The sequence below is a fragment of the Pipistrellus hanaki genome (genome assembly GCF_964339955.1).
Source record: "Pipistrellus hanaki genome assembly, chromosome: 9".
NCBI lineage: Eukaryota > Metazoa > Chordata > Mammalia > Chiroptera > Vespertilionidae > Pipistrellus > Pipistrellus hanaki.
Window position 1 is genome coordinate 41,794,724 of NC_140511.1, and position 288,358 is coordinate 42,083,081.

General features: G+C 46.0%; 6 protein-coding genes across 10 annotated transcripts; 3 read left to right on the plus strand and 3 right to left on the minus strand.

Annotated features, from left to right (window-relative positions):
- Positions 1 to 10,522: 10,522 nt before the first annotated feature.
- OR2AT4 (olfactory receptor family 2 subfamily AT member 4) lies at positions 10,523 to 12,533 on the plus strand (the record flags this gene model as incomplete). The annotated part of the gene is given in 4 exon segments (XM_084894137.1): positions 10,523 to 10,732; positions 10,734 to 10,768; positions 10,770 to 11,209; positions 12,511 to 12,533. Coding segments are annotated over 4 exon segments (708 nt in total).
- Positions 12,534 to 36,332: 23,799 nt separating this feature from the next.
- On the minus strand, positions 36,333 to 51,128 carry NEU3 (neuraminidase 3). 2 transcript variants are annotated; one of them, XM_084893414.1, is made up of 4 exons: positions 51,035 to 51,128; positions 50,624 to 50,750; positions 45,544 to 45,755; positions 36,333 to 41,264 (listed from the first exon to the last, which is right to left on the minus strand). In XM_084893414.1, exons 3-4 carry the CDS (start codon positions 45,748 to 45,750, stop codon positions 40,188 to 40,190), a joined length of 1,284 nt encoding a protein of 427 aa, XP_084749540.1. In that variant the 5' UTR covers positions 45,751 to 45,755; positions 50,624 to 50,750; positions 51,035 to 51,128; the 3' UTR covers positions 36,333 to 40,187. The 2 variants fall into 2 exon arrangements, with proteins under 2 accessions (XP_084749540.1, XP_084749541.1); XM_084893415.1 differs by lacking the exon at positions 51,035 to 51,128 and adding an exon at positions 51,011 to 51,029.
- A 4,048-nt stretch (positions 51,129 to 55,176) lies between these two features.
- Positions 55,177 to 74,268, minus strand: SPCS2 (signal peptidase complex subunit 2). The gene is made up of 5 exons (XM_084893441.1): positions 74,118 to 74,268; positions 64,747 to 64,830; positions 64,022 to 64,182; positions 62,522 to 62,656; positions 55,177 to 55,915 (listed from the first exon to the last, which is right to left on the minus strand). The coding sequence occupies exons 1-5, from the start codon at positions 74,226 to 74,228 to the stop codon at positions 55,729 to 55,731; spliced, it is 678 nt and encodes a 225-aa protein (XP_084749567.1). The 5' UTR covers positions 74,229 to 74,268; the 3' UTR covers positions 55,177 to 55,728.
- A 341-nt stretch (positions 74,269 to 74,609) lies between these two features.
- XRRA1 (X-ray radiation resistance associated 1) lies at positions 74,610 to 122,534 on the plus strand. The gene is made up of 20 exons (XM_084893451.1): positions 74,610 to 74,925; positions 75,426 to 75,524; positions 78,356 to 78,411; positions 80,384 to 80,481; positions 84,737 to 84,918; positions 87,045 to 87,116; positions 89,444 to 89,516; positions 92,230 to 92,327; positions 97,284 to 97,417; positions 98,449 to 98,577; positions 99,287 to 99,504; positions 102,369 to 102,409; positions 103,980 to 104,105; positions 109,326 to 109,419; positions 110,214 to 110,329; positions 113,187 to 113,525; positions 115,747 to 115,948; positions 116,642 to 116,757; positions 116,967 to 117,066; positions 117,697 to 122,534. Exons 4-20 carry the CDS (start codon positions 80,388 to 80,390, stop codon positions 117,939 to 117,941), a joined length of 2,379 nt encoding a protein of 792 aa, XP_084749577.1. The 5' UTR covers positions 74,610 to 74,925; positions 75,426 to 75,524; positions 78,356 to 78,411; positions 80,384 to 80,387; the 3' UTR covers positions 117,942 to 122,534.
- A 110-nt stretch (positions 122,535 to 122,644) lies between these two features.
- On the minus strand, positions 122,645 to 179,163 carry RNF169 (ring finger protein 169). 3 transcript variants are annotated; one of them, XR_014795841.1, is made up of 7 exons: positions 178,680 to 179,163; positions 160,399 to 160,472; positions 142,439 to 142,585; positions 139,532 to 139,650; positions 129,616 to 129,709; positions 123,495 to 129,173; positions 122,645 to 123,441 (listed from the first exon to the last, which is right to left on the minus strand). XR_014795841.1 is itself a non-coding variant. In XM_084893385.1 (6 exons), exons 1-6 carry the CDS (start codon positions 179,143 to 179,145, stop codon positions 127,992 to 127,994), a joined length of 2,025 nt encoding a protein of 674 aa, XP_084749511.1. In that variant the 5' UTR covers positions 179,146 to 179,163; the 3' UTR covers positions 122,645 to 127,991. The 3 variants fall into 3 exon arrangements, 2 of the variants coding, with proteins under 2 accessions (XP_084749511.1, XP_084749510.1); XM_084893385.1 differs by having other exon boundaries at positions 122,645 to 129,116; XM_084893384.1 differs by having other exon boundaries at positions 122,645 to 129,173.
- Positions 179,164 to 195,495: 16,332 nt separating this feature from the next.
- Positions 195,496 to 228,096, plus strand: CHRDL2 (chordin like 2). 2 transcript variants are annotated; one of them, XM_084893406.1, is made up of 12 exons: positions 195,496 to 196,138; positions 206,769 to 206,881; positions 211,719 to 211,812; positions 213,800 to 213,942; positions 216,215 to 216,308; positions 217,475 to 217,530; positions 219,246 to 219,414; positions 220,284 to 220,478; positions 222,609 to 222,782; positions 223,662 to 223,716; positions 227,135 to 227,227; positions 227,944 to 228,096. In XM_084893406.1, the coding sequence occupies exons 1-12, from the start codon at positions 196,057 to 196,059 to the stop codon at positions 228,032 to 228,034; spliced, it is 1,359 nt and encodes a 452-aa protein (XP_084749532.1). In that variant the 5' UTR covers positions 195,496 to 196,056; the 3' UTR covers positions 228,035 to 228,096. The 2 variants fall into 2 exon arrangements, with proteins under 2 accessions (XP_084749532.1, XP_084749533.1); XM_084893407.1 differs by lacking the exon at positions 223,662 to 223,716.
- The last annotated feature ends 60,262 nt before the right edge of the window (positions 228,097 to 288,358 follow it).

Here is a 288,358-nt window from a genome sequence, read left to right on the forward strand (position 1 = left end):
CAGCAGGTGGGAAAGGCTTCAGAGACCACAGAGTTCTGTGCCCCCGGGAGGACTGTTCATCTTGTTGTTCTAATATCAGCAAAGTCCAGGAGTAGCTGCTAACCAGCCACTTGGGAACCCCCGAAAAACATCACTCAGGGCCAAGGAGAAGGGGATGTCAATGGGCAGGGGCCCCACAGGCTAAGGATGGGCAAGGCCTAGGGGTTCAATGGGACCTGGCTCAGCCCCACTCTGGTCCTCCCATTGAGGCTGTGTTGGCTTGGGGAGAGGAGGGAGCAGCTGCAGTGGCCTGGGTTGCAGGTGAGCTGGGCCACCTGTAGAGATCTCGGGTAGCAAAGCTACCGAGGAAGTGCCCAGAGCTGGTCAGAGCCCAAGGAGGGGTTAGGTTCTGGGAGAGCAGGGTTTAGGGGGGGCAGCTAAGGACCCTCACACCACCATGAGAGGAGCTCTAGGAGAAGGGAGATGGGCTGAAATATTTCTGCCCCAATGATAGCATTCTGGCTGGCTGGCTCTGCTGCTGTCTTGCTAACTGGGATGTCGGCCAGATTATGGCCCCTCTCTGGGCCTCCCTTACCCTGTCAGCAACAGCAAACAAGCAGGACCAGAAGCTGACCATAAAGCCAAGCATTGCCTCGCTGCAGGGATGCAAGAGAGGAAGGCCTGGATCCTCAGGCCAGCCTGCTCCGGTCTCTGCCTGTGGAAACACTGAGAAGCAAGGTGCCCCCCTGCGACTCCACTTATATAGGGGAGGGGTCAGAGCAAACCCCCAGGCAGGTGAGGGGAACACTCAGAATGATCTGTGCTGCCAGACCGGGCTGCTTCAGCGCCTCTCCCACGGTGGCCCTCAGGAGCCCTGGGCAGGAGCTAGGAGTCTGGCTTCCAGTGCAGCAGCTCTGCCAGCAACTCCCTGTGTGACCTTGAGCAAGTCACTCCCTTCTCCAAGCTCTTTGTATCTGAAAAATAAGGGGAATGGGGATTGGACGACACTGCCTGCACTTTAAGGACAATTCTGGCTCTGACACTGCGATTGCCCAGCAAAACCTGCACCACCAGCTTCCTGGGCCCGGGGGTGGAGGGAAGGGAACAGCCTCTCAGGGAAATGCAGTTTGTGTCAACGTAGATGCTAAAATAAAAGAAAATAAAAATCCCTCTGATTTGGGTAAGTCCATTATGGGTAAGGTGACCAGATATTAACATTGGTAAAGCAGGACATCATACACCGGAGGGGGGTGAGGGGGTGTTCTTGATTAAAAATTTGGTCTATACGAAGCAACAAAAATTTTCATAGAACACAAAAAGAGTATTGTAATATTTTTAAAACGCCGCAGGACGCGGGACAAATTGTTAAAAATCGGGACTGTCCCGCCAAAAGCTGGACGTCTTAATTATGGGGGAAAGCTCAGTTTAACCCAGGTTAGCCCATTCATTCCTTCATTGATTTACTTACAAAGATTTGCCGAGGGTCCATGGTGAGCTGGGTTTCCCCGGCCGCTGGCGTGCAGCATTGCTGCTCGGGTCTGGGGCCTGGTGGCCATGACCATTCTCCACACAGACGTGCCCAGTCCATCTCTTCTTTACATCATTTGTTGTAAAGGGCTTCCTCCCCCCCCCCCCCATAAAGAACCTCCTTTTAGTAATCAGTCCATCTGAAACTGTTTGAAAATGCCCTCAGAAAAAAACAACACAGAAATTTATAGTTGTCTCTGCATCAGCCTAAGAAATGGAGAGAAGAAAAATAAAACCTTTGGTCTAACTTTCCCTCAGGTGGAAACCAGAGTTTCTGAACCCACCAGGTGGCCTGGCTTGGTGGGCGGAGTCCAAGGCCAGAGCCAGGAGGCCTGGTTCCCAGGATCCTGCTGCTCCCCATCCCCTCCCTGAGACTCCATGTGTGAAGGAAGGTTAGGGCCTGAACAGTCTGCAGGGCCATTTCCACAGTTATATATTCTGTGGCCCGAGAAGAGTTATGTTAGGAAGGGGAGAAACTGGAGGTGGTTTTTGGGAAACCAAGAAGAACTGCTCCAGGGTATGTGGGGGCGGAGAGGCGATGATCTGAAAGTCAGCACAGCCTGGCCCTGGATCGCTCAGTCAAGGTGAAGAATGAGTCACACTCCCCTCAGCTCAGTTCCCGGGGTTGGAAAGCCTCATGTCGGAGGTCTTGGGCTGCCACGGAAGCACGGGGACTTCTTCACTGCCGAGCGCTGGGTCTTCTCTCCTGACACTGGATCTGGGTCTTCTCAGTGCTCTGTGCTGCCCTCTGAGCTGAGGCCCCTGCAGGGCGTGGGCATGAAGTGGCTAAATAGTAACACCTGCCGAGCTGCAGCAATCAGAAGAGAGACATATGAAGTGACGCGGGAGGGACCCTGGAGTCTGTTTTTCCCCAATAGAAGGAGAATGCACCTTCACTTTGTATTCCATTTGGGAAATGTCTCCTGCCAAATGCGTACACAATGCCTCTACTCTCCCACGGTGACCAATTATCTGGGTTTGCTGGGAACGAGTGATTTCCTGGAACATGGGGCTTCCAGGGCTAAAACGAGGCAGTTCTGGGCAAATCAGGATGGTCAGTCCCTAAATGTGACCAAGAGACAGAATACAAACACAGGTCACAGGGCACCCAGGTTAGCCTGAGGCAGACTGAGAACCGGCAGCAGCTTAACCCGTTCTGTGCCAAGCAGACAGCATCCTGGGGGACTCCTATCCGCACCCCCACATCTTATCACAGAACGGGAACCCTCCAGTGAATGGGAATGCAGAGACAAAGAATGGTGATTCAAGAGAAATGACATCAGAAATTTATAGTTGGCCTGGGCAGTGGTCGGCAAACTCATTGGTCAACAGAGCCAAATATCAACAGTACAAGGATTGAAATTTCTTTTGAGAGCCAAATTTTTTAAACTTAAACTTCTTCTAACACCACTTCTTCAAAATAGACTCGCCCAGGCTGTGGTATTTTGTGGAAGAGCTACACTCAAGGGGCCAAAGAGCCACACGTGGCTCTCGAGCCGCAATTTGCCGACCACGGGCCTGGGGCACGGAAGAGGAACTAAATCCCGAACTGCACAGGGTGGTTCTTGCAGCCTTCCCTGAAGAAGGGTCCCGCTGGTGCCGGAGGGCTCCCGAGCTGGAAGTCCTTATCAGAGGCCACTGGCCGTCATCTAGGCTCAGAGGTACGTGAGTCAACAGAACCTTAAAGAACACGGAGTTTTCTTTCACTCCTGTGTTTAGCTTCATCACTCTCAACCAGTCATCCTGGCATCTTCACCTCAAGGTAGAGCTCCACTCAGGAACTGCTGGGTAGATACATCTGGACGGACTGGACCGGTGCCAAAGGACAGCGGTCACGATTCCGGTGCTGATAGAGGACAAAGTCTGGGAAGTGGTCCATCAACACTATCAAACCCAGGAACTAGGCTACAGCATCGGACATCCTTAAAGGAGCCACATGAACTAATAAAGAAGCTACTTGATTTTTTACATTTGAATATAAAAGGTGCTTTTATATTCAAATGTAAATTTCTCTCAGATAGAATAAATTTGTTCCCCAAACCCTACAATCTGATTGATGTGGCTCATTTATGTTACAATAAAAAAGAGAGAGAGAGAAGAAGAAAAAAAAGAATCAATGGATCTAGGTATAGAAGGTTGCTTAAAGGTCTTTACTTTGGCTCCTATCCAAATATTGAACTTCCTATGTAGCATTTCAGTCAAAAAGACCCCAGCCTTCCATACCTCTAGTTACATAAAATTCACTAATTTTTAAAAAATATATTTTATTAATTTTTTTACAGAGAGGAAGAGAGAGGGATAGAGAGTTAGAAACATCGATGAGAGAGAATCATCGATAAGCTGCCTCCTGCACACCCCCCACTGGGGATGCGCCCGCAACCAACGTACATGCCCTTGACCAGTATCAAACCTGGGACCCTGCAGGCTGACTCTCTATCCACTGAGCCAAACTGTTTTTGGTGAAATTCACTAATTTTGAAGCCACTCTTTTGCGTAATGGGATAGTTCGGATGGTAAGAAACTTATCCATATCTGGGCCCCTGGAGCTGCTAATCCTGGCTCTAATTCTCTGTAAGTGTCGCTCCTGCCCTTTGACAGCCCTGCTGGGCTTCACCAGACAGGACCAGCTCTTTCAACCATTGCTCACTAGACACTTCACTATCCTGGACATCTTAGTTGTGCAATGAAATTTCAGGCACAAAGAAACTGTCAGGATTGAGAGCCAGGCAGGGAAAGAAAAAGGATGTATGCTCTAGTTAATGTTTCCTCGGTTGATCTGACTTCCAGATGTGCTGATGTTCCAATAGCTAATTTAGGTTCCATGGGGTTTTTAAAAATTCTTCTTCTTTTTGTTTTGTTTAAATCCTCACCCGAGGACATGCTTAGAGAGAAGGGGGCTGGGGTGAGAGAGAGAGGGAAACATCAATGTGAGAAAGAAACATCGATCCATTGCCTTCCGTACATGCCCTGACTGGGGACCGAACAAGCAACCCAGGTATGTGTCCTGCATGGAACTGGCAACCTTTCCGTGCACAGGACAACGCTCAACCGACTGAGCCGCTCCATCTGGGCATGTCATTTATGAATAACGACTTTTATCTATTCCTTTCTGATACTTACGCCTTTTCTTTCTTACCTTTTTGCACTGGCTCAGACGTCCAGATCAATGTTGAATAAAAGTGGTGAAAGAAGATAGGCTATCTACTTCCTGATCTGAGAGTAAAAGGCATTCAGTTTTACACCATTAAATATACTAGCTGTGGGTTTCTCATATATGCCCTTTATTAAACTGGGGATGTTCTTTTCTATTTCCCATTTTTTCTGAGAGACTTTAATATGAACTCTACTTTGGAATTCTAATAGGATATCTTGGTGAGTATAAAATTCTAGGCTAGGAGGGTTTTTTTTCTGTTAGCATTGTAATGATGTTATCCCATAGTCTGTTGGCTTCCAGAGTTTCTATTGAAAAGACAGCTCTCAGCCCTATTGTTGCTGCATTAAAAGGAAAGTTTCTTTCTTTCTGTGGCTATTTTTTTTTTAGTTTTTCCCTTTCACATAGGTTTTTAGAAGTTTGACTATGATGCAATGAGGTTCTTTTATGGGTTTTTGTTAGTTTATTTTTTTGGCTTGGGATTTGCTGAGCTTCTTAAATCTGTCACCAGTTTCTGGAGATTTCTCAGACATTATTCTGTACAAATTGTTTCTGCATCATTCTTTTCTACTCCGGGGAACTTAAAATGCAAGGATGTTAGATCTTTTGAACAGGTGCCACAATCATTTTGCTCTTTCATATTTTTAATTATTTTTTCTCTGTGATTCACTTTCGTTATTTTCTATTCATCTGTCTTCCTTTCATCGATCCGTTCTTTTGTATACCCGTCCAAAAAAAGTGAAGTTCACATATTATATTTTTCATTTCAGCTCTGAAATGTTCAATCTTTTCTATAGATTTCAATTTTCTCTTGAAATTCCCCATTTCTTATATTTTGTCTATCTTTTCCTCTATGTGGTGAAGGGGAAGACTATATTCATCACAGTTCCTTCAGGGGCCCTGTCTGCTAAATCATCTGTGTCTTTGCTTCTACTATTCAATTTCTCCTCATTTGGTCTGATTTAACTTTTTTAACCTTGACTAATGCTTTTTGACTGGGTACTGGACATTGAAGATGAAAACGTTTTAAAGCTCTGAATGATTTATCTTCCTCCAAGAAGGGTTGTATTCTTCTAGCAAACTGATCACCAATGGGTCATCCTTGTTGTGGCTTGATTGTAGGCTATGTGGTGCCTCATCTACTCTAATTTGGTTCTTATATTTAGGGTTTAGCCATTATTCCTAGAGCCTGGCATTTCCAGGGTCTCGACGGGAGTCCTGGGGCACTTACCAAGATCCATCCACTTAGATAAGCCTTGGGTTCCAACCTCTGACTCTCCGCCATCATGTGGCTGCTCCAATCTTTCTGCAGCTCGGTAGCCTCCCAGCGGCTATATGCTCCTAGTTTTTCCACATCTTTCCCTATACGTGCACTTTAGGAGTTGGCCAAGGACTTGAAGGGAATTTGTATACAGATTCTTTCTCTTTGTAAGTACTCTGCTCTCCAGGATCTTGCCCCTCAAGCGTCAGTCACTTTGATTACCCAAATTCCAACTCCATGTCTCCTCAGCCAAGGGAGACTTTCCTTTTCTGATTCACCTCTATTCTTCAGTCCTGCAAATTGGGAAATGCCCTCGAGTAAAATGCTGGAGTCTGTGGAACTCACCTCATGAGCCTTCCTTCTTTCAAGGACTGCAGTTCTTCAAGACCTGCCCTTGGTTGTTCTCTGAAGCCTTCAGACAATTGTTTTATATCGTGTCCAGCTTTTCTAGTTGTTTTCACCAGGAAGGTTAGTTAAAACAAGCTATTCTGTCATAGCCAAAACTTTAGAATCCTCTTTGAATTTTTGAGGTAACACGTGCTAGTAACAGGAGAATCACAGCACTGGGCCTAGAATTTTAGAGTGACAGCACTTTTTTCTATAGGCAACTATTCTTCTTTTGAAAAATAGTTCCTGGTGCAGACTGAATGCCTGACCAGGGAACATTTAATGACTGTAGGACCCTAAGCTGTCCCTTATGTATTGGGTATGAATTTGAACAAAGTATAAAATTGGATATGTACAGAAATATCCCATCATAAATTGTAAATAATAAATGTTATATTAGGTCAAGCAGATCTCAAAGGCATAAGTAAATTGCATGAGCTGCTTGTTGTCTTAGACTCCCCTGACATACAGTCTTGCTACATTGATACCTTTCCATCAACTCTAACATACAGCCTCATGGAAAATATCCTATAACCAACTCCCTCAAGAAGAAAAACATTCAGGCCTGACTTACAGTCTTTCAAAATATGCTGAATCCACCCAAAAGTGGACTGCTGCTGCATTACGGCCCCATTCAGAAGGGCCTGCACTGTCAACAAGAAGGTAAATCCTGTCCGGGGGCAGAAACTTGGACAGTGCATCTGGCTTTTTTCTTGGCAGGTTTAGAAGGCGCAATGAAAAGAGGTAAGGCTCTATTACAAATTTATAAGCAATGCCTAGTGGTTTGGCTGGAATATGAAGGAACTTGGAAAGAACAAGATGAGAGGATTCATAAAGAGGAAATCTGGCCCTAACTGGTTTGGCTCAGTGGATAGAGCATCGGCTTGTGAACTGAAGGGTCCCGGGTTGGATTCCGGTCAAGGGCATGTACCTTGATTGCAGGCACATCCCCAGTAGGGGGTGTGCAGGAGGCAGCTGATCGATGTTTTTCTCTCATCGATGTTTCTAACTCTCTATTCCTCTTCCTTCCAATCTGTAAAAAATCAATTAAAAAAATATATATATATGTTGTTTTTTTTTAAAGAAGGAATCTGGAGAAGATTTAAGGTATTAGATCTCTCAGAAGGGGCACAAATTGCGAAGATACTTGAGTCCCATGTAACTATTTACCAAAGGACCTCCATGGTAGAAAAAGCTCTCCAAAGTCATCAAGAGTAGGCTAAGTCAGGTAGACAAGATGATTGTCCCATGGAGATCAGTCAGACTCATAATGAGAATGAAGGTTACACCATTGGAGTAAAGTGTTGGGCCACTGAGGGCTGTTAAAGATATTCTCCTCTTTATCAGCAAAGCCTAGGGACATCCTTGCCCCCTCTCGTTAGGAGATGTGAGGAAGTCCATCCCTGAGGAATGGTGGGTGCGGGGCCCCATAGGAGCATCATCTTAAGGGAAGTACCCCAGGAGGGGCTGAAGGTTGAATGGCTATGACTCAGCCTTCAACAAGGGCTTGCACAGAGATACCACCAGAAACACCAGTATGGACCAGGCTTAACAGGTGAGAAGAGCTAGAAACGGAGTGCCCAGAGATAGGTAGAGAAAACTGGGGTGGGGAGGCAGGGGCAGGGAGACTAGAGCCTGTAAACCAGGGATCAAGAAGACTTATTGGGTGTGCACAAAAGGCAGGGAACTAGGATCCAGGATGGCTGTGCATGCATGGGCTGTGAGATCTTAGACCACATATTCCGGCAGGTCTGGGTAAGAGAGGGTGCTCACAGGCGGGATTCGAATCACCTTGGCCAACAGCTTCCCACAGGAAAGCAAGGCTGATGACAGTCGTAGCCATTGGAAACACTAGCAAACTTGGCACTCTCACATGTTCCAGGTTCTGGTGTAAGCTTTGTCCAGAACTCTCTCTGTAATGACTCACAGCCACCCCAGGAGGTCACAATGAGGGAAACGGGCTGAGGAGGGAAAATGGCTTGCCCAAGGTCACACAGCTAAAGGCAGGAATTGGGATTGCAATTCAGTCCTTTCTGACTTACAAATCCACACCCTTTTAAGCACTAAGGTGCACGTGACATAATGAATGTAAAGAACCCACTGGCAGCAGATGCTCTCTAGGTGGGCTTTTTCTCTAAGCTTCTCACTGAACCAATGAGAAGACCAAGGCTCAGGGCCCCAAAGTCCCAGCAGTGAGTGGCAGAACTGGCTCAGGAGCCAGCACTCACAGCTGCCAGGCGGGGCTCAGTCTCTTACAGCAGGTCGGCTAAGGAACAACCTCCCCCAGCCATGGCCTTGGCCAATGGCCTGTCATTTTCGGATCCCTAGCTTCTCATTTGTTGAAGGGGGATGACCACACCCTGGCAGGGCTGGATGAGAATAAGAAGCGATGATGTACATAAAGTTTGTAAAACGCACTTCTGGATTCTCGGGGGGGATAGGGGGGCATAGAAAAAAGAGTCCTGTCCTAAGAATCAGAGACCTGAGGACCTGAGTTCTGGTGGTGACTCTGGAACCAATACAGGTGGCACCCAAGAAAGACTCTGCTCAGTCCCTGGCCTTCAGGGGAAATTGGTTGGCCTTGAAAATAAATAGATTAATAAAAAGATAAAGATTTTTTCAGTTTTTATGTTGGTGGTTATATGCATAAGAGGTGTTGTGAGAAGAGAAAGAAATTAGAGGTGACTGCCGAAACCGGTTTGGCTCAGCGGTAGAGCGTCTGTCTGCGGACTGAAAGGTCCCAGGTTCGATTCCGGTCAAGGGCATGTACGTTGGTTGCGGGCACATCTCCAGTAGGGGGTGTGCAAGAGGCAGCTGGTCAATGTTTCTCTCTCATCGACATTTCTAACTCTCTATCTCTCTCCCTTCCTCTCTGTAAAAAATCAATAAAATATATTTTTTTAAAAAAAGAAAAAGAAAAGAAATTAGAGGTGACTCCAGGAAAATCACAGGGACAGTGCTCACGGAATCACCAGGATCAAAGAGGCAGTCATACCACTGTCAACATGAACTTGCCGGAGGTGGGGATGGGATAGTTGCTCAGTCTGAGGGACAAGTCTAAAGTGGAGCGGGGTGGATCAGCACCTCCTTTAGCTCAAGTCCCTCAGGTCTGTGGGTTGAAAACACTGCCTTCTGATTCCTCTGGGAAGAGTTGTTTGGCTTTGAGCAGCGACTGCAAACAGATCTCCAGTTCCTATCAACCATGTCTCCCCAGCCTTCCCGGGCCACATGACCACTTCTGACCAGGGACGTGGGAAGCCTGCTGGGCAGGGGGCACTCAGTGGTTAAACTGGAGCATCTGCTGGGCTGCGACAGCCAGTAGGGAAGTGAATTCAATGGAGCAACACAGACATTGTCTTGGATTCTCTGATGATACCCAACTGCAGGAGAACCCGTTATGAGTTCAGACTCTCATCAGAAAGGACCCTTCCCACCAAGAGCATGTTCATTGCCATTCCCCTCACTGTCACATGACAAAGGCCCCACATCCAGAGACAAGATACAGAGTACTCGACTTAGATGGAGACAAGGAGAATCATAGCACCAAGCAAACGAGAGAGAAAGAAGCCATTCCCAAAATAAAAAAAAATAAAAGAAAGAAGCCATTCCCTGGTTAATAACTATGGTGGGAAGACAACATGTCGCTGCTCTCCCTAGCAACGTGGTGGCAAAGATGTCACTTTTTTAAAAAAAAAACTTTAAGTAAATGCCCAAAGAGAAAGGAGTGCAGAGGCCTGGTTTAGGAGATCTGATATCCCCCAAAGGATCAGAGGGGATGCAGAAAAGAGGGCCAGTGGAAGTTCTTCCATAACACTTAACACAATTGCAGTTAAGTGATGATGTAATTTATTGCTTAATGTCTTTCTCTGCCACTAGAATTTCAGCCCCATGAGGTTGGAGCTCTCTGTCTTGTTCAATGTGTCTCCTACAAAACCATGTGCTGTTGTTATATGTGCCAGCATATAACACATGGTTTTTGTATATCACAGGCGCTTTTTCCATACTGGGTTCAAAAAGAAAACAGAGATTCTGGGATGGGCTGAAGAGAGGGACCATCATGTTTCTTTTAAAGTCACTGTAAACAAATACAGTTACATTGACTATGAAGTGATCATTATTTAACTCCTATTCCAGAATCACTGATTGTTCTGGCTTCCAGATATGCCTGGTTCCCACGGTATCACTACCCACCTTCTGGGCATCCAGCTTATCCCATCATGCAGACCACAGCCTGTAATGGATCAGAGGATTCCTCGACCATCTTCTACCAAATAGGCACCCCCTCTCTGCCAAAATCTCTCTTCCTTTCCATCTTCCGTGTCTTTCTCCTCCTCCATCTGCTCATTGTTGCAGGTCACACCCTGATCCTGGTGGCTGTGGTGGCAGAGCCCAGCCTCCAAAAGCCCATGTACTTTTTCCTGATAACCCCTCTCTGTCTTGGACATCCTTTCCACCACAACACCATCCCAAGATGCTGTCCCTGTTTCTGCGTGGGGACCACTTCCTCAGCCTCCCTGCCTGCTTCCTGCAGATGTACCTCTTCCAGAGCTTCTCCTGCTCTGAAGCCTTCATCCTGGTGACCATGGCCTATGACCGCTATGTAGCTATCTGCCACCCACTGCACTACCCTGACCTCATGACCCCACAGACCAATGGGGCACCAGCAGCCAGTGCCTGGCTCATCCCAGCAGTGGTGCATGTACCCCACAAGGCTCTTAGTTCTGTGGCCCAGGTCTACCACTGCTTCTGTGACCACTTGGCTATGGTCCAGGCTTCCTGCTCTGACACCACGGGCCAGACCCTCCTGGGCTTCTGCATCGCCATGGTGGTGTTCTTCCTGAATCAAAGGACACCATCAAGGGAGAAAATACATCTAATATGTTTTCTTGCAAATCACATATCTGGTAAGGTATTAATATCCAGAATGTATAAAGAACTCCTACAACTCAACAACAACAAAAAAACAATCTAACTCCAAAAATGGTCAAAAGGCTTGAATAAATACTTCTACAAAACAGATTTACAAGTGTCCAAATAGAACATGAGAAGATGCTTAACATCACCAGCCATCAGGTAAATTAAAACCATAATGAGATACCACTTTGAACCCACTAGTTTGGCTATTATAAAAAATAGAAAATAATAAGCACTGGTGAGGATATGGAGAAATTGGAACCCTTGGAAAAAATGGTGCAGGCACTGTGGAAAACAATACAGAGACTCCTCAACAAAACACAAAATAAACATAGGAATACCAAATGATCCATCAATTCCTCTTCTGGGTATATATTCAAAAGAATTGAAAGCAGGGCCCTAAGAGATATCTGTAAACCTATGTTTATAGTGGCTTTATTCATAATAACCAACTATCCATCAACAGATGAACAAATAAACAACATGTGGAATATACATACACTAGAATATAATTCAGGCTTAAAAAATAATAAAATTCTGATACATGCTACAATATATATAAAACCCAAAGATATTATGCTAAGTAAAATAAGCCAGACACAAAAGGACACATCGTATGATTCCACTTATATGAGGCACAAGGAATAATCAAATCATTAAGACTGAGAGGAAAACAACTGCCACAGGAGCTGGGGGTGGAGCGGGGGAGGGAGAGTTTCTGCTTTATGTCCATGGAATGTCCATCGGAATGATGAAACGCTCCTGGAAACAGTGGTGATAGCTGCACAACATGGTGCATCGATTTAATGTCACTGTAGATAACATTAAAAATGGTAAATTTTATATCACGTATATGTTGCCACAATCAAAATGTATTTTAAAAAGTTTCACCAGGCCCTAGGTCCCAGGCCCCTGAGTAGCTGGGGGCCTGGCTGCCCGTGGTCAGATGCCCACCCCCTGGGTCACAAGCTGTGGCCAGAGGGAGGTATGTTGTTCAGTCACATGGCTTACCACGGACACACACAGGAGTGGAGCAGCTTGCTGTAGAAAGTGGGGTGGGGGGAAAGGCATTTGACACCTGCTGCACTTAGGGGAGTCCTTTCCCCATTGTATCAGGAGGTTGTTGTGAAGATCTGAGTGAGAGCAGGTAATTTCATCCCCCCAATATCTTAAGGCTGCATCCGCTCCTCTCCATCCCCACTTCATCAACCCTGGGGCAGATGTTCCCACCTTCTCTCTCCTGAATGAGCACAATGATCTCCTCACCTTCCCCCCTCTCCCCCCCCCACAGTGTGCCCGCCCTCCATTCCATAAGTGGGCAGAATGGGTTTTCCAACAGACAAATCCGGTTACCTGACCACCCTCCACATAACTGGAAGGCTCTCGCTAATGTGGCCTGAAAAGACCTCTTTGATCTCAAATTCTCACCATGGCCTCTCTTCCTTCAGTTTCCCAAACACACCCAGTCCTCATTCTCACCAATGACGCACTCTTCTCTCTTCCCAAAGCCCTCTTCCTCTGTGTCTGTGTCAGCTGGAATTTTTACTCCGGCTTCTCCTCAAACATCCTCTCTCAGGGGAGCCTGCCCTGGCTCCTTCTGAAATGCGAGGTGGGTGCCATTCACATGTTCTCCCTCAGCAGTTCATAATCCTCCCCCCACCCCCAATGTGGCACTTTTCCACTTCTGGACCTTAGGAGAAGAGAGCTCTGAGCACATTATACCCATTAGTCTGTGCACACTCCTGGCTTTTTTATTCATCTTCCTCTTTATCTCCATCCCCCCAATTCCCATCCCATTCTCCTTTCCCCACTTAAGCATCCATTCCGATGTGCTGGATGTACATCCATAAATATAAACACATCTTTGTAAAATATATAATGTGCTATGTAGGTATGTATCCTTTTCATTTATATATGATGTTACACATCTCAGCTTATTTCTTACACTTGCATTCAGTTCCAAGTTTTAGATCTGCCTATGTTGCTGTTTATACGTCTAGTTTCATTGGTGCCAACTGATGTATAATATTTCCATAGTATGATTTCATCACATCTTACTTCTCTCTTCTCCCCGTGGGGGACACTGAAACCACCTCCAATGTTTTGCTACTCCAATGTCTTCACAAATGTCCTCGTGTCTGTCCTTTCACGGACCCCTGGAGGGTTTTCCCTGGAACACAGGACAAGGAGTCATCGGGAATGCATAGACTTGAGCTAAACATAGTCTGTCCTCATTATTGGCAGATTCTGTATTTGCAAATTTGCTTACTCACTAAACCCCACACCAATGCTCACGGCACTTTCAGGGTCCCTCACCGGCCAGAGCAGCAACATACCTGAGCCACCCACTTCCATGCTCCCAGCTGAGGTCTAACAAGACAACACTCTGCTTTCTTGTTTCAGCTCCTACTGCATACAAGTGTCCTTTTCATCGTACATTTAGGACCATGGTTTTTTTGTTTTTGTTTTGCATTTTTTGTGTGCTTTTGGCAGGGGGGTGATTTTGCTATTTAAAATGGTACTCAAGCACAGTGCTGAAGTGCTGCCTAATGTTTCTAAGCACAAAAAGTGTGTGATGTGCCTTCTAGAGACAATACACGTGTTAGGTAAGCTGCATTCAGGCATCAGTTACAGTGCTATTGGCCGAGATCAATGTTAATGAATCAACAATACATTAACAAAGGTGCTTTTAAATGGAAACACACATAAAACAAGGGTATGTGTTTGGTCAGCTGATGAAGATGTTCTGACCAGCGGCTCACAAGAAAATAACCCTGTTTTTCCCAAGAAGAATGATTCAGTGTTCACTGCTACTTTAATAGAATGTAACTACCACAAATGATGAGAATTGAATTTACTTTAATATTGTTTTCTAGAATAGTTGTGCCATTTCCACTCTCAGCAACAATGGACTATGTAGTCTCCATCTTCTCACATATTGACATTTGGTATTATTCAACTTTCTCATTGTTTGCCATCCTTATCAGGCTAAAAGTGGTACCTCATTCCGCTGAATCTGCATCTCTCTAATTACTAATGCATCATCTCTGTAAATACTTGTGAATTGCTTATTTGAGAACATTTGCTCATTTTCTTTGGAATTCCTCTATTATTTTATTGCCTTCAGAACTTCTCTATGTTTGTTCCTTGGTAACTTTAAATATTGCAAATATATTTTCAAATTTGAGATGTGTCCTTCATGTAGCAGACATCTTAATTTTGATATACTCAATTCCATCACATTTTTTTACCTTTTGGTATGTGAGTTTTCGCTTTTTCTTACCTCTATTTCACCAAGATATTTCCCAATGTTTTCTTTCATTAGCTTCCTAGTTTTATCTTTCACATGTATATTTGAATCCATGTGGAATTCCTGTCAGTTTAACATGTAAGGTAGCAATTCTGTTTTATTTTTCCTCATGCTGAAAGCTATTTTTTTTTCAATCTATCTTTAAAAATATGTTCTTCCTCATTGTTGTATAGTGCCATCTTTATTAATTTCAAATTCCTATACAACTTGTCTACTTCTGAGCTATTTAGTTCTATTATCTATTTGCCTATGGCTAGACCAGTACCATATTATTTTACTATTGTAGCTTTGCAATATGTCTTTTTACCTATCTGATTCACCATATACACATTTAAATATATTTCATTTATTTCAGAGAGAAAGGGAGAGGGAGAGAGAGATAGAAATATCAATGATGAGAGAGAATCATTGATCAGCTACCTCATACTGGGGACCGAGCCTGAAACCTGGTCATGTGCCCTGACCGAGAATCAAACCATGACCTCCTAGTTCATGATCAACACTCAACCACGGAGCCATGCCAACCAGGATACATATAAAATTTTCTTTTATGTCTTTCCTTTAAATGTCTAGATTTTTTTCAACAAACACTGTAGTAATTTTTGACATTATAACGTTGTTACTACTGTAAAAGGCATTACAATTTTTGTTCTAGTTATTATGCTAGAAAAAGAACACAGATTCTAGCTAGTATCAAAGCTTCCCAATCATAGCCCTTAACACAGTGAATTCTAATTCCCTTTTTACTACTTGGATGTGTTCTTCATCAGACGCCAAGCTACATGAAGATTGGCACAGGGCCTGCCTTTTCTATCTCTGCATGCCCAGTACCTCTCAGAGGGCTGGCACATGGCAGCAGCTTAACAAATGGCTCAGCCCTTGACACATGCTGTCATTCAGCAGCAGTTCCCTCCCACTCTCTAAACAATCATCTCATCAGATGCCACGTTGTGGAGATGGATGTCCTCGAAGCCAGAGAAGGGGGGGGGGGTGTATTTCTCAAGGACTCAGAGCAAATGAAAGGAAAAGCCACAGCCCAGTTTCCTCACGGAGATCCATTTAGCTCATCCATTATGCACCCTTCCTCTTAGCGCCCCGGGGAGGACAGACAGCAGATCCTTCGAGAGACGGAGCAAAGAGAGCAAAGTTACCACCTGAATCCCTAGATCAGCCTCACCAGAAGCCAAACTACGCCCTTGGACTTCCTGGCTAATGGCACACCAGACCCACACTTTACCCAAGATGCTGTGTTGGACATGTGTTATTACATCGGCCAGCAAGAGACCAGGGTTCCAATGGCACTTGTCACAGCCCTGCTGTGTGTCTCTCACCAAGTCCTTACCCATCTCTCCTCTCCCTGTGAGATGAGGGGATTGGACCGAGATATCCTAAGGGCCCTTCCAAGTCAGACCCTCCACATTCTAAAACAATGCTTACAGTTCAGGGGATCTTAATGCTTTCAAAAGGGCTGCCTTCAGGGGACATTCTGAATTTACTACTTTCCTCACTGCCTTTTTCTTTGGGCAGAATTGGTAACATTCCTTCATTCAACAAACATCTATGAAGAAAAGACTAGAGCTAGGCATGGGAAACAAAAGAGGAACAAGAAAAAGTTCTTGTCCTTGTAGAGTGCACATTCAAGTGAGAGCACACACGAGAAGTGAGTAAATAAACAAGATAATTACAGTTTATGTAATGCTATTAATAAAACAAGCCACCAGACACCTAGGTGGCAGACCTAGCTAACAGTGTGTCTTCAGGTAAGTCACTTTCCCATTATGGGCCTTATTTCTTTTTCTGGAAGGGGGCAAGGGGAGGGCATGAGCACAGGGTGAGTTTCCTGCTGCACAGCTGGGAGAGGGAGAGGGAGAGAATCACAGTTGGTGGAAGGAACACACACATGCTGTGGTTAAGGAGAGCAGTATCATTCAGGACGCAGAGGGAAGAGGGAATGGGTGGGGGGGAGAGGGAGAGAAGGAGAAAGAACCTATAACGAGTGACACTGAGCATTGCCAGAGTTTTAGGTTGTAAGTCTCACAACAAACCAGCCATGTTAGCATTGCTGCCCCCATTTTACAGAGGAAGAAACTGAGGTTCTGAGAGATGACGTGATGTTACCAAGTAGCAGAAAGAGGATTCAAAATCAGGTTTTTCTGAAACCAAATCTAATGCTGATTCCGATATGACAACTGTAATGAGATGAAAAGAGGTTTGATATTGCGACTTTACGTTCTGTGGGAAGAGAAGAGATGTGTGAGGGCTGAAAGGTTAGGAAAGTCTTTCTGGAGTAAGTGGGTTGTGAGCTGTGCGTTTGAAGGTGAGTGGATTTGAGAAAAAGAAGAAGGAAGAAGTAGAGAGCATGGGGCACTGACCTGAGGCCTGGGTCAAGTTAGGTGTACATAAAGGCTCAGAAAAGATGAGGCTGGGAAAGTAGACTGGCCCAATAAAGAGCCTGGTGTGCCTTATTGAGGAGTGAGGTCTTGGTTCTTAGGCCTTCAGGAACTGTAGGAGGCAAACAAACAGGCGAAGGGTATGGCACAGGAGAGTAGAGTTGGTGTCAAAAGACCTAGAATGGTCATGATTCTTCCTCTTATTAGCTATGTGGCCTTAGGCAGTTTAATTCATTTCTCTGAGCCTCAAATCCCTCATCTAAAACATGCCTGACTTAAAGAGTTGTAAAGAGTTCATTTAGAAGCTATTCTATAGATGTTTACTAAATGAAGTAAGATTAAAAACTGCCTCTCTCAAAGACCTAAACACAAGAGTTAAAAGTATAAAACTTTTAGAAGAAAACATCGAAGAAAAGCTTCATGACACTGGATTTGGCAATGATTTCTTTTATATGACAACAGAAGCACCGGCAGCCAAAGAAATATATAAATAAATTGGGCTTCATCAAAATGAAAGTCTTTTCTTCATCATAGGATGCTATCAAGAGAGTAAAACGGCAACCCACAGAATAGGAGAAAATATCTGACAAGGCATTAATTCACAAAATATATAAAGAACCCACCAACAACAAAACCAAACAACCCAGTTTAAAAGTGGGCAAATTCATACACAATTCTCGAAAGAACATACCCAAATGGCCAATGAGTACATAAAATGAGGCTCAAAATCACCAAAATGCAAATCAAACCACAATGAAATACCACTTCGAACCCATTCGGATGGCTCGTATCAAACAGAGAACAACAAGTGCTGGTGAGGATGTGGGGGAATCGGTCCCGTGCATGGCTGGTGGATCAAGAATGTAAAGGGCTAGCCCAGGGCTTGGACCCTCGTGAGTGTCCGTTACAGGACCAGACTGCGGAGGGGAGGGGGGTGTCTGTGAGGAGGATAATGCACCTCATACAGTTCTTAGACGATGGAACCGTTCTGTGATTATCTTTGCACGTTTCCTCTAAGTGGACAGGGTGCCCCTGAGGCCCTACTCTCCCCGAGAGGCACCCAGCCCAGCAGAGTAGAGATGGGTCTGCCTCAAGCACATGCACACATACCTCCCCAGCACCCAAGTATCCAGATATCCTAATTGGCCTCCAGAGAGAAACAGATCTCATTGGCAGGGCCTAATTAATTCCTAGGGATCTGGGTCCCCACATTCTCCTCTCATCCCACTCCGACTCCCCAGTTATGTGTTTCAGACAAGAAAGGAAGGTTGCAGACTCCCCAAGGAAAGAGAGGCCTTGGGAGAGTCTCGTGTGTGGTCTGTGCCGACTGTCGTAATGAGGCCCCAGGAGAGCCTCCCTCAGGAAGGCAGACCCAGAACTTGGGAAGTAAATGCTAAGTGCCCTTTCCTTCCCAGCACCTGCTCCCGCTGCATGCCCACGCCCACCTTTGCCCTGTGGTATAGACGTGTATATTCTCACCTGGCTTCCCCAGGGCACCTAATTTGGTCATCTCTGTTCACATAGCTCTTTCCATCCCATGGTTCTGGAGCCATGGTCTGTGCCACTGCCCTGTCTTGTTCTTAGAGACCCTGATTGCCTGGGATCCTGTGCAGAAATCTCACAGATGGGGAAACTGAGACCTGGAGACAGCCCTGTCCAAAGCCACACAGGGAGGCAGTGGGGAGACTGGTCCAGACTCAGGCTTCCTTTTCCCGACAATCGCACAAACAGCAGTAGGACCATGCAGGTCCCACAGAGCCTTGAATGCCAAGCCTGTGAATTTGGGCCATTCTCATGAGCAACTGGGAGCCATGGTAGTATTTCATTCTTTCTGTCCATCTTTCTTTCTTTCTTTCCATCTTTATTCCTTCCTTCCTTCCTTCCTTCCTTCCTTCCTTCCTTCCTTCCTTCCTTCCTTCCTTCCTTCCTTCCTTCCTTCTCTCTCTCTCTCTCTCTCTCTCTCTCTCTCTCTCTCTCTCTCTCTTTCTTTCTTTTTTTTTTTTTTGCCTTCCCCCAACAGAAGCTGGGTGTCACTACTAGAGATCTTGTCCTCACAAGAGCTGTTTCTGCTCTTCCTTCGAGGCCCAGAGCAAACATTCCTCCATGAAGTGAGTGCCAGACAGGCCAGCTGGTCTACCCCGGGACACCCCTTGTTTCTGGCTCAGGCAGAGCTGATAGCGCTGTGGGCCCTGCAGCAGAACTGGCCATTTGCCTATCATTCATCCTGGCCAGACCCCAGATCCACAGTGAGGAGAAGCTGGACCTGAGGCAGAGGAGGCCTCAGTCCTGCTTCTACTCTACTACTGCCTTCACTCCAAAGTGGATGTCTGCATAGTGTCATGGCTGTTATTTAAAAACAGGTTCTGTCATCAAATACAATTAGGAAACAAGGCATAAAGGCTTACTTCCTGCAGAACTCCTCGGAGCCTTTGCTATGTGCATGTCCAGGTGAATCTCTAACAAGGCTCTGGGTGCAGCAGTCCCTAAGCATTTTTTACTACAGATCGTTTTGACTCCTGCACATCTTATAGGACCAGAATAATACTCTGGAAAATTCTGACCTAGATTACAGTTCACATGTACACAGTCCAACTTGGAAAAATTGTTTTTAGAGTTTCACTTTATATCATATGCCCACGTAAACCCTAAGCGAGTTAAAGAACAAAATATCAAGATGAGATGATAAAACCTAAAAGAAATGAAAGCATGGACCGTGGACCCCCCAAGCCTGGCACCCAGGCTCGCCCACGATGCTCTCATTATTTGCAGAATGAACACAGAGTTCTTATTCAAGGACAGACATGCTATGTAGGTAACATTTGATTTTGCATCTTGAATAGGCTGCTTCAGCTGTTGGCCATAATCTTCCTATGAAATTACATCTAGGAAACTAATAACCTCATACTTGAAAAAGCTCCCTAATGGTGTCACTTAATGCAACCATCACATTGGGCCTGCATAAAACAGCCTTTCATGCAAAGCAGTGACTTCAGCCCTGAGACAATGGCCCCCTGGAAGGTGGCGAAGGGCCTGGGAAGAACCTGCCAGCCCTTCTCCCATTGGCCAGTTTGGGGAAAGTCCAGGCCTGGTGTTGGGAGCTAGAGAGAGGGCAGGGAAGGGTGTGGGAGAACAGCCTGAGTAAAGGCGTGGAGAGGAATGTGGAGGCCAGCATGAAAGGTGCAGACAGTGCTGGGATAGAAAGTCAAGGCAGGGCCAGGTCATGCAGGACCTTAAATACCAGTGTAAGGAGGCTGACAGGATGGTGAGTCACTGAGGAAGGGCTTGGCACAGCGAAGGAGGCGGCATGGTCAGATACATGCTGTGACCGGAGTATGGACTGGGGTGGGCGGAGACCCTTTGCTATGAGACAAGCAAAGGGGCTCCTGGCCCAGGAGAAAAGGGGAGTGCCAGGGGAAGGCACGGCCATGATTGGAGGAAAGGGATGGAGTAGGGGACACTCGGAGAGACAACAGAACTTAGTCATTGGCTGGTTCTTAGGGACCCTGATTGCCTAGGATCCTGTGCAGAAATCTTACAGACGGGGAAACTGAGACCTGGAGATGGCCCTGTCCAAAGTCACACAGTGAGGCAGTGGGGAGACTGGTCCAGACCCAGGCATCCTGACTCCCCAACCCTGACCTTTCCCCCACAATAGCACCAACAGCAGTAGGACCATGCAGGTCCCACAGAGCCTTGAATGCCAAGCCTGTAAATTTGGACCATCCTCATGAGCAACTGGGAGCCATGGCAGGCTCTTAATATTTGGCAGCATTTTTTTCCCTTTTTCTTCTTCTTTTTTGCCTTCCCCCAACAGAAGCCTTCCAGTATTGCTGCTAACATGCACAGTCTGGCTGCTTGTAGGCCAACCCCACTCCCTCTTTCTATAGAGGAAAGAGCCACCCTCTCCTCTTTACAAGGAGAAAGCACAAAGCCCCAAAGCCCTGAGAAGTAAAGAGATTCACCTACAGCCACACAGCAGGTTAGCAGTCCAGATCTCCCCCACCCCCAGCACAGCTCTCCCACAGCCTGGTTTTAAAAAAGCCACACCTGGGAGCCTGGCATTATGGGCTTGGGGAAAGAAGGGTCTGATGAAGGTCATCACAAATGGGTGGCAGAAGCAGGACCTGGGTCTGGGTCAGAGGCCTGGGGCCAGTGCAGCCAGCGAGCTGCCTTCCCTTCTCCAGCCTCCCTCCATGGCTGCAGTCCTGCGAGGCAGTCTGTGTCCTGACTCCCTCCCTCACAGTCATTATGCCCATCTGTCTTGCTGGGTGCCAGCGCGGGGACATCTCCAGGCTGCCTTCAATTATGAGCCAATAAATATGAGATGTGCTGTGCCACGGCAGGCCCGCCCCCACGCACCCCTGCCAGCCTTTGCACCGAGGAAGATTGGATTTTGTGTCGTTCATTTTTCATCTCTAGTCCATGTCGGATGGGAAGGTACAGGGCGTGGGCGGTGGATCATCACGACTTCCCGCTCTCGCCAGGCGCAGCTCTGAGATGAGGTGTGTCATGTCCTCAGGTCGCCTGCTGCCCTCGTGTGGAGAGGTTCTCCACCCCAAGCCACCAACCCTGGGCTCCCGCTCTCTGCTGGGAGGAAAGAGGCCTGGGCAGGAAGACAAGGGACCTGGGTTCAAGCCTGGGTCATGCTCCTCACCGACTGTGTGACCATGGGCAGATGTCTGAAGGCATTCTGTGAGGCCCTTCTCTGAGCTAAGCCCTGTGCAGCCAGGTGGGGGCCACAAAGAAGAATCCAGCCTGCTCCCTGTCCTCAAGGAGCTGGCCACCAACTCCAAGGAAAGGAACACCCCATGGGGGTAGGGGGTGGGCACTGGCACAGGGCATGAAGGTGGGGATGTTCTAGGTAGGGTGTGAGTAAATGGAGGGAAAGAAACATCCAGGCAGAGGCAGAGGGAGCTGAATAAAACTTGGCAGAAGGCAGTGAGTGGCCATGTGCTTAGAAATCTGAGAGTATGGCTGGGGCATAGGGCAGATGGAATGGGGGAGAGAAGAGGTGTAGGCAGGCAAGTGTTATTATCATATTTGCATTTTCAAAAAAAAAAAATCTCTTCAACTACTTTCTGAGAAGCGGATTTGGGGATAGTGGTGGAGAATGAAGGCAGAGGGTTCAGTGAGGAGGAGGATGCAATGGTCTAGAAGAGAGAAGATGTCCTAGGTTAGAGCAGTAACAGTGAATCCAGAAATAATAATAGTAATTATCATCATCATTATAATGACGAATACCATTAAGTGTTACTATTGGACAGGCACAGTGCTAGGTATTTACATCATTGTGTCTAATCCTCACAACAACTCTTCAAAGTGGTTAGTACCCCATTTTGTAGATAAGGAAAGTAAGCGCTGGGTGAATTGAGAGAGTCACCAAAAGTCATATAGGCAGTAAGTGACAGGGGCAGGATTTCAGGCCAGGTCTAACCCTAAAGCCCATACTCTTTCTACTGTGTTCTTCTCCCTAGAAAGTTTCCAGAGTCCAAGGGAGTGTGAAATCCACCTGATTTCTGCTCTTGGTTGGATGTGGGAAGCAAAGGACAGAGAGGATTCCAGGAAGCCGTGAAGGCTTCCAACCAGGGAGGCCAGATGGAGAGAGGGAGCACAGGAGGAGGAGCAGGTTTGGGGGCAGCAGAGGGGTGTGGTCTTAGCCGGTTGAATTAGAAGGTAGTTGAACATCTGCATGTAGAGGCAAGACCTAGCCTGGAGAGAGACTTGAGAATCATTCCCCGGCAGGTGGTCACAGTTGTGTGAGTGGACTAGATCATTAGGGGGCGTGTGTACCGTGGATGAAAGATGGAGGCTGGAACTTCAGAGAATTCCAACCCGTAGAGGAGGATAGACAGGGAATTAGAGTGAGGCCATGTGCCGACAGCCCAGCAGGAATGGCATTGCTTCAGGAAGGTCAAAAAGTAGGCGTTCGCTGGTCTGCCCCGTGGTCAGTCACATGAAAGCTAAAAACGGGTTCAGGGATCAGCAGGCAGCAGGGCAGTGGGTGCTCCGTGGAGCAGTCACTGGGAACCTTGGCAAAGCAGTTTTCAAGGGCCCAGTACAACCAAATGGTTGACAGGGCCTATACCTGCCCTACCCATGGTCCTGAGTCATCTCTCTGACTAGGTAGCGAAGGGTGGTCTCTTGACCCTGGCACACTGGTGATTCTTATCCAACCTTTCCCAGAAATCCCAAGCCCGGTGAGGGAAATAGCAATGTTAGGAAGAGAAACAAAGATGTGAAGGGAAGGAAACAATAAGATTATAGGAGGAAGAGAGAAAGGCTGAGAAATTCAAACCAACGGTTAGGGAGGTATGGTAGCTGAGAACCCACAAAGAAAAGGGAACTTTATTTTTAGTGCGACTTTCTAATAATTTTAGTTAACAAGAAAGAAGCCATGATCCACCATGGCTAGAAGTTAAATAAGTGAACAAGAGGAAGAACTGTGTGTACGCAGGGCAATAGATCACTCTAAGTGTCAGCTCTGTTGCTTTTAAAGACACTTGGGCTGTTGCCTTTATACTTGAGTGACACATTGGCTGCGTATAATATTAGGATGCACGTGAGCAGAAAAGCAAAACTTGAGCTAGAAGGAGAAGACTTGGCTCCAGTGCCATCATCAGTTGAGTTGTGCCAAAGTACTCAGTGTTTGTCTTTGCAACTCTTTTCAATCTTGATGAAAATGTTGTCTAGCGACGTAACATGTTTTACACTTTACATAGCTGATTCCATGTTTAATCGACAGTTCTTTTAGGCTGTTGATGGGCATACAGTTTTCCCCCCTACAATCTACATATGCTTAGGATGGAGTTTAGGTGGAGTGAGAGGGGTGGAAGCCAGTGTGAAGAGGGGTGAGGAAGTGTAGAGAGCATGTAGAAAAACCCAAGAAAAATATACTGTGCTGTGACGGTGAGGAAAGAGTAGCTGTAGAGTAACATGGGATGGAGGCCATTTTTGAGATGGGAAAGGCATAGAAATGTTGAATGCTAAGGAGCCAGTGGAGAGAGAGAGAGCCTAAAGAGGCAAGGCCGTGATTGGTGGAACCAGTTCCTGCAGGGAGTGGGCTCCAGGGCCCTACACTGGAGTGAGGGCAGCTTTAAGGCCACTATACTATATAGCATTGTAAGTCAGAGGTTGGGGTGTGTAGCAGATGATCTGGCTAGAAACCTGTCTCCATCAGAATGGCATGGCTTTAGTCAAGTTACTTAAGCTCAGGCTGAGGTTAAGTATTCCAAAACAGGTATACTGACAATACTGATCCCATATTCTATCTAATAAAGAGGGAATATGCAAACTGACCATCATGCCATAACAAGATGGCTACACCAACAGCGGAGGACAAGCTCCCCTAACGAGCACTAACAAGCAATCAGCAAGGACCTGAGGCTGCATGGCACTGGGCCGGGGCAGGGGACCTCAGGCTGTGCCCCCCTGCCAGCAGGGGTTGGATGGGGGACCTTAGGCCACCCCTCCCCCAGTACCAGGCTGGGGGCCCTCAGGCCGTGACCCCTCCCCCAGTACCAGGCCAGGGGACCTGAGGCCAAACCCCCCACCCAGTGGGGCTTAAAGGGGGACTTCAGGCTGTGCCTCCACCCAGGCACTGGGCCAGGGGACCTGAGGCTGCACCTCCGGCTCCTGCACTGATCCAGGGGACCTAAGGCCATGCCCCCACCCAGCAGGGCTTGACAGGAGTGGGGCCGGCCAAGTCTGGATCTAGCCCAATGAGGTAGGGCCGGCTGGGTCTGGGTCTCATGTGATTTTGAGGTGCACGTGGGTGGGTGGAGACTTAACTCTGGTTCCCGTGTTGTGCTCCAGATTCTGACAGGAGGAAGATTTTCATATACATTTTACTAATTTTGTTTTATCTCTGACACTTCTATTATCGAGAAGGGGCAAATAGCATTAAAATATTTCTTCTAATTAATTCCCTTTTAATGTGCACAAATTTCATGCACCAGACCACTAGTAGTTATTATAAAGATCAAAGGAGCTGATACATGTAAAGTGCTTAGGACAGTACACGGTACATATTAAGTGCTTGATCAAAGTAAGCTGTTAGTGGTCAACAAAATTAGCTGTTAGTGAACTCATCTTATAAAGCCATAGAAAGGGGGAAGTTGGGGGAATGGGGATAATGGGGGAATAAGGACACATATGTAATACCTTAATCAATAAAGAAATTAAAAAAAAAAGAAAGGGGGAAGTAATAGCATATGGAAACTATAGGCTATGGAAACTCCACTTAGAAGGTAGGAACGATGACAAAGCTCACACCTTAGCTCTTGAGCCAAGTTTTGGAGGTAGAGCTGGGTTCACCCCATTTTACCATGCCAAGCCTCAGTTCCTTCGCCTGTTCACAGTCCATCCGAAGAGGGATTGTGAGAGCCAGGTACTTATAGTCATTCAATGAATGGTTAGCAACTTGCAATTATCTCCTACTTCCCGCCCAGTGACACAGACCTTGGGAAGAGGAAGAGCAGAGCTGGGGTTTGGGGTAGGGTGGTGAGTGCTGGACACTGCAGGGGGTCTGCAGGGGATGATCTCCAGGCTGCCGGGAGAGGAAGAGAGGCCACAGAAAGTATCAGAGGTGAAGGGATCCAAGGCTCAAGGCCTTCGTGAAGGTGAAGCCAGAGGAAGAGGCCAGGGAAAGGTCTATGGTGTGGGAGGAGGGGGACTGAGCTTCACTCAGTCAAACTTTTCTGAGCACTGGTAGTAAGACGTGAGAATGGCAAGGTGGCCGGCAGGAGGAGGCATGGAGCTGAGTTGCAGCCATAAGAGGTCATGTGTACACAAAAGCCGGGAGCACAGGGCTCTGAAGAAGGAGAGGCTGTGAGGCAGAGAGGAGAGAAAAGGAACCAGCCAGTGAGGCCGAGAGGCAAGCAGAGAGCAATAGAAACCCACTGACTAAGAGGTGGGGAGAAGGGCCAGCTTCCAAGTAGCCTCGGTTCTTCTCAATGTTTGGGTTCAGTTCCAGCCCCCACATCTGGCTCTTTCCCTAACCCCTTCCTTCGTCTAAATGGACTCAAGTGATTTTCTGTTCTTTGCAACTAAAGAAATCCCCATTTTGATTTGCAAATGAAGTATATCCCATTTTGTAGATGAGAAAGCTAAGGCTGAGATAGGAAATGAATTGTGAAGTCACACACAGCTAAGCTGGCTAATTGGCGGAGCTAGAGTGAGAATCCTGGAGACTTCTTTCCCCAGAGCACACTCCTACTCCTTCCTTAGCCCCAGTAAGCCAGGCCCCTTCTCTTTATCCCCGCCCTTACCCTCAGACCCTGTGACTTCTGAAAGAGGGGAATGGTGAACCCCTGCAAACCTAGCAGAAGTCCTGCTGAGAGAGGCTTGCCTACCCTGGAGGTTCTCTAGATCTGCCTCCTCCCCCCATCCCCCCACGGGCCTATTCTTGGGATCCCCAAGCTCTAGTCCCTTTTTGGTTACCCCATCCCACTGGGGACATTTGCCATTCGTATAGAAAGTGCCCGCTGTGGCTGGGCATCACATTTTAGGGCTCTGGGGAAGGGGGACGGGGCTTGCAGGACCCAGGCAGGGGGGTCAGGGCCAGATCTGAGCAGTGGGAGTGAAAGTGAATTTCCCCAGAGTAGATCCCAAGTCTACACAGGTAGATCCCCACAGTCTCCTTCGGTCCTCACCACTTCCATTTGACAGCTGGGGAAACTGAGGCTCAGAGACTTCCTCTCTGGACTCAGTGCCCAGGCCCCCGCTGCTGCTGTGGCTGCCCATCTTTCCCAGGAACCAGCTCGGAGGAGAGCTCTCACCCAGCTCCGCTGTGGGAAGGCTTGGCTTGGGGCCAGTCGCCTCCCTCGCTGGGCCTCAGCTCGCGTGGGCAGGGGTCCATTCTGAGGTCTGCCCGCCTGCTCTCCGTGGGTGACAGTCTCCACTGCCGACATTGCCCAGGCCACTCCTCCTCCTCCCAATGAACTCGGGCAAACAGCCCCAGCTGCGGTGCTCCCATCATCCAATTACCGGAGGAGCTGGCACAATAAATCTTGGTCACACAGATGCAGGCCGATCTGCAGCTATTTTCATGGCCATTACTGTGCATAGGACATTGAGACTCAGGTCATTTGCCTTTTGGATGTGGAGTCTTGCCTGCCCCCTCCTCCAGCCCCATCAATCCCCATCTTCCCTGCCTTCTTTCATTTCTCTCTGGTAGCTGTCACATCCCACTGCTCCCCCGGCCCTCCACCCCGTCCTCCGTCCCCCACTCCATCCTCTCCCTAAGCTCACACACTCCACTCTTCCCCTCTCCTATTGGAGGCGGCGGGGCTGAGATCAGAAGACTGCGTGACCTCAGCCAAGTCAGTTCCTCTCTCTGAGCCTCTATGTCTCCACCTGGGAAACGGAAATAACATTACTGATCTCGTAGGGTTTTATAAACATTAAATAACCCAAGTATGGTATACACCTCACCGGTGGTACATAGGATGTTTGTTGGTGGTCTCTGCTATTTCTTAAATACCTACATATTTATTTTCATGTATATTAGGAAAAAAACGTAACTAAGATATCAAGCCTGCGATCTCCTGAGAGACAATGACATTGGGTATATACATAAAATATGTTAAAGAAAAATATGAAGAATAATACTTGGCATTAGCTGCAATGGTGGGAGAGGAATGAGACTAAGAAAAGCTTGGAAACCTTGAAATAATGGCTGTGCGATGCTTACGTCAATGAATACTTGTTCCGCTCTACACCCCCTTCCTGTGGAGAGAAACCCTTCTGCCCCCACGCTGAGGACAAAAGGCTCTAAGACCACACACTGTAAAGGAACACACACACACAGACACACACACACACACACACACGACAGACACACACACACACACACACACACGACACACACACACGACAGACACACACACACACACACACGACACACACACACACACACGACAGACACATGACAGACAGACACACACACACGACAGACACACACACACACGACACACACACACACACGACACACACACACACACACACACACACACACACGGGAAAGGGGAGAGGTCAGCCAGAGCCTTGTGAGGAGTTCCCTCCTCACGCTGAGAAGTGACTGCCCTGGTGGAGGGTGGACCCTGGGCCTGCCAGCCCGAAGACCGCACCTCACCCAGGCAGAGAGCTTGCTGAGCTGGAGCCCAGGGGCACACCCTAAGGTTGCCACTGAGCAGCACAGGGCCTGGGCCGGTTTCAGGAGAGCTAGCTCTGAGGCAGGACTCCCACCGGGAGGAGGGAGTGGGGGTCCATTCCGGCCAGGAGCAGAGAAAGGAGCATGGTGAGGTGCTCCCAGTGCTTCCTGGATGCAGCAGTTCCCATGCTCCACACAAAGAGCACGCAGGAGAATAAACACACACACAAAGAAAACTCAGCTGCCATCTCTGAGCCAGGCCTTGGCAACAGAGCGGGCAGAGGGGAAAGAAATCCGTGCCAAGAAAATCTTGTCCATCATCTCTCGGCCGACCTGTGATCAGCAGTTCCCCCAGTCTCATGGAACCCACTAAAGCAGCTGGTGTGCACACGCACACACAGAACTCCGTCTTCTGGAAAGCCATGGCCCCTCGCTGGCATCCGTTTCTCCTTGGGGACAACAAAACGAATAAGTGATGCCTCCGGGCAGTATTGAAAGACTGACAGATGGCGGATCTGTCACCAACTCCGGGCACTTCTGTTTAAGCTTCCAGGTTGCCTGTGTCCAGCAGGGAGTTGGGGGAGATTGCCACCTGGTGGTCACTGTTGGCAGTGCCATGGAGCTACAGGCGAAACTCTGGTATTGGAAGCCCCAAGCCGGACTTCAATTGAATAAACTTGGGCAAGTCACTGCCACTCTCTGAGCCTCTCATTTCTCATCTCAAATGTGAGAGAAGCATGCCAACCTCGCAGGGCGACAGTGAGAATAAAACTAGACAACTGCACTGATGTACCTGGTCTTGGGCAGGCCCTCTGAGTTCCGGTGGGACTCAGAGCAAGGGTCAGCCGGGAGACAGCGGGCACGGGAGGCACTCACAGAGATCCCCTCATGGCCCCCTCTCGGATTGCCATTCTCTGCGTGGGGAGCTGCTCTTAAACCACACCTACACAGCTCCTGGGGTTACAGAAGTGCAGAAAATTGAAATTCGGCTCAGACTGTCTCTGGACCACCTGGTTCCAGCTTCAGTCCACCACTAAGTTGTTGTGTGACCTTCAGCAAGGCACCTGGTCGGTCTAAGCCTCCATTTCCTCTTCTGTACAAAGCAGGCAGTCACTCCTGCCCTGGAGGAGCAGCGGAGGAGGGATTAGGTAACCCTGACAGGACATGGTGGGCCTCCCCCTCCCCCCCCCATGCAGGGAGAGGGAGGAGGGGCCCATCCGGGTCCCTGTCCCGAGCATCACATAAGCACACTCTGCATCCTCATGTTATCGTGTCCACCTTACAGACAACAAAGGCCGGCTCAGAGAGGGATATTCAAGTAATGATATTGTCTTTTAAAATGGTATTTCTTCTTTTTTAAATCGATGCTTCAATTACAATTGGCAAACAATATTACATTAGCGTCAGGTATACAACAGTGATAAGACATTTATATACCCTATAAAGTAATTACAATAAATTGCCCAAAGTCTCACTCAACTGGATTTTTCAGTTTGCTTTTCGTGTGTGTGTGTGTGTGTGTGTGTGTGTGTGTTTTCTTTTTTAGTTAGAAGAGAGGGAGGGCTAAAAATGAAAAAGCCGGCATCTAATCTAGCCTCTGCTCCAAGCTGCCTCTTGATTCCCAGTATAACCCTCGTCTACTATCATTTTTGCTCTATTCAATGAATTACATTTTTCTAAATGCTACCCAAGTATTACCCTCCCTACTTCTGAGTCTTCAAAAAATAAAAAAAAATTAATTTATCCCAACCCACAAGCCAGAGGTCCCATTGTCAAGTGCAAAGGCCTCTTCTGAGAGTGGTCTAGAGCACCCACCTTTAGACATGAGGCAGGCAAATCCCTGGCCCAGGACAGCCTCACACAGGGCGAGGAGGAGAGCCAGCCTTGGCCCCCGGTCCCCAGGCAGAGCTCATCCCCGCCTCAGACACCCAAACCCACGCTTCCCCATGGGTTAATCTGTGCCAATGAGAAGAAGATGCACTCTCTGCGCACATATGCGTATGGCTTGGGGAGCTCCATGTGGCTGGATGTCGGGCCCAGTTGTCCCTTGCCCAGGCACTTCAGTATGGCACACCAGAGCAGCAGGCCTCTCTCAACACATCGCCTACCTCAGTGGTCGGCAAACTCATTAGTCAACAGAGCCAAATATCAACAGTACAACTATTAAAATTTGAGAGCCAAATTTTTTAAACTTAAACTACATAGGTAGTCACATTGTTATTAACTTCATTAGGGTACTCCTAAGGTGGCCTTTTCTAAAAACTCAAGGGGCCAAAGAGACGCATGTGGCTCGCGAGCTGCCATTTGCCGACCACTGACCTACCTGAGCTCTGAATCTGGAACTCATCTGTGCCTGGCTGGCAGCAAGTGTCACTGCATTGGCAGCTGTGGATCCTTGTCAGGCCTTGCTGGGCTCAGGGCGGTCTGAGGGGGATCTGCCCCACCTCCTGACTCTGGGCTGTGCCCTCCCACTTGCAGCTCTGAAACCCTGGTTTACCCACCAGCCTGGAGAGTAAATGTGAAGCCCCACTCCAAACCCCACCCTCCCCCCATGAGTTACTTTCCTACAAGAGTGACTGCATGTGAGCACTAGAAGGTAGATGGCACACCAGGCTCTGACCTCACTCACTTAAGATTCAACTTCCCGCTGAAACCGGTTTGGCTCAGTGGATAGAGCGTCGGTCTGTGGACTGAAGGGTCCCGGGTTCGATTCCGGTCAAGGGCATGTACCTTGGTTGCAGGCACATCCCCCGTGGGGGATGTGCAGGAGGTAGCTGGTCGATGTTTCTCTCTCATCGACGTTTCTAGCTCTCTATCCTTCTCCCTTCCTCTCTGTGGAAAATCAATAATATATATATATATATATATATATATATATATATATATATATATATATATATATATATATATATCTCGGGTCTAGTAATAATTAATGTCGTTTTAAACATTCATTTAAAATCTTGCTTGGCGTTGACTTGTATTGACATAACCTTCAAACACGTGGTATCTACAGAACATGTGAAGTGCAATTAACAAGTTTTGCTTGAAAAAGTTTGTGTTTGGTTTGGTTTTTGTTGCAAAACTAGGGCTAAGAAGATGGCGGATGAAGAGCATATTCGGCACTGCATGCTTTACGAGTTCCAATTAGGAAGAAAAGCAAGTGAGGCTGCAAAAAACATCTGTAGTGTTCTTGGTCAAGATGCAGTTAGCGCCAGAAAATGCCAGCGTTGGTTTGAGAAATTTCGCGAGGGAAATTTTTCATTAGATGACAAGAGTGGTCGAGGCCGTGTGTCCAATTTTGATCAAGAAGCTCTTCAAGCTCTTTTGGTGCAAAATCCTCAAATTACCCAACAAGAGCTTGCGACAACTTTAAATTGTTCAAAAAAAACAATTTCCAATCAATTGCGTGCACTTGGCAAAGTCCAAAAGTTTGGAAAATGGGTTCCTCATGAGTTGACCGACAACAACCGTAATCAAAGAGTCACAATTTGCAGTTCGCTCCTCTCTCGTCAAAACCGTTTGCCGTTTTTAGAGCAAATTGTTACCGGAGATGAAGAATGGGTGCTGTATGTTAATTTGAAAAGGCGGCCTCAATGGTTGGACAAAAATGAGGCTCCGCAGCCCACGCCAAAACCTGACTTGCATGCGAAAAAAGTGATGTTGTGTGTTTGGTGGAATTTTAAAGGAATTCTTCATTATGAACTTTTACCATCTAACCAAACCATTACAAGTGCAGTGTATAGTGCCCAATTGGAAAGGTTAGCCCAAGCTTTAAGAGAAAAAGAACCCGCGCTGATTAATCGGAAGGGCGTAATTCTTCACCACGATAACGCACGACCGCATACTGCAAGAATCACTGCTGAAAAACTGCGCCAGTTGGAATGGGAAGTTCTTCCTCAACCTGCATATTCTCCTGATATTGCCCCTTCCGATTACCATTTGTTTCGTTCTTTGCAAAACTTTCTTCTTGGAAAAAAATTTAATAATGAAGAATGCCTCAAAAATGCATTGACCGAATTTTTCGTATCAAAATCACAGGAATTTTACAACAGAGGGATTAAATGCTTCCTGAGCGTTGGGCTCAAGTAGTAGAAAACAACGGCAACTATATTGTTGATTAAATTTTGTTGTATTGTTTAAATAAATTCGATTTAAAAAAGGTATTAGAAAACGACATTAATTATTACTAGACCTAAAAAAAAAAATATATATATATATATATATATATATATATATATATATATATATATATACACACACACACACACACACACACACACACACACACGATTCAACTTCCCCTTTAGAGCTTCCCTCACTGACCCCTGCAGCCACCACCAGGATGGCCTTCGGGAAACTCGCTCTCCACTGCCAAGGCCCCCAGTCAAGTGTGCCACCCAACCACCCCTCCGTGCCGACAGCGCCGTGCCCACCAGGCTGCAGTGCGCTGGGCAGGCTGGAGGAAGGCGTGTGAGGAACAACAGGATGTGGAATGAACCTGGATTACTGAATGGCAAAGGTGTACCTCAGCACAAGCCTGGAATCCTCTCAACGGTACCTCCCTAGGTCCAGGTCACTCTAACTCGGGCTTCCAGGATCACTCTTTGGACCACTTGGATGCCATGAAGTGTCAAACTAAAGAAGTGAGGCTGGGAAAAGCAGGAGTGGCCTATCTGCCTAAGTCCACTTTCCCAAGTGATTGAAATTGGAGCGGCCATTGGTTGACTACCGGAAACTCAAAAATACAGGGTGGGGCAAAAGTAGGTTTACAGTTGTTCATATGGAAAAATATAATTAATAAATAATACAAGAATAAACTGTGTTTCACGTAATCAAAACTGCAGACCTACCTTGCCCCGCCCTGTATTATTAAGTATCTATTATGCTAGGGGATAAAATAATACCAACAACAAATGGGCATGGCACCCTCCCCGCAAACTGCATGGCTATCATCATGGCCTTAACCCAAACTCCATGGCCTATAACCATCATTTCATTGCAATTAAAACAAACAAAATAGCCCTGCCTGGCTGGGTGGCTCAAGAAGGGCTAATATGATTACGACAGGGAAAAGTAACGACGATGGCCGTTGCCATGTTTTACTACCTATTATGTGCCAGATATTTTAAAATTTGTATCTAATTTAATACATCATCTCCTATAAGCTTCACAACAACCCCATGAGATACTCTTCTTGTCCTAGTTTTTACAGATGAAGAAATTCCAGTGAAGATACTTGCCCGTGTTATTTAACCTTTCCAAGGCTCTGTCTCCTGTCTGTGGGCCAGGGACAAGGAGGCCTTACTCCCCTGGCTGCTGTGAGTTTGTAAACAGTGTGTGGAAGACCATGCACACTGCCTACAGGCAGAGGCAGAGGCGCTATCTCCAACTTGTGGCTCCATCAGAGACCAGCTGGGTGCCTGCGGCCTCTGACCTTCTCACTCAGCACTCAGCAGCTTCACCTGCTACCAAGTTCTATGTTTACTCTCAAGGGAGTCTGTGCTGTCGTGTCTGATTCTATTCCTAGTGGATGACAACACAGTCTATGTTTAGGATAACTCTGGGTCTTGGAAGGGTAATGCCTGAAGGCCAGGGGCACTGGAAAGTGATGTCCAGCTGGGCTTCCCTGGAAGAGAAACTTCCTCGTGGATGAAATCGGAGCCGATCCTGTGTGAGACGCCACCCAGTGCAGCTGTGAGACACGCTACTAGAGGGAGGATCACCAGTCTCTCACCAGCTGCCGCACGCCCCCATGTCGCAAGGACTTAGGCACTAACGTGGCCTCATCAATCTACAAGCCTTACCCTCAGTCTGTCTCTTAGCTGCCATAAGACAAAAATATGGGTTTAGAATCGTCTCAGGCTTCCTCGCTTACAGGTGTGTGACATTGGGAACATGGCATGTAACCTTGTTGAGTCCCAGCTTTCCTCTCTCTAAAATGAGCTGTTGAATTACCTAACAGTACATATAACTCACAAGTAGGTACTTTTAAAATGTTACCCCCCTTGCCTGGCTGGAGTGGCTCAAGCATCGTCCCATGGGCCAAGAGGTCCCGGGTCTGACTCCTGGTCAGGGCACATGCCCAAGTTGCTAGCTTGATCCCATGTTGGGTGTGCAGGAGGCAGCTGATCAATGTGTGTCTCTCATCGATGTTTCTCTCTTCTCTCTCTCTCTCTCTCTCTCTCTCTCTCTCTCTCTCTCTCTCTCTCTCCCTTCCTCCCTGAAATCAATAAAAATATATTTTAAAAAAATTAAAAAAATAAAATATTACTGCCCTTGCATTCTTTCCTATACTGTGCTATGTATGCGTGGCTGTATGGTGGGCACAGAGAACAGAGATGACTGAGACCACAACCCTTCATACTTGCAGCTAAAATCTCCTCAGGAAGCGAGTAAGAGGTCTGGGGCGACGTCAGAAGGTTGCGCAACATCTAAGGCCTGCAGTTTGCGAAGGACATGATGGAGGGGAGGTGAGGTGGCTGTCCAGACATGGACCACCCTCCTCCGTGGGCTCTGCCTTCCTGCTCTCCCTTCTATCCATCATCCTTGTTTTCAGCATTCAACTGTCAGATGTTGCCAATGCTGATGGGTAATGGAGTTCAATGGGTGAGAGGTAATTTATCTGCTATTTACATTACACTGCGCTGTTTCCTAAACCCTTCTAAGAACTCACTAGCTCATCAAATCCACACCACTCCCTGTTGAGGGGCAGGGCATCGGTCATGCTCCTGTTATAGCGGAATAAATGGGTTCCCAGAGATGGCCAGTCACCAGCACAAAGTCGCCCATCATACCAGTGGCAAGCTCTAGGTCAAGGACCCTGGACTCCTGACTTCTCCTAGTCCAGTACTTTCTCCATTTGAACTCAATGCCTCTCCTGTTAATGTAGACTTCAGAATCAGTGTTTCCCAAACTTTTGACATGTGTACCCCTTCTATAATTTTCGTAACGCTGAGTACCCCTCGTACTCATGAGAACGTAGAATTAGGCGCAGCTAAGCACGGTGCAGTGCATGTCCCCACCAAACTCCGGTGCAACGCGTACCCCTGGGGGTATGCGTACCACACAAGCATCTCCCCCACCGAGGACAGCCTCCCAGTTAAATGAGCCCGTGGAGAGAGCTGGTCTGAAATGGCACGCTTTTTCCTTTGGATCTGCTATTACTAAATCCCTGGGAGACCAGAGGGGGAAATCTGGTAAAGACACCAAAACTCTAAGGAGTTGAAAAGCTAAAAGTCCCAAGAGGTGGAAGGATAATAAGGAACAGTGTTAATCCATAGCATCAACTCTTTTAGCTCCATTTGGATGTAAGCTTGTGTTTTATCATCATTGGATATATATGTTTTATCTACTATGTAGGGTGTTTGAATTGTTCAAAAGGATCAGCTATACTAAATTTGTAACTGGTATTTATGTTTAAGGCAGTTTAATCAAGTGTTACTGTTTGAATACGAGAGAGATTTTCAATGTTTTATTGAATATGAGTTTAATAAACAGAGCACTAACATTTACGTAGTGGTGCATATTCCTCTCAAACCCAGAGGTCCCTCAGACATTAAGCAGTCTAACACAACACACACAAAAAGATCACTGGATTTTAAAATACAATTCTAGAATTATTGTAAAACTACTTTTAGAGGCAAATTCGCAGTTCTCTCGACTTCATTCTTTCGTCATTTTAAGACTCTCAGTGGTACAACAAAAGATATGTCCATTTGAAACTTTTTCAATAGTCAATTTAAAAAAAAAAAAAAAAAAAAAAAAGACAGCTGGCCTAGTGACAGGACTGGAATTGTTAGGCTGAAACATTTGGCGGAATCAGTAATGCCTTAAGCTCCCAAAGTAACCAAAAGGAAGTCAAGCAAAAGCTATTACCCCACTTCATTGAGGTACTATTTGTGGCTTCTCCAACTGCACTTTGAGAGTAATCTCAAGGTATTTTCGAAAATAGAAATTAGACGTGGGTGACAAAGCACTGAGGTTGGTGCTAGAGGGAGGGATTCTGTGCACCCAGGTGCCTCCACTTAACAGCTAATGTGTCATCACGCCAGCCATGGTCACCTCTGTACTGCCGCCCTCAATCCGTCACTATGTTCAAATATCAGTGTGTACAAGTGCAAAGGATTATTATAATAATGTTTTCTGAGAGTTAAAGTTCGTATGAAAAGCAAGAAAATGCCTCGAATCCAAAAAAAAAGTTGGGTATAAACTAAATATAAGAGTGATTACAATCTCAGTTTCCTTAACAACAACAAAACTAGTAGTACCAGAATTATGCTTTTTATTCGTATTCCTTGTTTCAAGGAGTCATGGTAGATTTCACAGTACAGAGAGCACTTGTGGCACAAGGTATCACAGAATCAAGACATGCACGGAACATGCTGAGCCCCAGCACCTCCCTCCGAGTCCTGGAGGCGTGGTAGCTCTAGAAAACCCAATTAGAGGGGGGAGGGGGTTACCAGTGAAATGAGAACCCCAAGTCAAGGCTTTGCTTTGGGCTTGGGCTACTTGTTATTTGGATCAGTTTTTCCCTGGCATGTCCAGGCAGCCGGAGAAAAGCTCGTTCCCAGGAAACCCTGACTGACGTGGAAGCGGCCAGCAGAGAAGACCCATCTGGGTGAGCATTCAGCACGTTTAGAGTGCTCTGGATCCAGAGGGGTGCGACACGCTCCTCCCTGGAGGGAGCTCACCCTACCCTTCTCAGTTAGCTTTGGAGGCCAAGGGTCTCTAACTCCGTTAGTAATTCAGCATGGCTTCACTGTTGTCTATTCTGTGCCAGGCCCTGTGTTGGGTCAGAGGACAGAGAGGACTCAAGAGTCCTAAACAGGGAAATGTGATAGAAAAGCATTTGTTCTAAGAGGACACAGTGAGGAGTCAGACTTGGCCCTCAAGGAGTTCACAGCCTAGCAGAGGCCTAGAGGGCACAGCAGGCAATAGCGCAGGGCAGCCTGCGGTAAGGCCCCAGGAAGGCTCAGACTGTGCGCTGTGGCAGCACAGGAGGACACGACACCTACTGAATAATGCAGTGGGAAAATTCACGTCCTCAAGAAGCCTGAGCAATTTAATGTGGCCCAAGTGAGAGTCCTGGGGCAGAGGCGGGGCAGCCTCAGGGTGGCCTCTGTGAGTCCCTCGGGCTGCCCCACAGGCAGGCTGCAAGGCCTCTTACCTAGGGCTGTAGCTACATGATACCCTGTGGATATCTGAGGGGAGACTGGCGACTAGGAAAAACTGATCCAAATAACAACAAGAGCCAAACAACAAAGGCCCAAGGTAAATATTAGGAGCCTGCTGAGGAGTGAGGAACCAGGAGTTAGGGAGCATGCGCAGGAGCAGCAGGTTGAACAGATAGGTACCTATCAGCAGGAGGAGGCCACTCACTACCGGTGCTCTCTTGCACTTCCAGTGGAGGTGTTGGGGGGCACCTTTGCTAGATGGATACTTACTAAGGGTTCAAGGACAGGATGGGGTATCCGGGAGCAAAGGTCCACAGCCTATGCAGTCCTCTCTTCATGTCTCTGTATCAGAGGCCTTCAGTCTTTCCTCTTTTCTTCACAGCTGCCATCACCTGCCCTCTCTTTTCATGCTACCAACCTGAAAGGGCTGGAATGGGCTTAGTTAGGACACCAGCATCACGGGGTCGGTCCCAGGGCCCTGAAGATCTGGGTAATTGGCACAAACAGAGTTGAGTGCCTACGGTGGTTTTTGCTGGTCAAGTAGAGCCAGCTTACAATTACCGGGCTGGGGAGGAATTTTCCTGCCGCCTGCGCAGGCCTCTCTCCGTTCCCACGTTTCTGGGAACAGCTCCAGCCGGTTATCATTTCTTCACAGCCCTACCACCTACACAGCCCTCCAGCTTGGCCTCATGTCCGTCTGTCCTTTCTCTCTCCAAAGGTGCCAGGACTTCTACCTGCTATTCTTTTTCTTCACAGCTGCCATCACCCATCTGTTCCTCTCTAATCCTCATTCCGGGTTATGCCTGCCCCAAACCTCCTTTCTTGCTAGTCCTAAAACGTGCATATAGGCCCTTTGCCTATTAAGGGAATTTCTCTCTAAGGAGAAGCAAACATGAGGCAAAGGCGAAGGAGAAAGGGGAGGGCAATTTAGAGGTGGGTAAGTCTTTAGGAATACCCATACAGGACATCTGCGGTCCCCACTGGCATGTGACTGAAGTCCCTCCCTTCTTGGATAGTCCCAAGAAGTCCTGATATTCTCATTCTCTCCCCATTAAGCCCCGATGCAGAGCTTCGCCATCCTGCCTATTTCTACCCATTCAGAGTACAGTGCTCAGGAAAGCTTTGACGAACAAGATCTCAGGAGGGGGTTGCCCTTTCAATCCTCCCCTACACCACTCTGCCCACCTCACCCCACCTGCCTCCACGTGCCAACTTGACAATGGGCTTGACAGTGGCCTTCACATAAAAAAGTAGAGATAAGTAATCATTATTTCACCCTACATGCCAGGCTAATTGTAGCCTTTAATAGGCAATGAGGAGCCACAAATTATTTTCAACCAGGGAATGGCAACAGAAAGCACCTTACATTATGCACAGGCACTCACGAAGTAGCTACATAAATGTATAAATGAGTGACTGATCATAGCGGACTACTGAGAAGGTACACAGGCCACCCTAAGACAATGGTTTAAGCTAAATACGAAGGAGGTGAAGGTAATCCCTCCTTTCCTCCTATAGGACTTCTCCACCGTCTGATGGATGCATCCTAGACTATGCTCTACCACTAAGACTTGCTCTCTGGGCCATTACCTAGCACCACATATACAGGGTAGGACAAAGTTCTGAGTACATGAAACACAGTTATTTTTGTACTATTATTTATTAATTATTGTATTATTTTCCATATGAACAACTATAAATCTACTTTTGTCCCACCCTGTATTTAGCTGATATACTGATTTAAGAGGGACAAAAAACAAACAGCTCATGCTAACAGGCTACGAGGGAAACAACCTAAAATAAGAGCAACTAACCTGGTATCATCTGGGAGACCCAGGATTAGTAAAGTTGAGCCCCAAAACTATTAGACAAGGTCATCTCACTTCACAAACAGTGACTTCAGTAGATCCAAACAGGCCAGATTCAGTGGTTTGGAGGGTCCGAGACCTTCCTAAGGGCGAAGAGTTTCTCCGCTGGCAAATAGAGTGGCTGAGCCAGGACAATATTCTAAGAAAAACAAACTTAGGGGGAACCTAGCAGCCTGGACAAGCCCTGGGGCAGATGACTCCAGGCACCAAGATAATGATCTATAGATCTGCAACTCAGAGCCCAACATCTACTAACTATCCCACCAACTGCATTTAAAAAAAATTTTCTCCTTCTTCCAGCCTCATAAACTGTGAACTCCTTGAGGGCAGAAGTTTTGTCCAAAGTTTGAAAGTCCTAAATCATGTCTTTTTCTCATCAGGAACCATCCTAATAAATGAACTTTAGTTTGTCTTTCATAGAAATGTCATCAGAAACGATATGGACTACTGGTATTGAGCCTTTCATTTTCTCCCTAGGAAGTACTGCTTTTTGGATACGTAAGCACAGGTTGAGCAGAGTTGCAAAGCTAAGAAGGTAGGTGACCTCATGATTCTGTTTTGCCCAAGTCTTCTTGGAAGCCGATAGAGTTCGTCTATTACTGATCATCCAGATCCTTTATGACATGACACTTGCTTAGAACCTCACACTTGGATAAGCAGTGAGTCATTTGAAAAGATGAGTCCTATGGTTTCCATTTTGATACCAGGGTCCTATGCAGCCAGGACTTGATGATCCTGCAGCCATCAGGCCCTCTGCCTTCCTGAGGGATAGGAAGAAGGGAGATCACAGCCAACCCTCTCATTTTACAGATGGAGACCTGAGGCCCAGAGAGTTCAAGTTCCTAGAGCCAGCCATGGCAGATCCAAGACCATATCACCGTCTCCCAATTTACACAGTTCAGTGCTATTTCGGCTATAGTTCATTATCTTGAAGAGGAGAAAAAAAGGTAGGGAGCAAAATATTATATTTTGCGGTTCCCTGTAGGCTTCCGTAACCTCTGTTATCCTGGCCTCTGTGATCCTGGCCATGGTTGCCTTCTAATGGCTTCCTTCTGTGGAAAGTCAGATCCTAAGCCAATTAGTTTTGAATTGGGTCAGAGTCCCTACCAGGGCAGGTGCACTCACCTTGCACATGGCTCAGGATCTCTTGGTCTGTAAACAAGCGGAAGGCAATCTGCTCACACTCCCGCCTGATCCCACACTCAAACAAACACCCGAACAAGCCCTCCTCCAGGGCAGCCAAATCAGAGTAGCCACAGGGCCCGCAGTGCAAGATCCAGGGGGAGGACCAGCAGGCAGCATCCAAGGGGGTCCGGTTGACGTAGATGCCTAGGTTAACCCTCCGTTTCTTACTGGTTGGGTGGGAGTACAAGAGCCATGATTCTGTCAGTGTCCCAGCTTCCTCCTGCTCTGGCCTCGAACTGCCCAGCAGAGGGTTCTGCTGAAGGGCAGGATCATCTTTGCCATTAGGGTCCTGGTATTCACTTGGAAGCTCCAGGGGCTGGAAACTCACCACACTGCCCTGGCAGCCATGCGGGGGCTCACAGAGCTGTTGGCTCAGCGCTGGTTTCTGAAAACATTCACCATGATCAGTGCTCAGTGCCTCTGCCCGGCATTTGTTTGGGGTTCGGGCACTGCAATACAGCACAGGGTGGCCGGCCCTCCCAGTCACCTCTGCCACTTCGCACTCCACTGTCACCATGGGCTTAATGAGCCTGCCATGGTGCCACGTGGTCCCTAGGTCATCACTGTAGATCATCAGGGAATGAGGCCTGGCTTTACATGGTAGCCGGAAGCAAAAGAACCAGTAAGGGATGTAGTAGGTGTATGCAGGGATGATGAGCCTCCCGGATTTCAGCTGGATGCCATGACCCGGGCCCACAGCAAATGTGGCCCAGCGCTTAGCTTCTGGGCCAATGACCTCCTCAGTCAGGTCCCTCACGTTGCTCCATGAACAGCCAGAATCCCGACTGCTGATGCAGCAGAGGCGAGCAGCATTCCTGCCTGACAGAATCTGCTGACGCTCGCTGACATGGCCCTGCACACAAATGAAGAACAGGTACACACAGCCAGTGTTTCGCTCCCACACAGGACAGGGGTTCATGGTCCGATGCCCAGGTATCGTGGCTTCCATCAGTGGTATTAGTGGTCCCCACTAGACAAGAGTAAGGGAGAGAGAGCAGGAGTGAGAGACCAATAGGAAGACATGAGGTTCATTAAAAGCATTGGAACATTTCAGAGAAAATAAATAAACGGTATTAAAATCTATAAAATTGTGAAGGCCCAACTATTCACTTAATTTTCATGCTATCCCCTCTGTCCAAAACATTCTTCCTCACTTTGTCTAGATACCCAAATAAATGGTATCAAAACTCACCTCCTGTCTTTCTCTTTGTATATACAAAACACTTAAGCAATTATTATATAACACATTTTTATGTGACTGGCTCCTTCCCTAAACTATGAATCTTTTTGGAGTAGAAACCAAATTATTCCAATTTTGTATCTCCAGTGCTCAGTACATGATAGGAGCTACATAAATATTTTTTAAAAGAAAGGACTCGCCTCCAAAATAAATAAATAAATAAAAAGAAAAAAGAAAAAGAAAAGAAGCACAAAGCAAGACAGACAAACATGGAAAATTTAGGAGAGTGGGGAAATTACTGTACTGGGCAAGCTAGTCATTGGAAAGTCAGAAGCTTAGCCATTCTTAGTAGCTGAGAGGAGAAAATTATTTGGACCAGATATGTCTAAAATAAAGTTTATATGAAGCTAGAAGAAACAGTAAACTAAAGATAAAAGCACTAGAATCCAAATTATATCATCCAGCTGCAGCAATGGAATATAAACAAGCTGAGGCTTGACAGAAATGTAAAATGAGTCTTGGATTTAAAAGTCTGGATGGAGAAACATGATTAAAGAACAAATGTAATAGCCAACAAGCATATGAAAAAATACTAAATATTAATAATTAGGAAAGTGCAAATAAAATCTACAATGCCCAGAGGCTCATATCCATTAAGGTGACTACTATCAAAATAATACAAAATGTGTGTTGGCAAGGATATAGAGAAACTGGAAGCCTTGTGCACTATTGATGTGGAAAACGGTATGGAGGAATCTCAATAAATTAAAAATACAATTACCATATAACCCAGCAATTCCACTTGTAGGTATATATCCTAATAATTGAAAGCAATGTCTCAAAGACATATTTGCATACCATGTTCATAGAGCATTATTCACAATAGCCAAAAAAATGGGAGCAACCCAAGTGTCCAACAACAGAATGAATAAACAAAGTGGATAAGCCAATCAATGGATAAATATACAATGAAATATTTAGTCTTTACAAAGAAGGAAATCCTCCCATATACTACAAAATGAACCTTGAGGATATTATTCTAAATTAGTGATTTTTAACCTTTTTCATCCCATGGCACACAAAAACTAATTACTAAAATTCTGCAGTACACAGAAAAAATATACTTTTTGCAAATCTGACAAAAAACAGGTTTAATTTTGATTCATTCACATCAGACAACTATTGTTGGGTTGGCTGTTGTTATTTTTAAAGTTGACAATGTACGGGGAAAAAGGTCAGTGTCCCCGACTAAATAGTCAGGTATTGCATGCTTTAAAAATTCACTGCTTAAATTTTTGAATTTTTGAATTTTTGAAAATCACTGCTCTAAATGAAATAAGTCATCATAGAAAGACAAATACTGCATATGAGATACCTAAAATAACCAAACTCAGAAACAAAGTAGTATAATGGTTATTAGAGACTGATGGGGGGATGAGTTGTTCAATGTGTAAGGAACTGCTGTCAGACACAATGACAAAGTTTTTTTTTTTATATATATATATATATTTTATTGATTTTGTACAGATAGGAAGGGAGAGAGATAGAGAGTCAGAAACATCGATGAGAGAGAGTCATCGATCAGCTGCCTCTTGCACACCCCCCACTGGGGATATGCCCGCAACCAAGGTACATGCCCTTGACCGAATCGAACTCGGGACCTTTCAGTCCCCAAGCCGACGCTCTATCCATTGAGCCAAACCGGTCTCGGCGCAATGACAAAGTTTTAAAAAGATCTGTTGCGCTGAAACCGGTTTGGCTCAATGGATAGAGCGTCAGCTTGGGGACTGAAAGGTCCCAGGTTCGATTCTGGTCAAGGGCATGTACCTTGATTGCGGGCATGTCCCCAGTAGGGGTTGTGCAAGAGGCAGCTGATTGATGACTCTCTCATCAATGTTTCTAACTATCTCTCTCCCTTCCTCTCTGTACAAAATCAATAAAATATATTTTAAAAAATAAAAAATAAAAAGATCTGTTGCACAATAATTTGCATACAGTTAACAATACCACAATGTACACTTAAAATGATTAAGATGGAAAATTTTGTTAGGTGTATTTTACTACAATTAAAAGTTTTCGTGTTTGTTTTTTTTAAAAAAAAAAATGTGAAAAAGACTTGGAAGTTTTAGCTACTTAATATTTATTAGTCCCCTTGTGCACTGCTGGTGGGAATGCAGACTGGTGCAACCACTGTGGAGAACAGTATGGAGTTTCCTCAAAAAACTGAAAATGGAACTCCCATTTGACCCAGTAATCCCTCTCCTAGAAATATATCCCAAGAAACTAAAAACACCAATCAGAAAGGATATATGCACCCCTATGTTCATAGCAGCACAATTTACAATAGCTAGGATTTGGAAACAGCCTAGGTGCCCGTCAGCAGATGATTGGATCAAAAAACTATGATACATCTACACAATAGAATACTATGCTGCCATAAAAAAGAAGGAATTCTTATCATTTGCAGCAACCTGGATGGAATTAGAGAACATCATGCTGAGCGAAATAAGCCAATCAATGAAAGAGAAACACCACATGACCTCACTCATTTATGGATAATAAAGAAATTATAAACTGATGAACCAAAAGATAGATATAGAGACAGTAAAGCAACAAGCAGACTGTCAAATTACAGTGGGGAGGGTAGGGAGATATGGGGGAGATAAGAGATCAACCGAAGGACTTGTATACATGCATGTAAGCAAAACCAATGGACGAAAAACTCTGGAGAGGAAGGGCATGTATGAGACGGGGGGCATTGGTAAGATATGTACACAGATAATAATTTAATAAAAAAAAATAAGAAAAAAAATATTTATTAGTCAACTGTGTTATGTAGGATCAAAAAGTAAATGCTACTTACCTTAGGATGCATGAAAAGGATACAAGATGGGATAGCCATCTCATTGGTGGGGTGGCTCTATCCTTGGGGTCTAAGTTCAATTCGGAATACCGTTCTTTTAAAAGGACTCTAACATCCCAGAGTAATCAGTTTTCAAGGGCCCAGAAACCAAATCCAGACCGTGACCTAAGAAGACACTAAAGAACTCAAGCTGTGAGTCCCCAACATAGAAAGCTCAGTGGGCATGAATACCCACTTTCAGGTATCTCCAAGAGCAGTCTCAGCAGACGGGACTTTATTACGCACAGACTGACAACCCCAGGAGGCCGAACAAGACCAACGGGTAATTATAGAGGCGTATGGATCATCTCATCCTCCAAACAAAAGCTAACAGTAGCCACAGGATGAATTCCTGATTTGAGGAGTAAGCGGAACCTTTATAGAAGATGACTAACGTTGACTTACTACCATGTAACTGCTATTATTAATCACATTTTGCAGATGATGAAACAGAAGACAGTCAAGTATTCTCGGTCACAGAGCCAATAAATAGTAGGTCTTGCCTGACTACAAAGCCATGCTCTTAGCCACTAAGCTAATAGTAGCTACCAATGGATTACAGATTTCTACACTGGAAAAGAAGTTGGGCTTATGACTCTTCTAATTTCAAGATTCTACAACTGAGTTAATCAGAGAATAAAAATGAACATGAGGTAAGAAGAACAGCAGTAGGAGAGATTGTTGTTATCATACACCCTCCAATCCATTATCTGGTAGTTGTGGTCTGAAACAAGCTACCTACCTCGCAGAGCACCAGGATCCCTCATCAGCAATCCTGGGCTAACAATGTCTACTTTTTTTGGTGACTTAGAAAGATAAGAGAGAATGTGAATGAAAAGTACATATGAACCACGGAGGCCTCTAGAGTTAGAGATCAAATCTGAAGCCTGCTTCTACTCCTTTATTGTAGCTGTGTGACCTTGAGCAATGAAGGCAAACTCTTTGAGCCTGTTTCCTCATCTGTAAAATGTGACCGACAATTCCTGTCACAGTGGCCGAGGGACCAATGTGTCCCTGACACACAGTAAGTACTCAGTGAGAGGCATTGCTTTCACTGTTTTTTCCTCTTTAACTCTGACACAGGCTTTTTCTTGCACTGGTGGGAAAAGACACAAGAGCAAATATGGAGAGAAACTGAGGCCCAGGCCCAGATCTGGGATGAGTCACCTGTACTGTGTGCCCCGTCCTTAACCCTCGTCTCAGCACCAGGTGGAGCGCATCCTCATCCCTGCTTGTGGAGCGCTTCTCTGCAAAGGCCAGGAAGGTGTACTTGGGGGGGATGTAGAGCAGGGCTGGGATCCGGTAGGTGACCCCCCCCTTCTCTTCCTGCTGGAACAGGGGGTTGTTGAAGGAGCACGACGTTACTTCTTCCATGATCTCTGCAGGGAGAGGAGGCAGCTCAATGTGTATCCATATCCAAATGCTGGCTTGTACACAAGTTCTGTTCTATCATTCCATTTCTGGAGATCACTGAGAGGCAGAGTTTATTTTTCTTAATATAAAAATAACATTATGGTCCCAACCGCACAAAGCAAGCAATACACATTCTTATTTAACACATCTATCCTCCAGACTCTGTGGGAATTCTATTGTACATGGCCTGCGCCATGTGGGTCTCTCCGGAGATTCCGCTTCTGCTTCTGCCAAGCATCCAGGGACATTACCACCCAGATGGCTTCTAATACCAATTTCTTGGCTTGGAGTTTTTAGACCATTTGGGTAACATATATACAAACAAACCCAAATCCATATGAGCAAATGCCTCTGTTTAAGAATTCTCTGGGGAAACTTTTCCCCTCTCTTTGAAATTGGATAAAAGGCAATCTTCTTTGTCATCTCTGCATCAGAAGCAACTTTTTTCCTAGTCCATCCACCCAATCAGAAAATGTCGATTTTCATGGGACATGATTTCATGCAAGGATCTCTGTGACAACCAAAGTCTAGACCATGCAGGCCCATAGTTTCATTCACGGTAACATGTCTATTAAAGCCAAGCTTCTAGGTAAGACCAGCAAGCATCCAGGACTGCTGAGGTCAGGTTACGGGACTAACTACCCTGGTTTTCAGTTTACTCTTGGTTTTTCGGCCCCTGGGGATTTCTCTTACTTTCTTGAAAATTCAGCTATATTTTTTATAGTTTATCCACCATTTTACAGGTTATATAGCTGGCCATAATCCTGAAAATGGAAGTCGCAAGATACATTTCTCAAAAAAAATCAGGAGTTTTACTTTTCAGAGGCCCAAAAAACGAATTAAGCCAGTTACACAGAACCAGGCTTAACATTTTTTTTCTCTCTCACCTGTCATCCATGCCCTAGCTTATAAATAATTTATAAAAATTACCAGACTGTAAGAACAAGGCCTGTAAGACCACATTCATTCATTTATTTAATAAATATTTCGGTGTGCCTACTCTAAATTAGGCCATATGGTAGGTGCTGAGGAGATAGAACTCAGAGGCTCCTGCCCTCAAGAAACCCACACCCTAGTGAGGGAGAGACATAAACACGGACAATCACACCACCATGTAATGAGAGCACGTAGGAAATAGAAAAGGGCAGCTGTCCACATTGAGGCTGCAGAGAATTTCTGGAGAGCTAACAACATAGCCAAGGGAGCTCCTGTCTCATATATCTTTACTAGAGGCCCAGTGCATGAATTCATGCATGGGGGAGGGGTGTCCCCTGGAAGGCCTGCAGAAACCCGCAGTCCAATGCTGCCTGTAGCTCCTACCTGCCGCTCCTACTCATCCAAGCCCCACTGTGCCTGCCATGTCCAATCAGTCCTGAATGGGAGAGGGGAGTGCTGTGTCTGGCACCCTCCCAAGGGGAGTGGCCTGCAGGATCGGGGCTCTTTGACATCCCCCGAGGGGTCCCGGATTGTGAGAGGGTGCAGGCCAAGCTAAGGGACCCTACCAGTGCACGAATGGGCCGGGGAGGGACCATGGGAGGGTTCCACAGTGTGTCTGGCTCATCTTGCTTGGTCCCAATAGGCCAGATCCCAGCAGTAAGCTGACTTACCAGTTGGAGCACCTGCCCCCTGGTTGTCAGTACATATCATAGCAAGCAGTTGAGCAACTTTAGCATATCATTAGCATATTACACTTTGATTGGTTCAGTTGTTCTGCCATCTATTTGCATATTACCCTTTTTATTATATAGGATATTCTTCTTTCAGATAGCCACATACCTCATTCCTTCACCTCCGTTCTAATGTCATCCAATGGGCAGTAGGAATATGTTTTATTCTCTGCTACACTTCTACACCTAGAACCATACTTGGTCACTGATAAGCACTAATATTTGTTGAGTGACTGAATGAATGGCTGAGCTGGATCTAAAAGGATAAATAGTGGTTTAGCCAATTGAAGGGTAGAATGGAGGCGGGCATGGAGAATGGATGTGAAAAATCTATAGGTGACAGAAAACAGTGAGCTGTGAGAAATCTCAGGAGTCCCGTATGACTATCCTGCTCAAAAGCTGAGAGCAGAGATGGGACTGAAGGGGTCAGCAGAGACCAGATCCTGGGAGCCTCTGATACCTTATTAAGGTGTTTATCCCACAGACAGAGAGCCACTTAAGAGTTTTTGGCAGAGGAATGGCATGATCAAGTATGCATTTTAGATCAATGTCTCAGGTAGCCCCGTGGTCAATGAACTGACGGGGAAAGTTACACTGCTTTTGGCTGCATCCTCTTAGTGTCAGTCAAGACAAACTTGCATCTATAGCTTATGAAAGATTCATTCAGTCACTATTTCTAAAGAGATGTGGGGAGGTGGTCTCCTGAGCCCAGAAGAAAAGCCTCCCTCCTCACTCCGATCTGGGCTCTCAATGGCACAGCTGAAAGGCCTGGTGAATAGTCTTCTCCCCAGACTAGGGCCTCTCTGTTCCCCACATGAGGCTCTCCTGCCAAGGAGAGGCAGGCTTTCTTTTAAGTAAAAATCAGTCCCTGGCCAAACTGGTATAAAGATTGAGAACACAGGAATTGGACCAGGCTAAGACTACACGACTTTCAGCATGTTATTTAACTTCTTTATCCTCATTTATAAAATCCAATACAGTGGCTGAGAGAATTAAGTAAAATATTATAGTTTAAGTGGCTGTCAAAGAGCCCATGACATAGTATGAGTTCAATATACGACAGTTACTATTTTTAGATTGTCAATCATCGCATATTCTAGTTTTATTCCTTGAAATCTGTGGATCATGATGATGATAATATCTGCAATTACAACTCCCCTTCTTAAAAGCATTTAAATCCCTCTGTGCCTCTGGGAGAGATACTTTAAATTCTTATAAGTTAACATTTCAATTCTGAGTTAATACTAACACTAATAATCATCAGTCAACACATCATTATTCGTTAACATTGAAACGAGAATTCTCTAGGCGATAAGAATGGAACACAGGAAGGCAGAGTGGTGTCCCTGCTTTATGTCTTTATTGTGAGACTTTGCGCTAGTCACTTCACTTAATCTCTCTAGGTCTTGGGTTCTTTGCTTGTAAAATATGGATAATAATAATACCTACCAAGATGATCAATATGAAGAACCACTGGAAAGTGCTTTATAAACTTTAAGGCCCCATAAAGAAAAGTCTTTATTGTAAATTTTGATTTTTTTACAATTTCACTTATGGCTTTGCTATCACTACAGCAATTATCGTCACTATCATTAGTTTTTCTTGCTATTAGGCTGATCGTGTTGATGACAATGTTAACATAGATGACAGCTCTGGCACTGACACCCAAACTATTTCACACAAACCATACCTATGCTGGGAACTACAGGTAGAGAAGAATCTGATCCAGTTCTGCTTTAGAGATGTTCATTTTAGCAGAGAATTCATATTATTAATTGCTGCTCCATAGGAACACCTTTCAGTGAAACCCTCCCTTACTGGGAGAGGATATTTGATGCTTAGTAGCAAATTGCTTTATTTTGGGGCCCATTTCCTCTTGTAATGGAGGTAAGACCACCTATTTCTCAGGCTGTAAGAACTCTAATTCCACAGGCTCCCAGTTAACCCTATGCAGCCGTCAGCCTCCAGTGAACCCTAGAAGGACACCTCCCTATCTCATTTATTCACTCTTTAAAAAACGAGTATTTGCTGAAACCGGTTTGGCTCAGTGGATAGAGCATCAGCCTGTAAAGGACCTAGGTTTGATCCCAGTCAAGGGCATTTACCAGCTGATTGATGATTCTCTCTCATCCATGTTTCTTTTTCTTTTTTCTTTTTTAATATACTTTATTGATTTTTTACAGAGAGGAAGAGAGAGGAATAGAGAGTTAGAAACATCGATGAGAATCATCGATCAGCTGCTTCTTGCACACCCCCTACTGGGGACCTGCCGGCAACCAAGATACATGCCCTTGACCGGAATTGAACCTGGGACCTTTCAGTCTGCAGGCTGACGTTCTATCCACTGAGCCAAACCGGCTTCGGCTCATCCATGTTCCTAACTATCTCTCTCCCTTCCTCTCTGTAAGAAATCAATAAAATATATATTTTTAAAAAACGAGTATTTTCTAAGGAGCACCCATCATGTATCAGGCTTCTGCAGATCCTGTAGGCCGAACCCTGCTCATAGTACGGATGACGAAGCTGAGGCCACGGAGAGGAGCAAACGGAAGCGAGGCCGCTCAAGGACCAGGAGCAAAGCCTGGACCAAGGCCCGCGTCTTCTTCCAAGTCCCCGCGCAGGGCTCCTGGCGGCCGCAGACCCCTCCCTCCCAAGCGAGGCTCGCGTCTCAGGGCCTTTCCTCCGCAATGCGCCAATGCGCAGGTTTACGTCTGGCTTTGGCGGGAGGAAAACAGAACCAGAACCAGCCCCGAACACTGGGAGTATAAGTCAGAGATGCTAACGGACACAATACCCTCCTCCCAATATCGGAATTCCTGAGCCCAGATGGTGCTGCGACCCCGTCCCCACCGCCGCCCGCCCCACTCCCCGGGACCCCCGCCCCCCAGGCCCGCTCCCCGGGGACCCCCGTCCCTCAGGCCCGCTCTCGGGGGACCCCCGCCCCCCAGGCCCGCTCTCAGGGGACCCCCGCCCCCCAGACCCGCTCTCGGGGACCCCCGCCCCCCAGGCCCGCTCTCGGGGGACCCCCGCCCCCCAGGCCCGCTCTCAGGGGATCCCCGCCCCCCAGGCCCGCTCCCCGGGGACCCCCGACCCTCAGGCCCGCTCTCGGGGGACCCCCGCCCCCCAGGCCCGCTCTCAGGGGACCCCCGCCCCCCAGGCCCGCTCACCTGCGTAGGCCCTCGGCCCCCCGTTTCTCTCCGGGCTGCGGGGGCGCGGCGGCAGGCCCTTGGGGCTCGGGAACGGGGGCCTGGGAGACGGCCGCGGCTGGGGAGACGCAGGCAGGAGACAGCGCGGCTGCGGACAAGAAAACCAACCCCCAGAGTGAAGGGAGACGCGGAGGGGGAGTGGAGAGGCCGGAGGCGGGAGAGCCGGGAAGGACGCGCGGAGGCGCGGAGGCGCGGAGGCGGCTGAGGCCTGGGCCGTTGGCGCGGTTGGCAGCGCCCGGAGCCGGCCCCGCCCCCGCCCGGTGCTGCGGCCCCGCCCCCCGCCGCCGGCCTCCCGTCCCCGCTCTCTGTGGCCCCCAGCCCGGTCCCCGCCGCGGTGAAGAGCCTGACCCTTCTTCCTCTCCGACCACCTACCCCGGGACCGAGCTCAGCTCAGGCTTTCGGCCTGCCACGTCTCCCAAAGGCGGCGCAGCTCTGGCCCCGCCCCCTCCCTTCCTTTTCCTCCCCCGCCCCCTCCCCAGCTTTCCCTCCCCCTCTATTGGCGGGTGGGTATCACCGCCTAAAACTTCCCCGGACAGCCTGAGAGGCAAGCTAAGGTTCCGGCCCTCAGAGGGGGCTCCACTAAAAGGCCCAGAGAGCCAGAGGATTGGGCCACCCCTACTCAAAAAATAAAATGTAATGTTGAGAACCGCTAGCAGGGTCGCCTAAGACCATCGGAAAACCCAGATATTTACATTACGATTCATAACAGTAGCCAAATTACAGTTTTGAAGTAGCAGGGGAAATAATTTTATGGTTGGGGTCACCACAACACGAGGAACTGTATGTATTAAAGGGTCGCGGCATTAGGAAGGTTGAGAACCACTGACTTAGAAGAGTTGAAACCAGTCCTTATTTGGGAAAGACTGCCTAATGGCGATTAGTCCAACCTTCCTACACGCCTACACAACCAGCCAGCCTGGTGGCATTTGTCCTCCCCATAGGATGACTAAGAACTACAAGGGGAGGTGGGAGGTTCTGGAAGTTGTGACATGATGTGCATGAAAGTACAGGAGCTGAAAGCAGTGATTTTTTTTTTCCAATAGACTTCTCAGTAGATTAAAGGAAATGGCTATCAAATTGCGGTCAGAATCACCTAGTGGGGATGGCAAAACCAGTAATCAGACAAGTTTAGGGGGCTTACAACAGTTTGGGGGAGTTTACAATGCCATTCTCCTCTGAGAGAAAGGCTTCAGGGGCGATTCTTTTTTCAAATATTGTATCTTCAGCCATGTCAACCCAACAAAAGAATCCAGGTGGCTAAACCAGAATTAAATGTGAATACTTAAGGCCTCCTCTTGGTTAAGGTGCCATCTGCAGGGTGTGGCAACCAGATTGGCCTGGGGATGCTATTATGGCAAAGAAAACACACCCAGCAGCAGTCAGGGCATCAGAATACTGAATTTTCAAATTAAATCTATACAACGCTCCCCAATCCCTCATTCTGATCATTACTCTGTAAGCAACTATTGATATAATTAATTCTATGTCTTGACTGGAACATGAGACCCCCCCAAATATTTGGTTAAGCATTATTTTGGGTATGTCTGAGAGTGTTTCCGTATGAGATTTGAATCAGTGCTCTCAGCAAAGCAGACTGCCCTCTAAAATGCTGATGGGCTTTTATCCAATCTGTTGGAGGCCAGAATAGAACAAAAGTCTGGATAAGGTAGAATTCACTCTCTGCCTGTTTGCACCAGTCTTCTGCTTCTGAACTAGAACTTACTCCTGGTTTACAGGCTTTCTGACTCAAACTGGAACAATATCCTTGGGTCCCCTGGTTCTCTAGCTTCCAGAAGCAGATCATGGGACTTCTCCAACTCCATAATCCAGCCCATTCCTTATAACACATCTCTTTATATATAAACACACATATCCTATTTGTTATGTTTCTTCAGAGAAGTCTAACGTAGCAGTCAAGAGGAAGTGACAGCTTTCAATGGACAGCCATATTTAGTGACCAAACTGCCTTACCAGGATGAGGTTAGTCAGAAATCTTCCGAGTACATTTTTTAAATAGGCTGTTCCAACAGTCAACAATACTAAATTCCTATGGATGGGAGAGTTAAGGTCCTGCTGAAACGGGTTTGGCTCAGTGGATAGAGCATCAGCCTGCGGACTGAAAGGTCCCAGGTTCAATTCTGATCAAGAGCATGTACCTTGGTTGCGGGCACACCCAGTATAGGGGGTGTGCAAGAGGCAGCTGATCAATGATTCTCTCTCATCGATGTTTCTAACTCTCTATCCCTCTCTCTTCATCTCTGTAAAAAATCAATAATATATATTTTAAAGAATTAATTTTTAAAAAAGAGTTAAGGTCCATCGAATACCTTGACTGACAGCCACAGTTGCACCACTGTCCAACTGCATGTGATCAAGATAACCAAAAATATCAGACAGATTAGTTTGAAGACCAAAATAGTGTGGTTGGAGATGACTGAACTAGAAAAGCAACACTAACCTGAAAAACATGTCAACAGTGGTGAGGTACTGATGATAACCCCCACAGGGAGCCAAAGGTCTGATATAGCCAAACAGCCAAGAGTGGGTGACGGGCCATGCCCTGTGCTATGTGGTCTCACTCAAGGCTAGACAACAGGACTTTTGAAAGGAGTCACAGTCTGGCATGCAGCAGTAGCCTCTGCATAAAGAAACGTAAGTGTTTTACTTTGTGCCTAGGATACTAAGGTGAGTATAATGCCACGTCTGGTGTGATAGATCCAGGCAACAATGGTGACAATCTGAGTAGTACAGGCTCCATCAGCAGCAGCTTGATTCCAGTTGGTCTCATCAAATAACAGCCCCCACTGAGGGCATCTACATGAATGACCCAGACAATTCAATTAAAAGCAATAATTCATTTCTAGTTTGTGGTCCTGAAGAGGAGTGTCTTTGTTTTGACACTCTGTAGTCTTCCAAGTGGAATACTCGGTGCTCGTGACAGACTGCCTCTCCCAGGAGTTTCTCATTCTTCAGTGGGTCACTTTCAATAGCATTACAAACCAAATCCAGGCAGAGTACTATTCCATACTCATCACTGGTTCCCAGAAGAATCTGTCAAAAGGAACGCATCCCCAAAGGCTCAAAGCTCCCTTACAGTAGGCAAGGCCTATTGCAAAAAAAAATTTGAGACATTTATTCTTGTCTCTAAATGGATCTAAGGTTGACATGATAGAATATAGGATGTGGTTGGCTATGAGACAAACCAATAGTTGCCATTCTTCCTTAACAAGCATCATGCATGGCTGAAACCAGTTTGGCTCAGTGGATAGAGCATCGGCTTGCAGACTGAAAGGTCCCAGGTTTGATTCCAGTCAAGGGCATGTACCTTGGTTGCCGGCACATCCCCAGTAGGGGGTGTGCAAGAGACAGCTGATAGATGATTCTCTCTCATCGATGTTTCTAACTCTCTATTCCTCTCTCTTCCTCTCTGTAAAAAATCAATAAAATATATTTTAAAAAAAAACAAAAACAAGCATCATGCATTATCTCAGTAATTTTCTCGTTTCTTTCAATAAAGAGTTTTTAAAAAGTGAAGATAATATGTTTATATATGTAAAAGAAAAAGGTATATCCAAGTATGCAAAACCAAGAAATTATCTTGGAGAGGGTTCTTACCTATCCACAAACACAAGTCTTGGGACCCCCGTGTCTAACAATAACTCTAACTCCTTCAATGTGAAAATACCATTATCCAATTACACTCTTTCAAAAGCTGACAGAAGAGCTTACAGAATAGAACTACCATCTAAAAACAGTTGTGGGGGTAGAGGGCCCTAGAAGCTGAGAGAATTACATGACTCACCCAGCTTGTGAGGAATAAAACTCCCACCTGTTGATGTTCCACACCACTCAGTGTGACACTAGATAGGGGGCCACATTCCCAAGTCAAAGAGCAAATTATGATAAGCATGATGTTTTATAAAGTGAATAAGGTTTTAGGTACTAGGTTCAGCGAGAATTATACTTTTGTAAGGACAGAGAGACAATATCTTTAGAGCTCACAGGATCTAGGCAAGTGCTCAGTTCTGCTCTACCACAGTAGGAAAATCTGGAAAAGAAGATGTTCACAATTTTGGAGCCAGATCACCCAGGTTTAAATCCCAGTTCTATCACTAACTTTTGTGTCTCAGTTCCCTCAAGCTATAAAATGAGGATAATAATAATAATACCTACTTCTTAGGATCGTTGTGAGCATTACTGAGTTAATACATGTACACTACCTGACAAAGTAAGTACTGAATGTCATTGTTATCACTGGAAAGCTACCAGTTCCTCACTACAGGTTCTTAAGGGTCTGACCAATAAAACAGCCTAGAATGTAAGAAACCTATGATAAAGTAAGACTGTTAACACTTGCTGCTCTGTTCTTTCCATCAAAACTAACCATCAAAAACTCCATTTTTTCATATCTTCTTTCTTTTTATTGAAAAAATTTTTAGAAAATGGCAGTTAATAAAGGACACAAACAAATCAGCAAATCAACAGGGATATACTAGTGAAAAGCATAGACAATATAAAACTAAAAATGTCATTGGCTTCTTTAATTGGTTAAGAGCACACAAAATGTAACAGGCAGAGGATCTATTTTAAACAAATTAAAAAGCTGGGTTTTTTCCCCAATTCGCCTCGTCAGATATATACACACCACAAAAAAACGGTGTGTGAAGATGTGTACAAGTAGTTGTATCCTGAATTAAGGATACAATTAAAACAGCTATCGAAACCGGAAATAACAACAGATTGACAATTTTAAAAACTGAGTCTTAATACGCTGCATGGCACAAAGCTATACTATTCTGCTAGATATGAAGGAGAAAGTCTGTTCAGTTTTTAGCAAAAATGCTTCTCCAGAAAAGCAAATGAAAACAGTATAATCAGCAGACCAAGAAAGCTACAGCTAGACATCAGAGCTATAATTTCTCATATCTCAGATAGAAAATCCTATTTATCCAGAATGGACTAAATTTCAGGACAAAACAGTAACATTTAACGTTTTTTTTACTTCTTTCCTTCTCACCCCATAATTTTGCACGATCTTGCAAAAAGATGGCTGCTTTTAGAATTGGCTATTTTATTTTTCTTTCTGTAGCAAGACTGTCATGAAGTCTTGATATTTCAGGCTCATATGCATCCATGACCAGTGTCCCACTGTGGTCAAAAAACTTAGCAATGGACCTGGTGAACTCGGCTTCCCGTTGCTGCTTTGTTCTCCCACTGATGAAGGTCAGCTTCAGAGTGTATTGGTCATCAAACCTAAGCAAAAATAATAAATCAGCAACCATAAAAAACCAAAGGAAGAGATTCACCCAGTAATAGAAGAGCAAGTATTGTCAGTTCGAAGGCCGACGCTCTATCTACTGAGCCAAACCGGTTTCGGCAAGAGCAAGTATTTTCAAAGTATAAAGGTGAGAAGCCTGCACAAAGAGTTCTCTCAAAAAACTGCCTTCAAGATACAAACGCTCATTCATAGGTGTTGCTTTGGGTCCCTGATTTAATTACTGTATATGTTTTTTATCTTGTCATAAACTGTTAAGCCATTTGGAACATCTTCTTTCACCTCTGGACTTTGTTACTTGTTATGCTAAACAGGTCTTCCTAGTAGCCACTTCTCCCCAATCTCAACTGACTGGTTCCCATCCTATATAATAAAAGGCTAATATGCAAATCAACCAAACTGTGGAAAGACTGGTCGCTATGACACGCACTGACCACCAGGTGGCAGACGCTCAACACAGGAGCTGCCCCTGGTGATCAGTGCATTCCCATAGGGGGAGCACTGCTCAGCCAAAAGCCAGGCTCAAGGTTGGTGAGCAGTGGTGGTGGCAGGAATCTCTCCCATCTCCGAGGCCGCCTCCAAGGCAGCACTAAGGACCCCTTGGGGGATGTCTGCCAGCAACTTAGGCCTGCACCCTGAGAGGGCACAGGCCAAGATGAGGAGACAACGTTCCCTTCCCCCACCAGAGGTTGTGCACTGGGCCTCTAGTTTGTTAATATCAGGTCTTAAAATTCTCTGAGAAAGCCTTCCCAAATTAGGTCAGATGTCTCTCCCTTTGTCTTGCACAGCACCATCAATCAATAGTCAAATACTGAGTGCCTATCATATGCCAAGTTCAATGATTGGCTCCCATGCAATCAATGAAATTACCTAAAGAAATAATGTTTATGTATTTGTATTTTATTTATTTTTTGTATACTTCACTGGACTCAACGATTCTTGAGGGCAAAATGTTTGTCTTTTTTGTATTCTATTCTTAGCTTGGCACTTGCTGGGCAATCACATTTTTATAAGTAAATAAAGAACCTTTGTTTTCAGAGATGCTCCCCAATTCCAGGCTGCTCAGTCCTTAGACCCTGTAATCAATCTAGCTCCATGTTCTACCCTGATGCTAGGCAAAGGGTGTCTTTTGCTCCAGGAATTCTAGAGGTTCCTAAGCTAGACCTTAAGGAATCTTGAAGGCCTTTACTATCTCCATCCATTCAAAAAGGTTTACAACATCAACCTCTGGCGGGCTGACATTCTTCCCCTATTCCCACCTATTTCTGCCTCCATTTAACTAGGGCAGATTCAAAGGATTGGCAGGCTGGTATTAGCTTTAAAGGAAGCAGTTGTTTTAGCCTGTTTCTATGCATTTAAAATAGGAAAACCACCACATACTTTTCAGGATCACTGTCATGGTTAAAAATGCCTATCATTAACCAGTGCTGAGAAAAAAAACACACAAAAAAACCCGATAGCTTAATAACCGTCATCTAGCCTGTTATTTGTCACACCTGGAGAGCTAGGAGTGAAGACTTTTTTTTTTCAAGCTCTGACCAACTACTGCTGATATCACACCAATATTTGGACTTTTGGACCCAGTTCCATTGGCAGTTCCATGGCTTTGATGGCAGAACATGATCTGATGAGCTGTAAACTAACGCATTTTAGAAATAATCACTAATTCAATAAATATTTTTTTCAGCTCCAACTATGCATGTCAGGCAGTTTTACATGCTAAGGATATAGAGCAGTGAACACAAGGACTAACCTGTCTTTGAGAATTTTAGTGTGTGTAAGGAAACCAACAATAAAGTAAAAAAAATACAATGCCTGAGCAGAGCCCTAAAGAAGATAATAATACAAGCTACCTGAAAAAAAGACTGTCCCAAGCAGAGGAAACAGCAAATGCTAAGGTTCTGAGACAAGAACATGCCTGGAATGTGTGAAGAACAGAAAAGAGACCAATAAGAAAGAACATAATAGAGGAGGAGGCTAAAAGCCACAAGATATGAGGGGTGTGTTTGCATATGTATATGGGGTGCAGAAAAAAATTAGTATGGATTTCTAAGTTATGCTTAAGATTTTAGTGTTGTTTTTTTTCCTATGAGTAAGGGTTCTGAGCAGAAAATTGAATTGATCTACCTTATTTTAAAAATGATCACTCAGCCTGTTGTACTGGGAATAGACTACAGGCAGGGAGAGCAGCTGCAGAGTCCATTAGGACATTATTACAGTAACCTAATTGAGAAATGATAGTAGCAGAGGAGATGGTAAGTTGTCAGACTGAATATATTTAGAAGGCAGGGCTGACAGGGTTTGTTGGAAGAACAGAAAGAGCTAAGTCAAAATGATTCCAGAGTTCTAACCTAAGTAATTAGAAGGATGGAGTTGCCATTTATTGAGGCAGGTTTAAATGAGGGATAGCAGAATTATGTTTTAGATGTGTTCATTTTGAAATGCTGATTAAGATCTAGTGTTAAATAGAAAGCTGGGAAACATCTGGAATTCAGAGTAGAGGCTAGGATGAAAACTCACATTTAAAGATCTTCATTATATAGATGGTAAAGTCTTGAAAGTGTAGTAAGATTACACTTAGTGAATAAATATAGAGAAGAGGTGCTAGGAACAAGCACTGGTTACATCTCAAATTTAAAGAAAGGGAATAATGAAGGATTATAAGACTAAGAAACAGACATTACGATAAGAAGGAAATTAGAAGATTATCCTAGAAGCCTATTTTAAAAAGAAAGTGTAACAAGGAGAGAGTAATCCACTGTGTCAAATGCTGCTGATAGGTCAAGTACAATGAGGAAAGAGAAGTGAAGAGGAGCAGATCAGAAGATAATGGGAGAAGAAAAGGGGACAGAGAAATGAGAACAACGTGAGAGAAGAGTAAGGAGAAAGAGAACAACTTTTTTAGTTGGGAGAAATTACAGCGTGTTTGTATGTTAGAAAGAATAATTCAGAAGAAGGAGAAACATCAAGTCAATGAGAAGGGGTAAGAATCTAGTGGACAAATGGGGAGGCAGCATCAGACAGGAACTTAAAAAAGTGGAATATGATGAGCAGGTAATGATGCAAGACTTCCGGTTGCTTCTCTCTTCTCAGGAACAAAAGAGGCTGAGAGTAAAGGTGCAGGAGGAGAAGAGGTTCGAAGGCAGAGAAGGTATGAAAGATCCTCTAGACCAGGGGTCCTCAAACTTTTTAAAGTGGGGGCCAGATCATGGTCCCTCAGAGAGCTGGAGGGCCGGACTATATGAACTACTAATTCTTACTGTAACACCTCGGCTGCGCTCACTGCCCAAAAAACCTGGCGGGCCGGATCAGACTCCTCTGCGGGCCGCACGTGGCCCGCGGGCCGTAGTTTGAAGACCCCTGCTAGACAGTGAGAGAGCAACTGGACTATAGAAATACCATGAAACCTAAGATGGGTAAGGAGAAAGTGAGGGGAAGAGGGACAGTGAAGTGAAAAGGTGGCAGGCTCAAAGGAAGCCAATGGAGCTGAAGAACTGTTAGGACAAGGAAACTACAAGGAGATAGACTACGAAGCAGTGGCCAGAGAGTGGGATACTTAAAACTGAAATTATTGAAGGTACTTATGTATCAGTAATAGCTACCCCGATTGCCCGAAAATAAGACAGTGTCTTATATTAATTTTTTCTCCCAAAGTTGCACTAGGTCTTATTTTCAGGGGATGTCTTATCTTTCCATGCGCTAGGTCTTATTTTCGGAGGATGTCTTATTTTTGGGGAAACACGGTAGGTCTAGTATATGACCAGGGAAATAAGTGCTTAAGACTTGGTAGAGCTGAGCCAGCATAGCTTAGTGGTTGAGCATCGATCTACGAATCAGGAAATTGCAATTCAATTCCCGGTCAGGGCATATGCCTGGGTAGCAGGCTGGCTCCCCAGTGTGGAGCATGCAGGGGGCAGCTAATCAATGATTCTCTCTCTCCCTCTCTGTGGGAAAAAAAAAAAAGACTTGGTAGAAAACAAGATAATCAGAAAAAAGAAAGTAAAACTGAGAGGCTGAAGTACCAGAATAATCATCCATTAAGATTTCTGGAAAGAGCTATGTTAGAGTGCCAATGAACTAGAAGCTTTCTTCAAGAAGAGAGAAGTGGGTCTATGTTTAACTGCGATCAGAAGGAAAAGAGGCGGCACTATTTCCTCTCCACAGGCACTAATAATGTGGCAGTTAGTGAAATTCAGCAGGGAATATGGGAAAATCAGAACCCTTATATAATGCTAGTGGAATTGTAAAATGGTGCAGCTGTTTTGGAAAACAATCTGTCATTTCCTCAACCAATTTTAAAAGAGTTAAAATTGGATCCAGCAATTCCTCTCCTAGTTATGTTATCTAAGAAAGGAAAATGCATGTCCATACAAAAATGTACACAAATGTTTAGAGCACCATTATTCATAACAGCCAAAAGATGGAAACAACTCAAATGTACACCAACTAATAAATGGGTAAGCAAAATGCAATTTATACATGCCGTGGGACGTTATTCAGCATGAAATGAAATACGGTAGAATGAAATATTGGAATGAAATATTGACACATGCTATGCCACGGATGAATCTTGAGAACATTAGGCTAAGTGAAAGAAGCTTGTCACAAAAGAAAACACATGTTATAAGATTCATTCATATAAATATCCAAAACAAGAAAGTTTATAGTAACACAAAGTAGAATAATGGTTACTTAAGGTTGTGGGGAATGGGAGGATAGTGTATAGGCTTTCTTTGTGAGGTGATGAAAATGTTCTAAAATTGATTGTGGTGTTAATTGCAAATATCTGTACATACACCAGCAACCATTGAACTGAATACACTTTAAATGGGTAAACTGTATGGTATATGAATTATATTTCAATAAAACTGCTTAAAAAACACAAGTCAGAATGAAAATAATGAAGTCAAGATGATATTAGGGGCTAGAATTCTGCAGCTATGTTTCAGTGAGCTCTGCCAGAAGATAAGAACTCAGCTGCCACATCAGAAGGAAGGTCTGCTTCTCCTCACAGGCATCTCAACAAGTTGGTAACGAAAAGCTTTTTTATAATGATGCTGTACTTACCTTCTATTTGTGAATAACTGTACTTGTGATTTGAGAGCTTACTATATGCTAGAAACTCTACCATGTTTTTAGGATTATGACTAAGAGCATGAATTCTACCCTGGCTGATGTGGCTCAGTTGGTTGGACATTACTCTGTGCACCAAAAGGTTGTCAGTTTGATTCCTGGTCAGCGCACATGCCTGAGTCGTGATTCGATCCCTGGTAGGGGGTGTGCAAGAATTAGCCAATCGATGTTCTGCCCCCACCCCTCCTTCATCTTTAAAAAATAAATTAAAAAATCTTTAAAAAAAAAAAAAATAGCATGAATTCTTGGCTCAGGCATGGGCTGGAATACCTGCTAGAATTTGAGCTGTATGACCCTGAAAAAATTAACCAAGCCCTAAATGGTTTGACTCAGTGGAGAGAGCGTTGGCCTGCGGACTCAAGGTTTGATTCCAGCCAAGGGCATGTGCCTTGGTTGCAGGTATATACCCAGTAGGGAGTGTACAGGAGGCAGCTGATTGATGTTTCTAACTCTCTATCACTCTCCCTCTCTGTAAAAAAATAAAATAAAATAAAAAAATAAATAAATAAATAATATATATATATATATATATATATATATATATATATATAATTTTTTTTTTAATAATAATTAATCGAACTCTTTGGGCCTGTGTTATTTTAAAAAGGAGTTGTTCTAAGGCAGTGTTTCCCAAAGTGTGGTACGCGTACCCCCAGGGGTACGGGAAGAGTTTGGTGGGAGCACGCATTGCACCGGAGTTTGGTGGGGACATGCACTGCACCGTGCTGAGCTGCACCTAATTCTACGTTCTCATGAGTACGAGGGATACTCAGCGTTACGAAAATTATAGAAGGGGTACACATATTCAAAAGTTTGGAAAACACTGTTCTAAGGTTTATATGAGATAATGAACTTAGCATAAAAACCATTACATGCTCAATAGAAATCTGCTATTATTATAACTAGTATCTCATCTTCTGAACAACTCTACAAGTCATTTTTGACCCTCCTAAAGCTCACAGTTTACATGACATACCAGAAGTCACACAGCTGGAATTTGAACCCTATTCTAGATACCTAAAAAGATCTCAGATGTCAGCTGGACAAAGTTATACCTACTGCTGGTCAGAAACAGACTGAATTGTCCTTCTCTGAGTTGCCTGGCACATTGCTTCAGAGATTCCTGATACAAAGAAGAAATGGAGGCTAATGGAATTCTTCAAAGATACTGACTTTATACCTTTGGCCTTTATAATTCTGCATCCTAACTGACTCAGGGAATTCTCCGCCAAAGTACTTTCTCCCAAAGTTTATCCTCAGAGCATATCTGTGATAATGCAACATCAAAACTGCAATGCCAATAAAAACTTTATAGATCATTCATAATCCTTTCTTCATTTTACATGACTAGTATGATCTGCATAGAGTAAGCATACGAAGTCTGTTGCTGATGACTCAACACCCATGGAAAAGCCAACACCGGATTTAAGAATCTGTGAGGACAGTCATACCTTTTGAGACTGGAGGACAGTTGCCAAATATCATCAGGATCCATCCCTGTAGGATCTTTCCTGTGGGCCACGAGAAAGATGCTCTTCTCCTTATATGAGGTATAAATGGTCAGGATTCCCATCATCACAAAATAGGTTCGAATAAGGTTAAGGGGAAAACACACAAACATACTCACAAAAGAGAACTAACACATATTGACAAGCAAGTGCTACAAGAAGTACTCAAGTTCTTTCTTGCTGTAAAAACATTTAATATTTAGCCATTTCATTTTCATCCTTATGTTTATGCACCAAGAGAAGCAAGGCTTTCAGATTAGAATACTTAAAAGGGAAACTTCAAAAGGGAAGAGCATAAACCAGCTCTTATCTTTTCTGTTCAATGATAGCAGATATAAGAAGACTATGTTACCTACTTTGTCAAGACTTGTGCTTATTTCTCTATAAAATACAAAACTAATAATCACAGTGAACTTAACCAAATTCAACCAATTTCATGAGGCATTAAAAGAGAAGATAAGTGACTTGAAATTAGTTTACTATAAGAACTACTTCATATACATGGAACTTATTATTTTCAGTTTATGACAGTATTAACTACTATTTTGAGAACCGATTATGTGCCAGAAATTGGCATAAGAACTTTGTATACACTATAATTTAAATTTTATGACAGTGAGAGGCAGGAAAGTATAGTGAAAAATTTCATAATGGAATGATTTGTAGATGCCACGTCTGGGGACTATAATTTGGGATCAATTTGGATAATACCATTTTTTATCAGAACCTGATTAAATGGCTTGCAAAATACCTTTGAAGAGAAATTCCTGAAGTGAAGATTTTAGAAATATTTCAGATTGCAATAACACTGTTAAGTAAACTGCTTACCAAAATGATAATTCTGAGTGTATATTACTCATATTTACAAATAAGTAACATTCAAACAGTTCCAAAAAAGGAGTTCTTATTAGCACAAGATCACAAAACAATCTGTATTTCAAACCCAGGTTTCTCTAGTTCCACAATAGGTTATTTCCACGGTTACACAAACTCCACTTTTATACCTCATGCTCAGTAACTCCAAGTCCACCTCTCAGCTTCAAGGAAACCTGACACAAATCTAACCTTCAAAATCTGATCCTTTCCTAATATCCTGGAATGAGTGGCTTGAAGCAACCTGGTCTAATGGGAGAAGTTCTAGACTAGAAATAAGAAGAGCTATTATAAAACATCATTACTGTTTTTTGCTATCAGGTGCTCACACTTGGATTATTACCTCTATTAATAACTAAATGGAATCAAAGACAAAAATAAACATATTAAATCTAAAATGTCAGTGATAATTACTAGATAAATTTACAGATTCCCATAGATGATAATATTAAATTCTAACATTGGCAGAGCCCCAAATCCAAGTTTGTCTTTTATAAGGAACGGGGAGGTTAACAGTAAAGATTTTAAAATAGTCACTAGAAAACAAACCTGAGTATAAATAAAGGATATGATATGACGCACAACGCCAAAACAGGCTTGGACTCTGGAAAAGGGTGCATATAATCCCAAATCAAAGCCACGATGGCAAAGAAACAGGAGATGGTACAGATGGTGAGGCGACCGTCAATTAGACCAAAATTCTCCACATACTTGTACTTTTCCAGAAGTACCTAGTGAGAAGAACAAGAATCAAGCTTACAGGAGTGCTTCCTTCCTAGAATCTGCTTTTATTCTTAATTTTCAAGATGAAAAGCTATATTGGAATCATATAAATTACCAACTAGTTCTTTCTAATCAGAATTTTATCATTCCATGCAAAAGGACTCAAGCTGTTTATAACAGATCCCAGAGAAAAAGTTCATCAACTTCTCATATGTTTTTTTAAAATCTCCAACTTATTCTCTGGGATGAAACTAAACTTTTCTTTTCCCTTTTTAATTAGAGAGATGAACTATCATAGATGAATGTGTTATATTCCCTCAATCTTCTCGGCTCTTAGCTAATCAACTTAAAAACAACAGATTAACAGCTTTCTGAAATTGAAATGTTAGGTAGCTAACATTTATATTTTTACACATGCTCCCCCACATACACTGTAAGGATTTTAGACACTGCTTTCTGGCTCAATTCCTAACATGGAAAACTAAGGTCATTCCAAGTGACAGAGAAAAAGATCCTGCCGATGAGCCATCACCTATAAACACACTAACAGACCCACCATCTCAAGAAAGTACCTTTTTGGCAGAATCATCCAAAGAATTTTTCACAGCTGATCCATCCCATTTATCAATTTTTACAGGCTTATCATCAATCTTCCACTGTAAAAAAAGAGTTGTACATCAAGAAATATGGCATCTTATTGAAAGTAAAATGAACTACTTCCTTAAGGACATTCTTAAGTATAGTACCATTTACTCTTTCTCTTCCGATGTTAGACATCTCAAAGACAGAACACTTAGAAATGAAGGTGGAGAGTAGGGTCACTAGAATCAGGTGGTGCTTAGCATGTTGCGAGTCTCCATGCTGAGAAGTAAAAAATCTGTAAGCCGAAAACCAGAACACTTACATGGGCTACAGAGACTACAGTGTGAACTCATATATCCCATTCCTGTTCTACCCAAATGTGAGCACAGAAAAGATCTCTACTTGGTTATCCTTTCATTTGTGACCACAAAATTCAGAAAATATATATTTATATGAACTTTTAGACACTAATAAAATGAGGAAGGTCTCCTTTAATATACTAGTACCGTGTTTCCCCGAAAATAAGACATCTCCGAAAATAAGACCTACTTACAGGTTTCCTTCTGAGTGAAATATAAGGCATCCCCTGAAAATAAGGCCCCCCTAGGCTAAACATGAGAGATTTGGTCCACTGACTCTTAAAGAAATGGAGTCACAAGAAATTCACCAGGAAATTCAGGAATTGGATTGTTATGATGATGTTCCAAAAGATGAATAAATGAGTAAATTCTTGATACTGTAGGATTCACAGTTTGTCTGGTTTGTGTTGACAACTACCGTACTACCGTACCGTATACAGGTAATAAATTTCCTTTATTTTCATTTAACAATAAATGTGTACCGTATTCTTCTTCATGGAAAAATAAGACATCCCCTGAAAATAAGACCTAGCGCATCTTTGGGAGCAAAATTTAATATAAGACACTGTCTTATTTTCGGGGAAACTGGGTCTCTTCATCAGCAAACAACTTTTATGTTTTACCAGCATTTCTTAACTATAGGAAAACAGCAAATCCAGTATAATCTGTTGGAAAAAATTTTTTTAATTAAAAACCAACTTATATCACCAGTGAGTTGTGCTTTTGGACAAACCCTGCTTCAATTTCCCTCATTTGCAGAGGTTGAGAAAGGTTATCAAATACTGTGCTACTTAGAGGCAAATGATTCCCTCACACATTGTTGGCAGAAATTGAAAATGTAACAACACTTAGCTGAAACCGGTTTGGCTCAGTGGATAGAGCGTCCACCTGCTGACTGAAAAGTCTAGGGTTCGATTCCGAGCAAGGGCATGTACCTTGGTTGCGGGCACATCCCCAGTGGGGGGTGTGCAAGAGGCAGCTGGTCGATGTATCTCTCTCATCGACGTTTCTAACTCTCTATCCCTCTCAATTCCTCTCTGTGTAAAAATCAATAAAATATATTTTAAAAAATTTGATAGTGATTTATTAAAAAAAAAAAAAAAAAGAAAGAAAGAAAAGAAAATGTTACAACACCTATAAAAGACAATTTAGCATCTTGGATTCAAGTTCCCACTTCTGGACATTCTTCCATATCTACAACTTCTGGACATTTTTTCCATATCCACATCAACAAGAAATAATATATAAGGCAATAAACATAGCAGTATTTATAGCAGTAATTATTATATATTTATCATACACAAAATAGAAATATATATTAGACCATTTAAGCAGAGAAGACAAGTAGGCAGTTGGATAGGCTCAGAGGAGAGGTCCAGGTTGGAAATATAAATGTGGAAGTCATCAACTTACAGATTATATTTAAGCCATGACACTGGGTATCTCTTTGAAATGAGTGTAGATTGAGAAGAGGGCCAGAGACTTGCCAAATATTTACAGGCCAGGAAGAAGACTAGATAAATAAACAAACAATAAGTAAATAAATAAATGATAGAGAGACCAGTGAAGGTGGGAGAAAACCAAGAGCAAGAAGTGTTCTTGAAGCCACATAAAGAAAGCATGTCAAGAATGAAGTGATCATTGAGTCAACTACTACTGAAAGGTTGAGTAATATGAAAAACTATCATTGAGATTTCACCAGAGGGAGGCCACAGCAGAGAAATGGTGCAGACAATAGCCAAAAAAGGACCAGGCAAATAGAAGTTATTAACTTCTATGATATCACTGAGCTACAAAACGGTAAATAAGCAGTTAATAATAATATTAATAATTTGAAGCTTCATAGGTTACTCAGTAAGCACTATAAAGATTTTTAAAAAGAGTTTAAATTAAAATACAATTTACATACTATAAAACTTGCCATTTTAAAATGTACAATCCAGTAGTTTTTTAAATTATTCTCACAAGGTTGTGCAATTATCACCACTATCTAATTTCAGAATACACTCGTCGTGCAAAAAAGAAACCTCATACCCATAAGCAGTCACTCCCCTCCCAGCCTCCCTCCGGCCCTGGCAACCACTCATCTACTTTTTGTCTGCATGGATCTGCCCTTTCTAGACATTTTATATACGGTACTAAATGGAATCATACAATATGCAGCCTTTTGTGACTGACTTCTCTCACTCAGCATAATGTACTGAAGGTTCATCTGGGTTGTAATAGGTATCAGTTCCTCATTCCTTTGTATAGCCAAATATTCTATTGCATGGATATACAATATTTTATTTATACATACTATAGTACATCTGTCAACGAATACTTGGGGAATACTTGGGTTGCAGCTACTCTGGCTATTGTGAAGAATGTTGCTATTATAATTTGCATACATGTTTTCATGCAAGACATATTTTCGAATTCTTTTGGGTTTATACTTTGAAGTGGAATATGCAGAGTCATATGTTAACTCTATGTTTAACTTTTTGAGGAACTAATACACTGTTTTACAAAGTAACTGCATCACTTGACATTCTCACCAGCAATGAAAAGGGTTCCAATTTCTCCACATCCTCACCAACAAAATATATATAATGTTTTTTAAATTATATAAGACTAGTGGGTGTGAAATGGTATCTCATTGTGGTTTTGATTTGAATTTCTCTAATGACTAATATGCTGAGTTTCTTTTCATGTACTTGTTGGCCATCTATCTTCTGTGGAGCTATTCACCTTTTATTCTTTTTAAAATTGGGCTGTCTTTTTATTGAGTTATATAAGATTATATAGTCTAGACACATTAGATATATAATTTGCAAATATTTTCTCATTCTATAAATTGTCTTTTCACGTACTTGATAGTGTCCTTTGACACAAAAATGTTTTAAATTTGAAGTAAAAAACAAGGAATTTTTAGATACTATTAAAGTTTAGTTTGCAACACTATGTTAAAAAAGCCAGCACCTTGTTTCTTTTTTTGTTTTTAATCCTCACCTGAGGATATTTCTTCCATTAATTTTCAGAGAGTAAAAGGGAGGCAGGAGGGAGAGAGAGAGTGATCAATGGGAGGGAGACACATCGATTGGTTGCCTCCCTGACTGGGTCCAGGGATAAAACCCACAATCCAGGTACGTGCCCTTGACTGGAAATTGAACCATGACCTTTAGTGTGTGCAGGCCAATGATCTAACCACTGAGGAAAACAGACCAAGGCATCACCTTGCTTCTTTAAGCATACACACACTTACAGTAATGCCATAAAACTGTTCATTTCTTTGTCAGAGCTGGGTCAGGATACAAGCATCCCATCCAGAAGTCTGACAAACTAAGATACCATCACTGAGAGTAACAGGAAACATGGTTGGTAGGTGACAAAGCCAAGGCTTAAGCCCACGTCTTCCAATCTCAAAACAGATGCTCTTTCCACTACTGCATTAGCTGGCACATGGCCTGCTCCAGAATGAGAGGCAACATACAAAGGTAAGAGAACTGATTGAGAACTGGGGGAGCCAGGTTCTGGATTGTTACTAACGCACTGTGTGGTCTTGGGCAAGTTGCTTCTTTTCCCCTCCCCAACTGCATCCATGTCTACAAAATGAGGAGGTTGGAATGGATGAGCTTCAAGATCTCCTCATTACAAGCATTTTAGAGAAAACACTATTGATTAAGCAAAAACAGTTAATAAATTAAAAAAAAAAAAAAAAACTACTTAAGATGTCAGAACCAGAAGAGATTTAAAAAGTCATCTAGGACAGCAGTTTTCAACCCAGAATTGTTAAAATGCAGAGTAAATAAATAGCTACCAGTATGTGTGAAAACATGCAGGTGTCCAGGCCCCACCTCTAGAGAATCGGATTCAGGTCCGGAATGAGGTTCAGAAATCTGTATTTTTATCCGTGATCCCGAAGGGGTCTGATGTAGACAGTCTCCATATCATGTTATGAAAAATATTTTAAGAAAGCGAATATACTCAGAATAACTGCTAGTTAGCAGTAGCTACATGTACTTTGTTGAGTACTTACTATGTGCCAGACACCACCTTTTAAGGTAAATGCTATAATCATCCCCACTTTGCAGATGAAGGAACAGATATAAACAGATTTACTAACTTGCCCAAGAACATACCTGGAAAGTGGCAGGCAGGATTCAAAGACAGATGGCCTGGCTCCAGAGCTTGTGTTCTCAATTACTAAGATACAAAAGCTGGACTTTAAGATTTAGCTGATAGTCCAACCAAGAGACAGAAATCCAGCTATGAGATTAAAAGGGTCTAGATATAGCTTCTATTAATAGAAAGCATGGTTTAATACCACAGTTTAACAGCCAAAACAAAATCAGTCAGGAGACAGAACAGGATTATTTTTGGGAAGAATGATTTAATACAACATATTAATTTTAATAGTCAAAACAAATTAAGCAAGCAACTTTTCTTTATAGTCTGCTAGGCAGAACAAAATGCTTTAGTGTATTTTGGGCAAAATAACTTTTTGCAATGATCTAAGTTATTCTGTGATGGAGTTTAGATTATATTTGCATAGTACCTATTTTTAGGACCAGGAAACTAGAACTGTTTTGTTCTTAAAGTCATTTTCTCTGGAACAGAAATTCACATCTGCCGAGGGAAAGCTATAAGTACCCTTGCATCGCTTTATTATATTTGTTTATGGCAAGTGAAATTACAGCTGAAGGATATAAAAATAAAAACCCTCCAAAAAATCAAGACAAAGCAAAGATACTGTCTCTCATTCCCACAGAGCAAAAGTTCCTCTATTCATTCAGATCTTGTTCCATTGAGAATATTTTTTCCTGTTCTCTCCCACAGCACCCTCAGTTTTCAGACAACTTGAAGCACCATCTTCTAAGACTGTTTCTGATTACTGAAGTGGCAGATCTGAAGTTTTTTCTCTGTTTAATTCACTATTGCAAGTACTTACTCTAGAACAGTGATTCCCAAAGTGGTCTATATCGACCCCCAGGGGTCTATGACAACCTGCAAGGGGTCTACGTCAGCGAAAAAAAAATTTGGGGGTCCATGAAATGAAAATGGGGGTCCACGATAGTGGATCTCAACATACACTGATAGTACCTATTTACTTACATCATATTATCTTATAATATAAAAACATATAAATTATTCATAAAAATACCTATGAAGTAAAAAATTTATTATATATGTTTATAAAATTGTGTAAGTTGTAGGATAAAAACCTGCACATAATGATATACCAGTATCATCTTGTTACAAGCATACGCGCAGTAAACATTCTTGCCAATTTTTGTCTCAAAGCTTCGCGAACTTGCACCGACTTGTTCAATTCGTCACTCTATAAATATGAATGTGAGAAAAATACGTTCATTCGTTTCCTGAATCTTGAATAGGAAAGTGCTGAGAAAATATTTTAAAAAATATAAACTGGTAGTTTATCATACAAATTATAGTGAATCAGTGTTATTTTGTTTGAGAATGTCGGAGAAAAGTAGGTACATTATTTTTTATTAAATTTTAACACTAAACTTCACTACAGTTAGAAATTTACAAAAAAATCAATATCAGGTCAGTAGGGGGTCTACCCAAAACCGAAAAACATGGCAAGGGGTCTACGGCACAAACAAGTTTGGGAACCTCTGCTCTAGAACCTCTCATGAGAAAAATGGACAAATACAAATTGGTATAACAATACAAGACATACAGTGGGATACCAGACAGCTTACTACCTAATACAAGACAGCTTAATACCTATGTTCCATGAATGCTAGAGAATTCAGAAGGGGAACAGCTCAATGTAAGGCAGCAATGAAGTTTTCCAAAAGGAAGTGCCTAAACAGCTCCTGACTTATTTCTATCTCCCTTCTTGGTTAATTCTGCCAAGTGTTCCTTTATCTATTTTCGCCTACTTATTATTCAATTTAGGGGTTCTCATCACCTTGTCAATCTATTTTTATAGCCCTTTACAAGGAACATTTACCAATATTATACAATTTAATATTTACAACAAGCCTGTAATATGTTTATACTAGAGGTCCCTAGGCCTGGCTAGTGATCAAAGCGCAAGCTGAACTCCGTGTCCTGGGCAGCACCATGATGAGATGCAGGCTGGGGCGCAGTGTGAGCCTCTGGGCCACCTAGTGGTGCAGTACAGAAGCCAGGTGGGCAGTGCGCTCTCTCCCAGCCTGCTCCCCAGCCTGGCTCCTGCGCAAACCCACAGGAGCCAACTGGCCCTGCAGTCCTGGTGGCTGCTGCCTGGCTCACCCAGGAGAGGCCAGAGGCCACTCCAGTATGGGGTGGGTTCCTCACAGGCCCCTGACACCTGAGCATGGGGCTACCCGGGCACAGGAGCCCTGGCATCCTGGGGGAGGGTAACAGAGGGAGTGAGAGCGAGTCGAAGGACATCCCAAATCCTCACCACACCTCTGTCCCCATCACCCTCGCCCTCAGGTATCCAGCGCGAGGTCACAGAGCATCACATGCACCTGCTATGTTCTGTGCCGCCCCCTGGTGGCCACTGCACATCACAGCAAGGAGTAGAACTCCTGGTCTCCTGGTCAAAGGACCGCCAGAGGGGACAATTTGCATATTAGGCTTTCATTATATATGAGGATGAGGATCTACAATATTTACATAAGAAAATTTAAGTTCAGGAATACCAAGTAACTTATCCAAAGCCATGCAGCACTAGAACTTAAACTTGTCTTTCATTTTACATTAAACTCAATAAACTACTATAGTATAAGGCCTTACTAGAAGGCTTTTAATTTTTACCTCTCCAAACTATCTGAATAATTTTCCTAAATGCACTTTAGTCTCAAAAAGCTTCAACAGCTTCCTGCTCCTACTTCAAGCAATCCAGGCCCTCTTTTTCACTTAGTTATTTATATTGATTTCAGAGAGGGAGAAGAAGAAAGACTGAAACATCAATGATGAGAGAGAGTCATTGACTGGCTCTATTGGAGATCAAGCCTGCAGCCCAAGCATGAGACCCTTCGGGCTGAAGGCTGACACTCTATCCACTAAGCCAAACCAGCAAGGGTCCATGCCCTCGTCAATCCTTCAGGTTTCTTACAGAACTCTCCAATCAACTCAGCTACCTAAGAAACATCAGGCACCATCTGTGTACCTTTGCTCAAGGACATTAACTGGTATATGCGTTCCCTCACTCTCCCCCCAAATAAAGTCCCAGCTCCACTTCAGAAAACAGGTCATCCCCTGGGGCCTGACCCTCCCCCATCCTCCCCTATCAATTAGATCTCAGGGATCATTTTCTTTCTCATTTGAACTTCTGTAAAAAGTACACAACTAAATACACCAAAAACTTCTATGTTTAATATTCTGGGTATCCCATGTCCTATACTCAGCAATACTGAGTACTTTCTGACAACAGGATTCTTGATTTATTTCTATGCCATCACACATTTGTATTAGACACCATAGGTTATAGAGATTGTTAATGCCTATCATCTCAATTGATTCTCCCCAAGCCCCTAACACTTCAGATGAAGAAAAGGAGGCTTAGGGAGGCTAACAAAGCATTCATACAGTCTGAGCGTAGCTACTTCAAAGCCCAAATCTGATGACCCCCAAATCCAGGTTCTTTCAAAAACACAATGATGCCATGTACTTATCAGTAATCACTACCTGAGCAGAATGCCCGTGCTTAATGTTTGCTGATGGTAATCCAAATGGAGGGACAGGCAAAAGCACAGACAGTTAAGGTGCTCACCCAGCAGGAAGGCAGGGTTTGCGTGTGAAAATGACCATCAATTCCCAACGTTTTCACATGTTTCCGAACAATGTGCTCTGAACCCATCCCCCTCAACACATTCTGTCCCTTAAGAAGGAGTGTGAGAATTATATAATTCAAATCGGATGACACCAAAAGAGAAGCAAAAAGATCAGGATCCCTCGATTGGATACATATTCATTTCTTCAGCACCTACCATGTGTAAGGCACCGGGAAGTCTGAAATCTGTTTCCAATTAAAGTAAAAAACACTGACTACTTACTATATTAAAGACCCATGCTTAACACTTCTCATCCAACTGGCCCAGGGCCCTACAAGGACAGAACTGAAAGGAACCTTAAACCGCATAGTAAACCCTCCTTTCACAAACGAGGAAATACATAGGAAGAATAAGCATATTTCAAGGTCACACAACTAACTGAGGGGAGGCAGAACCAGTACTAGGACGGAGATCTCCCTGCAATTGTTTCTTCCCAGATGCTGTGCCATGCAAAGGACAAGAAGGAACAACCCAAAAACAGAGTTTTCCCTTTTCTTTCTTTTTTTTCTTTTCTTTTCAACCCTTGTTGCTAGAACCATAGTTTTTAAAAACGTGGCTGGACGGAGGGAAAAAGAAGCAAAGCAGGTGCAAGCAGCAAACTCGCGAAATCGATTCACCTAGACTCGAGCAGAAAGAAGAGGAAACTGGGGGGTAGGGGTGGAGGGTTGAAGACGGCGAGAGAGAAACATAAATCCTAAAGGCTTCCTGTCAGTCCAGCAGGGGAAGTCCATACTCAATCATTAAGTTCAGTAGTCGGGGTACCTGTGATAAAACGCCTAGAAACTTGAATCCTTAGCGATACGCAAGGGTGGGGGAGTCGTGGTGGGAGTCTGGGGACTACCGACTTCCAGCAGATGCTGTCATTCCTTCGGGCTTCAGTTTTCCCCGTCGGTGAAATGGGCACACGGAACAGGAGCCCCGACACCACCGAGGAAAAGCGCGGGCCGCGCAGAAACGTGGAAGTCATCAGGTTAACCATCAGGTTATCCTAAGAAGCTGCGGTGACCAGCATTACGGACCGGGAGCACTTCCTTCCGAGAAGGAAAGTAGACCTGCCGAGGAAAGAGCCCGGGTCTGGAGAGTAGTAGGGTTCCCATGGTGTGCCAGACCAGTACTCCCCGCGAGAAACCTCTCAAGAAAAGGGGGGCGGGGATGGGAAAGCTGGCTCGCCGCGCCTCCCAGGCCTCCGCCGCCGGCCTGGACGGTCCCCCAGAACGGCGTCCTCACCTTGTCCAACAAGCCGCTGCGGCCACTGCCTGTCCCGCTGCTATAGCCGCCGCCAGCCCCACTACCGCCTCCGCCGCCACCAGATCTCCCGCCCTGTCCAGCCGCCGCCATCTTGTCTGCCTAGGCGTCTCCCTCCCACTCCTACTTGTCCGAAGCCGATTGGCTGGAGCCCCCGGCGTGACGTGCCGCGCGGAGCCCGTCGGGATCGGTAGTTCGCGGCGGGCTGACGCGAGGTGGCCCTCGGACGTGGCCGCGGGGCTTGCTGGGATTTGTAGTGTTAGACGCGCCGGCTGCCGGTTGTTGCCGGGAGGGCTTAGCCGCGGCGTCGCGGTTACTAAGGGGTGGAGAAGGTAGTGGCAGGCGCCACCGTGGAGCGGCTCCGGGATCCCCGTGAGGCTCGCAGGCGCGCATCCCGCCTGACCGGGAGGTCGCTCCCTCGAACGCCTCGGAGGCGGAAGCGACGCCGGAGGCCGGTGCGGCTGGAAACTTAGTTGGCTTGCGGGGTTAGAGCCTCCCCGGTCCCCAAGGCAGTGTCTCCAGAGGGCGGGCGAGCGGGAGCTCGTTCTCCGTCTTTTTCTAGGCCTGTCAGCACCAGTTACTCTCCCTGGCGACTGTCCTCTTCACCGTTAGTAATGTTTCCGTGTGTCCTGTCAGAGAATGACAGGAAACTGGTTCACTGACTGCTGTCCGCCAGGCAGTGTTCTGTGTGCATTTACTTATTTTCCTATGTAAGCATAGTGGATATATACTATAGTATATTAGTTTCCGGCGTGTAACATAGTGATTCGACATTGACGTACTTTACGATGTGATCACCCTACAGTCTAGTAAATCACCTGTCACTGTGCAAAGTTATCACAATATTATTGACTATATTCCCCTTCGCCTTTTTCACCTATCCCCCTGACGCCTCCCCTCTGGCAGCCATCAGTTTGATCTCTGTGAATCTGTTTTTGTTTTGTTCGTTTTTTGTGTATTTTTTTAGATTACACATGTAAGTGAAGTCATATGGTATCTTTCTCTGACTTAACTTAGCATCTAGGACCATTCATGTTGCAAATGGCAAGATTTAATTCTATTTTTAGTGTATATATATATATATATATATATAATTTTAAAAAGTGTGGAGCTGAGAGGCACTACAATTAGACTGAAATTAGCTCCTTAAATCTATTTATATAGATAGATAGATAGATAGATAGATGTAGATAAAGATAGATATATTAAATGCCAGATGGGAGAATTTTATGGTTTTATTAAACTCAAATATAACATGCCCATACACTGTCCATTTTCTTCTCTGTGCAGCCTGGCGTTGTGACTGGTGACCCTAGTGGCCAGCTGGGCCGCTCTGTCCACAATGGCTTTGCAGCTGTGAGAGGAAGCGTCGGGAACGGTCTCCGCAAAGTAAGATTTGTTGGACGTCTGCAGCACTCCCAGCTCCTCGGCATTGTGGGCGGTGACTCTCGATAGCCCCTGGGCAGCACGGGCTCTGTTTTCTTGTTGCTCCCATAACAGTGTTGGACATCAAGGTCTGGCCCTTAAACCTCCTGTGCATATATTGTCCATGCCTCTGGGTGTCTATCAGTTCCGCTTAACTTTGATATATCTGCTCGACTGGTGATAGATGAGCTTCTTGGTCCTGTTTCTGATGATTGGTCTTGGGTTTCATGAGGGGTCTGAGGGCTGCCATGAGGCAGAATAGGAAATGGCTGCCCCCTCTGTAGGCAGCTCTGAAGAAGAGAGCTCATTCTTTTCTATTGCCAAGGAATACTCCATTGTGTGTGTGTGTGTGTGTGTGTGTGTGTGTGTGTGTGTGTGACTTGTGCCACTCCTTCACTACATTCATTTTGTCCCCTAACAGCCCTGTCAGGTGAGGAAAGTAAGGAATTTACCCGAGGCCACATAGCATGTATCAGAACCTGATTTAGAAGCCTGGTGTTGTTGTTTTTAACCTCAAAACGCATGGTATGTTCCCTCTGCTGCTCTGCTTGTATAATTTCAGGATGTAATAGTATTCTAGATTTTTACTAATTCACATATTTTTCCACAAAATTTTTTGAGCAGTAACATTGCCCAGAACTATACTAAGGGATACAGGGGGATCAAGACAGATCTGTTAACAGAAAAAAAAACAAAACATTGAAACGTGTAAAGAATTTTTTTGTGAGTTTATTTGAGCCTTACTCTCGATACGTGCCGGGAAGCAGAACCTCAACGGATTGAGATAATGCTCTGGAGAATGGCGGGTTACATTTCTATATTTATACATTGCAATCAAAGGAAAGGGACGTAGGTGAGTTACATGAAATCCATTGGTGATAGATTAGGGAGGTGGGACAGAGAGAAGCGGGGAAACCTCTGGGATAGGGTAAAAGGTGAAATGATGGACATGAGCTTCTCTTACAGAGATGGATACAGGATACTCTAACATAATTAACAGTTGACAATTAACTTGATAACAATAACAATGAGGGAATGTCTCGAGGCCATTTGTTGTGCCCTGAGGGGTCGGGTTAAAGGAAGTTACAAGTTACCCAGACATCTCACAGATATGTTATCTTAGATGCAGATGGGCTCAGTAAAAGATCAAAGTTGATCTTTGTCAGGTGAAATATCTGGGACTTGACTACCTACTATAACCTGTTAGATATTTAATTTTCAAACCATCTTTTGTGGTTATCTTAGGTCTCTGGGTTTGCAAGACTGCATGCAGGCCTCCCCTGAGCTTGTCAGGTTAGCATGTGGCTCTTTTCTTTCACAGATCTGTTTCCTACTCTTGTAGAATTCCCATTCAGATTATCACATAATGCTCTATTACATTGCATCACTTGTGTGATTTTTATTTCCATAAACATCTCAGTGTCCAAATGATTAAACATACATTTATTGAGTGCTTACTATGTAGCAGTCACTGGGGATATTTTGTTGAATGGAGCTGATAAAACACCTGTCTTGGCAAAGCTAACGTTCACCTGGTAATTATCACTAAATAATATTAGGTGAAATTTCTTCATCTCGGTGAAGATGCCCCTGTAGCTTTTTGTTGTTTATCTTTGATAACTTCTCATTTCTCATGACCCAGCTCTAATGTCACCTGCTCTGCGAAACCTTCCCTGACCCTTCCTTCTTCCTTCCCCCAGATAGAATGAAGTGCTCCGTAGCATTGTGCTCATGGTTCAGTTTGTTTCAGTGAACGTTCATTGAGCCTCTTCAATGGGCTGTATGAGGTGCTGGTGATAGAGAAATATGTAGGACGCAGGCCTGGCCTTAGAGTGGCTCACAGCCTGGGGTTGGGGTGGGGTGTTTGGAGTGAGGAACATACAGTTAAGCAGATCATATAATATACCTAATGGGTCATTGTGCCTCCATTAAGAGGCAGGCCTTAGATGGTAGCACAGAGAAGGGTAAGAGAAGGGTCAACCTGAGGAGAAGACGTCTGCAGGAGCCAGGCAAAGAGGGGCAATGTGTGATAGGCCAAAGGAATAAGACAAGCAAATGAGTGCAGATGAAAAGCATGTGTGAGTGTGTGTGTGTGTGTGTGTGTGTGTGTGGCTGAGATTAGCTCCTTCAAATGAGATCAGAAGTAACTGAAGCTTACTCCGCAGGCAGCCTCTAAATCTGGAACTTGAACTTGATTTTTTCCATCCTGTAGGTAAAGTTCCTATTTCTCTTTGGGTTACTTTCTAGGCAATGTGACCTGGAGGTTATGTGCCCTTTCTAGGTCATTAGTTGTAAATCCACACCTTATCACCTAGTGTTCCACATAGGGAATTGGAATTTCTATGATTAGTTGTATGCAGGTCTGTATATCCCCCTTGAGTATGAGTCTGATTCATTTCTTTGTGTTATGTGCATAGCAAATATCTTTTCCCAGATTATATCGTATCTTACAACATTGTCTTTGCTACTGTTGCTGTGCATAAATTTATCTTGTGTAAATGATTATATAAACTGATTCTTTCCTTACTGATTTGTGATTTGCACATCTCCTTTAAGCACCCTAGCCACATCTCATTGTCATAAAATTATTCTTCTGTTCCACCTTCCCATCTAGGTCTCTGTCTCTATCTCTACATATGTATCAACCTACTTCTGGGCTTTTTAGTGAGTGGTATTTTTCTAGGCCCTAGGTGAGACACATTTTGAGCAGAAGAGTAATAGAAGAATATAATTAAGCAGCAAGGTCAAGAGCTCTGAATGGCAGGCTAAAATGGAGTATAATATCTATTTTACAGGTGAAGAAACACAAAAAAAGGGAAGTAAAGAGACTTTTCCCAAGATCAAAGATCAAGTAAGTACTATGCAGACCAGAAACAAGATTCCTATGTTCTATAAGTTACTTGAGCCTTCTCCAACAGTCATCATCACTAACATTTCCCATCCATCCATTCATTCATTCATTCATTTATCTATCTGGCAGATAGGTGTAGTTGGTCACAAGAGAGAGTTCCTAAAAGATTGAGTTAATTACTGAATTAATTACAAGTTGATCTTTCCCCATTGATCCATTCATCTTCCCAACACATTCTTAGTGAGTTCTAGGCTCTATGTTAGGACCTGGTATTACATAAGTGGTAAGGTATCACAGGCTCCATAGCAGGTGGAAAGTTGGTAAGAGCAGCAAACAATTATAATAAATAAGTACTACACTAGAAGTATGGGTAATGGTGGGGACACATAGGAGGGGCCTACAGGAGCCTTTTGGGGGTGGTCAAGAATCAGGAAATTCAGAGTGCCTTGTGGTAGACCGAAGAAGATACCAACATCATTCCACAAATAATTGTGAATCTGTTATGTGCCAGGTGCTGGGTTAGGTGCTGGGGATAAAGAGATGAACATCATAGATGCTGACCTTCCTCTGGAGGAGCTTAGAGTTTAATTAGGGAGCTCAGAAATATGTATAAAAACCTTTGGATCCTGGGAATACCGCCGTATCCTTTATTTGGCTATTCGGGGGCCTTAAGACGAGGCTCAAACATTTGGCCTTCATGCTCAGTGGGAACCCACTCAGAAGACTGTTACAGTATTGGGGGTGAGGGTGGGGGATAAAAGATTTAAAGCAGTGAGAAACAGAAAAGTACATTGAACAGTATTTCTGAGCTGGAAGCGTCATGACTCAATGGCCAGTTAGTGGAATCCCATTTCTTCACCTAGCATTATTTTTTTATCAGATCTCTCTTTCTGAAGCACAGCTTGGGTCATAGCTCTCCCAGCTCAGATATCAGATATCATCCATGGCTCTCCGTTACTTACATGGTGAAACCCAAGCCCCTAGCCTGGCACTGAAGGCCCTTCAGGAGCAGACACCACCCTTCCTGTCTAGCCTTATTGTCCAAGACTTGCAAACACTCATCCTCTTCCTGGGTCAGATTGTTTCTTCATTGCACCAGGAATGCCGACCACCATGTCCTCAGTCATGTGGCTTTTCTGTTTAGGATGCTTATCTTTCATATATATATATATATATATATATATATATATATATATATATATATATACACACACATATATATACTTTTTTTGTTTAATTGATTTTTTACAGAGAGGAAGAGAGAGGGATAGAGAGCTAGAAACATCGATGAGAGAGAAACATGGATCAGCTGCCTCCTGCACACCTCCCACTGGGGATGTGCTCGCAACCAAGGTACGTGCCCTTGACCGGATTTGAACTTGCGATCTTTCAGTCCACAGGCCAATGCTCTATCCACTGAGCCAACCTGGTTTCGGCAGGATGCTTATCTTTCTATCAGTAAACTCAATTCATCCCTCAAACCTTACTTACCCAGTTCAAGTCTCATTATTTGCCTATCACCTTGCCAAAAATATGAGCCCATCTCTTCCCTGAAATCTGTTAAAACTGAGAACATCTCCAGTGAGCACTTAATGTGTGCCAGGCACTACCTTTCTAACTTGGTCCTTTTATCTTTCTATGAAGGGAGGTGTTATTACGCACATTTTGCAGGTGAGGGACAGGCTTAGAGGGATAGAGTAATTTTCCCACTCACAGAGCAAGGAAACTCACAGCCAGTATCCAAACCAGGTCTGCCTGAGTCCAAAGGTGATGCTCTTGCTGGGTTAGGATTGATTTGAACTAAAAAACAAAAACCCAAGGCTTTGTCTCCCTCTTCATGTAAAGCCCATTTGTGAAGCAGGGCAGTGGGCCTCAGAGATAGAGTGTAATACTGTGTGGTGTTAGGAGATGAGAGAGCAATGCTGCACCTTCTCACTCTTCTACTTCCTCTTTCTCCTTGCTTCGCTCTCAGGGTGATGGCCTCCTCGGGAATCTATAAGCTGGATGATGGGAAGCCTTACCTGAGCAACTGCTTCCCAGCCAAAAACCTGCTTCGGAAACCGGAGGAAGGTCAGGTGACTTCTCACATTGCTACCTTTGCCTCACAGCCAGCTCCTGCTTTAGAACGTCTCTCACGGCCATTTCTTTTTCTCCAGCCCCTTGGCTTCTGTTCCCAGCCCCACCTATTCCCATCCCTTCCACGCCACCCTCCCCAGCGGCCTCAGGGAGCCTTCTAAAGTGCACGTCTTACCGTTGTGTTCCCTTCTGTTCAGTGACTTCCCATTGCTGGCTCCTTCACTTGCTGTTTTGTCGTCAGAGTCTAACCTCCCATTATCCTTTGTGCAGCTCCATTCCTTTATTTATGCCCCATTCCATAATGCTCTCATTTCACGTAGCTCTTTTTATTTGCCCAGAATGTTCCAGCCCTCGTGCCAGTTATCCAAATTCTTCCCATCCACAAGGCCCAGCTCTTCTCCCACATATAGCTCCCGCATGTGGCTCCCACAGTGCCCACCCTCTCTGGTGAGCCATCTTCCTCTTTCTGTTTCCTGTTTAATGATGAATTATATTCTGCCAAGCTCTTAAGTAAAATGGCTTAAACTTAACTCTGCTAAGTAGTTTTTCAAACTTTCATCTAGCTAAAAACATCTCTGCGGCAGGGACTCCTCACACCATGAGCAGAGCCACGCAGGTGGAATGCTGCCAAAGCAGTGTGGCTTCAGTGGATTGGATTTGTTGCTTTGAAGGAGTAGAGCAAGGAGGAGTACCCCTAATTTACTCCACATGAAGTGACTTTCTGGTCTCTGTGCATTGCATTTTGGAAGAACCATCTTCTCCAGTCTGTCCTCCCCACTTCTCCAGAGTGATTTCATTTTTTACATAGAGACCTTCTCTGACCCCTACCTGTTTCAGACCCTCCCATGGAATTCTCAGTATGAAGTCATGATGTTATACCCATACCTCCTCACAGAATGGGGGGGGGGGGAGAGAAAGAGAGAGAGAGAGAGAGAGAGAGAGAGAGAGAGAGAGAGAGAGAGAAGTAAATATACTCAGATGTATCTGCATGTGTTAGTATATGTGTGTATATTTCCTAGCCCAGTGATACCTCAGTCATGAAGTGCGTACTGGCACCTTCATTGTGGTTTCTAAATACTGTTCTCCAATAAAGGAAGCCAGAGCCCCTTAGAGAACAAGTTGTTCCTAAGGCTGGGTCAGGGAAAATACAAGCTGAGCCTAGAATACCATGTGGTGCCAGAAAGTAAAGAAGTGGTCAGAAAAGTTATAGGTTCATGTCAAAAGGACGTAAGAGCCAACTTAAAGGAGCTTCCAATAGCCAAAGCTGGGACATTCTGAGCAACAAGCTAGATAAAGGTAGATTTGGGTTATAAACCATTAAATAAATATCCATCAGCTGAACGCATCAAACAAATTCAAATTGTTTTGGGACATAACACAAAATAATTGACTGGTACTCTTCAGAAGGGTCAAAATCACTCAAGAAAAAAAGCAAGACGGAAGAACTGTCACAAAATTGGGATAAACTAAGGAGACATAACAACTAAATGAAATATGAGATTCTGGATCGAATCCTGGAACAGAGGATATCAATGAGAAAACTGGCAAAATTCAAAAGGTTATTAGGATTAGTTACTAATATTATACCAGTGTTAATTTCTTGGTTTCAATCATTATATTATGACTAAATAAGACGTTAGCAAAACTGGATGAAAGCTGTACAAGAACTCTGTACTATTTTTACAACTTTCTGGGAGTCTAAAATTATCTCAAAATGAAAAATGTCGAGGGGGAAAAAAATCCTTCCCATAGATACTATTTCTGCTCTAAGCTTACCCCGTTTTAACCCAAGCTCTTTTTCTAGTCCTCAAGACCTTTTCTCATCCGACTCTGCTCACCTCCAAGTCTCATCTTTCTTCCCTCATGTTCATCTCCTGACACACACCCTGGGCCTTCCTTCTAGCTGTGTTAGGCATTTTGGCATCAACTCAGCCTGGAGTCTCCAGGAGACAGGGCTATTGGAATATAGGACAAGGGTCTATGCCTAAATGGGGACAGCTTTGGGAAATGGAGTGCTTGAACTTTCAGGCCCAGAATGGGAATGGGAACTGGCTCACACCAGACATGGGCCAGGAGCTGCATATAAGAGGCAGGATCAGCAGCATTGGTCAGGTGAGCTAGGGCAACCCCCCCAGACAGGGAGCCAGTAGTGAAAGGCTGGTTCCCATAGCTCCATACAGTTCGTGTTTGTTTTTTAAAAAATAAATTTTTTATTGATTTCAAAGAGGAAGGAAGAAGGATAGAGAGATAGAAACATCAATGATGAGAGAGAAACATCTTTTGGCTGCCTCCTGCAAGCCCCCAATTGGGGATTGAACCCACAACCTGGGCATCTGCCCTTGACCGGAATCAAATCTGGAACCTTTCAGTTTGCAGATCGATGCTCTACCCACTGAGCCAAACCACATAGGGCTGGTCCCAGTCTTTTGTGAATAGCTGGTACTTGTGCTCTTTCCTCTGCCCAGACTGCCTGTTTTTTGTTTTTTTTATTTCCACCCAGTCAACTTTCAACTTACTAAATCTAGCTCATACCTTAGTCTGGTAGCTCCCATCTTTTAGCTCCTTTGAGTCAGGGCCTCTATATTATTCATCTCCATAGCCCCAGCTCCCAGCACGAAGTAGATGCTCAGGAAAGTCTGTATGGATGGTTATGGGTGGGCTGTAGCTCACGATACATTCGGCAACACTCACAGTGGATTGAATACCATGTGGTGCCAGAAAGTAAAGAAGTGGTCAGAAAAGTGACCACTTTTGTTCCAGGCCTTGGGAATATTGACGTGAATGAATAAAGTCTATACTTTGTGCAACTACCCTCTAGAGAGCAAGGAAGACAATAAATAAGTGAATAAATAAAATAGTTACAGATTGCCATGAATGTCTTGTAGTCAAAAAAATTGCTGATGGAGAGAATAGATTCTAGAAGGTTGTCATGATTTTATTTTTTTGATCCTCACCCAAGGATATTTTTTCATTAACCTTTAGGAAGGAAGGTGCGGTAGGTAGCGGAAAGAGAGAGAAAAACATCAATGTGAGAGAGACACAACGATTGGTTGCCTCCTGCATGTGCCCCAGCCACCCTTTGGTCTATGAGCCAACTCTCCAACCACTGAGTAAAATGGGCCAGGGCATGATTTTTATTAAGTGAGTTTACTAGTAAATATCTCCTCCTCCCCCTCCTCTCTCTCCTCCCTCTCATCTCCTTTTCCCCTTCCACCCTCCTCCTCCTCCTCTCCCCCTCTCCCTCCTCCTCCTCCCCCTCCCCTTTCTCCCTCCTTCTTCTCCTCTTCCTCCTCCTTCTTCTCCTTTTCACATTTATTCATTTTAATTTTTTTTATTTTTTATGGACTACTCCTTTTCTGGAAGCAATTCTTTTTTTTTAAAATATATTTTTTATTGATTTTGTACAGAGAGGAAGGGAGAGAGATAGAGAGTTAGAAACATCAATGAGAGAGAGTCATCGATCAGCTGCCTCTTGCACACCCCCTACTGGGGATATGCCCGCAACCAAGGTACATGCCCTTGACCGGAATCGAACCCGGGACCCTTCAGTACCCAAGCCGACGCTCTAGCCATTGAGCCAAACCGGTCTCGGCCATTTTACTTTTAGTTTTACATTCATCATTTTCTAGTTCTTTCTGTAATGAACTTGTGTTATTGGTGTGTGTGTGTGTGTGTGTGTGTGTGTGTGTGTTTTAACAGCTGTTCTATCATGTTCTTTTCCTGAGCCTCTGAAGCAATTTTTTACCTATAATGATGGGGTCTTGGGGAACTTCTGGAAAGATGGAGCCCATTGAACGATGCCACACATTGAGCTTAACCCAAGAGATGACAAATGGGCCAGTAACTAGTCGGCATAGGAAAGAAAGACCAGCTCTGCTGAGGGGAGTCCTGTAAAGGTTCTATAGAACAGGAAATACCGTACTTGATCTGAGGTCTTGAAGAAAGATTAGAGTTTAAAGGCAAAAATGTGGAGGAAGGAATTAGGCAAATCATTTAATCTCTTTGAGTCTTAGCCTTTTATCTGTGAAACGGGCAGTACCATATCTTCACTGGGTTTGGGGCCAACTAATTGAGATAATTATGCAGACATCTTCTCCCCAAGCCCCATCGCCAGTAGCAGGACAGTATCTGGTACATGTTAGGTAATGAGAAGCCTTTTTGGTTTTAGTATTTTAGTTAAATAATCTGTAAGTACACTAACTGTGGCTTTGAAAGAGTTTTTTCCTCACTGTTCTGGTCTTCTCAACAGGCCGAGGACACTGGTTAGTGGCTCGGAAAATCCCTAGGAAGAAGCCCAAGGGAATTGCGGTTGAGACACCATCTGAAGTTCAGAAAAGCCAGAAGGTTTCTTTTGAGACCAAAGGGAAGAAAAGGTCTCAATGGAAAAGCCAAGCAGACATTCCTGGACCCGTGCTGGATCAGGATTTTCTGGTGAGAGTGAATCCATCATGGAATGGCTGGCTATCTCAGTTGATGGCTGTTCTGGCTGCTCCACTCTACAACTACCCCAACCCACCCCAAACTTTTAGAGGGGCAAATGGAGTACAGGCAGGATGATGAAGGAACCCAAAGCTTTCTGTATAAAGCTTTCTTTCCGCCTTGTGAGATTTATCCCTATTTTGTTGTTGCCATTGTGCACATGGGAAATCTGAGGTTCTGAAGGTTAATTTGCCTTGGCCAAGGTAAATTATAGCTGGTAATTAGAACTCTGGTCTACTCAAGATTAGAACTACTCAGCGTTAGAACTCTGGTGTACTGACTCCAAAACCTGTGCTTTTACATTATATCAAGTAAAAATTCTTAATTGAGTTGGGGAGGCAAATGAGGTACAAAAAAAAAAAAAAAATCAAGGGGAACAGTAAATTGGAAATCCCATTCCAGCACCTAGTAGGGTGTGGCGATTCCTGCTCTGCTCTGGGGAGATTTCTCTAGGAGCAGGGGGTCCTGGGGAGCTCTACTTACACTCCCCAACCTTTGTCCTTTGGGTGCAGTGTCTGGCTGATGGTCAGGACAGATGACCAGATATCACCCAGTGCCTGGACACACTTTCCAAAGAGGACTGGGGTCGCTGTGCTGCCGACCAGCCAGGTGATTTCACGTCTGGCAGTCATGACTGCTCTGTACAATGCCTCACTGGTTTACCTTCTGTAAGCCAACATTAATGCACAGTCCAGTTCTCATAGTTCCCTGCGAAGAACTCTCTGGAAGCCTGCTTTGTTCCAGACTCTCTTGTGGTTCCCAAGAGAAGGGTTTCTGCACAGATCAGATGTTGAAAGAGAGCTTTGAGGAGATAGGTTGTTGAATCTCGACTCAAGTGGTGCGGTGTAAGCTTTTTACAGAGTCCTATGGAATTTCTTTCATGATTTTGTTCACTTCTCACTGAGGGTGAGAAGGACTGACACAGCAGCACTGATGAAGGGCAGAAACACTTCTCATTGTGGTCTTTTCCCCTTTGTTTTCAGCAACATATAAGGTCCACATTAATTGAGATGGCTTTTTATCCATGTTGCCACTTTGGATAACATCTCATGACCACCTCCCTAGCCTTCTCTTGTTTTTCATCCTCTCAAAAGCACCTTGCTTTTTCCTGTCTTGATAGTATTCACAGCCCCTGCCACCCACTTTCATGGGACCAGCTCTTAGATCTCAGTTGAAATATTACTTCCTTCAGTAACTATGGCTTCCCTTCCACTACCTATAATTGTTTCCTTTATCATCTTGAATTTCTCATTTAAAATATTTAGCACATTAAAAACTTGCTTGCTATTTGGCTTCTATGTACTTGGAAATTGTATGAAGACGTGGAATATTTCTGTTTTCCTTTATTATCTTCCCAGTGCCTAGTACCATGTCTAAACATAAAAGACATCATAAATAAATGAATAACAGAAAAAAGGAATAATACTCTGTTAAACAGAAATCGAAGCTCCAAAGCTGAACTTTCCTTCCAGCCTTTTAGTGTTGAGGGACAACATATGGTAGTCAAAAGAGCTCAGAGTTTAGTGATTACAGACTTGGGTTTAAATTGTAGATCTCTCACTAGCTTAGTCTTATCTTTCTCATTTTAAAAGTGGTATAATAGTTAAAATTAGAAGAAAGTTTGTTGATATATTTAACATAATGCATGGCCCAACATAGTGATTAATATATATTCAGTGAATGGATGGATAGATGGATGGATGGATGGATGAATGGATGGATGAATGGATGGATGGACGGACAAACGAACAAATTATGACAAATATCTAAGACTGGTAAAGCCTCAGAAATACAGTTTTTTAGAACCAGGTAGAGAAAACAGGGCCAAAAAGACAGAGAAGGAAGAGAGAGGAAGGAATCCTCCTAAGAATCCCATAAAGTCAATGTTACTATGCCCATCTTACAGATGGGAAACAGAGGTGGAAGAGCTGAGATGGCAGCTCAGTTCTGAACAACTTCGAAGCCCACGCGCTTCCCACTGTACCAGGCTACCTTCCTCTAAGGAAGTCACTGTCGCCTGGCCAATTAGATAAACCTTGTTGGGACCTTGAGAGTTGACTCTCTGCACTGTGTTCCAGCTGAAGCACCACTGTGTGAGGAACCCGTCAGAACTGTGCACCATCAACGTGAGCGGCCTGAAGTTCTCTAAGGTGAGGCCACACAGCAGGGATGTAATTGGGGTGAGCCACACCTGAGGTGGCTCCTGGCTCTTTGTCCAGAGTCCCTGGGGCATGGGCATCTGGTCACAAGGGAAGGGGAGGATCAGACAAGGACTCATGGGTGGAAACAATATTAAGATACAATCTTTTGTTCTAAATTTGGTCTTATCATCGTTCCATGTGAGGTGAATTAAAGGAAATAGCCTTGTAGAAGAAGTGTGTTTGAATTGGCCATCGAATTTCGGGGGGGAGGCATGATTCATTGTGTGACAGAGTTCCCACCAAAAGAGCCTACAGGAGAATTTTCTGTTCAGGTTTCAGTGCCAGAAGTGGTAATGTTTCTCCCAAGATGCTGGTTTCTTCTTAACTTATAGATACTGTGACTCATGTACAGACAGTCCTCTGGTTACGTCGGACTCGACATACGCTGTTTCGTGGTTACGTCACAATCTCCCACTTATTTATATATATAAAAAAGTTCTGTCATATGTACATATGTGCTTTATGTTTTTTATTATTTATTTGCCACAAGTAAAGGTCAGAAATTGTTATCTTTCTTTTTAAAATTTTTTTACTGTTTCACTTCATTACTGCTGTGTATGTGCTCCATGTGAGTGACATGGGTGCTTATGTAGGTGGGTTCTGACTTACAGCGAAAATCACGTTATGTCGCACTGTAGGAATGGATCTCCGACGTAATCCGAGGACCTACTGTAATGAATCCTGTTTCTTTCTTGCATTGGCTAATAGGTATCTCTGAGTCAAATGTGTGGCCTACCATTAGCCAATGTATATACAGGATATTATGGCATGCATTTTTTGTTTGTAGGCCTTCCATGGCATACAAAAAGAGATTGCTTATATATTATACAATTAAAGTGAATGAACTAAAATTACATGTAGTAACACAAGTAAATCTCAAAAACATAGTATTAAGCAAGAAAGGCAGGTTGCAGAATATCTACAGTGTGATTGTACTTAATATGGTTTTAAAAATGTAAATAATACTATATAGAGTTTATGGATACATATGTAATCTTACATAATAAAAAAGTAATATGCAAATTGACCATACCTCCACTACACCAACAAGCCACACCCACCAGCCAATCAGAGCGAGTATGCAAATTAACCCCAACCAAGATGGCTGCAGCCACAGAGAGCAAGAGGGAAGCTTGGGTTTCTCTGACAATGGAAGAAGCCAAGCTTTCTGCCTGCCCTAGCCAGCCTAAGCCTCCACTCACAGCTACAAAGTTTCAATTATAGAAGGTAAACAAATCCAAACAGAAATGGCAGCAGCCACGGAGCAAGCAGAAGACTTGGCTCCACTCCAAGCTACAAAATTTCAATAGTAGAAGGTAAATAAATCCCAGATTCCAGGGCCTTCGCTTGGGTCACTGGTGGTGTGGCTGGTCTGCAAACCACCACAGGCCCCTCTCCCAGTCTGTCCCACTCCCCAAGGGAACCCCCACCCTGATCCGGGACACCCTTCAGGAAAAACCAGCTGGCCCCCACCCATGCACTAGGCCTTTATCCTATCTAATAAAAGAGTAATATGCAGATTGACCATCATTCCAACACACAAGATCAAGATAGCTGCCCCCATGTGGTCAAAGATCCTGCCCCCATGTGGACACAAGATGGCCAGCAGGGGAGGGCAGTTGGGAGGCACCAAGCCTGCAAGGGAGGGCAGTTGGGGGTAATCAACCCTGCAGGGGAGGGCATTTAGGGGTGACCAGGCAGGCAGAGGAGGGAAGTTGGGGACAAACAGGCAGGCAAGGGAGCAGTTAGACATCAATCAGGCTGGCATGGGAATGGTTAGGGGGTGATCAAGCTGGCAGGCAGAAGCAGTTAGGGGCAATCAGGAAGGCAGGCAGGCGATCAGTTGGGAGCCAGCAGTCCTGAATTGTGAGAGGGATGTCTGACTGCCCGTTTAGGCCCAATTCCGGTGGGATCGGGCCTAAACGGGCAGTCAGACATTACTTGAGGGGTCCCAGATTGGAGAGGGTGCAGGCTGGGCTGAGGGACACCAGCACCTCCTCACCCCCATGCACGAATTTCATGCACCGGGCCTCTAATATGTAATATAAGTACGGGAATGATAATCACCAATTTAGGATAGGTGTCATCTGTGGGAGAGAGGGAGAAGAATGTGATTAGAAGGGATATGAAGGGAGGGGCAACTCTGAAATTTTTTTCTTTAAAGAAATTTGAAGCAAAATATTCAGATTTATTTAAGCTGGATAGTGGTTACATGGGTCTTCAGAGTATCATTCATTGTTCTTCTCTGAACATTCTTTTGAAATGCCTTTCTGCAGGCTAAGGAAAAGGACTTCAAGCATTTTGATTCCGTGATTTACATCAATGCCTCAGAAAACTTCCTACCTCTAGGTGAGCTTTTTCTTCCTGGAAACTGTTTCTGCCTGTTGGCCGGCACAGGCAATCACTCAAGTTAGAACCTGCCTATCGGACACCTGTGACTGGCCACTCATCTATTTTTTGTAGTACAGTAAGCTGGGTGCTAGAGAACACACAGTTCTGGATTGTAACCCAGAGCGGGCACTACCTACCAAGAACATTTTTCTGTGAGCTGATGCTTCTCTATCTGTAAATGGAGATAATTTGCTTCTGTTTTCCTCTCCAAGACAAGATGCCTGGTAGGCTCAGATGAGATGGTTATATAAAGATGTTTTGAGACAGTAAGAGCCCCTATTGGAGCATAAAGCCTTAAGTTTTAGCAAACCCACAGCGACCCCTGCTGGATATCAGGACTGTGTGAATGTTTGGCTTTTAGAAATGAATGCAGCCACGTTCTATTCTGCTGAGTCTTAGTTTAGTGGTAGAGATGGGCTCAGACACCAAGTTATAGCAGAAGACAGTAAATGCAGGGATAGAGGGAGTCACAAAAGGCTATGGGAGAATATAAGCAAGACATCAAGCCAGGCCAGAGTGTCTAGAAACTTCTGAGAAGAGGAGCACCTAATTCCTGAGGTCTAAAAAAAATGAATAGAAGAGACTCAGGAATTAGAAGGTAAGGTTGACCCAGCAGATGTGGATGGCAGTGCCTGATCAGGGCCCCTGAAGAAGCTTTGTATGTTTGCAAGGGATGCAGGTAGTAGAGAACAGAAACTAGAAAGCTTGGTAGGGAGTAGATTATCAAGGGCCCTGAGTGGCTTGGACTTAATCCTGTAAGTAGAGAGAGCCTTGAACAGCTTTTAAATAGAGGGGCTCAGTGTTGGTTCAGAGGAGGGTGGATTACAAGAGAAGAAGATGGTGACTGGGAAACCTGGGAGATGGTTTTATTTTTCCAAGTGAGGGGAGGTGAGACCTGAATCAGGGCTGTGGCAATAAGGGTAATAGGGGTTAAGAGAAGGAGGTTCAGGAGGAGGCAGAGATAATAGGGCTTGGTAACTAGTGAGCCTATGGAGAGAGGGAGGAACAAGGGGATTCACTGAGACAGCACTAGAAGAGAGGTGAGTTCTGGAAGAAATAGGATGAGTTCCGTCTGAATGCGTTGTTTGAGGAGTGATTTTGAAGAAGCAAGTGTTGAAGTCCCTGCCCTTGAGGAAACAGTGCAGTCTGTCAGGAACATGGGCTTGAATACAAAGGCCAACAGGCCTATGAAAAGATGCTCAACCTCACTAATTTAAACAGCATCAAAATGCTATTTTCTACTTATCAAATGCTGGCAAAAAGTGAGGACTGATGGCAGTTGGACCACATTGGTAGGGAAATGGATCCTCTCAAATTCAACTGGCAGAAGTGTAATAAATTGGTGCAGCATCTTCGGAAGGCAATTTGACAGTTTCTCTTAAAACAGTCATTGCCTTTCATCTAGTTGCTCCACTTCCAGGAATTTATTCTATAGAAGCACACTTGTACAAGATGTTCATTGGAAATATCCTGAAATACCTACGTTAAAAGTAATTAGGCTTTATTGAACATTCTGACTTACAAGACCACCGTAGGCCACACTTGACACCATGTTCACTAAGAAGGATGACAAGTAATTCCACACAGCATCACCAGTTCCTCTTCAGTGAAGGCCTCAGCATTTCATGTAGCAGTCCATGTAACCATCTGTGAGTCATCTGTGGCCACCAGGTCAGGTCCAAGACAATGAAACTCTCCCTGGGTGGATGTAGGAGCCATTCTGGCTTAAAAACGTCATTTCCCACTGGAACAAATAGCCACTGTAATACTCCATGGACATAGCTCCTAGAGCTTCTGCAAAGAACATGTCCAATTACAGGAGTCACCACACACAGGGGAGCCCAAAGTTTGGTGTCTCCACCAGGTATTTATTGTTCATTTATAGTTATTCTTAGTCCAGGTATAATTTTTATCCCAGCGATATTGCTCAGTAACATAGTTATCATTTGTTTCAGGTTTCAGGGGAACGGACTAGAAAGTTAACCCAAGGTCCAATTGTCATGCAGAAAGGGAAAGTGTTTTTACCTTTTATCCAGATTGCCTAAAAGCTGCCAATAGGGGAATTGTTAAATAAACTAGGGTATGTCTATATTGTAGAACATAATTCAGACATTATGCAGATCTATAGTTTTGACATGGAGTAATTCTTAAGTCATATTGTTAAGAGGGGAAAACAAGTCACAGAATAGTGTGAATGGTATAATTCCATCTCTGTAAAAATAATGTGTGTGTGTGTGTGTGTGTGTGTGTGTTTCAGTAGACACATGAGAAAAAGTCTGGAATATATACATGAAACTTCCAATGGTTTTCTCGGTATTGAGATTAAAGGAAACTATTATTTTCTGTGTTTTTTACTTTTTTGGTGGACATGTTTTACTTTTATGATCAGAAATTATTATTTTTATTTTATATTTTATTATAATGTTTAAAATGGACTTTGGAGTTAGGCCTTTCACTTACCAGAAATTCTGTTTTAGCAAATCACTTAGCCTAGTGTAGCCTCTCATTCCTCAGCTAGTTTTCAGGATTGTTAGAGACTTAGAGGTCATGCATGTAAAGCAACTTACCCAGGGCCTGGCCCAACCCCTTGGAACCCAGTAAGCGACCACTGTTAATACCTTTATCTTAAGCCCTTCACCAGCTGAAGATTCTCTCTCTCCTCCCCCTATAGATGCATTTCATACCTTTCCAGCCCTAAGGGAACTGGAGCTTGCGTTTAACGGCATCAAAACACTCTACGTGAGAAATGGAGACTTTAAGTTCTTGGAAGTAAGTTGGAGGTAGGGAGTTTTTGGTGCCCACCTGTCTCCCTGTAAGGATTGGATGTAGAGGTCTCTCTTGACTGCTTACAATTGTTGGGAAGGGGCTTTCTGGTCCTTGACAGACCCTGGCTTCTGGGCAATCCTCTGGGGAGGGTATTGGGGTTGATGGTAGTGATGGGAGTAATGGGATTGGTGATGGTGGTGGTGGTGGTGGTGGTGGTGGTGGTAGCAGTGGCAAATAGATGAGAATATATTATTCCTATGGCCATGGTGCAGGGCCCTGGAAAATAATTGCCAAAGGTCAGATCCAAAGGAGTCTATGCAGAAAAGTGAATTTAAACAGATATTAAAGGAAGGAGAGTTTGAGGGAGTCCTGGAAACAGTGGGGGTTGAGGAGCCATGAAGTTAAGTGTTTCCGACTCACACCTCAGCAAAATGCCTGTATGTCTTGAGCCTTGGTGTTGACCCCAAATACTTGGTAACTTAAATAATTTAATCTTCAAACATCAGTGGTAGTCTTTCTTCACAAAAGCCCCCACTTAATCTGGGGAAGGGTGGGAAGAGGGTAGCAGCAAGAAAAGTCCTTCCACAGAGTGAATTTTTTAGGAAGTTGATGTCCTTTATAGGTCAAAGTTTTGACTGTTTGGGTTGGCAGTCCTCCTAAAATGGATTGAATACAGTTATATCCTTGCATTCTTAAAGCATGCCATACTGAATGCAATGGTGCCTCCTCTCCGTGTTATATTGAGGATAACAGGGATTTCTGTGATTTAGAACAGGAGTGGTACTCAGACTTGTCCTAAAAGTCCAGTAAAACAGAGTAAATTTACAACTGATGCAATTGTGTGTGCTATGTTAAAAACATGTTACACTAGATTTTAGTAGAGGTAGTGAGAAACAGGTTCCAGGTGCTCTAAAGATACAGGGAACCATTACCCTGACCGACAGGCCCGTGAGCTTCTTATGAACTTCCACTTATTCATTATTTTACTTTTAAAAAGGTAGTTACTGAGCTCCTTCAAGTCATGCATGGAGCCAGGCATCTTGGTTTCCTTACACCTACTATTTTTTTAAAATATATTTTATTGATATTTTACAGAGAGGAGGAAAGGAGAGAGAGAGAGAGAGCTAGAAACATCGATAAGAGAGAAACATGAGAGAGAACATCGACCAGCTGTCACTTGCACACCCCCTTCTGGGGATGTGCCTGCAACCAATATACAGGCCCTTGACCGGAATCAAACCTGGGACCTTTCAGTCCGCAGACTGATGCTCTACCACTGAGCCAAACTGGTTTCAGCTACACTTACTATTTTAAACCCATTTCAAGTGCCTGTGGGCCTTGGGGAGGGGACATGACTATGGACTCTGACCCCACAGCTGACTAGCTTGGATCTACAGTTTGATCATGACTGACTTCTTGGAGGCTCTACTTTATAGTTTGACTAAAGGCCTGATGCACAAAAATTCGTGCAACAGTAGGTCTTTCTTCCCTTGGCTGCCACCACCGGCTTCCCTCAGGCACTTGGGACCCAGGTTTCCTTCCTCTGGCTGCCAGCAGGCACCTGGGACCCAGGCAGGCTGCCCCGCCCCCCCCCCCCCACCCCACCCCTCCACTTTGGCTTCATCAGGAAGGACGTCTGGAAAAGACGTCCAGAATAAGTCTCGTCTAAGTAGCATATTACCCTTTTATTATTATAGATAGCTTCTGATGGATTGTATTTATCCAGCAAACCCAACCTTACCCAAGGAAATTTATTTACATAAGAGAGCAGACCAAAGTCATGATGCAGAGTATAAAATGAGAAGACCAAATCTCTTGGCCCGTCATTTAATTTCATCTCTCTTGGAATTGCAAGGGCTCGCTAAGAAAAAGAATAAACCTGTCAAATGTCCTGAGTTTGCAGCTCACAGTAATGAATATTTTGATGTGTGATAAAACTTGATATGACTCAGCAGATATAGAAGCCAGGTTAGGAATTTTGTTGGCCGGAAAAGCTGCCACCCAGAGTAAAATTCTTCAGGAGTCAATTTAGAAAAACTTAATTTTGTCATAATTTGATTCTCTGCAACTGGATCTGAAAAAGGGTCAGCCGACGTCCTGCCCTGAGAGTCAGAAGAACTTGTTTCTAGTCTTGGTCCTGCCACCACTTTGGCATGCCTCCTTGGCCAAATAATCTGGGGCTTATGTTTCCTCCTCTGTAAATTCTGGGCCAGCTGTGAAATTCTGTGACCTACGATGCTAAGACTATTCATTTCTTTGAACTGCCCTTAATTCTGTGGAAAGCAAATTTGGACCCAACATTAAATGGCTAAAGTTGCTAGGATGAGGGTCAGCAAACTTTTTCTGTAAGAGGCCAGACAGTAAATATTTTAGGCTTTGTGGTCCATATGGTCATACTTAGTCAACGCTGCTGCTGCTGTAGACCTCACAAAAACAGATGAGGCGGGCTGTGCTCTACTACAACTTTATGCGGCTGAAATTTGAATTTCACATAATTTTCACACAGTGTTATTCTTCTTTTTATTTTTTCCAGCCATTTAAAAATATAGTGACAAGAGAAGATTTGACTTTGGGTGATGGGCACATGGTGCAATATGCAATATACAATGTTACAATATCTTATAACATAGAAACCCACACCTGAAACCTATATGATCGTGTTGACCAATGTCACCCCAATAAATTTAAGTGAAAAAAATGAAATAAAAATCGTTCTTAGATCGTAGGCCAAGCAAAAATAGTCAGCAGGTGGGATTTGGCTCACAGACCTGAGCTAGAACACGGTGAAACAACTCAGTGTGGTTGGAATGGAGAGTGAGGAATGGTAGAGTGTGGGTAGATGAGCCCGGAGAGGTGACAGAAGAGGAACTGGGGAGAACCTTGGAAGTCTTGCTTAGGAGTTGAACCCTGTCCTCTGGATACCAGGGATCTCCTGAGGGGTTTGGGCCAGGAATAATAGAATCAGAACTGCATTGTAGGAAAACCTCTATGGATACTGTATGAAAATGGAGGGAACAAGTTGGAGAGATATTAAGGAGATAGAATCCATTGTCTGTTAACTACCCACCTATGGATATGGGGGAGAGAATTTCCCCCACCTTCACCTGTGCTTCTCTGAGCTAGCTTTCCAGGCCTTCCTCCTTGAAGGCTTGCTTCTCTGCCAAGTGGGATCACCCCTTTGTGTGAATTCTCAAAACTTGGAATTTGCTGCCAAACGCACAAACTTGGCACTCGCTAGGGGCTTGGCATCTCTCATGGCCTGTCTAGTCTTATCAAGCTCTCTCTTAATAACATGGACTCTTATTATAGCCAGACAGTTTATAGCTATCAGAGCAAGCAAGGCTGTCTCCTGCCTCCTGGCTTCTATACGTGCCACTTGCTTCACTGCATGTTTTTTTTTTTTTGCTTTTAACAATTTGGTGAATACCGACTAGTCTCTAAGGACAGTTTAGGTGTCACCTGCTCTGTGAAGCTTATCTGGACTCCTGGTAGGGCTGACCATTCCTTCCTTTGTGCTCCAGACCTCTATCCCAGCAGCATTGCTACTTGGTACACATATATGTGTCTAGCTGCCTGAATAGGTAGTGAACTTGCAGAGGACAGGAACTGGTTCACAGTAAACCTTCAGTATAGGGAGGGGCCTTGAATGAAGGAACGGAGATGATGATGACCGTCAACATCAACTAAGCATTTCCTATGTACTAGATTCCATGGTAAAGGCTTTACCTATATTATTCCTCATAAGAGCCCATTAGTATTCCCACTTCGTAGGTAGGGAAACTCAGGTTAGATAATTTGCCCAAGATCACACAGTTAGCCAGTATTTAAACCCAGGTCTGCAGAGTTCATCAATTAATTACTGAATGGAATCAGACCAAACCCAGTCCTCTTCTTGCCATGATCTGTAGTCAGCTGTATGTGTCTGACTGACTCTGTAATCCTTAAGCCACCAGCCAAAGACCTTGCTCCTATACCAACTGGATAAGATGCTGAAACTGGCCTCATTCGACAGGCTCCAATGGGTGTGTGATGGTGGAGGGGAAGGGAAGAGAGAAAGCAGACTCATACATAAGAGCTAAAGTGAGTGAGTATTTAGAGAGGCTCAGAAAAGAGAAAACAAAGACTGAACTGATATCATTTATCCCAATTGCCTTTGTCTTTGTTAAGAGAAACTCAGTTTCCTGACAGGCACCCTGACCCTAGTCAAGTATCTCATTAATCTAGTGGCCAGTTAAAAGGTGGTTGATGATGGGGTGACAAGGGGGGTCATTATCCTTATAAGCCAACTGAATAAGCCAGTTCATTCAGCTGATTTTTTATGTGCACCTACTACGTACAAGGATACAGAGATACTGTGGCATGCCCTTGACCTCAGAGGGTTTGTGGTCTAGTACACTACTGTGTGACAGGGCTCTGCTAGGCACATCCGTGTACCAATATCCTTATTCCTCAGACATATATCCAGCTACGGCAGAGACCTAGACTAGAAATACCCCCCAGAGCAATCTAGATAAAGCACTCAAAGTCAAAGAAGAGCAAGAGAAATTCCATCTAGCCAGAAAATTAGGAAAGGTTTTATAAGGAGGCAGCTTTGGACCTGGTCTTTGGGGCTTAGATTGAGATACATGGAGAAAGGGTGATTCTGATTGAGTGAAAAGCTAAAGCTAAGACCTTAGGGAAAGTGACACAAGGAATGGTGATGGAGGGAGTGGGGGTCACTTTGGCCAGCACCAAAGGATAAATAAAGGTTTGCAGGGGGAGCTTAAGCTGACAAATAGGTTGGAACTGGCTCTGATCAACCTTAAATATTAATCCAGAGAGTCAGGATTGTTTTAGCTTGTGGGTGATACCCCTCCCCCAGAAGTTAAAAAAGAAAAAGTAGCTGGCTCCCATCTCATGTATGAAAATTATTGTTCTGCATCGTACTTAGGTCCTCCCTTCTTTTGTCTTTGCTCGTAGTTCCTGGACCTTTCCTTCAACAGCCTGAATCCAGAGGCCATCTGTTACCTTGGGATTCTGCCACACCTCCGCGTCCTGCTCCTCACAGGCAATGGGCTCACCTCCCTGCCAATGAATTTGGCTGTCACGGAGCAGTAAGTTCTACAGCTGAGGCTCCATCTATGTGTCTCTTTGTGAACCTTCCTCTGGGTACAAGTAACCCAGGAAATAGTCCAAAGCAGCTTAGTAGTCTTGTAAAGACAGGCTCCCAGTAAAGGCAACCATGGGAGCAGGACCCCAAAGGATAGGGAGGCCTCAGATGGGCATCCCCACTCCTCTGTGTTATTAGGAGAGACACAGTGTCTGACAGGTTGCTCTACTTGCCTCTGATTGGTCACTGGTAAATTGTGGCTGTTGCTTTTGCCAGGCTATTCTTCATGAACCCTCTAAATAAGCCTTGCATATTCCCATTCCACACATTTGCTGAGGCCATGCCTTTTGGCCAGAATGTACTAGTTCTTCCTTTCTTAATAATAATAATAATAATAATAATAATAATAATAGCCATAGCCAGCATGGCTTAGTGCATAAAGCCTCAGCCTGCTAGATCCCACTTTTAGGTATTTCTGGGAATCCTCCAAGGGTTTAAGTTTAAAAGAGACTTCTCAGTTTTTCACTGATGTGTGCATCTTATGAAGGCACGTTATCCTTACTGCAGCCAGCCTACCTTACCCACCTACTCAGTGGCAAGGCTGTGGTCCATGTCAAGGGCATTGTCTCCTGGTGCTCTCATGGTGAGACAGCATACCCTAGTGTCTGTCCTGACTCCCAAATGTGCACTGTTCTCTCTGCAGAATGCTTTCCCCAACTCGGTCATGCTTCATTCACTCTGGTATTTTCCATGAGAACTACAAGTGTTCCCCCTACCCCCATCCTGCCCCAACCCAGTCTCACAGAGCCTGTCAGTGCATGGATGGAACCTTTCTCCATACAGAAGACTATGCATGAGTGAGGTTGGGGGAGGGAACAACATGTCCTGGTCCTTCTCTGAGGGACCTCTCTGGGCCACTAGAGAAGTTTCCAAGTTGGTTAGACCTCTTGATTGATTTCTTAACCCCCATTTCTTCCTGGGGATGGTGGTGTTTGTCCCGTCCTTGCTCATTAACCAAGAGCTTTGCACTCACAGTGAGACATCTGGAACATCGCTGTCAGGCAAGAGGTACATCCTGAGGTTCCCAGCACTGGAGACACTGATGCTGGATGACAACAAACTCTCCAGCCCCAATTGCTTTGCCAGCCTGGCCGGGCTCAGGAGGTAATGCCACAAGCCTCTCTCTGCAGGGCCCTCTCTAACCCCCAGCCTAGCTCACACCCTGAATGCCACTCTGGAAGCTAAAAGGCCTGGGTTTCCATTTCAACCCCACCACTTTTCTCTGCTATGTGGCCATGGGTAAGTCATTTCTCCCCTTTGAGCTTTAACTCAGCCATAAAAGTAGGGTATCAGTAAAGGCACTTCTGATCATGTGACTAGATTAGAAGCCACAAAGAGAAAGGGGAGGAAAGGGGAGATATTACCAGAGACAGGATCCTGACCCAGAGAGAGGAGACAGAAGGGAAAAAAAAAGAAAAAAAAGAAAAAAAAAAAAAAAGAATCAGAATCAGAAAGATAAAGTTAATGCTTTTTTGGTTGAAATAATGAAAATGCTGGCTCTTAAATGGTTAAGCTTTAGATCCCTGGAAATTTTACTTTGGATTCAGCTACCGTTTACTGAACACAACTTGGTTCAGTAAGCCATTTACATTACCTCATTTAATCTTCACAAGAACCTTGAAAGGTTAATAAATATTATTCCCATTTTAGAGGTAGGGATATTGAGGCCCAGAGAGGCTAAGCTTCTGGCTCAAGGTCACACAAGAGGAGTAAGTGTCCAAGACTGTGTCCATATTCTTCCCTAAAGTTGCTTGGTATGTGTCCCTGAGGTATAATATTGCCGAGATTCTGTATTCACTTTCCTTAATTGAAGACTGAAGAAGTTAAGCCTGGACCAAAACAAGATTTTCCGGATCCCGTACCTACAGCAGGTTCAGCTCCGCACCGGGTCGGGGGATTGGGTTGGAGACAGAGGGAGTCCTCGGAGAGGGCTCCCATCCAGTCTGCAGCCCAAATCATGGGTCTTCGAGGCCTCAGATGAACATCAGGATTATACCATACTGCCCATGAAAAAGGATGATGACCGGACAGGTGAGTGATGCCCCTTGTTCCAGAGACTCTAGCCCCATGGGGAGTGTAAGCTTCTTTTATATATATATATATTATTGAGGTTTTTTTTTTTAACTGAGAGGAAGAGAGAGGGACAGAGAGCTAGAAACGTCGATGAGAGAGAATCATCAATCAGCTGCCTCTTGCACACCCCCTACTGGGGATGTGCCCACAACCAATGTACATGCCCTTGACCGGAATTGAACCCGGGACCTTTCAGTCCGCAGGCTGACGCTCTATCCACTGAGCCAAACCTGTTTTGGTGGGAGCGTAAGCTTCTGAGAGTTTATTCTGAAAGTCGGTGGCTCCTGGGGAGCTGCTGCACTTCAGCTATTGGGCCTGGGGAGGTGGAGGTCTCACATGAATTATTTCAGTGACTTTCTAACTAATTCTCAGTTAAGGTGCTTCTAAAACCTAATCAAAAGTTGGTTAAAAAACAATCTCAACAAGAGACTCAGAGGTAGGCTTTTCGGGATGGTTAACTCTGGGGGCACTGATGTCCTCAAAGGACTCAGGTTCTTTCCAATATCTTTTCGGCTGTCCTCGGCCAGCTTGCTTGTCTCTGTAGGTTGGTTCCTGTTGAGGTCTCAAGATGGCCACCCCACTGCCAGCAAAGCCAGGTGGCAACAAAGACAGTTTGCTTTTGTGCGCTGCTTTTCATTTTGCTGTTTAAGTTATTCTTTCAAAGAGGGTTTACAAGTAGTAGACTTTCCCGAGTTTCTGAATATTCAAAATCACCTTTATATTTGAATGCTGGTTTGGTTGAATAGAGATTGCTATCTTACAATAATTTTCCCTTCAAACTTGGATGATATTACTCCAGGGCCCTCTAGATCCATTGTTGCCAATGATGCCGGTCTGATTCTCATCTCTCTATAGCAGTGTTTCCCAACCTTCTCTCATGATGAGAATCACCTGGTGGAGTTGTTAAAACACAGATTCCTGAATCCCAACTAAGAAGTGCTAAACTAGAATTTTTGAGAACATATAGGTAAAATTGCATACCTAACTTAGTGCTCTGTATATAAAATCTGTCTTAGAGCACTAGTTAAGTATACAATTTTACCTATATGTTCCCCAAAATTCTAGTTTAGCACTTCTTAGGTGGGATTCAGGAATCTGTGTTTTAACAACTCCACCAGGTGATTCTCATCATGAGAGAAGGTTGGGAAACACTGCTCTATAGGATTCTATTTTTGCTCTCCGGAATTTAACATATTCCTCTTATCCTTTGGAAACTTTACTAAGGTGCATCCACATGTACCCCTCTTTTTGTTTATCCTGTGAGGTACTTAAAGGTGCTTTCAATCAAAGACATGTGGTTTTCTTCACCTTGGAGAAATTTCTCTTCCCATTCTCTCTGTCATCTCTATCTGAAATTCCACAATTTGCTTAAAGCTGGATCTACCTTCTAGTCCTCTTTTCCGTTATTCTTTATATTTCTTTGCATTTTTGCACTGCATCCTGAGAGTCAGCTTAGTCTTTCATTTTATGAATTAGCTCTTCAATTGCGTCTGCTCATTTATCCAGCACATTTATTAAGTCTTTTATTTGATTACCCTATTTTAAATTCACAGAATTGTTAATAACTTCTCTTTCCTGCTTTTGTTTTAGGAATGAAATAGTCTTTCAAATTTCTCAGAGGATACAATTATTCTATTTTAAAGTTTTTCTCCTTGTTAATAAAACTCTCTTGTGGTTTTTCTTTCAGATGATACCGTAGTTCTTCTTCTATTTTTCGTATTTAATGACTTTTTGTAGTGTTAATTTTCCTATAATACAAGGAGATTCTTAATTGTCCATCTTTTTGGTGAACAATTCCCAATCAGAACCTGAGGATGCAGTGTACAATGTCTGGGCTACTTCTGAGATTGCAGAGAACGGCAGGACCTGCATTCAGGCAGTACCAGTATGCTGCAGCTCATTTTCTAGATTGGGGGGGGGGGGGGGGCGGGGCGCTCTCTGCCTCCCCAGAGGATTGCTCCTCAGCACCCACACCTGTGATCACAGCCCTTCCTCCTGCTAATTCCTACCTTGTTCCTTATACAAACCTTTCCCAGACTCCTTTCCAGCCTGAGTCACAGGAGAAGTTATTTATGCCATGTGGTATTCCACCCTATCATTGTTTATGTTATTTCATGTAACCTTTTACAGTATATCATTAATATGTGAAAAGGGTCTCGTTAGCTGGAGCAAAGGTGAGTGGTGCCTGCACAGGATGTAGTCCCGGTCAATGCTCTGATTTATTAGGTTGAACTCAACTGTTTATTGGCTCATCTCCTTCTGATGGTCCCCAAAATGACATCACTTGCAGCCTCTCCCTTACTACAGTGCTGCTGGTTATGCTTAGCCTTTCTCCTGAATTCACTATCTTAACACATTCCATTTCTACCAATATAACAAATAATATTTTTAAATCCTCTGACATTATATCTTTTATCCACATTTCTCTCTTCTAAGACACATTGTTTTGCCTTCTGATCAATACTAACTGCCCAGTAGTTTTGAGGCTAGAAAGAGCTTGTATGTTACAAAGTCAAAAAGAAGGTCTAGTGAGGGGTCCAGGGTAGCATGAGAAAAGATTGGAAAAGTAGGCAGGGGCAGGTCAGGCAGGACCTCAAAAGCCTTGCCAAGGAGTTTGGATTTTATTTTAAGTGCAAAGAGCTTATTACCTGGCACATGTCACAGCCAGCTCCTCCTCCCATTTAGCGTTGGCGCTAACCACCAGCGAGGACCCCTCTGGGACGCAGTCTGCTGTGCACCATGGGTGGCTGGCCCAGACTCTGGCCTCTCTGGAGTCACTTCATGCTCTCATCAACCTTTGTTCTATTTCGCTCTTGTTTCAGAGGTTGTGTTCTCACCTTACCCTGGATTCTCAACCCCAGAGGTAAGCACTATTTATTTTATATTGTGTCCTTGAGTTAGAACATTAATTTTAATAAACAAAAATGAGTTATTGGAGCCATTTGGAGAGGCATTTATACATATCACATTTGGAGTTAAGGAGAGACATTTATAATATGACATTGAAGAAACTGATTCGTTGAACAAATATTTCCCAATTAGCTATCACATGCCTTGCGCTGTGCTGGCCTGTAGAGATATAGTGATGGACTAGGCAGGCAGGTCCTAGATCACACAAAGTGCATGGGCTGCATTTTCTAGGCTCAGAAGCTACTCACTAAGTGGAGGTTTCTGCCTCAAGTGATCAAGCTGGCATTGAAGTAAAGCTGCCACCAGATGGATTTCATTAGCTCCTAATGAGAGTCCCCCAAAGCCAGTGGTCCTTGCCAGTTACACAATCCAGGGTCTAATCCTTGATGCCACTGGCTTAGACACTTTATTTTTGTTAGACCAGAATAATGGTTTTTCTGTCTAGGTCAGGGGTCCTCAAACTTTTTAAAGTGGGGGCCAGATCACGGTCCCTCAGAGAGCTGGAGGGCCGGACTATATGAACTACTAATCCCTACTGTAACACCTCGGCTGTGCTCACTGCCCAAAAAACCTGGCGGGCCGGATCAGACTCCTCTGCGGGCCGCATGTGGCCCGCGGGCCGTAGTTTGAAGACCCCTGGTCTAGGTAAACACTCACTACCCAAGCTCACCAAGATTGATGCACTAAGTGTTGATTTATTTTACAATATGAAATACAACTACACATTAGCTAATGGAGCCTGGAAGAGAATCTTGTTCATTTGAACCCAGTCAGTAGCCCAATATCTACCTTGTAATTTCCATGGGTTCCATCTAACTCAGGAACCAGTGAGTGAACTGAGTTAGGCACGGTTAATCCAGCTATTTCAATTTCTATTTGATCAAACATGTTGACCCTCAGGCAAGTTGGGTTGTGCTGAGAGGCCAAGACCCTGCAAGTTACCCAGATGCACACTGGGCCACGTTCAGGTCCCACAGCCTGCCTGAAGAGATTCAGGACTTAGCTGTTGCTCCATCCTGCCATGAAGAGCCTCCACTGTAGGACGTGAGCTAATCCATCAGCCAGGTGTCCAAGGTTGAGGTCACTCTTCTCCGTCTCTCCCCTAGGAAAAGTCCCCTTAACAATGCAAGCAACTTCCCATTGTCCTCGGGAGAAATTTTAGCCCAATTGTGTAGAAGGAGGGTCCAGTTCAGGATAAGTGCTGTAGGGCAGTGTGGGAGGCAGGGACAAAGAACCTCCAATGTCTACACCAGTGCTACTAGCCTTTGGCCTCAGAGAACTTGAAACTGGAACTTTGGGTGCTGGAGGATTCGCTCACATGTGATCTCAGAGAACTTGGAACCAGAACTCTGGGCCCTTCGAGACATTGTCCTTTATGACTTTAGATGTATCTTCTGTCCAAGCTTCTCTACAATGGCTATTCTTTTCACCACACCCCATAGGAAGGGCATGTCGGCCCTCGGTGACTTTCAACTTCTTTATCATGAAGGCACTTTGACTTGGACTTTTTTTTTCCTTCTAAGACAACCAAGGTATGTGCGCTTCCTCCCATATTCGAGATTCTTCCCGTGAAGTTACTGAAGGCCAGGAACCAGACGCTGGCCCCGCCCTTCCCAGAGCTGAGGTGCCTTAGCCTGGCCTACAACAAGGTGACTTTTTGCTTCTCCTGTTCCCTCAGAGGCACAGATTGGGGGGTGGGATGCCAGCTGCTCTGGCCTAAAGGCCAGCCCTCTAATTCCCTGCATTATAGGTCTGGGGCCCAGGAATTCTCAAGGTAGAGGATGTGGAGGGAGTTTAGGCCAAGGCAGGAGTCTATCCATTCAGTCACAGATATTTATTTAGCAACTGTCATGTATCAGGCTCTGTTTTAGGCTTGGGTATATAGCTGTGTGAAGAAAGATTGGGTCCTGCCTTTATGGAGCTTGTCACTTATATAGAGAAGATATATATATATATATATATATATATATATATATATATATATATATATATATATATATATATATATCTTCTCTATATAAGTGAGATATATATATATCTCACAATATAAGCATGTTTAGTATTATAAAGAAATTGATAGTGCTATGAAGTATATGATAGAGATGGGGAAGGGTGTCTAACCTAAAATTTGGGATTAGGAATGATTCTGGAGAGAGTGGTATTTAAATTGAGATATGAATCAATGAATTTAATGAGGTGAAAAGTAAGGGTAGAGTATAGAGAAATGTTCTAGCCCTAAGAAGCAGCAGATATAAAGTCCATGGAACAGATTTAGCATGTGTTTTCTTAACATGTTTTATGTTAATATATTTTACCAATATCCATGCCCTGTTTTAATTCCTGTAAACCCTACGCAAGTCTGAAATGCAGACAACTTTTAAGGTATTCTGCTTACATTCGTCTAAGCCAGTGTTTCCCAAACTTCTCTCATGATGAGAATCACCTGGTGGAGTTGTTAAACTACAGATTCCTGAATCCCAACTAAGAGGTGCTAAACTAGAATTTTGGGGAGCATATAGGTAAAATTGTACAGAGCACTAAGTTAAGTATACAATTTTACCTATATGCTCCCCAAAATTCTAGTTTAGCACCTCTTAGTTGGGATTCAGGAATCTGTAGTTTAACAACTCCACCAGGTGATTCTCATCATGAGAGAAGTTTTGGAAACACTGGTCTAAGCAGTGGTTCTCAACCGTCCTAATGCCGCGACCCTTTAATACAGTTCCTTATGTTGTGGTGACCCCCAACAATAAAATTACTTTTGTTGCTACTCCATAACTGTAATTTTGCTACTGTTAATGAATTGTAATATAAATATCTAATTTTCTAATTTGGTCCTCCGCTTCTCCTAGTCTATTGTGTTTTTTATGGTGTTTTTTTTTTAATTGCAGCTTATATCACTCTTTATTTCTTCTTTATTCTTACATAAGTTGTTGATTTTTTTTTAATTCATCCAGTTTATGAACTGTATGACCCTTATTCTTTTCTGACATATTGCATACCTCTGTTTCACTTAGCTACTTTTCTGCCAATTCCTCCTTTTCTTTCCTTTGGGGGCTTCTTCGTCTCCCTATTTTTGCTCTCACTGAAGGATCTAGGTGTCAAGTAGTTCAGGAGCTGCTCCTTAGGTGGTGGCTGCTCCTCAGGCAGTCATGGCAGTGGCTGCTCCTAAGTTGGCTGTGGCTTCTCTGGTGGGTGCTGCTCACAGCAGTTGTGACTCCTCTGGCTGGTGGGGGCAGGCTGCTTATGCAGCTGCTGCTCCTCGGACAGGGGTGGGCTGCTCATGAGGCTGCTGCTCCTTGGATGGGGGCAGGCTGCATGTGGCTGCTACTCCTAGGACGGGATGGGCTGCTTGCACAGCTGCTGCTCCTCAGATGGGAATGGACTCTGCGCAGCTACTGCTCCTTGGTCAGGGGTGGGCTGCTTGCGGGGGCTGCCGCTCCTCGGATGGGGGTGGGCTGCTCATGTGACTGCCACTCCTCGGACAGGTGCTGGCTGCATGCGGCTCTAGCTGATTTATTCTTAAATGCTTGTGAGATACTTGTATTCTGTTGCAAGTAAACCAGTATTTATGTCCCATCTCTCCTTCATGTCGCCCATCTAACTTTAGATTTCAGGCCACTTGATCACCCTGAGACTTTAACTCTCTGTTAGACTCAAGAAAAGTTATGATATAATTTATTCAGGTGTGTTTTTCTCACTGGAGACTTTAATGATGTTTTCCTTTATGGCGGTAACCACCTAACATGCATATATTTGCTACCAGTTGTCTACTGCCAGAATGTAGGATGGGGTTTCTTTTTTTTTTTTTTTTTGAGATCTAAAACATTGTTTTACTTACAACTATATCTCCATTATCTAGAATAGCACCTGATACATGATAGATACTCAGTAAGTTTGTTAGATGAATTAATGATGTTTTGATCAGATCAAAGAATACTGAGCTACTTGTGTTGAAATTAATATTCAATATGCTGAAGTTACAAATTTTAAAACCAATTTTGCCTTGAAATGGAAACTTACGCTCATAATATTATCTCAGAAGTCTAGTAATTTTTGTGTCAAAAATATAATAATCACTTTCAACTTTTTTTACTTTAAATAATTACAGCTTGACATACAATATTATATTAGTTTCAACTAAAAGTGATTCTTACATTTTTAAATGGTTGTGAAAAATCAAAAGAAGGACAACACTTCATGACATTAAAATTATATGAAGTTCAAATTTTAGAGTACATCTGTGCAGTTTTGTTGGAAGAGTCACACACTTATTTGTTCATTAATTGTCAATAGCTGCTTTTGTGCTACAACAGCTAAGGTAAATAGTAATGACCTGCAAATCCTAAAACATTGATTGCTTGGCCCTTGACTGAAAAGGTTTGCCGTCCATGGTCTAGGATCTAGATGATCAAAGCCCATCCCTACTTCCTTTTCTTCTCTCTGTACTCTCTGAGGATGCATGTCATAATCCTCCTAGGGGTGCCTTCACATACCCATTGGCCCACTGACTCACAAATTTATAACTCCCATATGGACCATTCCTCTGTACTCCAACCAGAGTATAAACTACCTACATGAATATCTACTTGGAGGTCTCAAAGGTACCTCCAAAGTACATGTATCCAAGTGCATTAATGATCTTTCCCTTCAAATCTGTTGTTCTTTTGTTATTCCATACCTTAGGGAATAGCTCCATCATCCATTACTCAAGCTAAAACCTGGTTGGTCGTCATCCTTATACTCCTCTCTCCTTTACATTGCTCCTCCCTATCATATCTCCTCCATTACCAAATCTTGTCAAATTTAGTTCCTCATATTTCTAAAAAATCATTTAATGGGTTCCCCAAGGACCAAATTCTTTAAATAGCATCAGTTCATATTTCCATCATTGGCCTCATTTTGCAGAAGCAACCTTTTTCTCTGCTTTAGTCACACTACTTTTTTTAAATCCCCCCAATAGGCTTTTTTCCTCCTTGCTGTTAGGCCTTTTACACATTGTTCTCTTTGCACGTAACACTTCCTTTCTGCATTAATCAGAGTAAGTAATACCAGCTACTGCAACAAACTTTTTAAAATCTTAATGACTTAACACAATAAAAGTTTCTTTATTGCTTTTACAAAATCCACTGGTTGGCTGGTGATCACTCAGAGATCAGGTCCCTCTGGCTCTGGCATCCCATAGGGCCATAAGAGTACTTTATTGGATCCTAGGCCTCTGGTAGATAGGTAGTTGAGAGATGTAGAGGACAAGCAAGAGGTTTTGAACAGTCTATACCTGGAAATGGCATTTGCCACTTCCACCAAGATTGCATTGGCTAAAACTGAGTCATATGACCACGAATGGCTGCCTGGGAGGCAAGAAGATGCACAGGCTAGCTGTGTGCTCAGAAAGTAGAGGAAATGGTTTTTGTTAACAGAGATTTCTCTGCCACATACTTTATCCCCCACTGCATTCACTAATGACCTTCTACCCACCTTTCAGATCTCAGGATCACCTTATCTCCCTCACTAGTCACTAGGTCACATCACCCTAGTACTTCATATGCTTCTCTTTTATGGCACTAATCAGAATTATAAATCTACTCTCTTTTATGTTACTGGTTCTTCCATGCTTGTTTCCCACTAGGCCATGCCCCGTGATGACAGGAGTTATTTTTTCTCTTTTACTCATTCCCAGCCCAATGCTTGGCACATGTATGCATTCAGTAAATATTTGACTGAGTGAACAAAAATGAAAGACAATGACTGGTTAGTTGTCCATTGGGTATGTAGTGCTACCCTATGAAGCTCCAGAGGAAGCCAAATTGAAGTGCCCTCCTCCTTCCAACCCTCAGACCTTAGCACCTTCTCTGGGTCCCAAATCTGACCTAACAGCTTTCAGTGTATCCAGCCATCTGAAAGGTCATGACCCCACTCCAGGGCCCTGTGATACTGATGGATCTGATACTGTTCTGTTGGTAATAGTTGCCTCCCTAAGGTTATCCCCAGATGTTCCAGACACTCTGCTCAACAAGAATTGTGTGTTTTTTGCCCTTCAGAGGCTGGCCTCACAGGGATGGAGCGGCCTCTGGGCCCCATACAGCCAGGAGGTCTCTCTTACCATGGGCTTATCCCTTAGATAGGTGGTTCCCTGACCTCCTGTCCCCTAATCCCTCCACAAATTAGTACCCAGAACAGGCCACAGTGAAAAAGGCCATCAGGATTACTATTGAGAGAGTGTGTAGAGGTTGCTTTGAGGAAGATGAAGTGTCAGACGAATTGTATACTGAAGTCAAAGTCAATGCTCTGCCTACCTCCCAGATTCCTTGCAAGACAAGTGCTATATGTGTTTGTTATTATTTTGTCACCAACATCCTCAATACTTGGTCTAGGCCAGTGGTCGGCAAACTCATTAGTCAACTAGCCAAATACCAACAGTACAATGGTTGAAATTTCTTTTGAGAGCCAAATTTTTAAACTTAAACTTCTTCTAATGCCACTTCTTCAAAATAGATTTGCCCATACTGTGATATTTTGTGGAAGAGCCACACTCAAGGGACCAAAAAGCTGCATGTGGCTCGCAAGCCACAGTTTGCCAACCACTGGTCTAGGCTATATAACCAGTATGGAGAAGGGAGAAAAATTCTTAGCTTTCAAACATAAAACAGTGATGATGGGATTTTGGACAGAAGGGGCAAGGTGTTCTGGGTGTGAGCAGGTGAAATTACAGTAATAGAGGCTGCTCAGCATGAGTTCCATCCACAGCAGCATCACCCCACCCACACCCCAATCCTAGCAAGCTTGTAACCCTGCAGTGTGGGCCCGGGGGCACTTGGCAGAGGTGAGGAACGGTGCTGACCTGATGCTCTCTCCTGCATGCCTCACAGATTGCGAAGGAAGATGCCATCCTGCCAGTAGCTCTCTTCCCATCTCTCTATGAGCTCGTCTTTCATAACAACCCTCTAGTGGCCCACAGACGAGGTAGGGTGCATATAAGGCTTCCCTCCAACCCGGTGCCCAGGAAGCATAGTGGGCACCCTCATTCCCACCTCATTGATGCCAAGCCCCGGGCTCTGCTCTCCATCATGGGTGGGCAGGGGGATGGAGAAAACATCAGACACTGTGGGTGGGCAGGGGGATAGAGAAAACATCAGACACTGAATACTGTCAGGGTGACAGGTATTCAGTGTCACCCTGACAGTAACCCCATTAGACAGGCGTTACTGTCCCTGGGCACAGTGGAGGAAACTGAGAATCAGAGAGGTTCGTGACCTGCCCAAGGCCACACATCATGAAAGAGGCATAGTTGGGAATGGAATACAGTATTACCTAGATCTGGCATGAGCTATTTAAGCAACACCCTGCTTTGTGGAACAGGTCTGTTGTGACTTCAGCTGCCTGTCGAGGACGGTGCAGGTGCTGGGCTGTCCCCTCCCAGAGCACAGTGAATGCAGGGGATGCTGTGTCCGCCGTGCAATGCCCTGTCAACACTGAGGCAGCTGAAGGCCTTTTAGAATCCTGGGCACTGGAGAGACAACAGTGGAGTTCTCATCCCTGCTCCACACTGTCTTTGTTGCCTTAGGTAAATTCCTTAACCTCTCTGTGCCTCAGTTTTCTCACCTATCAAATGGAGTTAATATGGGTATATGCCTCGTAGGGTTGGTGTGAGACTTAAATAAGTTAATATACACACTGCCATCTGAACAGTGCCTGGCACATAGCAAGCCCCAGGAAAGGTTAGCTAACTGTAGTCTTATTTTCCCATCATGGCCCAGGGATCCCTCCTCTGCTAAAAAGCTTTCTCCAGGAGCGGCTGGGAATCCACTTAATTCGAAGGAAGACATCAAAAGCTAAACATCATATTTTAATGCCTCGGAAGGCTTCAAGGAAGGTAAGACTTCCCAGGTGGGGCCCCCTGCCCCAGAGGGAGTGGAGCCTATGTCAATGCAGGTGGACTGACCTGGAGACAGAGCTGCACTCTCCCACAATGCCCGGAATCCCTCCAGCAGGTTTGTAATAGCAGCAGTGTCTTCTCCTTCCCTTGCTCTATTAATACAGATAAACGCAAGAGGGATGAGAGACAGAGAGACCCAAAGGCAGACTCAGGAGGAGCCTTGCAGGTCATTGAATCTGGCCCCCCAATTTTACAGAGAAACTGAGGCCCAGAGAAGGAGCTGTGAAGATGTGGGGAGAATCAGAAGACCCAGGTATGAGCCTGGCCCCATCACTTCCCATAGCTGTCTGAACTTGGGCAAGAGTTTCACTCTCTGAGCTTCAGCTTCTCAACTCTAAAACCTCTCAGAGCTGCGGAGGGGACTGGATGAAGCAACAGATAGGAAAATACACGATAAACCCCCAAACCCATACCAATGCAAGTTATAGTTGCCTGTGGCAATCACGAAGGCTGTGCCAGGCCCAGCACACACACCTCCTACCTGAATGCTCAGAAGCATCTCCATATGCTGAGAGCAGTCGGCTCCCTCTGTACTTTCCCAGCCACTGGTCTTAGACTTGCCTTCTGGGATGCCATAAAGTAAATTAAATCCCTCTTTCATCTGATGGATTTCAGAAATTTCTGTGAAATGCTCCTCCATCCTTGAATTTGCATCTTCCTATAGCCGAAAGCTGGTACCAGAAGTTAAGTACAGTTTTACCATTGCCACCGCTCTACAGCCTGCCTCCGTTCAGCCAAGCTCTTTCTTGTCTGGAGCCCTCATCGGACCAGAGTAGCATTTAAAACTAGAAAAAGAAGTTCAAGGGGTTTGCATCATCTTCCCCTTATCTGTTGCCTAATCTAAGGATCTTACTACCTCCTTCCCCAACAGCAGCTGGGACAGGCAGAATCAGAGTGAGTCGAATGCTAACTCCATAATCCTCTCTCCCATGTACAGAGCCCAGTACTCTGCTGAGCACCTTCACGTGTGCTGTCCCATAATCCTCCCACAGACAGGGAAGCAGGCTCAGAGAGGTGATACAATGTACTTAGTGTCCAGGTCCAGAGGAACCTCTAAGGTTCTGACTGATAGAGAATAAACACAAATCCAGCGACCAAATGAGAAGCAAATCAGTGCTTTGTAAAACTAGGCAAACACCATCTAACCTCCAAAGCAGACAAGCCTGGAGAATGTGGCTAGGCCTTAGCTGGATTAGAGCTGCCTGTCTGTCCCAGTGTGCTCACAGAGACGGCCCGATGTACAAGCAGACTCTGGGCCTTCTACTCACTCAGTTACATGGACAAAGTCTGTCGGCGCTCCCTCAGGGCCTGGCATGGACAGAGCTGGGGGAATGAGCAGGCCCAGACCCACCCCACATGTAACCGAGACGCTGTGTGAGCTCTTGACATGCAAGACACAAATGGAAGACAGAACAGCCTGCCCTTGGCCAGTCCAGCTCACCAGGGACTGTCAGCCTCTGACCAATTGCATTATCTGGTCTTTCCTGGAGAAGGGGCTGGGGAAGTGGCGGAGGCCTAGACAAAGAGCGTCTCTCCCCGCAGCCCCACCCCGCACTCCGGCACAGACCTGAGAGAGACAGGAATGTTTCCTGCCAGCAGCAAATGACAGTACGGGGTGTGGCGGGCGCTGTAGCAGGGGTTCTGAAAAAAGACCCTGGATCTTTAGGCTTCAAGTCTAAACACTAAAGTTTTAAATATTTTAAAAAAGGAAATGTTTTTAAAACATTGTCTTCACACTTTTTAGTTTGTAGGTCATCTCATTTGGAAGAACTCTGCAGCATAGGCAGGGCAGGGGCTGTTCTCCCATTTCACAAGGAGGAGATGGAAGCTCAAAGGGGAGGACTGCATGCCAGCCCATATTTTTATAAAAACAGTGGTTAGGGTCTTTCCATTCCCCTACATTGTCTGTCAACGTATAGATCTAAGTGGCCCAAATACCTTCGACTAAGAATAACATCAAGCCCTCGTATAACTTGGGAGGGAGGAGGAACTAAGCCCAGCTGAGGGCACCGAGCACATGGCTCCCTCCTGGCAGCTGAGGTGAAGGAGGAGGGGGAAGGATGACGGGCTTTTGCTAATTAAGGAAGCTGAGCAGTTCAACAGAAAAGAAGTAACTTCGTTGGTCCTGAGCCCTAGGGAGATTCACCTTATGGATCTTTTTTATTTATAAGTATATTTTGTATTGATTTCAGAGAGGAAGGGAGAGGGGGAGAGAGAGAGACATCAATGATGAGAGGGAATCATTGGTTGGCGTGTGCCTTGAATGGGAATTGAACCGTGGCCTCCTGCTCCATAGGTCAACCACTGAGCCACGCCAGCTGGGCTACCTTATGGATCTTGGTATAAGGTGCAGGAGCAGCATCCTGAACAGGCCTGGTGCTGCTCACTTCCAGAAAAGCAGGACCTCCTAAGAGTCCCTGAGGAAAGTCAAGGGAACTGTGTTAAACCTTAGACGGAGGCTAAGGCTCCTGCAGGCCACAGTGGTATGGTCAGGGGTTTATAATGAGGCCGGGAGCCCAGAACAAGCTCTGCCACTGAATAACTCTGTGATGCTGACAAGTCATTTTACCTCTCTGAGCCCATTTCCTCACCTATAAAGTGAGGATAATTATTCATTGGGTAGTTTTGACTTATGTCATGCATAGGGCACATCGGAGGTGCCTAGCAAATGTGGTTTTGCTCCCTCCCTCACCCAGTGCTCCGATCACTGTACCAAGTGGTCTTAGGCTGGTGAGGATCCATGGGAGAGACTCCAGTTAGGAAGCAAACCAATAGAGCCCTTCTCCCATGACAGGTACAAACCCAAGTTCCAAAGGTGCCAAAGCAGCCCCTGGTGCTCCGTCGGCCACCTGATACAACGGAGTCTCCCTTGGAGGAGAGATTGGAGCCACAGCTGCTTGAAGTGCTGCCGATTGCCCAGGACACTCCTGTGAAGCGAGCAATGGCCATTGAGGGCCTAGAGGGCCTCTCCCTGTACCGCCGGCCCTTCGTGCCACTTCCTCCCATCTGCTCTGACTCCACCGTGCATACTGAAGAGACCACGTCTCGCCCGAGTGACACTGCTGGCCATCTCAGCCCAGAGCACCCATCAGATGAGGATACCAAGAGCACAGAGTCCATCTTCTTGACGCAGGTGCCTGGATCCACCCGCCCTGCCCACTCGTTCCCAGTTCCCACAGGCTCCTGTGCAGCCCTTAGATGGTTAGACTGCTACCGGCAGCCAGAAGCAAGCACATGGCAGGTCTGGAAACCAGAAGTCAGCACCTAGCAGGGCCTGCCCGTGACTAATCCAGGGGTACTGGTAGGGACACCTGTGGGGACAAGCCATGGTACCGTGGTAGAGACAGCACCTGGGGTTAGGATATGGTTCTGAACAGTTTTTAGGAAGGGTTGCTGCTGCTTCTGCCCATCTGCTTAAGGTCACCTCACTTCTGATGCCTCGGAATCCTGGGAATACAAATGGATGAGACATGGTCTTGCCCTTGAGATGTCCTTAGTCTAATGGGGGAGATGGACAGGAACAATGCACACAGTCAGTGTTGAGAGTGAGAAACCCAGGAGCTGGAAGCCTAGAGGAAGAGGGCAGGCTTCCTGGAAGAGGTTCGAATGAGATGAGCTTTGCAGACTGAGTGGGAGTTAACATAGTGCGGACGTAGGCAGCAAGGGCAGCATGAAGCAGGATACAGAGGAGGGAAATTGACGGTATGCACAGGAACCATGAATGGTTCAGTGGCAGTGCAACAGAAGGGTTCCATGTAGGAAAAGGGACATAAGTGGCTGGAAGAGTTGGCAGGGCCCCCTTAAACTTTATTATTGTACCATTGCCCTCCCCACCTGCAGTCTTGCCCCTCCAATCTGACAGATCTTTTCAAGATGCACATCTATCCACATGGTTATGTCTAATTCTCTATCCATCCATTTCTTACTCCACAGAGGACTTATAGCAGCATACATGTTAATGTAGTATAAACGTATCTTGTTAAAAATATTTTTTATTGATTTTCAGAGAGAGAGGAAGGGAGAAGAATAGATAGACACATCGATAAGAGAGAAACATCATCAATCTGCTGCCTCCAGCGCGCTCCCTGCGGGACTGAGCCCGCAACCCAGGATTGTGCCCTGACGGAGAATTAAACCCTGACTCTTGGTTCCTGGGTCAATGCTCAACCACTGAGCCACATTGGTTGAGCTAGTATAAAAGTATCTTTATTAACTATAATAACAGTTTTGGAGTAGAATATAAGCAAATAAACATTTAAAAATAGACAGAGGGAGCTAAGATGGCAGCATAGGTGCTTGCTGACTCCCACAACCATATCAAAATTACAACTGAAATACAGAACCACCATCACTCAGAACTGCCTGAAAGATGGCTGAATGGAAGTCCTACAACTAGAGAAGTGAAGAAGAGACTGGTGGGAGGGGCAGAGACACAGAATAGACTCATCTGACACCCAAGTGTGCCGTTTTGTCTTGTTTTTTTAATCGGGAGATCATCTCTTTGAAGGCCGCCTGTGAGGAGCAAGGGGTGTTTTCTGCTATCTTTTCCATTCCTCTTTAAGTATTTGGTAGAATTCACTAGTGAAGCCATTTGGTCCATAGTTTTTTTTTTTGTGGGAAGTTTTAAAATCACTAATGCAGTCTTTTTGCTTATTATAGATTTTCTATAATTCATAAGTTTAATAAATGGGTATAACTACATCCCTAGATGAAATGCAGGTTTCATAAAGTTGTTTCTGAATTCACATTATATATAAAACCAGTTGGGTGGGCTAAAATGTGAACTCAGTTTCACTCACCCTCTTCAAACGCATTGCCATGCATCACAGTGAGTATAAAAACCACAAAGACAAAACAAACACCCTTGGCTTGGCATTTACAGTCTTCCCTGGTTATTGCCTAGCTGCCTACCTCCTCATGGTGCACTCCACTATACCCATGTCAGGTTTCTCCTGATGCACCCTGCCGTCTTACCTGTGCATCTGGCTGATTGTATCACGCTGTTCTTGCTTGCAACAGCCCTTCTTTCTCATCTCTCGCAGCCCCACCAGGGAATGGCTCTCCTGGTTCTTTAACACTTAGTTCAGGCTAAGGCATCACTTCCTCCAGGAAGCTTCTTGTCACCCCAGGCTGCTTAGGGCTTCCTGTGGGCTCACCTGGAGCCCTCTGCTCCCTTCTGTTACAGCATTTACCAGGGAACATGGTCACTGTCCATTTTCACGTCCGTGTCTTCTCTCCCAAGTCTTGGTTCTTGTCCTTAACAGGGCCCCGTATGGGGACACACACAGCGCTGATGATAAATGTTAGTGGAATGAATGAATAAATGAATAAATGTGTTTTCTTTTTGGACACAGGTGAGTGGGCTGTCGTACTCCCTCCTCCATAGGGATGATTCAGAGGCGGATAAAAACCAAAGATCATCCCCACCGGCCTCAGCTCCCAGAGAGGTGAAAAAGACTCGGAGGAAGGTTACATCTGCCACACTCTCCGGCAAGTACCGTGGCTATGAGGAGCTGCTGACAGCCAAGCCTGACCCGGACTTCATTGAGCCAAAGGGTATGTGAGGAGAAAGCCTCCGAGGCAGGAGCCCTCTCCATAGCCCAGGTCAAGTCGGCAAAGCCAAGGCTGGTGCCAAGACTCTTCTAAACCAGGGTGCTGTCTTCTATCTTCTGTCTGTCCAGGGGCCCCTGCGGGGATCCCGGTTTGGAGCCCCACATGTCAGGACCCCCGGCCTGGGGCTCACTAGGCTTTGGGGAGCCACAGCTGTTCAGAGCTTCCAGCCAGCCCGGGCCCAGCTCTGGTTGGAAAGTCTCTCCAGGAGTGTGATGAACACACACTCAGACTGGCCAGGCTCCCAGTTAAACCCCAAATTGAACTTCCAAAATCCTCCCTATTTGGTTTGAGGCAAGGGAGGCAGTGCCCTCTCTGAGCCCCTTAGTTCAGGCATGTTCAAAAGAAGCGGCATTCGGCTGTGCTCTCTGGGTGTCCGTCCCTGCAGAGTAAGCCCTCTGAGATTAAAGACCAGCCCCTTTCCCCACCCCAATGCTGTTGTCCATTGGGATCTTTGCTTAGAGGGGACTGGCATTCACTGAATGAATGATGGGCTTCTGACACAGCAACAGACCCGGGAGAGATGTGGGGCTTCACATCCTTTTACCCGGGGGCACTGTCCTATGGGGAATTAAAAAATTAGAGGAGGCATGTGGGCGGAGGGGGAAGGCCTGGCTCCACCTCGCCTTCCTGCCCTAGGAATCCAGAAGAACGCACAGGCCCTGCAGCACATGCTGAAGCACCCACTCCTGTACGCCTCCACCAGGCCCAAGCTGGGTGCTCCTCAGAAACACTACGTCCCCAAGGAGAAACGGGTAAGCCTGCACCGCACTGAGCACACAAACCCCCCCCCCGCCCACGGGGACAGAGGTGGCTGCCACTCCAGGCCTTCTAAGGGCCATGCTTCCCCAGAGCCCCCAATTACTTCCCTGCCCATGGCTGTGAGACTGTGAGGAGGTGAGGCCAGGAAAGTCTGAGCACAGGACTGGGCTAACACTCTCCTCTCTCCTTTTGTCAAACCCAGAGGATCCCCGTCCCACCTCCACGGAAGACTCGAGCCCAGCTGCTGGATGACATCCTCATTCGCATGCGGGATTCTCAGAACGTTACAGAGGCTCCGCTAGGTATGACCCTGGCACCCCGTCCTCAGCTGCTATAGCCCGAGCTAAAGCGGTTCACTCTTCTGCTGGTACAAGGCAAAGGGCTTGTGTTAGGCAGGGAGAGCCCTTAGGAGCATGTGCCCCAGTCCTTCCCATGTGCAGACAGAAAAATAAGCCTGAGCCAAAACCGGTTTGGCTCAGTGGATAGAGCGTCGGCCTATGGACTGAAAGGTCCCGGGTTCGATTCCGGTCAAGGGCATGTACCTTGGTTGCGGGCACATCCCCAGTGGGGGGTGTGCAAGAGGCAGCTGGTCGATGTTTCTAACTCTCTATCCCTCTCTCTTCCTCTCTGTAAAAAATCTATAATATATATATATTTTTTAAATAAAAATAAAAATAAAAACAAGCAGGGAGCGTGATACAGACTAGTATCAAGGACTAAGATAGAATCAGGAGGGGGACTGCTGGCTTCCTAATGCCCCAAGCTGGAGAGGCTATTTTGAGTTCAGTTAGTCCCCGGAACACCCTTCTCTTTCCCCCTCCCACTTTCTCGGAACCCTGGATCCAGCCTCCTTCCACCCTATCCCCCACCCCCACCTTGGACTGGGTGAGACCCAGAGCGACCTGCTGCCCCTCCCGGCTTCCCTCCTGCAGGAGCCATCCTGCGCCAGCGGCCAGAGCGGCGGGGGCTGGCGAACCAGAAGCAGTACCTGGAGGCCAAGCGGCTGCTGAAGGAGTTTCAGGCGCGCTACCGGGAGATGGTGCGCTGCTCGCTGAAGTCGGTGTTCAGGGCGCCGGCCCTGGCCAACCCGGCCCTGAGCGCCCCTAAGTTAAGCCGCTTCCTCCAGTTCGTGGATGAGTTCTACCCGGAGCCCACAGCCAGCGACTCCAAAAGCTAGAGCCGCATCCAGGACCATGTGCGCCAGCCGGCCTGTGCCCCTGACCCCGTGCCTCGCGCCCTCCCGGAGGGCTCCGTTCCCTTGGTGGAGCTGGAACATTGGGGCTGGCTCGGCTGGACACAGGCCTCGGAGCCAACCCCAGCCTTGCCGGCTGGCTGGCTGCAGAGGGCGGAGCCCCCCTTCCCAGGCCCGGCAGGACCCGGCGCCTGGCCCAGCAGCAATAAAGACTGGGTGTGCAGAGCAAGGTAGGCCACGTCCTTTCTTGGAGCCTGTACCAGGCTGTCACACTGGGGGAAGATCCTGCCACATGTGTCCAACAGAGCTTCATGGACGGCTAGGATAGAAAATGGAGTTGATGGAATAGAGAAGTAGCACAGAACCTAATGCTCCGAGAATTTAACTCACCCACAGCCAATAAAGTGTATTTGGGGGCATGGGGGGGGGGAGCAAAATTGAGGCCATCAAGCTCTAGAAATGGTACTTTTTCTGTTGGGCAGCTTTTCCTATTGTAAGGGTAAATGTGGGGGAGGGAGGATTGGGAATTCCCTTATCGGATAAGAACAAGCCAGGCCATAAAATTGGGACAAGCTTAGGAGAGGGCTTACATGGAGTTTCCCAAGGTACTTTAATCTAGGACACAAATTGAAGTCCCACATGTAAGTGTGATGGGCTGCGGTTCTAAAATGGACCCTGGGGCTGTGCAGGGTCAATCTGGGCTCGTGTAAGTAAACTAGTTCTGGCCAAGGCAGCCGGTGGGGTTGTCCTATTCTTTTGAGTGCCCAGCAGTCAGCACCTGCTACAGAGGAGGGTCTGGAGAAGGCCATGGGGCTGAATTCCAGAGACTGCATTTGAAGTAGATGCTGGGTGTCAGCTGGCATCCATTGCTCCTAAGGCCGTTCCCCTGGAAATGCCTGTAATTTAGACCTGAAGAGCAGGCTGCAGTTCCCAGGGTCCAGGGAGCAGGGCACAAGAATTAAGGATCCTCAGTGAGATACAAACTTCCACAACCTAAGTTGTAATTACAGTGATTATAGAAATATAGTCTTGTAGCCACAGCTGACAAGACAAGCACAGAGTACCTGCGGTATTTCAAGTGTGAGATTCTGTTGGGACACAGAATATCTGCATCCTGTCGTACTCAACCAGTCTCACATGTGACCAGTTAAATACTCATCATACCAGATACATTCTCATTCATGTCAAGTTCAAAGTCAGTCATCTCTCACTCATTCACATAGGCACCTGGGCAGATACAGGTAATTCAAGTGTTACCCATAGCAGCATTGCTGTGCAGGAGCATATGCTGACTCATCACCTTAGACCTCCTGGGGCCCCAAACCACCCTTCCCCTAATGTCATGAGGGAGAATCACTCCATCATTCACACCAAACCTGGCTAAGTTCCAGTTCGGGAGAACTGCACTGCTCCCTTCAGCCAGGAATACTATCAAACCATAGGGTCTCAGGCCTGACCAGCTCCTGTGACATCCTAGCCCAACCTCAAGGCAGGAAGCCTTTTGTAAACACAACAGATCATTCAGCTCCTGCCTGCACATCTAGTGACAGGGAGCTCACTCCCTCCTTTTTGGGAAATCTATAGGACAGTTCTAGCCATTGGGTAGGCTGTCTGCCTGAGCCCCTCAGTTGCCCTAGCTCTGCTTTCTTTGGCCAAGAGTATATCCCTTCTCTGGGTTGGATATTTTTATACAGAATTTGCCTTTTGCTCATTATTTTTACATATATTTTTATTGATTTCAGAGAGGGAGAGAGAGAAATGTCAATGATGAGAGAGAATTATTGATTGCTGCCTCTTGCATGCCCCCTACTGGGGATTGAGCCTTGCAACTCAGGCATGTTTCCTTGACCAGAATTGAACCTGGGACCATTCAGTCTGCAGGCCGACACTCTATCCACTGAACCGAACCAGCTAGGGCTTTTGCTCACTCTTAAAACCAATGGCATTGCTGCTTTGGTTTTTAAAATTAATTATTTAGAATACTTTTTTCTTGATTTCAGAGAGGAAGGGGGAGGGAGAGAAACACTGATGATGAGAATCATTGATCAACTGCTTCCTCCAGGCCTCCCAATTGAGGATCAAGCCCACAACCTGGGTTTGTGTTCTGACCAGGAATCAAACAGTGCCCTCCTGGTTCATAGGTCAATGCTCAACCATTGAGTCCCTCCAGCCAGGCCACTTGGCTTTTATTCTTTATCAGTAGACTGCTAAGATCAGAACTGCTTTCCTTTTTTTATACTTGAAGTTGGCCTTTGATATCTAATGGAGGATTTTTTTTTTACATTTCTCCATCTTAGTCTCAGCCCGGAGTTCCCTGCTGCCAGAATCATTCTACATTCCTGATTCTTAGCTTTGCCACCAGGGAGGCTATTTACCGAATGAGTGTAGACAGCTGGCCCCCTTTCCAAAGCGTGCCAATGTAGAACTCCCAGGAAGGAGACTACTAGGAGGCTACGCAGTGACTGCTACTCATCTAGGAAGAGACCTCAGTAAGGACTCACTGGAGCTAATGTTTCTATTCATCCTTTCAGCCTCAGCTCAGGTGTGTCCCTGAACTCTCCTTCCAAGCCGAACTGGGCTTTCCATTTTTGTTTTTGTTTTTTTTAACCTAGTATGACCTCACTGGGCACCACACTGCATAGTGCCAAATGATACCTCTGGTGCTAGGGCCAGGGTCTGTATCCAGAAAATACTCAATAAGATTGAATTTGTGGATGAAATAGAAAATAGTTCAGGCTAGCTATCTCAATGGGATTACACACAGCTATGGCTAAGACACTCGAAGTCAGAGGGCCCAGATTCCAGGCTGTCAGGGCCAGGCACATGTAAATGAGGGCCACCCCTTTCCCAGCACCAGGCTACAAGGTGATTAATGAGTGTGGTATGTAGAGCTTTAGGAGCCAAGAGGCAATCAGAGATACTGACCAACTGCTTTGTCTCTTGAAAATCATTTTAACGAACCTCTGTGCAAGAGGTTGGGCCAGATGATTTCAAAGGTCCTACCATGTATGGCATTGACTCGTATATCAGTTCTTCAAATTGGCTTTACAAGTTTAGATGAAACAGGGATATATTTGTTCTCTGTTGGATGAGAAACTGACACCAAGCCGATTTTAATGAGTTCCTGAGCAGTGATTTCAAAAGAGGGTATTTTAAAAATTCAGATGTTCTGGCCCTGGCCAGATGGCTCAATTGGTTGGAGTGTTATCCTATACACCAAAAGGCTGCAGGTTTGATCCCTGGTCAGGGCACATATGGGAGGCAGCAGATCAATATTTCTTTCTCACATAGATGTTTCTCTCCCTCCCTCCCTTTCTCTCTAAAATCAGTGAACAAGTACTCCGGTGAGGATTAAAAAGCATATCAGATGTTCTGAGTAAAGCCCTAATGTGCAAGGAAAATGTCATCCTATACATTAGGATGTTCTTTCCTCGGGTTCTTTTTGGTTTCATTAGAAGAGTGGTTGAATATCAGAATAACAGTCATAAATTGGAAATACCTTAGAACTCAGAAGACATAGTTGTACACTACAGGAACTCCATCTTACTTAATTTCCCCCATAATTCTGAATGCCAAAGCAAGACATTCCAACACAGGGCATCTCCCCAAGCAAAGCCGGCATAAAAAATCAGTCACCCAGCCAGCGTGGCTCAGTGGTTGAGCGTCAACCTATGAACCAGGAGGTCATGGTTTGATTCCTGGCTGCAGCTCAATACCCAGTGTGGAATGTGTAGGAAGCAGCCAATCAATGATTTTCATCATTGATGATTCTATCCCTCCCTCTCTGTCCCTTCCTGTCTGAACTCAATAAAAAAATATATATTTTTAAAAAATCACACAGTCTAAGCTTAGCCCAGATTTGCCTGAGATTGCTCTCCAGAGGTCAGATTTTTTACTAGAAACAGAACATTTACTTTCATGAGTTTGCTTTACTACATTCTCAGCTTGGGCTTCCCCTTGAGAAGGGAAACATCCATCAAAGAATGCACTGTGGTACTGATTAAATAAACAACACAGCATCCCATTTGATTCCGTGCCATTTCCTTGTTGGCAGAAGCATCCTTGACAGGGCATGACCTGTTCTAAGTTCTCTATCTTTGTCTTTATGTATGTGAGAGGTGGCCAGCAGTGGCAGACCACAAGAATCCAGACCTGATGTCAAATATTAGCGCACACAGCAGGTTGAGTAAAACCAACCCATTTTCTATTTCTAGGTGGGAGGGGGAAAGGCCCTAAGGACAACTGTGTTTATGTATAAAGAACTGAGAACAAACAACACACACACACACACACACACACACACACACACGCATTTATGATAACTGTTGTTTTCCTTGCAGTTACCCATTCTCTCCTTAGGACTTGAAGTGTCCTGCTGGAGGCTAAGGGATGACCCCACCTGCTCCCATTGGTGGCACAGCTTGGAGGGTGAGCGGGAGAATCTGACTGTTGCCTTCCGTAGCCAGGGCCCAAAAGCTCCTTAGGTTGTGACAGCTTGATCTTTGGGGGGTCACTGCTGTTTTTACCCCTTCTTGAGTTAGAGAAAAGAAAGGCCTTACCTTGGCTTTGTTCCACCAGTTCTTGATTTAAGACACCAGAAAAGGTAGAGAGGCAGCCTGCTCCAAGTTTGAGGTTGCCTCCCACACTTACTGACAAGGCATTAAGGAAGCATTTACTCACTCAAAGCAAAGTGTGTAAATATTTTTCTTAGGAAGAAAAAAATACTGATAATACATAGAACAATGTGCACATACAGGCTTGGCACTTTTCCTTCATCCAGTTTAACCAACCTCTAAACTGGTGACCTCTATATATCTTTTTCTGTAGAACAAACCTCATAAGAAAGTTTTAGTGGATAACGCTGATATATAAGGATACATTTCTGGATCCTCTTTGGAGGAAAATCTATTCAGCAACCTCTTTCCCTAGAATCCCACTGCCCTTCCCTCCTCACCACCTGCTTTCTCTTTGAGTCCTCACAATTTATAAGCAGCTGTACTTACTTCTAAAAACCAGGCCCAAAGGCCATTCTATAGATTAAAGGAAAAGGCTGGCTGAGAGAGATTTAAGTCCCAACGTTCTCAATTTTTAAAGAAAAATGAAGGGCTGGCTGGGTTTTAACCCTTGGTAGTTAAAATAACTGTTCCAATAAATGTATCACTTACCAAGATTCCATATTCACCTTACACTATGGGGATTTTCCCTACCGGGGTGTATATTCAGGGGGATACAGGTACCTTTTAAATCTAACTTTAAAAATTAGGAAGAAAGCTGTTAAAACAAAAAGCCTCCGAAGTCATTTGGTTGTCCCCCTTATTACCAAAGAGAGAGAGAGAGAAACTTAAAGGACTATTTATTCAGACCCTAAAAAACTATAATATAAAACTAGAGGCTTGGTGCACGAAATTCGTGCATGGAGTGGGGGGGATGTCCCTCAGCACAGCCTGCACCCTCTCCAATATGGGACCCCTTAAGGGATGTCCGACTGCCCATTTAGGCCCGATCCTGATGGTATTGGGCCTAAACGGGCAGTTGGACATGCCTCTCACAATCTAGGACTGCTGGCTCCCAACCTGCCTGCCTGCCTGATTTCACCTAACCTCTTCTGCCTGCTAGCCTGATTACCCCCTAACCATTCCCCTGCTAGTATGATTAACACCTAACTGCTCCCCTGCCAGCCCAATTGCCCCTAACTGCCCTCCCCTGCAGGCCTGGGTCCCCCACAACAGCCCTCCCTTGCTGGCCTGGTCTCCCCCAACTGCTCTCCTCTGCTGACCTAGTCACCCCTAACTGCCCACAATTGGCCTCCCCTGGAGGCCATCTTGTGGCAGCCATCTTGTGTCCACATGGGGGTAGCCATTTTTGACAAGATGGGGATAGCCATCTTGTGTCTTGGAGAGATGGTCAATTTGCATATTACTCTTTTACTAGATAGGCTAGGACACAGGGTGCTGGACAATAAGTTACTAATTTCTTAAAAAGAAGAGGGATGGCAAGGGCGAGAGTTTGACTTGATTTCCATGCCTGCCTATTCGAGCTACATGATATTTTATGGTTATGATCCAGCCTTCATTTTTTCTTTTCTTCCTCTCCTGCTGGCCCTCCATATGAATGCAAAGCCAGGCAAGAAAAAGGAAATAAATGCCACGTTGCTGCTCCAGGTGAGCAGCTCTTATTGGGAACGAAGTTAGGAGGTTACTAAGTTGAGATGTGGCCATAGATGCTTATGCTAAAAGCAGCTTCTGAAGAGATCTTATTGTCCTATGATCACTGGAGGATAACATTCATTCTCTTCTGGCAAAATTACATAGGAAATGGAAAGCAGTATTGCAATCACATCACAAATACTGATGGGAATATCTAAAATGTTCAAGGCAGCCTGCTTGGTGCTAGACAGTATCTTGAATGGCACCATCCAAGAGCATCTCTCTGGAAGAAGTGGCCTTTCATACGACCAGTAACAAACCCTCCGGCCACATGTACATTCAAATACATCCCATCAGACACTGAGCTCCGCGGAGCAGAGACTGTCCTCTCCGCCGTTGTATCTCCACGACCCAGCACAGTGGGCACAGCGTTCGAAACTCAGCAAATGTCTGTCAAAGGGAACAGAGAGGATGGACAACAGCACAGCCTTCGGTCACCAGCTTCGCCAGCCAAGCACAGTGGCAGCTTCCGATTTTAGTCAGTTTGTAATCATACAGCAATTAATTAAGCAGCTTTAATCTCTTAAGGGAAAATGAACAAAAAACACAGAAGGCATTCATCACCAGTGCTCTCTCCAGGCAAAATTTTTAAAATTAAATTTACAAAATAAATGAAGCCACTTACAAAAAGTTTTCCTGGGAAGCCTCAGCCAAAAAGAATGAACCTTTTAAAAAGAGGCAATGGCATGAAAGGGGCCAAGGACTGGATACACACTACCCTGATTCGACACCAACCCAACTGGCCCGGATGACTTCTTCCAACAGATACAATCAACAGAGTCAGGAACGTGTTCCCCAGTGTCATTCCCCCTTCTCAGAGTACCACATTTCTTACATTTCCCATCAGAATGACCTCCATCCTTCATAACTGTCCCTTTAATAAGGAAAAAAAAAAACCCCACAAAGAATGCATATACACAAGAAACAAAAGATAGTAGGACATGAGAAATTTGTATGATGAATCAGATTCCAGTGATTTGTGATAAATACATTTGCTTTGTGAAATAGTGCATCTCTTATTCTAGCTGATAAACCCTCCCCATTCTTCTATTTTCCCTACCTTGTTTTTCTCTTTCTCCAAAGAATTCATGTCAACAACTCCATGTGTGACCAACTTCACAATCAAACAACAGGAGAGGGGAAATTTTTCAGAAAGAAAAAGTGTTCAGGTTTTGGTTATTAAGTATGGGAAGAATCTTAAAATACAGATAATACCTTAGTGATTTCTGCCTCCTCTGAAGCCAAGCATATTAAAAATTAAGCCTCATCCCTCCCTAACCTAAACTGCTTTGCATATATTTGAAGTACTACTGCTCAGCTGGAAGCATGGGAAACAGCAACTGTCAATACCATCGGAGGCACCACCTCGGGGCTAAGGGGGAAAGTCAGTGAGCTGGATCCATAATTCTCTTACCAACAAGCAGCTTTTCACTCTGTACCTGAAGCTATAACTTGTTGCTACAACTATGTGATTTCTTAAAATGAAAGTATTACTCTGGGGAAATATTTAAAATATATATTCTTCTATTAAAAATATTTATCTTTTTTTCCAAAAACAAAAATCGGTTCCAACGGAAAAGGATTTTTTTAATTACTGGAGACATAGAAAAGGGTGGCAAGTGGAAAAATAAGTCTTCCCTACCGTCAGTGAGATCAGCCTCCCAATAACACTGAGATCAAAAGGAACTATCTGAAACGGCAGTACTGGCGTTTTCTCCGTGGGCATTTAGTAAGTCACCCTCTCTGTCTTCTGCAGACCAGTGCCAGCTCTTCTATCCTGGGCACCAACGTGCCCCCCATCCAGCAGCCTTTGGAGGGCATAGTTGCTGGTAGGACCTAGAACTGAAGTGGTGTGAATATAAAGTAATGAGACTGATGTGTTTTTTACACGCACATCTGCATGCGTGCACGCACAGAGAACACAGGACACATACATTCAGGTGAGTGATACTCCCCACCAAAGTAGTCACTGGGGAGGTTCCACATATCGCAATGATCACCAAAATGCTTCCGGCATCTCTGGAACTTATCTCTGGGGACCGTTTATGAGCTGCACACGAAATGGCTCTGAGCACTTTACAGATGCACCCCATTTATCATCCCAAGCCTCTTTGTTTTCCTGCCTTCTCTTCCAGAGGTCTCAATAGCTTCTGACTAGTCTGAAATTTAAAATTCTCTCTCCTATAACCCTAAACAATTACAGATTTTCTCAGAGAAGGGAGACAAGTCTCCTGAGAAGCAGCAAAATAAGGGGACAGATCAATCTCTAGTGACCCTGATCAGTGAGAGTGAGTCACTGTTCTGGATCTTGGCTTCTGCCCGAAGAAGAGGAAGAAGCTGGACTATTTGGCCGTTCAGGTCCCTTCCAGTTCTAACTTTTTTCGGAGTCTGTGTTTCCAGGTGTCTCTAGACTTTGAGGACAGCCCAGACATATTTCCACCAATGGCAACATCATTAGAAAAACACAGTATCCTGTTGGGGCCACTCAAAGGGGACAACATACATTGGGATATATAAGCTCTGAAAGGTTTGTTAAGTGCCAGTCATATGACTTTATAGTAACAGCTCATACATGCACAGGGAATGTCAGCCCACCTGAGATTCCCTAAAATCACATCTTACTCCCTATTCTCAATGAGCCCAGATGGGCAGAAGCACCAAGCACCACCAGGGATGCAAAAGACACATGGTGTCAGCTGCTAAGGAAAATAAACCCCAAAGGTCCATGGGACTGAATTGACCAGCTGCATCCAGCTAGATACCTTGTTTCCACAGGATGGAGTTTCAGCATTGCTCTTGCCTGACTTCTGGGCAAAGTTTTTGGACTTTAGATCAACATTGCAGATAACCCTTGGCCGCGTGGAGAGTAATAATGATGTCCAACTGCCTTTTATCTCACAGCCTGGGGAGAAGGAGGCTGTCAGCTGTAGGGATGGGACTAATTGCACAGTAAATGTTTACAGTTCCAGTCAATCTCATTATCTGCAAAATGGGCACTCAACGCCTAGTCAGCTTTCCCTAGGCTCCCCCGGAATGACCTTGGGTTGCAGTCCGTATAAAACCTGTCGGCGTGGAAAATCCATGGGATTTGTTGTGGGGAGACCCAGTGGTCAGTCTGGGCTAAGCCACTTAGCTGAGAGAACCTGAACACCTACCTGCACTGCAGTTTCATCATCTAAACATGGGGTTAATCCCACTTACACGTTAGGTCTCCTGGTAAGACCAAGTTCAACAATGACTGAAATGGCCTGTCAACTCTATAGCATTAATCACCTTTTAACAGGGAATGTTAATTAGCTTTTGTAGAAGCGTAAACTCACTGATCTCATTAGGAATATTTACTCATGGAAAGGGTCAGAAGAAGAGCTACATGATCTTTTGGAATCTGCCAAGGAATTATATTATTCCACTTCTTTGGAAAAGATGGAACTTATTTTTATCTGCAAGGTCGATTTACAAATACACTCAAGTTAAAAGAAGTCAGGAGATCTATCGGTTTGAGAAGGTATCCCCTCTTTCCGCTACCATTTCTACCTCTGGCCGTTGTGCTCCTGAATCTCATTCCAAGCGGGTGCTGCCAGCTTTGGCCCGAAGCCCTCAGGCCTGGGTCACACCTAGGGGGTGGGCAGTGCTTCTGGCCTGGGTCACAGGGAGGCAGAGACACAGTTCCCTTGGGTACAGACTACAAAGGCCCTGGAACCTCTCTGAACTACATCGGGGTGTTCTGCCATAAAGGAAACCCCCAAGTCCGAACGCTGCGCTCTTCAGTATGAATGGCCACGCCCAGAACAGAGAGCTCTGAAAGACGGGTGACGCTGTCCGCAAGGTGCTACTTGGCCCCGGCCATGCTGCTGGACCGTAAGAGATACGGATCCACGCTCCCTTTCCGCCGGCTGGCAGTCCGCCGCTCGCTGTCAAACATGCGCTGCAGCTGCAGGGCCAGCCGCCTGTCTTCCTCCTCCTGCTGCAGTTTCTGCTCCATCTCTCGCAGGACCGGGTCTGCCGGGGCCGGACCCGACTCGCCGCTGCTGTGTCGCAGCTTCTTGAGGGACCCATTCTGTTCCAAGTGCTTGGTCTTACAGTGTCTTTTCCGGCCCCGACGTAAGGCAGGCGGCGGCTCCTCACCTAGGTCGTCTGCCACAACGCCATTGGGCAGATCGAAATGATTCACTGGCTTCAGCTGTCTCTTTGTTTTGAGGACCTCGCCTGGAACATGGTTTTTGGGTATCACTGAATTCATCGCCGAGATTTTCATGGCTGTGCTTACACAAGTTTTGTCTAGCTTGGCATATGGGGCTGACCCTGACCCTTCAAACTTCTCTCTCACAGCAGTCCCACTGGCTCCCGCTCTGAGTTCTGAAGAGCAGCAGGTTTCCAATGGGACCTCAGTGCTCCTTTTACGCTCACTGCCCTGTTGTGCTTTTGTTTGGCTACCAGAGGGGAAATGGTCCGGGTCAGCGGGGGCAGGTCCCACACACTCAGAGAGCACATGCCCGCAGGACAGTCTTGTATTTAAAGCCAGCCGCGGCCTCTCTGTGCTAGAATGGATGACTTCAGAAACGAGCACGTCTTCCCCTGTGTCTGGAGCCGAGGAGGTGAGGGTGGCTTTCGAAAGGGTTTTTTTGATCTGTCGCTCCTGGAAGATCTGCTCCCACTTTTTGAGGATCCGTGGACTGGCCTCGTAAGATGTCTGCTTCTGCAGACTTCTGGTTAGGTTGCGGGGCGTTGATTTGATGATGAGGGGACTTAGCACACGGCCGTCAGGGAGTCTCTTGGGAGGAGTACACGGCGAGCAGACGATGGGCTTGAAGTGGTTGAGTTCTTCGGAGATGCTGTCATTGCTCTCGGGGCTGATGGAGCGCTCGGGCTTATGCAGGGAAGCCAAGGAGGAGAGGGAGCTGAAGGGCAGACGCTTCTCTATGGCCAGGTCGGGGGCGGAGAGGCAGCGGTGGTTCTGGGTGGACAAGAGGACACCAATGATGGGGTTGGAGGTTGGGGTTATAGTTGTGACCTGAAAGAGGTTAAAAAGATTATACCTACGTACATCTTTACGGGTGTTTTTTTCTTCATAATTCCTTCATAATGGTAGAGGGATAGGGAGGGAAAGGGTAAAGAAAGGCATAAAGAGTGATATAAGCCTAAGAAAAGGGGAAAATCCTTAACCTAGAATGTACAACATTTTCAGAAATTCCTAAAATTTGAACCAATACAATTAAAAATCTATAGGGAAAAAAGTCATCTAGAACTTCTAAAAATGTTCATCTGCCAATCCTCATGCCACCCATCTGGCTACCAATTCAAACTGTCTTCCCATCATGGCTATTTATAAAATTCCCCAGCGTAACCAGTCTGCACAGGACCCTGTGCCTCGTCGCATGGAATGGTTTCCTTCCTGGCCACGGACAGGAGGTGGCGGACGGAACTGACGCCCAGGGCCTGTGTCTGAGGTGTACCTTGGCTTTGCTGGTCGGGGCTGCTCGGAGTCTGCTCCTCGTTCTGTCCTGAGCAGTGTCACTGCAGCTCTGACTCCTTTCTACCTTTAGGTCCCTGAAAAAGAGTAAATAGAAGGCAAATAGTCAAGCGTAGCCAATAATGCTAGCTAAGGAGAAAAAAATAAAAATCTCTTCTGTCCTTTCAAAGCCACCCACCAAGAAAGACAATTTCCTTGGGCAACTGCAATGGAAAATGAGTTAATTTAGTAACAAAACACATTCAAAGAATAAAACCTGTCAAAAGAAGAGGAGTTCTCCAGAGAGGGCATTTGGTTTAAGCTTTTGTTTCCAAACTGGAACTGCTTCAGTAACAAGACCAACGGCTGTTCTGCTCATGCTCTGAGAGACACGGGGCTACTTCACCTTCCTGATGGAGTGGACACACTGTCCAATCACCTCTGCAAACAACAGATTTTCCCTCTTCAAATGTTTCCACAAACTATCTAAATCAGCCATGAAACAAAAATTTAAGTACCTACAAATATGTAAGCACCCAAAATGCCACTCACCGATGAGCATTATCTGGGCAGTGAAGACACAAAGTAAGATACCGTCTAAGTCTTCAAGGAGTCCGAGTCCAGTGAGGCATACAAATAAATAATTCAATACCGTACAGTGAAATGGCACAACAAAAAGAGTGTGCCTGAAAGACAGGCTGGCATAAAGGAGGGGGCTATTAGTGACTTGGATGGAGTGAGAGCAGGGCAGAAAAAGCCAAAAGCCAAGGTGGACACACAGTCATGCAGATGATTCCAAAGAGAAATTATTTCCAAACAGTTTTACTTAGCTTTGGAATGGAACACATCATATCTCCTTTTTTTTTTTTTTTAAACTTTACTTAAAATATATATATATTTTATTGAGTCTTTACAGAGAGGAAGAGAGAGGAATAGAAAGCCAGAAACATTGATGAGAGAGAGACATCAATCAGCTGCCTCTTGCACAGGTGTCACACTGGGGATGTGCCCGCAACCAAGATACATGCCCCTGACTGGAACTGAACCTGGGACCCCTCAGTCTGCAGGCCGACGCTCTATCCACTGAGCCAAACCGGTTTCAGCTCATATCTCCTTTTTTATAGCAAAAAACTTACTTTTAAAGTTTTACTATGCCAGAGAAAATTTATAAAGGTGGTAATGAGGTATATTTTCAAGGCACCTCTCCTCTTCTTGCATTTCTAGCAAAGGCCTGTCCTACCTCTGACTTCCATTCCAGCATTTCTGTGACATTCCTCCCATTCAAAACTTCTCATCCTGTGTCTGAGCACCACATCACCTTTCTAGATGGCTTCACTCTGATGAACAAATCTATGCTGTGTTATCAACAGGAGAAAGTGGTGGCCAACCTGCATTACACATCTGCCCTTCAAGGAAATTCAGCAGGGAGCCTAAACAACGTGAGAGTTGTACCCTCTAGTGTGAGATTTATTTTGGAACAGGTGGTAAACTTCAACATCACCCTGTAAAGGCAGCTCAGAAGTCAGCTTGGCTTGTATTTTACCCATATTAGACCAATATTGGAATCCATTTGTACTCCCAGAGCTTATACAAACTGTCAGTGTTATAAGCCTCCCAGAAGTAAACTGGATTGCAGATTAAATGCTGCAGTGAATAACATGTCCTTTGGGTCAGGGGGAATGGATACAGAGCTGGAAAAGACAGCATTCTTATTTCAAATATATGACTTGTTTGGCATGATTTCATCAGAGAAAGAAGTAGACACTTAGACACTCATCAACCTAAGAAAGAACTTTGTAACTTTCAATAGTCAGAGCAGTTCAGTGATAGCCCTAGGAGGTCCTGTCATTACGTGTTCAAACTGAGGCTACACCTATACTTTAAGATCCAAACGTTCCATAATTAAGAATTAGCTTAATATAATTTAAAAAAACTGTTTATAAATCCATTTCATCATCAGTGACAGAATCAAATGTAAAGACACTGACTGCATGCCCAAGTTACCGGAGGTACAAATGGCAAGCACACAGGCTAAGGAGGACCTCTTTACATACACGCTAAACGTGATTTGTGGTAAAGATAATAAAAAGACCCAGGAAGGAAAGCCACAATTGCATCACTCCAGCACACCAGAAAGACACTGAGAGCAGTTTCTGATCATTTACAATCTTTTGGGTAAGCTTTGGTATAACTTAAATTGTCATTGCCTCTTCCATTCATTTGGTCAGCAGACTTTACTGAGCGCCAACTCTGTGCAAAGCACTAGAGACGGACTGACAAAAAGGTAACCTTGACCAACAAGGGCAGTCAGTCATGGAAGTCCACCGCACCATAGCATGACAGCGCTGTAGGAAAGCAGTATTTTGTACTGCTACACTCTCTAAGAGTTACCTTCTAAGAGTTTTATAGTTTTAGCTCTTACATTTGGGTGTCTGTTCCTAAATGTAAGAGCTAAATTTGACTTAATTTTTGTCTATGGCGTGAGGTTGGGGGTCCAACTTTATTCTTTGGCAGGTGGATATCCAGCCGTCCCAGTACCATATGTGAACAGACTTTTCTTTCTCCTATCAAATGGTCTTGGACCCTTATTGAAAATCAGCTGACCACAGATAAATGAGTTTATTTCAGGACTCTCAATTCTAGTCCAAAGATTGATATCTCTATCCTTATTTCAGTACTACACTCTTTTGATGGTTGTAGCTTTGCAGTAAGTTTTAAAATCAGAAAAGTGTGAGTCTCCACTTCTGTTCTTTTTAAAGATTGTTTTGGCTATTTGAGATCCTTTATAATTCCATATGTGAATTTTAGTATCAGCTTTTCATTTCTGGGGTGAGGGGGGGGAACAAAAGGAGATTGACATTTTAATAGATTATTGCAATGAATCTGTGAAACCAGTTGGGGAATTTTGGCATCATAACAATAGTAAGTCTTCTAATCCATAAGCACAGTGGTGTTTCCCTTTATTGAGGTCTTCTTTAATTTCTTTCAGCAATGTTTTGTAGTTTCCAGTGTCAAGAATTACATCTCCGGGGTTAAACTTATTCCTAACTATTCTATTCTTATTGATGCTATTGTAAATGGCATTGCTTTCCTAATTATATTTTCAGATTGTTCACTATTAGTGTATAGAAATTCAACTGATTTTTGTATCCTGCCACTTGGCTAGTTTATTAGTTCTAATAGTTTTTCATGAATTCTTTAGTATTTCCTATGAATGACACCAGGTCACTTGTAAATAGAGTAAATTTACTTCTTCCTTTGCAATCTAGATGCTTAACTGAGATATAACTGACATATACAGGGTGGGGCAAAAGTAGGTGTACAGTTTTGAGTACATGAAACACAGTTTATTCTTGTATTATTGTTTATTAATTGTATTATTATCCATATAAATAACTGTAAACCTACTTTTGCCCCACCCTGTATTATAAAGTTGTGTAAGTTTAAGGTTATTTTCTTGGTGGTCACCCTGAGTATTACAATTAACATCTTAATTTATAACAACCTATTTCAAATTACTATGAACTCAACTTCAATAGCATACAAACAGTTTGGTCCTATATAGAACTCTGTTCCCCCATTGTGTTGTTACAGGCACACAAAGAATCACAAAAATCATGAATGTAATATACAATAAACATAATATATAGATATTATTATTGTAGTATTTGGTCACCTTAAGAAGCTTCAAAATGCTGGCTGGAAATAGCCAAGGACAGTGAACTTGATATTATTCTTAGGCCTGAAAGAGCTCCAACAATAACTTCACTAAAAACAGGGAGGTAACTTCTCCTCCCACCCTTGTATACACCAGTTTCTGAATCCCCAAACCCTAACACAGTGCTGGGCACACAGTGGATAGAGTCAATAAGTTTCTTGCAAATGAATGAAAATATTGTATAGAAATGCCTCTCTTTTCTTTAAGGAAAGGAAACTTTAACATTTATTGGGAATCTTGTCTGTCAGGCACTGTGCTGGGTGTTTCAGATGTAGTGTATCTCATTTAACCCATGCGGAAGCCCGCTGAGATAGTGATCACCCTCCTCAGTTTATGAAGAACTGAGGGGCGTGATCCTTCCCAGGTTACACAGCAGAAGCCACGGTTTCACCATGCATCTCTCTGATTCCAGGCCTGAGCTCTTTCTACCACAGCAGCCTGACCTTACACGCTACTCTGCTTCGCCACAGAACAAAACCAGCACATCTAGGAAGCTCTCTCTCCCGAACACATCATTAAATAATAAACAAGAGAAAGCAGCATTGTCTGAAAGGCAATGGGTTTAAAATTTCTGCTGCCAACAAGCCAGATGGTTTCTGGGATGTCTAGTTAGGCTAAACATGCCCATAACCATAATGACTTACAAACAAAGAAAAGGAGGGACAGCCAGTATAAACATGCAGCTGGAAAGCTAGAAAATTTAATCCTTATAAAACACTGCTTAAAACATTTTCAAATGTTAATCCATGATATAAAACATTAGACAGCTCATACCCTCCACTGCTCACCACTCTCACCCATAACCACATTAGTTTCTTTTAATCACATTCTCAGGTCTGGCAGAGCTAACTATCACCAAGAAGCCAAACGCTAGGTGTGTGATCCCCCTTTACTGACCCCCAATCCCCAACATACACACACATTTGAATGAAACCGGCCACTTCCTTAGGCCCAGCTGTAGCGGCCATACAACTAGAAATGGGTGCAATTTCGTTACAATCCTTCCCTTGTGTGTTTATGATCTGGGTTATACCAGTATTCTTTCTTTTTTTTTTAAAGTGTACAATTATGTTTTTAGATATTCACAGTTACTAAGCATCGCCACAATCAATTTTAGAATAACTCCATTATCTCATACCCTTTAACTAATACTCCCAAACCCCATCCTTCTCCTCCTTAGCAACCACTGGTCCACTATGTCTCCCCATATCTGCCTGTTGTGAACATACACTAGTATTCATCTGCAGATGGACAGAAACACGGCTTCCACAGCATAATGCAAAAGGATCTGAGTCTCCTCAAACAGCATGATAACTGGACAGCTTCTTAGATCTCTGTAGCAAGCTGGTATCTTTTTAGAACAAACAGGGTATAAATTATCCAACAAAAAGAAGAAAGGCAGCTTTCTCCTACAAAGGTAGATCATTTCAAGGCAAAGATCCAAGCCCAGAGCCTTTTAGCACAGGTTCTAAGAATTGTTTGAAGGAAAGAGCACAGATTTACAGTCGAGAGAGACCTGAGTTCCAATTCCACCTGTCACTCTGTAAAGGTGATACATTCTTGGGTGAGTTATTTAATTTCCTTGAACTTCATTTTTCAACCTCCTGAATCCCTCCCTGGCCCTGATCAATGCACAGGTGGGGTCCGTTGGCCTGGCTTGTGCTCTCTCACAATCTGGAACAACTGGTCACTATGATGCTGTGAAATGAGAATAATATTACAAATTTTGCAGGCTTAATGTGAGAATTAAATGAAATGAGATGAAGCACACTCACCATGGCAGGAAGCACTGGGAAAAAGCTAGCTCCCTCACCATTTGGCCAGGTCCCCTTTCCCGCCCCCCCCCCCTCCTAAACTACTATGATATTTCTATCCTATTATATCAGAGGTATTACTGACACCTCTAAAACCTGCCATTCTTCTTAAGTTCCACATCACTTCTCCTTGAGTTTTTTTTTTTCATTTTCTAGCCATATTCCATTACTTTTAACAGCATAAGGATCTTTAAGAAGGTCATGGGGACAACCAATTTTATTTTATTTTATTATTCTAGTAGAGAAGAAAGGTCATTAGAAGTAAAAAGAAATAAAATTTAAAAGCAAACAAAACAGTTTTTTAGATATTTAAGATAAATTAACTTTACAATTGTATATCAAGTTAATTTTTTTCAATTAACATATATTTTGTGATTAACTTAGAAGTGACCTAGGTTTAACTATTGTAAATAGTTACTCTGTCTCCCTATTTACAAGAAGTTTCATTTTCAAAAGGTTATAGAACTTCGTTAATAGTGCTGCAAAGCCCTCTTTAAGGCTTTTAATTTCTTAAATGAAAAGAGACCGAGCTGTTGGCAATATTCAGCCAGAATTTGTCGATGGATTCCTTCCAACATAACCCTCCTATCAGACCTACTAATGCTTACCTCCTTTATGCTTTTGGGTTCAAGAAAGAAAAGTTTATAAAGTAGATAAGTAAAACTAATGCAGACTTATTTGATTTAAATACAGTTGTAAAAACTTTAAAGGCTTTTACTTATGAATACTCTTTAGGAAAAGAACTTGCAGAGAAAAACTTTCGTTGCTGCTTGACAAAGAGAAAAAATATCCAAATATCCAAAAACTGTTAACAATGTAATTTTATTTTTTAATTCTGGTAAAATGTCCTATATAATAAAAGCCTAATATGCTAAGTGTCCAGTCATTCAGTTGACCATTCAACCAATCAAAGCATAATATACTAATGTTATGCTAAGGCCACTCAACTGCTCGCTGTGATGTGCACTGACTACCAGGGGGCAGACATTCTGACCAATAGGTTAGCTTGTTGCTGGGGTGTGGCTGATCAGAACTGAGCAAGACGGGCCGGACACGCCCTGGAGCCCTTCTGCAGTCTCTCCCCAGCTGGCCAACCTCCCGAATCCCTCCCTGGCCCTGATCAATGCACCGGTGGGGTCTCTTGGCCTGGCTTGTGCCCTCTCACAATCCGGAACAACTGGTCACTATGATACGCACTGACCACCAGGGGGCAGATGCTCAATGCAGGAGCTGCCCCCTAGTCGTGAGGGTGCTCCCACAGGGGGAGCACCACTCAGTCAGAAGCCAGGCTCGTGGCTGGAGAGCACAGTAGCAGTGCTAAGGGATGTCCAACTGATGGACAGACTGATGGACATCCCCCAAGGGCTCCTAGACTGCGAGAGGGAGCAGGCCAAGCTGAGCCCCTCACCCCCTCGCACTATTTCATGCACCAGTCCTCCAATATGTAACATAAAAGTCACCATTTTAACCATTTTAAGTTTACAGTCACATAGTTGTGCAACCACCAGCTAGGTAATTCTTTTTCAATATATCCATATGCTACAACTCATTGTCAGCACTAACAACTCTATATTGCAACTGGAACTCAATATTTTCTTAAGGACAAAAGCATGTTGACTAAATAAGAGATGCAATCCATAGTATTACCATCATAGATTTTCCAACCCCTAAGGTTTCCATGACATCAGTAAACTATTTCCTAACAACCAAATCCAACTGTTTTAATAACTATACTAATAACTGAACTTAGCCCACAACCTTGGATATTGTTAGAAAATGAATACTGAAATCCAGAAATGTGTAATATTGACAGAGTGTTTTTAAAAAAATATATTTTATTGATTTTTTACAGAGAGGAAGGGAGAGGGATAGAGAGTTAGAAACATCAATGAGAGAGAAACACTGATCAGCTACCTCCTGCACGCCCCCCACACTGGGGATGTGCCCGCAACCAAGGTACATGCCCTTGACCTTAATAGAACCTAGGACCCTTCAGTCCGCAGACTAATGCTCTATCCACTGAGCCAAACCGGTTTAGGCTGATCACAAACATTTCTTAACAGTAAATTTTAAGTGAATATATTCCTATAAATTAGACCCATTGTGGCTCAGTGATAAAGGATAAGGATAAGGAGGGTCAAAGGGCAGGAAAAGAAGATATATTACAGATATTTCAGAGGCCCACCCACCATATAGGCCTTGTGTTGCCCTTCAGAGAAGGATTTTCTAAGCTCCTTGATAGGCATTTCTAGGTATTGACATATTAACCTGCAACCAGCTTTAAGATAATGAGTTACAAGGGTTGACACTGGAACTGGTGATAAATAATTCATCCGTCTAATAGTCTCGCCAATTAATTGGGGCAATTTGGCCTTGGCATCATATTTGGATATTAACAAAAACATTTCCAAGTCATTCTCAATTATGAGATACTGATTAATCAGATTGGCTAAAGCAACAGTTATTTGTTTCAGGAAGTGTTTATTGTGACTTGATTGGAAAAATGGCATGACTTTTATCTCTTTTCAGTAGATTCCTCTTATAATCATTAAGATATGCCTGTTATGGCTAAAACCGGTTTGGCTCAGTGGATAGAGCATCAGTCTGCGGACTGAAAGGTCCCAGATTCTATTCTGGTCAAGGGCATGTACCTTGGTTGAGGGCACATCCCCAGTAGGGGGTGTGCAAGAGGCAGCTGATCGATGATTCTCTATCATCGATGTTTCTAGCTCTCTATCCCTCTCCCTTCCTCTCTGTAAAAAAATCAATAAAATATATATATTTAAAAAAAAAGATATGCCTGCTATGAATGGGGGTGGGGAGGTCCATATATACAATCAGCAACTGACAACTCTCAGTCAAGTAATCTTTAACTTTAGAGGGCATCTACAGTTAACTCATATTCACAAAGCATGCGTTTCATCCTCATCATAAATGTAAAGTACAGTGGCTTACATCTTACATCCTACCTCCTGGGTCCTGATTACATCAGTCAAGCCTAAGTGACAACAATACAGTGTCCATTCAACAAATAAATGGGAGAATTAATATTCTAGGAAAGAGCCTTCCTGGAACAAAGGGTTACCGTTACCTAGAGAAGAAAAGGCATTTATGGGAAGGGGAAGGGGAAGTGACTTGTACTCTCAGAAATAACAGGAAACCAGACGACTCTAAAAGGATATATACAAAAAGGATTCAGATACAAAAACTACATCTGCGATCACAATAGTACAGATCTCATAATATTCTTAAACTGGTAGCCCTGAGCACAAAACCGTGCACCAGTAGGTTGCTGCCACCCTCCGCCTACTTCTCTGCCCCTCCTGTAGCTCCTCCTGCCCCTCCTCCCCCCCAAACCCCCTCTCATAGCTTGCTGCCCTGCCCCCTCCTGTAGCTCTCCAACCCCCACTTGTTGCTCACTGCCCCACTCTCCTGCTGATCCGTGATCCAGTCATAACACGGTCAGTCGTTACACCTCAGGGCGTAACAGATGATTAGCATATTCCCCTGTTATTATATAGGATATGGTAGCTTTTGGGGTCATATTTATTAGTGACTAGCAAGAAAAAGCCTTCAAATAAAAAGGGTCCAGGTGTATATTCCTAGGGGTAGCAAGAGAGATCTACCTCGCACTGTTGCTAGGAAGGATGAGAGAGAGACTAGAAATAAGGATGAGCAAGGCCAGCTTTCAACAACAACAACAAAAAGAGATAGCAAAATAGGTAATGATTGTCTTTATCATCTTTATATTAAAACAGATCATGGCATGTAGTAGCTGCTCACAAAGTGTCTACTGAATGAATGACTCCTTCCTACCTTCTTCCTCTATTTGTTCTTCCCTTCCTGTTTCCTCTGTCTTTCCTTCCCTTCTTCCCTCCCTCCATCCAAACAGGCATCACTCCCCAATCATCCAATACCCAATTCAATTACTTCCTCCTTTCCTCCCGCGGGCCTGCGAGATCTAAAGGATTGAGAGGTCACTTTGGCAAAGTCTTAACAACTTTTCAGTTTCTCTCTTGAAACCTTTCAAGACACATTTTAGTTCTAGACACTGGAAATAAAATCAGCTCTGGACTTCCTAAAGAGAAGAGCCCACAGAGAGAAGAGAGCACACTGTCCGCTGAGGCAGGATGGGAAGTTCTCCCTCTGCAGCACAGCAGTGAGCACAGTCTCATCCTGAAGATTCCAGAAATGGGCGAGATTCACTTTCTTTAAAAATTCAGGTCAGTCCCTTGTCCCTCAACCGTATTTAAAAACCTGTTGCCACCTCTTTCCCCCACTCCCACTCCCCCAAAGTGGCTACCACAGATACGTTTGCTCCCCCAGTCCCTTCTGTCCCGTACCCCAACGAGAAAGAACCCTGGCCGGATGCAGCACCAGCCTCTTACCCTGCCAGGAAAGCCAGGGAGTAGGAGCTGTTCTTAGAAACAAACGCAGAGCGATGTGTCTGTGCCACCTTGCCTTGGGAAGGCTCTTCATTCTCCGAATCCGAGAGGCGCGCGGGGCACTGGCGGGAGAGAAGGGAGATTCAGTGTCCGTTAGGGGTTCCCATCGATTCTCCCGTAGCTACTGTTTCAAATCTCTCCGTTCTGTCACGTCTACCTGAGCTCCAATCTGTGTTTATGTTCCCAACTGCCTCCTGGAGATCCCAATCTGGATATCCCAAATGCAGCTTAAATTTAATATATCCAACATCAAACTATCTATCTTCTTTAACCCACACTACCAACCCAACTCGAAGCCTAGATGTCATCTATGACTCTTTCTTTCCCTTTCTTTGAAGAAATAATAAATTGTATAGAGGTTTTGAGTACCCCAACAGTTCTAAATATTTTATTTCAGTTACTATTTATATCAGCTCTATTGAGAAGGTATCATTAGCTGTATTTTACAGATGGAAAACTGAGGTTCAGAGTAGTTAATCTGCCTGGAAGTGTAGAGTTAATAAGTAGTTGACACTGGTTCATAAATCCAGACCTCTGTCTCCAAACTACCTCCATGCTATTGCCACTCAACTTCCTTCTACTGCTAAAACGTCTCTCATCGAACTCTTCCCATGCATACTACTCAATTGTCACTGCCTTTCCTTAGATTCTCATCATCTTCTGCCTGGACTATTGCAATACTCTACTTACTGGTCTCACTCTCTTCAGCCTTCCTTCCTCCTAATCCCCTTCATACTATCAAGCACACAGAATCCTGCTTAATGGCTGGTAACCTCAGGAGAAAGTCTGAACACCTCAGCATACTTCAATAGTCTTCAAATCTAGACTCAACTTTCTTTCACAGTTTTTCTCATGCCAGTTCCCACACTGGGAACTCCCTGAATTCTAGGACAGCCAAGCTTTCTTCTCTCCTCTTGTACCACTCTAGTCTTTCAAAACCTTATTCTTTTGGACATGCTGTTCCCTCTGCCTAATATTCCCCTTCCACATGCTCTGCCTCTGAAATGCTCTTAAATGTCACTTTCTCTGAAACAGCTTCCCAATATCCCTAAAGTCAGCCTTTTCCCCCTTGTTGATATTCATTCATTTACCTTCGTTTTATTTTGGAATATTTTTTTGGAGTCTTTCCATCTGCATTTGAAGTTTCTTTTATATATGCCTTTTGCAGACAATATATAGTATTTATTTGCCTCATGATTCAATATGAAAGCCTTCTTTTTAGAGGGAGCAAATAATCTCACTGAACTCTGGTTTCTTATTTAAGTGTCTGTCTTCTGCTTCAGACAATAAACTCTGAGAGTAAGTGACCATCTTTTCTTTCTTTAAGAATCCTAATGCCATTGCAGAACAGGTAAACAAAACATATGTAATCGTTTAATGATTAACCAGTTATCTAATGATCAAATGATTACCAAAATGAGAGTTATGGACAGAGGTATGCAAGACATCATCTTATGGCTCAGAGTACCCTGACTTCCTGAAATGCTTAGTTATTTTTTTAGGTTGACAAATACATACATACTAGTACAATAAGTTTTGTTTCCTAATAGTTAGTCTTTGAGAAATAGGATTACAAATTACAGGGACGCTTTTCAAATTTTGTAGGGTACAACTCCTTAAAGAACTGTTGTACAAACTGTTCACGGGAGAAACTTTTAAACAGTACTAACCATTATACAATTTTACATAATAGTCTCTTTTCAACTCTGAGGGGGAAAAAAAAAAGCTTTGACATCTATAGACTCGACAGGGAATAAATAATGGCAATTTCTATTTCGGTGTTTCTATATAATCAATTCAGTACCAAATAAAAGAATGTTCAAACCCCAGCTCTATTACTTAGCTATCATGGCCACTGTAGGTTAGTTGTTTATGTTTCTGAGCTTCAGTTCTTCATCTATAAAATAAATGCTCCATCTACTGTTAAAAGGAGTTAGTATATTAATAAGTAGTAAGTGCTCAACAAAGATATATTTTTATCAAATTAAGTACTAATATTTTAAGAAAAAACTTTAGCATTATAATAAATATCACTATGTTACTTTTAATTATTGAAAAATACATTTACATTATTATAAATAATTATATAGATAGATGGCATCTCCCCCTATCGCTCTATATTTCCACCCAAAAAACCTAGAACCATAAGAGAGGAAAATATTTACATCTCCTCTTTCCCTTCAGGTAAAAATAAGCCTATTGCACTACAAATTCCTAAAATGGTATAAAATATGCATAATAAAATCCCAATCCAATAAAACTTACTAAAGAAAAAACTCAGTTGTAATTACCCATTTGAGCTAACCAGTGGACCCTGCAAAAGTACTTTAAATATACCACTTATAACCTTTCCCAGTAATTTGCTTGGTAAATGAGTAATGAAAAAATTTCAGGCAAGATTTAGCTCAATTAAAAGTCTAATTAGGCTAAATTTAAACTAAGTAATCTAACAACTTATTCCTAATACTGTGCTATTTAGAATAAAGAATAAAGGGAAATTCAAGCTTTAAGGAAATCTAGTAGAAGATATAAGACATATAAAACTCAAAGATGAAATAACACAAGTCAAAATGACAATATTTGTACAAAATTTACCACAAGTAGTCTACTGCACTAGGTTTTTCCTCTCGCCATTCTCTCCCACCGCCCCCTTAATCTTTCCATACAAGTCTCATTGTCCCATTCACAAATTACTTTCTCCAGCTCTCCTCCGGACGCTAAGTTCTCACTACACTTAAACTGCAGTCAGTGACTATTACGAGTTCACCAACACAGGCTTTTCAGATCCATGCCACCTCCGATCATTGCTGATTTTGAGGCAGATGCCCATCAAAATAGTGATCTACTCACACGCTCCAGATTTGTTTTCAGTGCTAACGGCTCCTCTCTTTTTTTCTGTTCGTCCATCTTCCTTTTCCCTGTTTCCGTGTCCTCTGGTAACAGCTTGTGGATTTGATCCTCGGAAGTTTTTTCCTCTTGTAACTTTTCTTCTTTCAGCTAAGAATACAAACCACACCGAGACAGTAGAATTTTAGGCAACTGTAAACTTAAAAATATCTCTCCCTCAGTAGTCTCTTAGAACAAACATCACATGGCAGTTGTGAGACTGTTTTCCTTATTGGATACAAAACCCTCTTAATTTTTAATTAAGTTAGTTTTTACTTGACTCTTGCCAAGCATACACTTCATGGCTTAAGATTTAACTGCTCTGCATTCTTGAGCAATATGAAACCATACAAGCTAATACACAATCAAAAACAATTTAATCATTTGGTAAAAAAAGAGACTGAACATAAAAACCTTCTTATTCCCATAACCAGATATAAGTGTGCTGGACCAGGAGAACAACAGAGAGGTAGGCCACATAGGATCAGAGAAGCTGGGCGAGGCAAAATGCGTCTTTAGGCCTCGTAGCAACAGATTCCAATGTCCTACAATTTATACCATTAACCCTGCAGGTGCAGAGAATAGGTCAAGACTCATGACCTACGAAGAAATTTAAGGCAGAGGTATAGCTCCTCATTTGAGGAAGGAGGCGTGGCATTATGAAAATAAGATGGGCTTTGGGATAAGATGGGTTCTGATGGTTCTGTCACTTATTTACCAGCTGACCTCTGGCAAATGAACCATCATGTGCTCACCTGCATAACAGATAATGCTGCCCTGGCCTGTTTTTCTCACTGGTTAGAGCACCAGCACACAGACTGAAGGGCTGTGGGTTCAATTCCAGTCAAGGCCATGCACCTCGGCTGCAGGCACAATCCTGAGCAGAGGTTGGAGTTTGTTCAAGAGACAACCAATTGATGTATCTCTCTCACATCGATTTTTCTCTCTGTGTGTCTCTACCTCTCCCTTCCCCTCTCTCTAAAAATCAATGGGAAATATCCTCTTAAAAAAATAGATAATGTTACTTATGTGGCAGATACAATTTTAAGAAGTAAATGAGAATAAAGTACTTAATGTGTCTTGCTGTGTACTTACAGTACATCAAGAGTTTCCTTTCCTAATCTCCTTTTTATTCTATTTTTACTGCCCAGGGTTTTAATAAAACTTAAATGATGATGTATATCAAAGCAATTACAGGGTACTAATATTTTTAATACTTGCAAAAAAAATATAAAACTGAAGAGTAAATATTTTTCATTGGCTGTTACTTCAGGGTTAAAACAACAACAACAACAATAAAGATTTAGTTTTATCTTTCTCATTTCTTTAGGCCTGATTCCTACAAGTCTGAACTAGTCTTTAACACACTGAGTCTAATTCAAGGTGATAAATATTACAAGAACACCATACACAATGTTGTATCAGGAGGAGATTCAAATGAAATAATGCACTCCCAACTCTTCCAAAGTCAAACAGCACGAGAGGAAGAGAAGCAAATCCATAGCCAGGGAGAAGGCATCATAAGCGATGCTAACTGCCATGTGAGTGATCAGTGCTGATGATCTTAGTGAGACATTCTTGTTCAACAATGTGACCACAGGCCACACATACGGGCATTTTACTTTAAAAGGATAAAGGGGCGGAGTGGCTCAAAAGGGAACCGGTTTTGGCATCATCACAATTGTTATCATTCACTAAACTATGCGCCAGGTGCTGAGCTAGCTCACTTAAAGCTAAGGTTTAAGATAAGAGTTAGGCAATGCGTTCGAGTTCAGAGTCATAGCCCTAGAGCTGGAATTCAAATCGAGGTTTATCTCAGTGCCTCTCAACCAATGATTTCACCTCTCAGGGCATATCTGGCACTGTCTGGAGACACTTTGGCTACTACAACTTAGGGGTGGAGGGTGTGTGCTGCTGTCATCTAGTGTCTTGAGGCCAGAGGTTGCTACTAGACATCCTAAATGCACAGGATAGCCCCAATAATATATACATACACAGAAATTACAATAAAAAAGAAAACCTAAATATTAAATTCCTTTAATATATTTTAGTATTAATGTGTTTTGTGCATAATGGTATTTACATACTATGCCCTGTGGCTTTAAATGTGTGTTTTAGAATGTATCCTTATGCAACCTAACAATGTTTATCTCTGCTTTCAAAGTTTTTGACAACAGACTTGTGTTGCTGTCAAAACCACCTTTTCATTGCAGCGCTGAGTTTCTGCTAACACAGCATCATCTTAGCAAAGCTAAAAATTTACACAGTTGAGCCGAAACCAGTTTGGCTCAGTGGATAGAGCACTGACCTGTGGACTTGAGGGTCCCAGGTTCGATTCCAGTGAAGGGCATGTACTTTGGTTGCGGGCACATCCCCAGTAGGGGGTGTGCAAGAGGCAGCTGATTGATGTTTCTCTCTCATCGATGTTTCTAACTCTCTATCCCTCTCTCTGCCTCTCTGTAAAAAATCAACAAAATATATTTTTTTAAAAATAAAAATTTACACAGTTGAAAAACCATATACCCATTTAAATCTTCACATGGATCATGCTGGCGTTTTCTCTATGCTGAGTTCTGCAGAAGTTATTTTTTTTTGTCCTTTGGTGGAATTTATTAGGACTGAGAACTTGGTCTCTAGGAAAGAATTTTTATACTCAGGGAAAATGACTAAGAGTGTCAGAAAGCAGCATATAAACTTGAGTAAGAAAAATCAACAGCTATTGTTTATTAAATTCTTCTACATTCCAGGTATTAAGTTCATAGAGCTCGCTTCATTTCATCTTTAAGGGCTCTGTTTGTATATATCATTATCATTTCATAGACACAAAAAAGTAATACTCAGTATTTCCCAAAGTCACCATGATTGAATATTGAAGAACTTGTATTTTATAGTAAACCATTGGTTTTAGGTACCAGAGAGTCTCAACCTCAGCATGACTGGCATGTTGGGCTAAATAAATAACTCTTTGCTATGGGGCTGGGGGTATTGAGCAGAATCTAATAAGAAGGTTTATGCATGCATTCTGGCCCAATCGTTGGCTACAGAGGACAAAATGAGAAATTCTATCAACTATACACTGAGTGGCCAGGTTATTATGTTCTCTGAACGCATAATAATCTGGCCACTCAGTGTATATCCTATATAATAAAAGGCTAATATACAAATTGTCCCCTCGACCACGAGTTCGACCAGCAGGCAGGCTGGCCAACTACCCATGTCTCTTCCCCCTGGCCAGGTTGGCCAGACCCCACCCATGCACAAATTCATGCATTGAGCCTCTAAAATATATATATATTTTTATATATATTTTGTATTTATATTATATTACACCCCCACACACACACACTGAGTGGCCAAATTATTATGCGCTCAGAAATCATAATAATCTGGCCACTCAGTGTATCTCAAAACTGTCAGTCTGAAGTTAGAAAAGGGAAACTTGTATCTATTAACTCCCACCTCTCAATGACCAAAGTTTGCTCCACACAGTGTTAACCTGTTAACTGGGGAATTCCCTTTTTAATTACGCAACATAGAACGGGTGTGCACTCTTTCACTAGGACGTGTCCGTACATCACGCCCGGAGGATGTAATTTCATATTATTATTTTTTTTATACTTAAAATAAATGAAAAGACTATGAAATATATATTTTTTTCATTTATTTATATATAAAGCAGAAAGGAAAATACAAAATTACAAACAAATAGAAAAGAATACCAACAAAAAAATGGAAACATCGAATTAAAAAATTATAAATTTTACAAACAATTATAAAGATTACAAAAATATATATATTTTTTATTTCGATACACAAAAAATATAAAAAAGTTAACAATTACAGAACAATAAACAAAAGCACACAAATAAAATAGAAATATTGAGTTAAAAAAATTAAAATGTAGATGTAAAAATTCAAAACTCAACTTCTGTGTGATATATTTTAAAACAATTGTTGATACATAGTGCTACCTTACAATCCGGACACCAGTATTTAGATTCTTTCCTAACACCTTTTTTGTAGCAAATGGCATTTCCTGGATTTAGTTTTTCCTATATCGCTTTTCATTTGTTCTGGAAAATGCCTTTCAACTAAGCGTGATGGTTTAGATGTAGAGCTGCTTGTTGATGTCTTTGGGTGGGTTTTCACTATGTTGTTATCTACCAATTTCTCTACACACTCTATCAAAAAGTGTAATCGATCCAAATGACCTTTATCTTTTTTGTATATAATATATGCATTGAAGCAGCACATATCAATTAATCGTAGAAAAGAAATTTTTTTTATAAAATTTTTTTACCCTATTACGGGCAGCAGTGTAGGCCACCATAACTCCATCTCCCAAATCTACGCTGCCCATATTCTTATTATAATCCAGGACAACATTCGGTTTTTCTTGCCTTCTTCCTCTCTTTTTAATCATTGTCTTTTCGTCATTATGAATAGAACTGAGCATCAATACATCTTTTTTATCCTTCCATTTTAAAACCATAAGTTTGTCTTTGAATCTTACTATATGTTCATTTTTCTGTAATTTTTTTGTTTTTATTTCACTGGGGATTCCGACTCTGTTTATCCTCATTGTTCCAACAATGTCTGTATTGTTTTGACACAAGAGTTCAGCCAAATGAATTGACCTATAGAAATTATCTAAGTAAATCCTATACCCTTTATTCAGTAAGTCATGTGTTAACTCCAAAACAATTCTTGTTGAACACGTCCACCACTCTCACTAGCGAAATTATACTGATTCCCTCCGTGTCTTAAATTCATGTCGAGACATGTATGAATGACTAATACCTTTGTTGTTCGGAAATATTCATCCCGCCTGTTTCAGGGCGCAACATATATTTCAAGGACGTATTCATATGTCCTACCCTACCTGATATTGTTTACGTTTGACGTATTTATACGTCCCGCTCGGTTAACAGGTTAACAGGTTTAAGTAACCCTCACGTTGGCTTGTACAACCTAAGTGCCCAAGGTGGGTACTACCGCTACTGCAAGAGAAAAGCCGTAGAGCTAAAAGCAAGAAGCAAGCAGCTGGCCCCTGAACAAGACCTCAGGCTGCACCAAAGTGAGGCTGCCCACTCTGTGAGTGGAATGATTTTCATTGCTTCCTTTTTTAGATGCTAATCACTAGAGGAAAACTATTGACTTTTGTCCATTAACCTCATACGCAGTCACACTACCAACAATACCATGAAAATTTTCCTGAAAATGGCTTTACTTTGCTCTAACATTTAAAAATAAACTTTAGCAAACCAAAGTATTATACAGTACACAGAAAAGTATACAAATCATAAATGTAAGGCGTGGTGAATTATATTAACTACGCATAGCCACATAACCATCACCCGATCAAGAAATGGTATATTACCAGTTCCTCACCCAAAAGTAACCACAATCCCAGCTTCCAACACCAAAAAAAAGGAAAATAATTTTACCTATTTCTGAATTTTACATTAAGTGGAATCACATATGCATTAATTCTGTCTTTCTTCAGTCAACACACTGTTTGTAAGATTCATCCATATAAGGTGCATATAGTTTGTTCTTTCTCATTGTTTTATAGTATTCTATTGTTTGCCTACAAAACAATTTATTCTACTGTTAGTGGATATTTGAGTAATTACTAGTTTTGGGCTATTTACACTTACACTTCTCTGACATTTTTGAATATGTATCCTGATACACACCCTGCTCTGTGGGGTATATTCTAGGACAGATGCTGTTTACCCATAAGGTATGGGTATGCAGCCAAGGTTGTCCAAAAGGGCACAAATCACACTCCTACTCCGCAGAGAGGCAGAATGACAGTTGCTCTCAGCCTATTTGTCTATTTCAGACATTCCAGTAGGTATATACACTGGTACTGCATGATGAATTCAATTCGCATTTCTCTCCTGGAGATGTGGGAGTTTTTCATATGTTTACTGTTTGGAAATCCCCTTTCACACGGTGCCTATTCACACTGTTGCCCTTTTTTCTTTTAGAATCTGGGTCCCTCCCCACCCCCTAGTAACTTACAGGAGCTATTTATACATTTTTTGATAGAAGGCAATTTTCAAGGGGAAAAAAGACATAGACATACAGTAGTCTCCCTTATCTGCAGTTTCACTTTCTACAGTTTCAGTTACCTGCGGGCAATGATGGTCTAAAATGATTAAAAGGAAAATTCCAGAAACATGCATTTCGTAAGTTTTAAATTCTGTGTGGTGCTGACAAGCGCAATGAAATCTCACACTTCCCAGGACGTGAATCACCCCTTGGTCCAGCAAATCCATGCTGTACATGCTCCCCACCTGGTGGTCACGTGGTAGCCACCATCTTGGTTATCAGATCGAATGCCATGGTACCATGGTGTTTGTGCTCAGGTAACCCTTATTTTATTATAACTGCTCTATTTTAACACTGGTTATTGTTGTTCATCTCTTACTGTGCCCAATTTATGAATTGAACTTTTTCATAGGGGTGTGTATATGGAAAAAACCATAATATGCGCAGGGTTCAGTACTACCTGAGTTTCAGGTGGCCACTGGAGGCTCGTGGAACATGTCCTCCACCAGTGAGGGGTACCATCAGGCAGGAGAATGGATGTGATGTGTGTGTGTTCATGTACCTTTCCCCCGCACACAGCAGCTTGCCTTTTTCCCTCTCTTAGTAGAATCTCTTGAAGACAAGAAGTTCCAGGTCTTAATGCAGTTTAACATTAGTATTTTTATATCCTTTTTAAAAAAGTCTCCTAGCTGAAACCGGTTTGGCTCAGTGGATAGAGCGTCAGCCTGCAAACTGAAAGGTCCCGGGTTTGATTCTGGTCAAGGGCATGTACCTGAGTTTCGGGCACATCCCCAGTAGGAGGTGTGCAAGAGGCAGCTGATCAATGATTCTCTCTCATCAATGTTTCTTACTCTCTATCCCTCTCCTTTTCTCTCTGTAAAAAATCAATAATATATATATATATATATATATATATATATATATATATATATATTTTTTTTTTTTTTAAGTCTCCTATGTTATCTTTAAGGAGCTTATTATTTGACCTTTCACATTTAGATCTACAACCAACTTAGAATTAATTTTAAAAAATCAACTACATTAAGGCATAGGCTACATATAATAAAATGAACACTTATAGAATGTATAAACCTCAATGAGTTTTGACAAATGAATGTATCCATGTAATTATCTCCCTAATCAAGATATAGAACATTAAAAATATTTTTAAAAAAACTTTTTCATTGATTTCAGTGAAGAAAGGAGAGGTAGAGAGAGACAGAAACATCAATGATGAGAGAGAATCATTGATCAGCTGCCTCCTGCTCAGCCCTCACTGGAGATTAAGTCCACAGCCTGGGCATGTGGTCTGACCATGAATCGAACTGTGACCTCCTGGTTAATAAGGTTGATGCTCAACCACTAAGCCACACCGGCTGGGCACTATAGAACATTTTTACCACCCAAGAAAGTTCCTTCAAACCAAACAGCAATCAGTCTCCCACCTCATTCAGCCCTAGGCATCCCCTAATCTGATGAGTATGACTACAGATCAGCTTTGCCTATTATAAAATCATACAGCATATATTCCTTTGTATCAGGTTTTATTCACTCAGCATATCTTTAAGATTCATTCACAATACTGAATTTATTATTAAGACATTCCTTTTGTGGATGAGTTACATTCCATTGTATAAATGTATAATTTGTTTATCCATTCAAATGTTGGACATGTGGACTGCATTTAATTTTGGGCTACTATGAATAAAGTTGCTATGAACAGTCATGTCTTGTGGACAGATGTTTCTATTTTGCTTGGCTAAATATCTACAAATGGAATTGCTAGATCGCACAGTAAGTATATGTTTAAATTTATAAAGCAACTGCCAAAATGTTTTCCATGGTGGTTATACCACTTCACTGGCATACCTCAGAGAGATTGCAGGTTTGGTTCCAGACCACTGCAATGAAGTGAGTATCACAATACAGCAAATTGTAATGTTTTACCTGGTAGAGAGTCTTGCCTTCAATTAAAAAAAAAAAAAAAAAAAGCAACAACTGTGAAGCACAAAAAGCGTAGTGTAATAAAATGAGTTATGCCTTTTTACTATCACTAGCAATGCTTTGTGTTAGAACTATATTCTGTTCCACTGATCTATATGTCTTTTCCTTATGCCAATATCATACTATCTCAATGACTAGCATTATATGTGTCTTTAAATCTGGTAGTAAAGTCCTCCAAAAACACAGCCACAAATCACAGACAACATAATCCATGTAGAAAATCTACTAGAACCTACAAAAGGCTACTAGAACTACTAAATGAGTGTAGCAAGGCAGTAGGATAGGATATAAAAATATAAAAATCAACTGTATTTATATACTTGCATGAACAATTAGAAGTTTAAAATTTTTAAATGCTATTTATAGTAACACAAAAATATGAAACACTTAAGATAAATTTGACAAAAGATATGGAAACTGAAAACCACAAAACATTGTTGAAATTAAATGAGTCTTAAATAAAATTTGTGCAAAAGAATATATATACCATGTTGGTGGGTCTGAAGATTCAATATTATTTAGATGTCAATTCTCCCCAAATTGATCTGTTGATTCAATGCAAGTACAATCAAAATCCCAGCAGGCATTTTTGTAGAAATTGGCAAGTCAATACTAAAATTCAGATGGATATACAGAGAACCAAGAATAAGCAAAATAACTTTGGAAGAGGAGAGCAAAAAGGATTAACACTACCATATTTCAGACTTATTATAAGCTATAATAGTCAAAACAGCATAATATTGGTGTAAAAACAAACAGATCAATACAAATAGGATATAGAGCCTAAACTCACAAATATATGGATGGCTGGTTTTTAACAAAGGTGAAAAGGAAATCCAGTGGAGAAAGGAGTCTTTTCAACAAATGATGCTGGAACAACTAAGACATCCATATGCACAAAAAGGAACTTGGATCTATTCCCCAGGCCAGATATTAGAATTAAGTTAAAATTTCAGAATTATGGATCTAAACATAAAGCCTCAAACTCTGAAACTTCCAGAGGAAAACATAGGAGAAAATCTTTTTGATTTTGATTTTGAGCTGAGCAAAACATTCTTAGGAAAAAATTTGTAAACTTATACACTCTAATTCTGAAAGTTAAAAACTTCTACTCTTCCAAAGACTACAAGTGAATGAAAAGAATGACACTGGGAGAAAAATATTTGCAAAGCATATCCCTGTATCCAGAATATATAAAGATCTCTCAAAATACACAACCCACTTTTTAAAAAAAGAGCAAAAGGTATGAACAAACATTAAACCAAAGAAAATACATGAAAAGATGTTCATCATCACTAGACATTAGGAAAATGTAAAGTTAAACCAAAATGAGATACCACTACACACCAATCAGAATTGCTAAAATTAAAAAGATTGACCATAGCCGAAACCAATTTGGCCCAGTGGGTAGAGCTTCGGCCTGTGGACTGAAGGGTCCCAGGTTCGATTCTGGTCAAGGGCATGTATCTTGGTTGCGGGCACATCCCCAGTGGGGGGTGTGCAGGAGGCAGCTGATCGATGTCTCTCTCTCATCCATGTTTCTAGCTCTCTATCCCTCTCCCTTCCTCTCTGTAAAAAAATCAATAAAATAAAATAAAATAAAGATTGACCATACCAATGTTGGTGATAAGTGAGAGAAACCAGAACTTTCATACACTACTAGTAGGAATTAAAATTATAAAATCACTTTGGAAAAGTTTGGCACTTTCTTTAAAAAATTAAACTTACACCTAACATATAATTTAACCATTTTACACCTAAGTATTTACCTAAGAGAAAACAAAATACATATCTATAAAAGAACGTGTACATGAATGTTCATAGATAGCTTTATAATAGTCAAGAACTAAAAACAACCCAAATGCCTATCAACAGGCAAATCGATAAACAAACTGACAAAACCATACAGTGAAATACTATTCATCAATAAAAAAGACTAAACCATCGATACATACAACAAAGTGAATGAATTTCAAAATAATTATGACTGAATGAACAAGCCAAATAGAAAAGCATAAGCAACAAAACAATACAAAAAAAGAAATATATTAGATTTCATTAAAAAAACTAAAAACTTTTATCACAGAAAGCTAACAAAAATGAAAAGACCCACAGAATATAAGAAAATATTTGCAAACCATATATACATCTGATAAAGATTTAATATTCAGACTACATGAAGAACTCTTAACAATTCAACATAAAGACAACCCAATTCAAAACTGAACAAAGGACTTGAATAGATACATCTCCAAAGAAGAAATACAAATGCTCAATAGCACATAAAAGATGCTCACCATCACTGTTCATTAGAGAAATGCAAATCAAAACCATAATGAGATATCCACTGGATGACTATTTAAAAAAATAAAAGAAAAAAAAATGAAAAGTGCCAGCAAGAATGTGGAAAAACTGGAACCTCATACATTGCTGGTAGGTACAGCTACTGTGGAAAACAGTTTGAGACTTCTCAAAAAATTAAACACAATTATTGTATAACCCAGCAATTCCACTCATGGATATACACTAAAATAATTAAAAACAGGGGCTCAGACAGACAGGTGCATTCCAATGTTCATTGTAGCATTATTCACAACAGCCAAAAAGTGAAAACAACCCAACTGTCCATCAAGAGATGAATAAACAAAATTGTACAAGTATTATTCAGCTCCATAAAAAAGAATGAATTACTAAAATATGCTACAGTATGGATGGATCCTGGAAATATTAGGCCAAGTGAAATAAGCTAGACACAAAAGGACAAATGTTGTATGATTTCACTTCTATATTTAGAGTAGACAAATTTAGAGAAATAAAAAAACAGGTTAGAGGTTATCAGGGCTGGGAGGAAAACGGAGGGGGAAGATATTGATTCAAAGGTACAGAGTTTCTGTTTGGAGTGATCAGAAACTTTTGGGAAAAGATAGCAGTGATGGTTGCATAACACTGTGAATTTACTTAAGGCTACTGAATTTTACACTTAAAATGGTTAGAATGTCAAAATTTTTAACAAACCTAAATTTATTCTTTCACAGGATTTTATAATTCTGCTTTGATATAAACAGGAAAAATAAAGCTATTTTAATTTACAAAAACACTCCCTAATCAAATGTTTTAACAAGATATTTTATTTTGTGCTAGAGATAGAAGAGGTGCAACTGCTTCTGGAAAATTCTCCAGTTTGGCTTACACCTAGCATTGCAATGATTTGAAACTAAGCCATAAAAACTATTATACTGATACAGTATTCTTATAACTACTGATCCTCTCCTCTCATAAATAAAAGAGACAAGGAAAAACAGCACCTTGCAGAAAAAGCCTAAATAACCTGCTATTCTAATTAATTTTAATCATGCTATTAATTTCCCAAATGTGTCATTTTCTTTAAAAAGCACTTGATAAAATTGTTTTTCCTCATCTGGGTAATTGTAAGAAGCAAAAGGAAAAAAACAACCATGTTTAACATTTTTAGATTTTGAGCATCCTACAAAACGACTGTTCTTTCCTCATGCAGTCAAAATAGAAACTTACTCTTTTGCATTTTTCCCTTCCTGGTACTATACAACCTACCTGCTCTTACAGATGTGGAAGAATCAGTACCTATTTTCTGGCTCCGGAAAGAGACAATTTCAGCACAGGCCGTAAGTAAGCATTTCCTCAGAGATTACGTAACATTTCAGAGGGAGAAAAAATGTAGCAAAACAACTCTAGAAAGCTTAAAATACCACCAGTTCTATCATGACCAGCTATACAGCCTTACACAGCTATTTCTCTTAGAAGATGTGGCTCTGAAACTACTTAATCAACAGTTCAATTCAATCAGCATTTGATGACTGCCTCTGTGCAAGGTATTATATTAGGTCAGTGGAGAGTTAAAGAGACTGAACAGACAGATCCATATTGAAAGATTTTACAGTCTAATAGGGAAAAAAAATATTTTTAAACAAGAAAATAACCTGCTGCTTCTGCGATGTGACAAAACATATTTTAAATTTACCAGGTAAACAATAGTTTCTTTAAAACAAGTAAAAAATTTTTAAATGGAGGGGTCAGGGGTAAAGCCAATTGAACACTCAACTAATGATCATTACATAGCCATGTAGATTTAAGTGAAATGTTTAAGTTTTAGTAAAATAGTTCATGGCAGAAAGATAATACAAGAGACGTTAAAAATACATAAGTTCAAAGATAATTAGGTCCTAAAAGTTTACTTACCTTTAAAAATATTCCTTCACAAAAGTCAATGTCTGCCTTATAAAGACATTATTCGCTTCAGTAACTCATTGACCATATCGGATTACTCTGCACTCTGGCTAAGGACTAAGAACTGCATGCTTACTACTTGAATAATTTAGCCAGCAATGGGAAGGAAATACTCCTCAAAAAAGAACCGGGGGAGGAGAAAAAGAAAATGGATAGGTCAGTAAACCAAGTCAGAGAAAGCCTAAACCACTCATGTGACCCATGAATTATCAGAAGCAGTTCATCTTTCCCACTAGAGAAAGCAGGGAGATAAGCACTCTATGCAAAAGCTGTTTTTCCCTTCCTTCAACCTTCCAGAGTCCAGTGATTCAAAGACAAACTAGAGCATGCTGGATCATATGTTTCCCAACGCTAACATAAAGCAACGATTATTTAACCACGTGGTCAAAGTTAAGCACCTAACACACTGTACAAACAGAATTACTAATGGTAAATAAGAAGCTTAATACAACAAATAGAATTTAAAGAGATGAGTCAATTATTTCAAAAGATAAAAATGCCTAACAATCTCATATAGAGTGGAAACATAGAATGAAATCAATATTAAATAGAATAATTCCTCAAACAATAGCAAGATAGAGGACTGGGCACATGCTAATATTCTCCCTCCACTTAAAATGTCATAAAACTACTTTTTAATACACTACATCTATAAAAGCACAGAAAAGCAACAAAAAATCATGTTATTGGCAGTCAAAATTGCAAATATCCAAAAGATGGAAATGGTTTTTAGTAAAGACTATAAACAAACAATTCACAGATAACATCTAAATGGCCAGTAAGCATAAGATGCTCCTACTCTCTAGTAATCAAAAAATGTAAATTAAACCAATGAGACATTTTATCCAGCAGATTAGCAAAATATTAAAAATCATGATAACAGTTTAGAGCATGGATTTGAAAAAAAGGTAAGCTCTCATTTACTACTGGTGAGAGAGTAAGCTGAAAAAGTCTTTTTAAAGGGTAATTTGTTGATATCCACCAAAATACAAAGTGTATATACCCTTTAAATCTGCACTTTCACTTCTAGGAATCTAACCTAACAGAAGTATTTGCTCATATATGTTCATGTGTGTTCAGAGCAGCATAACTTTTAAATTGGGGAAAATGAGAAACAATTTAAATGACCAAAGACAATGGAATGATTAAGTGAATTACGCCTCATCTATACTATGAAATATTCAGGATGAAAAGTATCTATATAAAACCTGCCCCCCCCCCAAAAAAAAATCCTATTGTTAGTGAAAAAAACAATGGATCATATTATTCATCAAAGATCCAAGCTTCTTTCAAGTATTCACCATCAGACTGACACACCCAGGACCCCTCTTTATGGTAGTCGCCTACCTACCTCTGTCAAGACCCCTAACTCACAGAAAAACTTATCATCTAAGTTTCTCTCCAACTGCTTCAGTGATCATGCCTGAAGATTTCATTATCAGTATACTCTCTCAGTTCCTTCATCTCCTTCTAATAAATCTTTTCTGCCATCGAACTTCAGTTACACATTCCAATGCTCATACCCACACCCTGTCATGTCCCATAACTAAATCTCTTCCCCATCTCACTTTTAAGCCTCTCCCGTTAGACCATCACGTCCTAGCCTTCCAGCTTGACTTGCATGCTAATAGCCTTACTTTTACAATTCTTTACCACCACTGAAACGTTCAGCCCACGGCTCTTACGGCTCTTTCACTGTCTATCATGTATCTCAATTCCCTCCTTAAATAACTATGGTCCAAAAACTATAACAACGTCCTTGTGTACACCTGATAGTGCCCACACCTCTCCCTCCAACAGACTTTTGGCAAAACCCTAACCCTGCTTAAACTCAACCTATTCCGTATTCCAAACATGTCCTAACAGGTCTTATTTCCATTCTTGATCCATGAGGCAGACTGCTGGATGCCCACCCAATATCCATTCTCTCCTTCCGTAATGAGAGGACCCTGATTCCACATAGGAAGCTAACACACCCGGGTGAAACATGATGCTGCCGATGCCCCTGGCAATTACAGGAAGCCCAGCCACTGGAATATAAAATAAAAGTGAAGTCACTGGTGGAGCGTTGGAGAAGGCTCTTTAAAAGACCCAAGTCCGCCGGCATGAGCCTTTCTGCCTTCTGTCTAGATGTCATTCTAGAGAAGGCTCTGTCCACTCACACCGCAAGGCGACAGGTACACTTGAAAATGTCCAAACAGAGGACAAAAGGAGCCTGAATCTCTGGAGCTGCCATATCAGTCTTGGACTGCCTAGCTACCGTTTTTTGTTACTTAATAAAAATAAAACTTCGAATTTGTTTGAGTCATTATTTTGTGGACTCTGTTATTTACAGTAAATATAATTCCTAACTTCTTAGGCCCATTACAGCTTACTCCCCACAAAGCAACCAGAAAACTTTTTAAAGCGTAAGCCAGATTGCTATCTTCCCATCAGATTTTAAATAAAGGTAGGCTCCTTACCAGGTACACTCCGCCTTCTTTGATCTGGCTCTTCTCTCTCTCCCGGCTCATGTCCTCCCAGATCCCCACACTGTCCTTCCTCCCAGCTCTGGCCGCACCACTCCTCCAACAAGCCAAACTCGTTTCTGTTTCAGGGCCTTTGCAGTGGCTGCTCCCTTCGCCTGGAATCACTTTCCTCATACCTTCCCTCGGCTGGTGCCCTCTCTCCTTTCAGCTTCAGCTTAAATGGTGTCTTCTCTGAGAGACCGCCCTGATCGCCCTTATCTACTGACCAGCTATGTCCACACACACAAAAACAATTCAAAAATAAGACAGTCCCTTCCACTCCCCTTAATTTTTCTTATCCTGCTTTGTGCAAGTGTGTGTGTGTGTGTGTATGTATGTGTGTGTGTAGTATGTGTTTGCTTATTTACTGTCTATCTTCCCCTCAGACCTCAGGTTATTTATCACTTGTATACCCAACACCTGGCATACAGTAGGGACACGGTGAATAAGTGAATACACACCATGATTTCATTTATACTGAAAAAGATTAAAGTGTGTGCGTGTGTGTGTGTGTGTAAGGACCTAGGAAGAGACTGGAAAATAAGGAAAAGAGAAACATTCTAGAGAAGGATCTGCCCCTTACAGCATACACTGCATATTCCTGCATTATTTTTTTTAATTTAAAAAAAGAGAATTTTGACATATGACAGGAAGAAAATTTTAAACACACTTAGAAATATAAATCTATTCATAGAATCATAAAATTTAGAAATCCATAGTAACCTCGGTAGGCATAACTATCCCTCAGGTAGGATAATCTATGATTATGAAGGAAACATCTTTTAAAAGAACCAGAATTAGGGGAATAAAATTTCTTGTTAACTTTTTATAGCCCATATAAAGGTTTTTACTGCCACTTACACAAAATAATAAAGTATACTAAATAAAAAATATATTAGTAATATGCTATACATCAAATTAGTAAGGGGGAGTCCTACAGAGTTCATTTCCACTTACCATCCCTTGCTCAGTACCGATTTTTAAAGACATTCCTCCCCTGGAGATTCACCCAGATAACTCTATTTCTTTTGTTTCAGAGAAAAGACATTCCCCCCCTAGAGATTCACCCAGATAACTCTGTATTTCTTTTTTCTCAGAAAATATGATTCTGAGACATCTTTTTCTCTATCAAGGTCTCCATAAAATGTCTAGTGCCTTGAAATTTTTTTACAACTTTATTTTACATATTATATAACTCATCCATTTCAAGTGTATAATTTAATGATTTTTAGTAAATTTCTCAAGTTGGGGAACACACCATAAATCAGCTTTAGAAATATTCACTACTATAATAAAATCACTCACACCCATTTATCGTTAATTCCCATTCTCCCCCCCACTCCAATCAACCATTAATCTGTTTTTCTCTATACATTTGTCTATCCTGAACATCTCTTATATAAAAGGCCCATGATGCCTAATGATTCATTCTTTTTTATTGCTGAATAGTATTCCATTGTATGGATGTGCCATTAGTGACTTTTGATTTTATGACTTGAATTTTCATTTTCCAGATTGTACAATGAATGCAGGATAACTTGGGTATTGGGTATAGATCCCATGGGAGAAGGACCTATAGTTAACTTTTATTTATTCAAATAACACAGGTGTTTTTCAAACACAATTCACTTTATACATGATGAGAATGTCATAGCTTCCTTCAACATTATGCCATCAGTCCCTTTTAAAACCATCTTCCTGCACCTCCTCCTAAGAGGAACAAAAGTACCTCAAGCTTTCTTTTCTCTCAAGGCTTATAAAAACCTCTCCTCTTACTATGCCTTCTACTTTAGCTCCTTTTTCTATCTCCAACTCCTTGTTGTTGTTTTTTTATCTTCAAGCCAATAGCTTTAACCCATATTCTTCATGATCCCTGCAACCCAGATACGCGCCCTTGACCAGAAATCGAGCCCAGACCCTTCGGTCCGAGGGCCAGTGCTCTAACCACTGAGTCAAAGCCAGGGCCATGTTCTTGAAAAGGTGCATTAGAACTAAGTATCTGCAGGTACTAGAATTTTATTTAAGAGGAATCTATGGTTATTTTGAGGTAGCACTGAGAATAATTTCTTACTATGTTGAAAAAGATTTGTAAGTGATTTTTTTAAAACACAGAACACACACACACAAAAAGCCCAAAAACCTCACAATACCACAATACCAATATTAAAGGAGAATGACAGCCCAACTCAGCATATGACATCCTCCTTTTTAAAAGGGCCAAAGAATGTATAGTAATTAAGAACAGTTTTCTATTGTCTTTTAAACATGGCCTTGTTAATACTGATTTTTTTGATTCAATATAAAATTCTACAAATAATCTTACTGTCTCACCTCTGCGTTTGAAGATGCCTGACAGATTAAGTGGATTACTCATCTCTGTGAAATACTAAATATCCACAGGTAGAATGATTATCTAATCATTTATGAAGGTGGGTAAGAGATGGTGCTGCAGGAAGAGGGCTGGGGAAGAGTGATCTAGATCCTATAACATACTTCTTATTACTAGCCCTTTTAAAGTCTTAATTCTCTAAGTGATTCCCAGACAATGAGCTTGAAAACATCCAGAAGAAGATGAGGTGGACACAGGTACAAGCTTTCCCGAGGGTCAAGGTTCCCCAGGAAATCATTTCATTGCCCTCGGACTGGCCTAAGTTACCGTTATTCTGGAATACTCAACGGAGTAAAAGCAATGAGAGATAATATCAGTTACATGCAATTAGAAGAACCTTGCAAGGTAAGGAAAAATAATACAAACTATTATTATTAAAGCTTGAACGTTAGTGTTTAACTAACACTGAAATGCCGAGAACACCTCATTGGTGGCAGTTATTACAGCAGGTGTGTGACAGGCGCTGTGAGCTACACTTCCATCTTTGAAAGGACAGCTTACAAGAAGCTCTTAGTTAAGATTTACTCTATTTCCATTATAGCTACCGTCTAACGATGCTGGTATAATGTAACGTGGAGAAAGACAGGCTCTGTATTGTAAATTTAAAAAACCCCTAGGTAAACCAAAACTCCCACTAAGCATTCTTTAATGCCATTATTTTAATTTACTTAAAAAAAATGAATGTAACATGCATACTGTACCTTTCTCAGGCTTTCATATTCCTCACGAAGCTTCCCAGGCTTGCTTAATTTGATTGGTGTTCTGAATATAAATTCTAGAAGAAAGAGAAAAGAAGATTTTTAAAAACATTTTTTTAAATTGATTTCAGAGAGGAAGGGAAAGGGGGAGAGAGATAGAAACATCAATGATGAGAGAATCATTGATCAGCTGCCTCCTGCATGCTCCACACCAGGGATTGAACCCACAACCCATGCATATGCTCTGACCAGGAATCAAACCGTGATCTCCTGGTTCACAGGGTAGAGGCTCAACCATTGAGCCACACTGGCCAGACAAGAAGATGCTTTTTTAAATAGGACGTTCTAGAAGGAACCAACCAACTCCTCATCCTACTGCTGTCCCCACATTGTAAACTACATTAAAAGTTGTGGTCATCCTAACTTGAATATTCATTCATTCATTTAACAAGTAATTATTAAAGGGTGTAAGCCAGGCACAGTTATGAGCACTATAGAGAAGCAGTGAACAAATAAGGTCCTAGCTCTCATGGAGTTTGCAATGTGTGAAGGGAAACAGTCAACAAACAAATAAATGTGTGTATATAATACAGCTGGTGGTACTAAGTGCTATGGAAGAAAACAATTGTAAAATGGGAGAAAAAGATTACTGTACGTAGAGTGGTCTGGAAGGGCCTGGCTGGTAAAGTTAACATATTAAAAGACTTTAAGGAAAAACTATATTTAAAGGTCTTAGTTCAATGTTACCAAGTAACATTTTCAATGAGCTAAAGTTTTATTCTGTAAAATTTTATTACAGTATTCTGTAATACTATATTTTTCTATTTCTTTTTAAACACTGCCACCAGATTGTTTTCCTGTACAGTCTGTAAATGTTTCCAGTATATAACCAGTTTATTTTTAATCCTCAAAGACTTCAAAACTTTGGTTTTGATCTGCCAAAAAGCAAAAACTCTTCAACATGTCACTCAAGGTTCTCCAGAGACTGCACATAACCATCTTTCTAAAGCACTGTGTCTCTTGACCCTAGTTACTATATATATATATATATAATTTTTTTTAAATCTATTATGCTGGGGGGGGGGGTTAGCTAAAATTCTGAATCTGAGATACTCAGGCCATAGGAGGCACACAATACATATTTGTTATACAAATAGGAATAAAAGTTCTAAATGTTGTCAAAAAAGGAGGGGGAAAGTACACAAACTCCTTAGGTGTACGTGACACTTCTAACACTATCCCTGTGTATATGTTCAGTGATTGGATCGGCATTTATTTTGACTTTCTAATAACTTTACATCCCATTGAGTTGGATAAATACTTGTTGCAGAAAAGTTGACTCTTTCGTTTTTCAGTTGTCTCAACTATTTTACAAAGATTCTTATTTAGAAGAGTGGAAGATACTTAGAAACATTGCATCGAACGCAGATGTAGAATTACAGTAACTTAAAGGTCTGCCGAGCACTGGAGAGCTGTTAGACCCTGGGTTTGGGAGATAAGACATTCCATCACCTTCACCCACTGTACAATGGTGCTGTGCGTTCTGTGGATTTTGACAAATGTATAGTGACATGTGTCCATCATTATAATATTGTACAGAGCACTTCTCTGCCTACGAACCCTCCGTGTGCTGCCCACCCCCGTCCATCCGGGCAGTATTTGGTGAATGTAAATTGATACTCCTCCCCTAGCTCTGCCCATTTTTGTTACTCTCAAAGAAGTCAAGGCATAGTAAGATTTCAGTCAGTATGTGGAGCACCTACATGGCCTTATTTATGAATTATTTCTTAATAAACATTTCAAAGTGAATTTAATGAACGTCGGGTGCTTACATCACTGTAGGTTCACCCTTGGTAACCAATCTTCCATCCTGATATTGATACTGGGGGAGCTATGTATGTATGGGAGCAGGAAGTATATGGGAAATCTCTGTACCTTCCTCTCAATTTCGTTGTGAAACTAAAACTGCTGTAAAAAAACAAACAAGCCAAAACCGGTTTGGCTCAGTGGATAGAGCGTCGGCCTGCAGACTGAAAGGTCCCAGGTTCGATTCCGGTCAAGGGCATGTACCTTGGTGGCGGGCACATCCCCAGTAGGAGGTGTGCAAGAGGCAGCTGGCTGATGATTCTCTCTCATCAATGTTTCTAACTCTATCCCTCTCCCTTCCTCTCTGTAAAAAAACAATAAAAATCTAAAAAAATAAATAAAATAAATTATTTTTTAAAATAATAATAAGTAGAGCAACGAGATGCCAAAAGAACCAGAAAAGAGCCTTAGTCCAGAGAAGTTAGCCCAATCTCACCCATCCCTCCACCAGCTTCTACAGGGGTTTGCAAGTGCTTCTGTGGCACAGACACAACCACTCACCCTCTTTGGGCGGCATGGGTCTGCTGAATGCTTTGGTATTTGTAAACAAATCCAGTGGCTCAAGTACTTTCTTGATGCCTGTCCTCTGACTATGGTGTTTAGCAGGAAGGGGAACTCTAACAATATGACGCCTTGAGAATGACACAGACCTGTGGCTGGTAACCCTCTCCGACCATTGCATTCAGTGTAATGGAAACTAGGAGCAGCTACACTTCCTTGAAGGTCCTTCCTAAAAAGGAACTTCTCTGGGGCGAGGTAATAGAGGCAGACAGACAAAACAAACTACAAGACATTTTGCTAACTGCACCAAACCCTCAGGAATGAAGTGTCATTCATTGTCAGAGCATCCACACTCAATACAAAACTAGAAAAAGGACCTCCCTGAACTTCAATGGGAAGATGCTACCCTGACAACTATGTCTGAGTTTCTTACTCTGCAGGCTCAACTTCCCAGCGCAGCAGAGTGACCTGTGCCCTTATCGGAATACTCCCACTGACTGCTATTTGCCCCTGGGCCAATAAAAAAATCTCTTTAGCTAATTTCCATCTCTGTCACCACCAGCAGCATCATTATGATAGCCGGCAGTTAGTATGTATCATATTATACAAGCCCGTTTCTAAGGACTGTATAATTATTAACTCATTTCATCTTCATAATGATCTGATGGGGAGATACTATTAACCCCAGGTTACAAATGAGGAAACTGAGGCACAGAGCCCTTAATTTGCCCAAGGCTACGCTGTTGTAAGGAAAAGAGCTCTATGACTTACACCCAGGCACACTAGCTCTAGAATCTGTATTCTTACGCACTATGTCTTATTACCTCTTTAATAATTTAAAAGCCTAATGACCTAATAATTTTTAAAGCCATATCATATGGGCAAAGGACATTTTAGAATATTTATAAACATATTAAAATCTGTTAAATGTCATTCATATTTCAAGATATTAAAACCTTTTATACCAAAATGCTTTTATGTATCAGTAGGCAAAGATTAAAAAACAATGTTTGAGCTGAAATCGGTTTGGCTCAGTGGATAGAGCGTCGGCCTGCGGACTAAAAGGTCCCAGCTTTAATTCCGGTCAAGGGCATGTACCTTGGTTGCGGGCACATCCCCAGTAGGAGGTGTGCAAGAGGCAGCTGATCGATGATTCTCTCTCATCGATGTTTCTCTCTTCCTCTCTGTAAAAAGTCAATAAAATATATTTTTTTTACAAAAATTTTTTATAAAGGCAAGAGTTAGCAAGGTGATCCTTTACCTTAAAGATAAATATCATACAGATGTACAAAGATGTACGTGTAAGAATGTTCACTGCAAATCACTCAGACTGGAAACAACCTGTCCTTCAACCGGAGACTGATTGAATAAATGATCAGATAACTGGGATACTATGAATATATGTCTATACTGTCTATTGTTATGCCTGGCATGGTTTCTTGGTTTACCTGGTAATTTTCTTAGAATGTCATTCGTTGTGTATAAAAGACTGTGGAGGCTCTGGATGACATTACATTCCTATAGACAGAGGATTCACCATGTTCTCTGATTGGCCGTTAGAATGGGGGCGGGACGTGAGCTGACAAGGCTGGCTTCAATCTCTGCGAAGCTTGTAAAGCTCATTCTTCCCGGGTCCGTAGTCCTGCCAGGGTCCAAGTGAGTCTGTGGTGTTTACCAAGCTCACCTTCCTTCGACAATCCTAACTTTTTTTCTCCTCAACACCGAGGAGCTGCTAAAAAATGCTTTGCTTTTCAGTATCTTTCTGTGAAACCTCTTAGCCGTTTACTCTGTGCAGTTTAAGACTCAGCAAACGCCTCAAGAGAGAAGAAAAGCAGGTGGAGAGGGGGCAGCGGGAGGGAGATGCGCCTCCTTTCTCTCTGGTATCTGGCCTCTCAGGTTCTGGTTGCCTTGGCAGCCCTGAACCACAATTTTTTTTTTTTTTTTAAACCTCTAGCTCCACGAAGAAAGCTCTGCTGGCTTTTCTGCTTCTTAATAGCTGCACTCTCCCTCTGCCAAGAATCCACAAACGTCTGAAGGTCCTGGCTGCCTTGGCAACTTACCAATGCCTCCATATAGATTTTTTTTTTTTTCTAAACCAGGCTTTTCTAATTATTCTCAGCAGTAGTTTTGGTCTGCTGCAATCTGTTCCATCACAGCCAGAAGCAAAACCTACGTTCTTCACAAGCAGTGGAGAATATAAAATTCTCATCATGAAAGCAGAAACCATTACTTAAAGAGGAATGAGCAACGAGGAAGAAGACAAAAGTGGAAAGTATTCCTTTAAGAAAGTCAAGAAAGGTATATAATAAAGGCCCAACATAAATGGTCCAAGTCCTAAAGAAGCTTACAATCTTACTAGGGAAGGAAAAATATATTTGCGTGAAACAAAGAACGTCAAAGAGTTGTAAAACCAAACACCCAGTGCTGCCTAGAGCACCAAGGGACAGAACATGCGTAAGTGCGGGGCACGCCGGGAACAAGGGGCCATCGTCGTGTTCATCTCAAGGTGACCTGCGCATACTGCTCACTAATCTTCCAAACCACCACTGTCAAATGGAGTACGCAAGAAGAGGAATGTGAGTGTTAAATTAAGCATACCAGAAGAAGTAAAAAGGTAGAAACATAGGGAGTGAACCATAAATGTGTTTTTAAAATCAAAGTACAGTGGTTTCTATTTTATTTACTATTTTTGGTTTATCCCTAACTCTCCAAGAGTGCAGGTGGCAGCCAAGTACCAACTGTCTTCAACTGATGCAACTGCTCATTTACCCACGTGCCCGAGACAAGTGACAAGGGACAGCTGGTGATATAAAGAGTGTTTACCTGCGAGGAAGAGGAAGTACACACAGAAGATGTTAAAAGCTAATAAAATATTAACATCAAATGTTAAGACTGCTTACGTAAGTGCCATAATAAACACCACAGATTACTACTGCATTAACTTACACTATTTGTTTTTTAAAACTATCCTTTGGGTCCAGAGACAGATGCATGGAACAGACTGTGGAATCTCAGAGGGCAGGCGAGGTGGATGGGTGGGAAGAGATTAATTTATGTGCATATATGCATAACCCATGAACACAAACAATAGTGTGGTAAAGGCCTGGGGTAGGGGGTGAGGGCGGGCTAGAAGGAGCCAATGGGGGAAAAGGGGACATCTGTAATACTTACAACAGTAAATGTAAATTTAAAAAATAAAACTATCCTTTGGTAAAGAACTAATCAAAATGTTACAGCCCAGATACAAAAAAAAAAACAAACAAAAAACACAATTAAAAAAAATTACTAAATGTTTGTAGACACTTCTCCAAAGTGGACATAAGGATGGCCAAGAGACATGAAAAAATGCTCAGTCATGAATCATCGGAGAGATGCAAATTAAAACAACAATGAGGTACACCTCACACCTGACAGAACGGCAAGTGCTGGTGAGGATGTGGAGAAAAGGGAACCCTAGCGCACTGCTGGTGGGAATGCAGACTGGTGCAGCCGCTGTGGAGAACAGTATGGAATTTCCTCAAAAAATTAAATATGGAACTGCCATTTGACCCACTGATCCCACTTCTGGGAATAGATCCTAAGAAACCTGCAACTTCATCAGAAAGAATGTATGCACCCCTATGATCACAGCAGCACAATTTACAATAGCTAAGATCGGGAAACAGCCCGAGTGCCATCAGCAGATGAGTGGATAAAAAAGCTGGGTGCATTTACACCACGGGATACTATGCGGCTGTAAAAAAGGATCTCTTACCCTTTGACACTGCATGGAGGGACTGAGAGTATCATACTAAGCAAAATAAGACAGTCATAGAGACAAGTATCACATGATCTCACTCATATATGGAATCTAATGAAGAAAATAGATCCAGGGACACAGAAGCATGAAACAGACTGACAAATCTCAGAGGGATGAGGGATGGGGTGGGGGAAGAGAGAGAAACATTACCTTGAGAGAACAAGAGATTGGTTGCCCAGTGATCTAAGCCACAACCCAGGTATGTTCCCTGACAGGGAACTGAACCCACTACACCCTTCAGTGTCCAGGACGACGCTCCAGCCAACTGAGCCACACCGGCCAGGGTTTGCGGTTTTATTATAATAAATAGGAGCCCAGCGCCGCCCACCCTCCAGGTGCCAGTCTGGCCTTGCCTCGCTCTCTGGGCCCCACAGCAGCCCCCCCGCCCCAGCACAGTGCACGGAGGCCCCTGCCGTCCTGTGCCCGCAACCTCCTCCGGTCCAGCCAACCCGTTACAACGCCCCGGTTAATTAGTGTGTGTGTGTGTGTGTGTGTGTGTGTGTGTGTGTATATATATATATATATATATATATAGAGAGAGAGAGAGAGAGAGAGAGAGAGAGAGAGAGAGAGAGACAGACAGACAGACTAGAGCCCCAATGCACAAAATTCGTGCCAGGAGCTCGGCCCTCACAGCCGCAGCATTGTTTGGAAGGTCGTCCAGAGGATGTCCGGAAGGTCGTTCGGCTGTCTGGTCTAATTAACATATTACTACGCTTTTATTATTATAGATTTTAGAGAACAAAACACTAGACAAGCAAAGAGAAATTATAAAATTGAAGGAAAATAAGTTCTCTGTTATTCAGAAAAATAAAAACCCAGATTGGATATGCTCTCTTAGGCTTAAAAGTTTAATTGTACGAACATATAATGAAGAAAGCTGGCTTAACAGCAGTTCGTGTGGGCGGGGGAGGAGGGGAGGGAGCAATTTTGTTTCTACAAATTCAGTGTGAGCAAGGCCAATGCAGTTTTGGTAGTGTTAATAAGAACTTAGCATCCAGAGGAAGGCACAGTAAGCCTCATTATACCTGGCATTAGTCAGCCATTATTGAAAGCATCTGGGTCAGTTCTGGGTGGCATGGTTAAAGATAACCAGAAGGGTAAAGAAATTATGACATAGGACCAACAACGTAAAGGTCTTTTTTAGGAATCTTTTCCCTTCGTTAAACATTTACTGAGTGTCTAACACGTTCTCGGTTCCACATTAAGTGCTGACTACACAAAGGCATCACCCCTGACCTCGGAGGGTTCAGTGTACTGCCGGAGACAGACACACAAACTCGGAACTAAAACCCACTGACACGGCAGATGCACACACTCACGTGGTGGCACCAAGGATGGTGTGACTCATGTTGGGATGAGAAAAACTCCCCAGAGCACTATTTCACCTGCGCGTACAAGACGAACACTCTGACGGGGGGTAAGAAGGAAGAGTGACACCGGTGACAGAAGGTCAGAGAGGTTTCTGGAGGCATGGTCCATTCCAAGAACTCCATGCGGTCTGACCGCAATCTTAAGAAAGGGAGGAAGAGCACCAAAGAGATGAATTGGAGAACTTTAACCTAAAATTGTAGGCAGAAATAATCATGACCTTCAAATACTTGAACACTGGCTCGGCCTGTGTGGGGCAGTGGTTGAGGGGCGACCATGAACCAGCAGGTGACCGGTTCCATTTCAGGTCGGGCACATGCCTGGCTGTGGGCTCAGTCCCCAGGACGGAGCATGCAGGAGGCAGCCGCCCAGTCTCCTTCTTATCATTGATGTTTCTCTCTCTCTCTCTCTCTCTCTCTCCCTGAAATCAATAAATTATAAATAAATAAATAGATAGATAAATACCGGAACATTGAAACTGGGGAGGCAGATTTTGGTTCACTGGAAAACTTCACTTTTAAACAATTAAAGTTGTCCAAAAATAAGAGAGTAATAAGTACCTAGTCACCAGCATGGGAGAGGTATCCCTATTCCAGTGTAAGATCCATCTCCCTCTGGTGTTCCAGATCTCATTCCTCTCACCTCTTCATGAACGTAGCTCATTCAGTTTTCCCCATTCTCTATAGCACCACTGATTTCTCCCTCTCTGCTATAATAATATACAAATTTAACACCCACAAATGACTTGTAATGCCACCTGTCATATATATGACGGCATGTTACTGGAGTCTATTTTTTTTTTTTTGACTCTAATTATTTAACACTGGTTATTCAACTATGCTGACATCAATACCTGTTTTAATATTTATAATAGTTTAAAGAGTCCAAAAAATCCATCATTTGCCAATCTTATTAAATCTATTCCCTTAATCATTACCTGCTCCCTCTATCTTTGAATGATTTTGAAACAAATCCCAGATATATCATCTTACCCAGAAACATTTTAGCATCTCTTAAAGGATTCTTTTAAAATATGTAATCAGAAAACTACTGTCACTCAAAAACTTAATAACCTTTAATAATAATAAAAAAAATCCAACCTATATTCAATTCCAATCAAATGTTTTTATAGTTTTTTAAATCAGGATTCAAATGAGTTCATACACTTAAAACTGCAGATTTCCCTCCTATTGCTTTTTCTTCTTCACATATTTATGGAAGAAAATGGGTCATCTGTAGTTTGCATAAACTGAAGTTAGCTCATTGTATCCATGTATTACTTAGTGGGTAGATTTTGCTATTTACTCAATTTTTTTGTTCATTTCTATTCACATTTTCTACTTATTTCTGAGTCAGGTTATATTTTTTTAGGAAATTGACTATTTTATATAATTTTTCAAATCCATGGGCATAAGGTTTGCCATAGTCTACATTTATGGGCTTTTAAAAATCTTTATCTTACCTAGAGATGTATTACTTGTTTCACTCCTAACATTATATATGCCTTCTTGTTTTTTCTTTCTCCTTGACCAATTTTGCCAGAGACTTGGCTATCATAAAGGTTCTGTTAATTCCTCAATTGGACTTGGTTTTAGTTATCTTGTTTTCTATTCAGTGATTTCTGTTATCTTTCCATCTTCTACTTCCTTTAGGTTTAATCTGCTGTGAGTTTTTTAACTTCTTCAGTTAGCCACTTAATAGTTTTCAGTCTTCAAGTACCTTACAGATTCTAGGACATACATTTTTTTTTCCATATTTACATCTCTGAAATTGAGATGCTTCTACCATTGGAATCTTATAATCATTGCCAGCCAGCAGCACTGATGATGCCACTCTCATTGCTTATACAGTTATGAACAAAAGATAATTAAAGAAGCAGCTTACAAAAAACTGTATAGTGATTTGCCAATTATCCCTGGTGGCATGGCTGGACAATTGTAACCTCTCAATGTTAACCAATAAAACTTTTACAGACCATCTGAGGAAGAGCTTCGAGTCTCACCTAAAAAACTTTTGTGGATACCTTCTGGCAAGCTCAATAAAGCATTAGCATCAAAACTTGATGGAAGCCGAAACTGGTTTGGCTCAGTGGATAGAGTGTCTGACTGAAAGGTCCCAGGTTCGATTCCAGTCAAGGGCATGTACCTTGGTAGTGGGCACATACCCAGTAGGGGGTGTGCTAAGAGGCAGCTGATGGATGATTCTCTCTCATCGATGTTTCTAACTCCCTATCCCTCTCTCTTCTTCTCTGTAAAAAATCAATATAAAAACTTGATGGGAATCAGAAGTTTGAAAGAAAATGCTGGAAATAACTGTGGAGTAAGTACTTTTAAGAAGTGCTGTCTCACTTGACCAGTATGGCTCAATGGTTGAGCAATACTATGTAGAAAAACAAAAACATCTATGATTCAGTCGAAAAATGATTTAGAAGAATCAGATCCTGAATATGAGGAAGTCACAAGAGTATTCTATTACTTCCTTTTCTTTTATAAATATATACATGTGATATATTAAATCTACATCTAAATAAATGTATGAGCTCTATTTTAAGTATAAAGTTAAAAAGTCTAAGCTGTAGGAAAACACTGTGTTTGGAAAATAATAGCTCATCTTATAAACCAGTGCACCTTAAGAGTCAATGAAATATGATATAGGCACTTAAATTTTCCTCTTAGTATGGTTTCAGCTGTATTAAATTCTAAATATTTTCCAATTCCCATGATTTTGTTTTTCATTTGTACTTTATTAGAAGTCTTGGGGTTTGCTTTTTAATTTTCAAACAAGGACTTATAGGTGGGGAAAACTGATTAGATGTTATTAATTTCTAATATTACTGTATTGAGTCAGATAACATGGTTTATATATCAATCTTGAGTATTTGTTGAAACTTTCTTTGTGCCTAATTATGTAAATGTCCCACGTTTGTTTAAAAAGAATATATACTAGTATTCTCTAATTTGGGAGGTGTATCGTTCTATGTGTATACAGTAGATCAAGTTGTATATCATATTTCTTTTCTTTTAGTGGTTACCCTTAAATTTTTAATATGCATCTGACTGAAAGCCTAAAGTTAATATCTCTATCCTCCTCCTGAACTATATATAGACCGTTAGAACTCTTTAATGCTGACCAATCCCCAGCTTACATTTTATCCTTGTCTGGTATTTTAGTTCCACTTTGGTTTTAGCTCCCATAAATTGTCATAATTATTTTTGTTTTATGTAGTCAATGTTGGCTAAGTTTACCTGCCAATTTTTGTTTACCAGGAATTCTTGTATCCTATTCTATCCCCTAAGTTACATTTATTTCTTCCTGAAGTACTTTGTTTAGTATAATAGTTCTCTCAGAAAGTGTAATAAATTCCCTATATTTTTGTTTATATAAAAAATATTTTTATTTTGCCCTCACTCTTGAATAACTTAGCTGAGTATAAAATTCAAATTTCTCTCAACACTTGGAAGATAGTCTTCCATTTTTCTCAGGCCTCTCTTGTTAAGAGAGGGCTGCTCACGTTCTGTTGCTCCTTCCTGGTAGCTTTTAATAGTGTCTTTGGTTCATTGCAATGTATTTAGCTGTGAGGTTTTGTTTTGCTCATTTAAATTCTGCTAGGGAATCATGAGTCTTAAACCTAAGAATTCGTGTCTTTTTATTAATTCCAAAATACTTTCAAGTCATCTCTCTTTACATTCCACATCTCTCTCATTCTATTTTTCTCCTTCTGGAATTAGATGTTGGGTCTTCGTGACCTTTTTTATATCTTCCTTCATCTTAACTGTTTTACATTCTCAGGATTTCTTCAGATCTACCTCCCGGGCTACTGAATTTTTCATCTATGTAGACTAATGCTTAACTTATTCACTGAGCTTTTTAACCTGCATTTTTCATTGTTTAATTTTTTTTCCAAATGTGCCTGTTTCATAAAGTCATATTCATTTCTTTGGATGCCAACTAATTCTTTAATATATTCAGTCACTTAAAATACACTCTTTTAAATTATCTTTCAAACTGCCATTCTATGATCCCAATTCTTGGAGCTATAATCATCTTTTTCTATCTGCTCTTATTTGTGGTAGAAACTTTTTCATGTGTGTAATTTTAAATTATAAATTCATCTTCAGTTGGGCTTATTTCTTCTGTAAGAATCCCTTGTGGCCTGAGATATGGGAGTTCCTCTTGAAGTCTTGTTTTTCTGTTCTCTGGGTGACCCAGGGTTATCACGAGCTTGGAGCCAGCTTTTTTACTTTTTTTTTAATACATTTTTTATCGAGTTTAGAGAGGAAGGAAGAGGGAGAGATAGAACTATCAATGATGAGAGAGAATCACCAATTGGTTGCCTCCCACACACACCACACTGGGGGGCCGCAACCTGGGCACGTGCCCTGATTGGGAATGGAACCGCGACCTCCTGGTTCATAGATCAACCACAGAGCCATGGGCGTGGAGCCAGCTTTTAGATTCATTTCTCCACATGGGGATACCTGACCCATGTAATATAAAGTCAGATCCCAAATTTGAGTGAGGCATAGGTTTCATGCTTCAATTTCTTAGATAAGCTTTTATTCCATTTCCTCTTTGCATAAAGTGCAGGCAAATCAAGACAGATTTCCTTTACTGACTGTGCCCACCCTGTCTCCTAGGGTGCAACACATCAGAGCTCAGACATACGCAGAAGTCTCGGTTTTGGTTCCTTCTTCTACCTGGTTAATACGCAATCAGCTGGAAACAGAAAACGAGAAATAACCCCTCACTCCGCCCCTTCACCCTGCTCCAGGGCAACACGGCATGCGTTCAGGGCTTACGAAAGTTTGGGGTTTTGGTTTCATTTTTGTGTCTGGAACCTGGAGATTTTCCTCTCTCTCCTACACGCTCAGGAACGTATTTTAAAGAATTTAAACTTTTGTTTGGTATTTGTAGCAGAAGAGCCTTCAGCTTACCTCAGCCATCTTGCTAAAGGCATTTGTTACATTACACCCATAGTTGTGATCTCTCTAAATGCAAAGATGAACTCCTCTTTAAAACTCTCGGGCGGGTCCTCATTCCTTAGCATTGGGCATCCAAAGAACACTATTATCTAGTAACTACTTATTTCTGCCAATTCCACTTCCTTCCACTCTCCCTCAGGTACTCTGTACTTCAACCACTCCTCACAATCCCTTGTTTCATACTCCGATGCTTTTAAATGTAGCACTGTTCTCCCTCACCCTTATCCTGCCATCATCCATTTACCGAATCTTCATAGTCGAGTGTCTGCCTTTCACTGCAGCTGGGTTCTCTTTTTTCGAAAACAGCTAACATTTGAGCTAAGCATTCTAATAATTCAGCTTTAAAATTAACCTTTCAATTTTGCTATTATTACCATCACCATTTTCATAACAAGGAAACTAAGGTACAGAGAGATTAAGCAATGGCACGTAGTTATAAATGGCGGAGCTGGGATTTGAACACAGGCAGTCGGTCTCCAGAACTTGCTCTATTTATACTATACTCCCTTCTACAATTTTATCTTGCATTTATTACAACACATTTCCGTTGCATGTTTATATACAATCCTCCCAACGACACTGACTCTGAGAGAATCATGCTTCTAGTTGTAGCTCCAAGCCTAGCACACAGAAGGCCCTCAAATGGTCACTACATTAATGACTGAAGGACACAGCCCCACAGCCACTGCCTCACTCCGGCCAGCCCTCTCCATCTCTGGCCTGCACTACTCAAGCAGCCCCCCGTCTGGACTCCCTTCCTTCACTTTCTACTCACATCTTTCCTTCACATTCCAACCAATAGTACCTTTCTAAAGCACGTTTATGATTATGTAATTCGCTACTTAAAAACCTTTAAGAGCTCAACACTTCCTATAGGATAAAGTCCCACACTCTTTTAGCATGCCATGCCATGCCCTTCATGCCCTAACTTCATGGCAGAAGAAAAAATCTCTCTTCCTCCCCATTCCATCTATATTTAATTTCCTGTCGGTCTCTGAATATGTCGAGTGCCCTGTGCCTGCACATGCAGGGTCTTCTGCCTGGCCTGGCCATCCCTTCCGTCCTAACTCGGTGAATTCTTACTCCTTTGTCAACATTCGGCTCAAATGCCTTCATCGGGTTTCCTCCCGACTGTCAACTGTCCCATTCATATACTCCAGCAGTTTTCAACTGGTGTGCCACAAGAATTTTTAAAACATGCAACACCTGACTATTTAGTTAGGGGCACTGGCCTCTTTTCCCTTAAATGGTTAAAAAAAAAAAAAAAAAAAAAAAAAAAAAAAAGCCAACACAACCAAAGCTGTCCAGTATAAATGAATCAAAATTATAACCATTTATCTTGTCAGATTAGCAAAAAATATATTTTTTGGTGTGCTGCAGAATTTTAGTAATTAGTGTGTGCCACGAGATGAAAAAAGTTGAAAATTGCTGCTATACTGTTGGCACCGGGCAGTTACCTCACTTACCACTTTGTATTGTTATTTGATCAGGTGTGTTTTCCCAACCAGACCGTGGAATCTTAAAGAACAGGGATCATACTTTATTCATCATCTTTTTATTGTATTATCTTACACAGCATAAATGTAAGATCCAAAATGCTCACTGAATTAGTGAAATGAAATTTGACACACATATCCTACATCCTACGTGCAAGTAAACTCAGATATGAGCAAATTCAAGGGAGGCAACTCCTTCGAGATTAACTGGAAGTTAGACAAGAGATATGAATGAACAAAAATGAATGCCTCCTAACTTCCTGCTGCTCAGTCCTGAATTCTACAGAATGGAACTGTCCCTTCTCTGGTGATTAATGCTTATTGGTGAGGTGATCTCACCCTGAGTTTTACAAAGCACACAAGTACATGGCAAATATTTCCTGCATTAGTATAACACATAAGGACACTCTCAAAGTCTGGGATATGAGTCAGTAAGAATAAGAAGTTGAGTCATTTTTATACATTTTAAAACAAATCCATACAGGCCAGGGGAATTCCTGTCCTTTTACACTACAATCACATGACTTAATTATTCATTAGTCCTAAATGCAATTTAGGCTGCACAGATAGCAAACACTGTCTGCCACATGAGCAAGAAACCAAAACCACTTGTTTTTCACAGAAAGAGAAAAATGCTTAAATGTATAAATGCTAATCTGAAGTGAACAAGGAGTTTGGGGTGGGATAAATGAGGTACTATTCAATTTTTTAAATCTATTCCATTTTTGAAATGCACTTTTAATGCTGCAAATAGTTACAAATTTTAAACTGCCAATTAAAAAAACTCATCATCCTCTGCCTAGCTTTTCTCTTTAATGATTACCCATGGTAGAAGAAAAAGAACTGTCCTAAAAATGTCTTGTTTCAAGTTCAAAGGCAGTATAATTTAAAATGAGCATGCTTAATTTCAAATCACAAGGTTAAATGAATTCTTAATATTCGTTAATTATTAACAATGGGGCCTGTTACTGTTGTACATAGCTGCAAACCTACCTATGTACATGTGTGGTAAATTTTCTTTTTTAAAAATCAATGGATCAGGACTGTCTCTAAATTTAGAGTATAAGCTCCAAAAGGGAGAGATCTTTGAATATTTCAACCTTTAATGTCTCCCAAAAACCTAGAACAGTGCCTGGCAAAGAGCAGGCATTCATTACATACTTGCTGGATATTGCTCCAGATGGTACAAATGCTCTGTATGTCAATAAATACAATGAGCTGCAGATGCTCAAAGAACATAAAGTTGAAGTCTGGGTTCCTCTTACAATGACCACTGACTTAGTCTTCACACACAGTGTTGTACAAATCAACTGATATTATATGCAAAAGCAAACTGACAACATGTATAAGAATAAAAACTTTTACACAGGAATCATTAAGGTTCTGAACTTGAAAGCTTGCCAAGAAGCTGGCAGAAAAACAAAATGTCACCTGTACAACCAAAATTTTCAACAATCAAACTCTTCCTTTTTTTTTTTTTTAATAGATACAAATACAAAAGAGCCATGAGGCTTCAACATTTTTAAATTATAAGGATTTCACTTAACACCAGTGTATTTACTACAAAATTTCATTTCCAGTAATATAAAGCAGGCCTACCCTTTCTTCTATCAATTGACTGAACTGTGCCAAAAGAACACTAAAAGCAATACTTCTTAATACACCTGAAATTGCTAATTCTGTTTGTTTTCCACTCCTAAAATTACAACGTAAATATTTATGAAACTGGGATTTTTAGCTTTTCCTATTAAAAGCCATTACGAGCACTTAACTGTGAATTAGACTGTATTTTAGCCTTTATCAATGGGTTACCCTGTCAGCCCTTGTTTATTTGTTACTAACTCACGATGGCCTGTAGCTGATCAATCTCTTTTCTGCACTTCATTTCTCTGTTCTGTAGAATGAGGGACCTGAGTTAAAGCAATGATTCTTTTAACCTTCTCTCTGCAAGCACTTGAGAATCTAAGGAAAGCTACCTCTTCATAAAAATGCACATATGCACCTATGTAAAAATTTTATAAGCAATTATTTATAATGGTAAAAAATTGGAAACAACCTCAATGTCCACCAACAGACAGTTAAGTAAACTTAACCATTCAATGAAATCCCTTGCAACTGTGAGTAGAATGAAGAAATCGTCTATGTACTAATATGAAAAAATTTCCATCATTGTTACATGAAAAAAGCAAGTTACAGAACAGTGTGCATATTATATAACCTTTTGTGTAAAAAGATAAAAATATAAAATATATTTTAATTTTCATGTATAAACAAAGAAATTGTGGAAGAATAAACAAGAATCTATGGAGGAAGTGGGAAATAAAGATGGGGTAGGAGGAACCTTTTATTGTATACATCCTTACATTATTTGAATTATGTGAATGCATTGCCTTTTAAATAAAAAAAATTATATATAACCTAACGAGGTCCAGACAACCTGCTGAAGCTAGAAGGTAATTTCTTGTCCAGCAATTTTTTTCTATAATGCATTAATTTAATAAACATGTAATTATATGCACTTAATGACCCAACAACGAGAAAATTTAAGGGAAAAAATATTTTTCATTGTGGTACTCATATAAACATATAAAGTAATTGGACACTCAATGGATACTAAGTGACTCAAAATATCCTAATTTGGAATCTTGTTTTATATAATCTCCTTAATCACTGATACACTTTGATAAATTTCTTCAAGGGGAACAGTTTTCATAAATCATCAAGCCATATTCCTCCTCGTGATTCAAATTTCAGACTGGATATTTCACAAGGGAGTCCAGGTTTTAGAAATAAAAATAGAAATTTCTTTCCTATTCGACCATATAGTCAAGAGGACTAATAAGGGGACCAGAGAAATACTGTCTTATTATTTGGACATAATCTCAGACTTTGAAGCAAATTAAATAGCATATGAGGACATCACGCAGCGTCCACAAATTATTTGGCATTTGAGGAGTCCTTCACCCTTGATTTGAGCAGGAAACCAGATGGATATGGTTTTCATTCCTAGGCAAGTTACTTAACCTCTCTGGGCCTCCATTTCATCTGTCAAATGGAAATAAAAGTATCTATCTCATAAGGACGTTGTGAAGTTTAAAAGAGGAAACACAGGAAGGCGAGAGGCAGAAATAAAAAGAGTGGCAGGTGTCTGACGGCTCGAATCAAAACAAGCTGCATTCTGGGAGCTGTAGTTTCTGGGGACCGCACTTTCTTACACAAGCAATGCCACCTCTGACGCTCCTAAAATTAACACATGGCAGAACTCCCAACGGAAAAAAAAAAAAAGAAAAAAAGGCGCACATATCTCAGCCTTTCCTGACGATGTCTCTTGAAACATCTCCTAGGTAAGCATTTTTTTTTTTTTTTTAATCAAAGCAGATGTGTCGACTGGGTGTGTCTCAGAGCCCTAAACTGAGCTACAACTGTTTTGTTTTATGTTTTTAAACGGGGCGCTCTGTCAAGAGCGGGCAGGCAGGCTGCTGGAGGTAAGAAGGGCACAGTGGAAGGCAACAGTCCTCACGAAAACTTTGTGATGGCCTGGATGACAGCAGGAAACCTACACTGCCATGGAGACCCAAGCAGCCCCCGCCAATCTGCTTCCCAAGCCTTTACACCCCACCCAGCTTCTTTTTTCCTCCCTTGGGTACCACCGGGGCTCCAGTATTAGCGTTATTGCTGGTAAAACCCTGTCACTGCCTGCTTCCTCCCTCTGTGCCAGGCTGTGCTAAACATGCATTTTTTAAACATTTTGTGAAAACTGCGCGTCAAGGCTCATTCCCTTAACTCACTTCTGATCTCAAGGCTGAAACGCTGCCCGCATCACATCCTCAAATCCAACCTGTTCCCTAACTCCAGACAGTCGACCCCTAGCTCTTCCACAAGCCAGTCGACCCCTCGCTCTTCCCCCAACACCAACCGGGCCCCCCTGGGGACCCCCCAGATCCCTGGCCCCCAGCGCCCCCTCCCGCAGCGGCTCCAGCCTGGCCCTCACGAGTGCCCCGGAGGCGAGGGCTCCCTCCAAACTTCTGGCTCCCGGAGGGCGCAGGGGCCCCTCCACGTCCATCGCGCCCCTACTTTTCCCCCCAAAGTTCACGATCCAGACACCGATCATGCACTCGGGGCAAAGCCCCGTTCCCACCGCGGGAGAACTCTCCTCCGCGCCCCGCGCCCCTGGGGCCTGGGACCCTCCACCCGCCGGCCGGGCCGGGCCGGGTTGGGGCGCGGCCTCGCCCGGACCCCGAGGACAGGAGGGAGGGGGGGGGGCTCCACCTGGTTCCGCGGGCGCCGCGCGCGGCTCCGGCTCCGGCCTGGGCCCCGCGGCGGCCGCGCCCCCGGCCCCGTCCCGGCGCGGGCGGCAGCGCTCCGGCGGGCGGCGGGCGCGCACCTCGGCGCCGGCCTGGCCGTCGTCGCGGCTCCGACGGCCGGCCCAGCCCGGGCCGCGGGCGCGGCGCGCGCAGCCTCGGCACAGCGAGTGGCCGCAGGGCAGGGCGGCCGCCTCCCGCGGGGGCTCCCGGCAGCCGGCGCAGCCCGGCTCCTCCGGCGGCGGCGGGGGCGGGGGCGGCGGCAGCAGCGTCGGCGGCGGCAGCACCAGCAGTGTGGGGCCCGAGGCCCGGCCCTGCGCCCCGGGCTTGGCCGCCGCCATCTCGTCGCAGCGGCCCCGCCGGCTCCGCCGCCGACTCAGCGCCGCCGCGGCCGCCGCGGAAGAGGCCCGGGTGCTGGGACCCGCCGCCGCCATCTTGTTTCCCGTGTGAGGGCGCGTCCGCGGCTGCGAGGGAGAGGCGGGGAGGGCGGGGCGGGAGCGGCGGGGGGCTCATCTGCATATTCATGAGGGGGCGGGGTGTCGGGCCAGAGAAGGCGCTTCCTGGACTTCATGAATGTGCTACCTCATGAATGTCCTATAGGATAACCCTATATCATAAAAGGCTAATATGCAAATTGCCCCCTCAACCAGGAGTTCAATGGGAGGGGGATTGACCAGGGGAGAGGGCGGCTCCTCCCCCCCCACCAGCCTGGCCCGACCCCACTCGTGCACAAATGTGTGCACCGGGCCTCTAGTTTATTGTAGTTGCTATAGCCTGTCTTCAGCCTCCTTCCTCCTTCGGCAGTCTTTGCAGTTTCCTTTCATGCAACCAAAGGAAGGTGGGAACTGAGCGGGTTTGTTGGGAATTCTGAGTGATGGTAAGCTTTATGAAGTCATTGTGTACCGATTTATCGTGCAAGAGCCTCCTAACTGACGCTAAAGTGCGTGGGGAGTATGTGAGTTACCCAGAGCCCCGTCTCTCCCCGGGCTTCCTTTGACGGGAGGGTAGCCTTTGTGGCCCAGAGCAGGCCTGCTGTGACCAGAAACTAAGGGCCAAAAGTAGCAGCTTCTTATCAGTCCTCGTCTCCATATCCTTCTCCAGGTCCTTCCAGGAGCTCCCCTCCTTTGGCTGGAAAAACACTTTCTCTGTTTTTCTCATTCCCTCAGCTCTTTCTCAGACTCCTTTCTTTGAGTCTCACACACACACACACACACACCGCCCCCCCCTCCCCCCCTGGTTTGGGCCTTACATGTGGGTATTCCTCTAGGTCAGGCCTCAGCCTCTTCCCACTCTGCCCCCACCACCACCACCACCTCCTGCGCACACGTTCTTCCAGCTGAAACTCCCAAATTGTTACTTGCAGTCTGGACCAGAGTGCAGCCCTGCATGTCCAGCTGCCTGATGGAGATGCCATCCTGGATGTCTGCATCTCTGACTACAAAGCTGAAGTCGCTGTGTTGTTTTTTTCCCCATCCTCCTTTCCAAACAGCTCTTCTTCTTTTCCTCATTCTCTTAAAGGGACTCTCCTCCCAGTTCCTCAAGTTCCAAACCTAGTCACCTTCACTTCTCCACCATCTCCCATGCCTGTCCGCTTCTTAGTTCTGTCGTTCTCCCACCACCATGGCTATTTTCTCACTTATCCTCTCTGTATGCCTCCCCCACTGCTCAATCTGGGTCTCGTCATCTCTCACCTAAGACAATGGCAGTAATTTCTTTCGATAGGTTGTCTTCCTGCCCACAGCCTCTCTTCCTCCAGCCCATCTCCCACAGCTCTCCGAGTTGCTTTCTAAAAGACAGCTCTGACCACATCATCCCTCGCTGGGCTGGTTCCCGGGTGAGGTGCTCAGAATCGGACGCCAATCCCCATTCCGGATGCAGAGGGTATGGGAGAAAGAACGGCCCTCCTCTGATGTACCTCTGCTCTAGCAATTCTCCCATCCTCTTGTGTGTTTTTTCATTTTTATTTTTTTCGTTGTTTGTTTGTTTGCACTAAAGTCATTTTGGAGCAGGAAGGCATTGAGAAAATGGCATTTCCTTTTTGGGAATCTTCATAAGAAAACACCAGTTTTGTAAGGAGAGCAACGTCCAAAGCAGCAACACAATTGCAAGGAAAGGCATCGGAGGCCCGGGTTTCCACGGGATTGTCCGGAAACAGTGCCCGAGGTGGTGGTAAACCAATCCAAGGCGGAGAGCAGGAAAAAAAAAAAAAAGAAAGAAAGAAAGAAGTGGATTCCCAAGATGAGAACCAGATGGCTGCAGAACAGTCAAGAATTGAAGAAGGGTCAATGAGTAATTGAAGCAGGGCTTGTGTTTACAGAGGCCCAGACAGTCAGAGTCCTGCCAAGCGCAGAAGGATGGCCTCGGCCGCACTGTCCTTTGTCCAGGGGTCCTCCTTGTTTCACCCCCCACTTGTGGTTCCTGAGGACTCTGCCCAGATTCTGACGGGAGGCCTGTGGTCCGGAGATGAAGCCAGCTCCCATTGGAAGCGGGGCCCTTGGGGCGGGCTGTCGGCTCCTGACCGCCGGGGGCTCTTCACCCGAACGAAGCCTGTTTGCTGCTGGAGGAGCTGAGCCAGAAGTGTGGCGTGCTTTCTCGGAGACAGATAAAGGCAGGAAGTGCCACTTTGCGGAGGGGAAAAAGCAAGAGGTCTGGCCAGCGCTCTCTCAAAAGCCAGGAGATCTGGGGTTGGTCCTGGCTCCATCACTCTTTTCATGACCTCCTTGTGTGCAATTTCAAACAGGTAACTTTTCTTTTTTTTTTAACCTCTTGGCCTCAGTCTCCTCATCTCTAAAGCAAGGCTGTTGGAATTCAGCAGTTCTCAACCTGGGGTGCACCTCGCAAAGACACACACACACACACTCACACACTCACACATACGCTAAGGTGACCAGACGTCCCTCCCGCTTTTGGCAGGACAGTCCCGATTTTTAACAATTTGTCCCGCGTCCCACGGCGTTTTTAAAAAGTCCTGATTTTTGGAAAGATTCTTTTAAATCTTTTGGACTTTTTTAAAATGCCACGGGGCGCAGGACAAATTGTTAAAAATCGGGACTGTCCTACCAAAAGCGGGACGTCTGATCACCTTAACATACGCCCAAACCCCACCTCAGACCTACTGAGATCACCAACAGATCAATTCAAAGGTCTCCTCCTGTCCGAGCATTCTAGAAGTCTGACTCCCAGTTTCCAGTCCCTTCTCTCCTCCATGGCTGCTGCCAAAGGAGTCTCACGAAGGCAGGCGCAGTGAAGGAGGACAAGGCCACTGTAAGAAATCTGGAGAGCCCTAACCGGTTTGGCTCAGTGGATGGAGCCTGGACTCATAGGTCCCAGGTTCGATTCCCGTCAAGGGCATGTACCTTGGTTGTGGGCATAGTCCCAGCGAAGAGTGTGCAGGAGGCAGCAGATCGATGTTTGTCTCTCATCGATGTTTCTAGCTCTCTATCCCTCTCCCTTTCTCTCTGAAAAAAAATCAATAAAATATATATATATATATATATATATATATATATATATATATATATATATATATTTTAAATCTGGAGAGTTATTCGCTCTGTGTGGAAATGAGGGAGACGGGGATGGTTCTAACACGTCAGGCCCAGGAGCCTGGGATTGTGATCCTCGTTGACAACTGGCACAAAAAGGAAAGGCGGTCTTAAAAAAGGAGGACACGGCCGGCATTTTGTTTAGTTTTGTTTCCATCAGCACCTAAGCCTTCTTTCTGTTTGGGAGAATGCCCATTCTCTGCATTATTGCTGAGAGCAGGGAGGCTGAAGCAGGGAGATACTGGTCTCCTTGTCCCGAAGCGGCCAGGACGTGACATCTGACCGAGGCTCGGCCGCCCGGCCGCTCCCCTCTGAGCTTTGAATCTTCAGAGAACTGCAAAGACAGACGGACAAGTTCAGAATCACTCAGAGCGGCAGAGGCAGTGAGTGCTCAAGTACCGTGGGCCCCTCGGAGGCCGTGTTCCTGCCCAGGATGGTGGCCAGGTCCACTTGTTTCCGGCGTATGACTTTGGCTGTGGTGCCTGCTGCCTGGCCCATCCGGGTGATCACCCACTTTCCCTATCCAACCCTCCAGCCTTCCCCTCTATAGTTTGTATCTTTCGGTACATTTCCCCCTTTTTTTTCAATTACAAATTCTTTTTGTTGTTGGCATCAAAGTACTCTGCCTGAGCCATCAGCTTGTTGTTTTTGAAGGGTCGCCTGAAAATGCTTGCAAAGGCTACGTTGTAAATTACAAAACAATCCGACAAGCCTGCGTGTCACGGGTTGTGTCTTTCTGAAGCCTCCCCTGCACCACAGGCCACCGTGGACGGAGGGTCCCCGGACCCACTGTAACGCCGCCCTCCAGGGTGCCAGCTGGAACAGGTGGCAGTGCGACCGCGCTGCCAGTGCTTCCGCTCCAGCCGCTTTCGCTCTGCCCCTCCTGTCGTACTTCCTGAGGATTGCTCTGCAGCCCACATTCCCTGCCATCCTTCTCACCGTGTCTTCCTAGACAGCTCTCCCTGGTCCACACCACCTCTCTCCCTTCTGCACCCCTCATTCACAGCACCGCAAACTTCCTCCTCCACTCTCCCCCCAGCGGGGGGCGCCAGCTTCTCCCTGCTGGACTGAGAAACTCCCTAGGAGGAAGACAGGCCGTTCTCCTGTCCCGGACCCAAGCACTCCTCCCTAACCGGGCCCTGCGTCCATCCGGAGACCGCACACGTCTACGAAGGAGGAGGCTCAGTCTCTCAGACCGCACCGGCACCACCTCTCCTTTTCCTTCCTCTTCTCTTCTGGTGGCATCTTCTTCCTGTCCTCAGATTTCCCCTGGAGACGTGGCCCCTTCCCTTCTGCTTTCACGATTCTTGCTACACCATTACTCATCTTCAGTTCCTTCCCTTTCGTCGCAGAGGAAGAAGTAGTGCTTTTTGCAATGCTAAACCTTCTAGCCCGCCACCTTTCCAGCATCCTCCAGATTCTTCTCCAACACTCTAAAAGTACAAGCAAGTCTTGATCCCTCGCCCCCTGAAGAGCACAGTTTAATGGAGAGGCACAATTAATAAATAATTGTAACGGGGGGGGGGGGGGAAGAATTGTAAGCCGAAACTGGTTTGGCTCAGCAGTAGAGCCTCAGTCTGCGGACTGAAAGGTCCCAGGTTCGATTCCGGTCAAGGGCATGTACATTGGTTGCAGGCACATCCCCAGTAGGGGGTGTGCAAGAGGCAGCTGGTCGATGTTTCTTTCTCATGGACGTTTCTAGCTCTCTATCCCTCTCTCCTCCACTCTGTAAAAAAAAATCAATAAAATATATTAAAAAAGAAAACAAAACAAAACAAAATTTTTAAAAAAAGAATTGTAACAGAACTGCAAGCTCTATCACTAAGACACATATAAGGTGCTAAGGAAGCAGAGGAGAAAGTTGGGGAGGGGGTTGGAAAGGGTTCATGAAGGAGTGGATATCTGAGCTCTGTTTGGAAAGATGAGCAGGAGGAATTCACCAGGCCGGGGAAGGCACTCCAGGCAGAGGGAAAACAAGGGCAGAGGCACAAAGGTAGAACCGTTCGGGATCTGCGTGGTAAGGAATTCAGTGTGGCTACAATACTGAGTTGGACAAGAGGCTAGAAAATTGGGGAAGAAAAGAAACTAGAATATATTGAGCAACTACCATATGCTAGTGCCTGCTAAGCAATAATATATCTCATTTAAACCAAAAATAACCCTGTAAGATTGACATATTATTTCCATTTTATAGAGAAATAAACTTGGGATATTGGGGAACATTACAAGGTTTTAACATTTGGACCAAGGAAGTGTTACATATGAATTTGAATTTTATAAGAATAGCTCTCAGCCCTATAATTATCATGGAGTTGAGCAATCATTGGAAAAAATATATTCATTTAACAATCATTTATTGAGCACCTACCATGTTGCAGGATAAGGCGGGTGCTGAGAACTCAGCAGCAAACAAAGCAGGCAAGATGTGGATGCTGAGCCTGCTTTGAGAACAGTGTTTGACACATTCCAGATGCTGTGGGATGAATGAACGTTATCTTCTTAGTTATGCCTTTAACCTCTAGCAAGGTCCAAAGTACAGTGCATTGCCAAAAAGAAAGCTGTTTAACAAGCACATTAGTGGAGAAAAATAGTTCTTTAATTTCTTTCAATGTCCCCTCTAGATAACTATATACCCACCTACAATCTGTCTGTCTGTCTGCACCTCCCTCCCATCCCCTTGGTCGGCCCTCCTCTCCCCCCTACCCTCAGAGTCTCTGTCCTTCTTCCTCAAGGCTCTGTCTGGCCTAGTATTTCAAGCAACCAATAATTGCTTCGTTGACATCGCGATTCTCTTTTTTTTTTTTTTTTGAAGGAATAGAGGTAACTTTAAGAAGTTGTTAAGTTCTCAAAGATCATACTTATACAAAAAAAAAAAAAAAAAAAAAAAGTCCTTTGAGTTCAACACACAGAGATTGAGGAAATAAATGAGCAAATGGCCCTCCCCTAAACCCACTTCAGAGAAACAGCCAAAACACAAACCTGTCTCTGCTAGTTTGGCCACCTGTTACAATGTCAAAAGCATGCCTCATTCCAGTGGAGTCTATCTCTCTTTCCCATCTCCTCAAAGAAATGCTATTCCCTTCGCTTTGCCTAGCTAGGCCCAGTGCCCCAGACGGAAGGGCTCCTGACCCTACTCCAGGAGAGAGGGGAGGGAGAAAACTCCCACTTGGTCATAAATAAATAGATATTTATACTGACCAGGATGAAGAATTGGCCTCAGATGAGAGCCCTGGGATGGAGTCAGAAGAACAAATCAGGAGGGGGTCACGAAACAGCCTCCCAAAGATTGACTGACTTCTGGTTAGGAAATAGATAGAAGGCGGGTTCTGCTGGGGACTGAGCACAGAGAGCACGGCCTCCCAAGTTCCTTCGTCCTGAAGGAAGACAGGATCCTATGCCAAGTGACTAGTGAGGAACCCGATTGGATCTCTCCTACAGCGGCCATTGTCCCGCAGTTCCTTTTGTTTCCTAGCCTCCAGGCTCTGCTCTCTCCCTTCATTCCTGACAAAAGCCCTATGGGCGGCTCCCAGGACTGTGATGTCGCTGAGAGACCAGCAGGGGGCAAGCTAACACTACTGAGCTCTCCCCAAGGTCTCTTCTACACAGTTTCCAAAGAGCCACACTCAGAATGTCGTAGTTTGAACCGGATTTAGAAAAATTGTAAAGGCTTCTGATCAAAGCTCTTCATTTACAAAGAAAAAAGAAAAGAAAAGGAAAAAAAAACACCGAGGTCTTCAGGAGGGAAATAATTTGTCAAAGCTGCATAGTAGGAACCAGTAACCAAGTCTTCTGGCTTCCCCAGTCCTCTACATGTTCTATCACACTAGCTACTGCTATCTCCTGTTTAATTTTAGAACACACTGGTTTGTAACGGTATCTTGTCTATGTAATAGATGGGTCGCTACAATTAACTTATAAGTCCTCAGGACCAAGGGCCTTGCTTTGACTTGTATTGTACATCTTCTCCAGCACCTAGCACATGGCTGGCTCTAATACCAGATGGAGGATTTCAACAAATAATTTTGAAACTTTTTTTCTATTGCTAAGCGGAAAGCCCGGCAATAGTTCCTGAGAACACGTGGATGGAAATGTACTGTCCCTGCCCTCAAGGAGGTGACTATCTAGGGGAGAAAACAGATATGCCAGCGACAGCTATAATTCAGGAAGGGAGTTTTTAACAGTGGTGCCAGCAAAGCAGTAGGGAAGCACAGAAGAGGAGGTGTCTGGCTATCTGGGTACAAAACTGGGCCCTAACGGAAAAATGAGAACTCAGCAAAAAAAAAAAAGGCCTGGGAATTCCAAATAGAAGGAATAGCTGAGTCAGTCCAAACACAGAGACATACGAACATGGTGTGTTAGGTGCAAATGATTGCTTCCGAGTAGCTGGTGCATAGTGTACATAAGAAGTTGGAGTAGGGAAGGGAGTAGGAAATAAGGAAGTTTGAGGTCAGCGATAAAGTTGACATCCATTCATTTACTCAAGTACCCCCATGTGCCATGTAGCACCACTGTTGGAAATGAGGGTTGTGAGATGAATAAAAATGAAGGTTGTAATAATAACTATAAAAATACCACTGTGATTGGATTCCAAGGATGTGGAGTCTTGAGTTTAAGGGTTTTTTTTCCTCACATAAATCAGATAATCCAGATAAATATTCTGTTCTCTATTTTCATTTATTTAAAATAAGTAAGCCTTATGTGCTAGGCACTATTCTAGGAAATGGTAATATAGCAGTGATCAAGAATTAAGGTCCAAGCTGTCATGGAGCTTTTATGTTCATGAGAAAGGCAGGTAACATACGAGTGAAGAAATACATTTCTGATCATGATAAGTGACACAAAGGGAATCAAACAATGCAACTCGTCCTGGCTGGGTAGCTCAGTTGATTAGAGTGTCATGCCCATATACCAAGGTTTCTGATTCTATCCCTGCTCGCTCTCCCTCTCTCTAAAAAAAAAATCAATGAACTTTTAAAAATCCTTTTTAAAAAGCACAAGGCAATATGGTAGAAAGTGATGGGGACATTATGGGATAGGTTGGGCCAGCAACACCTCACCAAGGAGGCGGCATTTGAGCTGAATGAAGTGTCAGTCAGGGAAAAGGCTGAGGGAGAGAACATTGCAAGCAGGAAAAACCTCAAGAGCAGAGACCCTGTAGAGGATCCAGACAGCTTGGTGCCCCAGAAAGAAGGCTGGTGCGTTAGAGCAGAGCAGGCACAAGGAGAACAGCCAAAGGCTGAGGGTAGGCAGAGGTCAGGTCGTGGAGGGTTTTACAAAATGTGGCACAGGGGTTGGATTTTATTCTGAGTGCAATGGAGAAGTTTTAAGTAAGGGAGGGACCTTGGAGAAGTTTTAAGTAAGGAAGTGACATGATCTGATTTTTATTTTATTTATTTTTAAATATATATATTTTATTGGTTTTTTTACAGAGAGGAAGGGAGATAGAGTAAGAAACATCAATGAGAGAATCATCTATCAGCTGCCTCTTGCACACCCCCTCCTGGGGATGTGCCCGCAACCAATGTACATGCCCTTGACCGGAATCGAACCTGGGACACCTCAGTCCACAGGCCGACGCTCTATCCACTGAGCCAAACTGGTTTGGCCTGATTTGTATTTTTAAAGCCGACTCTGGTGGCTCTTCTTTCCCACCTTTGGGTGGGTGTAGTACCTGCCGCCATCAGGCTGTGGGACCCAAGGTATTTGGCACTGTTCTCTGGCACTCTAACCTCCATCTTCACAGACCCGTGGGAAGAAGTCTCTGAGGACAAACTGCTTTTGGAAGTCCCCCTGCGTGAGGGGGAGGCAGGAGCAGGAACGGGAGCCGAAGTCCCGTTCTCGGTGCTGGGTTCGTGGTGACACCTGCAGTGGAGGAGACTCTGGTTGGTGGCAGAGCTTAGGACCTGGATGAGGGATGATCTCACTCCACGTCTTCCACGGAAAACACGTTATGCCCACGCAGCTTCCCTCATCGGGGCTCTGTGACATTAAGGGCTCTGTGTCCCTTCATCCTGGTTCCTGACACCTCCTCCATCAGAATGTCTGTGTGCAGTTTGTCCTGGGAAGAGAGGGCCCATTGAGAGAGAGAAAAGGCTTGGGAATATTCACATAGTCACAGAAGAACCCACCCAAATCAATACAGGATCTTCTTAAAGTGAACCTCGCTTTAAGAAAATCCATTAAGTCGTTCATAAAGATATTGAGTGCCCACGGTTTACCAGGCGTTACTTGGGGGTGCTGAGGCTCATTCTCCATTCTATTCTACAGACATTTATTTAGGCCAACTGTATGCCCAATATCTGGAGATCCAAAGGAAGAAGTTCTAAAATAATAGTATGTTTTAAATAAACTAGAGGCTGTCCCTCAACCTGGCCTGTGCCCTCTGGCAATCTGGGATCCCTCAGGGGATGTCAGACTGCTGGTTTCGGCCAGATCCCCACAGGCCAGGCCAAACCAGCAGCCCGACATCCTCCACGGGATATAGTAGTGCGGGAAGCTACAGGCAGTGGGAGAGGAGCCCGAGCACTGGCTGGTGCCTCATTGCTCCTGCTCATCCTGGCCCTACTGTGCCTGCGGCCACCAGCCACCACCGCACTAGGAGGTGGGAGAGGATCACTCTGCGCAGCTGAACTCGCCAGCCAGCCGTGAGCCTGGAATCTGGCACCTGTCGGTCAGGTCAGCTGAGAGGTGCTCCCACTGTGGGAGCACACTGACCACCAGGGGGCAGCTCCTGCATTGAGCCTCTGCCCCTGGCAGTCAATGCGCATCATAGTGACTGGTCAAACGGTTGACCGGTTGCTTAGGGTTTTATATAGATAGGTATTTGTTACATGGCTTAGTAACTCTGACCTGGCTGAAGGTTGGGAATAGAATGTAGATTGTTCACTTTACAAATAAATTAACTTTGACAGCTCCTTTAAATAAAACCTTCCTCTTAATGTATCTAAATTGGAGCCAGCTCTAAGAATCTCCCCTTTTAGGACATTGTCAAGTAAAGGCAGTATATGGCACCTATCTACCTAATAAAAGAGTAACATGCTAATTGACCGTGCCTTCCTGACACCCACCAGCCAATCAGGAGTGGGTATGCAAATTAACCCAGCAAAGATGGTGGGTTAATTTGCATATGCAGGCACAGAGCAGCTGTGGATGGGGCGGGATGCTTGATCATGGCAATGATGATGCAGGCATTTCACACCATCCTAACTGTTCCGGGCCTCTGGGCTGTGTGGGAAGGAGGAAAGGTGGCTCCAGCCAGAGCCAAAGCAGTGCCGGCAGCCCGGGGAAGGAACGCCCATTCTTGCACAAATCTCCGTCCATCAGGCCTCTAGTAGTTAATAATAGTGTATTGCATATTTAAATGTTGCTAAGAGATTATATCTTTAAAGTTATCACAAGAACCCTGACCACTGTGGCTCAATTGGTTGGAGCTTCATCCTACATACCAAAAGGTTTGATCCCTGGTTGGGGCCCCTATGGGAGACATCCAACCAATGTTTCTCTCTCATATTTTTCTCTCTTAACATCTCTATCTCTATCTCCCTATCTCTCTCATTCCTCCTTCCTCTCTCTAAAATCAACTTTAAAAATCATATCCTCAGTCAAGAATTAAAAAATAAAATAAAAAGTTACCACACACACACAAAAAAATCTGTAACTCTGTGGTGACAAATGTTAACTAAACTTATTGTGCTGATCATTTCACAATATATACATATATTATGCTATAAATATGAACTAATATAATTTTGTATTAATTAGGCCTCAATTTTATCATTAAAAAAATAACCAAAACTGGTTTGTAAAGGCTCGGGACAGTTGAATGTTAAATTTTCAGGAATTTTGCCGAAACCAGTTTGGCTCAGTGGATAGAGCATCGGTCTGCAGACTGAAAGGTCCCGGTTTCGATTCCGGTCAAGGGCATGTACATTGGTTGCAGGCACATCCCCAGTAAGGGGTGTGCAAGAGGCAGCTGGTCGATGTTTCTCTCTCATCGATATTTCTAGCTCTCTATCCCTCTCCCTTCCTCTCTGTAAAAAAATCAATAAAATATATTTTTAAAATTTTTTTTCAGAAATTTTGCAAGCTGGTTGTTAAACACAATCATTACTAAATATTAAATTATATAAACCATAAGTCAAAATAGTCAAACTCATCACCTCCTAATTATTTCACTATATTTTAATAACAAATGTTCTTGAAATTGTTTACATCTGTTGTACTTGTATGATGGAAATACTACATAGTGGAGTCCTACTGTACATCTCAACTTCACATCCAATGATGTCACATTGGTAGCTTGAAATTGGCCATGGAGGGAGTATTTATACCATGGAAACTGGCAATTACTATAAAACAAGGACTTTTTTCCCCCTTAGAAAGCTGGTTGTTAAACACACCACTGATGGAGAGTCTCTATTATGTAGTATTAGATTAACTCTTGTGGTGCATCTGCTTTTGTTTTTACATTTTAAAATATTTTTAAATTGATTTTAGAGAGGAAGGGAGAGGGAGAGATAGAAACTGGAATGATGACAGCGTTATTAAATCAGCTGCCTCCTAGTTGCCCCACACTGGGGACCAAGCCCACAACCTGACTAGGAATCTAACTGTGTCATCCTGGTTCATAGGTCGTTGCTCAACCACCTAGCCACACTGGCCGGGCGGTGCCTCTGCTATTAGAACCTTCCAGAACTAAGTGGGCTGGGTTCAGAAGTCTTTTCCTCCACACTGATCTCCACAGCCCATTGCCATGTCAATGTTACACAAGCAAGCCTGCAGCCCACGAGGAGGCATTCTCCCCACAAATAACATGTCTCAAGAGGACTATTTGAAGGAACAAGGACATTTTTCAACAAACCTTTATTTAGTAGCTACCGTGTGCAAAGCTGTGTGCTGAAGACTAGGGGAGATATTAGATAAACAGTAGTCTGTGTTCTCCAGGAACTCACTTTAGAGTAGATGAGTGCAAGCAAAGGAGCTCACACATTTGAAGAAAGAGAGAACTTAATGTGGCATGAAGGGTCCAAGGACTAGAACAGGGAAGGAGCAGAGTGCGGAAGAGGGGTTCTCTGCCTCAAATCTCTGCAGAGCTCTCAAAAGACAGAAGGGGTTGGCTTGCTGTGTGCAGCCCTGGGGACAGAGCTGGGGCAGAGGCGGGGAGTCCAAGAGAATCAGATTTCAGCTAACTTTTTAGCAGAGCTGTCCAACAGTGCTCTGGGCTGCCTGGGAAGGCAATGAGTGAGTTCCCCAAGGGGAAAGCAAGCCGTCCCAGACAAACCTGGTGCAATAAATTGCTATGCATAGATAAAAATTTTTTGGAAGAATTTATCAAATAGTATTGCTTAAAGGCTATGAGATAATATGTGGAAAACCATCTTCAACAGCAATTCTTCAGGAGACACAGAAACCTTCCTCAAGTGCTTGTTCACGTCAATCATTAATTAAAACTGAAGGCAATAGGGGTGCTGTAAGCCCTCCCATGAAAGAATAATATCTTTCAAACCACTGAGGTCTACACTCATTCATGAAGCAATTATTCATTCGGTATCTTTGTGTATCAGGGACTTTGCTAAGTGCTGGAAATATAGATAGAAGTGAAAGAGATCCCTGCCCTCACAGTGCAGAGTAGAAATGCAAATAAATATTTACACTCCAGTAGCTACAATACAAAATGGTACCAAAAAAAATCACTTTGCTAAGGGGATCCAGAGAAGGCCTCGGAGGGGAAGCGATGCAGAGCTGACCCAAAGTCTAGGCTCCTTGTATTGGACCCCCTTTGCCAGAGTGGAATAGAAGGAGGGTGGAGGGGGATGAAGAGAGTTGACTTTGAGGAGTAAAAAGGGATTCACTTAACGAAGGAGGAGAAAGTCAGGCAGAAGGAAAGCACAGGAAGCTATGGAGGCACAGAAATGAGATGCCGTGTGGGGCGGTGAATGGCTTGTACAATGTAGGATGGGTGGTGAAGGTAAACAGGAGCCAAATTTGTGCATTTTTAACCCAATGCTGATGTTTTGTTTGTTAGCTTTTTTACATGCTTTTATTGATTTTTAGAGAGAGAGGAAGGGGAAAAGAGAGAGGGAGGAGAGAGAGAGAGAAAGAGAGAGAGAGAGAGAGAGAGAGAGAGAGAGAGAGAGAGAGAGAGAGAGAGAGAATCGATCAGTCGGTTGCCCCCCACACTTGCCCGGACCAGGGCAATCTGGGTATGAGCCCTGACCTGGAGTCAAACCCAAAGCCTTTTGGTGCTGGTGGGGGGGGTGGGGGGGATGCTCCAACCCACTGAGCCACACGGTGGCCAGGGAGGCTGTTTTCCTCTAACATGGAAGTCATAGCAGGCCGAGGATGTTTTCTTCTGCTGTTCATTCACTTAAAATTTTTATTTTGGAAGAGTTTTAGATTGACAGAAAGTCGCAAAGAGAGTACAGGGTTCTTATCCCAGAACCACACAGGGTGGGGGTAAAAGTAGGTTTGCAGTTGTGAGTATGCAAAACAGTCTATTCTTGCACTATTTATTATTGTATTATATTCCATACGAACAACGGAAAACCTACTCTTGTTCCACCCTGTGTATCTTTCGCCTGCTTCCCCCGGAGTCAGCATCTTGCATAGCCATGGCACATGTGTCAAGACTAAAATACCTGCGTTGGTGCATTACCATTAACTAAAATACAGACTTCATTCACCAGTTCTCCCACTGATGTCCTTTCACTGTCCCAGAATCCAATCAGGATGCCACGTTGCATTTAATACTATTTACTTTTTATTTCCAATGATGGAAAAGTGATGTGATCAGATTTGTCTGCGGAAATGATCAACATAATTATTATGGCATGTGCGAGAAAAATAGATTGGAGGGGCCAAGACGAGGGGCAGAAGGCATGTTAAAAGGCTGTTGGGAGAGTCAGGAAGGGATGATGATGGCCTGAACTCTAGGGCAGTAAGGATGGAGAGGCGGGCAGAGACCCTTCCTGCAGTAGAATGAGCAGGATGTAGGGAAGGCCCATCTTAATCCACCTCTTACATCTAAGAACTGAAGATATGACAACAACCCGGAGAAAGGAAAAGATCTGTGTCCCAGATCCTTGGGATGACATTATTTCTGCAATTAAGCCCTAAATTTAACTCTGTTGTTGTTGTTAATCCTCACCTGAGAATATTGTTTCTGTTGATTTTTAGAGAGAGTAGAAGGGAGGGAAAGAGGAGAGAGAGATATTAGCATTGATGTGAGAGAGGCACATCTGTTGGTTGTCTCCCGTATGCTGATGGAACCTGGAACCCAGGTACATGCCCTTGACCTGGAATCCAACTGTGACCCTTCCTTGTGCAGGCTGATGCTCTCACCCCTGAGTGACTGGACCAGGTCAGGGCTAAATTTAACTCTTGAACTCCCTGAAAGACAAGACAAAAAGGGGAGCTTGATGGTATACACCAGTGGTCGGCAAACTTCGGCTCATGAGCCACATGTGGCTCTTTGGCCCCTTGAGTGTGGCTCTTCCACAAAACACCACGTGTGGGCACGGACGTACTGTGCCATTGAAACTTCATGGCCCATGCGCAGAAGTCGGTTTCTGGGCTCTCAAAAGAAATTTCAATCGTTGTACTGTTGATATTTGGCCCTGTTGACTAATGAGTGTGCCAACCACTAGCATACACAGTATACTCAATGGAGAGGCCAGATTGGAATAGAAGTTAAGCCTGAAGGGCACTGGGGAGACAGATCATGTTGTCCCTGGTTCTGACAGCCCCGAGGAAGCTCTGTTTCTGGGGCCACTGATTGCCCCCAGGGCCCTCTGTTCTGGAGGGGGCAGACTAGCATCCTCGTCTCTGTTCTGAGGGGGGATCCCGACCTTAGAACAGGAAGGTATCTTCACCGGCAGCCAGTCAGGAGTGTTTCAACCTGGAAATGTGATTCCCTACCGGAGTGGGTTGTGGTTCAGCATCCCCTATCATTTCTGGAGTCTCCAGCAGCTCTGCCAGAGGAGCTGGGCAGGAAGCTGAGGGCCAAAGCAGGAATGGATGCATATACCCAACATGGCCCAGCCAGTGAGGGAGAGCACCCAGGTAAGGACACTGCCCTTTGGGTTTCAGAGTCTGCGTGCTCCTGGTCTGGATGGAGCTGGTGGTTCTCTTCCTAGGATCCTCCTAACTCAAGTACTCCTTCAGCACCAGGTACAAAGCACCAGCCACAGGTTGGGGGTGAGCCAGTCAGCACTTTTGACAACCAGCCCTTCCTGAAGAGGGCCGAGCATGGCCAGCACTCTGGGAGAGGGGCAGGCCTTCTTGTGGAGGCGAAGGAGAGGTTACCCCAGAGTGTCCGGAGGGGTTGGGAATGGAATAGGGACAAAGGGGGCTGCCAGAGGGAGTGTCGAGGACCCAGCGGTGCTGGGTTCAGCCTGGCCAGGACTTGTGTGGGGAGGCGGGAAGCTCGCTGGTAAGGGTATTGTAGGCTCCCTGGATTCGGGCCTTTCCTCTTTCAGATGGGAGCGCTGTGACATTCATTTTTCTCAGTTCACTTCGTTGGTAAAGTGCAGGGTCGTTGGCCATGGTGAGTCGGACGGAGCAAAAACAATTGCGGGAAGCTATTAAACTATGACATCTATTAAGATCCCCAGTTCGCAGATGGGAAACAGGCTCTGGGGTGGAGCAGACAGTACTGCAAACATCATTAAGAAGAAATAGCAAGTGTACTGAATCTGCTGAGAGCCCGAGCTCTGTGCACGCACCGAGCTCGCCCACCTGAGCGCCTCTCTCCCTCCCGCCTCCCTCCCCCGAAAGTTCTTCCACCAGAAGCCCGCGTGCCTTTCGCTCCCCTGCACTCGGGGCGTCGCGGGAAGTCAGGGGTTAAAGCCCCTGGCCCCGGTGGCCCCTTCCCCCTCCCCAGCCCCCTCGCCTGCCTCCTCCCGGCGCCGCGCCTGGAGCGTCCTCCGTCCGGGAGACCTGCACGCGGGAGGAGGGGGGGGAGGGGGAGAAAGTGGGCCTGTTCCTCGGGCGGCCAATCCACCGAGCCCGCGGTGCCCCGGAGGAGGCGCCAGCGCCAGGCCAGCGCCAGGCCGGGCTGCTGCTTCCCGCGGCAAAGTACAAATGCGCCCGAGCGCGGCGCCTGGCGCCCCTGGCGAGCACCGCCGGCCCCGCGCAGCCTGCCCCGCGCCCGCCGCGCCCGCCGCCTCCGCCGCCGGCCCCGCTGCCCCGCCGGCCCCCGGCCCCCCGCCGCCCGACCTCCAGCCCCCGCCGCCCCGCCGCCCGAGTCCGAGCCCCCGGAGCGGGGGGCGCCGGCCGCCTCGCCCCCGCCGCGCCCCGGGCAGCCCTCCGGCCCCGCGCGCCTCGCCCCGCGCCGCGCGCCCTGCGGACCCCGGTCCGCTCCCGGCTTTCTCCTCCGCGTCTCCGCCTCACCTTCCCCGCCGCCGGGGCTGCGCTTCCCCTCCGGCATCCCTGCCCCGTCTCCCCGTCTCCTGCCTCCAGCCCTCCTGTCCTCTCTCCGCCTCCCTCCTATTCCCACCTTGGGCATCCCCCCGGGTCCCCGCCGTCTCCTCCTCGCCCCTGTCTGCCTCTCCCGCCGGGTCTGCCGGTCGCTTTGTGCCCCGGGGTCCCCTCTCCTCTCTCCGCCTCCCTCCTATTCCCACCTTGGGCATCCCTTAGGGACCCCTGTCTGCCTCTCCGCTGTAGCGGCAGCCCCGCCGGGTCTGCGGTCGCTTTGTGCCCCGGTGCCCCTGTGCCCCGGTGCCCCGGGGTCCCTCTCCTCTCGCCGCCTCCGCCGCCCGCGCCGGCCCCGCACCTGGCGGCCCGGCCCCGGGGGAAGGAAGGATGGTTCCCGAGGGAAGGGTCCTCTCCTCCTTGCTGGGACTCGCGCTGCTCTGGCTCCCCCTGGACTCCCACGCTCGAGCCCGTAAGTAGCGGGTGGGTGGAGGCACCCGGTGGGCAGAGGAGGGGTGCGAGCCCCCGGGATGTGCGGGGAGCAAGTGCCAGATTGGGGGGACCCCAAAGGGTTGTGCCTGGCACCGGGGCAGCACCTGTGCCGGAGGGGTGGCGCTCCTCCGCGGACAGGTAAGGGCTGATGCCTGGGAGCCTGCGGGTGGGGGTGGGGGTGGGAGGGAAAGAGGGGACTTGGCAAAAGGCAGAGCCGCGGGGGCTGCTGTCCTGGATCTGAGAATGGAGGGCTGGGAGCAGCCTGAGAGAGGGCTGGCCGTTGTGTTTGGAGGATGGAGGCGGGGGACACTTGTTCCTAGCGTAGTCCCCTGTGTTTGATGTGATGAAGAGGAGAAGGCTTCTGCGAGTTAAGGAGAGCTGGTGGGCCCTAGCCGGTTTGGCCCAGTGGGTAGAGCATCAGCCTGCGGACTGAAGGGTCCCAGGTTCGATTCCCCGGGATTTCAGGCTCCAACCCCAGTAGGGGGCGTGCAGGAAGCAGCCAATCAATGAGTCTTCCTCATCACGGATGTTTCTATCTTTCTCCCTCTTCCTTCCTCTCTGAAATCAATACAAATAATATATATATATATTTAAATGAAATAAAGAGCTGGTGGGAAGAAAGAACAGCTAACTAGGATAACCTTCCCCTTCTGCTCTCGCTTTTCATCCTCACAACACTCCCAGGAGGTGGGTCTCATTTGCATTTTACAAATGAGAAGACTTAGGCTGAGAGAGGAGACTCGCTCTGTGTGCAGAGCTAGCCAGCCATCCAAGCCAGAGCTCCACAATTCCAAACCCCGTGCCTTCCCCTGCCCCCGGGGCCTGGGAGGAGCTGCTTTGGACTTGTGAGAGCCTGGGAGGCAGCAGGCACAGCGCGAGAAGCCAGTCTTCACTATCCCAGACACGCTGAATACCCGCTGGTGGGAGGCAGGCAGGGAGGGCATCTCCCTGAACCTCAGTTTCTTAACCTATACAATGGGAGTAAGAAAAATAAAATAAAAACAAACCCAGAACTGATGAGAGGATTAAGTTAGAAACACAAAAACGTGTAAAGCAACTCATTGGCTTATGGTAGGTTCTTTCAGTATATCAGTCCTCCGATTCAGGCTTTTCTACTTGGACACAGTCTATATGATCTCTGAACCTCAGTTTCCTCACTGTCCCCGAATAGGCTGGTGGACCTCTCACCCCATCCCTTGCCAATCTCTTAGAATGCCATGAAGATATAAAACAGAACCAAGGATTCTCTTAATGAGAAAGAAGGGACTTAGTTCAAATCCTGCAGTACCGGGGAAGGAGCTGAGGCCCGAGAGGGCAGTGACTTACTCCAGCTTAGACAGGGCAGAGCCAGGATGGAGACCCAGTACCCCACCTCGCGCCCTTTCCTCCTCACGGCCCAGCTCCCCATCTCTGCCTGTCGTTCCCATGTGACTTTTGGAGCCCGTGGGGCCGAATGGTGTTTCAGTCTTGTCTCTGCGTGTCCGGCTGTCCCTGAGCCCCCAGCGGCATGAGCTTCCTAGCCGTCCACAGGAACAAGCCATGGAAAGAGCTCAGTGTTGGGTTCAAGTCCCGGCTCTGCCCCTTAGCAGTGGTGTGTCTTTTCATAAATCACAACTTCTCTGAGACTCCGTCTCTTCATCTGCCCAAGGCACATGCTCACCTGGAACCCAACGGGTTCTGGGGAGGATAAAGAAGGTGCCTGTGCCAAAGGGCTCAGGACAATGCCCCGCACTCAGTCCTGCCTCCTCCCCCTTCCTGGGCCCCGGAGGTTTCCTCCTAGCACTTCCCTGTTGTTCCTCAGAGGGATTTAGCACAGGATGCCCGCCCTGCCTGCCTTGCCCACTTGGCACATCCTCCGTAGCCCCCGGGGTGGCTCTGCAGATATTGTCGCCCTTACTGTACCTTGGAAAGATGCCCCAGCATCAGGTCACCCTGCAGGGTTGCTCATGTCCAACCCACAGCACTCCCCATGGCCTTCCATGTCTTGTCAGCCCTTCGCCTTGCTGAGGCATACATCCCTCTTTTACAAACCTCCCTGGCCACCTGGCCCACCCCGACCCCCTTCCCCTGTGCTTCCCCTGGCTTCAGGTCCGGACCTCTCACCGGGACCTGTCAGCGGTCAGTCTCTGCTGCAGCCTGGAGCTTAGCCGCCCCCCCTCACCTCTCCCCCCCCCCCAGGAAATAACAGAGCAGATTTACTGAGTTAGGCGAGGTGTTCCAATTCCCGGATGTCAGAGGTGGAATAGCCTTTGAAAATCATCTGCTTCCACCCCTCAGTTTTCCCATCCTTACAGTTACACTAAGCCCCAACATGGGTTAGTGACTTGCCCACAGCCACACAGCGAATTGATTAAAGGGAAGAACAGAGCCCCGGCTGGTCATGTCTGGCCTGTCCTTTATTGGTTGTATGAATCGGGACAAATCACTTCACCCCTCTGAGCCTCATTTTGTCTACTGGGGACAATGGGTAAATCCGGAAACCACCCTGAAGTCACTGGTCAGTGGCTATGAAGTCTCTTACGAAGGTCCTTGTCTTGGTTTAAGTCAGATCGCAGGCCTGTTGTGGGTAAGAAACCCCTTGGGGACCTCTCAGGTGCCTTCGGACGTGGTGCCAACAGATGGAAATCCTCACGTCTGCGGACTCGTGACGTGGCCCAGCCCTGTGAACGCCAGGGGCCAGTGAGCGCACGTGGCAGCTACTCAGACAAAGGTTATTCTATCCTGAGCTCTAGTTCCCAGCCACAGATTGAGTCCTTTACCCAGACTGGGTCTCAAACCGTGGCCACAGATTGAACCCCAATTCCGTACCCTTGACTTGGTCACTGAGCAGTGCTGGTTCCAGCCCCGGGTGGAGTCGCCTGCACGCACAGGGGTCACGTTGGGCACTCATCCCTCTAAGGAAGGAGAACCCGCCTGGTATCCTGACTCCCTCTCCCATGCTCTCATCCCCTCCCCCCATCAGCGCCTCTCTTTTGTGCCCTTTCCTTACTAAATTGCCCCTCCCCCTAAGGGGTTCAGCATGCTTCTTCTCCTCTCTCTCAATTCGATCCTGCTTTCAGGAGAGTCAGTTAAGAAGTAGACACGTTGATCTCTCTATTCTTTCTCCGTGGGTTATTGTGCTGTGGGAGGGGCTTGAAGCTTCTGTTCCCAGATGACAGAATCATCCCAAACCCCAGAAGCAGAGACGGGGTGGGAAGGGGGCTCCTATGGAGTCAGAAGGCCAGGGCTCCAGCGCTGGTTCTGCCACCAAGTCTAACTGTGACACAGGGCAAGCTCCCTTTCTCTGCTCCTCAGTTTCCCCACTAGAAAGCTAGATGGTTGGACCCAAATAGATAATCACTGAGGACCACTCTGGCTTTAACATCCTGTGACCCTTAGGCGCTAAGATCCAAAGATGCAATTGCCTTGATTCTGAGTGTCCTCAGACCTTTAGAGAAGGGAGTTTTGGTGAGGATGGGGAAGTTGGGGGGGGGGGGGGGTCCCTCCTGCCCTGCCTGGGAAGAGTAGAGTAGATACCCTCAGAGAGTTCCTAGAGAGGATGGGGCAGTGAGGGAGACTCACCAGTGGGGACCCTGCTTTTCTGCTCAGCTTAATCACATCTCCATCCACCTGTCCAGATGTACAGGACGGGGAAGGGGTGCGTGCCTCAGTGAAGGCCTGGCATCTGGCTCCAGGCAGGCCCTCTGTAGGTCTGTCTGGGCAGTTCTGCACCTCCTCTCTCCCACCAGTAGAGGGCTCTGCCTCACTCACTCGCTTGCTTACCTCTGAGCCAGAGTCGGGCAACAGCTGCGCAGTGGCTCCAGCTGTTGCACCTGTTGTAGGACTGGCCTCTCAAGTTCCCCAGCCACTGGCCACGGCGCCTGGCTCTGGGAGAGGACCTTGAATCTTTCGGACTCCCAAATAAGAGGACAGTCGTGCAAAGGGTGCCCCTGGAGGGTGAGGAGATCCGTTCAGACATCCATGCCTCTGGGCAGGACCCCATCCGGAGAAGGCTGTCCCACAGTTTTCTTCCGTTACTCATTCTCCTAGTTGGGATCTTCCTATGTCTCCCCTGAGTTCCTTTGTTTGCAATTTAAAGCCATTTTTTTCTGGTCCCATTCCTCAGGGGATGGGTCTTTCTATAAGCACCTCCCTCAGCTATCTGAAGACTGGCTTTGGAGTTTGTGCTGGCATACATCGATGGTCTTGGGCAAGCCCTGATTCCTCTCTGGGACTTAACTTCCACATCTGTTAGAGGACTGGACCTCACCTCTCGGTCCCCACATCGTTTTAAGACCCTGTGAATTTAAGTGTGATATGTTCTAGAATGGAACATACACAGTCTCATCTCTGCCCATGACCCTCTCCCGATGTAATGATCCTCTGCACTGAGGTCAGTCTATGCTTCTGAACAGCTGTCCCGGGCCAGATGAGAGGAGTCAGGTTCAGAGAAGCGAGGGTCCCTTCCCTAGAGCTCACCCTCGGAGGAACTGAGGTTCTCACTTCCGGTTCCCTTGGGAGGCCTCCCACATTGGGTACCAGTGCTCACAGCTTATGGCTTAGAGGGGAGCAATCTGTTAGGGCAGAAAGGGGACTATAAATACACAGAGTATGGCCGTGTGGGCGCGAGGGATAAGATGTAAACGTTCTCGCACTCCTGTGGAGCCTGGTTCGTGCAGGACTCCTGAGTTCTTGCAGGCTGGGGCCAGGCCACCCACAGGTCCAGGCCTCTCTCTTCACACCCCAGCCCTTCCTGATCCCCTCCAGCCTCCCTTGTAGCTCGGAAGCATCTTTCTGGTTGTCTCTTCTGCTTCCTAGTGGAAGAATTCCCAACCGCACTGCCCACTACGAGCCCTTTCTCTTAGCACGAGAGTTTCGAGGTTTGGAAATGTTGACTCCCATGTGAATATCCTGGACTCATTCATCCCCTAGCTGCCCAGGCTCTTGACCTTTTTGTACATGGTGCGTGGTTTGGTAGTTCAGATGGTGAGACCTGGAAAAGGGAGGTCAAAGGCCAATTTCTGTTAGGTGGCAAAGCCAAAGTGCTGAGAGAGAGATTTGGCTCTCCTATCACATAGTGAAGTTCTCTTTTTGTTAAAGAAAGCGGTTTTAAGGAATATTGGCCACCAATCACCACTTCTTCCAGAGCCACCCCCTCCGTTGACTCCATCTTTCTTCACGCATTCACTTCCAAGGCACCCCCTCTGTGTAGGCTCTGCATGGAGCGCCGGAAATAGTCATTGAGATCTGCTTCTTTTTTTAAGAGAAAAAAAATACATTTTTGTTGATTTCAGAGAGGAAGGGAGAGGGAGAGAGAGAGAGAGAGATAAGAATATCTGTGAGAGAGAATCGTTGACCAGCTGTCTCCTGCACACCCCCTACTAGGGGTGGAGCCCGCAATCTGGGCATATGCCCTGACCAGGCACTGAGCCACGACCTCCCGGTTCATAGGTCGACGTTCAACCACTGAGCCACGCCAGCCGGGCAAGATCTGCTTCTTGCTCTCGAGAAGCTCATGGTGGAGTAAAGAAGAAGAACCTGTTTAACAAATACTTCTAACCCAGTGTGATGAGAGTAGTGACAGAGGGCTGTGGAGCCCCGAGGAAGGATTGGCCGGGGGCCTGGGAGGCTGGGGCAGCTTTACAGAAAGGATGGCACCTACACAGGCTTTTGAGAATGAGAAGGAGTTGGACAGACATTGGAGGGGGGGAATCACAGGTGAGAAGACACAGAAGTGTGAAGGAGCCTGGGGGAGGGGGCGAGGGTGGAAGAATGAGAAATCCAGCAAGAGGAGATGAGGTTGAAAGTGTTGGCAGGGCTATCACAGAGCGATTTTCAGGAAAAGCAAGAGGGAGCCAGGTTCTGACAGTCTGGGCAGCCTGATAGCATTTGGACGCTGACCGGTAAACACTGCTGCCCTGAATGCAGACTAGGTCAACTGAGTCCAGTCACTGTACGTCAGTGTCCGGCTAGAGAAAGAGCCTTGGCTGTGGCTTATCCAAGTGGATGCTTCCTACGGGAGGGGGAACGGGCACCCAGGGCACCCCAGTTGCCTACAGTGGCCTGCAGGGGCCATGGTCACCCCACCCCTGCGCCTTTGTACAAAGCTACCGCTGTCCCCCTGCACCTTCTTAGCTCCTCGAGACTCGGCTCAGGCCTCTTCTCAGGAAGCCTTCCCTGAAGAGCCGATGCGCCCACTGTCGTAGCGGTGGTCAAACTGCACACCGTCCTGGAGGGCGGGCACCGTGTCTTACTGCCACGTACCAGGCCCATGGACATGTCTGAAACTTGCTACATAAAAAGCTCATTCAGTGAATAGCGGGAAGTAGTGTTGCTATTATTAATGATAGTAGCACTCGCTGCTTATGGTGCCAGGTCCCCCAGACCCCCTATTGGCTCAGTCCCATCCTGACGGCTCCTTCCCCCTCTCCACCCGCATCCAGTCTGTCCCAAAGCCTGCCCACTGTAACCGGGAAGTGTTCCTCAGATCTGCACGCTTGCCTGTGGGCACTGCTTCTTTCTTGGTCCAGGTCCACGTTATCTCCAAACAGGCGACGGCAGCAGCTTCCTCCTGGCCTCTCTGCCTCGCGTCTTGTCCTCCAATCCACTCTCCATTCCTACGGCCACAGTGCTGTTCCTAACATGCAAACCCGGTCCCTGGCATGCCCTGGTGTAAAGCTTTTCTGTGGCTCTCCTTTGCCCCCAGGCTGTCAAGGCCTGTCTGAGTCCCTGCCTCTCTCTCCAGCCTGGTCTCTGGTCTCTCACTCCTGCCGTCCCGCTCGCTCCTCTAACTTCTCTGGCCCACTTTGATCTTGCATCCCACCCCAAGGCCCGAGGTCTGTGTATACATCAGGTGGGGTCGAGAGAGTCTGGCTTGTGAGTCGGGCTAGGAGAATACCAGCAGCCCCCAGAAACGAGGTTGGTGAGGTTGAAAAGGAGATTTGACTTCGGTGGCAGGATCCATGATGTTCATGCCCTAATAGGTTGCCCGCGGCTACTCATAGGATTCTGGGAATAAAAGAAATACCGTAAGAAACAGACGGTCAGAAATTTTGGGGAGCGAATGTCCACCAACCATTTAATTGAGCATCTACTATGTATATCAGGCACTAGGCATACTACATGTATTATCTGATTTAATTCTACAATGACCCTAAGAAGTAGAGATGATTACTAATCCCACTTAATGGATGTGGAAACTGAGGCCTGGAATGGCTAAGTAACGTGTCTAAACTCAGGCTGCAAATGAAGGCCAAATCCAGTCTGAACACTGGCCGATCTGACTCCAAAGCCAGAGTCCACTGAGTGAGGGATTTTGAGGGGGATGAGATCTCTTTAACTTTACTTCTTCTGTGTCTCCATGAAGCCTAAAACAGGGTCAGTACCTCTTTTCAAACGAAAACTTCCCCCTCCAGCAGTCTTTTCCCGATCAGACACCACAGCCAGGGGCCATGGCCTCCAAAAGGCCTCTTGGCCCTCTGACTTGGAGGAAGATGTGGTGCAGGGGGTGGGGAGGAAAGGTGGGGGTGGGGTGGGGAGACAGCAGGGCAGGCCCAAGGTCAGGGCAGGCGTGGGAGGCCACAGAGGACTAAAGGGAGTAGGAGGGAGGGGACGTGAGAGACAGACTTTGCCTCCTCCCACGTCACTCAGGATACGGCCTGCTGGTTCCCTGAACCCTGTCCCACCTCCCCTGGGAGCTCCTGAGAGGCTGGGTGTGTGGGATCATAAACACGTGCTAGCTTATAGAAGCTTCAAAAGATAGAATATTAGCTGAAACCGGTTTGGCTCAGTGGATAGAGCATCAGTTTGCAGACTAAAGGTTCCCAGGTTCGATTCCAGTCAAGGGCATGTACAGTGGTTGCGGGCACATCCCCAGTAGGGGGTGTGCAGGAGGCAGCTGGTTGATGTTTCTCTCTCATCGATGTTTCTAACTCTCTATCCCTCTCCCTTCCTCTCTATAAAAAATCAATAAAATATATATATTTTTAAAAAGAATCTTAGACCACAAAACCGTACAATTCTAGAGGCTTCACATTCCAATGAAATGCAGGCTCTTAGAAACATGGAATTTTCAAATCTTGAATTTTAGAGGCCTAGAACCTTGGAGTCTTAGAATTTTGAAATCATGGATTTAGGAACTATCTGCCGAAAACGGTAGAACACACACACACACACACACACACACACAGTCTCAGATGGGACGCTGAGACTCAGAGAAGGGAAGAGTCCTCCTCGATGCCCCCGTGAACGGGCAGCATGAGGACCTGTCGCCCCTTCCATCAGCCATGTGCCAGGGTGGGGCCAGTGCCAAGACTGTAGGGACAGAGGAGAGACCACCCCTGCGGGCAGTAACCCTCCTGCCTGGTTTTGACATGGCCTTGGGCACCCACCTCCTTAGAGGAAGAGGGAGCTCCAGGCACTGTCACCCTTCCCTGTGCCTCTCACCCAGGAGGGCATGGTGAGGTGGGGGCTGAGGCTGCAGTTGGCCGCCTGGGGTTGAGGGATGGCCTGCCAGGCCCCCCACGCTCTCAGCTGCGGCCAGGTCTGTGGGTGGGGGCGGGGCCTCCTGGCCTGGCCATGGGCGGAGGCAGTCTCTCTGTGCGGGCGGGCGGTGAGCGGAGGGGCGTGCCAACTGGCACAGGAGCCCGGCTACAGGGCTGCCCCAAAGAAGGTGGGACGAGGTTCCTTCAGCCACACGGCTGAGATCTAAGGCCGAGGTCGTGTTGCAATCGCCCCTCCCTGCCGGAGGAGGGGACTGGGGAAGAAAGACATTATTCAATCCTTGGAGAGTTGGGCTGGCTCCCACAAGGATCCCGGCTGGGCCCGTGTCCCGCCCTCTCTGCCAGTGGAGGCTGGGAGATAAACACTCCTCATTTGATACGGGCCAGCCGGGGGCCTTGCTGGGAACCGGATCATCTGTCTGACCCCCTCTTCTACTTTGGGGGACTGAAGAGGGGTAAGGAAGGAACTAAGCCCTGTGTTCCTCAGTCCCCAATGGTCATCGAAACACAGACTCTGAGGCCTCATGACCATGGCCTCAAACCCTTGTTCTGAGAGGCCCAAGAGGCAGAGCCGGAGCATTGCGATGAGCCAGAGGGAGCCGATTTCAGCCTCTCACAGAGGACATTTTCTGAAGGTTGGGTGGGAATGGCCCTTGAGCCGGGCCGAGCGCCAGCCCAGACCTGCCCTGAGAGGGAATTGTGCATTGTGTGTGAGCGCCCCCTACAAGTGCACCGCTTCCGATACCCAGTGATTCCGTAATTTTACACGTCTATTCAAGATGATAATGTCCATCCTGCAGGGTTGTTGTTACCGTGGTTATCCTAAGTCAGAAACTGAGCCACGGAAGCACTTTACAAGCATGAACCCATTTAATTTTCAAAGCCAGAATGTTAATGAGGTAAGTAATGTATGTAAAGAGAAGTTAGCTGAGAAACGTTGGATCCTTTCTCTATATGTCCATCTCATTTAATTCAACAAAGCTCTGTGGACATTTCGCTGGTACTGAGTCTCCTGGTACCTCCCTCAAAGAGCTCAGGTTGTTCTTCAGATAACGGAGAGCTTGCCTATGGGAATGACAGCATCTCGTTGGGGGTGTAAAAATCAGCAGGTGCCTCAGTGGAGGAGAGTGAGAAGGACAGGGCGAGAGGCAGAGGGATGGGGCCAAGAGCTTCAGTCTGACCGGGATCCCTGACCTGCTGCTAAGCAGTGAGAGGATAAGAGGTGGGGGCTGGTGTGTTCTAGAAAGAGCCCAATGGTTGGCCTCAGGAAGTGAGAGAGAGGTGGACATTTGAAGAAAACAGGATTGCAGGAGGGCTAGCACACAGGAGAGCTAACTATTGCAAACATTTGTAGAAGCATTCATCTCCGCACTGACAATGAATATGCAGATGACAAAAGTAATTGATGTGCAATCACACACACAATCATCATGTCTATTTTTAAGGACAGTGAAGTCAGTTTTCTAACCTTCCACTAGGCAGTACTTTATTTTCCCAAATCAAGCATTATCCATCACAGCTGGCTGAGATACAGGGACAAAGTATTATATGAAATCAAGAAAACTGCTTTGAGTACGTAACTTTATTCAAAAGGAAGGTGAGAGAGAGAGAGAGCAGGAAAGGGCAAGGGAGGGGAGGATAGAGATATAGTAAATAAATAAGCAAAGTGAGACAAAGGAAAAGGAAGGAAGTGTGATTCTGAGGGCAGACGGAGCCAGTTAGACTGAGGCTGTCATCCCTGCTTGGTGACTGGCTTGCTGCCTGACCTTGGGAGTGTGATTTATCCTCTCCGGGCCTCAAATCATTCATCTAATGGTCACTAGCATTTATACCACAATTTGAATCTTTAAAGCACTTTCCCTGCTTCATCCCTCACCTCACCCATGAGAGAAGTGTTCACGTTCAGAGAGGGGCAGCGGCGTGCCTGGAGTCACACAGCAAGTGAGCTTGGTCCAGCTGAGATTCAAGCTCAGGTGCTCGGGCCGCCTGCCTGGGAGAGCATGGCCAGTGGATTCTCTGCTGCCTGAGTGATGCAGATGACATTCTTCCTGGAGCCAGAAGAAGGAGGGGTGAGGCAGGGTCTTTGGTCGGAGCCTCCTGGGGCTGACAAAGCGCTGGTTGGTTTGCCAGGCCCAGACATGTTCTGCCTTTTCCACGGGAAGAAGTACTCTCCGGGCGAGAGCTGGCACCCCTACCTGGAGCCTCAGGGCCTGATGTACTGCCTGCGCTGCACGTGTTCCGAGGTAGGTGCCTCCGGCCCCCGGGCCACCCGTGTCAGGTATGTCTGGGAGACCCTGGGAGACGTCAAGGTCAGGGACTCTGGAGGTCAGGAGCACTCTGGAAGCAGGCTCCCTAGGTGTTAGGGCTAGTTTGATGGGTGAATCGGGTTGAGGTAGAGAGGTGGGAATTGAGAAAAGAAAGAAAGATAGGAAAGCGGGATCGGGAGGGCTGCAAGCCGCCGATAGACCGTAGTATCTTTATTAATTGTGTCATGTGTTTCATACATAAACATTTGAATAGGAGGTTTGTCAGGAGGAATGTACTCTTAGTTTCTCTTACTCTCTTAGGGGAGAGACAGAGTAGAAAGGCAAACTTTTGGTATAGTACATTTCAGTACATAGTTATAGATTTTTTTGGTAAGCTATGAAAAGTTGCTCTCATTTTGCCGATAATTGGAAATCGCCATCCGAACAAGCTTGGGAACAACACCGTGTGGGTAGGGGACTGAATCTTATCAGTTCCTTCAGGTGCAAGGACTCTGTCAGCTTACGCCCGGCCTCCAACACCTAGGAGCTTGGGAGTACACAATACCTGCCACTACTGCTCACCCCTTTCAGAGATGTCACACAAGGAGTTAGCAGCTAGGCTGGGCCGGGATGCGGCTGTCCCATCTCTCATCCCAGCTGTCTTTCCACCCCGCCGGGGCCAGCCTCCCCGCTTCCTGTGTACCACAAAAGAACCTTTCTGACCAGGCCTCCCTCTCCTCCTTTCCTCATGCTGTTTCCTCCAGCCCTCTCTTGCCACCCGCCTTAGGATGCATCCCCTAACCCCACTGGTCCAGAGGGTTGTTCTTCAAGGCTTGGCCAAATGCCACCTCGACCAAGAGTCTCACTTGATTCCTCACCTACAAGCGTTTTCTCCTTCTGGGTCCCACATCCATTTCTCTATCCCTGTATCCTGATCCCTGTTGGCCAGGATCATAGGTACTGTGTCTGCCAGTTACTGCCCCTCCTGGGTGGAGCCTGAGAGCAGGTTTTCCCGGGCGCTCTCCTTTGTCCACTTCGGTGTCCTGCCGAAGGCTGAACAGATTGGGGCAGACCCTGTCTTTTTGTTCACCTCTTCTCTCCTGCCACCCATCCCCAACCCAGCAGCCTTCACAAGGCCTTCCTTGTACAATCAACCGGGTGGGATAAAAGAGACCTCCACGTGGTCCAGAATCCTCAGGCCACGTAAAGGTGGGAAGGGTAGGGAAGGAGGGAAGGAGTAAGGAGGCTTAAAACATTCCTTGGTTTAGTTTAGTTGTTTGGAGCCCCGCCTGATTGGCATGCTGTCCTCACCAATCTCTGTCTGGTGCTGGTGCTTGGAGGGAGGGTTTACCTAGCTCCCAGCTGGAGCCGGTACCCTAGGCCCTCTCTTTTCCTTCAAAAGCCACGAGAGGCGTGCAGAAGGCCAGTCAGAGCCTTGTTAAACAATCCCCAGCTCAGGGAGAGAGCAGAGAAGGGAATCAGAGGGGACTCTGGCAAGTAGGTGGTCTGTGGGCCAGCCCCTCTCCTCTCTCTGATCACTGGGGTCTCCCTCCTCCTGCGGCCTTTCCCTCTGACTCCCTCCTACTTCTACCATGTTGGCCCAGGTGGAACTCTGACGCCCACAGGGGCACAATCCCCCAGGACTGCCCCCCCCCCTTGGTGTTCCTTAGCACATCTGAGGCCAATCAGCTTTTCAAAAAGAACTTGATGAAATACAGCCAAAGAACAGGAAGGAAACCCAAACAGAAAATTCCAGACATATTATGTGGTCCAGTTGACAAAGTCCAAGTTTTGTGATCCACGGAAGCTCATTCATTCCTCCCTCCCCAGAGTTTACATGCCCGGTTTTCTCAACCCAAAGAGCTATAGCCGATGCCCCTGACATATACCCCGAATCTCTTCACTTCTCTCACCATCCTGCTCCCCCTAATCTAAGCATCTTCATCTCTCACCTGGATGCTATGCATCCCTGTCCCTTCTCTAAGCGCATACCTCACCTAGGATCAAGAAGCATCTTTGCTGACAATGAAACTGACCATGTCATTCTGAAGTCCCTGAAACCCTCCAATAGCTTTAGGGTGCACCTAAAGAAAAATTCAACCGTCCGTCCCCTCCTCCCCCTGCCCGCTGCTGTGTCTCTGTGTGATCTGACTTTCATCTTATTTCGCCTTATTTCTCTAAACTCCTTTCCTACCCACACCAACACCCCAAACCCATTCCTACTTGTTCCTCCACCTGGAATATTCTTCCCCTGGATCTTCTCACGAATGGTTCCTTCTCCTCTCAGTTCATAACGTAAGTGTTCCCTCCTTATGAGGCCTTCTCGGCCTTCTGCTTCTAAAATAGTCTAACCTTAGTAACTCTGTCACATTACCCTGTGATTATTATCACCAATTTAACATAGGAAATGAACTTTTAAATATATATATATATATATGTGTGTGTATATATATATATATATATATATATATATATATATATATAAAATTGACTTCAGAGAGGAAGAGACAGATAGAAACATCAAAGATGAGAGAGAATTATTAACTTGCTGCCTCCTACATGCCCCCAACTAGGGATAGAGCCTGCAACCCATGCATGTGCCCAGACTGGGAATCGAACTGTGACCTCTTGGTTCATATGTCGATGCTCAACCATTGAACCACACTGGCCAGGCATGAAATGATCTTGTTCCTACTTGTTTGTTTGTTTGTTTTGTGTGTGTTTTTAAAAAAATATATTTTTTTACAGAGAAGAAGGGAGAGGGATAGAGAGTTAGAAACATCGGCCGAAACCGGTTTGGCTCAGTGGTAGAGCATCGGTCTGCGGACTGAAAGGTCCCAGGTTCGATTCCGGTCAGGCATGTACGTTGGTTGTGGGCACATCCCCAGTAGGGGGTGTGCAAGAGGCAGCTGGTCGGTGTTTCTCTCTCATCGATGTTTCTAGCTCTCTATCTCTCTCCCTTCCTCTCTGTAAAAAATCAATAAAAATATATTAAAAAAAGAAAAAGAAAAAAAAGAACCATCGAAGAGAGAGAATCATCGATCAGCTGCCTCCTGCACACCCCCTACTGGGTGTGTGCCTGCGACCAAGATACATGCCCTTGACCAAAATCAGACCTGGGATCCTTCAGTCTGCAGGCCGATGCTCTATCCACTGAGCCAAACTGGCTAGGGTTACTTGTTTGTTTCATTCTCCCCTGCAAGGATGAAAGCTCCATGTGAGCAGAAACCTTGTCTGTCTCATTCGCTGCTATGTCCCTGGCTCACAGTAGTCATGCAGTGACTACTGAGTGAATGCGTGAGTCCCCGCCCTGTTCACAGAGACAGCTCAGCATCATGGAAAGTGCACGGCCCTGGAGGTGTGTTTACCTGCTGTGGCATCTCAGGCAGCATCGCCTCTCAGAAGCTCTTTTCTCGTTTTGAAAGTGTGGACAATAGGATCCACCTCTAGGGTTCTTGAGAAGATGAGGTGAGATAATGCATTTCTGTTTAACATAAAGCCCCCACCCAGGAGTTATTATTTCTCTGAGGGGCACCTTTGGCTGCGAGGCCCCCTGCCCTTTCAACCCCAGGCCTTTCTCCATCTCACTTCCTGCTGCATGTCGCTGATCGTCTCCATCCCTGGAATCCTTCAAGGACAGAATCGATTCTACCTCTTCACGCCACAGAGTTCCTCGCACTCTACCCTGCCTTCTCACCTGAGGGCTCAGTGCACCCGCTGGACATTTGCTAAGCACCCCTATGTGTGCCAGGCCTCTTAAAGGCCCCCTATGGAGCTCAGACCAATTCTGTGGACTCTGGTGCCTCAGCCCAGATTACTCCTTGGGGGGCAGTGACTCCGGAGGGACTAAGGCCTGGGCCTGGGTTTTCCGTGGGGGAAGAGGCTACCTCTGGGACAAGTGCCGTCGGGCACTCAGATGTGCAAGGAGACAGGAAACAAACTTGCCAACTTCAAAATTTGAACAAAGTTGGCTCCATCTCTCTAAAAAAGAGACCATCAATTCCTCTGTTACTGGCTCTCATTCATTCCCTCACTTTCATTCAAACTCCAGCAGGTACTAGCCTGGAGCCAGGCCCTATGCTGACAATTCAGAGATGAATGGAATGAGACGTGGTCCTTGTTCTTGGGAATTCGTGGTGAATAGATGACACGGTTGTATTGTACATGGTTCATTACAACATAGTACAATGGGCCTCCCAACAGGGGAGATACAGTGTGGGAAGCCTAGGGATGGGGAAACCGACAAAAGGTGTGGTGGCTTCTCTCTCTCCAGCTTCTCATCTCTCTCTGTCCTGTTTCTCTGCTCCCTTCTCTTTCATTTGCTGTCCTTGAAAAAAGCATTAGAACTTCGGGCTCTTCCTTCTCTGGTGCCAAGGTCACCGGACCTCCCAGAGATTGAGGGAGTGGATCCCAAAGCCCTGGGCCTGCTCCACACCAGGCTTCTAGTCTTGTTCCCATCCCTGCCACCTGTCCTCATATGTCCCGTTCCTCTCTTAGCCTTCGTGACGTTTAGGCTCAGAGGTCAAAGAACAAACCCCTGGAGTTGAAATAACACCGTCAGATCAACGCAGAAATAACTCAAGGCTTTCCCTGGTGTGTCTCAAACACCAGGAAGGGGTCACAGGCCCATGCGCACTGTGCCTTCCTCCATGGTCAGAGAGGAACGTGGATGGGCGAGCCACACAAGAGAGCAAGGGAAGGGGAGAGACTGGACACACGAGTCTATTGTTTTTATCCCACCTCTGGCTTAAAATGAGTGTTTTGGGGAGACGATGGGTTCAGGTGGGAGGCAATGGCTCTTTGGAACCATAACTAACCTCTGTGTCCCCTTCAGAATGCCCATGTGAATTGTTACCGTCTCCACTGCCCGCCCGTCCACTGCCCCCAGCCTGTGACTGAGCCACAGCAGTGCTGTCCCCGGTGTGTGGGTAAGTAACCTCCTTCATCCTTTGTGCCCCCTGATCCTTATTTCACCTCCGATGCAAGCCTCCGGCAGAGGGAGGCCCCGGGAATGAGAGGGGCACCACCAGAGTGCTCAGGGGAAGAAACACCTGGATACCCGGTGAGGGCTGGGGCAGCAGCAAGCTGCTCATTCTTAAGCAGCTGTGCTTAGCAGGAGCGGGGAGGGACTGTGGGGAGCAGCCGGGGGAAACAGGGGCGTGAATGGCCTGTTGAGGGCACATGTGGGCTACAGTCTCCGGCTGCCAGAGCCAAGGGAGTGGACCTGCCTGTCCAAGTGGAGGTGAGTGATCTGGGGCTGGAGGCCCTGCAGGGAGCCCCGTGACCACAGCTCTGGGCCTGGGAGTGACCAGAGGGGTTGGAGTATGTGTATTCGGAGATTCTTCCCAGCACTGTGGTTCAGGGGCTTTCTGTACCTTGATGCTAAATGTCAATGATTCCACGAGTTTAAGATTGTAAGAGCCTCTAAGATCGGGATTCTATGAGGTAAAGGTAACAGAGAGGAGAGGTAGCCAGCAAAGAACCTGGCATAAGCAAGTGGCCAAAGAGAGGCAGCCAGCGGGAGGCCGATTGAGAAGTGTGGGCGGGAGATGCTGAGAGGAGAATCCCTCCTCAGAGCACCATGAAGGGCTGAGGGAGGCTCCCCACTGCAGCCCAGTCCAGGCTCTGAAGCCAGGGCTCTCCTGGGAGCTCGGGGCTTGTGTGGAGTGGAGACAGAGGGGCTCGTTTTCCAGGTGGGGCTGTAGTGGGATCTGACCGTGGCTCTGCCTTGGGTCACAGAGATTCTTGGCTCGGGATTCCCTCAGGGAGCAGGAGCTCTGAGCCTCCTCCTGCCTAGTGAGGGGGCAGCATGCCTCCTTCTGTCTGAGGTTGACTCCTGGAATCCTGACCGCTCCTTGCTGACTATGCCTTGGCCCAGGCCCCTTCTTCCTCACACGCTCCTCTCTCTCTCTCTCTCTCTCTCTCTCTCTCTCTCTCTCTCTCTCTCTCTCTCTCTCTTTCTCTCCCTCCCTCTCCCTCTCCCCCTCTCTCTCTCTTTTTCTCTCTCTCTTTCTCTCTCTCTCTCCTGCCGCTTTGCCTGCCTGACTGTACATGTTCTTCATGACTCAGCTCAGACCATCATCCCCTGTCTACCCCACCCGCATGTCCTGCCTGAGTTAGTGGCTACCCCTCAGTGCCCCAGCCCTGTCCATGCAGCAGCATCACTGCTTCTGGAATGTCTCTCTACCAATCAGATTGTGAGTTTCCTGATGGGCGGGGCTGAGTCTTGTCAGCACTCCATTCCCAATGCCTAGCCCAGTGCCTGATACAGAGGTGTTTAGTAACGGTGTCTGAGAGGTTCTCTCAGGATGGGAGGCTGAGGCTTGCCCCTCTTCCTGACAGGATGGACACTGGCTAACCGGTAGGTGATGGGGAGGGAGGCTCTGGTGACCAGAGAATGACAGGAGCTTACCCCAGGCACAGGGACAGTCTAGATCACCCCAGCTGACCACGAGGATGTCACCCCACGAGGGACCTTGTTCTGTTCGCTACTGTGTCCCCAGCACCTAGAGCGGCGCTGGCACTAGGAGGTGCCCCATGGACGCTCGCTGAGTGTTACAGGAACTGCCACAGGTCCCCGCTGAGTGGGGCTCGGTGGAGCTGAGGTTTCTGACCTGGCCTCAGGCTCTGGTCGGGACCAGCTCAGACACTGGGGGGCCGAAAGGGCGTGGTGAGGAGCCATGGGCGGGAGTGACAAGGTCAGATGTAGGTGTCAGCAGGGCCTCTTCTTGGCTAGCTGATGCGGGGGGGGGGGGGGGGGGTGGGCGTCTGGGAGAAGGCCAGAACTCAATTTAAATGCCAAAATAACCTAAAACCCAAAATCTTCAGAAAAGTGGCCCAGTTCATTCTGGCAAAGTGCTTAGATCTGCATGGAACCTCATTTTTCTTCTTTCTCCTGCCCCTCCCCACCCGCAGAACCTCACACGCCCTCTGGGCTCCGGGCCCCCCCAAAGTCCTGCCAGCACAACGGGACCACATACCAGCACGGAGAGATGTTCAGCGCCCACGAGCTGTTCCCCTCCCGCCTGCCCAACCAGTGTGTCCTCTGCAGCTGCACCGTAAGAGGCTCCCGCCGTCTCCGCGGCCCAGGCCCGCGGTCTGGGCCTGAGAGGCCTGGTGGGGGCCGGGCGGGCGGGCGGTGGTTCTCCCCGGTCAAAGCGAAGTGAGGGTGAATGGGCTCAGGAGCATGTCCCCTCTCTCTGGGCGTCTGCACCCTCCTGAGCTGCCTGTTGCAGCCCGGGTCACCTTGACCGACGTTGGCTCCTTTTTTGTTTCCTCCAGTAGACTTTGCACTCCTGGAGGGGAGGGAACGTACCCAATCCGTTTCTTTATCTTCCGCTGCTCCTGGCCCAGGGCCTGGCATACAGAGGATGTCTTGAGTGATGGTTGAATGAATGAGTGAATGAATGAATGAATGAATGAATGAGGGAATGAATGAATGAATAAGTGAATGAATAACCAGTTATCAGTCCTGGGGCACAGAGACAGGGCCAGATTGCAGCAAGTGGATTTTAATCGGAAGCTGCCTAAACGCCCCCTGCTGTCGTCAGAGCTGAGCTTAGGGACAGGCGAGGCTGACTCTGCAGGTTACAGGGGCCACAGCTGAAGCCAAACAAGGCCTGATCACCCTCCTCATTTGGGGGTTCTCGGTGTGGCCCTGCCACGGGTTTGCAGGGGTTTCAGCCTGCCCCTCAGCTCCTTGTCTGGGCCTTGTCAGGAGAAACCCCTGCTCTCCAGTCTCCCTTACTGTCAGGTCACCAAACTTCTCTGGGCCCCAGATCCTTTGCATGCATACGAAGTCTGACCAGGTGGTCCCCAGTGTCCTCCCTGTTTAAAATAATCACCGGATGTAGTAGAGGTGCGAGGGAGGAGGCCTAGACTAGCGTTGGACACCCCTGAGGGAGCCCCAGCTCTTCCACGGCTCCCCGTGTGGTCATGAGCGAGGCCCTTCTCTCGGCCAGCCTCTCCATCTCCTCAGTAAGGCTCGGACCCACAAAGTATCTGTGCTGCCGGGCAGACAACTTACAAAGGAGGGTGACTACTTGTAAGTCAATGCAGAGAGGGATCGTTTTTGCAGGGACGATGTTATTTTGTTAGTACTCCATGGCACCTGCTAGATTCATAGGAATGTCTCATGTCTGTACACAAGCTCCCAGAGGCCCTGGGAGAAGGATCTCAGATGAAGACATGGAAGCTCAGAGCAGTCAAGCAACTTCCCTCGCATCACCCAGCTTGTCAAGGGGCAGAGCCGGAATTCAGACCCGGGGCCACGTGACTCCCAAACCCACGCTCCTTTTCCTGCATCGCGCCGCCTCCTGTGGAGGGACGAGGGCCTGCTGTAGGAGGGGGCTACGGGAAAGACAGAGATGATGATGGTGGGGCGGGGAACGCATACGTGAGAGGTCTTCTCCCTTCTCCCTGAGTACATGGGTCTCCCCTGCCCTCTTCTCATGCCTGTTTATACGGGTCTGACGCCTGGCCTTGTCTGAGGGCTCAGAATCCTTTTGAGACTCGGTGGAGAAGATGTTACTAAGGAAAGGACTTGAGGTGATATAACTTCCTCCCATTTTAAAAAAGGCCTTACATTTTATTTTTTTAAATTAAATTATTATCTTTGTACATATACCATTGCCCCCCGTTCCATGCCTTACATTGTAGAAAGGATTTTCACCACTGTCCCCTCATTTGATCTTCACGGCCCAGATGGGTGTGCCCCCATCTCACAGAGGAGGAAACTGAGGCCCAGAGAAGAGAAGTGACTCGTCAGAGGTCGCCTGGCCTCCTGATTCCCAGAAGGCCCTTTCCCCGGCTGTGTTGCCTTTCGGGGCTGAGTCCCAACATTTCAGATGCAGGGTTTTTAGTGGGAGCAAGGGGAGCCCCAGGCATCCCCCTCCAGTGTCTCTCCCTGATGCCCGGTCCCCCTTCCCAGGCCAGGGGGGAGGACATTGGTTTCGGTAGGAAAAGCCGGAAGACTGGGCTCTAGTCCATCCTGTCCGGCTGTGTCTCTGACTCAGCAGCCAGGCGCCCCGCAGACTCTCCCACTGTAAGCCGGAAGGAAGGGCCCCCCCTCACCCAATGGCTGTGGGAGCCCACGGAGAGACAGGGTGTGACAGTGCCTTAGCCACCGGAGGAGTATGCCACTCCAGGGCCCGGAGAGGGAGTGGGGGGGACAGAGGACCCTTCCTCTGGACTGGCTGGGCCTTGCCCACACCACTCTGCCGCTCCCTCCCTCTCCCACCTCAGGGGAGACCTCAAGGCCATGTGCTCCCCCGGCAGGGGCCGGTCCTCACCAGAGCTCATCTCCCAACTCCTGCTTGCTCTGTCTGTCAGGAGGGCCAGATCTACTGCGGCCTCATGACCTGCCCGGAACCAGGCTGCCCTGCACCCCTTCCACTGCCCAGCTCCTGCTGCCAGGCCTGCAAAAGTGAGTCTGCCCCTAGATATAGCAATGCCCACCCCACCCCCCTGCCATGGGCCGTTAGAGCAGGGGGAACCTCAGAGACACTCCGCATTAGCACACCATTCCATCCTCATGGGCGGGGACTCAGCCCGGCGCTCCCAGAAGGCTGAGCCTGCGCAGAGGCTGCTGTGCATTTTTATTGCCGTCCCAGGAGCAGGAAGGGGGGAGACACAGTGTAAGGGATGCCTTGGGGAGCTGCCTCTGCTTGATATCAAGTGTGACCTGTGCTCTAAGTCATCTTCTGCTTCTTGGGAAAGGCTGGGGCTGTGGAGGGAAGAGGAAGAGGTTGTCCCCCAGCCACGAACTTCCACTGGCCCAGCGGCTGCCCAGTGACGGGGACTAAGCGGCTGCAGGGGTGGGTTCTGGGCGGTCCATGATGGCACTGAACCACAGCTCTGGCCCAGCCCAGCAGTTCAGACCTCATGCTGACCCGGGGTTCCGTGCGTGAAAACTGGGGCAGCAACTCGATGGGAGGAGACGCCATGATGAGAAGGGGGAACAAGTCCCCGCTGGGGCAGAGGGGCCTGCTGGTGTTTGGGGCTGCAGAAATACCCTTTCCCCCGAAAATAAGACAGTGTCTTATATTAACTTTTGCTCCCAAAGGTGCGCTAGGTCTTATTTTCAGGGGATGTCTTATTTTTCCATGAAGAAGAATATGGTACACATTTATTGTTAAATGAAAATAAAGGAAATTTATTACCTGTATACGGAACGGTAGTACGGTAGTTGTCAACACAAACCAGACAAACTGTGAATCCTGCAGTATCAATAATTTACTCATTTATTCAATGACAATCATGTCATCATCTTCTGGAACATCATCATAACAATCCAATTCCTGAATTTCCTGGTGAATTTCTTGTGACTCCATTTCTTTCAGAATCAGTGGACCAAATCTCTCATGTTTAGCCTATGGGGGGGGGGGCTTATTTTTGGGGGGAAGCCTTATATTTCAGCCAAAAGGAAACCTGTAAGTAGGTCTTATTTTCGGAGGATGTCTTATTTTCGGGGAAACACGGTAGCAATAGGCCCTGGAGGTGGGCAGAGCCTGGAGGTGGAGGTCTGCCTGCCGGTCCAGCCAGCAAGGCTGAGGAGGCAGAGGCTAATCTGACTTCCCTCTGGGTTTGCAGATGGGTCAAGTGAGAAGCCAGCCGAAGAGGACATGGCACAGTCACACCGCGGGGCGGTGAGTACACGGATGGGCTGACAGGGAGGGGAGAAGAGAGGAGGTGGGCTGGTAGCCAGGGCCCCAGTCTCCATGACGGTGGAGCAAGGAACCCTCATTTGTCCTGTCCCCTGGGTCAGCTCCATGAGTCCCACCATGTCCGGCCCCTCACCTTAGCCTCCTGTCATGGCCTCCATCACGGCTGATGGGCCAGGAGGGGCCAGGAAGAAGCACCAACCATGCAGGCGCAGGCCCCAAACTTACCGCTGTCCCTCCTGGGAAACCCTTATACCCTGTTCCATCCAGAGCCCGTGTCTGTCCTCACTCCGGCCACCTCTGAGCAGCGTGTTCCCTGGGGGCGTGGCCTCTCATTTAGGCCCGCCCTCCCCACCCGGCTCCTGAGATACCGCTTCTTTGTCTGGGGCTACCCCTCCTGTCTTGGCCCCTCTCAGTCTCGGTCCAGATTGCAGTGCACTGAACTGCCCAGCTCTCTCCGGATGCAGAGGGAAGAGGTGGGAGAATGGGCTCCTGTACTGGCTCACGCCCCCGCCTCTGCCATCTGCGCTACCAACAATGTGAACAGCTCCACCTGCTCTTTCTGCCTGGCTCCCCTGGAGGTGGGGCTCCCTTCCCTGCGACTTCCCAGGGCTCCGAGCCAAGAGCTCTCCCCTCTCCTCCGCCAGCTCATCCTCCCGCCTCGGCTGGGCCCTCTCAGGTGGGGTCTGGGTGCCGGTGCCCCAGGACCCTTTCCCCCCATCCTTTCCCTGGAAGGCAGTGTGCTAGGGGGCTGGGCCCTTCAATCCCTTCTTGCCTCTATTCAACCTGACAAGCATTTCCCAGGGGCCTCCTAGGGGCTTGGGCCTGAGCTGGGGCCTTAGGTAGGGTTTCTGCTTTGGGAGCGCTTGTGGGCTCACTGAGACTGTGCAGAGCAGGACGGGCTGCAGAAGAAGGAATGGGAGTGATGGGGGTCAGTGAGGTGGGGTAAAGCTCTGCCACTTGCCCCAGATTTCTGGCTCCTCTCCCCTGGCCTAGAGCTGCCGGTCCCCAAACTACGCAAAGCTCCTGCCCCGTGACACTGCCCTCACCACGTGACACTGGCCTCACCACGTGACACTGGCCTCACCACGTGACACTGCCCTCACCACGCGCCTGTTGCTGTCCCTGCCAGCTTCCCCATCTGGTCTGGAGCTGAGAGTCTTGGGACCTTGGATTCCAGGGGCTCAGGAAGGGGGTCAGGGCTGGAGCTCTGGGGACCCTCTGTGTCCGGAAGGGGCCGCTCCTCGTCTTTGCCCCACGGGGTGCTGGTGGGATCGTCAGAGGCCTGTCTCCTTGTCCCAGCACCTAACGCTTCTCAAAGGACTTCCTGACATTCATCCTCACTGCATTCTCACCTTCTGCTTCTTAAACATTAAGTTCTCCAGGTCCCTGACCACTTATGTCACCCAGATAAGGACCCGAACCCTTCTGCCCACCCAGTGCCAGGGCCTTGGCTCTGACAGGCCTAAGAAGGGCTTGTTGGAGGCTGGATTTCCAAAGCACCCTCCGAGTTTTCAAAGACCCGTTGTCTGAGAACATCTTAGACCCCATCTAGATCGCTCTGTCCCTAGCTCGGGCCCCTTCTTCACCGGGAAGTCACGCTGGCGTCTACCCTCAGGCCACTCGCTGCAGCCCGTGCCTCGACACTCCTTCTCTGGCGGTGGCCTATCGGTGACCTTTACCCTCCCTGCCATCTGCAGAGACATTCCCAGGATCCGTGCTCAGGAGACGGCGGGAGAAAGAGAAGCCTGGACACCCCAGCCCCCACTGGCCTCAGCTCCCCTCTGGGCTTCATCCCTCGCCACTTCCGGCCGAAGGGAGCAGGCAGCACCACGGTCAAGATTGTCCTGAAGGAGAAACATAAGAAAGGTGGGGATGGGAACCTCCTCCAACCCCTGAGGTGGGGAAAGGGGAACCCCCTTTCCCCCCGACTGCTCCTACCTCCCATTTCTCCAGCCTGACTCAGTGGTTCTCCCATCTCAATTTGGTGATGAGTTTATAGACGCATAGAACACCAAAACAAAGGTGTTCTTCAAGGTAGTAAGGTCTGATCCCCCCCTCCTTTGACAGACAGGACACTGAGGTTCAGCGTATGGAGTCAGAGATAGAACCAGCATCTGCTATGTCTCTCCTGGGAACTGAGGGGCCCAGAACAGAGAGATGAAAAACGGCCCCTGTCCTTGAGGGGCTCCAGACACGTCCATCACTGACTCTAACTTAAGGAAGTGCTGAGGGGACGTTCTTGACAGCGGAAGGAGCGGGCAGAGCTGGGCTGCGGGAGGACAGTCAGGATGGCTGGGAAGGAGGCCACCAGGGCAGCCATGGCCACAGAGTGGGGAGGCACTACCCCGACTGAGGGGGGTGGGGTGGGTGCAGAGGGGACACTGAGGCTGAGGAAGGGGGAGGGACCTGCCAGAGCTTGACAGACCTGGATGTCCTATCTCCCCCTGTGAGGCCATCGCCCTCCTTGCTCCTCCACAGGGGCCCGTGAGGGTGGGAGGAGGACTCACCATCTCCGCAAGTCCTCACTGAGCATGTCACAGCCCCGGGTGCTGAGATGGGGGAGGTGTCAGGGAAGTGGGGCCGGTTTTATACTCTGGCCTGCACTTCCCAGTCAGTGTGGCTGCGCAAGGCTGTGGAGCAGGGGCTCTCCGAGGCTCCGCCCCTGCCTGTTACTGGGCTCTGGCTGGAGCTCAAGGCCCTGACCCTCCTCTGTCTCTCCGCCCTCCTTGGCCCAGCCTGCGTGCATGGTGGGAGGACATACTCCCATGGGGAGGTGTGGCATCCAGCCTTCCGCTCCTTCGGACCCCTGCCCTGCATCCTGTGCACCTGCCAGGACGGCCGCCAGGACTGCCAGCGGGTGACCTGCCCCACGGAGTACCCCTGCCACCGCCCGGAGAAAGTGGCGGGGAAGTGCTGCAAGATCTGCCCAGGTACAAAGAGGAGCTGGGGGCAGGGAGGGCACGAGCCGGAGCGAGCAGCTCTGACGTGGACGGGGCGTGGGCACCGAGCCACAGAAGGCTGGGTTTTTAGGTGCACAGAATCCTGGGAGCACAGCGGCAGAAAGTGCCAGGCATGCAATGTGTTATCTGCAGAGCCATCTGCTGTGACAGAGACAGCGTCAGAGGCTCTCAGACATGTGTACGTAGAATCAGATAGTGTTCTGGACTCGATGAAGTCATAGCCCCTTAGGATAGGAGGGCGTTTAAGAGAAATAGCCCACGTTTACTGAGCACTTCCCCATGTGCCAGGCAGGTGTTCTGCATGCTTGGATTCATGTAACCCCCACCACAACCGACAAGGCAGGGATCCCTGTTTTACAGAACGAGGAGATAAATACCTGTCCCAGGTCACACAACCGACGGTCAGTGACAGAACTGGGGTTTGAACCCTCATCTGTCTTCCTCCAAAGACCATACTTTTGACCCCTGCTGTCTTCCTTCAACCCTCCTCTACATATGGGAACACCGAGACCCAGAGAAGAGAAGGGACTTCCCTGTCACAAGCGAAGTGGTGGTGGAGCTGAACTAGAACTCAGGCTTCCAGACTTGCCGGCTGAGTTCTTTTCAACAATGCCGTGTGACCCTGGGATGTGCCGAAGGGAACTTTGGTCGGAATATGTCATTGAGAAGCACAGCCTGTGCGTGTCAATGTAGCTGATGTGAGGGGCAGGCCTAGACCCTGCAGCCTAGAAAGAAGGCAAGGGGGTAGGAGGTGCAAGGTGAGGTTGTGCCCTGACCACATCTGGTTCAAGGGCTTTGTTGGAAAAGCTGAAGGGAGAGGAACGGAGAAGAGAAAGAGGAAGGAAACATGCATCAGGAACCTGCTAGCACCCGGTGATTGCATACGTTTCATTTAATTCTCACAACTCAGCTACTTCCACAAATGAGATAACCGAGTGGCTGCGATTACCCTAAGTCTCCACCCACCCCAGCATTCACGTCAGGATATTTGTGTTTACGTCAGCTTGCTTACTGACTGACTTACCTAACTTACTGTTGTGAGCTTGGACAAGTTGCTTGACCTTTCTGAGCTTCAGACACAGGGTTAATGAAAATGCTTTATGAATCGTAAATCAACATCCAAACTTAAGGCATAACTATTATTTATCAGAATAATAGGCTCGGGGGCAGCACGACAGGATGGTGCCTGGAGCACGCGGGGTGGGGGTTCAACTTGAATTCTCTCTGAGGTTGGCTGAGGCTCGCTCCTGAGCTCCTTCACACACATCCCTGGTCGTGGGCCCGCATCAGCATCCAGGCCATTTCCTTTTGAAAATATTGAGACTGTACCAGCTCTTAGCTGGACATCTCTGAGGGCTTCATAACTAGTAAGTCTAGTATATCCTTTGGTCCCTGAAAAATAGTCAGGGAATGTTGGTACACGGAGAACTCTGGAGAATGTTCTTGGAATTCCGACATGTCAAAACTTCAAGACTGTATCCAATTTGGCACCAACCAAAAAATTAGCAGCATCCCCACCATCTCACCCTCACCCCCACACCCTCCCACTTCCGCCACTGCAGTCACCATCATCATGATCTCTTCCACCACCTCTTCCACCACCACAACCATCACCTTCATCACCGCCATCGTCATCGCCTAAGCCCTCTCGAACCTTCCATTCTGTGTGTGTTCACTGAGAGCCTGTGCTTGGTGTGAGCGACTCAGCAGACTTGAAGGACATGGTTCCCGCCCTTCGCCTTTTTCTTTTAAAGAGAAAACACACCCGAGTGAAGCAACCACAAGGCATTGTGGGATTAAGGGCGTGAGGGGGAGTCATGGGAAGTCATGGGGCATTTTAAAAGCTGTGAGTGGGAGGAAGCAGTGGGCCGCCTGGAGGAGGTGGGAAATGATCTGGGCCCTGAACAGGAGAAGTTTGCCGATATGCTAATCAATGGGGGTGGAAGGAGGAGATGCCCCTCCCTTCCCCAGAGACCTTCTCCTCCCAGGGCACCAGAAGTTCCACAAGAGACCCTGAGGGGGGTTCAGACCAGTGGCCCCTCTTTTTGAGCCTGCAGGGGTGGGGAGACAAAGCATTCACAAGCTCCTTGTGTCTCCCAGAGGACAAGGCAGACCCCGGCCGCGGCGAGATCAGTGCCACCCGGTGTCCGAAGGCGCCGGGCCGGGTCCTCGTGCACAAGTCCGTGTCCCCGAGTCCAGACAACCTGCGTCGCTTTGCCCTGGAGCGCGAGGCCTCCGAGCAGGTGGACGTCTACCTGTGGAGGCTGGTGAAAGGTGAGCATGGGTGTCCTCCCAGCCGGGCACACCTCTGACCGGTCCCCTCTCCCGGGCTCCCGGGCCCCTTAGGGGCCTTTCGGGCATGTTTGGTTCATCAGGTGCCTTTGGCCCAGGAATCCCTGCCTCTATGGCAGGCCTTCCAGGTTTGAGCCCCCGATTCCAGGATAGAGGGAGACACTGATTCTGTCTGATTCCCCGGCCGTTCTGATAAGCTCACCTACTCCGAGATTGCCAGGGCCTAGAAGTGCTCCCTCTCCTGGGCAGAAGGGGTTGTTGCACCTTGCAAGGAGTCAGGGCAGAGTACTGCCTACCCTGATGAAAGAGGCATCTGTTAGTGGGATTCCAGCATCTTTTCAGGCAGGAGGGCCCCGCACAGCGGCCTCAAAACAGGAGGGCCTTGAGGCTAGCCTCATTCAGCCTCTTCTGTGTGGCTGGTTCTATCACTCCACCGCAAGTTAAAACCAGAATGTATTTCTCATTGCGTGGACAACCCACCCTATTCAACAGGCTACTCATGTCACCAGATGGAGGTCAAGAGAAGTTTTAATTGATGAGGACATTGACGAAAGTTCTGTTTTCTGATTCTCTTGACAAAAATAAATTCCCTGAGTAGAGTAAAACAAACGAAACCCCTTTAATTGTGATTCGTTCTAAGGTCACTTTTCACTCCTGATGGGTTTGCCTGGGGTGGGGGTGGGGGGGTGGAAAAAGAGGGGACAATCAGAAGGGGACAGTAAAGGGACAATAAGAATAATGATGTGATAATAACCGAATCGTGGAGCACTTTAGAGTTTACAAAGTGCTTTCACGTTCATTATCTCACGTGATGCTCAGCGATCCTGAGAGTTAGGCATTATTATCATCCCCGTTTTACAGATGAGGAAACTGAGGCTCAGAGAGGTGAAGTACCTGGCTCCAGGCCACACAGCCAGTAAGTGGAGGAGCTAGAGCCCATGTCTTGTGACGTCAGATGCGGCTCTTTTCCTGCTCTGCCCTGGCCCCTGTCGTAGGAGGCACGGACGAAGAAAGCGGAGCTGTGCAGCCTGGAGAAGAGAAGACTCAGGGGGACGGGACCACTGGCTTCATGGCTCCAAAGGACTGCTCCCGGCAGAGGGAGCGCTGGCTCTGACCGACCACAGGGGTCTACACGCAGGGGCTTTAGAATCAGGCCTGGCTTTAAATCCCGTTCCTGCCATTTCTTAGCTGTGTAGCCTGGCTCATTCGCTTGACCTCTCTGGGCCTCAGTTTTCTCTTCTGTTAATTGGGGAGAAGGGTGGGTGGAGGGATAATGAAATAAGGTAGGTACAGCCTCTGACCTATAGCAGGTGCTAACCATGTCCCTATCCTTCTCCTCTTACCTCCCTGACTCGGTCAGAATTGCGGCGAAGCAGGTCTCAGCCAATAGAGAAAGAACTTTCCCATGCTTAGAGCCTTCCTGTGTGAAGGGGGGAGCAAGCTCCTCTGCCAAGAGCTGGGTGGGGATTCTGCCGGCCGCTGGCGAGTAGCCCTTACAATTCTTTTGTACCGTGAGATTCCATCCGTCCCTGGGCAGGTGCTGGCTGTGTGTTTATTCTGGGACTCCCCTCAGCCCACCAAATGCTGGGACCACAGAGAATAGTCTATCGGCGACTTGGGTGTAGGAGATGAGCCTGGGGCTGGACGGGTTTTAGAAAGGCAGGGCGGTAGCAATGGCCTTGAACTCTGGCTCTAGAGCAGCGGCCGCCAACCGGTGGTGGTCCGTGAGGTCCGAAAGGTTGGCGACTGCTGCAGAGCCCACACTTTCATGCCCCGTGCTCCGTGGTTGGTGAGCAGCAGGCACCACGTACAATGCGCTTCATTTAATCCACATAGGAAACCTGAGGGGTGTGTATGAATGCCCCAATTTGCAGATAAGTAAACTGAGTCTCAGAAGTAAAATAACTTGCTCAAAGGCATACAGTTTAGGCAGTAAAGACTCACACCCAGTTCTGACTGTCCCCACCCAGGGCTGCCTCCACAGAGGTGAACGAATGCTTTTAGGGAGGTGCCTGAGGAAGGTCAGGAGGTGCCCAGAATGGTGCAGAGGGGGACATTGTAGCTCCAGGCCCATCTCATTGCCACCAGGCCTCCCAGAAAAGAAACAGGGCGCTATGGTGAGGGGGGCTTTTCACCTTCCCAACGCCAGGCCCTACCATGCTGTCACCAACAAGCCTCCCCGCCCTGACCTCCTGGGTGGCCTGAGTGCCCCATCCACCCCCCACTGCCTCCCTCTCCCTGTCCATGGGAGTCAAACACCCCGAGGGGTGATTGTCAGTGGGAAATGCATGATGGGCCTGGCGACAAAGGGAGCAGGTAGCCGTTGAAACCTGGGCTAAGTGCGGCCACACCACAGCAGGGGAGCCCCAGGCTCCAGAAGCTGAACAGAGAGTTGGCTTAGGGTTAAGGGTGTTTTATATTCTGGGGTTCCAGAGTAGAAGGGGTCCCAGTTCCTACCCCCACTTAGGAGGGAAGGCCCCTGTGGTCTCACGGATGCTCTCTAGGACACTCACGCCCACCCACCTCCACCCCACCTGCGTCCCTGTGACCTCCTCTCCAGTTTGTGTTTTTTGGGGGTGGGGGGTGCAGGGGCAGGCCTGGAGCACGAGGACCCATCCCCATCTCACGCTCACGATGTGGCCTGGCCCTTTGGAGTCAGTCTCTCCCACATCCTGCTCCCTGACGCCTGGGCTGGGGTTCCCAAGGGCATTGCTGGCTTCCGAGACCTTCATCTCAGAATCCGTGCTGTCCGTTGCCCTTGGTGAGCTCCCACTCAGGTTCCCATCAGCGAGGCCAGTGCTTGGTTTCCTTGAGGGTGGGACTGGCCTACCAGAGGCCTTGCTGTCACATCTGTTCTTTCTGGCCACTGACCCTGGCGGTAACAGCTGGTGCGACCTCACAGCCCACGTACGCAGGGCTTCAGCACCATGTGGTGCCAGTGGCCCGGGGGAATGCAAACAGCAGGAGATCCAGAAAAATACCTCATCTTCCTTCAGGGCCTGGCCTAGAATGAGTACACACGCATGTGCTGATCCTTCCCTTCCTCCCTTTCTCCCTCCCTTCCTCCCTCCCTCCATTCATTCATTCATTCATTCATTCTACATGCCTAATGTGGGCCAGACTCAGGGGGCCCAGAGAGGAAAGCCCCCCAGAAGCTCCCAGTCTGGTGGGGGAGGCAAGACTAGACACAATGAGCCTGGCCTGCGTGGCCTTGTCCAGGCTCCAGTTGTGACACCATGAGCATCGACCTGTGAGCTGGGCGGTTCGATTCCCAGTCAGGCACACACCTGGGTCGCAGGCTCAATTCCTGGTGTGGGCTGTGCAGGAGGCAGCCGATCCATGATTCTCTCTTGTCATGGATGTTTCTATCTCTCTTCCTCTCTGAAATCAATAAAAATATATTTTAAAAAGAATAGACAACGATAGCACGTGAGACATGGGTACAATCATCAGCAGGAGCCAAGAGCTATGGTAGTTATAACTTCCTCTAGGGCAGAAGAAGTTATAAGTACCTGGCAGGGGGTGGGGGTGGGGGGCGAAGGAAGACTTCCAGCCAAGGCGTGGAGCATGAGTAGGAAGGAGTTCACTTGGTGGCGATAAGAGAAGGTGCTCCCACAGGCAGGGTGGCATAGTAAAGGCCTGGCCCCTCGGGGGTCTTCAAGTAGTTGGTTAGGGCTGGAGCACGGGCAGTGCCACTCGGGGAGGGGGGGTCTGGTGAACGGTACTGAAAGGGGGCCTACAATTCTGACGCTTGTTAGTGTTTTGGTGTCTGAATAAGCACACCGATTGATTTTTATCATGCATTATTCCTTCCAATATCTTTCCTTCCTTCCTTCCTTCCTTCCTTCCTTCCTTCCTTCCTTCCTTCCTTCCTTCCTTCCTTCCTTCCTTCCTTCCTTCTTCTTCCCTTGCTCCCTCCCTCCTTCAACCCTCCCTTCTGTATTGTGGGCATGTGGTGGTATGAGAGCAGGAGAGTGATGGAAACCAGAGCAGGACCAGCAGAGAGGTGACAAGAGGTCAGGGAAGGGGGATGACAGGGAAACTACACTTTTGAATGACTGCAGGTAGGATCCTAGGTTCGAGGGGGAGTGAAGTGGTCAGAAACCTAGTGCAGTGACTCAGGCAAGACATGAGGGGCCTAACGGGGAGCGTGGCAGTGGAGACAGGAGAACAGACTCCCAACACTGAGGAAATGTAGTCCATGGGATTTGGCGTGCTGATCAGAACAGGGGAGGGGAGGGAGGTGACAGGGTCCATTCCAAGTCCGAGTCACCCCGTCTCCCTGACCCACAGCCCCCCGCCTTGCCCGCTCATGCCCTTGTCTCTGCCCTCAGGAATCTTCCACTTGATTCAGATCAAGAAAGTCAGGAAGCAAGACTTCCAGAGAGAAGCACAGAACTTCCGGCTGCTTACCGGCACCCACGAAGGTGGGCCCTGGGGCTGGGACGGGGCCAGGGAAGAGCGCCTGGCTAGGGGCCAGGGCCTCTCGGGGAGTTTCAGGCTGCTGATGCCTGAGGGGGGTTGCGAGCCACAGACGTCAGTTCCCGGCACAGGAATCCAGCGGGTGTCTGCGCCAGAGATTTCTCAACTCGGGTGCTGAGGAGCGGAGGATAAAGCAGAGCCTCCTGGATTTGGTCTTGGGATGGGGGACACAGGGCTGGAGAGGAGGGAGGTTTGAGCCTCAAACTCTTGTGCTGCCTCTGCCCTCTCTACGGGGACATTTCCCCTTGGGATCTCTTAGCCACACCCTCCCGAGGCCCTGAGTTTGCTCTGCCCTCCCCTGAGCAAGACTGGACCCAGGTGGGCTTCAGGGGCTGGGGGAGTCACAGAGGGCAGTGTCGCCAACAACATCAGGAAACAAGCTCAGCCCCCACTTGTTGGTTGGTTGAAGGTGGGGTCATGTACCAGAGCTGATCTGGATGTGGGGGTGTATGTTGGAGACACACCACCTCCTTCCTCCCGGTGGGATCCGAACCCAGGTCCACACAGTCCTCCTCCTTGCCCTGTTTTTTTCTACACAGCCACTTGCCACCAGCCACATGCACACGTACACACACACACACACACACACACACACACACCACATATCCCAGCACACACATACCTACCCACACACACAACTCTTCTGCTTTCCTCCATGCAGGTCACTGGAACGTCTTCCTAGCCCAGACGCCGGAGCTGAAGGTCATGGCCAGTCTGGACAAAGGGACCAAGACCTTATAACAAAGACCTAAACTGTTGCAGATATGAGCTTTATTATTTTTGTTGTTATATATTAATAAATAAGTTGCATTACCCTTCAATTCTGCCTGCTGAGTTTGTTTTCTCACAGTGACTGCAAGACAAGCCTGGTAATCCATTTACATTTTAAAGTGATTATTGATAACTAGGTCATTATTGCCATTGTGTTAACTGTTGGTTGTTCTCTGTTTCTTTCTTCTTCTCTTGATCTCTTGTGGTTTGCTGAGCTTTTTTTTTTTTTTTTTTTTTTTTAAATCTTTATTGTTGAGATTCTTACAGATGTCCCTCTTTCTTCCCCCAATTGCCTCCCTCCACCCGGTTCCCACCCTGCCCCAGACCTCCATCACCCTATTGTCTGTGTCCATAGGTAATGCATATATGCATATAAGATCCTTGTTTAATCTCTTCCTAATCCCTACTCTCCTTCCCTCTGGGAATATCAGTCTGTTCCATTTCCATGCTTCTGATTCTATTTTATTCACCAGTTTATTCTGTTTATTAGATTACTTGTTTATTTTGATTTTTAGATTCAATTGTTGATAGCTATGTATTTGTTGCCATTTTGTTGTTGATATTTTTTATCTTTTTCTCTTTTTTTCTTCTTCCTCTTCTTAAAGAATACCCTTCAACATTTCATATAATACTGGTTTGGTGGTGATGAACTTTAGCTTTTTCTTGTCTGTGAAGCTCTTTATCTGACCATCAATTCTATATGATAGCTTTGCTAGGTAGAGTAATATTGGGTGTAGGTTCTTGCTATTCATCACAGTGAATATTTCTTACCATTCCCTTCTGGCCTGCATAGTTTCTATTGAGAAACTGGCAGTCGTATGGGCACTCCCTTGTAGGTAACTAACTGCTTTTCTCTTGCTGCTTTTAAGATTCTCTCTTTGTCTTTAGCCTTGGCATTTTAATTATGATGTGTCTTGGTGTGGTCCTCTTTTGTTTGGGACTCTCTGTGCTTCCTGGGCTGTAAGTCTGTTTCTTTCACTAGGTAAGGGAAGTTTTCTATCATTTCTTTAAATAGGTTTTCAATAACTTGCTCTCTCTCTTCGTCTGGCACCCCCATAATGCAAATGTTGATATGCTTGAAGTTGTCCCAGAGGCTTTTTACACTTTCTTCATATTTTTTAATTCTTTTTATTTTTGCTCTTCTGGTTGGGTGTTTTTTGCTTCTTTATATTTCAAATCATTAATTTGATTCTTAGAATCCTTTACCGTTGAATTCCTATATATTATTCTTTATTTCAGTCAGTGTATGCTTAATTTCTGACTGGTCCTTTTCCTTTTTTTTTTTTTTTTTTTTTTTTTTTTTAAGTTTCTAGAAGATTTTTGAGTAACTTTATAGCCATGGTTTTGAACTCTATATCCAGTGGTTTGCTTTCTTCCATTTCTTTCATTTGTGACATGTTTCTTTGTCTCTGCATTTTGGCTGCTTTCCTGTGTTTGTTTCCATGTGTTGGGTAGAGCTGCTATGTCTCCTTGAGTTGGTAGAGTGGCCTTGTGTAGTAGGTGTCCTATAGTGCCCAGTGGCTCAGCCTTCCCAGTCACCTGAGCTGGGCACTCTAGGTGCACCCCTTTGTGGGCTGTGAGCACAATCTTGCTGTGGTTGAGACTTGATTACTGCTGGTATCACTGGGAGGAATTGACCTCCAGGCAAGTTGGCTCTGAGGACCAGCTAGGACTACAGTGGGAGAACTGCTGTGCAGGAGATACCCTTATGGAGCAGAACTTGCTCCTGTGGGGCTTTGGTGCTCACTGTGTCTGCCCCTTGAGTGTGTCACTTATGGATGCGTAGAGTTGTAATCTGGTATGGTCTCACACTGTCCACTGGATACACTGGCTCTTGAGTCTCCAGGGAAGTGCACTGCCTGGGGTCACCCAGCAGGAGCTACTGAGAGATCTGCAGATTCTTCCTCTTTGAAAGTGCCCAGATGAGGCCCAACTGTGAAGCAAGGCAGGCTGGTGCTGGTGCTGGGTCTTGGGCCTTTTATTGATAGTTAGGTTTCCCTGACCCAACTGCAGCTTGTTGAAAGATTTTAGCCTGAGCAAGGACAGGCCATTCATATGCAGTGGTGGGATCCCAGCTTGGGTGGGATTATAAATTGGATGAGACTGGGTTTTAGGGAATCACTAGGGCAGAGCAAACAGAAATGGCTGCCAGTTAGCCCTGTGACTGGGGAGGTCCCAGCATAGGAACAATGATCCCGGCAAGCACCTTTGACTGGGAGTTCCTGCCCTGATGCCAGACAATCCAGTTCCTCCTTGTATGTGTCTGTGTTCTCCAGAGCTTCACCCTGGTGCTGGAGCTCAAAGGAAGCAGGACCTTGTAAGTTCAATTTGTGGTGCCGGTCTTTTAAGGGGAACAGTTGGGTCTCCAGCAGCCTCTGTGTCACTGAGCCCCAATCTACATTGGATTTTATAGTCCATAGTTCTTATTGCCCGACGGGACTTCTTTTCCCAGCTCTTGGGCCCTGGGCTGGAGGTCTGGTGTGGGGCTAGGACTCCTTGCTCTTCATGGAAGGCCTCTGCAGAGATGATCTCCCTCCAGATTAAAACAGCAGCACTGGTGGGTGCTGGGCCACCCGTCCTATATCTCTGCACCTCCTCCCACTCTCAGTGTGCTTTCTTCTGTACTTACCTAGTTGTAGGACTTCCATTCAGCCAGTGGTTCTGGATGATGGTTGCTCTGTATTTTAGTTGTGATTTTGATGTGATTGTGGGAGGCAGCGAATATAGCCATTTCCCTTTGCCACCATGTTCTGCTAGGCTTTTTTGTTTGTTTTGTTTGGATTCCTTTCTCTTTGTTCTTTATATATCTTTTTTAGGGTTTTGATTGATGGTTACTATGAAGTTTATGTATATTATCCTATATCTATAGTTGTCTATTTCGGGTGATAGTTATGGCCTCTCCTTTTCTGCTTAAAGGAGACCCTTTAACTTTTCTTGTAAAGCTGGTTTAATTTCTTGTAAAGCTGGTGATGGACTCCTTTAGTTTTTGCTTATCCAGGAAACTATCTCTCCCTCAATTCTGAATAATAACCTTGCTGGATAAATTACTCTGGGTTGTAGGTTCCTTTCTGTCAGCACTTTAAAGATGTCCTATAAAGTAGCTGCTGAGAAATCAGCTGAAGGTGTTATGGTGTTTCTTTTGTATGTAATTTGATGTTTTCCTTTTCTCCCTTCAAGATTGTCTCTTTATCTTTAACTTCTTCCATTTTAATTACAATACGTCTTGGTGTGGGTCCCTTTGGGTTCATCTCTTTGGAAGTCTCTCTGCTTCTTGGACCTGGATGTCTATTTCTTTTCCCAGGTTTGGGACATTTTCAGCCATATTTCTTTAAATAAAGTTTCTCTTTCTCTATTTTTCCTTCTGGGATCCTTATAATGTGAATGTTTGAGCTCATCATGTTATCCCAGAGGTCCCTCAAACTGTCCTCATTAAAAATTTTTTTTATTTTTGCTGTTGTGATTGGTTGATTCCCACTAGTCTGTTTTCCATTCTTCGGTGTTAGCTAATCTGCTGTTGATTGTTTCTAATGTGTTTTTCATTTTAGTTATTATATTCTTCAGTTATACTTAGTTCTACATTTACTTCCTAACTCTTTGTGGGAGTTCTCCCTAAATTCTTCTATTTCCCTCTCAAGTTTGCTGAGCACCCTATGACTATTTCAGTCTTTTATAAGGCAAATTACTTATCTCCATTTCCTTAGGGTTTTCTGGGGATTTTTCTTATTTTTCTATTTGAGAGGTATTCTGTCTTCTCATTTTGTTTGACTTTCTATATTTGTTTATATAAATTAGACAAAATAGAGCTCTCTCTCTCTCTCTCTCTCTCTCTCTCTCTCTCTCTCTCTCTCCCTCTCTCCCTCTCCCTCTCCCTCTCCCTCTCCCTCTCCTTCTCCCTCTCTTTCTCTTTCATTCTCTCAGCCTTGAGAAGCGGCCTCTCTGTGGGTTGTGTGTGCCAGTGGTTTTGGCTGGTCGTAGAAGACAAGCGGGTGCTTTAAGGCAGTGTTTCCCAACCTTCTCTCATGATGAAAATCACCTGGTGGAGTTGTTAAAACACAGATTCCTGAATCCCAACTAAGAAGTGCTAAACTAGGATTTTTGGGAACATATAGGTAAAATTGTATACTTAACTAGTGCTCTAAGACAGATGTTATATACAGAGCACTAAGTTAGGTATGCAATTTTACCTATATGTTCTCAAAAATCCTAGTTTAGCACTTCTTAGTTGGGATTCAGGAATCTGTGTTTTAACAACTCCACCAGGTGATTCTCATCATGAGAGAAGGTTGGGAAACACTGCTTTAAGGCATTCAGAGCAGTGCCAGGTGGGAGGCCAGGTGTGGCCTGTTGATTGATGGCGCCTGCTCTTTAAGCGTGAGGCCAAAATGGGCTTGGGCAGTTCGGCCAAGAGACGCTGAAGCGACCTGCAGGTAGGCTGGATAGAGCCCTGCCCCCATTATGGAGGTGGAGGGGCTTATAAACAATGATTCTTACTTGCCTCTCTGGCCTGATTCCCTGGCTCTCAGAGAGCTCCCACAGCTCTCCAGCCCTCACTGTACGTTCTCTCTCTTGTTTGTTACCAAATCGGTCCTGAGTAGAGGCAGCCTCTGTGTAGGCTTTATGTGCTGGGGAGCTTGGGAAGCTGGTTGGAGCTGAGCAGGTGGTTACAGCGCCTGGGGCACTGCTTTGCCTTTGTGCTTGCTTCCTTTGTTCAGAGGCAAACATCATAGCTGAAAATAATCTGTGGTGACCTTGCAGGAAGGCCAAAGTCACCCAGTGAGCCACCCAGTGAGCTCCCAGCTGCCCTACCGAAACGGAGGGGCTGTAAACAATGGTGCTCAAGGGCTCCTCTGGCCAGAGAGTTCTTGCAGCTCTTATGCTTCCCAGCCTCCTCTCTCCGGCCTCTTTCCCTGGTTTGTTGGTCAGAGCTGTTCATCCAGCTCTCAGTTGTCTCTCAGGAATAACTGCTCTCTACACCTGTGTGTATTTGAGTTTGCCCATGGGAGGGGCTAGTTTAGTATCTTCCTTTGGGAAGCTGCCACCATCTTGGGCCTTAGAGAGGAGAGAACAGAGGTCCAGGATCAGCCAGTGTCTTACCCAAAGCCTCACAGAGATAAATGGAGAAGCCAGGACTAAAGCCCAGGTCTACTCACTACCAGAACCCTGCCTTCTACCCAGTACAGCCACAACTCCCCTCTTCTTACCCCCAAGCCGGATGAACCCATGGAAAGATGGTGTCAAGTGGCCAGTTGGCTGGCGTTCTACCGTGGGCACCACTTAGGGTGCCCTGGCTACTGTCTCTGGGGCCTGATCTTGTATGTGTGTGTCTGAGGTCTGGGAAGTATACTAAGCATCCTACCAATACTCTCCTCCCTGAGCAGGGACGGCTGTCACCCTCCCCAAATCGTCCGAGGGGCTGCTTTGAGCCTAGGGTTTGAGGGACATGGCTGGGACCTTCCCCTGGTTCTCTGAGTTAGAAGAGCCTCCTCACAGGCTCTGCCTGCCTCTCCTAAAGAAGGCACCATCCCTGCCTTGCTTGCTCACCACCTGGGGTTAACTTGGAACTCTGGGGATATGTTCTTGTATTTAATATCTAGGAATCTGAGAACTCAGCCATTCGCATGGTGAACTCTGGCCATCCTTCAGCCTCGCCCAGATGTCTTCTCATGAAGATGTCCCAGCCACCCCATCCCCTCTGCCCCCTGCACAGTGGCCCCTCCCCTCTGCTGGAGGAGGAGGCTGGAGGCTCTGCCATCAAAGGCAGCTCCGGGGCCTCAGGACAGAAGGGACTCCCCTGTGTCCTTTTCCCGGTGTTGCAGGCCAGCTGCTTCCTGGTTTCTCTGGTGGGCTCATCCGAAGCTTGTGGTGTTCTCCCCAAACCTCCTCCACCAGGGGAGGCATGCTTAGCACATCAGCACCTCCTCACTCTGGTCCAGACCTTTCTGAGGGTGTAAACGCCAAGGCTTGCCTAGGGAATCTCTAAGCAGCTCTCCGTGATTTTACACCTGAGGTTGTCTCTTCCACAGATTCATTCATAAAGCACTCTCCAAGCTACTCGGGGGTAGGACATATGCTAGGCCACCGACAGCGTCAGGAACCAAAACGGCCCTGCCTGTCCTTAGGGAGCCAAGTCTTAACTGGAGACAGAGAGAAAGCATCCCAACACCAGAGCGCTAAGGGCTGTGACTGCAGGGCCATGGCCCTGCTCAGACGGAGGCCATTGCAGCAGGCTGTGAGGGAGGAGCAGGAGTTAGAAGAAAAGATGGAGGGCAGGAAGAGAGTGGGTGATGACATAGGGAGAGAGACGCATGGGAGATGAAATATGGCATGTTATAGGCTGAATCAAACAGTGTGGTGTTTGCTGGATAAGCAAGTTTGAGTCGAGAAGCAAAGGAGGGGAGGCTGATCCCCAGCCAGGAAGCTTTGGCTTCATCCTGAGGGCAGCATGGAGTCATATTTGAGGTTTAGAAAGCTGGCTCTGCCTGCTGGGAGGAGAACTGTGTGGTGGAGTGAGGTACAGACCTGGAGTGAGGTACAGACCAGGTCGGACGCTGTTGTGGGAATCAATGGGATGACAATGGCCTGGGCGGGAGAGGCGATGGGATGGAAGGGAAGGCAGAGCTGATGGCAGACTGGACGTGGGGCTGAGGGAGAGGGGGTGCTGAGGGTAGCTGGTGTTTCCTGTGGTGACTGGGGAGAGCCCACAGGTCCAGCTGAGCACCCAGTGAGTCTCAAGAGGCACCCCCCACCCCCACCCCCGGGTATGTTATGGGTCTGGAGACAATCCTGGGCCAGAGATTGGGATTTGGGAGCTGTTGGCCTGTGGGTGGCAACTAAAGTGAGGAGATGATAGACATTGGCCTGGGAGAGATTGTAGAGTAAAAAGGGGCCCTAGGACAGAACCCACCAAAGGAACCACAGTGTGTGCCAGAGAGAAGCCAGGAGAGTGCGGTATCTGAGAGCCTGGAAAGGGTCACATGTCTGCAGGACAAGGGGATTCTGGTGCCTGGGGCAATGGATGCTGTCAAGAGCTGGGAGACGGGCAGGTTTGGGGGCTGAGGAAACAGACACGTCTTTGAAGAACTCTGGTGGTAAAGGGGAGAGAAGCAGGGCCATGGCTGGCAGTGGGCATGGGATGGAAGAAGAGGGTTTTGCAGACAGAGGAGATTAAAGCAGGTGTTGAGGATGAAGGCTGGAGGAAGAGAAGGGACAAGTTAAAATCCATTTCCCCTCAGTTACTGCCTCGCTATAGGTCTCCCCTGAGTAGGAGGAGGGAGAGGAAAAGGGTGGACTCCCAGGGCTGCCCAGCTTTCCACAGACGGGGCTTCCTGAGCCTCCATCAGGGAGTCCTGTGGGACCCACTGACCTGCTTGGTGACCAGGCTCTGGAGGAAAGTAGTCATGTCCCCTCCCACGTGCCAGGCCATTAGTTAACAAAGCATATTCTAATCTGCTGTCTCGTCCCTGGGACAACCCAGCGAGGTGGGGATTGTTGCATTAAGAGATGAGAAAACTACCCGGCCCATGTTGCTCAGTGATTGAGTGTCGACATATGAACTAAGAGGTCACGGTTTGATTCCCGGTCAAGGCACATGCTTGGGTTGCAGGCTCAATCCCCAAAAGGGGCATGCAGGAGGCAGCCGATCAATGCTTCTCTTTTATCATTGATGTTTATGTCTCCCTCCCTTCCTTTCTGAAATCAATAAAAATGGGTTTGTTTTTTAAAGAGAAAATTAAGGCTCAGGGAGGGGACGAGATCTCATGAAGGGTTAGATTCTAGCTAAGGTCTGGGATTTGGAGTTCTGATGTGTCTCAGAGCCTCGGGGCCAGGTCCTGGGCTGGGGCAGGCACTGCGGACCTGGGCTCAGAGCTTCTGTTGCACTTCACCTTCCCAAGGAGCTTCCTGGCCTGAAACGTGATCATCTTATTATCACGCCACGCCTGGCCTCCAGGTTTCCTGGGGAGGCTTCCTCCTCTCCCTCCAGCAGCTGTGAAGACACCTCCCTCCGCCCCCCCACAAACCCTGGGCTCTGGGAAATGGTAGTGTTTCTGAGAAGTCGGATGGGGCCTGTGGTTTATGACTGGCCTGGGGGTGAGGGAAGGCCGAGGCCCCACCAGACACAACAGCAGCTCCAGGGCAGGGCTAGTCACCTCCGTCCTCCCACCTGGTCCCTGGAAGCCACCTTCTGCCTGCCTTCTCTTCACGCAAGGTCAGATATGGGAGATGAATGGAAAGTGCTGTGGGGAGTTGGCTGAGGCTGGAAGGGGGTAGGGTGGCATGAGTATCTATGTTCCGGGAATCATCTCAGACCTTCTAGAATGGGAATGAGGGCCTGACTCTCTGGCCCACAGCTCAAGGCTGTTTGAATGGACACTTGACATGTGCTGTCCCACCCCAGTCCCACCACTGTCCACAGCACAGAACTCATGGAACTTGCCCAAAGTCAAACAGCAACCAGAGGTTGGGGCTGGACTGAGACCTGCAGGGTCTGACTCTAAAGTCTGTCCCCTGCCTTTACCCCGTGGTGTCCGGGCCGAGGATGAGATCGGCCTTCTGACCAGCAACCCTGCCTTCCACCCCTTCCTATTCCCCTTCCCAGAAAGTCTTGCCTAACAATCCAGAATACTCTTTCAAAAACACCAACCTTACCCTATCTCTCCTTCATTAAGGCCCCCCCTTCAATGCTTTCCCTCCGCCCTCAGGATAACATCAATGCTCCCTCTCCCGACCCTTTAGGATTTGGCTCCTGTGGTCTCTTCAGCCCCAATTCCCTCACCATCTCTCTCAGCAGCACCGCAGGGGCCAGAGTGCTGCTCTCTGACCAAGATGGAATGCATCTGGGCTCCAAGAAGACCTGAACCACAGACGGACACCCTCAGGACATTCTCTCTCTGTGGCCCCCTGCATATCAGCACTTTCTTTCCAAACTACTCTTTCAAAGGGCAGACAAGACATCATGCACTGCTCAGCAAGTGCCTTAATAGACCTCAACCAGACAAGGGATAAAGAATCTGCCCCTCCACTTCCAATGGAAAGATTCTGGGAAACAACTCTAATCAGTCCATCAACCCATCATACTCAGTCTTCAGTGGTCAGGGATGAGGTACTAGAATCATGTGATTGGAGTGGGAAGGGGATAAGTGACCCCAAATATGGGGGTTGGCAGCAAATAGATGGTCATCAAAGATATCCCTGTTCCCAGGCTGCCGTAGCTACAACTTCAGAGCATTTCTTAAGCAAGTGTCCTCTTAAACCAGCGTTCCCACGTTCTGGAATGCCTTTCCCTGTCTCTACTTATAGTACTCCCTCCTCAGAGAAGCCCTCCCTGGTCCTCTCTGTCACCCCAGCATTGTATGCTCTTCTGTAATCAAATTACCCTTTTGTGCTGCAATGATCTGTCCCTAGGCCTTTCTCCCAGGGCACAGTAAGCTTCTTGAGTCAGGGTGGTCATCCTTGTATTTTCATCCTCTAGTGTGGCCCCTAGCCCACAGGAGGCATCCAATACATGCTTAGTGAAGAAGGAAATAAAGGGTGGAAGAGTGACATTGATGGTGAATGCAACCAAGGTGAGATGTAGTTGACTGACATGTAGTAGGTGCTCACTAAGCAGTTGTTGAGCCCTCGAATGATCACCATTACCATTGTCACTGCCATTACCACTGCCACCTCCACCACCAGGACCACCCTTCACATTTGCAGGACCTGGTAGGAATATAAATAGAATCTACATATCATATCCTAAATATTTAAAAGTTATAAACCAAACTAACAAACTATTAAATAAATATCTATCTTCTTATCTTGACAAATACACCTTCTTAATGACCTCGAAGGCCAAATCCAAATTTGAAATGTTCACACTTCTCTGAATTCTTCTTAGAACATAGAAGTGCAGGGAGACAACCCTTGGTCCCTGCCTCCCAGCTCTTGGCCAACTCTCCTCTCATTCCAACTCTTCCCTGTTCTGTGAGGGGCACACATGTGAACACACCAGTCTGCATGTCTTTGGTGGTTTTAAAATATGTCTACGAATGCTTTTATCTCCTTTCTTTGCGAGGTGTGTCCCTTCCTGTTAAAACTAGCGGTGCTGTAAGCCGTTTGTAACCAACAGAATGAAGCAGAAAATATGCTAGGTGACTTCCAAGGCCAGGAAAGGCAATGCAGCTACTGCTCAGCTACTGAGATGCTACTCTTGGCACCCTGGGCAACTAGGTAAGAAGTCCAACTATGCCAAGGCTGCCATATTGTGAGGGAGCCCAGAGCACACTGAGACCTCACAGAGATGCTCCAGTCTATAGCCCCAGCTGAGCTCCCAGCCAGCTATCAGCATCAACCTTCAGATATGTAGATGAAGACCCTGCCTCTGAGTCTCCCCAGCTGACATTGTGGATCAGAGACAAACCATCCCCATGGTGCCCTCTCCAAGTTCCTCACCCACAGGAGTCATGAACATTACAAAGCAGCTGTTTGAAGCTGCTAAATTTTGTAGTAATTCGTTCGATAGCAATGGTAGCTGGAACAATTCCCAGGTTTGATCCAAGCACCTCTGCCTCCTACAAACTGCCCCTCAAGTTTAGAGAACAGACCTGGGGAAGAAGATTGTGCATTCCTGGAAGCAGACTTGAGCTGTTTGGACAGAGAATTCCGGGATCCTGGGTTCCGTGGTCTAGAATAGAAGGCAGGGGAATGGGGAGCACATCCAATTGATCCCACAGTTCCTTGTGCTATGGGTAGGGATGCAGCTGAAAGCAAGTCAGAATGAGACGCAGGGTGGGGGTCCCTCTTCCCTGGATCTGAGTGGTCCTGCTCTTCATTGTCAACACCACCACTATAATCACCTACTGCTACCAGCACAGTGATGCAGCTGTCCTCTGTGTCCCACTGGGCCTTTGAAACACACCGTCTAGCCCTGGCTGGTGTGCTTAATGGTTAGAGCATCCGCCTGTGCACCAAAAGGTCTTGAGTTCGATTCCTGGTCAAGGGCATGCAGGGGGTTACAGCTTCAATCCAGGCCTTTGTTGGGGCACATGTGGGAAGCAGCCAGTCAATGTGTGTCTCTCTCATATTGATGTTTCTCTCTTTCTCCCTGATTCCTCTCTTCTACTCTCTCTAAAAATTAGTGGGAAAAATATCCTTAGGTGAGGATTAACCAAAAAACAAAACAGCAACAACAGCAGCAAACAGTCTGGTGAGGAAGAAAGAGACGTAACAAACATTGAGAGTGACAAACGCTCTGAGAGAGAAAGCAGAGGGTGGCTGTGGGAGACCTTGGGGGGGCGGGGGGGGGAGAAGGGGTGGCAGAGAAAGCACCCTGGAAATGGGGACACCCAGATAGAGACTTTAAGGAAGTAACCGAGACAGCGGAGAAATCTTATGCCAGTTCTAGGAGATGGTGTGTCCGGACGCTTGGTGACAAGCAAGAGTGATCCATTTGAGGAAGTCCAAGCCGGACAGCCTGGCAAGAGAGACAGATTGGGAAGTGGAGGGGGGTGGTGCTGGCAGCAGGGAGTGGGGTGGCAGTAGAGAGAAGCCTGGAGAGGTGTGCAGAAGCCAGCTCTTCCAGGGCCTCCGAACAGGGGTGATGTTCAGGGAGAGTGCGCAGGCATGGCTGTCCATACTGGCGCCTCTTCTGATTGCCCAGTGCCTCGTCCAAACCAGTATATAGTTTTTCTGAATATTACCCCTTCCCCCCTCCCCCCCTTTTTTTTGAACCTGAAAGTTTTTTTAGCAGATAGGTGAGTCAATCACATTGTGATTTTTTACAAACATTTTCAGGTTTCTGTGCAAGAAAGGCTTGGAGGGAGCCACGAATGGATGCACAGTGATACAGACGTTGTAGCAGGTCTCCACGAGAGGTGATGGCCGTCTGGGCTAAGATGGTGAAGCGCTATTTAGAGGGTAGAATCAGCAAGAGCCAGGGCGAGTCAGACATGGCCTCTTCTTCAACAAAGAGACAGCATGGACATACGTGGCAATTAAACTCAGCCTGTTTAGTCCTCAGCACGAATATCAGAGGCAAATACAATATTCCCATTTCACAACTGAGAAAATGCGATGTTGCCTGCCCACACGGGAGTCCTTCCCTGCCTCCTCTTTGCCGATGGAATCCTGGTTGAACAGTGTTCATCACTTAAGACAAACCATGACTGGCCACAGCTACCCTTTGCTAGTGACAGCTCTCCTCTGCTCGTGACTGGTCCAGGGCCCAGGACAGACTCCAGTCCTGGGGAGGCGTGGAGGGAGAGAAGCTGTTCCTCCTCATAGGAGAGTCACATGAAGAGAAAACCCGTCTTCTGCTGCCCTCCCTGCTCTTCCTACTTCACTTTTTAAAAGACATTTTTATTGATTTCAGAGAGGAAGGGGGAGAGAGAGAGACAGAGAAAGAGAGAGAGAGAGAGAGAGAGAGAGAGAGAGAGAGAGAGAGAGAGATCAATGATGAGAGAATCACTGACTGGCTGCCTCCTGCACACCCCACACTGGGGATCGAGCTCGCAACCCAGGCATGTGCCCTGACTGGGAATCAAACTGCGACCTCCTGGTTCATAGGTCAATACTCTACCACTGAGCCACATTGGCTGGGCTCTGTTCTTCTTACTTTAGATTAAGGGCATGAGGCATGGACCTCTGACATCCATCTTGTGACCGTGAGGGTGAGGATTCTGAAAGCCGGTCATGCTGCAGAAGGCTGTAAGGAGTTGAGGCCTCAGTGATGTTAATAACCAATCTGGGAGCCACCTACGGTTTTTTGCTGTTGTTGCTGTTGTTATTTAGAGAGGGAGGAAGGAGAGAGAGACAGAGTGTGTGTGTGTGTGTGTGTGTGTGTGTGTGTGAGAGAGAGAGAGAGAGAGAGAGAGAGAGAGAGAGAGAGAGAGAGAGAGAGAGAGAGTGAGTGATGGGAAAGATGCATCCATCTGTTGCCTCCTGTACATGCCCCGAGTGGGAACCAAACCCACAACCTAGGCATGTGCCGTTGCTGGTAATTGAACCCCGGCCTTCTGGTGCACCGGACAGGATCCCACCAACAGAGCCACTCTGGTCAGGGGCCAGCCTACGTTTCTTGATAAGAAAACAACAGATGTCCTTATAGCGTGTGCCACTGTGCAGCCCTGCCAATGGCCCTCTCATCGCTTCACCATGCTCACACACCGGCTCCCCGCCCAGCGCCTTCCCTCCCTGCAGCCAGCACCTGCTTCTCTTTGTCACAGGACCACCCTCGAGCTGCTGGGTCCCACTTTGCCTGTGAGCACGAAATCCCAGAGGGGCCTGGGAATTCACACCCCACCCCCTAAGGGTGCCCCTTCACCAGAGATGGATCCGGAGGTGTCAGTCCTCCAGCTGCCTTGCACTGGTCTGCACAGCTCTGAGGAGTGGTCCGCGCCGTCCCTAGACCCTCTCTGTAGGATGGAGCCCAAGTTCCCCTTTATGGGATGTGGCTTGATATCAGACTCCCCCACCCTGCCCCACTTCCCCACCACTGGTTTGTCTTGGGAACACTTCCTAATACATTGCTTTCACGTGACTCCTTACTTCAAGTTCTGCTTCTAGGAATCCCAACCCCAGACAGCCACCGTTAGCCAGGTTTTCTGTACTCGCAGCCTAAAGCATCCTTACAGACATAGCAGAGTGAGGGGAAGGTCTCCTAGCAAGTTTGCTCAAACATAGCTTTTCCTGCCTGCAAAGCCTATGGTTCTTTTAAACACGCTACTTCATAAGCTGATGATTAAAAACATTTATGTCAAGTGCCATATTCTAAACATAATAACCATGCCAGTTCATTCCTTCCAATTACTGAGAGCATCTCCCATGAGCCAAGCACCAGGCTAAGGCTTTACCTCAGTGACTTCATTTAATTTTTACCAACTGTACAAGGTGGATACTATTGTACTTACATTAGTGTTCTATGCTGAGGAGCAACACGGTAAACAACCACAAATTTGGCAGCTTAATTATTTTACGGTTTATATAGGTCCGAAGTCTGGGCACAGTTTCGCTGGGATCTCTGATTTAGGGTCTCATCAGCCCGCAGTCTAGGTATTAGCAGGGGTGTAGGTCATCAGAGACTCAACTGGGGGAAAGATCCACTTCCAAACTCCCTTGGGTTATTGGAAAACCCGCCTGCTGTGCTTACAGAGAGAACGAGGTCCCTGCTTTCTTGCTAGCTGGCGTTCTGGTTCCTAGACCCCACCATATGGTCTCTTCATGGGCCCTCTCACCGCACAGTTTACTTCCTCCAAGTCAGAAACAGAGAATCTCTGGCTCCAGGGAAGGTCCAAATCCTTTTTAAAGCGCTTTACATTATTAAATCCATACCCGGGACACTCTCCTTCTCTCCTTTTAAAGTAATTCGAGTCAACTGATTTGGGACCTTAATCACATCTGAAAAAATCACTTCACTATTGCCGTATTCCACTGGCCAGAAACAAATCACAGGTCTCCCTCCCTCACTCAAAGAGAGGGATTATACAGGGCATGGACATCATGGGGCCACCTGGGACTGTCTACCACCCTAGTGTTACCCATATGGTAGAGTTGAAGAACCAGAGGCAAAGGAGGGTTTAGTAATCCTACCCAAAGCCATTCACTAATGAGAAGAGGTAGACTATGGCTTCCAGCCCATGCACGCTAGTCCTGAGACTGATCTCTTAACTGTGACCCTGCACTGACCACACACCGCCCCAAGGACATTCCCCTTTGTATGTTACCGAGAGGGGGAAATGGAGGCTCACAGAGGTTAAGGGACTTGCCCAAGGTCTCACAGTGGCAGTGTCAGACAACAAGTCAGGTTTATCAAACTCCCAAACCCAAGATTTTTTTTAATTGATTTTTTTTACAGAGAGAAGAGAGAGGGATAGAGAGTTAGAAATATCGATGAGAAAGAATCAGTGATCAGCTGCCTCTTACACACCCCCTACTGGGGATGTGCCCACAACTAAGGTACATGCCCTTGACCGGAATTGAACCTGGGAACTTTCAGTCCGCAAGCTGACGCTCTATCCACTGAGCCAAACCGGTTTCGGCCCAAACCCAAGATTTTAACCAGCGTAGAAAGCAATCAGTCCTTTACCAGAGGCATGGAGTGCTGGAGGAGTTCCTAGGACACAGAGAACATCGCTAGCGGGGCAGGTGGGCAGGCGCGGAGGAGGCGGCCTTCCAACAGGGTCACAGAGAAAGAACAGAATCTGGCTATTTGAAAATGGGGTGCGGGGAGAGGGGGACAGCATATGTCCAAGGAGGGGACAGCTTGGGCGAAGGCAAGGAAGCGGAAAAGCACACGTGCTTGGGATGGGGTTGGGAAGGAAGTCTGTTTCAGACCAAGATGGGGGGCTGTGAGAAAGGAGGCTGCAGAGATGACCTGGGTCCGATGTGGAACACCGGTGTTGACCCCGAGAAGAATCTGTCTGCCCCACAGGCCTCCTCGTGGGTTAACTGGGCTCAGATTCATAACCAGAATCTAGCAGACATGGTTTACAGAGGCCCCTCACACACGCTGCATCTCTTCACGCAGGCTGCCACTCGGGGAAAAGCCACAGAGGGCCTGCCAAGCCTCCTGCACTGCGCGCCTGTACCTGCACCTTTATAAACCCCCTCCTAGGCTCACCATTCCATCACTGAGTCTGAGACCTGCCCTATCCAATAGGAACTGGGCAGCTATACCTTCATTGGCATCCTCACAGGCCAATCAGATGGTGCTATTTGGACCAATCAAGCTGTGAGAGCTTGGAACCCTCGTTTGCATAGAAACGGGACCATGGGGGACCAGAAGCAGGCTCCCGTCTCTATCAGGCCAGCTTCCCCTCTGCCAGGAGGGAGCGTGCTCTCAGTTTCCATTGAAGACTGTGTCTTTGGCTGCAGCTGCAACAACCCCTGTCTCACGGTGGTGCTCTTCCATGTCTGAGCTGTTTTCACTGAATGAAGTCTCCCCATTCACCCCAGTCCAAAGCGGGTCTTCCTGCTGGGGTCAGATTGGTGGGGATGACTTTTGGGGGACCCCAGAATGAAGAGCCAGAGCTTTATTTGAGGGCAGTTGGGAGCCACAGAAGGATGTTGAGCAGCCGCAGTAGCAGCCATACACGAAAAGACCTTTAGAGCAGCGTTTTTCAACCGCTGTTCCGCGGCACACTAGTGTGCCGCGAGATGTTGCCTGGTGTGCCGTAGGTGCAGACAAGACAAGAATTTTATAATTTTTCACTATTTTGTTTACTTAATATTTCATAATAAAGTAATTATAAAATACTTTCTTTGTGTTTATTTGATTCCTATTCAAGAGAATTACTTTATATATAGTCAATATAGGCACAGAGTTAAATTTTTTAACATTTTCTAATGGTGGTGTGCCTCGTGATTTTTTTCATGAAACAAGTGTGCCTTTGCCCAAAAAAGGTTGAAAAACACTGATCTAGAGGAGTGACTGTCAGGTGCCGGAGAGGGGACTGATAATAGAGTTTTTCTGCCTCCGAAGGCCGTTCCAGGGCACCGCTGGTTCTCCCAGAGCCCTAAGAGGGAGGGAGGATGAGCAAAGCTGTGCCCGTTTTATGGCCAAGCACACTGAGGTCCCCTGAAAGGCATCATGGTGTATGAGAGGAAGGAGGCTCGGTAGTGAGGGTCAAATGTCGCATTTCAGTCATGGTACTGGAGGAATGTCCCCCCCCCCCCCCCCCATGGTCTATGGCTCATTCCTCCTTTGCACCAGAATCAACAGGAGAGTTGTTTGAAATGTCCATTCTGGGAACCCAAAGGTTCTGATTGGGCAGGTCATATTGGCATTTTATTTTATTTTATTTTTAAATATATTTTATTGATTTTTTTTTACAGAGAGGAAGGGAGAGGGATAGAGAGTCAGAAACATCGATGAGAGGGAAACATCGACCAGCTGCCTCTTGCACACCCCCCACCGGGGATGTGCCTGCAACCAACGTACATACCCCTGACGGGAATCGAACCTGGAACCCTTCAGTCCGCAGGCCAATGCTCTATTCACTGAGCCAAACCGGTTTCGGCAGGTATTGGCATTTAAAACAAGCACCCCAAGCGGACTGGAAGGACCAGGCTGCCCTGTCAGACACCCTTAAGAGCACAAGGGTCCAAATCTGGTTGCGCTGCCCAGGAAGCAGCCCCCACACCTGTCCTCCTCCCCATGCCTCTGGGGGCCGCCTCCGCCCTCCGGGGCATTCCCAGGGCTGGTGGGCTCCGCTAGGCGCTGTCACGAGGGACTAAGACGAGGCAGCGGAGCCTCAGAGCGTCCAGGCGCGCCCCAGGCAGGTCCCCGCGCTGTGCCCGGGGAGACTCGAACCCGGGGCGGGCGGGCGGGCGGGCCGACGCCGCTTCCCGCGGCCGCCGGCAGGGGTGCGCGGAGCGGGCGGGGCGGGGGCGCGGGAAGAACGGGGCTTTGATTCGCGCCCCGGCGCAGACCCAGACGCTCATTAAAGCCGCCGGGGCCGCGGGGGCGGCGGCGCGGGCACAAAGCCGGCTTTGAGCGGGGGCACAGGGGCCGCTTGTGGCCGTGTTTGTTTTTGCTCGTAAAGCGCCGCGGCCCAGCGGTGCCCGGGCGGCGAGGGGGGCCGAGCCGGGAGAGGGCCCCTGAGGCCACGGCGCCGCCCCCGCCCGCCCGGCCTTCCCGCGCGGGGCCTCGGTTTCCCTGCGTGTTCCATGGTCAGGATGGCAACAGGAGAGTATTGCCAAGACATCGTATTTTTTTTTTAATAAATATATTTTATTGATTTTTTTACAGAGAGGAAGGGAGAGGGATAGAGAGCTAGAAACATCGATGGGAGAGAGACCGATTCAGCTGCCTTCTGCACACCTTCTACTGGGGATGTGCCCGCAACCAAGGCACATGCCCTTGACTGGAATCAAACCTGGGACCTTTCAGTCCGCAGGCCGTGGCTCTATCCACTATTTATTGCGCTTCCTGGAGTCTGTGTCCTGGGCTAAGGCTTGTCCCACTGGTATTGAATCCTCCCAACTCTTTGCATCCCAGTTTGGGAGCTGCAGGCCGGAGAGGCTGGGCGCCTTGCCCCAGGGCACACAGTCCTAAAGGAGAGAGCTGGGCCTGGGCTCCAAGACCATCACATCAGACACTACCAAGGGCTGCCTCTTAGCGGGAGAGCAGGTGGGGGCCAGGTGGGGGCGCACAGGACGGTGGGTTTCAGCTGAAAAAAATTTTCCTGATGGCAGACTGCTCATTACCTCTCAGGCTGCTCGTTGGAGTGAGCCCCCAGCCCAGGTCTCTGAGATCCCGGCTCACCACAGTGGCACTGCTCTGTGTCTTGGGCTGCGTGGGAGTTGGGGTGGGGTGGGTGGGGTGCAGGTCTGCCAGGATGATGGGAACCCGGGAAAGATGGGAGCCTCCTCTTTGGGAGCCCCCATGGTTGGTGGTGGGATTCCCCTGACCTCGGTGGTCACAGAATCACTTAGGCTCCCGCGGGGGGCCTTACACTCTCTGAGGAGAACGTGTTCCCGCCATGTGGACCTCTCTCCCGCCCGCTTCTCACCTGGCTTCTACTCCCGCTGCAGATGCCAGCCCGGAACCGGCGGGACTCTTCTCAGCACCCACCGTGCGACCTTGGGAGTAGCTGTCACAGGGGCAGTGACCTGTTCACGGTGGCTGCCTTCCCTGCCAGGTTTGGGCCCTGGTCGGGTCTTGCTCACCTTTGCCACCAGGACCCTCTTGATGAATTGGGCGGGGAAGACGCACTGGGCAGTATTTCCTCGGGTTGGAGGTAGGCTCCGTGAAGGCCTGGCGGGGGGACTTGGGGTGAGGGTAGGCATCGTCACAGACAGAGAACCTCGGTTGGGGACCCATGTCACCGCCTAAGGCGGTGACAGACCAGGCTCTCTCTCTCATGCCGTGACATGCATGCTGAGATGTCTGTGGCTGCACATCCCGCCGCCCCTCTGACCCTGGGCCTCTAGCAGCCCTCACTCTGAGCCTCTCCAGCTTCTCCCACCCCCTGTGTTCCCTGTCCGCAGGCTGATAGCTGGGAAGGGATCCGACCTGGATGGGATCTCCCGCTAACCCCAGCCACTTGCGAGGAGGACTCGAAGGAGGAGAACAGGGAGGGAGGGAGGGCTTCTCAGACTCTCCCCCTCCCTGAGCCCTGAGAGCCAGAGCTTGGACAGAGACACTATTAACACAAAATTTGCAAACATGGCTTCTAAAAATAGCTCCGCTGGCAAGCCCCACCTGGCACAGGCTGCACCTTTGCGGCTGCTGGCCCGGTCCCCTCGGAGCGCCGCCTCGGTCTGTCAGCAAGTGTGTCACTCTGCCTCCCCCTCACCCCCACCCAACATGAGGGCGGCCACAGCCAGGAGCCCAGTCCAGAGGAGAGCCCCAGAGAGAAGATGAGGACTGTCCCCCTCCCAGGAGGGCCTGGGACGTGCGGGCGGAGAGGGAACACAGCGTAGCCCATAGGGGACTCCTAGATGGGGGAGGGGGAGGAGACACGTGTACAAAGAGACCAAAGCAGGGTTTAAAGTCCTGAAAGTGAAAATAGCCCAATCAGAGAAAGAGGAAAAAAAAAAGTGCCAAGAGGACGAAGGAAGAAAACACGAAGGGAGGGAGGCAGGGCCGGAGAGCGGTGCCATGGCCCTCATGGACCCAGACGGGGGAGGGTCATCCTCAGGACCAGACAGCCAAGAAGCCAGCTGAGCGCTCCCCTCACCCAAGCCTGTCACCGAGCGAGTGATGAAGTGTGGCCCGGACGGGTGACGTGACCTGCCCCAGGCTCCCCAGCAGGCCAGGGGCCGGCCGAATGCCCTTCCCAGCAGGCCCCTCGGCCTCCCTCTCTGCCGGCTGATGGGATGGCCGTCATAAATAATGAGTCTCAGGGTTGGACCTGTGTTACCACCATTTGCCCACCATCCAGAACTGAAATATCATGGCTGACATGTACACATAGGAACTGTTTGACATTGAAATTGGGTCTCAAAAGAACTGGTGGCCCAGAAAGAAGCTCACTACAGACTGATTCATATGCCTTTCAGCATAACGATTATTGCTTGTCTCATTTTTTATTCTTATAAGTATGTTTCCAGTAGGACATGATCTCACTCATCTAGGGGAAATGGTGAACAACATAGACTGATGAACAAGAACAGACCCAGAGATAAGGAGCCATGGGTCAGGCTGTCCGACCTCAAAGGGAGGGTGGGGATAAAAGGGAGAGATCAACCAAAGGACTTATGTGCACACATATGAGCCTAACCAGTGGTCAAGGACAATAGGGGGGCGGGGGCATGAGTGGGGAGGGGTGGGGGATTGGAATGGGGCTTGAGGACAAATATGTGATACCTTAATCAATAAAGAACTTTAAAAAAAAAAATGAGTCTCAAAGCGCCCTCTTTTTATTGCTGGTTTCTTTAGAACAGATTGGCGGAGCATCTGCTGTGTGCTGGACACTGGGTGCACGGAAGTGAACTGGACAGACAGGCTCCTGACTTCTGGTGAGTTCCATTGCCATCAAACGTCAAGAACTGCTCAGGTGTGCTCAGAGCTCTGCTGGCCCGAGGCGCTGCCACCTGAACTCCCACAACAGAGCATGCATTGTGTTTCCCAGGTTACAGCCGAGGCAGCTCGGCTCAGGCTCAGGCAGTCCCTTGTCCAAGGTCACCCGGGAAAAGCTGGGACTCCAGCTTCCTCAGGCTGCCCCAGGGCCTCAGGTTCCTGCTAAACCAGTGAGGGGGGCTCGGAGGAGGCCAGCACTTGCGCCCGGAAGCCTCCTGCTCTGGGTGGCCCCATGGATGAGGGTAAGAGGCCCGGGGAGGCCCCATGGCCAAACCGCCCCACAGATGGCTTTCGGTTGGATTCATTGACTTCTCTGGGACACATTACGTTCATAGATCCTGGCCCTCAGAGAGCCCTCGGGAAGCCTGGCTGCTCCCTACCAGGCAGCTGCTACCTGCTCTCCCAAGCCCTCCCCTGGACCAATCCACCCAGACACGAATGCCCATTCCTGGGACGGGAGAGTCAAGTCAGCGCTGTCATCTTCCTGGCCCTCACCAGGCCCCATTCAGGTTCTGAGGGGGGCGGTCAGCAGCTGTGAAGGCACGTGACCTCGCTCTGGGCAGGGGGGACTTGCTGGGCGGGGTCCCTCACAACAGCCCTGGCCATCGCCCCCCTGTGGTCTCTAGATCCCTGGGCTCACCCGGGGCAGGGACCTGTGTACATTTCTTTCTCTTTTTTTTCTTTTTTAAATATATTTTATTGAGTTTTTACAGAGAGGAAGAGAGAGGGATAGAAAGCTAAAAACATCGACGAGAGAGAAGCATCCATCAGCTGCCTCCTGCACACCCCTCAATGGGGATGTGCCCGCAATCAAGGTACATGCCCTTGATGGGAATCAAACCCAGGACCTTTCAGTCCGCAGGCCGACACTCTATCCACTGAGCCAAACCTGTTTCAGCTTCTTTCTCTTTTGAGTCCACAGTGCATTCTGCTCTGCGATGGGCTCATTCCAGGTGAGCTCCTCCGAGGCCTGCACATTCAACCACTCCCCCACGCCCACTGGGGCACCGTCTAACTTACATCTGCACCTTCCCACTTGCTGCCTAGAACTTTCCAGAACGCCATGCTGTGCAATGCTTGCCTTGAGTCCCCATATGTTACACACCGTGTGGGCTGGCAGGGCCCTGACCGTGGACCCAGGTGCTCACTGGCTGTCCCACTCTGCTCTGGGATCCGCTTCCACCAGCAAGGCGTCCCCTGCCTCGGAGAGTCTGCTACCCACACAGCATTGTCTGAGCCAAATGGCTGCTCTGGACACACAAACTGCCAGTGTTGAGTTCCATTGCCCTTCCACCCCAGCCACACCTGAAACAGAGGTGCCCATCTCTAGGCTGGACCTGAGAGAGAATGGTGGCCTATAGATGGCCGGGCTCTGGCATACTGCCCGCCAGGGCGCTCCGGGGTAAGTAGAGGCAAACCCATTCTGAAGGCCTTCCCTGCCCAACAATTCCTTCTGGCAACTATACTTCCATACCCTCTTTAAATATATATATATATATATATATATATATATATATATATATATATATATATAAATTATTGATTTCAGAGAGGAAAGGAGATGGAAAGAGAGAGAGAAACATCAATAATGCCCTTGCCAGTTTGGCTAATGAATAGAGCGTTGGCCTGTGGACTGAGGAGTCCAGGTTTGATTTTGGTCAAAGGCACATGCCTGGCTCAATCCCCAGTGGGGGGCATGCAGGAGGCAGCCAATCAATGATTCTCTCTCATCACTGATGTTTCTATCTCTCCCTCCCTCTTCCTCTCTGAAATCAATAAAAATATTTAAAAAAAAAAAAAGAAAAAAGAAAAAAGAAAAGGAAAGAAAGAAAGAAAGAAAGATCAATGGTGAGAGGGAATCATTGATCAGGTACCTCCTGCATGCCCCCTACTGGGGATTGAGCCCACAACCCCAGCATGTGCCCTCCTGGTTCAAATGTTGCCGCTCAACCACTGAGCCACGCCGCTGGGCCCACACCCTCCTCTAAGGAAGCGACTGGGCAGGGGCTGCCCAGGGAAGGCCGCTGGTGGGACCAGAGGCAGGGCGCACCAGCTCACAGGTCCCTAGGCCCCCAGTGTGGCCTCTGGGCAGAGTGGGCGCGGTGAGGTGATAAGCTGGCCAGTGGTGAAGAGTTCGGCCTCCCTGGGCGCTCCAGCCAGGGGGCCGGCCGGAGGCCCCCAAAGCACCGGGCAGGGAGAGCAGAGGAGGATGCAGTGTGCGGAGGGCTGTCTTGTTGTTTGGGACCCTCCCAGTTTCAGACCAAGTGCCCTCCCCCCCCGCCCCCCCCCCCAAAAAAAAAAGGATTCCTAAGATGGCCTGAGAGAGAGCCGGTGCTTCTTTCAACCAGCATGCCTGTCCAGCTGATAGATTCTGTCTCTCGGGGGTTTGCATGGGAGGCCCAGAGTGATGGGGCCGGGAGTGGCTAAGGCTGGAGCTGAGAAGGCGCCCCCGGGGGCCTCTGGAGCGGAGGCTGGGCCCGCGGAGCTGCATTTACAGACTGATCTGGAAAAGGCTTGCCCAGGAGACATCCTTCTGTGCTCCCTCGCCATCCCCACGTGTCCTCACAGTGCCTCAGCGGGTCCCTGTCCCTTGTGACCTGAGCAACCCCACCGTACCCACGGGCCTCCCGCAAAAACCCGAGAGCTGGGAGGGAGGCGCCCCAGCCAGGGCACCAACTGCTCGGTGGCCCAGACATGTCCCTCAGCCTCCCCCAAGCTCAATGTTCTCATCTGGAAATTGGGGAGGCCGATCCCAGTCTGTCCCTATCCTCCCACTAGACATGATGCCGGCAGGGGGAGGGGTGGTACGAACGAAATGAGATCACCAATTGGAAGCCACACCGAGACTCAGCATCCAGTTACATGTGATTCATCATCTATGACCTCACCAGCTTGAAAACACCAAATGGCAAATCCTCTGCCTTCTCCCTCCACCACCCCCCTACCCCCCAGCCCGGCCTAGGTTAGCAGATGAATACAGAACAAGCCCACTTGGGGGCCTGGCACCCCTTGGGTCTGGGGAGCAGGAGAGAAAGAGACCTCAGCAAGGCGGCCCTCCGAGGGCTCCCATCACGGTCTGTCTGGGAAGATGAGTCTCACACAGAGCAGACTCGCTGCCATTTTCAGAAGCGCCTCCTCTGTGCCATGCTGTGCAGTGTGCTCTCCACGTGACAACCCACTGACTGGGAAGCCCATCAGGTGGGCGCTGCCGGCCTCAGTCTGAACACGAGGAACCTGAGGCTCAGGGAGCTGTGGGAGGCTGGTTTCACGTCACACAGTGAGTAGCACTGGGCTGGAGCCCAGCAGGAGCGACCTCTGAGGCCTGGCGGCCTGGGGACGCTGTGGAGCGGGGCCTGGCTGCACCAGGCAGGGCTGTCCCCCATCACGCCCGAAGTCTGCTCTTGCCCGGCCCTGTGCCGGGCGCTGACATCTACACACAGGCCTGAGCTCTCGCCTCTGAAGAACACACGGTGTGGCCAGAACTGCTTCTCAGACCCTCCCCTCCCAGGGCACCCACCCCTTCCCTAGTATGTCGACCCTTCACCAGGAAGAATGGCAGCTCCTGTGTGCACACACCTGGCTTCCAGGGAAGACTGTGAACTCTACATGTGACAGGTTAGAGACTACCGCTGGGTTAGAGAGAATAAATCCCCCTCACCTTTGTCTCTCTATGGGGTCAAGTCCTTGGTGGGGGCCTTCGCAAGGTCTAAGGAATTGCATGCAGCTAAAGGTCTTTTTTTAAAAATATATATTTTTTATTGATTTTTTTTTTTACAGAGTGGAAGGGAAAGGGATAGAGAGTTAGGAACATCGATGAGAGAGAAACATCCATCAGCTGCCTCCTACACCCCCCCCCCCACACACACACACACACACACACACTGGGGATGTACCCACAACCGAGGTATATGACCCCGACCGGAATCAAACCTGGGACTCCTCAGTCCACAGGCCGATGCTCTACCTATTGAGCCAGGCTCTATCTATTGTGTCAGGCTCCATGCTGGGTACCTACTCTGAATTATCCTATTTCGTCTGCGCATTACATTTTATCGTCATCCAGTTTTACAAACGAAGACAGGGAGGCTCAGAGCAGTTGAGCAACTTGCCCAAGGCCGTTCAACTGCTAAGTGATGGGGCTGAGCCTCCATCCTGCCTCTCGACTCCCTGCATCCCACAGCAGCCTTTGGGTAAAGATCAAATTCCCAGCATTCAACGCTTCTCGCAGGCTGATCTCAGAACCATCCACCAGACAGGCCTCACGCCTCCCTGCACCGAAGCAGGCCTGTTCCTCCCCACCCGCACCTGTTCTTATCCTTTGCCACCAGGACAGCGCGCCCTGCTCCTCCCCATCCTGCGCACATAAGGGCTGGCCAGCGGGCCCTGAGGAGGAGGAGAGCCGGGAGGGGAGGGAGAGAGGAAGGTGTCTCAGGAAACTAGAAACAGGGGCAACATGAACACGGGCGGGCGGGGAGGCCAGCTCTCCTCTGGCCGGCGGTCTCCTTCTCCCCGCGGCATGCTGGTGTGGGCAGACACTGAGTCAGGCGACTGAAAGCCACAGCCGGTGCATGTCACCCTGGTCCAAGCCCAGTCTCTCCGAGCTCCACCTCCCTCTCGCCTGGAAGGAGCCAGGCGCTGGTGATCGCGGAGACCTCACCAGCTCTGATCGCTCCTGAGAGGACGCAGCTGCCAGGCCCTCACGCACCCGCTCGTATCCCTGCGCAGGTGCTCTTGCTCCAGACAGGACAGCACCCACCAACCCGCCCGGCACACAGCACACCAGTCCCGGAAGCAGGCTTCGGGAGGGGCCCAGCCCGGGGGGAGAGATCCAGGGGGAGGGGTCTCAGGAGCACGGACTGAGAGGCAGGACCCCCACACCCTGGTTCTCCTCTGTTGTCCACTGTGCCGAGTGACCTCCTTCAGCCCATTTCAGGGCCACAGAATAATGGGGAGAAGGGGTAGGGAAGGGTGCTTGCCGCCCTGATAACTGGGGAGTTAGCTGAAGCAGAGGCATTCCGGGCATCCGTGGGGAAGATGGGGAGGGCGTCCTATCTACCTTTGGGCAGCAGGGCCCCAGGCGGGAAGCAGAACTGCTTTCTCCATCTGGGCAGCTGCGTGGCCTGGCTGAGCAGCATACAGGGAAGGGCAGGGACCTCCAGGAGGACAGGGGCCCCAGGAAGGACACAGGGACCCCCGGGAAGGGACTGACAGGAGAAGGCAGTGAGCTGCGAGGGGAGAAGGGGGAGAGATGGAGACAGAGAGGGGGATGGAGAGCACACAGGTCGGACATGGTGGGGGAGGGGCCCTGAAGCAGGGCCACCGCTGCACTCCTGGGGCAGGAACCACCAAGGGTAGAGTGACACCCCTGGGGCACCGAGAGCCAGATGTGTGAAGGGAGAGCCAGGCCTAAGCTGCTTTCTGTTTATCAAGAGAGAAAAAAAAAATTGGAAACCCTGTTTGTGGGAATGTTAGGGACTTTCTGATGTCTTTCCTGACCTCTTCTGGGATAAAACTGTAAAATCACAGTGACATCATCCAAGAAAAAGCAATATGCACAGAGACAAGCATGGAAGGACCTCTTGGCAGGCAATCAGGTGGAAATGGGTGCCTCAGACCTCCGTTACAGGTGTAACAGGTTACTTCTTGACCTGGAGGGAGGGTTAGGTACATGAGTGTTGATATTATAGTTATACTTTTTCATATGCTGAAATCATTGTTTCAAAAAAAAATTCTTGTAATAAGGAAATTGGCCAAAATCTTAACAGTGATTCTTTGGAAGTATGGAATTCTCACGAGAATCTTCTTTTTGCTGCTGGTATTTTCCAAACATTCTACATTGAGCAGATGTGGAGAAACGAATGAAGCCTTCTGTAGGTAAAAACTCCTCTTTGTAGGACCAACATTTCAATCTTCCATGGAAATTAGACATATCTGCTTGAGCCACCTCCTCCTCACAGAGTCACAGGCTCAGTAAGTCGGCAGCCCTCTCCATCACTCACCGTCTCTATTCTAAAGCTAATGAATCTCCAGAGTAATGCTTCCAGTCCTCTTCGTTCCCCAGCCCAGCAACTTGCTAAGTAGAGGTTTATAATAAACTTAGCTTTAATACCTCCTCGTTGGCCTCTTAAACACTCTAAATCTGCTTTCCTATTTGTAAAATGACCCAAGATTTTTTTTAACTCTGGACGGTTTGGCTCAGTGGATAGAGTGGCAGCTGGTGGACTGAAGGGTCCCGAGTTCAATTCCAGCCAAGGACCCATGCCTGGGTTGTGGGCTTGATCCCAGGTAGGCAGGCAGTCAATCAACAATTCCCTCTCATCATTGATGTTTCTCTCTCCCTCTCCCTTCCTCTCTGAAATGAATACATATACATATATATATATATATATATATATATATATATATATGTGTGTGTGTGTGTGTGTGTGTGTGTGTGTGTGTATGTGTGTGTGTGTGTGTGTGTGTGTGTATATATATATATATATATATATATATATATATATTTTTTTTTTTTTTTTTTTTTTTTAAGAGAGAGATTTGTGTGAGGACCCAATGAGATAATACATACAAAGCATTCCGCACTAACAGTGCCTGGAACATAGGAAATAGTTAATCAATTGTCATCATTATCTTCAATGCCGTTGCCATGGGCGACTGCCTACGCCTTCCCCTAGGAAACCTTCTCCACTTGATGAGTGAAATATTTCTGTCTGAATCGGGCACCAAGTTCACTGCCTCCTCCTGGCAAAAAAAAAAAAAAAAAAAAATCAGAATGCCAGTCTCAACTCTGCCACGAACCATATGACAAGGAAGGCAAGTCCCTTCCCCTCTAGGTGCCTCAGTTTCCTCGTCTGCAAAATGTAGGCTTGGATTTCCTGCTCAAATAGTCTGTGACTGGGGTAACCATCTCATCTGTCCTTCAAACCAGAGTACCTCTGAGGGAGAAAGGAGGTGCTATCAATCACCTCAGGATGACAGGTCTACGCCAGGACAGTGTGGGCACACTGCCACGTCTGGTGACTCTGCCCCACACAGATCCTTACGTCCTTGCACACTTGTGTGGTGGACAGCATAATGTCTCTCCCCCCAAAAGACAGCCACGTCCTAACCCCTGGGACCTGAGGACATGCTCGATCACATGGCAAAAGGAATTCAGGTGGCAGATCAGCTGACCTTGAGGGGGGCAGGCTGTCCTGGATTATCTGGGTGAGCACAATGTAATCACAGGATCATAGTAAATTAACACGGGACGTAGAAGAGGCCGTGTCAGAGTAGTTCCATGTCAGAGAGACCTGACCAGCCAGTGTTGGCTTTAGAGATGGCAGGGGGCCATGAGCCAAGGAATGCGGGCAGCTCCTAGGAGCTGGAAAGAGCAAGAAATGGATTCTTTCCTGAAGTCTCCAGAAGGAAGCTTCAGACCTGCTAATGTCTTGATTTCTGCCCAGTGAGATCCGTTTTTTTGTTTGTTTGGTGTTTTTTGTTTTTTTTGTTTTTAATATATTTTATTGGTTTTCCACAGAGAGGAAAGGAGAGGGATAGAGAGCTAGAAACGTTGATGAGAGAGAAACATCGACCAGCTGCCTCCTGCACACCCCCCTACCAGGGATGTACCCGCAACCAATGTACATGCCCTTGACCGGAATCGAACCTGGGACCTTTCAGTCCGCAGACCGACACTCTATCCCACATGTGTCAAACACAAGGCCCGCAGGCCAAATCCAGCCCGCCAGGCCTTGCAATGTGGCCCGCACCGCGCTGTCATCACTGCACTCCGCTGTCAGTTTATGACATTGTCAGTTTATGACTGTTCAGTAAACCATTCGGCCCGCGATTTAGGCTGGATTTTAGATTTTGGCCCCTTCTCTGATTGAGTTCGACACCCCTACTCTATCCACTGAGCCAAACCGGTTTCGGCGAGATCCGTTTTGAGCTTCTGCCCTCCAGGACTGTAAGAGAATAAATATGCATTGTTTTAAGCCACCCAGTTTGTAGTGGTTTGTCAGAGCAGCAATCGGAAACTAATACATCCATTTTGGCTCAGCGGGTCTTTTTTAGCTGACTGCTCCACGGAGGTTCTCCTTGGAGTGTAAGAGAACTCCCCTAAGCTCCAGGAGAGCTGGGTTCTAGTCCCTGCTCTCATCCTAACTCACCCTGGGGCCTTGAACAGGTCCTTTGAGCCTCAGTTTTCTCTCTCCGTAAAATGGGAGCCAACACTCCCTGCCTCATCTCTCCTTGTGGGGGGTGGGGAGGCTTGTCCAACATTCGGTGATTCGTTCTATGCTGGCTCTGCACTGGGGCTGGGACATTAAGATGAATCCAACCTCGTCCCAGCTCCACCCCTGCTCGTGAGAAGCTTCCATTCTGGATAGGGATACAGGCAGCCATGTCAGCAGGTAGTTTGAATTCATGAGGAGCACACAGATGGAGTATGATGAGAGTGCAGAGCGAAGTATAGGCCACCTGCTGGGGCTGGGGAGATGCCTAGGGAAGGCTTCCCGGAAAAGGTGAACCAGAGCGGGGCCTTAAAGGATGAGTAGGAATAGCCAGGCAACGCAGACAAGGGGACACGGGAAAAGGAGGAAAGAACAATTCAGGCAGAGGACTCAGCAGAAGCAAGACCCCAGAGGTGTACGTCAGCACAGCCTGGGGACAGAGATCCAAGTGGCTCGGTAGCATCCGTTGGAAAGCCTGAGCGTAAAGAGGACGCGGTGAGGATTAAGTAGGATGATAAGCGAAGGCATGACGTGAGCATAAGCTCATGTAATCGGCCTGGGTGTCTCTCAGACCAGAGCTGGGTCCGGAGATGGTTCGTCATGTACAAATCCTCTCAGGCTGGCTTAAAGTGATATCTTCTGTTTGCCTCATTTCCCCCAGACGTGTGCCAAAGGCCTGGCAGCTTCCCCGGCCGACCAGGGGGGCCGGGGAGGAAGACGGGGCCGTGCAAAATTACAGCCTCTGCAGAGAGGCCGGCGTGACCTCAGGAGCGCGTTTCCTCATCCTGAAACCATGCTCCCGGCCTCAGTCGGAGGCGGAGAGGTGGCGAGGGGAGGGTGGGAACGCAGAGTGGGTGGCAGCAGGTTCGGGCAAGGTGCCAGGGCTGGAGGACAAAGCAGCTGGGACCAGAAAGGGGGGAGACTCCAGCTGGGGTGCTGTGTGACCGCAGGCCAGGTCCTTGCCCGTTCTGGGTCTCTCTGGGCAGCGTGGGTTCTTGGTGCCATTCCTGAGAGCTGCTCCCACCGGAGCCTCTGTGCGGAGGGCAAGGACCTCGGGGCTCTTCCGGGCATTCCCTTGGATGAGGGCCAAGCATACAGAGAGGTAACAGTGGGGAACTGTACCCCACCCCACCCCACCTTCCTTCGCCATTGTTTCTGTAAACGCTGCCTCTGGCTCATAGGTAGCTTGTATGAGAATCCTAGGGACTAATTTTGGGAGATGTAAACTCTGACTTCCAGTCATCCAGCGCTAGGAGAACTGCTGACTTCAACCACAGAACGAGGAAGGCGGAGGCCAGGATGACCCTCAGCAGATCTGGCCAGTTTCGGGGTCCTTATCAGAATGGACTGTGCCGGTCTGCACATAGAGAGCTTCTCCCTCTCTCCCTCTCTCTCTCTCTCTCTCTCTCTCTCACACACACACACACACACACACACACACACCCTTGATCTCTTTGTTCTGCTTTGCCTCTCCCTCCGTGTAAAAACTTCTGCCTGCCTGAGATGGAGAGATGGGCTTTGGACAAGAGACCCCCATCTCCTCAGCGGCTGACTCTCTCTTTTTCACCAGCACCCATCTGGCCAGTGTTCGTGGCAGCAGGCAACAGAACTGTGGTTTCTGTCACAGAGAAATCTCCAAACTTTGTGCCGCTGAGCTCCCAAAGGCCGGAGGTGCCTCCCTTTGCATGCAGCACCCTCTGCCAGTTCCTTTGAGCAGTGGTTACTGGGTGAGGCTGGGTGCATTCGCTTGCTAGGGATACCATTACTGAATACCATAGACTGGGTGGCTTCAGCCACTGTAACGTATTTCCTCACCATTTAGAGGACAGAGGTCTAAAATCAAGGTGTTGCCGAAACCGGTTTGGCTTCAGTGGGTAGAGCATCAGCCTGCAGACTGAAAGGTCCCAGGTTCGATTCCGGTCAAGGGCATGTATATTGGTTGCGGGCACATCCCCAGTGGGAGGTGTGCAGGAGGCAGCTGGTCGATTTTTCTCTTCCATCAATGTTTCTAACTCTCTATCTCTCTCCCTTCCTCTCTGTAAAAAATCAATAAAATATATTTTAAAAAAAATAAATAAAAAATAAAATCAAGGTGTTGGCAAGGGCTGGTTTCTTCCGAGGGCCCTCTCCTTGGCTTGTAGATGGCAGCCTCCTCCCTGTGTCTTCCCCTGATCTTGCCTCTGTGTCTGTGCCCTAATCTCCTCTTAGAAGAACTTACCAGTCACACTGGATTAGGCTCGCCCCTGACCTCCCCCAAATACAGTCACACTCTGAGGTCCGGTGGTGGGGCTTCCATACATGAATTCTGAGGGGGACACAATCCAGCCCCTAACACCGGGTTTTAAAATCACCAGGGGAGATTTTCTAAATGTAGATGCCTGGGTCCCAGGGCTTCTGAGGGGAAGCTCCAGGGGGGGTGGGGGGGGGGTGGGAAGGGGCTTTGCCCAGTGCTGTCTCCCTACTGCCTGGCCCAGTGGTGGTCGGCAAACTCATTAGTCAACAGAGCCAAATATCAACAGTACAAAGATCGAAATTTCTTCTGAGAGCCAAATTTGTTAAACGTCTTCTAATGCCACTTCTTCAAAATAGACTCGCCCAGGCCGTGGTATTTTGTGGAAGAGCCACACTCAAGGGGCCACAGAGCCGCCTGTGGCTTGTGAGCTGTGGTTTGCCGACCACAGGCCTAGAACGGCGTGCAGCACGCCGAGTGTGCTCAACCCATATTTGCGGACGAAAAGGATGACTTAGGAAGGTGGGATGGGGCCCGTGTGTTTGTCATTTAGAAAGCTCCATGGCTGGATGGGAAGCCTAGGGCTCGGTAAGGAAAAGAATTACCAGGCCTGGCACGCCACACACACACACACACACACACACACACACACAATGCGGGCTCCTTGGGCCTGGCTGGATCACTCAGGAGGCCCAGGGCAAGAGGGAAAAGGGAGGGTTGGACTGGACGTCACTCTTTGAACCTCTTTATTTGTCTATTCATCTGTTTCTCTTATACTACCCTTTCCAATAAACAGGCAAGTGCAAGTAAGCCTTTCTCTGCCTTCTGTGAGCCACGCTAGCAAATTAATTGAGCCCAGGGAGGAGGTCAGGGGACCCTCCAGTTTATTTCCAGTTTATTTCGTTTGCTTGTGCTTTGCTTTGTGCGCTGCCCAGGTGTTGCATTTCTACAAATGGTAGGCCAGCGAAAAGCTCCCGACTCCCTCTATCGCGGTGATCCGGAACCAAACCCACAGCTTCTGCAGGGTCAGAGGCACAGGTGGGGGCCGTGCTGTAGGACCGAGCCCTTAACCTGCGGCACCTGGTGACTATTGTAGCGTCGGCATTCCGCTCATTGCTTGGTGGTGGTGGACAACGCACGTCCCCGGACCTCCCTCCCGCACCCTTCCCCCGTGGCCTCTGCCGACCCCCGTCTCACCCAGCCTCACTCCTGCACAGCCTGGGGTTCAGACCACCCAGTCTGGTCCTGTCTTCCAGGTCTGTCACCCTCCTCCCCTTCTCCCTGTCGTGTGGGCTTCCCTGGGTCCTTCCCCACCCCGTTTGCCCAGAAAATGTCTTCTGAGGCTCCGGGCGAGCTCCAGGCCTCCTCTGAGCGGCCGCGGCCGGGCCTCTGGGCCCTGCGCTTCCTTCTCTCCGCTGCTGGGCTGTCTCCTCCACCCGACAGGGCCCGCCGAGGGCAGGCCTGAGCTGGTAAGTGTGTCTGTGTCCCGTGCCCTGACCTGTGCTGGGCGCTGAGCCTAGGTTCCCGGCAAGGTTTCAGGGAAGGAAGAATGAGCGTTGGATGCTCCTGGAGGTGGCCTAGGAGGGATAGTGGAAGCTCCATCCAACACAGGTCTTGATGGGAGAGTCGTTTTTTCAAAGGGTGGCCTTCTCTCTCTGCTGCTCATGCTCATTAGCAGCAGAACCGGGCCTGGTGCTAAGTGCCTGACCTCCCCTTCACCTCCCCCCTCCCCCCCTCCCCGTGCGCGCCAGCCCCCCTGTCCCAGGAGGTCCCTGGGGGGCCGCTCAGGGCCGCAGGGCACTGGCCAGTGCCGAGCAGATGCGGGAAGCAGGATCTGAGCCTCAGGTGGAGAGCTCGGGTGGCAGGGCCGGCCAGGAAGCTCAGAGAGAGGTGAGAGGGCAGTGGCCCCCGGGGACGGAACCTGGAAAATGCCAGGCACGGGGAAAGGAGGGAGGGCAGGGATGGACAGCTGGAAGGCCGGGGGCCTGCTTTCTGCTCTCGTTGGTGCCGTTGTGCGGCCTCAGAGAACCTCCCCTGATCTGACCTTTCCGGATGTTCTTGACTCCCCGGGCCTCCGATTCTTCACTGAAAATGGAGGTGGGCGGGCTGCCTGGAGGGTCAGGATCCTCTCTCGTCCTGGCCACGCAGGTTGGAGAAGCATGTGGCCGCCTCCGAGGGCCATGAGAGGCCTGTCTCCAGGCTGGCACCCTCCTTGCAGGGGGGCTCACATCTAGCCACGCACTGGAGGGGGGTAGGGGGATGTGTCTCTGGGCCTGGAGAGAACTAGAAGCAGCTTCCCCTAGCCTCCTGCCCTGGACCTTCTCCCACCATCTGGCAGCCCAAGGTGGCCCCGGGTCTCCTGAAGCCGGCCCCCTGAAGAGCCATGGAGACCCAGCCCGGCCTCTTTTGAAACCACAAACCCCGAGGTGATCCTCCTGAGCGGGGCCCGCGGGCTGGGCAGCACCCTTCACGGGCCACCTGGGACCCCACGGAGCACATCTGGCTGCGGGGAGCTCCCAGCTGCCGGGGTCCAAGGACAACCTCTGCTGGCCCCGCACTCCCGGGTCCCACCCTGCCAGGCCGGGCCGGCTGTCCTGGGCCGGCGCCCGCAGCCATTCCCCGGGTCATGAATTCAGATGCAATTGGTGAAGACAGGCCTCCCGGGATGAGCCAGTTGGCCCCTCTGCTATTTGCTTTTCAAAGTTGGAAAAACTACTCTGTGCACCTGGCAGTCCTTGCTGCTGCTGGGTTTTCTTTTCTCTCCTTTTTTTTTTTTTTTTTTTTTTTTTAGAAGCAGAAAGTAAGCCCTGTGCTTACTGCAAGCAAATCCACTTTATTGGCCTTCTGAATTTCCCACTGCGGTCATAATAATCCCTTGCCTTTGGTGAGTCTTTGCAGCTTACAAAGCACTTTCTTATGCATTCTCCCTTTTGTTCCATGGAACGGTTTTGGGGGAGAGAGAGGACTGGCGTGATCGCCCCCCGGTTACAGGTGAGGACAGTCAGCCTCCCTCAGTAAGACCCGCCGCCCGAGGTGATGGAGCAGGGCGAAGCTAACGCCTCGAACCTGGGTCCTCTGACTCCAGGCCTCGGTTCTCTCCCCCTGCCCCACGCACCCCTCGTGCCACTTACACGCCCCGGGTCTCGGACACCTTCTTCTAAAAACACGGAAGGGCAAGGGGCTCAGCTGGCCCTGACTCTGTTCTTTTCGTTTCTGAATGTTTTCCCTGCGCTGAGCGGAAATGGCCTCTAAGCCGATGACTTACACCTGCGCTCCCCTCTGGGCCCTGAGAGCTTCAGGGTCTCCCCTGCTTCTCTGAGGCCCCTGAGAGAAGCAGGGGAGACCTGCCCCTCACTCGTCCAGCGTGGGAAACTCAGCCTTACCTCCGTTTCATTTCTCTCACACCTTTAAAACCCACGTGGCCAAGTCCTGGGCGTTTCATTGGATTCGCTTACTCCTCCAGCACATACTGACTGCGTGCTCCTCCTTACCCGTCCGCTCTGCCTCCCGCTGTGACGTCAGGGGCAGTCTGTGTGTCTGGCTGCCTTTCCTCAGTGTGATGTTTTAAGGTTCATTCATCGTGTAGCATCAGCACCTCATCCCTTTGTCTGGCTGAATAATATTCCGTTGTATGGATGTACCACATTTTATGTATCTTCTCATCAGTTGACGGACATTGGGTTGTTTCTCCTTTTTGGCTGTTATGCATAAGGCTGTTATGAAAGTCTGTGAACAGGTTTTTGAGTGGGCATATGCTTTGTTTCTTTTAAGTATATACCTTTTAAGGCTATCTCTGGGTCCCAGGGTAGTTATACAATAGATTTAGCATTTTGAAGAACTTCCAAATAGTTTTCCGAAACGGCTGCACCATTTTATCAATACATTCCCACCAGCAAGATATGAGGGTTCCAATTCATCCATGTCCTCCTCAACACTTGTTACTGTCTGTCTTTTTTACTGTGGCCATTTCAGTAGGTATGAAGTGGTTTCTCAATGTAATTTTGATTTGCATTTCCCTGATGACTAATGACACTGAGCAATTTTTCATGTGTCTATTAGTCACTTGTGTGTGTGTGTGTGTGTGTGTGTGTGTGTACTAGTATACATATATTAAAATCCTCACCCGAGGATATTTTTCCCATTGATTTTTAGAGAGAGTAGGGGAGGGGCAGAAACAAGGAGATAGAGGAAGACCTATGTGAGAGAGACACACCAATGGGTTGCCTCCCGCATGCAGCATGCACCCCTATTGGGGCCAGGGTTCAAGCCTGCAACCCAGGTACATGATCTTAACTGTAATGGAACCTGCGACCCTTCAGTCTGAGGGCCTATCTCTATCCACTGAGCCAAACCGGCTAGAACTGTATATATTATTTAGAGAAATGTCTGTTCAGGTCCTTTGCCTATTTTTCAGTTGGGCTGTAATAGTTCTTCATATATTCTGGATACAATTCGCTTGTTAGATAAATGATTTGTAAATTCTGTAGGTGGTATCTTCATTATTTGAGGCTGTCTTTGAAGTCCAATTTAATTCTTTTTCCTTTTGTCACTTACGATTTTGATGTTTAAGAAGGCTTTGACCCAACATTACAAAGATTTACCCCTGTTTTGTTTTTTTTTCCTATGATCCATGTTGAGTTAAATATTTTTATTAAAATTTTTAATTTGTGGTAAAATATAACATAAAATCCACCATCTTAACAATGTTGAAGTTCAGTAGTGTTAAGCACATTTATATTGTTATGCAACCAATCTCCAGAACTTATAATCTTGCAAAATTGAAACTGGATACTTGAAGAACTCCCCATTTCCTTTTACCCTCAGGCCCTGTTGAGCTAATTTTTATGTATAAGAAAGGGACCAACTTTATTCTCTTGCATGTGAAAATCAAGTTGTTCCACTACCATTATTGAAAAAACTATTCTTTTCCCATGAATTGTCTTGGCTTTCTTGTTGAACAGCAATCCTATCTAATAAAAGAGTAATATGCAAATTGACCATCACTCCAACGCAAGATGGCTGCCCCCATGTGGTCAAAGATGGCTGACCCATGTGGACACAAATTGGCTGCCACAAGATGGCCAGCAGAGGAGGGTAGTTGGGAGGGACCAGGCCTGCAAGGGAGGGCAGTTTTGGGAGATCAGGCCAGCAGGGGAAGGCAGTTAGGGGTGACCAGGCTGACAGAGGAGGGAAGTTGGAGGTGACCAGGCCTGCAGGGAAGCAGTTAAGCATCAATTAGGCTGGTAGGGGAGTGGTTAGGGGGTGATCAGGCTGGCAGGAAGAAGCAGTTAGGGACAATCAGGCAGGCAGGCAGGCAGGCAGGCGAGCAGTTGGGAGCCAGCAGTCCTGTGGATTGTGAGCGGGATGTCTGACTGCCCGTTTAGGCCCAATCCTACCAGGTACATAAATTTCATGCACCGAGCCTCTAGTTGACTATAAATATAAGAGTTAAATTTTAGACTGTTAACTCTGTTCCATTGATCTGTATGTCCATCCATATGCTTGTATCAGACTATCTTGAGCACTGTATTTTTGCAGTAAATATTGAAAACAAAAAGTATGAGTAATTCTATTTTGTTCTTCCTATTAAGGTTGTTTTGACAAATTTTGTTCCTTGCATATCTCTATGAATTTCAGGATTAACTTGTCAATTTTTGGGGGGAAAAAAAAAATCCAGTTGGGATTTTGATAGCTATTGCATTGAATCTGTAGATCAATGTAGTAACTATCACCATATTAACACCACCATTAAGTTTTTTGATTCATAAACATGAGATGTCTTTCCATTTATTTAAGTCTTCTTAAATTTCTTTCAACAGCCCAAACCGGTTTGGCTCAATGGATAGAGCGTCGGCTTAGGGACTGAAAGGTCCCGGGTTCGATTCCGGTCAAGGGCATGTACCTTGGTTGCGGGCATATCCCCAGTAGGGAATATGCAAGAGGCAGCTGATCGATGACTCTCTCTCATCGATGTTTCTAACTCTCTATCTCTCTCCCTTCCTCTCTGTACAAAATCAATAAAATATATTTAAAATAAATAAATAAATAAATAAATAAATAAATAAATAAATTTCTTTCAACAATGTTTTGTGTGTTTCAGTTTATAATTTTTATACTTTTATTAAATTTATTTCTGAGTAATTCTAATTTCATTTTCAATTTGTTCATTACTATAATAGTTTATAGCAATATTATTGGATTTTGTATATTAACCTTGTATCCTAAATCATGCTGAACTTGTTTAGCAGGTCTAATAGTTTTTTTAGTGGATTCCTTGGGATTTTATATATAGATCATGTCATCTGACTATAGACATAGTTTTACCTCTTTCTTTCCAATATAGGTCCCTTCTATTGCTTTTTCTTGACTAATTGCCCTATCTAGAACTTGCAGTACTGTATTAAATATTGAATAGAAGTGGTAAATGCATATACCCTTTGTCTTGTTCTTGAACATATGTGGAAAGCTTTTAGTTTTTCACCATTAAGTATGTTGTTAACTGTGGGTTTTCATAGATGCCCTTTATCAGGTTGAGAAAGTTCCTTTCTATTCTTAATTTTTTTAGTGGGTTTTTAAAAATTATAAAATGGTGTTGAATTTTGTCAAATGCTTTTTCTGACTAATAAGCTGATCATGTGGGTTTGTCCTTTGTTCTGTTGGTTATGTGTGTGACATTATGTAATTTTCAGATGTTAAACCAACCATACATTCCTAGGAATAAATTTTATTTGGCCATGGTGAATAATCCTTTTTATGTGTTGCTAGATTCAGTTTGGTAATATTGTGTTGATATTTTTTGCATCTATATTCACAAGAGATATTAGTCTGTAGTTTTATTTTCTTCTGAAGTCTTTGTCTAGTATCAGAGTAACAATCCTAATATATAAAAAGCCAGGGGCTGTCAGAACCAAAACAACTGGACAGACGACCGAACAGTAGGCTGTGTGGGGCGACCAGGCCAGCAGGAAGGTTAGTGAGGGACAACCAAACAACTGAACAACAGGCTGTGTGGGCGACCAGGTCAGTGGGGTGGGGACAGTCGGGGGTGACCAGGCCGGCAGGGGATTAGTTGGGGGTGACCAGGCCAGCAGGGGAGGCAGTGTGGGACAACCAGACCAGTGGGGGGGAGAGGGGGTACAGTGAGGGGGTGACCAGGCCAGCAGAAGGGGGGCAGTAAGGGACAACTAGGCCAGCAAAGGAGGACAATTGGGGGTGACCAGGCTGGCAGAGGGGGGCAGTAAGGGGCAACTAGGCTAACAGGGGAGGATAGTTGGGGGCAACTAGGCCAGCAGGGGGGGGGCAATAAGAGGCGACCAGGCAGAGGGGGCAATTGGGGGCAATCAGGCCAGCAGGCAGAGGTGATTAGGGGTGATCAGGCTGGCAGGAGGGGAGGGGGGAAAGAGGGGGCAGTTAGGGGCAATCAGACAGGCAGGCAGAGTGGGGCAGTTGGGGGCAATCAGGCTGACAGGCAGAGGTGGTTAGGGGTGATCAGCCTGGCAGGGGGGGAGCAGTTAGGGGCAATCAGACAGGCAGGCAGGTGAGCAGTTAGGATTGTGAGGGGGACATCCCCCACCCAAGGAGTCCCAGATTGGAGAAGGTGCAGGCTGGGCTGAGGAAACTCTCTCCCCCCCACCCCCCATGCACACATTTCATGCAGTGGGCCTCTAGTAACATCATAGAATGAGTTAAAGTATTTTTTTCTCTCTAATAATTTGTGTAAGAATGTGAAGAATTGGTAGTAAATTTTCTTTACATGTTTGGTGAGCCTTTTTTTGCTGAGTTGTAGTCTATTACATAAACACTAGAGGCCTGAAGCATGGATTCGTGCACTAGTGGGTTCCCTGGGCCTGGCCTGTGCACTCTCGCAACCCAGGACCCCTCAAGGGATGTCAGACAGCCAGTTTCAGCTCGATCCTCACAGGCCAGGCCAGGGGACCCCACTTGTGCACGAATCCATGTACTGGGCCTCTAGTATGCACATAAGATCTTTGGTTAATCTCTTCTCTCCTCCTCTCCGTCCCCCCCCCCCCCCCACTCTGAAATGTCATCAGTCTGTTCCATGTTTCCACACCTGTGTGTTGAGCATCTGCCCCCTGGTGGTCAGTGTGCGTCATAGCTACTGGCCGAACGGTTGCTTAGGCTTTTATATATACAGATAGCACAATTTTTTATTCATTCACCTGTTGATAGATATTTGGGCTGTTTTCAGTTTTGGGATAAAGCTGCTATGAACAAATCTTTATATGGACATATGTTTTCATTTTCTTGGGCAAACATCTCCAAGTGGAATTTCTGAGTTATTTGGTAGGTGCACGTTAACTTTACAAGAAAGTTCCAGGGTAATTATCAAAGTGGTTGCATCACTGCACTTCACACTCCCACCAGAAATGGTTTTGCTTCAGATCCTCACCAAATTAGGTGTTACCAGTCTTTTAAATTTTAGCCATTCTGTGGGAACATTGTGATTTTGCAGATTTGTTTCATTTATATTTTGCTGATGAATAATGACATGTTCATGTGTTTACTGGCCATTTGTATATCCTCTTTTGTTCAGAGTCTGTATCTTTTTTTTTTTTTTTAAGGACTTTAATTGGATCTTCTTACTACTGAGTTTTAGGAGTTTTTAATAAATTCTGGATAGAGCCGAAACCAGTTTGGCTCAGTGGATAGAGCGTTGGTCTGTGGACTGAAAGGTCCCAGGTTCGATTCCAGTCAAGGGCATGTACATTGGTTGCGGGTACGTCCCCGGTGGGGGGTGTGCAGGAGGCAGCTTGTCGATGTTTCTCTCTCATCAATGTTTCTAGCTCTCTATTCCTCTCCCTTCCGCTCTGTAAAAAAATCATAAACTTAAAAAAAAAAATTCTGGATAGAAGTTCTTTGTCAAAAAGATAAATAGGCAGTCAGATTGACTGAAGATATATAGAGAATATTTACTCTATGACTTCCCTACTCATTTTCTTAAGTGTCTTTTGAGCAGCAGAAACCTTAAATTAAACTTTGAATTTTGATTAATTTCATCGTATTGATTTTTATGGTTATTATGCTCTGGGTCCTGGCTAAGAAATACTTGCCTATCCAAAGATCATGAAAATAATTGCACTTGAAAATAATCTCTGTCATAGCCAGTGTTTTTAGAAATTTTTGTTGAACAAACTTTACACTCCACACCGAGATACTTTGCCCCTTGGATAAAATTCAACCATTCACTATTTTAGACTAACTATCCTGCCCCATGGAACTTTATTTTATTTTTTTCTATCTTTATGCCAATACCACTGAAGAGAAAAATTAAAGCAACTTATTGTAAGCCTTGATATAAGGTAAGGTAAATTCTTTACCTTTGTCTAATTACAAGACTGCCTTGTTCTAGATCTTTTATATTTTTTGTATTTCCATATAACATTTAGAACCAATTTCTTTAAAAATAACTGCTAGAAGTTTTATTTGTATTGTTTTGAACCTGTTGATCAATTTGGAGAACATTGACAAGTTAACAATATTGCATTCATTTGATCCATGAACATGGTATATTTCTCTATTAGTTTTAAGTTTTTTTTAATTTTTCTCTTCAGTGTTTTGTAGTTTTTAGTGTAGAGGTCTTGCACATATTTTATTATATTTACCTTGAAATACTTTGTTTTCAGTGTTATTATAAATGGTATTTTAAATGTTTCATTTTCCAATTTTGCTGGTATTTGTAAATACAATTGATTCTTTAAAAAAAAAAAAATTTTACTGTCCTTTTACAGAGAGGAAGGGAGAGCGATAGAGAGTTAGAAACATTGATGAGAAAGAAACATTGATCCGCTGCCTCCTGCGCAACCTCTACTGGGGATGTGTTGGCAACCAAGGTACGTGCCCTTGACCGGAATCAAACCTGGGACCTTTCAGTCTGCAGGCTGACGCTCTATCCACTGAGCCAAACCAGTTAGGGCAATACAATTGATTCTTAAATGTTGACCTGGTATCCTGTCACATTAGTAAATTTATTTATTGGCTTCAGGAGATTTTTTTGTAGCTTTTAAAAGTTATTCTATGTATATAATCATGTTCTTTGAAAGTAAAAATAATTTTACTTGTTCCTTTTCTATTTATATGCCTTGTACTTAATATTCTTATCTTATTGCATTGGCTGGAAGCTCGAGGAATAACATGGAGTGAATATACATTCTAGCTATTCTGATATCTGCTACCCCTCCCCCCCCCCCCCCCCACCTCCCCCCTACGGGGGTTGTTGCTTTTGGTTGTATAATAATTTTTCTGGACTAAATTTGTGGAGCCTGTAGTGTGTAGCCACTGGTGTCTTTTTTGTTTGTTTGTTTACTTTAGTTCTTGTCTTTATTTTTTTTTAAATATATTTTATTGGTTTTTTACAGAGAGGAAGGGAGAGGGATAGAGAGCTAGAAACATCGATGAGAGAGAAACATCGACCAGCTGCCTCTTGCACACCCCTTACTGGGGATGTGCCCGCAACCAACGTACATGCCCCTGACCGGAATCGAACCCGGGACCTTTCAGTCCGCAGACCGACGCTCTACCACTGAGCCAAACCGGTTTCAGCTCTTATCTTTATTTTTAAGCTTTTCTTCCTAAGGATTGCCTCTGTGTCAGTATCGCTAAGTATTCAGTCAATGATTGAGTCAGCGGTTGTGCTTAAACACATTGAGCCCGTAACACTTCCACCTTCTTCAGTGGCTCTGTCCTAGGTCCTTTGCTTGGGTTAGATGGTGCATTCAAAACGTAGGCTGTTTACAAGCCTGCCCACGCTTTTGCTTCCTCTTGGGCACTTTCCTGTTCCCTTACCTGTTTGCATGATCTCAGGTTATACCGGAGTATGCGACAGCCAGGGCACTCTGGTCTTTCCCGCTCGTATGCCTGGCCAGAGGGATGGGAGCTCATCAAGCCCAATATGGCGTTCCCATTCCCTGCATATCCTGCTGACTTTCTGGTCCCTTGTTTGTCCCCACTGGGATTTCAACCTTAAGCTCGCTGAATTGTTGGCCTTCCTGATTTTTTGTTTTATCCCTGAGGTTGTTGCTGTTTCTTTCAATGTCCCTGGGCATGGTATTGTCCAAGCTCTGCTCCAAATCAAGTGATCCTATTCCGAAGCAAAGCTGCAGTTTTTCGTGGCTCGCCTCTCTCTGTAGCACCATTGCCATGGTGACTGAGCTGGGGCGGTGGGGCGAGGGGAAAGGGCGAAGAGCAGCCACAGGCTCAGATGTCACAGACTGCCACTGTTCTTACAAGATATTCGGTAGTTTTTCATGAATACATGCTTTTCAGTTTATTATGAGCCTTTAGTAACTTTTATTTTTGATAATTTTGTCCAGTTTTAACATTTTGGTTTTTAGTTTTTTGTGTGTTTTTTTTAATGAGGATTTTTTTTTAGCTCCTTACTCTGTTGTTCCAGAAGTCCTGCCCTCATCGTTCCATATCCTTCTAAATTGTGAATGTGTCTACTTCTTTGTTTTTTTCAGTTCTGTTAGCTTTTGCTTCATGTGTGACTAAAGCAGTGCCAAAAATCCATGTATAGGATTTTATATGTGGACATAAGTTTTGAACTCATTTGTGTAAATATCAAAAAGCACCATCACTGGATCAGATGGTAAAACTGTTTAATTTTATAAGAAACTGCCAGACTGTCTTCCAAAGTGGCTGTACCAGTCTGCATTCCTGCCAGCGATAAATGAGGGTTCTTACTGCTCCACATCCTTGTCAGCAGTTGGTGCTGTCGGTGTTTTGGATTTTGGCCTTTCTAATAGGTGTGTAGTGATACCTCAATGTTGTTTTAATCTGTAGTTCCCAAATAATATATGATATGGAGCCATGTGTATATAGCAGGCCTTTGAATAACATCTTTTTGTTCAATGTTATTTCATTATATAATGTTGATAAGAAAAGAAAAAAAAAAACACAAAACAATTGAGGGCCAGGGCTATAGTCTGTGTGGAGTTTGCATGTTCTCCTCATGTCTGCATCTGTGGGTATTCCAGTTCCTTTCCACATGCCAAAGACATGCATGTGAGGTTAATTGGCCTGTCTGGATTGTACTAGTCTGAGTCTGTGTGTGTGTGTGTATGTGTGTGATTGTGAGTGTGTGTGTGTGTGTGAGTGTGTGTGTGTGTGTGTGTGTGTGATTGTGAGTGTGTGTGTGTGATTGTGAGTGTGTGTGATTGTGTGTGTGTGATTGTGTGTGTGTGTGATTGTGTGTGTGTGATTGTGTGTGTGTGTGATTGTGTGTGTGTGATTGTGTGTGTGTGTGATTGTGTGTGTGTGTGAGTGTGTGTGTGTGAGTGTGTGTGTGTGAGTGTGTGTGATTGTGAGTGGCCCTATGATGGGATGGCGTTCTGTCCAGGGTTGGTTCCTGCTGGGATAGGCTCAACCACCTGCAACCCTGAATTGGAATACGTGGATGGGAAAATAATTATCGTATTTGTTTTTCTTAATCTCTCTTAAATGTACATGTCACATTTATTTCTGTGTTTAATATTAGAAGTGTTTGGGGTTTTTATTTAGAAGTTTGGTGATGTTTTGTGACTGGAAGTATGCTGTACGAACCTAATTCTTACTTATATCAATTAGCCTATGGTAAAATTGGCTTTGCTCTACATTATTTTGCTTAAGGTCATGTTTCTCAGAACATACCAATGACTTACTGTGAGGCTTTACTGTGTTTTCTAGGTGAGGTCTTTTGCCCCTTTTTAAAATTGGGTTGTTTGTTCTCTTATTATTGAATTTTAAGAGTTCTTTGTATATTTCAGATAACAGTCTTATATCAGATATAGCAACTGCAAATATTTTCTCCCAGTCTGTTCATTGTTTTTCATTCTCTTAATAGTATTTTCACAGAAGAGAAACTCTTAATTTTAATAAGTTAAAATTAATTTTAATTAAACAAATTAAAATTAAATTAATTGTATTTTTTATCAATTCTTTCTTTCATGGATCATGTTTGTTTTTTGTTTGTTTTTAAATATATTTTATTGAGTTTTTACAGAGAGGATGAGAGAGGGATAGAAAGCTAGAAACATCGATGAGAGAGAATCATCGATCAGCTGCCTTTTGCACACCCCCTACTGGGGATGTGCCTGCAACCAAGGTACATGCCCTTGACCGGAATCAAACCCGGGACCTTTCGATCCGGAGGCCGACGCTCTATCCACTGAGCCAAACCGGTTTCGGCATGGATCATGTTTTTGATGTTATATCTAAGAAGTCATTGCCATACCCACAGTAATCTAGATTTTTTTTATATGTTTGCTTCTAGTAGTTTTATAGTTTTATGCTTCATATTTAGGTCTATGATCTATGAGTTCATTCTTTGTGTGTGTGTGTGTGTGTGTGTGTGTGTGTGTGTGAATATCCAGTTATTTCTGCACCATTTGTTGTCAAAGATCGGTTGATATATTTATATGAGTCAACTTCTGGGTTCTGTATTCTGTTACACTGATTTATTTATTCTTTCACCAACATCCCACTATCTTGATGACTATAATGTTATAGTAAGTCTTGAAGTCAGGCAGTTACTCTGAGCTTTGTTCTTCTCCTTCAGTGGTGTTTTGAATATTCTGGATCTTTTACCTCTCTATATACACTTTATAATCAGTTTGTCCATGTCCACAAGATAACTTCCTGGATTTTTATTGGGATTTCATTGAATCTATAGATCAAGTGGTACATTTTAAAGAAAATTTTTGTATTTTTCAGTTTTTTAATTTCTATTGATTCTTTTTTTGTTTTATTTTTTATTTTTTTAAATATATATTTTATTGATTTTTCACAGAGAGGAAGAGAAAGGGATAGAGAGTCAGAAACATTGATGAGAGAGAATCATCAATCAGTTGCCTCTTGCACACCCCCTACTGGGGATGTGCCCGCAACCAAGGTACATGCCCTTGACAGGAATCGAACCCAGGACCCTTCAGTCCCCAGGCCGACGCTCTATCCACTGAGCCAAACCGGTTTCGGCTCTATTGATTCTTTTGAAAATAATCTGCATGTCTACTAATATTTTATTTTATGCTGGACATTGTGGATACTACATTGTTGGGAGTGTCTGAATTGTGTTGTCTCCCTCAGTGGGGCGTTGATTTTGGCTCTGGCGGGCAGATAGTTTACTTGTGGATAAGCTTGATCTTTTTGAGGCAGGTTCGAAAGCTTTGTTAGGGTGCATCTAGAATAGTCTTTACTCTAGGACACATGTGTCAAACACAAGGCCCGCAGGCCAAATCCAGCCCGCCAGGCCTTGCAATGTGGCCCGCACCGCGCTGTCATCACTGCACTCCGCTGTCAGTTTATGACATTGTCAGTTTATGACTGTTCAGTAAACCATTCGGCCCGCGATTTAGGCTGGATTTTAGATTTTGGCCCCTTCTCTGATTGAGTTCGACACCCCTACTCTAGGACCAGATCAGCCTCAAGGCGTGGCCTTTCTGAAAGCTTTACTGATTATTCGGAGTATGTAATGAGATTTCAACTATCTGACTAATTATAATTCAACTGTATCTCAGTTCTCTGCATGCAGTGGTAATTGCTTATCTCCAGTAATTCTCTGCCTCGCCTGTGGAGTGTGGGGGACTGTGAACTACAGGGGCCTATGAATGTGGAGCGGACTCCCCTGAATGTTTCTAGAGCTCCTTTCTGCGCAGCTCCATTCTCTCTCAAACCCTGCCTTACAAATTTCAGCTGCCTCGGTAGCCCTGACCTCTGAATCTCCTCATCTTAGCAAATGTTTTGTTTGGCTTCTCCTTCCCTGAATTCAGTTCTAGAAAATGCCTCTAAATTAGGTGATGATGAGGCTTATTGCATCTGCTTCCTTTCTGTTAGGGACCACATTTTTATTCTGCCTGTTGTGTAATGTCTGAAAACAATTATTTCATAAGTTGTTGTCAGCATTAGAGTTGTTATGGTGGGAGGGCTAATTCAGTACCGGTGGCTCTGCATGACCAGAAGCAGATAGCCCTCCATCACTGTTCCAACTGTGTCATCTGGGGCAAGTCACTTAACTTCTCTCAGCATCAGTTTTTTCATGTCAAAATCAGACTCATAATCGCTACTTCAAAATATTCCTGATAGTGCCTGAGCATTTGCAGAAGCTCCCAAATGAGCAATGTTCACTACTGTGGTTATGTTACAGTGTGTTAAGATCTATACTGGGCAGATGCAATTGAAAAAGCTGACCTGCCCTGACCAGTTTGGCTCAGTGGATAGAGTGTCGGCCTGCGGACTGAAGGGTCCCAGGTTCGATTCCGGTCAAGGGCATGTACCTTGGTTGCGGGCACATCCCCAGTGGGGAGTGTGCAGGAGGCAGGTGATCAATGTTTCTCTCTCATCAATGTTTCTAACTCTCTCTACCTTTCTCCCTTCCTCTCTGAAAAAAATAAATAAATAGATAAAATATATTTTAAAAAGGAAAGACTGACCTGAGAGCAACACTGTCAGGCGAAGAATCATAGCTGAAGCCACAGCCTCTCACCATCCTACACAGCAAAAATTCAGCAGCAGTGACTCCGCCTGTGGTCTCGGGTCATCCTCGCCAGCTGCTGACTGGCCTGGCGAAGGCTGGTGTTCTTGTAGCCAAGGACCAGGTAAAGGCCGCTGAGTGAGAGCGTCAGGCACAGGGCCCCCTGGGATACAGTGGAAAGAATATACAGGCCTCGGAGTCAGACAGGCCTGGAGTTCAATCCCAGATCTGTTATTTGACCTTACATAAGCCACATCATTTCATGTATGACATAGGGAATGATATGGACCTTTTAAAATAAGAAATACACTATGTAAAGTCTCTGGTATATAACTGTCATATGATAACTAACTACTACTATTCTCTTTATCATCTGATTATATGACTTCCTATCTTAATAACTTTCCTTAGTTTTATTCCCCTTAAAAAAAAAATAATCAGAACTCCTCAATATGGCTTATAAGACCCTCCAGGTCCTGATCCTCTTTTACCTTTCCAGCCTTGAATCTTGCCTCTCTGTGCTCCCTTGACTTTGTTTCAGCGGCATTTAACTACTTCCTTAATCTACCCAGGCCTTCGCACTGCCTTTATCTCTCCATGGAATCTTATCCCCATCCTCAGCGTGGCTTAGCGATTTAGACATCACTTCCTTCATTCTTCTGTTCATTTGTTCAGCAAATGTTTATGAGGAACCCGTCATGCAGCGGGTGCTGGGATACAGCAGTGAACAGGGTGTACCTGTCTCTGTCCTCATCGGAACGCACCTTGTAGCCTAATCACATCATCCACATCTGGACTTGGGACTCCCCACTGTGTACTGCCATGGTTCCCTGTACTTATCTCATAGCCCTTCTCTTGACATATTACAATTCTGTGTCACCTATCCTTAACCCTCACTCAGTTGTAAGCTCTGTGGCGACATGAACCATGTTGTCCTAATTTTCACTTTACTTCCACTGTCTGGCACAGCGGTCGCCAACGGGTGGTCCGCGGACCCTGGGGGTCCGTGGGGTCTGAAAGGTTGGGGACCGCTGGGGCAAGTCACTTAACTTCTAGTATTTGTTGAATTATTAGTATTTGTTGAATTATTGGCAAATCACTGAATTATTAGTATTTGTTGAATTATTGGCAAATCACTGAATTATTAGTATTTGTTGAATTATTGGCAAATCACTGAATTATTAGTATTTGTTGAATTATTGGCAAATCACTGAATTATTAGTATTTGTTGAATTATTGGCAAATACTTCTTAATATTTGTTGAATTATTGGCAAATCACTGGAAGCTCGCTTGGCTCTGCATCATACCCAGAGCACCTACTGTGTGCAGAACACTGTGGGAAATAAAGATATGGGCCCATCCCATTCGCCCAAGCGAGGGCGACAACCCTGAGACCTCGGAGGCTTGGGCCCGGGGTCCCACCTGCTGAGATAAGAAGCCCAGGCTGCTCCTCTCTCGGTGCTGCTGGCGGGGCGAGCTCACTGCTGCTCTCCCAGTGCAGCTTCTGCTGGAAAAGAGCTTCCCTCCTTCTCGGGACTTCTAAGGCCCCGCTTCAGAGTTCTGTCCGCTCCACGGACCCCGCTTGGGTCCCCGGGAACCGCACCAGCTCTGAGCAGCAGCAGCCGCACACGCCAGCGCCTCCCTGTGAGCGAGCAGAGCCCCAGGCACCTCTGGCTTCCCCGGGGGCCGCGGGGAGCTTCTCCCTCGCTTGGCTGGACGTGGTGTCTGTAGCTTCCTCTTCTCTCCTCGGTTAAAATTGTCAGAACCTCGTTGTGTTTCCTGACTCTGGGGGAACAAAGTAAGTGTATCGGCTTTATTCTGTTTTGCTCAAGTTCAATGACACTGGTCTCCGTCACCGGAAGCAGTAGGAAGGTTATTGGTATGCACTGATGATAAGCGTAAAAATTGGGACAAGCTGAAGGAGGGCAACTGGGCAATATGTGTCAAGAATTTCTAAAAAATATATATCCTTTGACAAAGTAATTCTATTCCTAGGAATCTATCCTAAAGATAAACTCAAAAAAATACATCAAAGGTTTGGTTGTGGTTGCCCGCAATGCAAGCATCATGTTCAGGAGAAACTTGTCTTTCTCGAGATTTGCCTAAACGTTGCTTACAAGACACTCAGTTTTCAGATGGGAGTTTTTATGACAAGGGGTTCAGCTCCAAATGTTAGGCATTTGAAGGTTTTTGGAGGGAAAACTCTCAACTCTGTAGTGGGGTGTTGAGAGAGGCGTGGCCTACAACTTCAAAGACCAAGCTTCCCGCCATGCGGTGGCGGTAACTCCTCTGACCTCCTGCTTTCTCCCCCAAAAAGGGGGTGAATCTGGGCGATCCGCCTCGGACAGACAGGCGTGTAAAGAGGGGCTCCCGCTTCCCCTCTGTCTGTGCTGTGAGCTCTCTGTGACGACAGGACCCGTCTTCATTGGCTCCCCGTGGCCTTTACTGACAGAACGGCAGAATCCTTACCACAGCCACAAGGTTCCCGGCCTGGTGAGGCCTCCTTCCTCCCCCCTCTCTCGGGGCCTCTGCACATCCCCGGGAAGGCCCATCCCAGGGGCCCTTAAACACCTTTCCTCGCCATCCCTTACTTGGTTGCCTCTCCCTTCCAAAGCCCCATGAGGGCAGGTTCTGTGTCTGCCTTGTCCCTGGCTGTATTTTCCGGGCTTGGCGGAGTGCCCCGTGCAGAGACATGAGGTAACGTGTGAAACGAATGAACGTTCTCCTCTGAGAGTGTCAGCGATAAAGATGATGCAAAGCCTGCATCTCACAGCTGACGAAGCGGAGGCTCGGAGTGGAGAAATGACTTTTCCATGACCACATGGCCAGTCAGTAGAAGAAACTGTTCTAGAATTCATTCATTCATTCACTCATTAAATATTTTCTAAGCATCTCCTATGCTCCAGGCACTGTCTGGGTATAGCCTCTGGAGCTAACATGATGGGCCTGACCTCCTAGCACTCACACTGCGGTGGAGATGGCCCAGGAGCACTATCACTGCCCCGGACACCACATGTCTGTGAAGACAGCGGTGTTCTGAAGACCAAACACACAACCAGGGAGGACTCCTACCCGTGTTTTCTGCTTCAAAGCGCAAGGCTCTTTCCACTACACCACGCTCCTGCCCTGAGTAAACAAACAAAACCATAATTTATGAGGCTCCCTCAGCTGCCTGTGTGTGTGTGTGTGTGTGTGTGTGTGTGCTTGGTGGGGTGACACCCTCATGCTGTCCGTGAAAAGGGGCCAACATCAGCCGCAGCAGCAGCTGACTGGCTTCCCCGCGAAAGCAGGTGTCACGGCGCTCGCCAGCCCGGCCTCTGCTCTCTTGAAACTTCACATCTGGCGCCCACAGAGCGAGGGAGTGTGTTTCAATAAGACGGCTATTGACCGAGCAAACCGAGGAGCGCGGGCGTTGGCCGGCCTCTGGGGATGATGCAAACCACAGGGGGCCGGCACTCGGGAGGCGACAGGAGAAAACAGACGAGCTCACACTGCAGGCGTGACCTGCGCCTCAGCCCCCGGACACCCCTGGGAGGGGCGAGGAGGCTCTTCGCTGCTGGAGATCTGTTTGTTTGCTTTGCGTTTCTGAAGGCGCCCTCTGACGCCTGTACGCAGAGAAACAGAATGTCCTCTCAGACCACTGGCTTCCTTCTGAACGGCTGGAAGTAGAAACATGGTTGAAACCGGAGTGCAGAACGTGTGCACAACGACACAGCAGCCCGCCCGAGAGGGACGTGCTGGTGGGTCCGAGGGGGCGTCCTGAACTGGCCGGGTGAGCAGAGTCACACCGATGGCCCCGAGACCCTGGGTCCATTAGCACCCCCCCCTCACCTTGTCATAGAACAGCTGTAACAGTCTAGGGTGCTGTCTGTCACATAAAGTGAACACTCTGATGAAGAATACTTGCAAAAAATAATAAATGAAGGATGACAACTCATTCTTCTCACATGGGTAAGATTAAAGCCCAAGGAACTGCTTTGAAAAATCGTAATATTATTTACTGACCCGTCACTCTGAACTGAGCACGTTATTTTTTTATTTTATTTATTTATTTATTTATTTTTTACAGAGAGGAAGAGAGAGGGATAGAGAGTTAGAAACATCAATGAGAGAGAATCATCGATCAGCTGCCTCTTGCACACCCCCTACTGGGGATGTGCCCTCAACCAAGGCACATGCCCTTGACCGGAATCGAACCGGGGACCTTTCAGTCCGCAGGCCGACGCTCTATCCACTGAGCCCAAACTGGTTTTGGCTGGGCACATTATTATCTCTAATCCTCACAGTCATCTTCTTACGGATGGGCAGCCTGAGGGTGTCACACTTGTAGTAAACGGGCACCGGCCGCCAGGCTGTCCAACTCTGAAGTCCAAGGACTTTCTACAAAACCAAGAAACGGCAACCACTCACCTGATAGCAAACAGGGACTGCCCCTGGCTGCTCGGCCTCTTCTCATGCTTTATAGGCTGGGAGGCCAGCCAGCCCTCCTGAGAGCTACACGCAGCTTTGTGGAAGGGCTGGGGGCTTCATGTAGGAGATGTGGGACAGTGGTTCCCTGATTTCAGGGGTGAGCTTTTTGCAGCAAAAAACCTACTGCCTGAGAAGCATGTCATGGTACAGCTCCAGGTGTAATGGCTGCATAGTGAGGGCCTGAGGTGCACCCTGATGCTGCCATGCCAGGCTGCTGACTGCCCTCCACACCAGTGGGAAAGCACCCATGTCAAGAACAGATGACGACCGGACACTCACCATCTGCCCCTTCAGTCTGAGCTCTATCACGTGGGGCGGCCGCTCTGCCAGCCAGCCTCCTAGTTCACAAGATCCGGCTGACCGCTCCACCTCACAAAACGGTTAAGATTGAGTGACGTGAAGCACACGAAGGCACCTGGCATGGACGAGGTGTACACGAAGCATGGCTTGGGGTGAGTTTAGTTAGTTGGCCGGGCTGGGCCTGTGGGTCCTGTCAGCCCGGAGAATTCCAGGGAGATGCGGTCAGCTCCAGGGCTAAGTCAGGGGGGTCTGTGCGTCAGAGGGTGGCCTGGACGCGTCCTCGGGGAGCTGTGGAACCAATCCCATCTCCATGGTTTAACGAGGACCGTGGCCCAGGCAGGAGCCGGAGGCCTCCCAGGCGTGAGATGACCCCGCAGACATCCTGCGTTTCCGAGGGAATCCAAGGAATCGTTTGCCTCACCCTGAACGAAATCCAACTCCACGTTTCTCTCTTCTGCCTGCTCCAGCTCAAGACGCAGGGACAACCGGACTCCTGGGGACTTACAACCTACCTCATACCCAACTCCAGGCTACAAAGGGTGGTTTTTCAAATGTACAGACCTGACGTTGCAATTCTTCAGTGGCTTCCTAGCAAGCATGTCAAACTCGTGGCCGGTGGGCCGCATGCTTTGTTTATTTAAACATGACATATGGCCTGCCAGCCGTGAGTTTGACATGCTTGCTAAGCTACTTAACTAAGACCTCTGTCATCTGGGCCCTACCTACCTATTTGGCCTCATAACCCAGTGTTCTACCTCTCACCCAACGGCTTCTAACTCTAAACACCCCATGATTTCTCTGGTGCCTCTTAGGTTGTATGTCCCACTCCGTCTGCCTGGGATTACCCTCACTTTGCCATGTGGCAGGTTCCTGTGTTCAAGACCCGAGTTTAGGCACGTCCTCCTCTGTGAGTCCTTCATCCCCAAGGCAGTTGCAGACAACTCTTCCCTGGGCCCACGCTGACTTGTGGGTCCATACCTCCTCTCTCAGAGGAGGAAGGACAGGGTACAACAGAGGAATACCAATACAGGCTTCAGTCAGAAAGCCTGGCATTCAAACCCTGGCTCTCCCTCCAGGCCGGCAGGAACACCAGCCAGAGGAAAGCCTTATTCCCCGGCCACTGGCGTGGCTTCCTCTATGTGAAGGGGGTCACAGCCCAAAGATTCAGGATCTGAGCCCCTGGCAAGATCGTCCCTATCTGGATAGGCAATTTTAAATGCGCAATTCATTTCACTCTTGTTCCAACTTCCATGTTTGATTACAAACCCATCAGACGGGGAGTCGGCTTCCTTTACAGATTTGCTAACCATCATCATTCCGTTACTCTATCTCCGCCAGTTTTTTGTTATAAATGTATTATTGAAAACAAACGCATCTCACCTTTGGGTAAATCATTTAAACTCTCTGACCCTCCCCGTTTTCATTTGTACGTGAAACATGTGACGTTTAGAGAAAATGTATTTAGATATCTGGCACTCATTTTGGCCCACGGTAAGCATCCATAACTATCATATTACTGCTGAAGCATTTGTAATTATTTGTCTATGTCTTCCCTCCACCAGACAGCAAATTCCTCAAAGACAAGAAGTCCATCTCTGTATCCCCAGCATCTAACACAACAGTGCTGAGTACATGGCAAACTTAATAAAACACCTTTCACACACAAACATGCACGTGACCGTCCGTCCCTGGAAGGCGAGGACTTGTTGCTTCTCTTATAGCTTTCACAGCAGCCAGCGAGGTTCCTGGGCAAATGGGTAAGCATTCATTCAAAGCAGCTTACGAGTGGGCCAGCATCTCCCTTCCATGGGAGCTGCTGATCAGAGGGAAAGTCACATGGTGTGAACGAAACCTGGAGACCTAGGATCTGGCCCTGGCTCACTTCCTTACTGTGAGGTACTGGGTTAAACAAGCTAGACTAGTGTTGTGAGAAATGGGCGATGGGAAATTCCTATGGGATCAAATAGGATGAAGTAAAGCATCTGCAAGTAGAGGTAGGGCAGCCCTGGCCAGTGTGGCTCAGTTGGTTGGAGTGTCATCCCACACACCAAAAGGTAGTGGGTTCAATTCCCGGTCTGGGCATATACCCAGGTTGCAGGTTCGATCCCTGGCATGTGGGAGGCAACTAATGGATGTTTCTCTCTCACATTTTTTTTTCTCTCTCTCTCTCCTCCCCTTCCCCTCTCTAAAGTCAATTTTAAAATTAAAAGCAAAGCATCACTACCTTTTGAGTTACGCCTTATTTTGCGAGCCTGCAGGATGGCTTAAATAAGGGGGGGGGGGGGGGAAAGCCAAATTTCCTCCTGCTTTTCTTACAAAGATTGAGTCAAAGACAAGCACAAGAACTGGAGTTTTTCCAAGGAAAAAACATTGTTCTTGATTTAAATTAAAACCAATTAAATGGAAACTATGCTCTATTTAGAAGCATTTCCTGATGACAGAAAATTAATCACTTTAGCCTCTATTTTATTCTAGCCTCTCTTTAAATTCTTCTTAACATTTATGAGTCTACTTACCTAGCTTGGAAATATACTAAGTATGGTATACTGAACATAATTGAGTCTTTGTTTATAGATTTCAAGACCACTTGGCAGGGGTGCTGTGGAGAAGACGAGCAGATGAGTGGTCGAGTTAGATAAATATTAAGATTGCTTTCAGGTCTGACACTGAGATCTGAACAACTGGTTGTACTTGTGCTTATAAACACAGACATGAATCACCATTGAGCAATATGGACGTGTGAACTCACACGGCCGAGAGCACTATCGCAGGCACTGGAGCCAAATGGTCAAGATTTATATCTCCCTGGCGCTGCCGCCTGCTAACTCTGTGACCTTGAACAAGTTCCTTCTTGGCCTCAGTTTCCTCATGTGTGAAATGGGAATGAAAGAACCTATCTTACAGGGTTGTTGTGAGGATTAGGAGTTACACATCTAACAGACGTGGAACAGTGCCGGGGACATAGTTGGTGAGCAAAAAATGCGAGCTATTCTGCTCTGTTTTAACTTACCGCATGTCAAAACGCTAGGGGCTTCCCACGCCGTGTTCCAATAAAGCCTTCAAACAACCCTGGGAGGTAGGTGAAGAACCTGGGGTTCTCGAGTGCTTAAGGGTTTGCATCCAGGGCCTCCTGTACCCCAACCCTGTGTTTCCATCAGAGCACCCTGCCTCCCCAGGGTGCCACAGCTGGAGGGTGTACACATAGGAGCTGAATTCATGCTGAGCCAATATGGCCCATGAGGTACCCTTTAGGGTAATCCTCGGTACCTGCTTGTTGTTATTGTTTGTGGGGTTTTTCTTTTTGTTTGTGGTTGTTTTGTTTGTGTGTTGTTGTGTTGTGTTTTGTGTGTGTGTGTGTGTGTGTGTGTGTGTTTGTGTCAATACCTGCATTCTTAAGGAAGGATATCAATCATTAAGGGCTCCCTCAGTCACGGTTTACTCACACCATGATTGTGTAAATGGTGAGTGACACTCCAACAGCTAAATAAAGCGCGCTCAGAGGCTGGGCCTCCCTCAGCCTGTGTCTCCTTTTAAATCCTCTGTTGTTCTTTGTGCAGGACTGTAACGTCTGTGCCCATCCTTCTCGTCCCCGTTCTTCCCTGAAAAATGAAGTCCCTCGCCTACCGCTTATCTGAGCGTCGTCTCAGCGCTCGTTAGTGTGCACGCCTCGTCCCTCCAAAGCGGTAACCTCTGGGCTCGCGCAGTCCCCACAGTGTCTTACCCGGGACTAAACATAGCGAGCTTTCAACAACCGCTTGACACTTCGGATTTGTGTGATCCAAAGCAGATCCTCAGCTACGTGGTTTTTCCATTCTTCAAGAGCATTCCAGTAAAAGACACGAAACAAGAATCTCGAGAAAGAAAGCCTCAAAGACCGAAGAGAGAAGTTTAAGGACTAGCCATGAAGAACTTTAGTTAAAAAAAAAATAAGGGGGGTGGGGGTGGCGGGGGAGAGGGAGTTGGAGAGGAGAAGCCAAGGTGAAGCCTCAAGAAACAAGGAGTCTGGCAAGAGCAAAGGAGAAAAAGGAGGGGAGGGGATGAGGCAGCTAGACAACATTTAGTGTTTGAAATGGGAGCGGAGTGCAGAGTGAAGGTGGGTTTGGATCAGAAGCCTGGCCAGGCGTCTCTGGCTGCAGTCAGTGCCTGGGTGGCAGCCTGTGGGTGGCCCACACTTAAGAACAACAACAGCAGAAAACACAAACTGGCCACGGACACAAGTGGCGAGAGGTGTCACTCCGCAGGCGGTGGCAGGCGTCCATGCGGAGTGCAGTCGTTTGGGTACAGGGTGCCCTCCGGAGAGGGCACGGCGACAGCGGGGGCTGATTCACGGAGCCGCCAGGGCAGCAACTCAGAGGGCAGCGCTGCCTCCTCACAACAGCACGAGGCCCCACAAGGTCTCCGGGCGGTAAAAAGCTGCTCTGAGGCACAGCGAGATCCCGGGACCAATGAAGGGAGACAAGTTTACCAAAACGAGTCTTGACACAGAGTACGTTTCTGGCAAATGCGTGATTATGCCCTCATTCTACGCAGGTCCTGGGGAGAGGATTTCATTTCCTTATATGGCCCTTCTCCTCAGTTTGTCTGTCTTTGTCTGGCTTATTTCTCCTCAGCCCGCTCCTGTACAATAACGAATGCCTTCTCGGGGAGACAGAGAGAGAGAAAGAATAGAGCTGTTCCACTCGCTCCCTCTCCTCCCCTGTATTCCAGGGAGGTGAGTTGAGAGTGCAGAGAACTACACTTTTTAAAAACATATTATTTCTGCTGGAGAAGTCTATGTGGATGGGGGGGGGGGGGACAAAGCAAATACTGCAATTGTCTAAACTGGCTGCCAGGATGAAGCAGCCTTATTTTAACCGTGACATTTTGCTTTAATCCCATTTGAACTTTCATTTTAGTACTACTGGAACTAAGATCCAATGTGCGTGCGTGGGTAAACACTCACTCTATAGCACACACAGTCACAATGCCAGCTGTCACTCTTTAAAAAAATTTTGTTTGTTTTTACCCATCTTCCCACCCCCTCCCTTTTGGCAACCATCAGCTTGTTCTCTGTATTTATGGGTTTCTTTCTGGTTTGTATGTTCATTTGTTTTGTTTTGTTTTAGATCCCACCTGTAAGGGGTATGTGAGGTTTGTCTGTCTTTGTCTGGCTTATTTCACTTAGCATAATATTTTTTAGGCCCACCGTGTTGCAAATGGCAAAATTTCATTGTTTTGTATTGTTGAGTAGTATTCCGTTGTATATGTGTACCATATCTTATTTACCTATCCATCTATCAGTGGACACGTAGGTTGCTTCCAGATTTCAGCTATTGGAAATGATGCTGCAATGAACATAGGGGTGCATATATCTTTTTGAATTAACGTGGTTTTTTGTTTGTTTGTTTGTTTTCTTCAAATGAATACCCAGACGTGGAATTGTTGGATCACATGACGGCTCTATTTTTAATTTTTTGAAGAATCTTCATACTGTTTCCCAAAGTGGCTGTGCCAAGTTACAGTCCCACTAGCAGTGAATAAGGATTCCCTTTCCTCTATATCTTCACCAGTATTTATTTGTTGATTTTTTTTATTATAGCCATTCTTTTTTTATATATATATAAAAAATATATTGATTTTTTTAGAGAGGAAAGGAGAGGGATAGAGAGTTAGAAACATTGATCAGCTGCCTCCTGCACACTTCCCACTGGGGATGTGCCCACAACCAAGGTACATGCCCTTGACTGGAATCAAACCTGGGACCCTTGAGTCTGCAGGCCGACGCTCTATCCACTGAGCCAAACCGGTTAGGGCTATTATAGCCATTCTGATAGCCATCTTGATTTTGAACATTTTTTCATATGTCTGTTCGCCATCTGTATGTCCTCTCTGGAGAAATGTCTACTCAGGACCTCTACTCATTTTACAATTGGATTTTTTTGGTGTTAAACTGCACGAGTTCCTTATATACTTTGGATATTAACCCCTTATCGAATTTTCATTGGATAATATCTTCTTCCATTCAGTAGGTTGTCTTTTGTTTTTGTTGATGGTTTCCTTTGTTGTGCAAAAAAATTTTAGTTTGATGTAATCTCATTTGTTTATTTGTGCTTTTGAGAGGAGACATATCCAAAAAGATACTGCTAAGACCAGTGTAAAAGAGTTCCCTGCCTATGTTTTCTTCTAGGAGTTTTATGTTTCAGGTCTTATAGTTAAGCCTTTAATCCATTTTGAGTTTATTCTTGTATAAGGTGTAAGAAAATGGTCCATTTTCTTTCTTTTTTACATGGATCTGTCGTTTCCCAACACCACTTATTGAAGAGCCTGTTTTTACCCCATTGTATATCCTTACCTCTTGTCTTAGATTAGATGACCAAATGGATTTTTTTTCCTGAGCTCTAGTTCCATGAAAAGGTTGTATATACAACATGGCCTCTAAATGCCAAAGGAGCCAAGAGACCAAGAATGAGGCAGAGAAGCTCAGCTTGTTGGTTAGAGTTAATAGAAACTTACTTACAGAAATGGAGTCCTGGGTAGCAGCAAGTCTTTCATATCTCCCCATCTTTTCCCCCCTAGACCACCCACTTTTATTCCCACTCAGACATGAACCTACGAGCTAGGAAAGGAATGTGTAGGTGATCAAGGGAAACAGAGTGGATACTGGGAGGCTCTAGCACCAAGGTGAGCTAAGAGTTAGCTAACTTCAGGGGCATCTTGGCCCAGAGGAAGCATCAGTGGAAATTCCGTGATTAGCCCAAAGCCTCTGTACAGATTCCAGAGTCCACCCAGGGGACGTGGAGGGGTTCAAAGAAACTGGTTCACTCACTCAGAAATTAAGCTGGTAGATTAGCTTCAAGATGGCATCAGTTCTGTTAGTATAGGTCTATAGTCTATTCCATTGATCTATATGTCTGTTTTTATTGCAGTACCATACTGGATATGTTTTGATTATTGTAGCTTTGTAGTTTGGAATCGGAGCGTGATACCTCCCACTTTATTCTTAAGTTTTCTTTGCCTGTACAGGCCTTTTGTGGTTCTATGTACTGTGCATTTTAAGATTGGTTGTTCTAGTTATGAGAAGAAAGCCATTGGTATTTTAGTAGGGATTGCATCGTATCTGTACTTTGCTTTAGGTAATAAAAATATTTTAACAATATTAATCCTTCCTATCCATGAGCATGGTATAGCCTTCCATTTATATGTATCCTCTTCAATTTCTTTTTCAGTATCTTATGTCTTTCATCTCTTTGGTTTAATTTACTCCTAGGTATTTTATAATTTTTGATGCAGTTGTAAATGGGACTTTTTCTTAATTTCTTCTTCTGATCATTGGTATTGCTGTATAAAAATGTAACTGGTTTCTGAATATTAATTTTATATCCTGCTGCTTTACTGAATTTATCAGTCCTAATAGTTTATTGGTGGAGTCTGTTCTATATATATAATCATCTTATCTGAAAATTATGACAGTTTTACTTCTTCCTTTCCAATTTGGAGATGATTAACTTACTTACTTAAACTTAGTTCTTTATTTATTGTCTGATTGCTGTGGCTAGTACATCCAAAACTACGTTGAATAGAAGTGGTGATAGTGGGTATGCCTGGTCTGTTCCTGGCCTTAGAGAAGCTTTCAGTTTTCACCATTGAATATATTAGCTGTGTGTGTCATATATAGCCTTTATTCTGTTGAGGTATAACTCTATAACTACCTTGTTAAGAGTTTTTATCATAAAAGGATTTTGAATTATGTCACAAGTTTTTTTCTGCCTCTATTAAGATGATTATATAATTTCTATCCTCCATTTTGATTTGATGTATCATGTTGATTTATATCAGATGTTGAACCATTCTGTGTCCCTGGAATAAATTCCACGTGGTCGTGGTATATAATCCTTTTAATGTGTTGTTAAATCCAGTTTGCTAATATTTTGTTGAGAATTTATGCATCTATGTACATTAAGAATATTGGCCTATAATTTTCTTTTATCATAATGCCTTGGTCTGGTTTTGGAATCAGGGTAATAATTGGCCTCATAAAATGAGTTTGGTAGCCTTAGCACCCTTCAAGTTTTTGAAATAGTTTAGGAAGAACAGAAATTAAGTCTTCTTTGAAAATTTGGTAAAATTTACCTGTGAAGCCATCTGGTCCAAGACTTGCTTGTTGAGAGTTTTGTGTGTGCGTTTTATTTTCACTGATTCAATTCCATTAGTAGCTATTGATCTTTTCAGATTCTCCGTTTCTTCCTGAATTAGTCGTGGAAGATTGTATGTTTAGGAATTCATTCATGTCCATTTCTTGTTGTCCTAATTGTTGACATAACATTGTTCAAAGTATTTTCTTATCCTTTGTATTTCTGTGGTGTCAGTTGTCATTTCTTCGCTTTCATTTCTGAGTTTATTTGGACCCCTTTTTTTCTTGTTGAGTGTGGCTAAATGTTTATCAATTTTGTTTCTCTTTTCAAAGAACCAGCTCTTGGTTTTATTGATCTTTTTTATTGTTGTTTTTTTTAAACTCTATTTTCCACTTTTATATTTATTATTTCCTTCCTAATACTTCCTTTGAGCTTTTTCTTCTATTTTTAGTTTCCTTTAAGGTTAGATTGTTTGAGGTTTTTGTTGTTATTTCTTGAGGTAAGCCTGCTATGATTTTTCCTCTTAAACTGTTTTGGCCATATCCCATAGATTTTTTGAGTCACTGTGTTTTTGCTTTCATTTGTCTCAAGGTGTCTTTCGATTTCTTCCTTGATCTCTTGTTAACACATTCATTATTTAGTAGCATGTTTTTTAGCATCCGCATTGTGTGTTTTCTAATTTTCTGAAAAAATGATTTCTAGTTTTATGCCATTATGATCAGAGAATATGCTTGATATCATTTCAATCTTCTTTACTGAGATTTGTTTTCTGTCCTAATATGTGGTCTATCCTGAAAAATGTTCCATGTGCACTTGAAAAGAATATATACTCTGCTGCTTTGTGTGAAATGCTCTAAAAATATCAATTAAATTCATCTGGTCTAGTGTGTCATTTAAGGCTGCTCTTTCCTTGTTGATTTTCTGTCTAGAAGATCTATCCATTGATGTCGATGGGGTGTTAAAGTCCCCTATTATTGTCAATCCCTTCATGTCTGTCAATATTTGCTTTATATATTT

Excerpts from the sequence above, each read along its gene's own strand:
- NEU3 (XM_084893414.1), bottom strand. The coding sequence starts at position 45,750 with ATGGAAGAAGTAACGTCGTGCTCCTTCAACAACCCCCTGTTCCAGCAG. Across the intron at positions 41,265-45,543 it reads GGACGGGGCACACAGTACAG|TGGGGACCACTAATACCACT; the intron begins GTGACTCATCCC and ends ACTCTTGTCTAG.
- SPCS2 (XM_084893441.1), bottom strand. The coding sequence starts at position 74,228 with ATGGCGGCGGCTGGACAGGGCGGGAGATCTGGTGGCGGCGGAGGCGGT. Across the intron at positions 64,831-74,117 it reads GCAGCGGCTTGTTGGACAAG|TGGAAGATTGATGATAAGCC; the intron begins GTGAGGACGCCG and ends CTTTTTTTACAG. Across the intron at positions 55,916-62,521 it reads CTGTCCTCCAGTCTCAAAAG|GTTTGATGACCAATACACTC; the intron begins GTATGACTGTCC and ends ATTTTTGCTTAG.
- XRRA1 (XM_084893451.1), top strand. The coding sequence starts at position 80,388 with ATGGCCTCCTCGGGAATCTATAAGCTGGATGATGGGAAGCCTTACCTG. Across the intron at positions 80,482-84,736 it reads GCTTCGGAAACCGGAGGAAG|GCCGAGGACACTGGTTAGTG; the intron begins GTCAGGTGACTT and ends TCTTCTCAACAG. Across the intron at positions 110,330-113,186 it reads CTCGGAAGGCTTCAAGGAAG|GTACAAACCCAAGTTCCAAA; the intron begins GTAAGACTTCCC and ends CTCCCATGACAG.
- RNF169 (XM_084893384.1), bottom strand. The coding sequence starts at position 179,145 with ATGGCGGCGGCGGGTCCCAGCACCCGGGCCTCTTCCGCGGCGGCCGCG. Across the intron at positions 160,473-178,679 it reads CGCGGCGCCCGCGGAACCAG|AATTTATATTCAGAACACCA; the intron begins GTGGAGCCCCCC and ends TCTTTCTTCTAG. Across the intron at positions 129,710-139,531 it reads TCCCTGGCTTTCCTGGCAGG|GGACCTAAAGGTAGAAAGGA; the intron begins GTAAGAGGCTGG and ends ACTCTTTTTCAG.
- CHRDL2 (XM_084893406.1), top strand. The coding sequence starts at position 196,057 with ATGGTTCCCGAGGGAAGGGTCCTCTCCTCCTTGCTGGGACTCGCGCTG. Across the intron at positions 213,943-216,214 it reads GTGTCCTCTGCAGCTGCACC|GAGGGCCAGATCTACTGCGG; the intron begins GTAAGAGGCTCC and ends TCTGTCTGTCAG. Across the intron at positions 222,783-223,661 it reads CCTGTGGAGGCTGGTGAAAG|ATGAGGAAACTGAGGCTCAG; the intron begins GTGAGCATGGGT and ends CCCGTTTTACAG.